This window comes from Phascolarctos cinereus, unplaced genomic scaffold, assembly GCF_003287225.1.
Source record: "Phascolarctos cinereus isolate Bilbo 61053 unplaced genomic scaffold, phaCin_HiC Scaffold_5;HRSCAF=322, whole genome shotgun sequence".
NCBI lineage: Eukaryota > Metazoa > Chordata > Mammalia > Diprotodontia > Phascolarctidae > Phascolarctos > Phascolarctos cinereus.
In genome coordinates, this window is record NW_027555958.1 from 30,491,330 (window position 1) to 30,751,965 (window position 260,636).

The following is a 260,636-nucleotide window of genomic DNA, read 5'->3' on the forward strand; positions in this document are numbered from 1 at the left end:
AATGGGGGGGGGTTGGGGGGGCGGGGCATTGATTTCAGAGGCGCACAGCTTTTCGATGTAAGACAAAACCTTGCGGTGGTCCCTCGGAGTATGTGCCATTTCCCTAAAATGAGGATGGAGGGTAGCCCTGACCTCCTTTTTGGTGCTTAGGTTTAATGAGGAACAAAAACTGAAGAAAAGAAAAAAAAGAGTGGACACCAATGTGGAAAGGGGCTTTTGACCCTGGCCAGGGAGAAGTGCTTGGTCTGGGCCCTCATCTCAGACCATCAGCAAGAAAACAACAGGGCTCCCCTTTGTCCTCCCCACTCCCCACGGGTGCAGCAGGGTTTGGAACCAGACGGATTTGTCTCTCGTCTCTAACTACGGCTTCTGGGCTGAAGTGGACCCGGTCATTCCCTATGTTTATCTCCTCCCTGTCTGGCTCTTCCCCAACTCCAACTCCAGCCCCATCTTCCTTCTCTTTGAAAAGTCAGCCTCTAACTAGCTGTTTAACCAATCAGCCATTACTCTATCCCATGTCACCAATTCCCTCCCATCAGTTCGTAATGGGCCAATTTTCCCTTTTACCTTCTGTCTGCTCAGAGAATATCTCAAGAACCTTTGATTGTGTGTTAAAATATCCTCTGCAATTCCTTGTTCAATATCTCTTTCTGCTCCTCTAATTGTCCCTTTTAACTCCCTACTCCTTCTGTATAAATCTTCCCATCCTCCTCCTTTTCAGGCTGTTAATAAATACAAGTTCTAGAAAATATATACATAAACATCTATTGTTGGCTAAATAACTCAAAGCAAATCTAAGCCACCATCCGTTTAGAGTTATTGCTCTGCACAGCACAGCCCAGAAGAAATCTTCAGTGCAGCCTAGTGCCCACCTGAACTCCCCGAGTCCTTGCCTGACTCTGGTGAAATAAGGAAAGTTAATGTTCCCAGAAAGGCCGCCTGGTGAAGGGGAACAAGGTTGCCCCAGGGGCACCTCTTACAGCAGAGTGGAGAAAGCACAGGAGATGCATGTACCATGGCCAGGAATCCAACCCAGCCAGGGGAGTATCTGTGGGAAGGGGCTCAAGATGAGGAGGGCCCTTGTTCTCCATCAGAAAAAATAACCCCCCACCTCCCCCCTCTTCCCCCTGACACCTAGGAGGCCAGTTTTCAGCCGTGTGGCCAGTGTGGGATCCTCAGCAGATCTAAGCACCAAAAATCAGGAGGGGCGGGGACCATCCTCCAACCCCATTTTAGGGAGATGAGCACATCTGTCAAGGGGCTTCTGCAAGGCATCACCACTGGAGAGCGGCACCTCTGAAATCAATGCCCCCCATGATCCCCCTCGCCCGCCTCCGGAGGCCCCCCACAGGCCTTAGCAGCTGCAGCTGCAGCTTCCGCCCTCTCAGAGCCTCAGTAAAGTGAGAGGGAGAGGGAGATGTATTAAACTCTTCAATCTCTGTAAGTGTCTTTTCCCATGAGGCAGACGCTAAGGAAGAAGGAAATGTGAATGCCCAAGTACAGCTACAGGAGTCGTCTAGAGGCAGCCAGCCCTGGGTCACCTCTCCAGCATTAGAGGATGGGGGGGTGTGTGTGTGTGTGCGTGTGTGTGTGTGTGTGTGTGTGTGTGTGTGTGTGTATGTGTGTATGTGTGTGTGCGCGCGTGCGTGTGTGTGTCTGTGTGTGTGTGTGTCTGTGTGTGTGTGCGTGTGTGTGTGTGTCTGTGTGTGTGTGTGCGCGTGTGTGTGTTGGGGGGGAGGGAAAGCTAGCTTCCTCTTTCAAAGAGATGTGGTAACACACACACGCACACACACACATACCCCTTAGCTACTCAGATCCACTAAAGCTCGAGGTGCTTAACCTTTTCTCAGTCATGGACCCACAGGCACACAGTCTGGTGAAGCCTCTGGACCCTCTCTCAGAATCATGTTTTTAAAATGCATTCACAACAACACACAGGGTTACAAAGGAAATTAATTATATTGAAATGGTTTAATTTTTTTCCTATTCAATTTCATGGACCCACCCCCCTGAAATCTACCTGCAGGCCTCTCAGAGGTACCTGGACCCCAAGTTAAGAATCATTGTACTAGAGTCAAGCAGAATCTAGAAAATTCCAGGTGCTAATCACCAAACAAGGCTTTTGGTTACATAAAAAAAAAAGACAAACAATTAAAGAGATCCATACACACAGTCAGCCAACGAGCATTAAGTGCTACTAAAGGCAGGAAAAACAGTCTCTGTCCTCAAGAGGCTTATAATCAAATGGAGGAGACAAGATGGAAATAAATAGGTACATACAAATACATATGGAATAAAGAAACAGACATATCAGTCAATGAAGGTGAGAGAGACAGAGAAAGGGAGAGACAGAGAGGAAGAGAGAAACAGAAGACTGAGGGACAGAGACAGAAAAGAGGAGGGAGACAGAAACAGAGAGGGAGAGAGACAAAGAGAGAGACAGAGAGAGACGGGGGACAGAGAGAGACAGAAAAAAGGAGAGAGGGGGACAGAGAAAGAGAGAGGACATAATAGAGAGAGGGACAGAAAGACAGAGACAGAAAGAGGGACACGGGAACAGAGAGAGAGAGGATGGAGGGAGGGAGAGAGAAAGAGAGAAATTAGTCCTCATCCTCACCCATCATGTGATACATATATAAGTCACCGAGGCAACATGTCTGCCAATCATTCTCTGAGCACCTCAGAGTGGATTGTGACACTGTATGTGTGTGTGTTCCAGAATGCTGTGCCTTGATCTCCAGACAGAGCAAAGGTGCCTCTCCAGAGAGGCTGCAGCCCTAGATGCAGAGGTGGGGTCCCACCTCCCGCTCCTGATAACCTTCCTGTTGGTTACAAGGGCAGCTCTGTAATGGGAGGGGGCTGGGAGGATGTCATTTCATCCATCCTACCCTTTTGCACCTGATCCCTGGGCCTCAGCACTGGAAGCTTCCTTCTGGGCACTGGCCCCAAAGGGAATTTACCCTAATCCTGGAATAAAGGAAAAGGAGACTGTGCCCTGTGGCCAGGGTGTCCAAAAGCCATTAATTCCACCCCCCCCCACCCCCAGCCAGCTGGCCTGCCTCTCTCTCCCAGGCCTACTGCATTGACATTCTCCCCCAGCGCTCAGGGTCACAGAGGTCTCCAAGGTGTTTTCTTTATTCCAGTGTCTGAGCCCCCAAGGCTCCAGGGTCCCTGACTCTCGTCTCTGCTGCCGCCCAGACTGTCTCATCTCTAGATGCTTCATCTGTGGTATTTCAAGCTCTCCTGGTGAGAGTCTCACTCTTTGCAAGTCTAAGGTACAGACTGTTCCCAGTTTCAGGGTCTAACCCCCTTTCCAGAAGCAGGCCCTCTTGGTCTGTTTGCCTCTAATTTCACGAGTACATGAGGAAAGGGGGTCATCCCCACCTGGCCAGCTCACACACACTTTAGACAACAGACAGGAATGCAGACAGACAGATGTCCGATCCAACTGGAAGGCTCAGCGGGGCTCTTGGCAATGAGCTTCCACCGTTTCCCCTCCCTCAGACCCCCAAGCCTACGGGCCTACAGCGTCTTTTCTCAGGAAAGACATGGCTCCCTGCCTGCCCCCTTCACCACAACACCTCGCCTGCAAATCGACTTTCGGGAGTCCCTCGGGAACGATGTAAACAGTGTGAAGCTTCAGTTGTGATCACCCCTGTTACTTCAGTGTCTCACTCTCTGGCCAGAAGATTTCTCAGGCCAGACAGCATGCCAGTCTGAGCCTCCCCAGGGCCTCCTGGACACCTCCAGGGCCTCTCTCCTCTGGAGAAGCTCCACCCTTGGCCTTCCTCTGTCTCTGGCCTCATTTCCTAGTCCTTGATCTAGCCAGCCTGAGACAAGACTTCTACCTAACACTGGCCACTCAGCTGCTTGTCTTCATGACCCCCACTATCTCCCCGGCCCTGAAGACAGTGATGTGCCCAGGGTCATGGAGCTACTTGAAGGCCTCCATGAGCAATGGGACAAGAAGAGTCATCAAACATTCGGGTCTGACTTGGCCATGGTGACTTTGGGCTATCATCAACCCAAGGTGCCAATTGCAAACCTCATCCATGTGACCAAGGTGGAAAATGTGGTCATGAGAAGCCCCCGAGCTCTTTCCTTCCTCCTCCCCCACTCCTAGAAATTCCAGAATTACTGCCCCATTCTTTACAGGCAGAATGGTCTTGTTTACAGGGGATATTAACCTGGCCTCGATAAACTTGTTTGTTTTTTGTTTTTTTTAACTTTTGATAATTCTGTTTCAATATTATGTCATTCTACACATTTAAAAACATTATTCCAAGTAATTCCAAGTCTTCATCAGATTGCCAAAGGGGTCCATCACACACAAAAAAGTTAAGAACTCATTTTTGTTATTCAGTCATTTTTCAGACTCTTTGTGACCCCATTTGGGGTTTTCTTGGTAGAGATACTGGAGTGGTTTGCCATTTCCTTCTCTAGCTCATTTGACAGAAGAGGAAACTGAGGCAAAGTGGGTGATGTGACTTGCCCAGGGTCACACAGCTAGTAAGTATCTGAGGCTGCATTTGAATTCAGGTCTTCCTGACTCTCTATCCACTTCACCAACTAGCTGCCCTAAGGACCCATGCTCTAGTTTGGAAAAAACAAAACAAAACAAAACAAAACACTGCCTTTAGAATTAGAAGCCCTGAGTCCCAGCCCCATCTCCATGTGACCTGGTGCAGGTCACTCCATCTCTCTCTAAGCCTCTGTTTCCTCATCTGTAAAAGTGGACATCATAACACCTAACCACTTCATTTAATTGTTGAAACAGCTCCAAGGAAAAACTGGCTTACAGCAGAGCTGCCCAACAAAGGAGCAGAGTGTCCCCTTCAGGGATGCTGCAGAGGGGACTCATTGCTCTGGGTAAGGGTTGGAAGACACGGTCTATAAAGTCCCTTCCAACTGTGAGAGATGCTGTGATTCCATCATTTATGGGAAAACGCTTTTGAAAGGTCTAAGTGATGCGCAGATGGGAGTGATTACGTAGTCAGGCCACATTACTGCTCCTCTCTTCCCAAAGCTTGATCAGTCTCTACTCCTGAGGCTGGGGCCCCGCCACGCTACCCCCTAGAGAGTATTCTTGCTCCCTCCAAACTAGACATGGGATGTAAAGATAGGAGGGACCTTGGAGGTCATTGAGTCCCAATCTCTCATTTTCTCAAATGAGCCAAGGCCCAAAAGAGATGAAATGACTTTTCCAAGGTCACACGGAATACATAGAGGGCTAAGGTTCAAATCCTACCTTGGTGGAATGGAACCCAGTGCACATCCCATAGTACCATGTTGTTACCAAAGAGACTTGAAATGTTGCTCTCGGGGGCTCAAAGAGCCTTCAAACGGTGGCGCTTTTCTCTAGTATTAGAGACGGGCCAGGCCTTAACCTCACAGCCAAGGCAAACGCCCATGACAAACCAGTAAATCAGACGATCGTTGCCTCTCCTAGCCTTCCAGCTCTGCAGCTCTTCTCCCCAGGGACAACAAAGCACGGAATAGACAAGCCGAACAGGGCAGTTTACTCCAGCTTCCTGGGTAACTCAGTAGGACTCTCATTTCCAAGAACTCCAAATCAAGTCACAGTTCTGAGAACAGCACCGTGGAAAAAAACCTCGGCCACCCTCAGTCTTCCCCACTGAAAGCCGCGGAGCCGCGACACTCTCCCGCCAATCCCTCTCCCATCTGATCTGGCCAAGGAGAGCCTGAAAGCAGCTTTCTACACAATGTAACCAACAGGGATGCCGCGAGCAGCATGCACACAGACACACAAAATGGCCTTGGGGGCATACGCGTCCTGAGAGGTTAGAGGAGAAATCGATGATCACCACTGATGCTATTTCTTCATCTCCTCCAAAAAAACGAGGGAGGGACGGGGACATAATTATCAACTGAGTCGCTTTTTACCTCATCTTCATTCTAAGCCAAAAGCCAGTTGGGTTCCATAAAGTGGTAGCTTGGAAGGCCCCCTAATTCAAGTCATAAGCTAGCTCCTCTGGCTCAGATATTCCCAGCCTCCTCTAAGCTCCAAAGTTTTATAAGCTGGTAGATGGAATTGACTGATTTCAGGGGAATAGTCCCAGCCCTTTCAATCAATCAATGAGCATTTGTTAAGCCCGGGATTCTTAACTTAGGGGCCATGGACCCCTAGCTGGTCATGAACTTAGATGGGGAAAAAAAATGACATCTCCATTTTCACTAACTTCTAACTGAAAATGAGCATTTATTCTGAGAAGGGGCCTGAGACACAAAAAGAGGATGGATTAAGCGCTTACTGTATGCCAGGAGCTCTGCTAAACTTTGGGAGCAAAACAGAGAGATGTGTGATTTCATCAATGAAGTGAAGTTTAGGGGAGGACACTCTCTGCCACAGTTCAGAAGCAGCACCTTAGTCTTTGAGCTGGCCAACGATCTGCTTAGGTTCACAAAGGCAGCTCCACTGCTAGGGTCTTTCAGCCCTAGCTGTATCTACTGAACCATGCTGCCAGCCACTGTGCTAAGCCCGATACAAAGAAAGGCAGAACCACAGCTTTTTCACACTTCTTTCTCTTACTTGCTTCCTCCATTATTTGCAGACAATTATCTGCAATAATTAGACAATTACCCTTAAAGACGATTATCCTTTTCCAACAGCAAACACTGATGTGCTTTTCTTGTGTCTTTTAATGAAGCTGATATTAAGAAGTCTCTATTTACATAAAGTGACATTATTCCCTTTCAGGAGGGTCTCAGTTAAACAACAAAGATTTTGCAAGTCTCACTTGGGGTTTAGGGTTTTTTTGGGGGGGAGGACAGATTTCCATCGCTTCCCTAAAACAGATGTAACTTCTTTAAAAGGGGAGCCACTGGGGAGGAAGGGAGTAATTGAGAGGTATGGCTCCCCAAACTCCTTAAACAAGGACTCTTCACCTTTCTGGGTGAAATGGTGTCATGGACCCCTTCTCAGAACAGTGTTTGTAATATATAAAATAAAATAAGTAGTATTACAAAGGAAACCCGTTATCTTGAAATATAGTGACATTGGTTTTCTTTGACCTTAGCTTTGCAAGAAAACCATTCTCCAATGCTGCAGCGATGATTGGCCTCTTACTGACCACAGCCTGAGCCTCAGCCCCCCACCCCCAAATCATCTTGGGGGATGGACTCCCTGAGGTTAGCACTGCCTCGAAGCCCTCGCCTGCCCTCCCCATCAACAGCCAGCCCAGGCTGGATGGTGGCAACACTCAGAGGTCGGGAGGTTCTAGGTGCTGATTCAGACAGGATCTGAGCTCTGCAGAAGTAAACCCATGATGATGATCCTATTACAAAGAAAAGGGGCGGGGGGGCGATAATTTTAGCTCCTGTAAGCATCCCCCTCTTTCTGGCTCGGACAGCTACCAGAGGATTGTCTGCACTTGATTCCTCCTGGGCAAAAAACAACAGCAAAATCTAGTTTCTTCAAAGTAAAAAGAAAAAATCAACTAAAGCCCATCCCCACTGTGTTTATAAAGAGCTATTTTCTTCCTGAGCTGTACAGCATGGCGGCTCTAATCTGAAATTTCTTTTTAATCATAGCAGGAGTCCCAATTAGCATGTTGGGTAATCTTTCAAGTAGAACTGGGAGATGCCCGGGCAGAGTGCGCAGAGGGAACGTGTACATGTGCCCAAGTGCGGGGACTTCAGTGTCTGCATCCTCTGCAACAAAAAGGGGGGAAGGAGAAGTCGGGAAGTGTGCACGCCAAGAGGATCTGCGGGTCCAGTGCCAGCGTTCTGCAGTTCAACGTGTTGGAGGCAGATGTGTGTGTGTGTGTGTGTGTGTGTGTGTGTGTGTGTGTGCATGAACACACGTGTACACAGAAATGTACATACGAGGGGGTGCTAGTATGTCCACAGCCTCTGCATCATGGCACCACGAACTAGGGTAACTTCCTCTGCAATATTCACATGGGCACAGAATTCCTAGAATTTCACCTGGACAAACTCATCAGTACTGAGGGCGCACATGTATGCACACACACATGCTCCCCTGAAAACCAGGTCTTTTTGTCGATGCCCTGCTCTCTGGCACAAAATGCCAAGGATGCCTGCTCCCCTCCAGGCGGGCAGTACCCCTGACTTGGACTCTTCTGCTACGCATCAGGGACAGTGCTGAGATGAAGGGGGACCTGCCAGCGACCTACTTTCCTTTGTTGTTTTTGGAACTGCTGATGTCAGTGAAGAATTCAGCAGAGAGGCATCGAGGGGGAAAAAGAATGGAGGGAACAGTAGGAGAGAAAGAAGAGGAAAAGGAGAGAGAAATTCTTGTGGAGGGCAGGGTACCTGTAAAAATTCTAGCTTCGTACTTTTATTGTACCCAAAGGACCAGCCTCACACTATGATCAACATAGACCCTGGTGGCTTCTAGCAAAATAAACCCGAGAAGAGATCCCCTGCAGTTTCCCATGGCTGTAAATAAATATATACACAAATGTGCAAAAAGCCTTTGTCCAACAACGAGCTCCTGGAGCCAGGCTGTGCTGCTCCATGGACACCTTCATCAGGGAGGGAGCTCGTGGGGCATTCCAGCAGGCATGCCCATGCACCCTGGGATACCCACCCCCTGCTTCACCAGCAGCTGTTAAGTGGCTGGGTTTGCATTTCTGCTCCTCCTCACAGCCCTCGGTTAGAATGCCGAGTGCAGCCGCCCTGACATTTGGGAGTTAGAGGCTCTCCACGCTCACCAGGACTAGAAGAAATTGGTCTTTAGGGATGCAGGAGTCAGTTTCCCTCTGCACACAGGTTTCTTGGTAACCCATTCAAGAGCTCTGCCAGCATCTCTCTCCCCTTCTGCCCTCCCAGGTAATCTTTCTGAAAGCTGCTGGCTTTGGGGTGGTGAGAGCATTTGCTCTCCAGGCCCTCGGTCCTTCCGTGGTGAAGGCCAGGGGCATGATTCCCAGAATGCTTTGGCCTCTGCTGGGGCCTGAAACCAGCCCACTTTCACTTAATTCGTTTCCCCTTTTGCAAACAGAGAACAGCATAAAATCATCAAGACGAATCCTGCCTCTGACACTTGCTGTCTCTGTGACCTTGGGCAAAGTCACTTCCGTCTGAGGGCCTGCATCCTCCTCCCTGAAGGAGGCAATCTGGGGCCCCTTCCAGATCTGGAGAAGCCCCTGGTCCCAGGGTGCGCAACAAAGACCCCTCTCGGGCAGAGAATCTTGCAGACCTCGCTGGCTAATTTCTGCCAATGTTGCTGTTTCAGTCTGAAGCACCCCAAGGAGTTAAATGGAATCCCAGAGGATGCACCTGAACCTTTCTGGGAGGAGTCGCTCTCCATAGATATCAGTCAACAGGCTCTAATGATAAAGTAATTTCATTAAAACCCAAAGCCATGAACCTCATGGTAAGGTACATTAAATGAATTTCCCCATTCAGGATTTTAACAGGCTGGGACTGGACAGAGGTGGAGGGGGAAGGATAAGAGTCTCCAGCCTTCACGTGTACCGAGGCTCCTGCAGAGGGACCTCCTGGCCCCCAAACAAGCCTGGCATATGACTGGAGTCATTCCCTCCTCCTCCTCCTCCTCGACAGCCTCATCTGTTTCTCGAGGAGGAGGCGAGAAACATTCAGAGAAGCCAAATTCCTCATATTCTGAAATTCAACAACAACAAAAAATAGAGGTTACCTGACACTTACTTGCTAAGGGGGGGTCTAATCCAGCAGCTGGAATCTTGGACAGGCAGCCAGGACTGCTGCCTCTCTTGGTTTAAAAGAGGGGTAAGGAGTCTTAGCACCCCACTCCTCCGTGGGGCTAGGGAGAGGCACAGGGCGATGGCTGTCTGGGTACACAGCATCCCAAGCTGCCTCTTGAATCTACATGGAGCTGATTTATTTACCTACTGTGAAAGAGACAACAATCATCATATTTACACTCTTCTGCTACAGCTGCCTGCGTTCCCCCCGCGGCACCGCCCCCCCCCCCTTGCTAAGTACTCTATTAAAAATGCTGCTTTTTTTTTTCCTCTTGGAAAAAAGACCTTCCCTTTCCTAGTGTCTCTCCTCTTGTCTTCGCTGATCTCAACCTTGTTTCCAAAATCGAAATTCATGGCCATGAAATATGCCATGCCTTGCCACTGTAAACATGGGGGTTATGGCTTCACTGCAGGCAAAGAAAAAACCAGACTCTATAGGCCCAAAATAAAAAAAAATGTTTGAATGTGCCTTTCTTGAAAGCCCAATGCCTCTAATAATCAGGGATCTTGTGACGAGGAGGCATGAAAGGTAAAATGGATGTTGTTTAAATGTGGCGTCATTTAAAGAGTACCCTGGTGTTTGAGTTCCTCATTACCATACAGGTACGCAAGCTGAGGCAATTAAGCTGGCAAGGACATAGCTCAGCTCGCTGGGGGATCGGAGAAGGGGTCGTGAGGTTTCATTCAGTTGCTGCCACTGAGGGGAACATTCACTATTTTCTTTTTAACTTTTGATGGCCCTGATCACTTCGATTCTACTAAAATAAAAAGGGATGGGGGGAAGGGGCACAGAGAAGAAGGCTTGAAAGGTTCTTATTAGACCTAATGGCTCACCTAGGACTTAGGGAGAACTCACTGCCAGCCTCCATAGATGTTTGGGGCTGAGCAGGAGAGCTGGGCCAGAACATTCAGTAGCAATATGCCCTGACTCCTGGTCTCCATGGCATCATGGGCTGCTGGGAGACAGATAGGCCCCACCAAATAGAACACATCGATCCTCAGTGCTCTGGGCTGCTTCCCACCAAGGATCTGTGTGAAAGCAGTCAACAGGGGTCCCTGAAAGAAGATTCCTTGTGTTGTCCTGGAAGCCCCCGGGCTCTCCTTCCAAGAGACATAGCAAGGCCTGGAGATGCAGGGAGGCAGAACAGTCCAGTGCCCTAAGGCCGGCTGAGCTAAGGGGCTAGACCACAGGCCCGGCTTGCTTTCTGCTATCTGTTCCATTGGTTTTGAGAACAAAGCTCTCAAACTTATTAACTAAAAACTTTTGCTCAGGCAACTCTACACTAAAAGATGTCAAATGTAGCACCGACTCTCTCATTAAAACATCTTCCAACCGGGAAAACCCACTGTCAGGGACAATGGGAACTTGGCCACTGCCAGTCTGGAATAAGAGACTAGAAGGGAGAGAAAACAACTGCAATCAGGTCAAAACATGAAATTTAAGGCCACAGACAGTGGCCAGGAGAACGTTTTTCGATGCTAGATGTCGCTTTTGTTTAAACTTTTTTTAATGGCAGTTTTAAAAAAATGTCCCTCCTGTTGTCTCTTCTGCACAGGAACACAGGCCCCATGCCTCCTGCTGGTGGCCCCAAGTCCCCTTGCATTAGGGTACAGATGTCATTAAGTAATAAACTCCAGTGGACCCAACTCAACTGTGCACTTGAGGAGCCTCAAAGAGGCATCTGGGGGCTGAAGTGATGGAGCCTTGGGCTGTGCAAATCGGCAAAACTGACTAAGAGTCCTGGGGAGCAGAGATCCCTGGCGCTCAATACTCGCTACAGGAACCCTGGCTCCTTGCTCCCCCAGCTAAGTCTGCCCCTCCTTGCGATGGCCCAGGGCGCAGAGACACATGGTTGTAGCTGCCCTGATTACAACTCCTGAGACAAACATCACATCACAGGAGGAGTCAAATGCTCCTCGGTTTGAGATGCAGTTGTGAGCAGGGGCTCCCCAAAGGGCTCGGGCCATAGCAGCCCAGGGGGCTCGGTGGGCAAAGCTGTGGATCCCCTCAATATCTGGCTGAGCCCTGGAGGCTGGTTCCCTTCTTCCAGACACTTATCAGGGTGTCCCATAGGCCTTATTCCCTCCTTGTTAAGACATTCTGGAACAGCCCATGACTTTGATGCCGAGAGGCCTCAATGGGAAAGTGTAGAGTCAAATGTTGAAACCAAAATTTTCCCATGATATATAGACCCTAGAGTTCTTTCTCATCTTCTGCTCTTATGGCAGGGGAGGGTCTAGTGGGAAGAGGAACGGATTTGATACCAGAAGACCTTGACTCAAAGCCTGGTCCTGCTACTTTCTACCTTTGTGGGCCTTAGCATCATCGTCTGTGACATCAGGGGTTCTTAACCTTTTCAGGTGAGGCCCCTTGGGCAGTCTAGTAGAACCTGCAGACCCCTCCTCAGAATTTTATTGTGGAGTTGTTTCAGTCATCTCCAACTCTCCATGACCCCACTTGGGGTTCTATTGGCAGAGATACTAGAGTGGTTTGCCATTTCCTTCTTCAGCTCATTTTACAGCTGAGGAAACTGAGACAAATCAGGTTAACTGACTTGATATGAGTCACACAGCTACTAAGTGTCTGAGACAGGATTTGAACTCAGGAAGATGAGTCTTCCTGATTCTAAATCAGTGCTCTATCCACTGTGCCACCTAGCTGCACCCTTCTCAGAATAATGTTTTTAAATGCATCAAATAAAATCCAAAGGAAACCAATTACATTTAAATGCAGTTATCAAAGAATATACATTTTTTAAAAGTTCCCAGACCCCATGTTAAGAACCTGAAAAAGAGAATCGCTGAAGTCCCCTCCTGCTCTGAAACCTAATCTGGATGACCTCAAGGGTGGTCCAGTCTAACCTTCCAACCAGTCTACAAAGCTCATCTAGAATAGTCTTCATCAACAGTCAACCATCTTGTGCTTGAATAGTTTTAGTGACAAGGAACTCATTGCTTTGCAAAGCAGCACAATCTCCCGTCAGATGACTCCAACTGTCAGGAAGTTTTTCTTTATTTCGAGCAGATGCCTATGTGTAACTTCTACTCTCAGGAGGAGAGACCCCAGAAATATCTACTTATTTTACAGAGGGGAAAGCTGAGGCCTAGAAAGGTGAAATGACTTGCCCAAAGTCACATTGGTGCTAACAACAGAACTGGGATTCAGATTCAGGTTCTGACTCCAAATCTGGTGGTCTTTCCAGGATATGATACTCCCTCCTAGAGTGGCCTAACAGAACAAGATGGCATCTATCCAGGGTCCCTAAAGCCCCCCTGCTGTAGTCAGTGTGATGCCACCAATAGCCACAACAGAATGAATAAATTCAGTTCCCAACATGAACAAAGATGTTGCTGACTTTATATCCTTTGCTCTCCAGGGGTGACAAAGCAGAGAAAGGGTAAGTGCTCATGAAAGAAGAGAGGGCAAACTCTTATTCTGCACCCAAACTGATTGGCCACCTTTTGCCTAAACTTATTCTACCCTCAGTTTTAAGGAAGCAAGGAAGGAGGGAAGGAGGGAGGGAGGGAGGGAGGGAGGAAGGGAGGAAGGAAGGAAGAAGTAAAGGAAGGAAAAGAGAGAGAAAGAGAAAGGAAGGAAAAGAGAAAGAGAAAGGAAGGAAAAAAGAAAGAAAGAGAAAAAGAGAGAAAGAAGAGAGAAAGAGAGGAAGGAAGGAAGGAAGAAGGAAAGAAGGAAGGAAAGAAAAAAGAAGGAAAGAAAGAAAAAGAGGGAGAGTAGGAGGGAAGGAAGGGAGAAGGAAGGAAAGAGGAAAGAAGTAAAGAAAGGAAGGAAAAGTGAGAGAAAGAGAAAGGAAGGAAAAAAGAGAGAGAGAAAGAGAAAAGAGAGAAAGAGAAAAAGGAAGGGAGAGAGGGAGGAAGGAAGGAAGGAAGGAAGGAAGGAAGGAAGGAAGGAAGGAAGGAAGGACGGACACAGTGGGTTCTCTAGAAATGTCAATTACCCCACTTCATAGGATGTGTGCAAACCGATCCAGCTGTTGAACGTCTCTGTGATAATGGACAGAAAACCTTCACCCAGAGACTGCCCCTGAAGTTACTGAAAAGAGCAGATCATGTTCCTGGCCCAGTTATTTTTCCAGAATCACTTCCTCTCTGCGCTTCCTAATTCTGGTTCACCCAGAAAAGGAAAAAGATGACAACGAAAACAATCCTGTATTTTAGCACAGTGCTTTATAGCTTTCAAAAGGTTTCCACACACAACAGCTCATCTGATCCTTCCGATAAGACAGGGGTTCCCTGGGGCTGATACATTTGTAAGTCAGGGCAGGGCAGAACAGGGTTTATTATTATCCCCATTTGACAGATAAGGAAGATGAGAGAAGGTCAAACACATTCCTGAAGTGCCAGTGTAGCAAGCCAGCATGGGAACCAGGACCAGAACCCACATAATTTTTAAAAATTAAATTTTATTTTAAAAAATTAACAAAAATTGACTTTCCCTTTTGCCCCACCTAATTATAGGGGAAAAAAGAAAAATTAAAGCTTTTCTAACAAATATGCATAATTAAGCAAAACAAATTCCCTATTTAGCCCAGTCCAAAAAATATATGTCCTATTCTTCAACCTGTCCGAGTCCAGCATCAAGAGATGGGGAGCATCCATCATTCTCCATCTGGAATCATAATTGGCCATTGCACTGATTGAAATTTTCAGGTCTTTCAAAGCTTTTATTTATTTATTTGTTTGTTTGTTTTCATTACTATATATGCTGTTCTGATTCTGCTCATTTCACTCTTCATCTGCTCATACAAATAATCCCAGGTTTCTCTGAAACTGTCCCTTTCATTATTTCTTACAGCACAATAGTATTACATCACATCCGTGTATCAATTTCTTTAGGCATGGGCATCCCCTTTAATTCACAATTTTTGCCACTGCAAAAAGAGTATGAATATTTTTTTGGTCCCTTTTCCTCTTTCTTCGCTCTCTTTGGGGTAATAGGATGGCTAGGTTAAAGGGTTAAAGGGTATACTCAGTTTAGTAGCTTTTGGGGCACAGTAGAACCCAGGTCTTCTGATCTTGAGAGAGAGATAGGTAGATATTAAACACTCACTATGTTATGTTTCAGGTACTGTGTGCTGGGAATAACAAATACAAGCAAACAAGACATCTTTGCCTTCAAGAAGCTTATATTCTAATAGGGAGGCGATGTGTATATGTGTTTGTGGAGAGAGACAGAGACAGAGAAGCAGAGAGACAGACAGTCAGAGAGACAGAGAGGATAGAGGCATTGTGGTAAGCAAACACTGGGAATACAAATTCAAGAAAACAAGACAATCCCTGCCCTCAGGAAGCTTACATTTCTAATGAGGAAGAACTACACCGGAAGGAAGGTGAAAAGTAGAGGTAGAAGGGGGAAGATACCTCCCCGTGCAGAAGCAGAGAAGTCCAGAGGGAAAGTTAAGCCAGGAGTGAAACAAGCTTGGTAGGGGCCCTTCCTGAAGTGGAAATCAGGGCCAGGGAGTTACCCTGTCAGGAGAGCAGCTCTGTCCACTATAACCACTCTGGCTTAGTCAGACTCTCTTCTCCTGGCCCAGTGTCTTAACGTTCTGTGAACTCCAGGGGCCACAGATGATGGAGTGGCCAGTGATTACCCCATGCCAAAACACCAGCTCAGTGAAGGAGGGAGGCTGGGGGAGAGGAGACGGAAAGGAGAAAGAAGAAAATCAAGAAAGGCCTATGACAAGAATGACCTACGCGATTCCTTATTCCATTGGTGGAAGACAAGCTGGAATCTTGACACCAGCTGCCACTGGGGACAAAGGAGAGCAGGGAGCACAGCCAGCCCGGGCAAAGGAGAGGGCACTGGTGCTCTTCCCTAGGCTCAGTGTCTTTCCCTTTGGCAAGGCCTTTTCCTAGGGTCCATGAGCTTGCCCTCAGCAATGATCAAGGCAGCTCTTACCCTCTGGTGCGCCTGTGGCCAAAACCGAACGTAGACATAGGCACTCCTCTGAGGTCATTATCTGCTAATGAATTAAGGTAACAGCTAAACCATGAAAGAAAGGGCACCAGGCTCGACTCTGCAACTCGGCTTGGAAGTAAATACTTCAGGGATTGCCTCACTCATTAGTAAAATACCAACAGTAGCACTGAAATACAAACTGGCAGCAGTCACAGCTCCTCAGAATAAACGAACAGGTCTGTCCTTCCTCATGAAAGACAGGCTGGCATTTGTCTTATACAAAAAACAAAACCAAAAACAACCTAAGCCATCATCAAACACAACCCCCCCAACCTTGCAATTAAAAACAAAAATGCAGGCTGTAGAAGCACTTAGAAATAACAGTAACAAAAGTCCACTTGGCCCAATAATCAGCCGCCTACTAGGGCCTGGCCAGCTTCGGTGGCAATGGGGATCAGACAAGCATCTTCCCGTCTTCCCTGAAGCTTGAGAAAGACTTTGCTGCAGAATCATCCCCTGAACTCAAAATGTCTGGATTTTTTTTTGGGGGGGGGGGAAGGGGTGAGGAGAGGAAACCACTGAACTCTTATATACATAAATGAAGAGTCTGTGTTAATAAGCCAAACTTGAGTTTGTTGTTTCTTTCTTTTTTTTTTTTTGGTGGTGTCGTCATTACGGTAATGAGAACTTTGAAGCCATCACAAAAAGGAAGATATGCTTTTTAAAAAAGCCGAACCAAGTTATTATAGCAACTGAGTCCTAAAAGGAATTTTCAAGTAAAAATATAGTATCATGTTAAGTTGTTATGGCAACTGACATTTTAAAGTAACTGGATTTGAGCAAGTTTCTTCTTCCACCCTCTCTGCAAATCTTTGCAGAAACTTCAGGCTAAAATTACGCTTTAATTTTAATTAGCCAAATAGGTCATAAATATAGCTCATCCCCAAATCCTTATGTATCCAACCCCGTGCTGTCTGCATGCAGCTGATCCACTAATGAGAAAATATATCTACAAAGGGCCCACTTACTATTAAAAAATCCCATCCAATATTTTTCTAATATAATTTATCAATTTAAACACATTGCATAATGTGATATTCTGTAGCATTCCATTAAGATGATAAATAGCAGCATGGAAAAACAAGAGATTAAATATATTGCGAGGCAATGTAAGTGTATTTAAATAAACCAGAACATTGTAGAGGGAGACATACTGTATGCAAGTGCGGGAACACTGTACATTCAGCTGTGTGTCCCTGAATGGAAGGGTATTAATAGGACAGAAGAAAGGGGGCAATAAGAAATGACAGTCAACTTCAGAGGAAATAAAATTTCTATTAGGCTTTGTTATAAGATTACATCAAAGCACTTCATATGTTTTAATCTGGGGAGAGAGAAAGCAGCTACTTGGGGTCTGTGCCTGGGGGCTGCCTCTGTGTACTGAGCCAGAGAGCTTGCATAATGAACAATTTTCATTCAATCAGGATCTCTGTACAGATAGCTCCCACTCAATGGTCCTGGGCACATGCCTGGGCTCCATAAAGTTCCTATTCTTTTAGCTCCCCCTACTGGACAAGCACCATTAATGCCAAGTCAACTCACAGTCCATTTCAATAGTTACAGACCTCACTTGAAACTCCAATCCCAAGGTCCTCAGAGGTATCCGGGCAGGACTGGACTCATTAATACCACTTACAACATTTCTCAAGAGGTCTTGGGGTAAGCACTCACCCCCAGATGCCTTTCTACTGTTTACTTAATTAAGAATATTTTTCACCGGGTATTTACTCTCTTGGATAAAGCTGAGGGAGGCTGATGTGGGGCCCTGACAGTCAGGGAAACGTGACTGGTTGGCAGAGAGGGGAGATCTTTTCTTTTTCTTTCTTTCTATTTTTTTTTTTAAATACCCAGTGCAGTTCCCACCAGCCTAAATCATCTGTCAAATTTCCCAGCTGTCAAACTCTAATAAAATAAAATTTAAAAAGCCACCTAAATGGGATGCATTTTCCTGCACAATGTAAAATTAAAAAGCTGAACAAATCATTTGTGGCTGTGAGGAAGGTGAGCTGGCTGCAGCCTAATCTTCTCTTGTGCAGTGAGGGCTGCTCCAGTCTCCACTGAAGCAGTCGGGGAGACAGGCTCTACCCAACTCCATCCAGACCTGGGACACGCTTACTGCTTCACAGAGGGAAGAGCAGAGGGAGGGGGGGTGGGTGGAAAAAAAAAAAAGAAAGAAAGAAAAGCATCAGACCCAGCGATATGAAACTATTTATGAAAACCTGGGTTGATCATTTGAATGTTTAAAATATGCACATGGTAATTCAAAACTAATTACCCCAAGCACATCTGAAACATTTATGCCACCGTCTCTGGATTCTGCCTATTGATTGTACAGTGCAGCTACACTCTGGCGTTTCTATAAACTGCTTCAGTGATTTTAACTTCCAGGCTAAATCAGGCGGCAGCAGGAGCTGCCTCCCGCCCCTGATTGGTGGAGGGACCCCTTCCCCTGACTTCCAGGAGTGGAGGCTGCTCGAGGCTTCTCTGGAGAGCCATCTGTCATGCTCACGGAGCCTCGATACTGCAGGATCATTGCTCACTTGCTGTTTATGTTTATCATTGCCATTATTTAATTTAGGTTAAGAGTGCACCTTTCTTCTCTTTCCCCCTGAAGCCCCCTGCCCTAGCACATGACCCCCACACACACACCTGGCAATTTTTCCAATGATCCATGAAAGAGGGCACATGTTCTGAAGTCCCCACATCCTCCCACTACCCCTATGCCTCCTGTGAGTGAACTGGGCACATCCTCTGGGAGGGAGAAAGGAGAACGGGGCACTGAGGAGTCAACAGAGCTTGTCATCCACTATCCTGAGAACCGGAGGGAAATAGGGCAACTTGAATACAGCAGCAGCCATTACCAAGCAGATATGCTATCTTAGCAGAGGGCGTGGAAACGAGAAAGGAAAAGCGAACCCTGCTTGGGCAATTCCAATTAGACCCAAGCAAGTCCTGAAGCAACCTCATTTCTTCCCTTATTCTGTGTTTCCAGAACAAAATGATGAATCTGCCTGCTTGGGGGAGGTGGGGAGCTCGAACCCACATGCCAGGAAAGCTAACCTGGCTGAGGAGAGGTGATGTCACTGCTCCAAATCACAAATTTGGCTTCCCAGTCTATCCACATAGATTAATCTCAGGCCCCAGAGCCGGAATTTAAAGAGCCACCAAGAGCCAGGAGCGGGGAATTTAGCATGGCAGTTATAAACATGCTTCGGGAAACTGGCAAGAGTTGGATGGCTTCTTGCTAGCCCTTTGAAGATGGTGGTGGCGAGCTCACAACATTTAGGGACACAGAACTAGGTTAGCTTGCCACAGCCCGCTGAAGTTTTGATAGAGTGATATTACTGGCTTTAACTAGAGCCATTAAGAGACTCTTCATTATCCCCACACCAGCGACAAAGTTATCACATGAGCCATAATGCAAGGGAGAATTTTCATTCCATCAACAAGAGAGGGAGCCAGTCTGTCTTTGTCCACAGAAAATGAGCGGCCCAGCATGAAGCTTGTGAGGAATTGAGTGGATGACATTCCAATAACATCCCCTGCAGGACTTCCTGGGCTGTTTAGTTGGCTAAGCAGAGCCGGCTTGCACCGGAGCAGCCCTCCCCCGTCTACCTGGCTTGCAACTATTTGCAACTGAAAGGTTATTAAAGACAAGGGACACAGGCTAAGATCCACATTCTAGAAAGCCACGGCATTTGGCCCCAAGGAGCTTGAGAGGGGCCATTTTCTGCCCCCTCCCCTCCCATCTCGCCAACCTAATTTCTTCCAGCGCCTCTACAGGGACTCTCCACTCGTACCGAGCGAGCAGATCCACTTGGCACTGCCTGAATGAAATGTGCTTGTTCTCACCGCCCCTCCCCACCTCCAAACCTATCCACTTCCCCAGCCTGGGATGCCATTCGTTCTCCCCTGTGCCAATGCATGCCACCTCAGCTCCTCCACGGCCCCATTCAAACAAACTCCTCCCAGACACCTTCCCCAGTGAGTGCCATCAAGAGTCTGTTCGCTCTTCCGTCAGCGACCCCATGGCATCTTACATACTGAAGCTGAGCCGTATTACTTTGTCTTTGTTAATGCATTTAAAAAAAAGATGATGTAACAATGTGAAGCCACGGTAAGTTTCTGGATTCCCCTTCCAAGCCCCTAGAACAGTTTTCTATCTGCTGAATGCGCTTAATGAGTGTTGTTGACACTGACCTAGGAGAGCTTTAGCTGGGGACAGAAGGGGACCCCTCCTAAGGTCAGAGAGTCGCAGCACTGCAGCCAATTCTGAAGCATCTCAGAGGCCACTGATTGTGATCGTTATAATAATAGCTAATGTTTATATGGCACTTACTACATGCTCAGCACTGAGCTAAGCACTTTTCAAGTATGAACATCTCTATTAACACCCCCATTTTACAGCCGAGGAAACTGAGGCAGGCAGAGAGGTGACTTGCCCAGGGTCACCCAGCTAGTGTCTGAAGCTGGATTTGAAAGCATCCACTTTGTCATGAGCTGTTACCATCTATCTAGTCATTCAGAATGCTACATATATTCTAATCTGAATGTCACTGGAATGTAATTAAAGACTGTAACATCTGGGAGGGACCTTAAGAGATTATCTAGTCCGATTCCTTCATGTTATGGGGATACCAAGAGACCTAGATTAGGAAAGAGACTTCCCCAAGGTCACACAGCTAGTCCAGAGGGATTCAAACCCAAGTTTTCTGCCGCCAGCTCTTGGCCTCTTTCTACCATCAGCCCATGACACTGGCTGTCCATGCTAGGCATCAGAGTCCTTTTGCCCACTGCCATGCATATCCTCTCGGAATCTCACTCAGAAGCTAAAATTTGGCAGGAGATCAAGTCAGATGTGGAGGATGGGGGGGGGAGGGTGGGGTTAGAGCATGTAATTGAAGTACTAAACCTACCAGCTCAATATTTAACCTAACTGGTAATTTGCTATGACAATTATGCCATGAACAGCACACTACTACGATTTGGAAATGTCTCCCTCTAATTAAGAGGGCTCTGCCTTTTTTTTTTTCTTCTCCCAGTCACCCGCATTTAATAACACACGCAATGTGAGCCTTGATTCTGGGAGCTTCGGGTTTCTATTAAGGGCATGTGCAGTGTGGCTGTGGCATGTACATCTGTCTGTGAAATGATGCTCTCCCAGTAAGCCTGCCTAAACACCTCCAATTCTCCATCAAATGGGGAAGCGAATAGAGCCATTCAGACCCTCTCACAACAGGAGATCCATTTGACTGACAGATGAAAACCTGCACGTGCATTCACTGTAAATAGTCAGGCTTCCTGACAGCGGCACACTTTTCAAACCAGGGAGGGTCTGGGCTGGGGGATGGTTTGTTATCTGGAAGGCAGGGGTGGGGAGCAAGGCTCGGGAGTCCTTTTAAACAAGACATACAATCCTGAATGAGAGAGAAAAATGGAAATGTATGTAAGGAAGGCTTCATCTTGGTTTAGTCGATGAAGAGGGGGATGAGGGTGGGGGTGGGGTAGGGAAGAGAATGACAAACAGCTGGTGGAGAGAATCAATTCTGATAGGAGATTATTAAAAATCATAGCTATAAAGAGGGAGGTTGCTATTTCCTAAATTGCTAGATTCAAGGGAAGTCGCCAGGCAAGACAAACCATTTTCTATTTAATTAGAGGCTCCTTTATGGGAAGCTTGAAGCCTGGTGAGAGGAGCCCATTAGAAGACATGAGCTCATTAATAAGGATGCACCTTGTAAAGCTATTCAAATTTTAAATAAACGGCAAAGGAGGATGGTGGGAGAAGATTATGGGAACACAAGAACAAGTTTGGGGTTACAAGCTCAAAAAAGAGCTGAAAGGATTGTTTGGTGGGTTTTTTTTTTTTAAGAGGCAAACACGTAAGCCTCCAGAATTTTAGGCCAACGGAAGTGACCTTTGTACTGCGGGCGACTGAAGATATAAATAAATGTTAACACGAACAGCGGTGTCAACTGGAGAGAGACGGGGAGAAGGGAGTCCAATTGTGATCTTCTGGGTTTTCTCTCTCTCTCTCTCTCTTTTAAAGTCTCTTGTTCTAGCTCAATCTCAGGGCAGGGCATTCATGAGCACAGAAAGTTGCTACTGCCTGCCGTGTGCTCTCTTACTAAAGTGAGCACCAGGCCCTGGGTTACCTAACCAATGAAAAGAAGTTGTACCACATACAAGTTAAGTATAGGTTAGGTGATCTGCATTTTACAAGCACCAAGAATGTTATCTGAGAAAGCTGTCATTTTTAATGACAGCACAAGCTCCAATTACCACATGGGTGATACCCTTGGGAGCTGGGAGAATTTTATAAGGATGGCTTACAAATATTAAAAAAGTTTACATGATCACTTTCGAACTGGATATAAATAATCTCACCTGGCCTGTAAGAAACAATCTCCTCACGCGGTATAATCCAGCCTTTAAAAAATCAAAAAGATTCCATTTTCTGAAAAATCATACATTCTGAGATTTATCAATAGGTGGTACATGTGGGATTAGAAAGGAAATTAAAAGCCCCCCCCCCAAAGTTGAAAAGGCTGTAAATGTGGCCTGCTGGTTTCAAGTCCCAATTACACCCACCAGTTCACTGGAAAGTGATGTAGCACACTCTCTTTATGTGAGAAGACCTCTGGTGTTCTCTGGGACAAAGTCCCTGTTGTATCGTACGTGACTCTATGGAGAGAATACTGTTCTGATTCATATCTTCCGCCCCAACATACCTGTTATTCTTGTAGCTGCATCTGTCAATCAACGATTAGTCAGCATCACACGGTGTCCACCAATATGGTGGACAATCTGCCTGGAGCTGCAGAGTTTACACAGATCTGCATAAACCCCAGAGCCTTTGACCTTAAGAAAGTGATGCTCAGAGTCTTGTATCCACCCCCTAACCTCCATGTTCCTCTGCAGACACTGATGACTTCTCTTTCCTTTGAGCTCCTATTATTCTTATGGTTTCTACCACATTCTTAAGGCATACCATTCAGGCTTACTTGTCTGTTGTTTTGATTCCCTAACCATTTCATGTGTCTTATTTGCCCACTCTGACTGTAAGCTTCTTGAGGGCAAATAGGATGTTTCATACCATAATGCTCTGAATACAGGTTGCCCACCCTAGCATCCCCCATATCTAGTAGACAGACAGACAGATAGATTGATAAATATAGATAGGTGCTTGGTCAGTTTCCCACTTGTAGACAGAGAGCTTGGGGGACTCTGCCTACAGTTGCAGAGGAAGCTTGTCGTGGAAGAATATTGGAGAGATCTGGGCTTGAATCCTGCTTCTCATGTTAGATGGCAGTCCTTAACTTAAGCCTCATTTTCCTCATCTGTGGAATGGGGAGAATGACTCTAAAACCTACCCCAGAGGATTGTTGTAAGGGCCAAATGAGCTTGGCAAACCTTAAAAAGTGCTATGTAAATGTAGATGAATGCCAATGGAAGGCAAGAGCATAGAGTGGAAAAATAGACAGGGAAGAAGAGGTGGAGGAGGTTAGAGTTCACAAAGTAGTTAAGATATCTGAAGTTTGCAAACGACCAAGGAGGTCCATTAGGAGTGGCATAGAAAGGGGGTAGAGTAGGGAAGAGAGCAAACAAAAGTGGCCCCATCTCGATCTGCTTTCCCCTGAGCCTCAGAAGCTCCGTGGTCGGGAGCCTGGGTCCCAACCCAAGCTGGGAGGTCACAGGATACAGGCCAAAAGCAGTGGAATGGAACAAGAAAAGAGATTTGTGTTTGTTACATTCTATTAGGGGTGGATGGTGGGAGGAAAGAGGAGAATCTCTGTAAATAGGTAAGGACAAATATGATGACTGGAGGAGGGACTGGATTAGGAAAGGTTTCCCATGGAAGATAAGGCAGAAACTATTGAAGGAGCACAGTCCAGCCATAGGGGATGGAAGGCCAACTTGGGGAGCAGCAGGGAGGCTGGCTTGTCTGGAATACGGAATGTAGAAAAAGAGAATACTGTGATGTGAACTTGGGAAAGACAGGCTGGAGTCAGGACGTGAAGGGCTGGAAATGCCAAGGGTTGGTATTTTCTCCAACAAGCAGTAGGAGGCCAATGAAGAGCCTTCTTGTACAGATGGGCGCTGTGGTCAGATTTGTACTTTAGGAAGACTGTTGTGGCAGCTGTGTGAAGGATGGATTAGGAGAGGTATGACAGGAAGCTGCACATCTAATTAGGAGGCTGTTGTAATAGTCCAAGCAAGAGGGGATGAAGGCCTGAACTAGGCTGCCATACTTGGGAGGCAGAATTGATAAGATGTGGTAAGTGACTGGATATCAGGGGTGAAGAAAGGGAAAACTCTTGGGTAATTCTAAGGTTGGAGAAGGGCCGGGGAGAGACGAGTGCTATTTCAGACATGTTTTTGGAACATTTCTCATATGTAATCTGGACGGGCTATTCTTGAGGTGGAGGTATCAGGGATGTGGTGGATATAGCCAGAAAAGAAATAAACTGAACAGTAAAGGCTAATGAGGGGCCTGACAAAGATGGTGGAGGAGGCAGTACGACTGAACTCCCATCCACAATGCCTCCACACAGATCTATAAAACACACCAGACCAAAGCCCGGAGATGGAGAAATCCAGAAGACGACACAGTTGTCTTTTGTCTGGCCTAGGTCAGCAGACACTAGGGCAAGCATGGGGTGCTGCACGAGTACAAGAGGAGGTCCCAGACTCATACTGGAGCACCCCTAGACCCACACCCAGGGCACTGCCATGGGGATGGGTGCCACGCGGCAGCTTCATCACCCATTACTCAATCCTGGGTCACAGATCCAGGCTAGAGCTAGAAGGGGACCTGTACATGGGCAGAAGATCAGAAGGCGGCAGTGACAGCATTTCATTTCCAGTATCTAGCCCAGCCTGCAATGGAATAACCAAAGCAAGAAACTCAGACCAAAGGGGAGCTGATGACTCTGCCACTTTGAATACAACAGAGCTTTCTAATTGGCAAATAAGGGTGGTGGTCCAGCAGAACTCTACACTTGTATAGACCCAAACCCTGTTCAAGAACCTGCAGAGATCAGACCAGGGGTCAGCAATCAGACCCCTTAGGGAACACTGAAAGCTTACAAGTCCCCAGCCCGTCCCTGAGACCCTTGAATAACACAACACTTCAATACCCCAAGAAAGCAGCAATAGGACCAGCCCAGGCTAGAAGTGCTGCAGAGCCTGACCCTAATACTGAATCTGAAGTCAGGAAACGGCAGAAATGGGCAAACAAAAAAAAGGGCCACGCTATAATGAACTATCACATGGTGGCAAGGCCGCTCAAGACACAAATGCAAAAGAGAATGACTCCAAAACATCTACAAGCAAAGCCTCAGAGAAAAACACAGCTTGGCACAAACTTAATTAGAATTCCTGGAAGAGATAAAAGCAAGAATTTTAAAATATTTTTATAAATGGAATGAGAGATCTTGAGGAAAAAACTGGAAAATAAATGAAATCTATGGAAGAAAGAACTGGAAAGGGAATTAACTGCTTGGCATGAGATATTCAAAACCTTGTCCAAGTAACAAACTCCCTGAAAATTTAAATGGACCTAACAGAAGTCAAGGACTCCAGGAGGCAACAAAAAATATTAAAATGAAGTCAAAAGGCTGGGAAAAAAAGGAAAAAAACTCTAAAGTCTCTCTTAGCAAAAACAAGTGACCTGGAAAACAGATTGAGGAGTGATAATTTAAGAATCACTGGACTGCCTCAAAGCTACGACCAAAAAAAGAGCCTAGACATCCTATTTCAAGAAATTTAAAAGAAAACTGCCCAGATCTCTTTAGAACAAGAGGGCAAAGTGGAAACAGAAAGAATCCACCATCCCCTCCTGCAAGAAACTCCAAAATGAAAAGTCCTAGGAACATCGTAGCCACAATCCAGAGCTTCTAGGTCAAATTAAAAATACTGCAAGTAGCCAAAAAGAAAGAATTCAAGACTCAGAGAGCTACAGTCTGGATCACCCATGAATCAGCAGCCATCACTATAACAGGGCAGGGAACTTGGAAGATGATGTTCCAAAATGCAACAGATATGGACTTAACAACCAAAAATAAGCAAAACTGAGTATAATCCTACTGGGTGGGGGGATGGACCTTTAATGAAATGGAGGACTTCCAAGTATTCCTGATGAAAAGACCAGAGCTGAATAGAAACTGAGAAGTTCAAACACAGACGTGAGGAGAAGCTTAAAAAGTGAACACGAATGAACAATGATTAAGGACCAAACAAGGATAAAGTGTCTTCCTTCCAATATGGGGAAATGACATGTGCATCCCCTTGGAACCCATTCAAAGAGAGAGTCCAATTAGACAAGGCTGGGAGTGGTTCTGCTATGTCTGGATGATCTTAAGAAAAGAATGTGGGGGCAGCGAGGTGGCGCAATGGATAGAGCACCAGCCCCGAAGTCAGGAGGACCTGAGTTCAAATCTGGCCTCAGACCAAACACTTGACACTTACTAGCTGTGTGACCCTGGGCAAATCATTTAACCCCAACTGCCTAAAAAAAAAGAAAAAAAGGAACGGGGAACAGGAATATACTACAAGGAAAGGGGAAATTATCTCACGTAATGGGTGTACACAAGTAAACATTTATACTAACAAGGAAAAGGGGGTGGGAAGAGTGGATGATACCTGAACCTCTATGAAAGCGCACACGCACGCGCATACACACACACACACACACACACACACACACACACACACACACACACGAGTTGGGCATAAAAATAAATTTCCCTCAGCAAGAAAATAAAAGGGAAAAGTGAGAAGAGGGGAAGGGAATTAGGGAGAGGGCAGATTAAGGGAGCAATCAGTTCTAAGCAAAATAAACTCTATGGACAAAAATATTTATAGCTCTTTTTGAGACAGCAAAGGATGGTCATCCAAGGGAGGGTTCACAAATTGAGGAATGGATGAACAAGTTGTAGCATGTAAATGTAACGAAACAGTAATGTGCTGAACATTTATCAGAGTAATGGCCAACCACAATTCCAGAGGCCCAGTCATGAAACATGCTACCCACCTCCTGACACAGAGGTGAAAGTCTCAGAATGCAGAATGAGACAAGGTTTTCGTTTTTGGATATGGCCACCTCGCTGCCCCCACATTCTTTTCTTAAGATCATCTAGACATAGCAGAACCACTCCCAGCCTTGTCTAATTGGACTCTCTCTTTGAATGGGTTCCAAGGGGATACACATGTCATTTCCCCATATTGGAAGGAAGACACTTTATCCTTGTTTGGTCCTTAATCATTGTTCATTCGTGTTCACTTTTTAAGCTTCTCCTCACGTCTGCGTTTGAACTTCTCAGTTTCTATTCAGCTCTGGTCTTTTCATCAGGAATACTTGGAAGTCCTCCATTTCATTAAAGGTCCATCCCCCCACCCAGTAGGATTATACTCAGTTTTGCTTATTTTTGGTTGTTAAGTCCATATCTGTTGCATTTTGGAACATCATCTTCCAAGTTCCCTGCCCTGTTATAGTGATGGCTGCTGATTCATGGGTGATCCAGACTGTAGCTCTCTGAGTCTTGAATTCTTTCTTTTTGGCTACTTGCAGTATTTTTAATTTGACCTAGAAGCTCTGGATTGTGGCTACGATGTTCCTAGGACTTTTCATTTTGGAGTACACATGATTGTAATAGGTTGTGTCTTTTTCTCATGATCTCACCTGGGGGTCAGGGGAAGGTAAGAAGGCAGGTCCTGGTGAATTAAAACAAATTTTTAAAAAGGAAGGGGACCTGACTTTTAGAAAAGTAAAATAAACTGCTCTGCCCTTGTGAACTTCTACAAACTTCTCCCAGCACATCTCACTTTATCCAGCTCAGTCCTATCCTGTCTTAATCACCTTCTGCTCATCCTTTCACTGGGCCTCCTGAAACCTTTGCTCTATTGTTAACACACTCTCTCAGGCCTGATTCCCACCTCTTACGATCTTTCTGTGTCCCAGAACTACCCAGAACCTGGCATTCCCTCTCCAGTGCTGGCAGGCTTTCCTCTCATGCCCTCCAATTCCCAGCCGCTTCCAGACCTTTCCTCTGCTACCACCATTCAGTCACTGTGGGGAATTCACGCCATCTGGTCACGTCACTGATACCGAAATCTTCGTGGCTTGTTTTCCAAACGTCCCATCAGCCAGCCTCCAGTACATTCTTCCAACTTCTTCAATGCCTTTAAGCACTTGGCTTAGTTGCTTCATCCCAAATAGTGCCATGATCCCTGGTGACTTCAAAATTCAGAACGAGGAGCTACACACCCCGAGATGGGTCAACTTATCCACTCCCACTTCCCACTACTCCTATTTCCACTCCACTATGATCCCCCAACACCATTATTCACACTCGCTCTGCCTCCAAGATCCTGAGATCCCTCTCCGATCATCACCTCTCTCCTTCCATCTTTCCCATCTTAGCTGGGGGGCAGAATGGATGGAGCACTGGGCCTGCGGTCAGGAAAACCTGAATTCAAATTCAGCCTCAGATACTAAGTGTGTGACTCTGGCCTAGTCATGTCACTCGTTTGTCTCAGTTACTTCAACTGTAAAATGGGGATAATAGTCCCTACCTCCCAGGGTTGTGAGGACCAGAGGAGATGACAACTGTAAAGTGCTTATCAGCACAGTGCCTGGCCCACAGTGATGTATGTTAGTGGTGAGGATGATGATGAATCTGCTAGTCTATTATCCCCCTCGTTCTTGATTCTCCCTTCCCTTCAGATTGGACCTCATGGATGAGGTATTGCACCAAAAACACCGCTGTCTATGAACCCCACGCGCCTCTGTGTGTCTGCTGTTCCTGATGCACCGATCCCTAACCCATGGTCATCGCTACCAACCACCTTCTCCATTCCACCAAGTGGTGCTGGGAAATCATGAAGCTTGCTGGGCTCACGACAAAATCATGCTCTCTAACTTAACTGGATTCTGTCTCATGCACAGAAGCCCTTCCATCTCTGAGTCCCTATCACATTCCCAACAGCAACCAGACCAATCCTTTTTCTTTCCTAAGCTCCCCAAATCCACCCCTGCTTCCTCTTCAAACAGAAGACCATGAGCCTCTCACTTTACTGAGAAGCTGTGAATGGGCTTCTCCCACCCCTCCAGAACCTGCTCTTCTTTTGTGCTCCTTTGCTCTGGCCTCAGGTAATGAGGTGAGAAGCCCGGGCCAAAGTTAACCCTTTCCTTCCCCTGTGCCCTTGATCCCCTCCCTTTCCATTTCTTCTGGGACCTTGTTCCTTCTTCTGTTGCAGAATGGAAAGACCTCGAGACGGAGATCAGAGGACCTGGTTTGCTGTTTACTCTTCACGCTGCGTTACCAAGTCACCTCCCATCTTTAGGCCTCAATTTTCTCAGCTCTAAAATGAGGAGGTTGAATCAGATTACTGTTAAGATCCTTTCCAGCTCTAATTCTTCAGTCCCACTGGTTCCTTCCCCTCCACCTGCAAATATGCTACGGTGGCTGACCCGTGTTTGGGGAAACACACACACACACACACACACACACACACACACACACACACACACACACACACACACAGACTTTCCCCTTAAGTTCTTACCCTCATTTTTTCAGCTTTCCATTAGTACCTAGGAAGAATACTTTACATTTGCTGTTCCCCTTTTTTTCCCCCACTGTCTCCTGAAAACACTGACATCTGGACTTCATTCTCACCCATCTACTAAAATCGTTGCAAGGTGACTCAACTGTCAAATACAATGGTCTTTTCTCAGTTCTCGTCTTCCTCACCCTTTAAACAGCCTTTGACACTGCTGACCACTCCCAAATAGGCTTTGATGCTGCTGACCACCCCCTCCTTGTTGTCATTCTTCTGCTCAGTTCTATAACTTGCTCTTACCTTATCTGACTCCGAATACTTGGTATCTTTTGCTAATTTGGCTTTTCTTCCTACACTCTAAGGGTGGGTTGTCTCCTATAACCCACAGTTCTATATTCATAGAATACATACTCTATATTCATAGAATCACAGTATCTAGTAAAGATTCCACAGTATCTAGTTCAACTCCCACACAAAAGAAGTCCCCACCATAACATGCCTAACAAATGGTCATCCATGAAACACTTCCAAGGAGGGGGAGGCTGCCATTTCTCAAGGCAGCCCATCCCACTTTGGGACATCTCTGAGTCTCAGGAACAGCTCTCCTGTCCGTCCCCTCCTCCCCATCTCTTCTCTAGCCTAAACACATCCAGATCCTTCAACAGAACCTCACATGACACAGCCTCAGAGACCTCCATCGTGCCGGTCCCTCTCCTGCTTATCAGCATCCTTCTTAAACCGTGGTGCCCAGAATGGGACCCAATCTTCCAGATGAGCTCTGGGGAGAGCAGAGTGCACTGAGCCCATCATCCCTTCCCGCCTTCCAGTGCAGCACAAGATCACAACATGTTGCTGGGCTGCCCGTGACGCTGATGTCTCCTGCGTCAGCCCCAATCTTTTTGGATTCTAATCCTCCTGTCTCTGTGTCACGGGCACATTGGATGAATGTGCTTTCTACAAGGTGTCATCAAAGTTACTGATGAGGACGCCAACCAGCACAGGGCCCAGCCGATCCCTGGGACGCCTCAAACCGTTAACAAGCAATCTTCCAGCGCCATCATCCAACCGCTGCTGAATCCAGTTAATTATATTATTATCTAGTCCAATGCTCTCAATCTTCTCTACAAGAATAAGAGGAGAGGGGCAGCTAGGTGGTGAAGTGAATAAAGCACTGGAGTCAGGAGGACCCGAGTTCAAATCTGGCCTCAGACACTTACTAACTGTGTGACCCTGGGCAAGTCACTTCACTCCAATTGCCTCCAAAAATAAACAAACAAAAAAGAATAAGATGAGGAACTTTTTCAAAAGCTTTGCTAAAAATTGGTAAACTGTATCTATGGTATTCTTCCCATCTACTAGTTTAGTAATTTGTTAAAAAAAAGAAAAACTAGGAAATGAGGTTCAGCTCATATCTCTTTTCTTGCTCAGCAATCGCTCCTTCAGTGATTCTCTCTTCTCTCGAAGCTTCCAATAACAGCACAGCAGAGCGGACAGACAGCTGGCCTCAAAGCTGGGAAGCCCTGGGTTCAAGTTCTGACTCCAATGTCAACACTGACTGGCTGTGTAGCCCCGGCCAAGTTGCTTGAGCTATCTGGGCTCTAGGCAGTTCTCCAAGTCACAGAGAAGATGGTGCCCTGTGCTGAACAAAGTTCCTCACCAGGAACTCCCAATACAAATGATATCACAGTTCTGGGCCCTCTTCCTACGTGGATAACCGCCCTCCTGTGTGCCAGGCCCTAATGACACAAGGACAAAGAATCTGACTCTACTCACAAGGGGTTTACATTCTGATCAGAGGGACAAGATGTTCACATGTAAATCAATACAGCATAAATAAAAAGCAAAAAAATACAAAGTAACTCCATACAAGGTAATTTGGAGAGGAGGGAGGAAATAGTTGTTGGGGGTGGGGAAGGTTGTGCCTGAGCTGCCTCTTAAAGGAAGAAAGGGGCTCTGTGAGGTGGAGCTAAGGAGGGAAGGCATTCCAGGTGGGGGGTGGGGTGGGACTGCCAGGGCAAAGGCATGAAGGCAGGAGATGGTGGGTTGTACGTGAGGAACAAAGAGAAGGCAGCCAGTCTGGCTGGACTGCAGAGTATAGAGGGGAATGATTTGGGGATAGGTCGAGTGGGGCTTTCAAAGTTAGATAGGGGATTCCACTTGATCCTAGAGACAACAGAGAACCACTCAGTTCCTGAGCTTCTTGACCAGCAGGTGAACATGGAAGATCAGCCTGGCAGCTGAGTGGAGGTGTGAGGGGAGAATGCAGACTCGAGGCGGTAAGAGGAGATGCCCTGACAGCTCCATTTTTATGTGCCACCAGCCCCTTTAACTCAGTACATGAAAAGCCCAACTTTACTGATGGCACCGCCAGGTTCTCAGCCACCCACGCATGACCTTGAAGTTACTAATAATCTCTTAATGGCCTCTTCTCAATCTGTCTTCTCTTCGACCTCTCTGCAGCCTTTGAGCCTAGCCATTACCCACTTCTTGAGACTCTTCTGTTTGTTAGGACGCTGCTGTCTCTTGCCAGATCAATCCTTTTCTGTTTCCTCTGCCGTACCTTCATCCCCCTCATGCCCGCTAATCCTGGGAGTCCCCCAAGGCTCTGTCCCAAACCCTTTTCTCTTCTCCCTCTATTCTGTTTTATTTGGTGAACTTGTCAGCTCCCGTGGTTTAAACGATCATCTCCATGCAGATAATAAATGCTGACTGGAGTTATTTCTGACTCTTCTTTTTCTCTAATTCCATACAGGACTCAATCTATTGCTACAGTGACTCTACCTTGGCAATAATCTCATGTCCATCTTCCCATCTCTGTTTCTACCACCACTGTCCCTGCCTGTCACTGCTCAGCTGGGGTATTTGTAAAAGTTTTCTAACCGGCACTCCTGCCTTAGCCTTCTCCCTGCTATAATCTATCCTTCACAGCAATGTCAAAATAACCTTCCAAATGCACAGGTCTGGTCACGTCACTGCCAGGCTCAAAAACTTTCAAGGACGTCTCATTACCTAGAGGATTAAATCAAAGTCCTCAGTCTGGCCCTCAAGGCACTCCAGTTGGTCTCCCACCAGCCTTTCCAGTTGTATGTATTTCATTCGACTTCCCTTTGAAAAAGTCCATATTCTAACCCAAATGGACTGTTTCCTGATTCTGCCTTGTTCTTGCACCAAGCCAGGAATGCCCTCACTCCTTTATGGCCCTTTGCTGAAAGCCTTCTCTTTCCTTAAGACATAGCATAGGTTGTGGGTCCATGGCGGATGCCTCAAGCAATCCTGCTCAAAATGACCCTTCTCACCTCACATTTCTTACAGCACTTTGTTCCTCTGATCTGTGCAGTATAGAGGGCTAGCTCTGGGGAGATAGAACCCTTTCCATTCAATGTAGTACACTGGAAGGAGCCCTGGCTTGGAGTCAGACAACCTGGTTTCAGATCCTGCTCAGACACTTCCATTTCTATGGCCTTGGACAAAGTTAGTTACTTAACCATCCTGGGTCTCAGTTTCATCATAAGTAACATAAGGAGACTGGACTCAATGATCTGAGATTCCTTACAACTCTTGATCTATGATTCTTTAATATTCTCCTCTGCAGTTATAACATTCTCCTTTTCAGTAAGTACATGAATATGTACTTAATACATGCTTGTTAAAGAAGTAAAATATTTACTTTTAGAAAAAAAATTAACAGGTTCCTCCCTCAAGTAGGTATCTATTTGTCTACATGAAAATCGAGTATAATTTTTTTTTTCAGGGTAGAGTACATCCATTTTTTTCCTTTTAAAGGGATCTCACGGCAGGGGCACGGCCTATACCTAGAACAATATAGCAAGGCTTTCTCATATCCTTCACATAACCTAACCAAGTTTTATGAACATCCTAATGAAAAAGTAGGAACAAATATTTGTCAAATGATTTGACTGTATACTTTCTGATAACTTACCAAGCTGCCATTCTAAGTACAGAACTGAATAACCAGAAGGAGGGAAGCAAGCATGGTACAGTCCAAAGAAGCCAAGTCTTAGAGTCAAGAGAGCTGAGGTCAAGGTTCGACTCACATAACTTAACTGTAGGCCGGTCCTGTAGCCGACCTAAGCCTCAGTATTCTCACCTGTGAAATAAGCACAAATCCGTATGACCGACCTCACAAGGTTCTAGAGAGGATCAGGTAAGACACTCCATAGAAAACGCTTATCAGATGAGTTATTCCAAGGTGACAGGACCAACTGACCGCCATAAGCTTTCATCAGAGATGACAGAAGCCATAGCAGGAGGGCATGCCGGACTAGGGCCTCAGCAGCCCCTGCCCGATACAGCACCTGACCATAGCCACGGCAGGAACCGATTGAACCCGGTTCCCGGGTAGCTGCCCAAGCAATAGCAGAAGAAAGAGCCGGGGCGGCACAACACCCGGGACCTCACAAGAGGCTTACGATTGGCTTCTCAGGGTCACAGGAAGGGATAGAATGGCCTCTAGATTCAGGACAGTGCAAGAAGGAGAAAGAGAAAGAGCTCAAGAAGGGGGTGATGCCAAAATCTAAGTTACACCACCAGGAAACTGGGCTAAAATGCAGGAATTCCTAAAGAAGGTGGGAAGGTCTTTGTCACCTCATCTAAGACCAAACAGAACCTGTTCATGCCATCCAAGAGAGGGGTTCCATGGGAGGGAACATAGAGACCCAAACCAGAAACTGAGGTTGGAGATACGAATCAACAGAAGAAAATGAGGAACACAATGAGGAAATACTGTAGACTGAGAGAAGCCCAAAAGGTGAACCAGAAGAGTGCCACTCTACAAGTTTAAGGAGGGTCTGGAGAAAAGAATGTCCTGACCACAAGGACTAGAAGAAAACCTGGAAGAAATGAAGAGAGACAAAACATAGCATGAAAACACAGCTAGGGAGTTAAGTATGGCAAGAAGAATTAATAGCTTAGAACAACAGGTGATAAAACCTTATCCCAGATTTGATCTCTCTGAAAACTAATATAGGCCAAAAAGAAAGTGACTGCCTATAGGAAGTGACAAGAAAAGACTGAAAATTACTGAAGCCTCCAACCAACTTCATGTGAAAACCAACATATTCAAATCCACAAACTTCCTGAAAGGCAAACTCTATCCACATGAGCATAATAATAGGAGCTCTGAAAGCTTTTCCTAACCTCAGACCTAAGCCCTGGATCATGGACAGTCAAACAGCCCCAGGATGGCACATGGCCAAATCTGAGTGATTTGGAGAGACATAAGGACAAAAAAAGAGTCCAATGGTAAGACAGACATATGTGCATTATCACAATACTCCAGTATATGAACAACTCTGTCAAAAGAGATTGAGAAATTGCCCTCTTCCTAGAATGGCTTGGAAGGACACCTCTTCAAACTGGCTTTTTTTTTCTTTGACATTACCAAAACCTTGCACCAGCTTACCTAATAAGTCAAGTGAAATGGATTGTCATGGACAAAGTCTTCTTCACAGGAGATCGATAATGACTAGAACCACCACCTTTAAACAGAATGCTCTTTCAGCAGAGTTCAGATCTTTTCCCAAATGTGTTTACAAAAGCCAGAAAATTATCAGCGGAGTAGCTCATGAGGCTAAGAGTTGGCAAACTTGGCAGAAAAGCAACCAAAAAAAAAAAAAAGAAAAAGATGACATTCTCCCACTAAGAGGAAAACACAGTAGAGGGAAAAGCTTTCTAACAAGTGAAAAGTAGGAAAGAGGGCTGGCCCGAATTGCTACCTGAGGAGCAACCTGTTTCATATTCTATAAATAAACCCAGAAGGCACATTGCCAAAGAAATGCAAGTCAATATAACCTTTCTATAGCGTGCTGCCAAATTTCACTTTCAGACAGTATATTAATTACGTAGTCAATAACCGAGGGTTTCATTAGTGTATTAAATACCACGATCGATAATATTTATTCTTTTCAAAGACAGGCCACTCAGAAAACAAGGCGAGGGATTTTTGACCCTGCGGTTCAAAAAGTCAGCACAACACACCAGAGACAAGCAGGGCTTTAATGGAAAGCATAAAACACTGGAAATACAGACAGAAATCGGATTATTACGCTTTTGGTTTTTTTTCCCCTACCACTCACAATGATACTGAAGGGAATTCAAGAACCATTTAAAATAAAGGCAAAATGATTAGATTTTTTCCCCTAATTGCTTAACACTGATGTCATGGTAGACGTGACAGAGACATTGATCTGTAAGTGAAAGATATGAGATAGAACAACAGGAACAGCCCTTTGAACAAGACTAAAGCCAAGAGAATTATACGGACTGTGGGCCAGAATCTATTTAGGAGATCCTTGGGGACTTTAAGCTCTTAAAAGCAAACTGGTGGAGCCAGTTTCTGATGTTTCTCCATTGGTGATTTGATTTCCAGTAGGGAAATCTGCTAAAAATCCTCCCTGGAGGAAGCCTCTCGCAAGAATACCTCCCCAAATCACAACACTGGTCACCGGGTGCAGCAACGGCCCCGGTCCAATGCTCAGGGACCCATCGCACAAACACCCGGGGAGCAGAGCCTTTCTCCTCCAGAAGGACATGGGGGGAGCAGTAAGTATGAAACAACTAGTTATAAGATGGAAAGACAGATCATCGCTTCTAAGCCACAATCTGTCAATCCAGAAAGGTGCTGAAGACTATAATTTTCTACTTGACGCTTTATAAGCAAGGTCAGAAGGAACAAGCTCTTCTACAGAAAAATCTGGAGGCCTTGGCAAGAGAAGCCCGTGCAACTCTGTCCCCACCTTCAGAGATGAAGGCAGTGAAAGAAGGAGTTAATGGTCCTGAGACAGAATGCCCTTTCAGTCCTTTCTCAGAAGTGGAATTCATTCGCCTAAAGCTTGTAGGCCCCGGAAACAAAGAGGACAGCGCAGGAAGCAACACAGCCTGTGCCATGGGCTCCAGAAAGAGCCTCCCCTACGCCATTTCCATAAATTAAAATCCAGTTCTCGGGGCTGCAGTGGGTCTGCAACACTGCCTCACTAGTTGGAGAGATGTGCAGCCACTGCCAAGCTGCGAGCTGCAGCCAACGGACACATAATTAATGTGATTAGAAGCACACAGAGCAAGCATGCTCTGCTGCCTGAAAAGCCCACTAGCATAATTACTGTTTTCTATACTAGCTCAGTGTCTGTACAAATTTCAAAGCCTGGTTGGTTTTAGACTGCTGTGTAAACGTCAATAAAATCCCCAAAGTGCCAGATCATCAGCATTCTTGGGCACAAAACATATTTTTTTTTCTTTTAAAGATGCATTTCAGGGCTGCAAACATCTCTCTGCCTCAGTCTAATCTTAGAGTTCGTAATAAGTTAACATCTCCCCCAAGTGAACATTTATTATGAAGGCTAATTAATTGCTTTCCAGTAAGTAGAAGAACCCTTTGAGTTCAAAGAAAGTAGGATTCACAGAGATCTAAATATACTATTTATTGAAACAAAGCAACAGAAACAGAGGGTTCCCCCTCCCCCTTCTTTATAATTCTCTCCTTATTTAAACACAGCTTCAACCAAAACTGAAGAAGTGAAACATACAAATGCAAGAAATATATACAGGTAGGAAACGTGTACAATCATCAATTCAAAACGTGATGTTAATTGAAGTGAAAACTCAAGCAATGCTTTGTAGTTGCCTAGATTTCCCGAGGGGACAGTGAGTCAATGCTTATCAGCCTTCCTCAGAAGAGACAATTTTGATTAATATCAGACCCATCTGACTCAGTCTATTAAACCCTGAAGGAAGGATACTCTTCAGATAGAAGAGATACGTCTTTGATTAATAATTCTACCGTCTTGCATTCCAGGCGTTACCAGCGCCGTGGCACCTCTAGGAGGAGGAAGCCTTTGAATTCTAGGAGTAAACCCTAGGGTCTTTCTCAGACGGCTCAGCAGCACTGCTTTTTCCAATTCCTTCCCCAGAAAGTTCCAGATGTATCACCAATTGGAGAAATGAAACCTCGGGTACACCATTTATCTGGCTGTCTGCAGATTTAGGGCTAATTACTTTGAACAGGACTCCAGCCTAAAGATAATGACATCTTAATAAAATCAACAAATGCCTGGAGCTAATGGCAGTGACAACTGGTATGACGCCGTCGAGACTGGCCCTCGAGGTCTGACACTTAAGGGTCACAAGATCTGCGCACACGCCTCTTTACCTACCAAGGGGTTCCAGGCTCATTCGACAAAGGAAATTGCTCAGTCCACCGTAAAGGGCAGCTCTGCCCTGTGCAGCTAAAGCTTAATTGTCACACAGGGTGGGAAGAGATCAGCTTCATGTCAGCTCTTGGGTTGTCCCGGGCAGTTTCAAACTTCTGCCCAACTGGCAGCGTTCTCTTCACATCTGCCGAACAGCGGCGTTCTTCCTGATGTGCATGATGAGCCTCTTGCCATATTCTCTGTAGTCCACAGGCTTCACGTCTACTACAGAGGCCTTGATTCGAGACTCGTCCTGGGAAAGAGAAGAGCAGTCGAGGAGGGTCTAAGAAGCTGCCGAGTCTGTTCCCCCCGCTTCCCCCCATTCCCCAACTAGGAATTCTTACGGTAGCAGCTGCTCCACTGAGGAATGACCTTGGGCAAAGGTCACACTGGGCCTAAGGGAAGCTCTCCATTGACACTTCTCCTGCCTCCACACCCTTTCCCTTTCTCAATTCTATAAGCCACTCCAATCAATGGGCAAAAGATCATCTTGTCTAAGTTTAGAGAACCACAGACTCCAATGCCTTCATTTTACAGATAAGGAAACAGGTCCACAGGCGTGCAGTGACTTGCCCAAGGTCACCCAGTAGTTGGACAAGGTCTCTGGCAGACCAAAAATTCTAGCAAACACGTGACCTCCCCCCCTCCCATAATTTTTGACCTGCACAAATGCAGATAAAATAAGCCCAGACTCATTTTGATAAGCAAAATGATTTCCCAGTGCCTGCTCTCCTCTTTCCCAGATGAATTTACTTACGTTGTAAGTCTCCAGTTTGACTCTAATCTTGAATGTGTAGGAACGAAAGTTGGCATTCTGGAAGACTTCCTCGAACGCCTGCTCATTCTGTAAAAGCAAACACGCAGACTGAGATAGTGGCAGGACCACATCATCTAAACACAACTCGCATGTTCAAAATCAGCTTAATTTCTGAAGCATCTTTCTTTTGACAAGATTTTCACTCCCAGGCTAATAGAAATTAGTTGTCAAAACTAATTAATCTACAGGTAAAATCCCATTATGACAAATTCCATACAAGACAAAATATTTTGGTTTTAAATTTTATTGAAATCAACACTTTTAGTAGTCACATTCCACACTCAGAGAGCTAGAGAGTAATCAATTCATCCATGACTTAAAGTACCTACAATAGACACTCTCTCCATCCTAAGTTTTCTTGACACTGCTTTGTTCCGGCTCTCCCCCTACCGGTCTGAATGATTCTCAGTGTCCTTCGCCGGATCTTCCTCCATGCCACATCCACTAAGCATGCCATCCACCCATGCTCTGTCCTCTACACTAGCTTGGCGACCTCGTCAGCTACCACTGGTTCAATGAGCATCTATCTGTACCCAGACGATTACCACATCTATATATCCAGCCCTAACCAACCCCTGGGCTCTAGTACTAAGTCACCAACTGACTTTTATCCATGTCAAAATGAGGATGTATCTCATACGCATCTGAACTCAACGTGTCACAAATAGAACCCATTCTATTCTTCTTCCCTTCAAAAGTTCCTCTCTTCCCAGCTTCCCTCTTCCTGTTGAGAGCACCATCACCTTCCCAGTCACTAAGCTCAAAGCCCAATGTAAGCCCTGACTCTTCACTGGCACTCACCCCACACAGCCAGTCTGTTGTCGGATCTTTCTGCCTTCGTACCACATCTCCTCTCCACTCACAGAGTCGCCACCCTAGGAGTGCGGCCCCATCTCTTCTTGCCCAAACTGCTGCACTAGCTTTGGCTCCCCAACAGATGGGCACCTACTCAGCTTCCAACTCTTTGCTACCACAAAATGAGCTGCTATAAACACGTTTGTACATCTGTAGTCTGCTTTGCTTAGTATTCTACCCTTCTCTTATTCCCCTTTTTCCTTTCCCCCCTCCATTTCCTCATTCAGTGAAATATATTTCTGTAACCAGCTGTGTATGTATATGCCCCTCCTTTGACCAGTATAGATGAGAATGAGGTCAAATGTCGCTTAACCCCCACACCCCTTCCACCTTGTTTGTATGGACATAATTTTTCCTAACTTTCCTCTCCTTTTCCCATGCAATACATTCCTCATCTTCTTTTAAGATCATTAAGATCTAACAGAAAGGATGCAGCCCCTCTACCTCACCAGACACCTCTATGACCCCCCATGATGAAAGGGTCTGGAGGGAACATGTGTATGTCTCCCCATATGAAAAAACCGCTTATCCTTGTTTGGTCCTGTGAGGTTGTTTGTTCCCAGTTACCCTTCTGGGTGTCTGTGTCTGCACCTCCAAGTTTCTGTGCAGCTCCGGTGTGTTCCTAAGGTGTGCTATTACATTAGAAGCATCTTAGCCGCTCGCTTCATCTCTTTCAGGAATTCTAGTTCAGTCTGTGCCCAAGTTGTGCTTTTCTCAAAGGCTTTGCCTGTGGATGTTTCAGAACAGTCTTCTTTTGGTTCGAGTCTGGAATGCATTTGTCACCATAATCTTTTTATGGCGAGACTTTTTTGTTGGCTCATTCTTCTGGCTTTCTTCCTCATTTCTGACTTCATCTTAGGGACAGGCTCTGTACACTTCTACAAGGAAACGTCTGGGCTGGTCCTGCTGCTACTTTCTTGGGACACTTATTGTTATGTCATTCCAAGATCCAAAGGACAGTTCAGGCTGGAAAATGGCAAGATTTCAGTGCTCCCAAAGCAGTCTGAGTCAGGAAGAAAGTCTGATGGCTGCCTCTCTGCTCCGAGCTCTGCAAGGGGGTCACTGAACAAGGTTTCTTCTGTTATATCTTTCAAGGCAGAATGTGTAATTCTGACATACAAATGAGGACACTTTGTTGAAAGAAAGCATTTAAGTTGGAATTTTGTTCTACTAAGTTAAAAAAAAATTAGTGGCAATAAACAGTAAGTGAAGTAGAATCTTCTACTCTACATTACTTGGTCAATTATGTGATGGTAAAGATGTGGTCTAACATGGAACATCACTTGTGAAAGTCTGCTTATTCCCTTTAACTCCCTCAGAAGAGAGTTATTATCGCACAGGTACAGTTTCATAAAAATTCTATATAAGATGTAAAGTGGGCATATGTGTTGGTAGTTATTAATGTTTTAATCCTTTAACCTTTTTTAGTTGTTGTTGTTTGTCCATTTTCAAGAGGACCAATGATATCACAAGGTGATGTCTTGACTCATCATGAATTAGATTTAAGTGAGGCAGAGCCGCACAAAATCATCAGCCTTACTCTCTCTTCCAGAGTCAATGAAGTCCAGTGGCAAGACAAAAGTCAGGACAACTGGTGATGGCCTGGAATTCAGTGAATGATCCGGTGCCTTCCATGTCAGACCAAGTTCCAAGTGTTCCACAGCAACTACCTCAGCCTCCTTCATGGCTAAGTGGAACCCATTCTTCCAGGGAAAGTCTTCACATGCTCAGAGTAGATACCCACCTAATTCACCAACAGATCTAAAGCCCATCAGTTACCCTCAACCTGGGTTAGCTGGTCAGCCAAGATGGTTTACCAGGGTGCGGTCACTGGCATGCTACAGCTTCTTGGAGCCACAAGTGGGAGCTGGGCAAATTATGTGGACTTTAAAGGTGGATGAGCAGCCCTGAAAAGGGCTCAACAAGCCCTCACACTAGAGATGCTAGCCCTCCTTGAACACCCCATACACCCCTTTTTTTAGTAGTAATAAGTTCTGAGAGTTTTTTCCAATCCTTTATCTTCCCCTTCACTATATATCTTAAGAATCAATCCCTAAATGCCCTCAAAATTGGTTCACCTCCAGCACATACCTCCTCCCTATATATTTGGTCCAGTCTACTTACTTTTCTCATCCTTGTTCTTTTTAGCTCTATTTCCACTTGTATGAGTACAATAAGTACCATCACAATGGAATCCAGTGGTGGTGGCTCAATTAACCTCGATTCTGAAAAGTTTACTACAAAAAAAAATCCCTGCAGATCTTTTCCCATCTTTTATCTATTATCTTTCTTCCAGTTTCATCCTTAAATGCCCTTGGGATGACTTTCTTGAGTCTCCTAACAATCTTTAAGCTGCTTTTCCCCTCCACTCTTTTATTTTTTACTTCATAAAGTAATGCTACTTATATTCTTCTACTCTCCTACTCTATAAAATTTTGCAAACGAATTTATATTTTAAACCAGTGTTGATCTAAGCTGCTGTCTCTATTTGGCATGTGTTTGCTGACAGGTGGTTTTTAGGCTCTTTTAGGCACTTTTTAATGAAATTGTTACAATCAGTATGGACATACTTTTCTACAAACATTTCCCTCTTTTAATCATCAGTAAACTGTTTAAATGCGTCAGGATGGGGTGCTTGCTACATGCTTTTATCTTTCCCTCATTCTTATTTTTCTAGTTTTGAGTTAATATTGATCCTTGCACTAACAAGTCTAACTATAAAGATAGCTGGTTTAGGAATGATAACTACATCGGTAGCAAGTCAATTCCTGTATATTAAAATATAATCAGCTTCTTTTTTTTTTTTAATATTTCATGCCCACCACGTCCAGTACCTTTCAATTCTTTTTTCAAAGAAAGTATTCCCAATGTATGGCTGCGAGGCTTTTGTGAAGGCTACAATACTTTGTTCTTTATCATTCCTTCTTCTTCAATTTTATATATTCTAATATATTTTTTGCCATCCTCACTTACGCCCACCTTTGAATTAAATCAAGTGTCAAAATAAATGTTGGTGTAATTTAGAGAGATTTATTGAACACTTCATAGAATTTCTCTACCTCTTCATCTTTTGAAGTATGTACCAGTGCAAAAACACCAATTATTTTCACGATAATCTTCTCACAAAAACTTATCACTAGCACTACTCTAGTTTAAGGCATTTATAGCCTCTTTCTTGGACTAATGTAGTAATAGCCTCCTTATTAATCTCTTTGGTTCAAGTCACTCCACTCTGCGATATATCATCCCTACAAGCTGCTAAACTGACATTCCTAAAGCACAAGTCTGCTCATGTTACTCAGTAGGCTTCTATAGCTCCCTACTGCCTCTAGGACAAAATGTAAGCTTCTCCTTGGCATCTTCACAAATCACCTCCAACCTAACTTTCCAAACTGATTTCACATTACTCTCCCTCACATATTCCACAGCCCAACTCATGGACCACATTTTTTTTTTCCTATCTCTGGGCTAACTTGTGCCTGGAACACCTTCCCTCACCTCTACCCCTTGGAATCCCTTAGCTAACTTAAAGCTTCAGCTCACGTGCCACCTCTGAATTCCCCTGGCTGTCACTGCTTATCCTCTGGAAATTCCTTTGTACGGATTCTGCCCTGTCTGTGCACGTGCTGCTCTTCCCAGAAGAATGGAGGCTCCCTGAAGGAAGGGATGTTGTGCTTCTGTCCCTGCATCCCCAGTGCTGAGCACAGTGGCCAGGATGCATCGGCTGTTTAATAAATGCTTCCTGAATCGAATATGCTTCTTGTACCATTGAATGTATAATAAAACCAACTCTGCCAACTCCTCATGGCTTTTCAAAGGGGAACGTGTGAGTTATCCTTTGTATCACTTTGTACAGACTCCTTTAATCGTCTGGTTTTCTTTACAGTGAGAAGGTGAAGCCCGAAATGCTTCTATTCCTCCAGTGGTACGTCCACTTGATGATCCTGGACAAGGACCTCAGATTCAGAGTGTTTATACTGATTTTCCTGTCCCCTCAAGAGCGGAAGGGGAGCCGCACAGGGCTGAGGGCCATGCTGCATTTTCATTGTTTCGCAGGTTGCCGTGGCAAAAGAACTCCTTATAAGGTGAGTGGCCTGCCCAGCTCTAAGCAAGCAGAAACACACCTGTCACTAGTGCCTTTTCAACATCGCAGAACCTGCCGGAACTTGGATCGGTGGAGAGAAAGGGCCAAATGTGATTCTGAGGCTGCCAACCTGAATGATCAGAGAGATGGTGGTACCTTCCATGGGTACAGGTCAAGTATGAAGGAATCATTCTTTGACTTGGAACTCTGCACTGGATTTCCCCTAATGGCAGCAAACTTCTCCCAGTTAATGCCTCATCTGATGTTAATTATTGGGAGGGGGAAAGGGGAAGGCAGGAGAGCACTCACTGGACAAGGTTCTCTATGTTACACCTTTCAAGAAATCTTGTACCTAACATGTATGCGGGGACACCTTGTTGGAAGAAAACCTTTAAGATGGAACTGTGTCATACTAAGCAAAACATTATTGTCAACAAACACCACACACTGCAGAATCTTGGAGAGGGCTGGGAGAGAAAGGAAAATAAATTCTGAATTCTGTTTCAGAGATGTTGACTGTGACACCTACAGGCTCTCCAGGTGGTTGGTACCCAGCAGGCAGCTGCTAATGGGGGACTAGAGCTTGTGAGATTTGAAGCAGATTTATAAATGAGGAGATATCTGCTTAGGAATGACAACTGAACTCATGGGAGCTGATGAGGTCACCAAGAGAAAAGAGAAATAGAAAGACCAGAACACAGCTTTTGGAGCACTCCTACAGTAAGGGAGCAGGACAGGAGCAGGGACCTAGCTAAAGGAAGCTGAGAAGGGCAGATTAAATAAGCAGAAGAGAATCAGTAGAAAAAGGATCAGAAAAGACCGAGTCTATATCTAGGAGGAGAGAATGAGCAAGTGGCAAAAGCTGCAGTAAACTCTAGAAGGATAAACCTGAGAAAGATTATTAGATTTCATCCTTAAAAGATCACTAGTAATCTTGGAAGGGGCAGTTTCAATCAAGTCTCCCCTACCCTTAAAACAAATTTCACTAGACCCTCCAGCTACTGTCCTCTATCTCTCCTACCTTCCTCAGCCAAACTCCACAAAAAAGCTTCTAACTCTTCCTTTCCACATTCACTCCTCACCTGATACAAAATGGCTCCAACCTTTATCACTGGCTTGAAACAGCTCTCACCAAAGTTACCAATGATTTCTTAATCAACAAATCCAATGGTCTTTTCTCGGGTGAATGATTCTCACCCTTTTACTGCATTTGACATCATCTAGAGTTCACACTGCCCTCGTGCCCCACCCCACCCCACATGTGGATTTCTACAACACAAAGCACTGAGGTCGCAACTGGGATAAGATAAACTTACATGGAACTCAGGCAGCAAAGTTGTGACTTCCTCCCGCTGTCTATGAGGAAAGGCAGTGAAAGCAGTTGGCCCGAAGAAACCAGGGCCCAAGTTTAGGAAGGCCTGAGTGGCAGCACCCATAGGCAAAAGATTCAAGAAACAACCTGACTGACTACATGATGGAAGGACAGAGCAGAAGTAAGAAGGATCTGGTGGCTGGAGGCCACAGTAAGGACACAAAACAGGGTTAGGAAGAGTAGATCACAAAGAGAAAGGAGCTTGTGACCTGAGAAAGGCATGTCAGAATCTTGGAAATTGTTGACCTTCTGGGAGGGGAAGGGAGAGGGATATACCGGGATATGTAGGTGATATAAAAACAAAGATACGTTCAATGATAAAAGGAAAGAGAGGTTAAAAAAAAGATAACTAGAAATGTATGGCAGCGCTGTAAGAATGGTGTGTGGAATGCCAACATTCAAAATGAGCTGAGACCGATAAGGAAGCTAAGGAAAACAAAGAGAGATTTTAAGCAGCTTAGAAGAAAAGAGGAAGACTGACCAAAGGCAAAGCAGGCTGCTTACGGTGACTAGAACAAGGATGAAAGAAAACCAGTGAAAGGCCCAGCTTCTCAATCCTTAATTTGTTTCTGTTTTCCCTGCTAATGACAATGAATATTCTTTGAACTCTTTCCATCTCCACTGGTGCAGTCATTGGGTGCACTGATCTCAGACTTAGCTTACTTCACTTTGCATCAGTTCCAGAAACCTTCACATTCTTTTCCATGTTCACATTTATTGTCTTTCAGAACAGTAATATTCAATTACATTCACACACCAGACCTTTTTAGACACAGTTTCCCAATCAATGGACACCCACTTTGTTTACAATTCTTTGCCAACACAGAAATTGTTGCTATAATCTTTTAGTGTTTATGAGGTCTTTCTTTTTTTATCAATGATCTTCTTGGAGTATATGTCTAACAGTGGATATGGACCTTTTTGTCACTTTCTTCTTATAATCCTAAACTGCTTTCCAGAATGGTTGGACCAATTTGCAATTCCACCAACAGAGCATTACTCTGTCCATCTTTCCACGATCCCTCTACCACTAACTATTCCCATCTTATCATCTTTGCCAATTTGTTGGGTATGAGTAAAACTTTAGAGCTGTTTTGCTTTGCATTTCTATTATTACTTATTTAGGAGTCTTCTTTCATATACTAGTTTGCAATTATTTTCTGAATACGTCTTTTTAAAATCTAAATTGGTTGATGAGTTCTCTGTCTATCCACATCATCTTTTTTTTTTTTTGACAATTCTCCTTTTTAGCTCTTCATCCCAACTGTTTCTTTGTGTCTTCAGAATTTCAGTATTGAGATCTTCCAATTCATCCTGGATAACTTCCTTTGTAGAATTTTAGGCCATGAGAGCCTGCCTATCCTTTCTTAAAACATTTTAAAATCTGCTCTTGTAAAATCTATGGAACATGTCAGACCATGCTCAGTTTTCCTCTCCTCCATCATAAATAAAATGGGAATGGTTACTTTCCCCTAAGGTTCCTATGTCTCTACCCCAGCAACTAGTTTTCTTTGCTGAGACTCTAACTCAGAAAAGAAGCTGCCCTGATTGGTAAGAACATCTCCTCCACCACATGAAAAAATGCTCCAAATCACTAATAAAATAAGAGTAATGAAAATCAAAACAACTCTGAGGTTTCACCTCACTTCCTGCAAATTAGCAAAACTGACCAAAAATGACAACAGTCAATGCTGGAGGAGTTGTGGAAAGACAAGCACACTAAATACATTGTTGGGGAAGCTGTGGGATAGTATGGTAATTTTGGAAAACAATTTGGAATAATGGAAATGAAGTGACTAACCGTACTCTTTGAACCAGATTTATACCTCAAGGAAGCCATTGGTAAGAAAAAAGTTCCCATATACTTCAAAATAGCAGCACTTTTTATGATAGCTAAGAATTGGAAACAAAAGCAGATACTCATCGATAGGTGAATGGCTCACCAAATTATGATCCATGAACATAATGGAATGACTGTGCTGTAAGAAATGAAGTCAAATTTGCCTCATCATATGAGGATCGTTAAATTACTTTGCTCTTATTACCCCTGCTTTTTACATAGTTATCTGAGGTCACAGGCTCTAATATTGGCTTTTCTTTCTCCTATGAATTTCTGGATGTCTCAAATGCTATCCTTTCTACACTGTAGCTACTTTGGTATTTAGCGCTGCAGATCTATACAGACAGTTGTCTACCTCATTCATTTCATGATTGGAATCTTCGGATACTTTATTCACATTTCTTTCTTAGTTCCCTTCTTAAAATGAGAGGAAGGTTTGTATAAAACAAGGGTGGAGAACCTTTGGCCCTACGTGGCCTTCTAGATCCTCAAATGCAGCCCTCTGACTGAATACAAACTTCACAGAACAAATTTCCTTAATAAATAGATTTGTTCTATAAAACTTGGACTCAATCAAAAGGCCACACCCAAGGATCTAGAAGGCCACAGTTTCCCCACCCCTAGTAGAAAGCACTGAAACTTTTAAAACAATATTGGGGAGCTGAAGGCATGGGAAGCACGAGGTGGCACCAAACAAGAATGGAGTCTAAGAATTACGGGAGTTGGAAGAACTACAGCCAATCCAAACCAAGGCAAGAGGTGGTCTCTCGACCAACCTTGTGGGGTACCACACTGGGTGCACTATTGGGTTTTGATTTTGGAACACACTCACACAAACACTCACTCACTTTCTTTCTCTGCCTCTGTCTCTCTCTCTTCCCCCCCCCCCCAGCTTGCCTGGTTGTAAAGGCCCTCACCATTACTTGTAAAATAGGCTGTCGTCTGGAGGTTGTAGCCAGCTAGACCAAAACAACAAGCGCTAGAAGAAGTATAAAATCCCTCTGCTTAGCTAAGTGGAAGTTACATTTGAAATCTTAAGTAGGATCACTTAAAATACTAGCGTAGTCCAACCATGCCAAAGGTAGCTGGATCTCTCTGGCAAGAGCTATTTGTATATTAATCTCAGGGGAACAGGAGTATAAAAAAGGTTTGTGCCTGTTGGTCTATTCTTTAAAAGTTATTTTGCAGGGAAAGGCTATGAATATGTAAACTGAACACAGTCAAATGTGCAAAAATTAAATCATTTTCTATCTCCTTCCAAGATTAAGGTAAGTGTCTGGCCCACACTGCAAGCATGGGATGGCTCCTATGGGGAGGGGTATCTATATGTCCTCATTCAGCAGCAGCGAAGGCAGTTAAATTTAATAAGCTAATAAAAAATCCTGAAAGGCCTGCATTGAGTCTTACAATCTGTTATGAAAACAGAGGGCCAAGCAGAACAGACAATGAGGATAACACCACACTTTAAAGCACATTTTAGTTGTTACTGGTAAACAGTTTTGACAGAATATTTTCAGAAAGCTAGCAGACAATTTTAGAGATGTATGGGGGATGGGACAAAATCGACAGAACTGAAAAGGAGGACAAGAAAGAGAATGTGCCAAATAAACAGCAGATAAACTAAGATCTCTAGAAAGGATCATGACCTACTTTAAGACTGTTTTAGGTGAAGGAAAAAAAATTCATTTATCAATGCTTTTCTTTGTATGGTTTAAAGAACAGCAAACTCTCTCTGATACAGTCTCTCAAGTTCAGCTGAGAGGGAATAATCATTAACAAACCTATACAGAAAGTGTATCACATTAGAATAAAATAGAACTTGGCAAATGGAACATCTAATCTATCTAAGGCCTAACTTCTGGTATATTCCACTTTAAGCATCAAATATACTTTGAAATCCAGATTTTCAATCAAAAACATATTAAAATTTGAGGCTGATTATTCACTATGTAAAAGAAATATTCATTTTACAAGATCTTAACAAAAGACCTGCTGCCTTGCTTCTCTGCCCACTTTGACCCTCGAAGGCCTACTCAAATGCCCTCTGCTCCAAACAGCAACCTTTGCTCCTCTGATCGGTAACGATCCCTTTCCCCTTTGGTCTTAACTTGGTTTACACCTCTCGGTTGTTTTGTTTTTGTTCGTTGTTGTTGTTGGGTGTTTTTTTTCGTGCCTCATTTTCCCTATTAAATTGCCACGGTTGATTTAATCTTCTATCTTTCATCTACCCCAAAGCACAGTCCAGTGCAAATAACAGGAGCTTAACAAACATTTGTTTAAATTGAATTTCCTTGAAAAAGCAAGTGCTATTTATGCACAGAAAATGTCATTTGAGGATATCTTAAATAACCCGAGAAATATTTAATGCTCATGGCTGGGCTGTGCCAATATAATAAAAATTAAAACATCATCAAAGTTAATTTACAGATTTCATGCTGTACCAAAGGGATACTTTACAGAGCTAGATAAAATAATAGCAAAATTCATGCGGAGGAACAAAAGATCTAGAATATCAAGGGAAACAATAATAATTTTAAAAAGGTAAGAGAGGGAAATAGCAGTCTTCAAACTGTATTATAAAGTAGCAATCACCCAAATCTTGTGGTAACAGTTTTTTAAAGAAGTAGATCAATGGAACAGGCTAGACAATGAAGAATCAGAAATAACTGAACTCAATAGCTCAGTGTTTGATAAAACTGAAAATATAAATGACCTAGGGGAGAACTCTCTTATTTCACAAGAATTTCTGGGAAAACAAGAGAGCAGTTTGGCAGAAATTAGGCTTAGACCAACATCTTACATTGTGTTCCATAATAAAATTCAAAACGGATGTGACCTGAATATTAAAGATCATACCATTAAAAAAATCAGAAGAGAAGCAGATAAATTATCTTTCAAAACTATTAGTCAATGACTTTTTAAGGAAGAGAAGGACAGAGGCAATTAAAAAAGATAAAGCAGATAATTCTGATTACATGAAACTGAACATTTTTGCATAAAACAAAGTAACACATCTGGTAGAAGAAAGGTCAAATCATCAAGCACTTATTAAGTGCCTACTATGTGCCAGGCACTGGGTTAAACACTGAAAGGACAGTCCCTGCTTTCCAGGAGCTCAGTCTGATAGGGGAGATAGCATGCAAATAGCTATGTACAAACTATGCTCAGGATAAACTGGAGATAATCAACAGAGGAGAGCACTGACATTAAGGGGATTGGGAAAGGCTTCTTAGAAAAGGCAGAATTTTAGCTCAGCTGTGAAAGGAGCCAAGGAAACCAGGAGGCAGAGAGGAGGAAGAAGAGAATTCCAGGAATAACTGGGGACAGCCAGTGGAAATGCACAGAGACAGAAGATAGGAATGTTTTGTGCAAGGAAAAGCAAAGAGGCCACTGTCACTAGAAGACTGGAAATGTAGGAAAGGGCCAGTTATGAAGGGCTTTGAACACCAAGCAGAAGATTTATAGTTTTTCTTAGATGTGACAGGGAAACACAGAAGTTTGTTGAATTGTGTGTGTGGGTAGAGATTCAAGGCAGGGAGAACAACCAGAAAGTTATTGCAATAGTCCAGGTGTAAGGATCTGTACTAGTGCAGTGGCAGTGTCAGAGGAGAGAAGAGAGCTGACACAAGAGGTATTTCAAAGATAAAAATCAAAAGGACTTAGCAAGATTCAATTTGGGGTGGAAGAGAGTCAGAAAAAAGCGAGGAGTCAGAGATGACACCTAGGTTGGATTCTTGGATGACTGGGAGGATAGTAGTGCCCTCAACAGTAATACGGAAATTCAGAAGAGGGGAGGAGGGTTTTGGGAAAAAGATGATGAGTTCAGTTTGGGGCATGTTGAGTTCAAGTTGTCTACATCTGGTTTGAGATATCCAACAGGCAGCTGAAGATTCAAGTTTGGAAGTCAGGAGAGAGCTTATGACTGGATAAAGTCAATTTCAGAATGATCTACATAGAGATAAACGGATCCATGGGAGCAGATAAGATCAGCAATGGAAATAATACAGAAGGTACAGGAAGGTGAGGAAAGGACAGAGCCCTAAGAATTAACCACTATTAAAAAAAAATTTTGTACAAATCCAGCTTCAGACACTTGACACTTACTAGCTGTGCGACCCTGGGCAAGTCACTTAATCCTGACTGCCTCACCAAAAAGCAAAAAAAAAAAATCTTTGTAACAAATATCTCTCATAAGGTATTGATATACAAGACATATAGACAACCAAGCCATTCTAAATCTGAGCAGTCAAAGGGTATAAACAATTCTCAAAAGAACTGCAAATTCCTAACATGTGAAAAAATATTACAACTCTCTATCAAGAGAAATACGAATCAAAACAACCCTGAAGTTTCCCTTCACACCCAGCAAATTGGCCAATGACAAAAGATGGAAAGAGCCAAAGCTGGAGGGGCTGCAGAAAGACAGGCACACTGGTGCACTGTTGGTAGAGCTGTGGATTGGCACAACTGTTCTAGAAAGCATGACGACTATGCCGCATCACACAGAGAGCATAACAAATTCAGAGAAACATGAATCGTCTTAGAATGCAGAGCCATAAAAACAATTCCACGATGACCACTGCCAGGTAAAAGGTGTTCCCCTTCTGCCATCCAATCAAGAATTGAATGTTGCTAAAACAGAAAGAGTAAGCTTGGCCCCACAGCAGAGATATAGAAGAAATCCCCCTACTCCTCTGCAGAGAGGACAGTCAGCAGTGTAGAACATTGCATAAAACAGCAGAATTTTTTGATATGTTGATCAGTTCTGCTATTTTCTCAACTTTCTCTTCAAAATAAAAATTCTTATAATAAGGGTTAGCTGTCTGGGAAGTGGAAGAATTCAAGAGAAATTTTATGCAATGTAAAAAACAAGATATCAGTGAAATCTACTATTAAAAACTGTGATTTGGTTTTCCATCCAGCTTTTCAGGGGTGTCAGTGGTGTAAAGCAAGGTATGCCCATCCATCAGATGATCTCAGAATCTATGTTGATTTGAGATATCCTGGCCTCAAAAGCAGACAACACGGGCACGTAAGCAACAAGAATCAATCTCCTACATCTACTGAGTGCTTTTTACCTATCATAGCATGTCTCACAGATGCCATACAATCTGATCTCTTCCAGGGCATCCATATCTATCAAAGTACAGGACAAGAAGCTTGGCATCAAAGAGAACTGGATTGGGAAACAAAACGCAAACAGGGGAAACAGTCTAAAGAGGTGGAAATCATCGCATAGAGAAGAATAGTGTCCACACAGAAGGCCTTTGGGAAATCTGCATCCTTTGAATCGGAAAGGTGACTGACCTTGTCTTTTAATTCCCCGAGATACGCAGCATTCTGTCCAAGGATAGCCTCTGCAGATTCCTGGAAACAAGTTACCCACTGATTCTCCTGGAAATCTGCAATATTGACCTGAAAAAACACAACTCCAAATTATTTCCCCTAGAGAAAATAAACAGAACTGTAATCATTGTATTAAGAAACTATTATTATACACCTATAATCATTCCATAATAAGTCTATTTTAAAACTAAAAACTGGATGAAAATGAGAACACAATGTGATATAGATAGGTGTGAAGACACACACTGTCACAATCCCTGACACAGAGAACTCAAGTTTCCCTCCACCCATCTGCCACTGCCCTTGAGCCTGGACGTTTTCATAAGCCTCTCCTTTACGACATGAGCTTTACGCCTTTGGTTTTTCATTTCAGAGGGATTGCGTGCTCCATGGGTCACACCAGCGGCTTCACCCAAGGTTCTCAGGCTTCCACTGGCAGAGGAGTGGGGGTGGGGGCCTCCAGAAGAACAGACAAGGCATAAAAGTGAGTTGAGGGGTTTAGTCTGGACTTAAAATCTCCTCATTGTAAGGCAGCCAGTGAATTTACATTCAAATCTAAGTGAGCAAATGAGCCGAGAACAAAGTGTTCCCAACTTGGACAGAGCACAGGAAGCTTGAATCAGAAACTGCATCACCACAAGTGTAAGCGAGGGTGGGTGGAAGGGCGGGACGGAGGAAGAGGCTGCAAATATCTCAGCCTCGAAAGTAAGATAGAGGAGAGCCAAGGATAAGATGGGAGAAAAGCCCCAGCCTTCAGAAGGCAGGAAAAGGGGATGCCCATCCTCCCGGCCATTGGTGAGGGAAGGTAACCACAGACATGCCATCCTCCCTCTCTGAGGCTCAGGTCTCTTATCTTTACATTCGATGATCTATTGGGCAAGTGACTCAAGGCATCCTTATCTTGGGGGTCTGTGGGGCTTGTAAGAAGGGTTCTGTTACTGACGTGACCTGACAGATGAAATATGGTAGAATCCTCTTGGTAAAATAACACACAGCCACAGAGAGCAAGGCAATGGATGACCTATCTATGTGGCTCCCCCCTGCAGCTTCCACAGTCCCTGGAATGGGAAAAAAGGCCAGAGACACCAGAGTGGCAATCGTGTTGGACACACAGATCCAGGGGACATGAGCGACTGTGCACAGGAATTTTGCCATTTAAAGCTTAACAAAAAAAGCTATTGTGAATGAACTGTCTACAAAATAATGCATTATCTCAGTTCTGCAAAAAGCACAGGGTACAAAACACAAAATGATAAACCTGACTATAGACAAAGTGTTTCTGCTAAGCTAAAATTCTGCATGGCAACTTAGGGTAGCTATAAACCCTTAATTTGTAAGAGGTTTTTAAAATGGAAAGAAGCTCAACTCTAGCAGGGGAAGAAGACGCCACCATTTCGACATCACTCAGAGACGTTTTCCTCTGAGGCAGGCTCCATTAAGGCCTGGGAAACAGAACATTACCTACAAGAAAATGAACTAAATATAGGGATCATCTGTACAAGTGCAATTACTGCTCTCCAGAAATGCCATTTCAAATTAATTTATCTTCCTAACTGTTAGCAGGCAAGTGCCACCAACGCTCTAATTGCACTGCAGGCCATACCTGTGGACTAGAATCAGGAAGAGTCGCCAAACTCAAATTTCTGGGAAGAAGGACTTTTAGTTGGAACAAAGTATGCCAGTGAGTTCATTAAAAGCCTCCTTTCTTCCCTCCTTGTTTCCAGGACCCTCAACAAACTGTTCCATGCTCACTCATCCCTAGGGCTTCTGGCCAGCATGGGGGATGGGCACATGTGTGCAGTCAGAAATAACAGATGCCACCCACCCAGTGGAGTCAGCGAGCCTGGGTTCACGCTCTCCCACTTATTAGCTACGGGACCGCAGGGAAAGATTGAGCTCTAAGAGCACTGCAACGGTGCTATCACACGTCTTAGTCCCTGCAGCACCCACTGTAGTTCCATACACAGGAGATGATGAATACATTTCTGAGTGACCTTCACCTCGGGACCTAAGGTTTTTCATCTGTAAAATTGCGCTACTCATAAAGTAATCCATCACATCACATCCAAGGGTTATCATAAACGGAATGCTCTGCACGTTATGCGGGCTCTCTCTCTGAGCCTCAGAATCTTACCGACAGGATCATCCGGTACTTAAAGCTGGGAAATTCACGATCACACTTCTCACAGCGGTAGAGTCCATTCTGCTGGTCTATCACTTTCTTATTGCAATCTTGAGAGGGACAGGCCTGGTACATACAGTTCTCCTTTCGAAGATACACCACAGTTGCCACACAACTGAAGTAATCCGCCTTTCAGAGGGACAGAAGGACAGGACACTGGTTCACCAAACCTACATTCCAGACTACAATCACAGGCAACTAGAGTGCTTTAGTGACAGACTATTATGTGGTATGTTGAACTATTCAAGGTCTTAAAGATCCCAGGGCTCACAGGGAAAGATTTCTTCTAGAGTGTTAGAGTCCAAGCATACCAGTGCAACAACAACAACCACCCCACTTTCTGTGTGTGGGGGTGGGGGTGTGGGGGTGTGTGTGGTTAAACCTGGTTCTAAAGAAAATAACTTCTTAATGCTAGAAATGCACCAAAGTCTCAATTGGGTTATGCTCAAAAGACAGAAAAAATGTGTTCTCTCTTTCCCTCTACCTGAAGACTAGGCAAGAGTCACGCTCTGCAGCTTTCTCTTTCAAAAGACAAAGATTTCTGTCCTTTGCATTCTTCTTTGGAGAGCGATGAATCACCAGTTAGCAGACCTATGAAATAGAGTGCTGCAGACTATAAAATCTAGTAAAGCTATGGCCAAGCAGCCTGCCAGCTGATTTGTTTGGGGGTGCAGGGGAGGACAATGAATCCCGGGGTCTAGAGTGATCTGTGTCTTTATTCAGCCGATGTAAAAGCCCACAGAAGCCAGCTTCCACTGCTAAGCCTCAGTCCTATGCGAGTTCTGAGATTCCCTCAAGTGCTCCCTCTCCAATTCCCAAGACAGTTCCCAAGGACAGCATGCACAGCATAAGAAGAGAACCGAGTCTGTAATTAGGAAAGACCAAGGTCTGAATTTCAGCCCCGCACGTCCAAACGGGATAACCTTGAGCAAGTCCTCTGATGTCTCAGAGCCTCAGTTTTCTCACTTACAAAATGGGATATAAAAGCAGGGATAACTACCTACTTCACAGGGTTGTTGTGAGAGAAAAGCACTTTATAAACCTTAAAATTTAATATAAATGTAATCTACTACTACTATCAGACAAGACTACAGCTCAGCCTTGAGGATCTCTAAGGTTCCTTCAAATTCACATTTTGGTGGTAGAGGATAAATCTAATAGAATATAAAATTAACAGGAAAGAAGGATGACATATTCTCTAAGTCCTAATAAAAGACTGGGAAATCAGTGCCATGCAAGTCAATGTGAACCCAAACACTACAAAAAGAGGCTCAGTGCCTATTTAACTGGGGGTGTGTCAGCCAATAGGGCCTTCCCACCACATCCCAAATTCAGAGAAATCTCTTAGAAGTGGGAGAACTATTTTGGACTGAATATTATATGTTGTTTCTTTGTTACAAAGGTAGGCTCAAAGGAAACATGTACGTACACAAAATAACTATTTAAAAACAAGAAGGCATCAATAAGATATATTTTTAAAAATATACTTCAATATAAATAAACGTTTAAAAACACAAAGAAATTTGGACAGCTTTGGGGCTGAGGTTAGGACTGGGACAACCCCATGAAAGCTCCAGCCTTCCTGGGGATGTCTGCTCCAGACCTAAGTTAGCTTCAGGCCCTAGAGTTATTTCGAGGACTCTCAGTACCCGCTGTACACACTCCACCCAGCCCTCTCCAATCCCTAGTCCCACACAACTCTCTTGATTTTCCAGTGTGGGCCAAGTCCAGAACACATCCTAAAAGACAAAGCCTGCTCCATACCAGGGGCACAAAGGGACTCATGGGGTGGCTGGTTCTTCACTCCTCTGCCTTGTGATCCAGCCTGCTGTGAGAGGCAAAGAGGAGCAGGGAAGCGGTTACTGGGTGACAACAGAGATCTGTCTAATGCTTGATTCTTAAAATCAACACACGTTGGTGAAGATGAAGGTGATGATAAAGATAGGAGAGGAAATGCAGGGAGTGTAGTGAGAAGACAAAGGAGAAGGGGCTGGATCTTGCCATCAACAGGCCTGGGCCAGATCTTCACAGGCCACAAAGCCTGGAAGAAAACAGAATTCGAAATATGCATGGAAAAGACCTCTGGAAAACCAAGCTCCATGCCAGAGGCAGCCCTTAGCAGGCAATGTGAATGGGCATTCTCCGGCTAATGTCTGAGAGTAACTGGCCAAAGTATAAACCTCAAAGACCCCCAGATATACAAAAACATCAGAACACACCTACCTGAGGAGTGAACACTTTAAGGTCCAAGATCAATCACGCTAAAGAACACCACAGAATTGAAGGAATTCCAATTCCTATTCTAGCCCTCTCTCATTCTAAGGTCACAACAAACAGGAGAGTCCTCGAAGTTAATACCTGGTGTCACTTGTTTGACATCTTAAATTATCGCTATGCTGAACCTTAATGGTGAAACAAACTCCCCGGATTCTGAAGTTAAAATAAAGAAAAGGGAGAGGAGAGGGGAGGAGAGGAGAAAGGAGGAGAAGGGAGGGGAGGGGAGGAGTGCTTGAATCTTCTAGTGCCGATGCCTGCTGCTCGCTTTTAGGACTGACGGCGCAGTAGGCTTACCTTGTCACCTTGTCCCAGGTTCTCAGACTTAACGTCATACAAAGTTTTCCAGTTGGCATTACTCCCTCCCGTTCCTCCACCCCTGGCATCAGAGATCGAAACAGCTTCTAAGGCCTGTCCTTCTGAGTCAAACCTGAAGAACCAAGAAAACTAGAATAAAGAAGCAGCCCTGAAAGTGAAAGCAATGCCAGCTTTTCCAAAACCTGATTCTTCCCTGAGGCCAGATACTGGATCTTTATTCTCCCTCCCCACAGATTTTTATAAGCAACAGACATTTGTGAATACAATCACTCAAACCACTTTTTTTGGGGGAAAAAGTTAGGTCCATTTTGATTGTATTTTGAAAGCTATCAACAGCAGTGGTAAATGACCTCAACACTCTTATCTCAATCGTTTTGATGCCACCCGGTGGTCAAGGAACACACTGCAAAGTGCTAAGTATCACTGAACCACTTCCCATGTATCCATCAACACTAGTTTAGGGGTCTAAGCCCTAAAAACAATAATACTCCAAAAAGGCAAAAAACTTTCAAATAAAGCAAAAAAAAATTTGAAGCTCTGGTAATAACAAATAATGACTCCCACTTAGATAAGCCCTTTAAGGCTTATAAAGTCCTTTCCTTAATACTAGCCTCCAGGGGCAACCAGGTGGCATAGTGGATAGAGTACCAGCTCTGGATTCAGGAGGATCTGAGTTCAAATCCGGCCTCAGACACATAACACTTCCTACCTGTGTGACTCTGGGCAAGTCACTTAACCCCAATTGCTTCACTAAAAAAAAAAAAATACTAGCCTCCACTGGGCTACTGATAGCCAGTTGACAAAGAAACAGCACCACCACTACCATGAATACTTCACGTGACAAAAATCCTTTTACATCAAGATTTTTTTTTAAAAGATGAGATGGAGAGTCATAATATTAGATAATTCCCAAATCGTTTACATTAAATTTTAAAATGAATTATACCCTTCCTTCCCATCACAGATTTAGCTGTTTTCTTAATGAGGCCTTTACCTTATTATAAAAATTAGTTTGTGTTCCCTAAGCTAAGTTCCTGAGAGGTGCTTAACCCCTCAGGACCTGCTACCCCACCTTCTGACAGAGGGCTGATGGACCCAAGGTGGAGAATGAGGCATGTCTGGACGTGGCTTACCTATGCCTCTTGTTCCCTAAATTCCAATCTGAATTGATACAAAAGAGACAGAAGCATTGCTTCAAGGAACCTGTCAAGGAAATGTCAACCTGAGATTAAAAATATGCTACAAATAATCGAGGAAGTGGATAATTGAGAGTTGACCCTCCCCAAAATTGCCCACTTACAGGAGGCTACCTTGGAGGCTGGCTGCCAGGCTGAGCTGCAGATAAATGCCTTCTTGTTCTATCAGGTAAGCTGCGAAATCCCTCACACAGGAGCATCAGTCCATAAATCTGTCTCAGCACCACCAGCAATACTAGTTTACTGTCTCAAAAGCTCCAAGGAGACATTTCCCACTATAGACAGCTCATCAGGAGTCAGCAGAGCAAGGAGAGAACAGCCCCTCTTACAATAAAAACTCCACGTTGTTCGAGCTGAGAACTAATATTCCTCCACTCCAGCCTAGACATTCAACTTCAGGCAACAGCAGAGTGTGTACAAAAGGGTCTCTAGCCAACCCCAAGAATCAATTTAATTCTAGGGGCTTTTTCTATGGACTCGGATCAAGCCCCTCATAAAATTAAGAGAAAACAATTTAGTGTGGCCATGCCAATTAGACTTGGTTCATGAGTTCCTAAAAATGAACTCACAGCCTATTGATATTCACTAGCCTAAGATGGAATATTAAGTATAAAGTGGGTGGTAAACTCTTTGTTAAGAAGTTAGGCATAAAGCTTGTTTCAAAAGCATGAAAATTTATGTACGAATGAATAAGGATTCTTAGCTTCATTTATAATCCCCGTTTTCTGGCCATTGTATATGTCAATGTTAACATCTGTGGATGATTTCCTAGTTTATAATAAAACATTTTCTTTAAATAAGCCTTGCCTAGGGGGGAAGGAGAGGTAGGCTGGAGAGCCCCTATCTCAGAATCACGCTCACCTGAGGGAGGGATGCTTAACCCCTCAGAACCTGCTACCCCACCAGAGGGCTGATTGTAGAATGAGGTATGTCTGTATGTGGCTTAACTATGCCTCTCGTTACAAGAACTATGTTTCTCTTCTTGCATTGAGGGACTTGGGAAGAGAGGAGCTACTGATAGGACTATCCAAAAAAGGAAAAGAAAAGGGGGTCACTGAAGCATTTTTTAAAATACAGAAGAGACCTGAAGTTCAGAAGGACACATAGCCAAGAAAGGACAGCCTTTCAAAGGAACGTGTAAACAACAAGCCTTATGCAACAGTCACATTTTCACATAAAAATTTTTTCTTACAGTTCCCCTTCCTATATCAAAATGTTCTTTTTTTTTGGTGGGGGGGGTGGAACATTCATCAAATTCTGAATTTTTTAAAAAATCATGTAAAAAGGTTATCTAAACCACACTCTTCATTTTATATTGGGGGGAACCCCTAAGGCTCATCAACAGAAAGTGACTTGTCTAAGGTCACACAGGTGGTTGGCACAGCAGTGTGGCATAGCAGACAATGGGCTGAACTCCAAGTCAGTAAAGGGCTGAGCTCAGAACCAGCCTCAAATACTTCCTGGGGGCCATGGGAGCACAGCCAATTTCCCTGCTTCTTTAACCCAGGTCAATCTGTCTGTTAAAAAAGAAAAGGTGGGGAAAGGGGGGCGGCGGCGATGAGAACAATACCTGCCTCCCATAGCTGCCTACAGGCTCAACCAAGACATATGAAAAAACCAAGCTCCACACATCTCAGAAGGCCACACAAGTGTCAGCCATCATCCTGGCGGCAGAACCATTCCCTCTACCTCTCTACTGGTGCTCCACAGTAAAGACTTAGAACCCACGAGATCTTATCTATGATCAGTGAAATGCTTTTTTATTTAAACCCTATGGAACAATCTGGAAGTCATGCACTTCTCTCCAACTACAGCCACATAATTTAAGCTAAGGCTAGTTAAAATGCTTTCTTTAACCAAACCAATTCTCACAAATCATGTTCAACTGAAGTGGTGTTCTCTTAATGCAGAATTCTAACTTTCTGAAAAAGAAGATATATTGTAGAGACCTTAGCAGACTTTCCTCCCCAGAGTGCCTTGGGAACGTCAATGGCCTGCTGACAAAGGCCTATTGTTCTCACAGCACTTTATCAACGGAGTCCAATGAAAAAACCGAAGAAGATGTACTCCAACACCAAATATTTCAAGAAGTCAGAAAGCACTCCCCCCTCCCCCACACCAACGAAAATCTTAAGAGACCCATAACACGGATCAAATCTCAGGAAGAAAAATGTTCTCTCCACTAAAGCTCCTCAAAGCAGAATTGCTAAAGTCTAACTGTGCCTGCTTTGGAAGGATCTGGGTCAGCTGGCAATGCTTTCACTTTAATTGCCTCCCTCCGTCTCTTTAAGGTTTGTCATGGGATTACAGGTTTGTCAGTTTAAGAAGCTGAAAGTCATCCTCTCAGAAGGCATAATGCCTCCCAGAAATAGAGAAACAAGCCCCCCCTGCCTAGCCGACAGGTCACAAGCCTGATACAAGAACCACAAGGAGAACCCAGTTCCCTACCAGGAGAAGAATAAGGGGCCCTTTTTGTTTATCCCCACAAAAACCTACCATCCACGGAGCTTAAAGGCTTCTGGAATATCAGGGTTCACAAGGATTGTGCTTGAAGATAGCACAGAGAGGCTCCGCCCACCAAAATCAGAGACTCGGGCTCCTTTGATAGCCAGCACAGGCTGCCGAGAACCATCGAATCTGTCGGCCTGCAACCAACAAAGTCACACACACAGTTAGTAGGGCTCCAGGGGGCACACTCAATACTTACACAAAAAGCCTTATTGCCCAGCCACACCTCAAGTGCTTTATGCACATTTCTCAGGCCACATGTAAGAACACCTGCTATGCCGAGACTCTCTGAGCATCATTAGAGGCTCAGGATCCCCCCAGGAACCACAAGGCAAAGCTTTAAAGAGCAATACATCTTCACAGAAAAGGATCAAACTGAGGATTTCTGATTCCTAAGACAATTCCCCCTTCTACACACAGACCCCAACGTCTACAAACCAAGAGCTTCGGGGACTTTTTTTTAATCACGTCCCATGTGATGCCTCGGTTGAGGCTCCTGAGCAGTGACTTACATCTTCTCCCCACAGAGTTGTTGTCACCGCCTTCCCTGACGTGTCCATCAAATGGATGTTCCTCTTCGAAACTTCTCTGTTGGAAGACTTCACGATGACTTTGCTGGCATCTTCATAGCTCTTACAGACTCCAATTATGTCTGAAATGGAGGCACAGTATTTGAGTGAGGGATGCTTACAGATCCCAGCTGGAAAATCTCATTCCCAAAGATGAAATCTACAGGACCTCAGCCTTGCATCCCCCTGCCTCCCTCACCCATTTTCAAAATTAAGCCAGTGACTGCCCAGTATCACAGCTTTTTTCTTTCTTTCTTTTTTTTTTTTTAAATCACATTCGCTTACCTACAAGTGAGTCTTTAGCCTTGCTCTCCAGGTCACCAATCACCGTGAAGTCGAACTGAACTGTAGGTAAGTGATGAGCATCTTCACAAAGCACAACAGAGGTCTCATTATTGAAGGTCATTTCGTAGTCATTCTTAACAGCCGTAAACTGCTTATTAGCAATCTTCAGGGTGCCTTTGGAGAAGTAATACACCTACAAAGAGATGTCAGGCCACAAGATCTCAAACCAGGGGTGTGGATAACTTGAACAATCATCAAGATTCCTATCTCCACCATTCAACTAATTTCTAGGTGAATGAGCAACTGTGACTCAATGCTTCTAGTTCCAAGACTATACCTTATTCACATCAATGAGGGGAAAGAACTTGTCTACTTGATCATTGAAAGCAGTAGCTCTGATCTCACCCTGCAAGAAAACATGAGAAGCAGTTAGTTCTATGCAGAGTCTTGACAGACCAATTGTCACAACAGCCATGGAATTCACTAGCAAGCTTGCAACAGGCAGCCAGGAAATACCCAAATGTATATAAAGTCAGTTCCAAGTAGCATAAAACTCCCTAACAATTACAGCTGTGGAAAAACGCAATGGGCAGTCCTAGAAGGTTATCCCCTCCGTCCAGAACTCTCCAAGTAAAAGGTGTCCAGAACTACTGATCGGTGTTTACAGAAATATGTTTTTAGATAGTGATAGACTAGTTGGATCACAAGGTGCTTCTAATATTGACATTCTGGGATCCTGCCCAATTTACAGTTTTTCAGTTATTCAACTACTTGATTCCATCTCCAAGCCTTACTAATTTTGGGTTAGGAACAACAAAGAATAAAACTCAGCTAAGTTTCATATTTCAACACACAAAAAAGAAACTGAGTTCTGAGCAGAAATAATTCAAACTGGCCCAATGTTCTCCATCCTTTGCTTCCATGTAAAACTATTAGGAAATTAGAGAATCACCAGTTTTGCTGCAAATAAAGCTTATTTACTTCTTGAATTAGGTATTGTGTAATATCTGCCAAACGTGTCATGACAACTCATTCTTAAATACATGACAACTAAAACGCCAGATCAATAAACTGACTTTCAAAGTTGCTAATACCTTAGTTTTTACTTTCACTGTCAGTTAAAATGCTGCTGCTAAGTCAAAAATGGAAATAAACGGCTGAAACGTCCCATGAAGATAAGATTGGAATCATAAAAATTCAGAGCTGAAAAGGACCTAAGCATTATCTATTCCACTCCCCTCAATTATTGCCTCAAAGAGCGAGGGGGAGAGCCTCAGGTATACACATGCTGTGAGCTCTGAGAGTGGGAGGTGACACTGCTTAATGATTGCTACATAGTCCCTACATGGTTCTGGTACAGCCAGGATTAGAACGCAGATCTCTGGACTCCTAGGCCAAAAAGAGCCATTGTTAGCTTGTCACAAGACCCAAGTTCTGGTCCTGTCTCTGAAAGGAGTCTTTGCTCCTGCCCCAAACTAGTCTAGAATTTCTTCTCACTCCACCAACACACTCAATCATTTTGTTTGGATAAACTATATGAGAGGCCATAGGCAGAAGCCACCCCCCTGAAGTCCTTTAACAAGATGGCTGTCTCGGGGACCAAGAGACCCTGTGTGCAGCCCCAAGCCCTGCAGCACTCCATTGATCTTACTAAGCAGATACCAGCATCCCAGCACTGCCACTTGGCTTGCCAAGAGCCAGACAATGCTTCTTGCTCCTTCTGCCCAAGGGACCATTCATGCATTCAGAAGTCTAGCTCCAACAACTCTAAATGCTCTCATTTAAGACTAAGATACAAAGTCTTATTTATGACTCCCAACCCCAGATAGTACCAGTACACCACAGTCTGAGTCAAAAGAACTATCGTGTTTCCTTTTGCCTATTCTGGCTTTCTACTGGACAGACAGGCAGAGAGATGAGTTCTCCGTTGTTCAAGGAGTCAACTGCTCCTGTTTCCCCAAGTGACAGACAACTTACACTTTCATCAACCATTTCTATAGAGAAAAGCTTTCCTTCCCCTCGAGAGTTGCTCCAGGTGCGGATCTGACTTTTATTAGTAACACGAGCACAAATAGTCCACCTGGGAAACAAATAAATATCAAATGGTCAGAGAACACTACTCAAAGAAAACATGCTATCTCCCCCACAACCCCACAATGGCCTCCCTGCCCCAGGCCATCGCTGCCCATTGGACAAGCATTTTGATCAAAAGAGAATATATAAGGCTGTCAGTTTACAGAAAAAGCAAAAGACAAAATAGACAAGATGATAAAATGTTAACTTATGCTCTCAAAGAAGCGATATATAATCCATCTTCCTCTCCAAAAATAAACTAAGGCAGCAACAGATTCTTAATGAAAGCCCCTAAAGCTAAAACACCCAGTGCCCATCAGTAAACACTTGTAGTTTATCAACTCTTTTTAGTTCTGTGAACTGTTACAAATGATGTCAAATTCATGTCCTGCTTCCAATGCATGGAAAAGTAAACACAAAGTTATGGTCTATGGAATCAGTCACACACATAACAATATGCCCAAAAGATCTCATGAGGATAGATCCAATTTTTAGATTTGGTTCTGCTCTTCTAAAGAGGATCTGGATGATGATGATGATGCTAAAATGTATATCGTGCTTTAAAGTTCACAAAGCACTTTACAAACATCTCATGTTATCTTGAGTGAAGAAGCTAAGTTGCAAAGAAGGCCTCTTACAATCCCTCATACACTTTCCTACCTCAAAGAGAGCTGTAAAAATAAAGTATTATCCACAAAACGGCCTTGAGAAGAAAGGTATTCTTTTTAAATTGCCCGGGTTAATCTGATTTAACAGATTAATCTAGATTAACAAGACTGCACTGCAGTCGGCAACATGCAGACAATTTTAACCAAGATCATCATCATTATCTGTTTTCAGAATGACAATCTCCTGCTGATGACGGGTATCCAGAAGCACAGCACTGTCAGTGGACACCAGTGTTCACTGCTGGTGCTGTATTGGTCTGAGGATAGGCTGTGCTTTCCAACCTTTACAGCTTACATCAAATCCAAATTTATTCATAATCAGATTTAGGTTTCCAGTGTGTAACACAAAATGATATTTTTTTCCCTTTCAAAGAGATTTCATTTAGGAATAGGGCATATATAGGGAGAGGGAGTTAAATAGGGAAGGGGCTTAAATTTTAGACCAATATGCTATTCTTTCAATTACAAGATGGTTTTTTTTAAAAGAATTAGTATTTAGGGGCAGCTAGGTGGCACAGTGGATAGAACACCGGCCCTGAAATCAGGAGGACCTGAGTTCAAATCCAGCCTCAGACCAAACACTTGACACTTACTAGCTGTGTGACCCTGGGCAAGTCACTTAACCCCAATTGCCAAAAATAAAAAAAATTAAAAAAAATAAAGAATTAGTATTTTTCAGTATAATAATCTCCATCATTTGTTTGCTTTTTGAAGTTTACACATCTTTTTTACAATCTTAGTGGCTTGGGGGATTTTTTTAAAAAGCTGACACAGATTATTCAAAAGATAACAAAATCTCAACAAACATCTGGTATCCCTACAGTTGGCGCACAAGTCAGAAACCATTTTTAATGATAAGGAAGGACATCTTGAACTTGGCAGGTCTCACAACTCACTTGGACTGGTATGGGTTGAGGCTGGCGATGGGCACGACTTTCAACTGGGATCCTCCGGGAGTGCTCAGATTAGTGCTTCCAACTTTACCAAATGTCTTTGAAACACCGTAGCTCTTAGTTGCCGTGGAACCTTTAAAATATACACAAACACTTGTATTTCACTTGTATAACATTTGTATTTATGGCCAGCTCCATGAGGAGAATTATATAAAACAATAGGAAATATATTCAGGCTACTTCTCATTTCTATCCATACAATAATGGCTGAGAGTTGCAGTGGGAGGCTTGGAAACGTAGTCTCCAGGAAAAGTACACAGTAGGGTCTGGAGAAGTAGCGTCATTAGGCTCTAATCCTTTCCAGTCCTATTCCTGAAACTTGATTTGGGAGTACGGGCCACAAGTAAGATCACAGAGAAGCAAATCCAACCTTTGTTTAATGAACACAACAGAATATTGGGGCAAAACAACAAGCAAAAGAAAAGGGTGCTTGTGGACCTGGGGAGACAGGGGCTGTCACTCAGATAAATGAGTAACTATCTGGCTACGTTGTCATTTTGTCACAAGAAAAATTCTAGGATCTTGTTGTCCTACAGATGCTAAGGAAGACTATGGCATCAAGTCAGTGGTGAGAACCAACCCTTGGGCACAGGACCCCTGGCTGAAGGACAGCTCTGACTCCGCCCAGCCTAGACCACATTCTATGCTCCCTGGAGAGAACACGGTGGTAATTAATGTTCCTTAGCAGCTCAGTCTCTTCTCTCACATATATTCAGTTTCTGTAAAGACTAGAGCTATAAATTAACAAAATATTCTCAGAAAAGAGGTTGGTTAAAAAAAAAAAAAGGAACCCTGTCCCTTGCTAAGCAAGTATCTATTGAGGGCTCGACACTGACCTGGATATTTGAGGTACAGAGTAAGGAAAGGACATGGAGCCTGACCTCAAAGAGTTTTTATTCTACCAGGATGGCTAAGTGTGGTACCAACAGCAGTAATTCTCAACAAGGCAAGCCCGTAACAGCCTCTTCGGGGAACATCTGCAGCCAGTTTGGCTTCTCCAAACACAAACCACACGTCCAGGCCTTCTCATTCTACTACCTAGCTAACGCAGGGTTAGGGTGCAGGTATTAATTTTAAGATTAACTGAAGACAGTCATGGGCATAAGTAGATTGCTGTATGTGACCAATGATAATGACCTGAACACAAGAAAAGGTATAAAAGGCATTTTATTGTGTACGTGTATGATGGGAACAAGAAATGGGCTGGTCACATATCAAGAATGAGAGGTAACAGATGGACAGCACAAGAGAGATACTGTCCCCAGAGACACCGAAAGAACAAGAAAACAGTATCAAGTTGGTTAAATACTTTACAGAAGACTGCAGGGAACACGGACAAGAATAACACAGGATGAGAAGCTATGAAGGGGTTAAGATGTGTCAGTGAAATGTGTCAGTGAAACACACTGATGAAATCTTCTATCCAAAGTATCAAAGATATTGGGAAGGTATGTCTGAGGGAAAAGCATGTGAAACAGTCTAAGTAAAATGGAAATGACTTCTGGCCCATCCTTGTTTTGACGCCCCCTGACACTGCAACCGTTCAGCAACACAAATATTTGGGAGTTGACTCTACAGTCAGACAATAATCACACAAGTAATGAGGAAAATGCAAAAGTGGTAAGAGGAGTTAACCAGTTAAAGTCCTGGAAGCTGACTTTGCAGGAGGGTAGGAACAGAGTTCCACAGAAGCATTCTGATCACCAAATGCACCTAATGTCAATGGCAATGTGTCATGCATATCCTGAAAATGTCAAGGTTTTAATTTTGCTCCTCTCAGAACACTGGCATTGAAAAACAGAAAACAACAATTCTTAAGAAAGATGTGGGGGTAGAGGCAGTGGAGACACAGTGATGAGAAAAAAAGTTACACCTAAAAATAGACCCAACCAAATTCTACAAATCACGGACTCTAATTTGGAGGTTCCTCAAGTAAAGGCCAAAAAAAAGCAAACAAAATAATTTGATTAAAGTCTCCCTGGATCTTCTATAGAGAAAATCAGAAGAAGAAAATATTGTTTTTCAATGAAAACTGAAAAATAGAGACTCTCTGACCAATATAAATGATATGGTTCTTCAAGCAAAAGATTAAAAACCCAAGAGAGACTAAAATGGAAAACAGAGAGAGAAACTAAATTTAATGAAACAGATGGTGGAGAACGAGCTAAAAGATAAGAATTTTAAAAGGTATGCAAATGAACAGAAAAGTAAGAGGATATAAAACCCAAGAATGTGTGAGAAACTCTAAGGTTTGTAAGGTCTGAACTACTAAGGGTACTATACATTAGTACACAGATATAACCAATACATCACTCGAAGGTCCTGATTGTTAACTTTTCTTTCTAGCGTGTACTTTACAATAAGAATTTGAATTACTTTTAAATCTTCCAAGGAAAGTGTTCTTTAGCCTCCTTTCACCCCAGACTCAATAGCAAGCACCCTGCAAAGGCTTCATGGTCACAAGGCACATCTAAAGCTCAGCCAGGGGCAGGACTCACCCAGTCCTGAACTCCCATTCTGCTGCTGGGGCCTGGGGGCTACTGCATTAGCTGCTGGCCCTGGAGCTGCTGCTGCTTGCTGCTGCTGCCCTTGTCCTAAGGATGGAAAAGGAAAAGGTAATTCAGTGCAGACAACTGGAGTTAAAAGTTACTTAAATCATCTTGAGTAAGTGAGAAATTTAAAAAGTCTTGGTTTCACAAAAGATGTTTCTGGGCCTGAAATCACACTGGGACATTCAAATGTGTGCAATGAATTTGCCAAGGCGGAAGGGGGTGGATGGAGATGCAACTTTAATACAAAAAGAAGCAGGATTGTCTCCATTGACCTTTCACCTTCTCACAATTGACAGCTGTCAGTTTTAATAAGGTTCTTCCCTAAAGCCTACTCCTTTCTCCTGCATGAACCTGCAGTAAAGTCACTGGGCTGAATCTGTGACATTACTGCTATTTCCATAGCAACAAATCGATGTCATCAACAGAAGTGCGTGCTCACTGCAGGTTTTCTGGGTGGTAGGAGAGAAACCTGAAAGCATCTCAATTGTCTCTGAAGTGCTCCAACTTCAAAGGGAATGGTTCCATTCAGGAAGGCTTCTCTCTCTCCCTTTCCCCCAAACAAAGCAACCTTATTTTGCAACAGACAGTTGATGGAAAATAAGAACTGAAAGAGTCGTCAGTAACCATGAAGTACAAGCGAACTGTCTCAGCAGGGAGAGCCGAGGACGGGGTTCAGAAGCAGGGGTGTCAAGGAAATAGCAAGATTACAAGGAGCAGGAGGTTAAAGGAATAAGGCTCTCAAAAAGAAAATAAGAAATTACTTTCTAACAATATAAAGGTACTTACTTCTCCTTCATCACTTAGACTAATTTTTATAAAGTAGAAAGTCAAAAGTAGAAAAACAGAATTTAAATAATCATTTTAAAAGTAACAATTTGATTTGGGGAATTTAACTGTGATTGAGCATTAAATATGGCAGTTAATCTAATCTAGCTTTTTTCAAGTCAAAAGCACAGTGAGGCTCAGAGCACTCCTTAGGGTACTATGGCAACTGCAATATGGAATGATGCTGGGGAAATGCTTGCTTTCTGCAGTAGGGCTCCCCGGGCTTGGGCCCCTTCCCCATCACTGGCTGCTCCAACTGGGGAAGTAAGGTCTTGATCCCATTTTCTGGGACTAGGTGGCACAGTAGATAGAGTTCCTAAACTGGAATCAGGGACAATCTAAGTTCCAATCTGGCCTCAGACATTTACTAGACGTGTGACCCTGGGCAAGTCACTTCACCCTGTTTGCCTCAGTTTCCTCATTTGTCAAATGAGCTGGAGAAGGAAATGGCGAACCACTCCAGGATCTTTGCCAAGAAAACTCCAAATGGGGTCACAAAGAGTAGGACACAACTGTAACGACTCAACAACACTCCAAAGAGAGACGTCACACACCAAGGCTCTCCCACCCTCCTCTGTTGCCACAGTCAATCAAGAGCAGGCTTGGGGGGCAGCTGGTGGTGCAGTGGATAGAGCTCTGGCCTCAGGAGTCAGAAGGACCTGCATTCAAATCCAGCCTCAGACACTTGACATTTATTAGCAATGTGAGCCTGGGCAAGTCACTTCACCCGGACTGCCTCACCAAAAAGCAAAAAAAAAAAAAAAAAGAGTAGGCCATCAAGATGAAATAATGGAAGAAAAAATGGACGAGGTTAAAAACAATGATCCTCGCCCCTAGCTGTTCTATTGCTGCTTTGTTTTGGGGGGAAAGGATGGTGCAGAACTGTGACTTCACTGGGTTGGGGAACCCCCTCTACCAAGGCAGATCACCAGCTCTTTGTCAGAGTTGACTGAGGCACAGGGAGGTTAAGAGCAGCACAACCGCCACAGATGTGTCAGAAGTAAGACCTGAGCCCAGGTCTTCCCCGATTCCAAGGACAGCACTCTATCTACCACATCCTTCAAGTTATTTCTCCCTCATTCTTAATGTTTACCCACTTGAGGGTCAACATACCCCACACTACATGGTCTTAGCCAAAGTAATTTCACAATAACGTATCTAACACATCATAACCAAACCCATTTTCACGTCACTTTACAGTGAAGAGTTCTTTCAGCAGACTATTTATATAACATTGCTCCCACAAACACCCAATGTCCCTACAAAATTGCTTTCAATGTTTCTGTAAAACTAGCCAATCACACATACAAGATGTGCAAACTAGACACTTACTTATATACTTAATTATATAATATTTTATACTGATCATCTTAACACTGTCTGTGTTTCCCTGTGTTTCCTTTCCTCCTCCCAGAAAACCATCCCTCATAATAAGGAATAAAAAAAGAAAAAATTCAGCAAAACTAACCGATTTATCAAAAAAAAACCAAAACCAAAAACCCAAAAACCCTGACACTGTATGCAGCATTACCTACCCACAGTTGTCCACCTCTGCAAAGCAGTAGGGTAGTCTCTTCTCCCATCTCTTCTTTGGGTCCATGCTGTGTCATAATTTCAGTTTTCCACGTATGTCTGTTGTTTTTCTGTTGCTGATCTGTCCACTTACATTGCTGGAGTCATTGTGTGCAACTGTTTTCATGCTTCTCTACATCCATCATAATTACTGTTTCTTACAACCTGGTAATACTGCATTATATTCATGTCCCCCAACTTGCAAAGCCAATCTCCAAAACGATGTTATTAAGAATGGCAATCTCATATTTAAAGATTCCGTTCATTCTTCTGCGCATCTCAACTCTACAAAGGTATTTGTAAAGCATGCTTGCATTTCTGTGATGGCATATCATGAAAAAACATCTATAACATGACGCAGTTCATAAGATATACCAAGTGAAAAATTTTTTTGGAAAAACATCTCATTTAAAAACTCTGGTGTCACACAATATGTTCACCTCTCTTGTGAACCGAGTGGAAATCCCTTGTCAGATGCAATCTTAATTTCCAGATTCTCTCAGGTAATAAACTAAATTGGCTAAACTGGTTTAGAAAACCAAAGCAGACCTATAGATACTCTGGCATTAAAGCATGCTCTCCCTGAGTCAAGCAATTTAAACACACACACACACACACACACACACACACACACACACACACACACAAGCTAGACTAGTGTTCCCCTAAAAAATGACCATCATAGTCTCAGCAACACGCCACATCCTTTTGGTCCTAGGGTCATACCTAGAAGCACCAATCATGACACTAGAAGGAGCCCTTCAAAATCACCTTGTACAAACCCCTCATTTCAGAGGGGGAAATTTCAGGGATGGAGACGTCACCTGCCCAAGATCATCGAGCGATGGCCAAACTGAGATACCATCACATCTCGCAGCCTGGTGCTCTTTAAATAGTATACAGGGTGTCCCAAAAGTCCTAGTGCAGTGTTAAGCTTTAATAGTGAAAAAAGACTAAGACTTTTGGGACACCTTGTACTAATGCTGGAGCGTGATGCCATCCTCAGGATCATGACACTGGGTTACAGGGAGGGCTTTCGATGACAACACCTTTAACCGAGAATTAATCTAAGTTAAAACCTACTTTGTGCCACTGGATATCAGGCAAAGGTATAACAAATAATCATTGTAGTTTTGTAGTATGTATAATATTTTCAAAATTCTACCAGGGAAGAAACTCATTCCAACACACACTTATCTGAATATACACAGAGGGGCATGCAAACAGAGGATTTAGCCTCAACTGTTTTAAAATTTACTGATAACTTAACACTAACAGAATCCAACTGGAAAAAAAAATCCATCTGATCAATTTTCTTTGTATTTCAGTAAGATCTAAACAATGAATCATATTCCCATCAACACAGCTAAGTACTACGTAAGACAGATTAATTACAAGCAGTAACAATTATATTTTATTTGCTCAAGATAATGTAGCAAGTTTGATTACATATAGACATGCAAATAGGCAGTGTTAAACATTGGAGCCTCAAAATCCAATAATCGTCAAACCCAATAATTGGCCAGTGTCTACAGTATATGAAACATGAATCTGTACCCTTGTGCATTAAAGCTTTATTACTGACATTTTGAAAACTCAATAAAAATTACTTTACTTAAACTGGAAAAATGACAGCATAATGGGATTAAACGAAAACACTTCAATCTACATTTCAGTATTCCTCTGTCCACTTCCTGGATTGAACTAAATTACAGAGATGCTCTAAAGTTTCCCCCACTCACTCATCCCACAGCCAATGTTTCTGCATTTTCAAAATACAAATAAAATCTCATTACTGTGGAACACCACTGCAAAGAAGTGTTCCCTGTAACAGCTGTTTTCAAATCCCAGTGGGTGGCCCAAAGTAACAACGCTTTATTGATCTAGTTTCAGAGAATCTTTACCACAGTAATCCTGAACAATAAGTGGCTTTTGGGGTTCCTATACATGTAAAAATGTCATTAGGAAGAAGAAAACACTGATTTAGGGTTCTCTGACACTGAAGCCAGGATGAGGAAAAGCTAAGTTTCAAGAGAGGTCTATCAAGAAATACCCACTCTTAACTCTTTCGCTCACCTCCCTCAAACATCCCAGTCATCACTAGGAAAAAAAAAAAAACCAAACCAACCCCAAAACAGAAAAAGCTACTCCAACATTCAAACCACCCAGTAAATAGCTAGCATTTGTATAGCACTTGAAGGTTTGCAAAGTGCTTTACAAATATTGTCTCATTTATTCCTCACAATACTAGAGAGAGGTGCTACGATCGCCCCCATTTTACAAATGAGAAATTCAGACACAGAGGTCATATGACTTTCACAGAGCTAGTATGGGAAGCCAGCTTTGACCTTAGATCTTTTTTCCCCCTGTAACATATGCTTTTTTAAACTTCAAGTTTATTTATCTTAGGAGTTAATTTTTTTTTTAAATTGAGTTCTCAATTCTCTCCCTCCCTTCTACTTCTCCCTTACCCACTGTAAAGGCAAGAAATGTCATATCAATTATACATGTGAAATAATGAAAAACATATTTCCATATTAGCCATGTTACAAAAAAAAAAGCAAGAAAAATAAAGTTTAAAAAGTATGCTTCAATCCACATTCAGACTCTATCAGTTCTTTCTCTGGAGGCAGAGAGCATTTTTCATTTTAAGTCCTTTGGAATGGTCTTGAGAACAGCTAAGTCATTCATAGTTGATCATCGTATGATATTGCTGCTACTGTATACGTGTTCTCCTGGCTCTGCTCACTTCACTTTGCATCAGTTCACATAAGTCTTTACAAGTTTTTCTGAAACCATCCTGCTCATCATTGCTTGCAGCACAATAGTTTTTCATCACAGTCCTATACCACAACTTGTTCAGCCATTCCCCAACTGATGCACATCCCCTCAATTTCCAATTCTTTGCCACCACAAAAAAGAACTCCTATAAGTATGTTTGTACATAAATGCCCTTTTTCTTTTATCTCTTTGGAATATAGACCTACTAGTGGTATTCTAGGTCACAGGGCATGTGGTTTTACAGCTTCTGGGGCACAGTTCCAAATTGTTTTCCAGAATGGCTGGATCAGTTCACAACTTCACCATCAGTGCATTAGTGTCAATTTCTCCCCAACCCCTCCAACATCTGTCATTTTCCTTTTTGCCATATTAGCCAATCTGATAAGTGTGAGGTGCTACTTCAGATGATTTAGAGCATTTTTTTACATGACTCTAGCTCTGATTACTTCATTTGAAAACTGCCTGCTACTATCTTTTGACTATTTACCAACTGGGGAATGACTTGTATTCTTATAAATTTGACTCAATTCTCTATATATTTAAGAAATAAGGCCTTTAGGAGCAGCTACGTGGCACAGTGTCTAAGATAGAGCACTGGCCCTGAAGTCAGGAGGACCTGAGTTCAAATCCGGCCTCAGACCAAACACTTGACACTTACTACCTGTGTGACCCTGGGCAAGTCACTTAACCGCAATTGCCTAAAAACACTTAAAAAAAAAAAGGAATGAGGCCTTTATCAGAGAAACTTGCCATAATTTTTTTTCCAGTTTCCTGCTTTCTTTCTAATCTTGGCTACATTGGTTTTGTTTGTGTAAAACTTTTTAAATTTAATGTAATTCAAATTATCCATTTTACTTACTGTGATCCTCTCTATCTCGTTTGGTCATAAATTCTTCCTTTACAAATAAAATTTTCTATTCTCCCCTAATTTGCTTATGATATCACCCTTTATGTCTAAATCATATACCCATTTTGACCTTATCTTGGTGTGAGATGTTGGTCTATATCTAGTTTCTGCGAAACTGCTTTCCAGTTTTCCCAGCAATTTTTGTTAAAGAGTGATTTCTTGTCCCAAATCTTAGATCTTTGAGTTTGTTAACCATCAGATCACTATGGTCATTTTCTACTGTGTACTGTGCACCTAATCTATGCCACTGACCCACCACTCTATTTCTTAGCCAGTACTAGACTGCTTTCATGATTCCCTTGATATTCTTAATGTTTTGTTCTTCCAGATGAATCTTGTTATTATTTTTTCTAGCTCTACAAAATAATTATTTCGAAGTTTGATTGGTAATGCATTAAGTAAATAAATCTAGGTAGGATCATCATTTTTATTATATTGGCTCAGCTAACCCAGGAACAAGGAATACCCCTCCAATGGTTTAGATCTGTCTTTACTTGTGTGAAAAGTGTTTTGTAATTGTATTCGTATAATTCATAGGTTCCCAAAGTGGGTGATACCACCCCCAGGGGGGCACTGGACCAATGGGGGAGGGGGGAAGCTCGCCAGCCTGCAGCAGTAGCCTTGGGTGCAATTGAGGGACCCTGAATAAAAACAGGAGGTGGTGGAAGCATAAGGAAAGAAGGGAAGATAAGAAAATTTTGAAAACCATTTGTACATGTTTCATCTGTTGTGTAACAGAGTTAAAGTCATAGTGATCCCATTGTTTTCCAAACAAACACACAAAATGCAAGTTATAAACCATTAGTGGTCAAGTCTGCCAATGGGTCTTAACAATCAAGTGTTAGCAGGCGGCAGGAATATGCGCATATGATGACTTGTTTACAATATGATACTATACAGTTCCCTTATGCAATATTGCATCATCAAAATTTCAGTGCAAGAAAAAAACTACAAATTTGCAGCAAATTATTAAATTTAAGATGCATCACTTAAAAAATACATATTTTATATTTTTTTAAATGATACAAATTTTTTAAAAAATTAAAGGATTAAAGCAAGCAGATTTCCAGGTGGGCACTGAGTAATCTTTTTTTTTTTAAAGGAGACAGCAGGCCAAAAAAGTTTGGGAACCTCTGACATAATTCCTGGATTTGTCTTGGCAGATAAACTCCCAAGTATTTCATATTGTCTGCAGTTGATCTCATATCCTCTTGACTCCAGGCCAAAGGCTCTATCCACTGTGCTACCCAGCTGATGAAAACAGAAAAGGAACCAAGAACATGGAGGAAAGGAATAGAAAAACCAGGATGATTTTTTTCTCTCACTTTCCCAAGTAGCTTCAGGGAACTTACTGTCTCTAAAGAAGCAGGGTTCAGCTTATCCTTGGACTAAGTGGTCAATCATAACCAATAACCAATGCAGGTATTTTAACAAGTTCCATAATCACAAAACAATTAGTGATCTTCCAAAGAATTCATTAGTCTAGAATTTCAAGAAAACTATTTCTAAGTTATATTTCTACATTTTCTAGATTGGTACCAAGTTACCACAGTCTCGAGTGGAGTGGGTGTAAAAAAAGTGTTGAAACCCCAACTAATACTTTATGTTAATACTCATTAATTCTTTTTTTTGTAAAAGCTTATATAAATTCAGTCTCAAAACACATTAAAATTCAAACACCATCACGGAACCGAATGACCTATGACTAGTACAAATCATATCTGAGGTAATTTTTTCAGTAATTTTATAAATAAATGCCACCACAAGCCTATTAATAGGACAAATGGGATTTTATTAGGGCATCTTTTAGTAACAGGGTCAATCCTTAATTGATGAAGCAAAAAAGCTAACTATGACTAGCGAGATTCTAATCTACTCATATGCAAGAGCCCTAAAGCAAGTTTCCATCTCACTTAATCCCTCTCAATAAATCAACCAACCAACCAACTCACATTTATTAAGCAGCTAATAGGGCATTATGCTAAGCACTAGAGACACGAGTGCAAAACTGAGACAGTCCCTGCCCTCAAGGAACATATGTGCTACCAAGGGAAAACATGCACATCATCACACACAATGCCGGACAGATGAAGGCGGCAAGATGGGAGACACCCTAGCCATCCCCCCAGGGCCCTCCATAACTTGTCTTCAATACTGTCTCCCTGGATAGAATGGCCCAGCTGCTATGGTCCGTGGGGTCACAAAGAGGCACACGTGACTGAACGACTGAACAACAACAATTATGTCCCAACCTTTTACTGGATCCCCTTCACGTCCTAGACGCTCTTGAGAAACAAGAGAGTCGCCATGCTCCAAAGGTGACAGAAAGAAGATGCCCCCACTGCTGACTCTCCCACTTCCCGAAATCTTTTACCTTTTTCAACACCCAACTTAAGTACTACATCTTGCAATACTCCAAGCTCCATGAAGCCTTCCCTAATCTTTCTTTCCCTAACAAAAGAATGTGTCTTCTTAAATTAATGTCCCTCACAGGGATCTGCGCTTTCCTAACACAGATCACATATTAAAGTTATTTGTGTACATCCCTTTCTCCTTATTAAATCACAAACCTTTTGTGGCCATGGACTAGGTTGTTTTTGTATCTTTGCATTCCAAATATCTTTCACATAATTAATGGATGCTCAATCAAACTGAATAATACCAGTGAGCTCCAGGGAAAATTACAACCATGTGTATTCAAAGGTTATTATTATATATATATTTTTGGAGGCAATCTGGGTTCAGTGACTTGCCCAGGGTCGGAGCTGGTAAGAGTCTGAGGCTGGATTTGAATCCAGGTCCTCCTGACTCCAGGGCCCATGCTCTATCCACTATGCCACCTGTCCTATGTTCAAATATTGTTAAATAAAAAAATAATATTATATAAATAAATAAATACTAAGCAAATAATCCAATTTTAATGGCCATAGTTTTTTCCAAGGGGAGACAAATTTTCTTTCTTTGAATGAACTCATTCTGAGTTGAAAAATCCTTTGGGAACTGGAAAAAATGAAATGCTTAGCTTTCTCTTCCAGTAAATGGGGGGAAAAAAAGAGAGAAAAATAACTGACCAGTTAGGTCTACAAGCTTAAGTTTCTCATGCTGAGCTATCAGAAACTAATTTTTGTTTTATTTTTAACAAGTATAAGTCAATAGCTAAAATTTAAAATACAGAAATGCTTATATTGCTAATGTTACATAAATATACTCAAGAAAATATACAGTAATTCTGATGTTAGATTTAACCATTTACATATATTGTTTTTGTAGTTATTGTCTTCCCAATGAAATACGGCAAAAATATCCTCCCAACAGCCATGATAAACCTGTTACACTGGAATTGTCCTACCCCCTAATGACTTCACAAGTGCAATATCCACTTCAATTGGCTTTAGTAAACAAAATAAAAAGAACTTAATTTTAAAATTTGTTCAACCTAGCAGCGAGCCCTGGGGCAAAACTGATCTGGCTATTGACTGGAGGTGATACTCAGCATTCTGCCCGCCCATCCCCACCTTGACCACTAGGCAGGACTAGAGCCTTGCCCTCTGCCCTACCTCCATGTGGTCTTTATGGTTACTCTACACTGGCTTCCAGGTTAAACCTCCCTCCCTGACTGTCTCACAGTTTTCACAGCTTGCCGGCATTCTCCTCACACTTGGGGACTTGGACTTAGATGCTAACATGTCCTCAAGTAGCTTCCCATTCATCCACCTCCCACATTCTCCTGATCTGCACCGCTACTCCACTGAAGTGACTCACCAAGATGGTGACACCCTTCAGCACGTGGCCCCCAACAAGTGCTCTAGCTCCACTTTCCATAATTCTGCTATTCCTCTGACCATAGCTCCCTATCATCCTATGGTTCCCTGGGGCCTCACTCCCTTTAGATCTGTTCTCTGCCCTCACCACACCCATCCAGGTTCATTCTCATTCATTCTCCTCCCTTCAATATCTGAGCCCAGTACTCACCCAGTTCAACTAGATACTGTCTCACACCCTTGCATTCCCTGTATTCTCACCATTTTGCTGCTCGTTCCTTTCCAAATCCCAGGCTTGGACTATTCCCGTCATCTGCCTTCTCAGCTGCTACACACAGGCTGCTGAATGCAGATGGAGGAAGTTGCACAACCATGATGACTAGGTCTACTAGAAATTTGTTAAGACATCTCAATTGGACCCTGGTTGCTGCATGCCAGGCCTTTACTCTTTCCTGATTGCCTCTACCCTACTTCCAAACCTTCTCTTCTTTCAGGCCATCCCTCTTAGCAGAGGACCAAATACCCTAATGGAAGAAACTGAGGCTGCTTGTCACCTGTTCCCTCTTCACCGTTCAAATGCCCCTGGCCTCGGCCTCCCACGCAACCCCATTAGACAAGGCAGTCCACCCCTCCACTTGGGTCCTTGCTCCCCTTCCTCTCTTCTCCCCCTGGGGGACTGCCCTGTTGATCCTCCTTTCTCTCCCCAATTTCCCTTCCTCGACCTTCCCTACTACTTTATAATGTACCCAGACTTTGCCATGCTTAAAAAAACTCCCCCTGATCCAACTCTCCACTTGCAGCTCTTCTCCCTATCAACAGGGAACTTGAACTCCTGGAAAAAGCTGTCCATCACAGTCGCCTCCAGTGCTGCAGCTTGACCCCTAGCACCCTGACTTCTGACCTCATCCCTCAACTGAAACTGCTCTCCAAGGTGACCACTGTTCTGTTAGCCAAATCTGAGGGCCTTCTGTCGGAGCTTCTCTCTCCTGACCTGGCTATAACACTTAACATTGCTGACCCCACTCCACCCTCACCTTCTAGGTACTCTACTCTCGGGGTTCTAATGACACTACTTTCTCCTAGTTCTCTTATCTGTTTAACTAATCCTCAAGTCTTCCGGGCAGGATCCATCGTCCTTTTCCCACACTCTATATGTGGGTGGGGGCAGTTAGGTGGTGCAGTGGATAGAGTGCTGGGCTTGGAGTCAAGAAGACCTGAGTTCAAATTTGTCTTACTAGCTTATGTGACCCTTAGCAAACCCTCTTTGCCTCAGTTTCCTCATCTGTCAAATGAGTTGGGAAAGGAAAATGCAAACCACTCCAGTATCTTTGCCAAGAAAACTTGAAATGGGGCCATAAAGCATCAGACATGACCGGAAAAAAAAAACTGAACATACATGGTTGTGCCCCAGTGTTCTTTCCAGAATCATCTTTTCTCCAAAGTCTTAACTCCATGATCTCATCAGTTCCCATTGATTCAACTATCACCTCTATGCAGGCCAACTTTGAGGTCTCTGTCTACTCCCCATCCCTCCTGAAGCCTTCTCCCACGTATCATTTCCTATCAAATATCTCCAACTAGATGTCCCACATTGTTGTTCAGTTGTTTCAGTCGTGTCCAATTTTTTGTGACTCCATTTGGGGTTTTCTTGGCACAGACTTGCTACTGGCTTCTCCAGCTCCTTTGACAGATGAAGAAACTGAGGCAAAGAGGGTTAAGTGACTTGCCCAGGGTCACATAGCTAGTAAGTGTTTGAATCTGGATTTGAATTCAGGGCTTCCTGACTCCAAACCTAGCACTTTACCTAGCTGCCTTAGATATCTCATAGGTACCTCCAATTCAGCATGTCCAAAACAAAACTCATGATCTTTCCCCTCAAAATTCTTTCACCTTCCTAACTTCCCTATTTCTGTAGAGGGCACCACCATTTTCCAGTCACCCAGATTTGTACCCTGATGGTCACTTTTTTTTAAACCATTTTTCTCTCTCCTCACATCCATCTCCCTCTTTCTACCCCCATGGCTACCATTCCACTTCAGGTCCTCCTCACCTCTCTCCTGAACGACTGCAATAGTCTCTGCATCTCAAGCCTCCTCCCAACTCCAATTCAACCTCCACACAGCTGACAAAATGCTATTCCTCAGGCTCAGGGCTGACCATGTCACACCCCTGCCCAAGAGGCCCCTGGGTCCCAAAGCCTCCAGAATGAAATGCAAACTTGTCTGTTGGGCTCTAAAGCTTTTCCAGCCTGGCCGCAGCCTCACCAGCTGAGCTCACTGCTCATCGCTCCCCATCATGTACTCCTCCACAGTCTAAACACACTGTCTTCTGGCTGCTCCATGCATGCTCCTTTGCCGTTCCATTCTCCATCTCCACCCCTTGCCCAGACTTTCTACACCCCACGCCTAGAACACCTCTCACCTCCATGTCCCAGGATCCCGAGCTCACTTCAAAGCACACATGCCATTCTCCCCAGCAGAACAGATCCTTGAGGGCAGGGCCTGTTTCACTTTCTCTTTTGTATCCCTAGCACCTAGCAGAGTGTTAGGCACACAGCAGGTATCTGATAAATATTGGTTAAACAGAACCATTGAAAATAACCAAAATCATTTATTTTTGGATATGACCAAAAAAAAAATCAGGTGGCCACCAAACCCTCTGGGCTCTGCTGGGAGTGTCCAACTCACACTGCCCAGAACTGCATCTCCCTAGCATGACTGAGCCATTTCTAAACCATACTGCCAGAGTTCTGGTCATCAGCCTCCACTCCCAGAACTTGGGACTCTGCCTCTGAGACCACCGTGGGCTCCAGGAGGAGAGCTTTCGCCTCACCTTGCCTTCTTGTACTTGGATCCCCACCACTAAGCCCAAGGCCTGGCATAGAGTAGGCACTCAGTAAATGCTTTGTCATTCAAAATGTCATAGATGTGCTAAAAAAGAAATTGCAGTCTCTGATTAAACACTGATGACTTATATCAAACAAATTTATATCAAGCTACAGAATACCTCTGTAGGAAAAAAAGTTATTATGTCTTCCTGACACTCACTGAAGTTTTGAATTAAATAAAATCCATCCTCTTGTAGCACTTGCTTCATCGGTAACATTTGCTCTAGCTCTGTCTTCACTGTTTCTCTTCCCTTGGGTCCCTGGCTCCCATCTGAGCATCTTCTGATGCCACAGCCTCCACATTAACTCTCAGGATTCCTACGCCCAGAGCCCCTCTTTCTAGCAGTATTTTCCCAAGTGCCACAATGTTATACTATATATAAAATTACTAAGAGGACTCTCCATGCATTTGAATAGAATTTGCACATATTTACATAGATGTGTCATCTATTTTCAAACTAAAATTGGGTACCCTGAAGGTAGCCATTCTTTCTTTTTTCCTTCTCTATTAATCTCTCAAGCCCTACTCTAATGACCCAGATTCCTTACATGGCATAAAGGCACAATGGGGAAAAGGTCCAAAGTATTTCTTAGCAACATTTAGGTAGACTAAATTAAAGTGCCTCTTAGCAAGAACTGAGAGACCCAGGGGCATCAGATCAAACAAAGTCTTTGTCAGGCCATCAATAGCCCCAGGTGTCAGGAGATACAACATTTTCCCTTAATAAGATATCACACCTTCATCTAACTTCCCTGGCCTTTCAAGAGTCAACAATTAAGACAAATAAAAACAGAAGCTCACGCTAATATACAACTGTGCTTATGTAATAACCATGGTCCTGACATGGTCCCTAGCCATTCAAAATAGTAGTGATCATTTTTTTTAAAGTCCAGCTAATCACTCTAACATAATGACAGACCCTTTCATGAGTTTAACTAAAAGGAAAAGGAGCATCCAGAAGATTCCCCAGAAGATTCAAAATCAAGAACTGTTCTATATAAAATATTAATGTATCAGATACACCTTTCCAAAAAAAATACAAAGGTCGGCTTGTTATCAGAGTTACTCAATATCTGAAGGCCAAATTTAACATTTAGCAGAAGATTTCATTAGAATAACAGTTTGAAGAATTTCTAAGAATGTTTAGCTAGGCAAGATAGCAGTTGCCTCTTAGCAACAGTAAGTGATACAGAGACAATTTCAACAGATGACTAACTATAGCTCACAAGAAATATGCTGTCACATTAGTCAAGAACCTGGGGAGAAAACAATCATTTATGTAAAATAAGCCATGCACTGACTTTCCAAATAACAATAATGCTTTAATTTGGGATTAGTCTCACTGCTGTTAATTTCCCTTACACAAAAAAGCTTAGTGTTTAATTTTTCAGTATTTAAAAAGAAGTGTAGATTTTGTTATTCATGACATATTTGTATAGCCTGTACTTTTTATCCCCAGAGACAAGAAGGCGGATGAAAAAACACAGCTGAATTTAAATCACGTCCAGCACTGAGTAGAATTTCCCCCCTTTTCTTAACCCAACAAGTAACAAGATTTCTTCAGAATGAGAAAATGATGAGAAAATAACTGTGACTGAGAGCCAAGAAACCTCCCATTTTTCACTCATCTATAACACATGACTGCGATCGACATGGCCGCCCCCACCATCCACTCCATCTGGTAATATGACCTATCCAGAGTCATGTCTTACCTTCATTATAGGGCACCGGGTTACCAAGCTTTCCTCCAACTTCATCAGCAGATTGCAAAACTTCTAAATCCATCAATATAACCACTTTCCTACAAGGGCAAACGAATACAAAGTCAGAATCAATAGAAGAAGAAGGATATGCAAACCTAAGACCTCAAGCTATCACGCAGGCTGCTTCATAAACACTTAATCTCTACTGACTATTCTGATAATGACTTTCTCAGCATTAGCAACTTTTGAAATGGTCAAATAACTTGGGAGATAAGTTATTTTAACAATTCGCACACTGAATATTTCCCTAATTTTTTCACTGCATACTTTGTTCCACGGGCACATTTTTCCCCCTCATAACGTAACCTTTCCTTCCACCTCTAAAACTATTCAAATGCACTGTGAGCACCAATTCAAAGGGGGCAAATGACACAAGACCAAAGAACTTCCAGCAGTAATGCCCAACCTGTGGTCCACTGACCCCTTAGGAGCTCCACTGTTATTACAAAGGGTCTATACACACACACATACACACACACACACACACACACACACAACACACACACACACACTCTCTCTTCCCCAAGCAGGATGATTCTGATCTTTATTTAGCACAAACAACATGCAGTGTGACTCATTATAATAAACATGCTTTCCATAGACCGAATGTGTCACACATACATACATTATTTTTCAAATGTATAGATCCTTTGGCTAATAAAAAAAAAATTCATTTCACATCATTGGTAAATGCATAGCAACCATGTTATCATTTATTTTTTCAATCAAATGGATACAAATAATAAAAACTACTAGCATTTAGAGGTCCATGAAACTTTTTGATGCTAAATAAAAAAGTCCTCATGAAAAAAAGGTAGGAACTACAGGAGTAGAGTATTAAACAGCTCTGGCACAAAGATTTCATTTTCAATAGTATCTCTGTATAACTAACTGACATGGCATTTAGATTTTCAGTGAACATTTGATTTACACCAATAGCTGTGAAAACGCAATAAGAGAAATAATAAAAGTAGGCATTCATAAATTGTTTTTAAGGCCATGAAGCATTTGAATCAATAACTCCATGAAATAAACGGTACAAGTATTATATCCCCATTTGACAGATGAGGTAAAGAGGTTAATGATTTACTCAACATCCCGAAACTATGAAATAAGGGGACATCCAACAGAACTTAGGTCTTCTGACTTTCAGTCCAAGGTTCTTTCTAACATACGATGCTGCCTTTCTCAAAACTTTTTAAGTGTTCAATGGCAAAATCAAACAAATGAAGATACAGTGGACCCTCCAAGAAAGTCCAAGTCTACTTCCCCAAAACTACAACTATTACTCTATATAAAAGAACCTTTAGTCAGTGAACCAAAATGTGACATTGCATTCTAGAACAGGAAGCCAAGGTTTCCCTCAGAAAAAGGAAAGCAAGGACAGGACTTCAAAAATGGCTGCACTCCAAAGCTTTAGGTAATTAAAACACTTTCTGAAATAAATTCTAGCATGTTTACCCATGTTCCTTGGTTAGAGGATTGAAAATTTTCAAAAATAAACAAAGGATTAGTCAACTAATTGGACCTTTGCTTCTCAGGAAACTAGGAGTAGAGGGTAAGGAGAACATTTCTCAAAAAGAACTAATAGAGATCTTCTCTCAGTTTGCCTCAATTTAGCATCCTGCTTTCAGTCCCAGAGCATGAAGTTTTTGTCACCTAAAACACAAGTGAACAGGTATGAAATCCAAGTTGATCACTAGTCATAGCTATCATTAATCTCGCCCCAAAATGCTGCAAGGTCTCTAGACTGCCTTGCTGCCTTTCAGTTGGCCTCTCCCAGTCAGTCTGTTTTTACTGGAGGAACACAGAACTCAGAGATGGAGCCTGGCCTCGGAGGTGGGAAGGCCTGGGGGGCTTCCCAAGTCCTACCTCCAACACATAGTAGTTATGTGTTCACAGGCAAGACTCCTCACCTTGAAAGGCCTTAGACTATCCTCTCCAACTGTAAGCCATCAATGAGATACCAAAATACCATCGGTGGAGAGTTCTCCCTAGAAAAATTTGTCAATTGCTGTGAATTAGAAGTAAAGAATCACAGACCTTGGAGAAATTAGAAGTCATGTCCCCCCTTCCTTTTGCAAGTAGAAGAGAAGCTGTGATAGACCAAGGTTAAAGGGTCAAGCCCACAGCCAGGAAGAACCAGCAAAGTGAACATCAGTACAATGTGAACTCTTGGAGAGGAGGGGCAGTTCCTGATCCCTAGCTCGCACTCTATAAAAGCTGACTGAATGGAACTCCAGGTTTGAAGAGATCTGGGACTCACGGGGAGGTTTCCCTCATGGTCTGGGCTCCAGAGACCTGAAGGTCTCCTGAACATCAGATGGTAGCATGAGATACTGTGGTGTGGTAGGGAAGACCACCCACTTGGTAATCAGAATCTTTGGGTTGAAGAGCTGGCTTGACCACCAACTGTCACTAAAACTTTAACAAATGCCCTCCTCTCTCTGCTCAAGCCTATAAATAAGGCCGATGATGCCTGTTTGGATGAATCCAAAGGGCAAACTAAATCAGAAGCCCGCACTGCACCATGGCCACAAATCACTGCGCAGACACAGGCGTGCTCCGTCATGGAAGACAAGTAGCGTGTGTACAGTTAACAAGAGGTGAAAATCACAAAAAATGGCATTAATTTTCCACCTAAAAACTTACTTTTCTCTCAAGTGAAAGTAAAAATGAGCAGTCACAGGCAAGTCTTAATCAGAAATAAGTTTTTAGTAATATGTGATAATTAATTCTGAAATATTCTGAAAGTACCACTTAGGCATGTTCTTCTATTCCTCACCCTCTTAATTCCCATGAAACCTAAGCTCAGAAGGAAAGATTATTAAGACACTGAATGTAGCTAAATGCAGCCCTCATTTATTTAAGATAAAATACCATTTACTACTCAATTCAAACATTAAAGCAGAACCTAATATGTTAGAGGCACTGGGAACAGAAAGACAAATACTAAACATTTCCTACCCTCAAAGAGCTAACATTCTAGAGCTGGGGTAGGGGATAACATGGACTCTTCAAAATACGGCACAAGAAATCTACCATAGGGCAGCTAGGTGGCGCAGTGGATAGAGTACCAACCTTGGATTCAGAAGAACTGGAGTTCAAATCTGGCCTCAGACATATAACACTTAGTAGCTGTGTGACCCTGGGCAAGTCACTTAACCCCATTGCCTAGTCGCCCCTCTCCCCACCAAAAAAAGACATCTACTGTAGGCAAAGAACCAAGATTCAATGGGGCAGCCAGACAGAGCTCTGGCCTTGGAGTCAGGAGGACCTGAGTTCAAATCCAGCCTCAGACATTTGACACTTACTAGCTGTGTGACCCTGGGCAAGTTACTTAACCTTGACTGCCTCACCAAAAAAGCAAAAAACAAAAAAACAAAAAAAACCCCTAGGATTCAAATTGTCCCCGTAACTTCCTACCTGTGTGGTCTTGGACAGATCACTTAACCTCGCTGGGTCCTAGTTACCTCATCTGTAAAACAAGGGAGCTAGAAGGTACTTCAGAGGCCTCCAAAGAAGGCATGGGAGGATCCCTGAAGGGCCACCCCTCAGGTACCTTCCAGGTCTTTAGCTATGGGCCTCTAAACACAAGTACAAACAAAAAAAATTTCAAGAGGGGAAATAATAACTGGGGGGGGGGATTCATAGAATTTAAGAGTAGGAAGTAGCTATCCAGTCTAACCCATACACAAAAAGATTCTCTACTATAAGATCTGACAAATGGTCATCTAAGAAGGAAGGCCCTGGTAAGGCAATGGTACTTGAAATGAGTCTTTACATTGAGGCCTATATGAAAATCTGGCTCTACTTCTTAAAACTCTAGGTCTTTCATTTAAAAGCTCCAGTGAGAAGTAAGTATACAAAAGGGAGTCAAAGTGATAAAGGGGTCCCCCCCTCTGCTACCAAAAAGGCACAGAAAACCAGCTGGGATGTGTCTTGGTTAGTGCTACTAGGTAACGAGCACGGGCAAGGCCTGAACCAGTGCTGTTACTATTACTTAGTAAGGCCTTGATTCCTGCTGCCTAAGCGCTGTCAATTTTACAGGCCTAGAACTAGGCACATGTGCTCATTTCTACAAATTAACATCCCCACTCGATGAGACAGGAAAGGAAAAAAAGATAAAAACCACTGACCTTCCAAATTTCAGGACATTAACAATGAAGCGGTTAACCCGGCAAATGCAATTGCTTGCCAAGCGCTCTTCCTCCACCAGGCCATTCAGCTGGGTTGCCAACATGAAAGCTGAAAAGTGAAAGAGATTTAATCTCCACAACACGTCGAGCTGGCCTCCTCACACTTCGGTCCAAAGAATACGAATGCCGATCATGTTTGGGGCAAAAGTCCTATACCAGTGCAACAGGGAGCAAGGGCAATAGAAACAGATGTTTTCTGGAATTAAGGCAAATCACAGATTCCCTTCCCCAATTTCCCTACTCTACAAAATGATTACAGCACAGTCATTTGCCAGTAGCAAAAATGCACTGCTACATTTGTATACTACTTTATCTCCACGTGCCCAAATTCACCTTTCCTCACCATTCCAGTTTCATGACAGAAAACCAAACCAAATCAAAAAACCCCTTAGGAGTCTCTCACATTGTGGAACATGTGCTTGCTAACTCTAGCAACAAATTCCCCAGACCAAGTCTTTCTCTCTTTTTAAGCTCCCAACACAGAAATAACATTCAAGAGAGGCAGGTACAGGACAACTAACCCATCACATTCACTTAAAGTCAATATCATCCTCAGGGAAATTAATCACACAGAAAACATACAGAGCCAGTTAGAGAAAATTAATTAAGCCAAGTGGCAGCTTTCCACTTGGACTGTTCTATTGTTAAAATGCTCTGCCAGCTGCAATTCTGTCGGAATTATACTGCCAACCTCCTGTACGCCTTAAAATAAGGCACTTGAATGTCATAAAATAGTGGGTTTCAAGGTGGGGGGGAGGGGGGCGGCACTTCTGTCACTTAAACACAATCAAATTCTGAATCCTCCACACCGTACTCACAGGATACGGTATTCACTCCATCACTCATGAGCATTCGATAACGGGGCGCAGAATTTCCCGTCGCAATTGGCCGGATGCTCTAGGATAGACAATTTGAGTTATTAGCCTGCCTGCTTACAGACTCTCCTGAGACACCTCAAGAGAGTGGCAGGAGAGTAAATCTGACATCAGTACAACACGGGACAAAAACGTTTGCCCACTCCCCTGGATACCTAAAAATAAGTGAAAAGAAACTGGAGTGAAGCATTTCTCCTTCACTCCCTGCCAAGATCTTTGTTCCTTCCCTTCCCCTAAATCAAACCCAATCCAGAACCAAATCAATAAGCGAGTGTTAGCTGAGGACGTGCTGCCAGGGGAGAACGGAAGTGAAGGAAAGCCTCAGGGCAACACACCTTGTGCCAAAGTCACACGTCAGCTCTGGCCAAAGCTGCAAAGGCCCAAAGCTGCCACAAACTCACCTCCCGCTACTGCCCCCGCCTCCCCATAAACATCGATTCGAGCACCTTATACAAATGTAGCTCTAATTTCATTTGCATTGATAAGTTAGAAAGATGCCGGGTTATGTATCTGGATACTTACAATGACTTGGAGTATGGGTTTTATAGTAGTATCTCCTTGTTGCATTATGAGCTGAGAAAGAGACAAAGATAATTCCAGTTATAAACTGAACTGATGCTGTGAAGGTTTTTCTGCATGAACATAAAAATTAGTAGTAGTTTGGGCCTCAGAGAATTTGGGAAGGGCTCGTTAAAAGGGAAGGGCACTCAATTCTCAGAAAAGCTTTGTGTTTAAAATCAACCTGGGTCTTGTCACCTTGGACAACACCCCTTCCCCCTACACATACACCCCCAGATTACCACATGAGGCTCAAATTAAGTTGAAGCAGCAAAAGACTCATTCTGCTTTCTCTCAAAACATGCAGAACATAGACGTACACCACAAAAGGTGGCTCTTTGTATTCAAAGACAATAACACTATTAACAATGTAGCTTTATGTCACCTCTCGCTTTTGAGATAGGTAATTAGCATTCCATGCCACAGTGGCTAGCTACATGCATAATCTCTTTTGCTATCATAGGAGCTCTGGCCTACAGATTGTGATCTGCATGTTTTGGCTCCAAATCATAACTAAGTGCTTCTGATTGACAATCAAGGTTGAAACTGGACAGATGGTAAGGATGAAATATAGGCATATTTACATTTCAAATTCACTAGGAAAGCTCTAAGAGAATTCCATGTGAATCTCATGTTAAAGTGATGAATCATCCCTACTTTACTTCAGAACATATCTAGTTCACTTAAAGCCAACTATACCTGCATGCCCAAGTGTCAAAAATGGCAGCCAGTCAACTATAATCATTTCTCAATTCTCACAATCAGTGTTTCAATCTGAATTGGAAGAGCGCACTTTTCTCTCAATATCCCTACCCCTTTCTACTGCCTCTCCTCCACAGCTCCAACCCTCTCCTGGTACACTATTCCAACATACACACACACACACACACACACACACACACACACACACACACACACACAGTCCCAACCCCTTTCAGACCCTCTCCACATATACAAGATTCCCATCCCAACACAATTACTACCCCCTCATGACTATACTACACTCGTATACACAAAACACCAATAGTTCCCAACCCTCAGGGTCAAAATCCTAGAAAGAAAGCAAGAACAAAACTGACCTCAGACTAGGCCTGCACAACCTGTGGCCCACCAAAGGATTTCAGGCGGCCCTTGAAAAATGTGGAGGAAAACATCTTTTGTATGTAGGGGAAATCCTTTGGCGGGTCGAAGGTTGTACAGGCCTGCCTTAAACAATGACCATGAATGCACAGCATCTCAAAGCAAAAAGGTGAATTTGACCTTGCCGACATCACAAACTTGTTAGGATGTCAACCAGTATTTGAATATGCCTCTGAAAGAATGTACTTTATTTAAAAACTCTTGGTTGTGGAAAGGGAACAGAGCAACAACTTGTAATTAAAAACATAACCAATCAATTAACAAGCACTTATTAGCACTGACAATGCTCTAGACACTGGGAGCTGGGGACACAAAGACAATTATGAAACAATCTCTGTCCTCAAGGATCTTCCATTCCAACTGAAAGAGACAACAAGAACATGGACAGCCATACAAACCAATCTGGGGGAAGCTCAGGGACAGGGTAAGGCTCCATGTGCGCGGTGCTTGAGCTGAGCCTCAAAGATAACGAGGGTTTCTAAAGAAAGCAGCGAATGTCAACAACAATCTGTGGCGAGACCGGAGCTCATGAAAGAGAAGCATGTGTTATAAGGCTGAGGCCGGGGTGCAAAAGGCTTCAAACACCAAAAAGAGATTACATTTTATCCTAGAGGTCTGTGGGAGCCCCGAGGTAATAGGTCTGTCTATAGAGGAGAATGAGACCTGCACTTAAACAAAACCACTTTGGTGGAGTGGAGTGGAGTGGAAAGACTTGAGGCAGGGAGACTAATACAGAAGCAAGACAAGAGTCTTGTTCGTGGCAGGGAGTGAGATGTAAGAAGGCTGGAAAGGCAGGTGGGCTGCTCTGAAGGCCAAACAGAGCATTTTGTATTTGATGCTGGAGCTCACAGGAAGCCACTGGAGTTTACTGAGTGACGGGCTGACATGATCACCTGTGCTTTAGGAAAATCACTTTAGTGGGTGAATGGAGGATGGATTGGGGAGAAAACAGAGGCCAACAGAACTACCAGCATGCCATTGCAGTAATAGAAGGGTGAAGTGAGGAGAGCCTGCACAAGAGTGGTGGCTCACGGCTGGATCAGCAATGAGGCCTATCTGGAGGTGTTGCAAAGATGCTGCAAAAGGTAAAATCAGCGACAGCTTAGATGGGGGCAAGCGAGGGGAGAGGGAGAGATAGTGAGGCACCCAGAGGTGATAGGAGCCTCGTACCTGTGTGAGCAGAAAAGTCACATTTGAAAGATGTTGTGGAGATAAAAACAAGAAAACCAAGCAACTCACTGAGCACACGTGAGGAGCTGCAAACTTGAGTGACTAGAACAGGTGGTGCCTTTGACAGAACGTGGATCAGGGCAGAGTGGAGCTAGCAGGGACCTCCTGAGCTTACAATGCAGTAAGATGGTGAGCCTCAGGAGTGGGGAGCCACCAGCTGGCCTAAGGAGGGGAAAACCAGCCCAAGTCAGAAATGGAACAGGTCAAAGCTCTCATGATGATCTGAGTGGGATCAGGCCCATGAGTAGCCCCTGCACGTCCAGCCTAGACAAGACAGAGAACTTTTTTCAAACTTAAAAAAAAAAAAAGGAGCAAAACCAGACACAGGGAAGTTCAGAAGAGGCATGGATTTGAGGGGGAAAACAAGTCCTCTTTTGGACATGTTGAATTTTAGATGCCTATTCAATATCCAGCTAAGGCACCACCAGCAGGCAACTGGTGACGTGGAACCAGACACCAGGAGAGAGACTTGGGCTAGATATACAGGATCTGGGAGTCATGGGACAGAGAGAATTAAACCCTTGGGAGCTGCTGAGGTCACAAAAGATTTCTCCTAATTTGAGGAACTCCAGGAACCAGAGGGACAAAAGCATGATGGAGAACATGCATTTGAAGATTAATGGGAACAGAAACGGACTAGAGTTACACAGAAAGCTACAGCTACTTACAGTAATAGACACAAGGAAATCACAAGCCTGGCTCTGAGGCATAATATGGTTATAATGAGGGACTTCAACCATGCAGACATCTTTCGAAAGTTCTCTTCGCCCAAAACAGAGCAACTAGAAATTACCTGACCTGTCTTAATAACTTCTTCCTTCAAAAAAGCAAAGGAATCAATGAAGAAAACTTGTTTCCAAGGTATAAATGACCATTCTGGCTTAGAACTTGTGACAGACAAGAAGTTAAATGGTCTAGTATGTCATATACCCTGGATTGTGGGAGAGCAGATTTCAAAGCATTCTGAGAAAGAACAGGATGCCCAGAAAGAGTCTACAAAGACCCCTTCTAGGTCTTTATCTGTGATCCATGAAAATCATCAACTATGATTACTTAAGAGCCAAAACAAGAAGTGATGGTGAAAAACCAGAGTGGCTTCATCAAAAACAGGTGCTACCAACTAACATTAAGTCCTTCTTTTAACCTATTTTTCCCTAAAACATCCGACAAAGTCTGTTATGCTCTTCTTGCAGAAAATGTGGAGAGATGTGGACTATGGATTCTCACACAATGGGGTGAATTGGAAACAGGTTGAATGGGTGGGCCCAAAGAGTAGTCATTAATGGCTCTATGTCAGGCACGCCAGTGGAGTGCCCCAGAGATCTGTGCTTAAGCCTGTGAACATCCTTATCAATCACAAGAAAAGGCACAGATGGGCACACTCATCAAATCTACACATGACATAAAGCTGGGAGGGCATGGATAAACATTCTGCTGAATCAAAGAAGGTGCAATTTAACAGGGATGAATGAAGTCTTACAGTTGAGTTTTAAAAGATCAACTTGACAAGTACAAGATGGGGGAAGAAGCAACAATAGACAGCAGGTCATCGGGAAAAAAAGTTAAACTGAATTGACTGTAAGCTCGATATGCATCAAGAGGGTGTTATGAAAGTTTTAAAAAAGCTGACACACCACCTTAGACTGAATCAAGAGAAGCACAACAGGGGGCAGCTAGGTGGCGCAGTGGATAGAGCTCCAGCCCTGAAATCAGGAAGACCCGAGTTTAAACTGTGCCTCTGACACTTAACACTAACTGTATGACCCTGGGCAAGTCACTTAACCCCAACTGCCTCACCAAAAAGAAAAAAAAGAGAGAGAAGCACATATTATTCAGCACTGGAGGGCTGATAATCTCACAGCACTCTGCCTAGTGCAGACCATATCTGGAAAATGAAGCATTTTGGAGCTACATTTTTGTTAGGATCTTAATGAATTTAAGAGCATCCATCCAGAAGAAAACAACCAGAATGGTGAACTCAGTCAATAAGCATTTATTAAAGGCTTAAGGTGTGGCAGGCACTGTGCTAAGTGCTGAGGATGTGAAGGCAAAAAACAGCCCCTGACCTGAGGGAGCTTACATTCTGACAGGGGAGACAACATGTAAATAACCAGACATATACAGAGGAGGGGGCATAGGACGGAAGGGGATAAGCATTTATATAGCACTTACTATATACCAGGCACTGTGCTAAGTGCCTTACAAATTATTAGCACAGTAGGCAGAATCTGAGAGAAAGCACTAGCAGGAAAGGCTCGCAGACGTTGAAATTTGAGTCTTTAAGGGAATCCAGGGAAACCAGAGCATTTCAGACAGGGGAAAGCCTATACAAAGGCACAAAGAGGGGGGAGGGAGCATCGTGTTTGGGGGAAAACCAAGTAAGACGGTGTAGCTTGATGGGGAAGGGGGTGGGGGTGGGGACAGAGTGGACAGCTAAGCATAAGACTGCAAAAGCGGGAAGAGGCCGGAGCAGAAGTAACTTCAAATGCCCAGCGATCCGGGATCCCCCGGAGCACCGGAGCGCCCCGCTCAGACTCGGCCTCTGGAAAAGCCTCTTGAGCCCCAGGATCATGCCCAGAATCACGCCCAGAAACCTGGGCTGCAGCAGACTCAGGACGGGGCCCGTGCAGCTCCAAACGCCCGCTTGGGCATGTCGTGACAAGCACGCCCGGGCAGCGCTCGGCCCCTTGGTCAAAGACGCGAGCCGGGGCAGCGAGGACGAGGGAGAGAGTCACCGGAGCCCGGCCCGGGCGGCTGTTCTGGGGTGCTGGGCTCCCCCGAAAAGCGCCACAACCACTTGTTGGGAGGTTCTGGCTGGTCCCCGACGTCCCGTCCGACTCGCCCTCCCCCCCGGACGCCTCAGAGCGCCCTCCCAACGACCCCGAGGCCCCTTCTTTTAGAATCACCCCAGCAGCGCTCGGGGATCCCCCCAACTCCGACCCCACCCCCATCCTGCGGCCCGCGCCTCCTCAGGGTCCCGCCAACGCAACGACGGCCCCTCCGACCCCGGCTCCTCCCCCTGCCGCCGGTCCCGCGCCCCCCCCACCTCAATGGCCCCCTCGCTCAGGCGTCCGCTCATGGCCTCCCGCTGTGCTGGCCGCCCCGCTTCCGGCGGCTCCGCTCTCTCAGGTCCCGGGTGTTCGAGCGCCGTCCGCCGAGACGGGAGAGTCCGGGGTTGGGGGGGGGGGTGTCTCTCCCGCGCGCTCAAACTTGATTGGCCCGGCCCGACCGTGGCGCGCGTCGCTCTCGCACTCCGGACGCGGGCGGCGTGGGGGCGGGCTCAGAGCGCCGAGCTGCCATCCCCATTGGCCAAGGCTCCCCGAGCGCGGGGAGGACGTGAAGCCTCGCCCACCGGCGTCCGGCCGGCGTGCGCAGCGTCCGGGGTGGGGGTGCGGAGAGCGCGGCCGGCGCGGGGCTCGAGCCAGCGGAGCCAGGCCCACGCGGGGAGGAGCCACGAGCGACGGGGAGGCCGGCCCGGAGGTCTGCCGCGGTCCCCGCACCCATGCACCCGGCCTGTCGAGGTGAGAGCAGGTTAGGGCCGGACGGCGAGGTAGCAGATGGAGCCAGCCCGGGGCGGAATCTCTTCTAGCCTCAGTTTTCCTGGCTGTAAAATGAAAGGAAGGAAGCATTTATTGAGTGCCTACTATATGCCTCCTGGGGGCTACGCGCTTTGCAGTCATGCTCTCCTTGGGTCCTCACAACCACCTTGGGAGGCAGGTGCTGTTATAATCCCCGCTTTACAGCTGGGGAAACTGAGGCAGGCGGCGGTTCAGGGACTTGCCCTGGGTCACACAGCTAGTAAATGTCAGAGGCTGGATTTGAATTCATGTCTTTACAGCTCCAGGCCCAGAGCTCTGCCCCCTTCCCATTCTAGCTGCAGTGGGGGTGAAGATACCTTTTTGAACTTAATTCTCTTTGGGGGAGAATCAGATGAACCCAGGGTGTGATGCGTTTTAACCTTAAAGGGCCACTATTAATATTACTAGCCCTGGGTCCTAGAGGTGTTAACTTGGATTTCAGGGGCAGCCTTAGTGGGAAGGGAATCACTAAGGCAGTCACTCCACAAATATCTATTAAGTTGAGAGCTAGGTGCCCTCCAGGTGCTGGAAATGGATGATAAACGTTTATTAAGCGCCTACTGTGTGTCAGGCACTGTGCCAAACGCTGGGGATACAAAAAGAAACCAAAGAGCAGCCCCTGCCCTCAAGGAGCTTACAGTCTAATAGGGGAGACAGCATCCATACAACTATGTCCAAACGTGCTACATACAGGATGAATAGGAAATAATTAAAAGAGAGAAGGCGCTGGAATGAAGAGGGTTGGGGGAAGCTTTTGGTTGGGACTTAAAGGAAGCCTGGGAGGTTAGTAGTCAGAGCAGAGGAGGAAGAGCATTCTAGGCGAGGGGGACAGCCAGAGTCAATGCCTATGGAACAGCCAGGAGGCCAATGTCACCAGATCTAAGAGTGTATGTTGTGAGGTAAGGTGTAAGGTGACTGGGAAGGACAGGGTAGGAAGGATTCTGAATGCCAAACAGCATTTTGTATCTGTTCCTAGAGGTCATAGGAAGCCAGTGGAATTTACTGAGTGTGTGTGTTGGGGGGGGGGGACACATGGTCAGACCTGTGTTTTAGGAAGATTGCTTTAGTGTCTGAATGAGGGATGGACTGGAGTGGGGAGAGACTTCAGGCAGCAAACCCCCTGGCAGTGACAAAAAGGCCTTGGCCTCATGAGCAGTTACTGTTTATAGAAGTGCGTACAAAGTAAATGCAGGAGAGTTGGGGAGAGGCGTCATCTAGGTGGAGGCCCTTTGGCTGAACCCTGAAGGAACCTAGGGATTAGAAGAGGTAGAGATAAGGGAATGCGTTGCAGGTATGGGGGGGAGGGGGGCAGCCTATGAAAGGTGATAGACTTGGGGAGGGGCAGTCTCTTGGAAAGAGAAGTTAGAGCCACCTTCCTTTGAGGGTGGAGTGATTGTGGTCTTAGGGATTTCATCCAAACATGGGCCCAGAATCACTGATTTAGTCATTTAGCTGCTTAGTAGAAGAGCTCATATTAGAACCAAACAATTGGAGTAAAGCAAAGGTCTACTTTAGGGATACTTCAGTTGTTCAAAGATGATGATTTCATTAATGTGGTTATTCTCCTCCACTTATGGAGACAGCAGACCCTTAGTGACTTAGTAGGTAGATAGTCTGAGAATTACTACAACTGAAAAATTCAGCCTCCTTTTGCCATCCTGGTGATGAACCTGTCGAAACATAACTCAGTTGGCCTCAATTTGGGAGCTGAAAAGTTCTCCAGCAACCATCTAGTGTGACCTGTACGTGAAAGGAATCCCCTCTTCAGCCAAGGGGTTTCACCTTCAGTGGGTCCTGGCCCCCTTGGGCAGCAGCCCGTCTGGTGAGGCCTATGGAGCCCTTCTCAGAATCCTGGCTTTAAATGCATAAATAAAGTACGTGGGATTACAAAGGAAACCAGTTGTGCTGCAATGCAGCCATCCAAATATTTTTAAAACATATTCACAGACCGTGAGTTAAGTACCTCCACTCCACAGCATACCTCAAAAGCCATCCTTGCTGCCAGGTTGAAGCCATGCATTGAGAAGGAACCTAGTACTCCTGAAAGCAACCCAGTCTCTGGGCTCTGACTGCTGGGAAATTTGTTTGTACCCTGAGCCCAAGTTAGTCTTTTGCTACGTCTACCCCTTGTACATAGCTCCCCTGAAGGCCCCTTTTGCAAGAAGTTCGTAGTGCCTGGCCAGTAGCAGGCACTTAATAGCTAGGTTGTGATTGGTGTGAACAATTAGTCCTGCAGAATGGTCACATGTATTGGCACTGTTCAGAGATATAATTGTGTTAACTATGTTCGTTGTTCCAACCCAGTAGAAATATGCAGTGCACATTTAAATAATGGGACCGCTTCATAGGGTTCCCTGTTCAGACTAATCAGGACCAACCTGTATGTTAGTTGACTGGCTGAGTAAAACACTCCCTTCTCACAATGACCTTACAATCCAATGGAGAGATAAGTACATCTAAATAGATATATAGCACGAATAAAAATTAATAAATATATATGTGTAAAAATTAGATGCAAGGTAGTTTAGGAGGGAGGGTTATTAGCATTTGGGAGAACCAGAAGACACTTCGAGTAGGAAGCAGTGCCTGAGCTATATCTTAAAGGAGGAGAAAGGTTCTAGGAGGCAGAGATGAGGAAGGAACAGTCAGGGTTAGGGGGATTTCCCCCCCTTGGATTCAGTCAAAGGGTCACACTTGAGGACCTAGAGGGCCACATGTAGCCTCGAGGCCACAGGTTCCCCACCCCTGAACTAGGCCATACAAGAATCAAAGGAACTGGAGAGACTTAGCCTGGAAAAGAGCAGACTGCAGAGGGATGTGGTGGCTGTCTTCACACATCTGTAAGGGCTGTCATGTGGAAGACTAGAATGGGAATGCTTGTCCCCAGAAGGCAGAATTAAACCATGTAAGTTGCAGAGATACACATTTAGACTTAATAAAAGAACAGACAGCTAGTTGGTGCAATGGATAGAGTGCCTGAAGTCAGGAAGACCTAAGCCCAAAACTGGCCTCAGACACTGACTAGCTGTGTGACCCTGGGCAAGTCACTTCACCCTGTTTGCCTCAGTTTCCTCATCAGTCAAATGAGCTAGAGGAGGAAATGGTGAACCACTCCAGTATCTTTGCCAAGAAGACCCCAAATGGGGCCGTGAGCAGTCAGATACCACTGAACAGCAAAAAGAAAAGCCTCATGACAGAGCCAGGCCAAAGTGGATGGAAGTCTGCAGGCAGGGCTGCTTGACCACTGGCTGCCTTGTGCAGGGGATTGCTGTTCAGGCTTGTGTTAGGTCCGCTGGCGTTTGAGGGACTTTTCCCTTCTGCGGTTTTGTGATTCCGTGGACAGCAGGGGTGAGTTGTGGCTCTTCATTTCAGCCAGACTCTCCTCTTTGCAATTGCCTTTGACCTGGCATACTGTCACTGCCCTCTGTGCCTTTCTCCTTCCCACTAACTCCCCCAGCGGCCAGTGCCCCCTCGAAATACTTTGTGTATTTGTCTTCAGGAAGCTGCCTGCATTTTCTAACCTCCCACTCCCTGTAGACTTTAAGCTCTCAGAGCAAAGATCGTTCTGCTTTTTTCTCTGGATCCCCAATCAACAACGTTCATTAAGCACCTACTCTGTGCCTGACCCTGTGCACTCAGGCACATAGTAGGTGACCTCATGCCAGGAAGCCTCGCGCGAGGCACCCACGCTGGTATCCTGTCACAGTGTGGCTGTAAGTCAGGCTTCTCGGGCATCGAGCGTGGCGGGGCCAGCAGTCAGCAGAGGCCCAGCCTCGTTCGGCTCAGAGAGCTGCTGAGTGACACACGTTCCCCACAACAGCTCAGGATGGTGTTGTCGTGATAGTGACTGACATCCTGGTGCTTTAAAGTGCTTAGAGCCCTGCTACCTCACGACAGCTGATGAAGCAGGGTGCTACAGGGAGTGTTGTGCCCATTTTCAGATGAGGAAACTGAGGCTTCAGGACTTGAAGTGACTTGTCCATGGCCACATGCTTAGTGTCAGAGGCAGGATTGGAACTTGGGTCTTCCTGGATTCAGCTACCTTCTCTTTTGCCAGGCTGCCTTACAGCTACAGAGGGGTAGGGAAGCTGCATACCGAAGTCATGTGTCCTTGGGGTATTGAGGAAGGGTATCAGTAAGTTAGCTGGCTCAGTGAATCGAGTAGTGGGCCTGGAGTCAGGAAGAGCTAAGTTCAGATCCAGCCTCAGACACTCACTATTTGCTTTATAACCCTGGGCAAGTTACTTAACCTCTGTTTGCCTTAATCCACTGGAGGAGAAAATGGCAAACCACTCCAGTGTCTTTGCCAAGAAAACTCCATGGGCAGTGTGGACGTGCCACAGTCGCCAGGGCACAAGGGGTCAGACACGACTGAGCAGCAACATTCTGACGTGGTCGTTTCCTCCTCACTTTACAGTTCTGCGGTAGCATGGACCTGCCTGTGGAGGAGTGGCAGTCCCACGTGCGCAGGCGGTGGCTGCAGCTCCAGCCGTCTGTCCGCGCAGCATTCTCTACCGGCGCCCTGCAGGAGGTCATTCTGCTTTGCTCTTCTCTACTCCAGTAAGTCACTGGCAGCCCTAGAAGAGAGTGATCGGCCCCCAGGCCTGCATCATCCTTTGCACGAAGGCTTCCTTTCAGGCTCTTGGACATGACAGTCCATGACCCCATTCTCATAGTTAGCTCGATCCCCACTCAGACAACATTCAGAGCCTTTGTCTCAACTTCCCCCGGTTATCCTTAAAGGTCAGGCGTGGGACTGAACAATATCCGAGGTCAACTAGCCCAAGTCCCTCACTCTGTATCAAAGGGAGCCTTATCTTTCATCTGTCCCAGCTCTTCTCAGACTTCTTGTTCTCAAAACCCCTTTGTACTCTTAAAAAATTGAAGACCCCTCCCCAAAAAAAGGGCAGTGTCTTAATATTAGTATGAAAAGAGCTGTGACGTTGCAGCCCTCCTGAAGCCCGGAGCAGGCTGTCAGGACTTGGCCATCTTGAAATCAGTATTCCAGCCTCTGCGTTTTACAGATGAAGAGACTGAGGTCAAGGAATGCAAAGTGGCATACCTACGGCCACATAACTAATAGGCTTCAGAGGTGGGTTAAGCCTGGGTCTTCCAGACCCAAGTCCCATAGCGCGTCCCCCACCCTGCCTCTCGGGCCACCTGTCAGCTAGGGCTCCACCGTGGCAGCCAGGCTATGGGTCCTGCTTGGACCAGAAGCTGTCCTGCTTCCAGTGTGGCAGGGTTGAAGCTGGCCATGGCGGGGTGGGGGGTGACTGGTGGGGGACACAGTGGGATCTCCCACTAGGACCGTTGAAGGTCATTGGAGCACTGGGGGGAAGAGAAGTCAAGGAAGAAGGAGGCTTGCTCTCCATTCCGTGCTCTGCCTTGCTGATTTTGGTGCTGAGGGCAAGCAGGGGTGCTTAGGTACTTTACAGCTATGTAGGAAAGCTGGGTTAATGGCTTAATTTCTTCTCTTTCACTCCCCTTACTCACCCCTGCTGTCATGTCCTCTTCCCCCATACCTGGAGTTCTCATAAAGGGAACCTCAGAGGCCTGTGACTCTGAGGGTCATTAGACTCTGCACACGTGTGTTTGCAAAGTCCACGATTTTCCAATGAGCCATAGCCCTAGGGATCCTGAGCTTTGCTAATCACTCAGCAAGGAGCAAGGGGGTGGCTGACCTGGCATCAGCCCCTGTGGCAGGAGGGGGTGGGAGCCGCTCAGAAGAGCCCCCATTGTGGCCTGTGCCCTTTGGGAAGTTAGATTCCAGCAGAAGAAGCAAACTGAACATCATGCAACCGTTCTTGAACAATAAAGTGTTTTAATTAGCAATAACAGATTCTAACCAACTACTCAATCCAATGTTCCATCTCCTGTCTCCTTTGCATAGGCTGTCCTACACACCCGGCCAATGCCCTCCTTCCCTCTGCATCATAGATTGACTTCAGGTGCTCCCTTCTGCCACAGGCCTTTCCTCATCCCCTCAGCTGGGGGGCTCTCAGAAATCGCTTTGTATTGGTTTAATAGCAGCTTTTCTGTGTAGATATTGTTCTTCTGCCCTACCCCGCAGAAGACCCTTTCAGTTTCTGTCTTTGTTTGCCCAGTGCCTGACACATAGCAGGGGCTTAATAAATGCTGATTGAAAGGAATAATGATCGTAGTGGAAGGAAGCCCTCAGTGTGACCCAGTCCGCTAGAAGTATGTCTTCCCTCCCTCGGCTTTCCAGCTTCCCTGCTTGACCTCTCCTTGGCGTTACCACATCCCGACTTCAGACGATCTCGGGGTTGTAAGAGCCCTTACTGTCCCTCCTCTACCGTCCTTGATAAGCGGTCATCCGGCCTCCACATGACGACCCTGGATGGGTTAGAAGGTGACCAGTCCAAAGGAGAGGATGCTACCTAGAGGCCGCCTGGACACGTTCTAACTCTTCTCTGTATTTCTCTAGTCACTGCAGAGATTCAGCTCCTCTGCTTGCTTCCATTCCCATGTGTCAGCAGAGACGTAATCTCTCCTGTATGTTTCATGCCTCCCCTCCACGCCCACGTCACAACCTAACCCAGGGCCTCGTCACTTCTGGCCTGACTTATTGCACTAGCCTTCTGTCTCCCCTCCACACAGCTGCCAGGGTGAGCTCTGACCATGCCCCTCCCCACTTGTAAACTAGTGGCTCCCTCTTGCTTCTAGGTTCAAATACAAAGTCCTTTGGCTAAGCAGATTGAAAGCTCTTTACATCCTGGCCCCTTCCTGCCCTCCTAGTCTTCTTACACTTTTGTGTCGCCCACACACTCTAAATCCAGCATTTACTAACCTTCAAAACTCGATCCAGCTGCCCCGTCTGCAGAAGCCTTTCCTGGTCCACACAGGTTCTAGAGCTGTCCTCGCCAAGGCTACCATCCGTCTGCTCCATGTGTATGTGGAGTGGGCCTCATTATTGACCCGTTGTCTCACACATTCGAATGCAAGCGCTCGAAGGCAGGCATGGTTCTTGCCTTCCTCTGTGTTCCCATCCATTGGTGCAGTGTCTGGCACACAGTACGCACTTCATCAGCATGTGGCTGATTGGTTCCTGTTGAGCCATTCCTTCCCGGGGCCCTGCTGCATGGCCCCGGCAGGAAACATTCCCTGAGTGAGGGATGTCGTGTGTTTTCTTTCTCTCTGCTCGGTGCCCTGGCTGGCCAGTGGACTGCTGAGCGTTCATTGGCTTCTGAAGAGGTCGGTGCACCGCCTGGCCAGCAGGCTTCTGCAGCCCCTCCGGCATCGTGTGCTGCCACAGACGCTCTTTCCCACCTCAGATCTCTCGTGTCCAGATGTTCTCACAGCTGGGCATTTATGGGAAGCAGACTGATGTCGTCACTTTCTGCCATTGCATCTGTGAGTGATGAGTGTTCATAGAGCTAGAGGGTCTTAGATTTAGACCCTGAAAGCCCTGAGAGGCCGTCTTGTCCACCTCCCTTGTTTCACAGATGAAGAAGCCGAGGCCCAGAGCGGTAAGTGGAGGCACTCACCCTGGTCCCATGGGCAGGAAACCATAGAGCCCCACCACGGCCCTCCCGGGCCCCTTTGCTCCCTATCCAGTGCCCCCTCCCCAGGACCAGGTCTCCTACAAACAAAGGTTTGTGCTGGCCTGTAGCCATGTGAGCCTTCTCTCCTTTTTGCAGACCTGAAGACGAGGCTTTTTTACAAAGACTGGCTGAAGGTTACTCAGTGGAGAAGGATCCAAACGCTTACCTTTTTTATAAAGAAGAGGGGAACAAGGCATTCCAGAAAAAGGCGTACAAGGCGGCTGCCATGCTGTACTCACAGGTGAGGGGCAGGGCAGGGCAGGTCCAGCAGGAGGTGCCACAGACATGTGATGGACAGCTCTGCCTTCTGCAGGCATACAGCTGCACCAGTGAATGTTGTCTCTTACACTTGGTCTGTGATTAGAGGTTTGGGTGGAAGAGAGGACCCTTGGCAGAACTGTCCTGGGCCATGTTTAGGAAACAAAGGGAACCTTGTACTGTGGGCCCTACATTCCATTAAGAAGCCCCTGTGTTCTTAAACATCTAGCTGGAGTACGTGGTCCCAGCTACAGGCCGTGTGGGCCTCCCACCAAGCCTTGTCTGTCCGTGTCTGTCAGCCCCAGGGGATCATAGGCCATTTTTATATGGAGGACTTACTTTAGCCCTTCAGTGCTCTTCCATGCCCTGGGGGTACGAGCACAGATTGAAACCCGTATGACTTAGTTGATGGCCTTTGGAGTTGCCATGGCAGGAAACCTTCTCACCCTGGCCCACCTGGCGAGGAGCTGCTCTGAGCTTAGCGAGGCTGGTGCTCAAACAGCAGATGTCCCTGGGCCCCTGCCGGAGCTTGCCCTTCACTGGCAAAGCCGTTGAGACTCCAGGGTCACCTCCATGCTTCAACACAGAGATGCTGGATGCCCATGGAGCTTATAAAAGGACTGACTGGTGAAAAATTCCAGTTTGCTGGTCCTGCACAGGTCCTCTGAGTGAACAGATGGAACATAGACAGCTATGCGGTGCTCTAGACAGCTAGGACCCACAATGTTTCCTGAGTGGCTAATGATCAGATCCACTCGGACATCCTGGCCCTGGAAAATGTGCCTCACCTTCCGTGCCTCTTGCCTCTGGCCAGTGTACCCTACCAGGACTCCCAAGACAAGAGAAACACACCTCACCTCCTGTCTAAGTGAGGGAAGAGTATAAGGTCTAGGAGATTCCAGATTGTAAGAGGATCTTCTGGCTTTGGAGTTAGTGGATAGAGTGTAAGCTTGAGATGTGGACCAGAAAGTGGAAGCCCTCCATGCGCCAAAGTGAACAGCACCCTGAGAAGCTCTCTCCCCGTCCCTTTAGCAGCAGGGAAGGACGGTGCACCAGAATTGTGGAGAGGGGCTGACTGTCCCTGTCTCCGTCCTGACTGAGCTGCAGGCCTGCTGACTTTGCTTTAAGCCACCCATGTCTGTCATAGCTACACAGCTTCTTTTGGGAGTGGCTCCCATGGCCCCTCTAAGAGCCGGGGATTCTGATTGGCTGTTTGTACTGACAGATCTTCCTGCTTGCTCAGAGCATTATTTTCACTACTGCCCCAGCAGATGGGCCCTCCATGGAACCATACCAACCTCACAGTTTTTGATGACTAGCCCTCTTGCCCACTGTTTCTTCAAGGGGTGCATATGTGTTGGGGTCTTTTTTTTTTAATTTGATAATTTATTTTTCCCCAATTATGTGTAAAAACAATTTTTAATGTTCATTTTTAAAACTTTGAATTTCAAATTCTCTGCCTTCCTCTCTCCCAACCCCCCTCATTAAGAAAGCAAGCGATTCGATATAGGTTATACATGTGCAGTCATACAAAACATTACCATATTAGTCATGTTGTAAAAGAAAACATAAACCAAAAAAACCCTCTAGAAAAATAAAGAAAGTAACAAAAATATGCTTTGATCTGGATTCAGACCACATGTGCTGTTTTTGTGGGACTTACCTTGAGGGTCCTCTTGTCTGTTTCTGTATGGAGGTAAAGAGACCCAGAAGTGAATCCTGAATGGGCCAGGCTCCCTGGTGGTGCAATCTCTAATGCTGAGAGTCTGCTTCCTGGCCAGTCACTGGGCACGTATGTGGAGACATCACCATGAATTGAAACGAACCCGATTCCACGGGCGCCGGGGAGGATGACCGGCTTCAAGGGGTCGGCCCACTAATAATGGCAGATGTTAACATAGCATTTGAAGCTTCCCAAAGTACTTCACGATTTTGTCATCCTTCCCAACAGTGCTATGAGATTGATACTATAGTGTCATTTACCCCCATTTTACAGATGAGAAAATGGGCTTAGAAAATGTAAGTGACTTACCCATGGTCACACGGCAGAGTCAAGAGTCAAACCCAGGTCTCTCCTGCCTCCTAGTCTGGCTATCTGTCCGCTCTCCCTTTCGCTTTATAAATATGCTGCCTAAATATGTGACATGTATGTACAAAGGGAGACAAAATAAAAGGAAACATTAAATGGAGACATAAACAGCCTTCCCAACCTTCCAAAAGCTAGTGAGCTGATCATGGTGTTGGTACCTTGCATGTGTTTACGCTGCTTTGATTTTCCGTCACTCCACAAGCATTTATTGATCACTTCCTAAATGCCGACACGGTGCTAAGTGCTGCAGATGCAAAGAAAAAGCAAAAACATCCCCTGCCCTCAAGGGGCTTACACTCTAAAGCTGTGCTTGTACCCTCTTACATCGGTGGATCCCACAGCAAGGCTCTTCAACTAGGCAGGGCTGCTGTTGTTATCCCCACCTCAGAATGATTTTGCCCAGGTGTACACATTGACAAGTAGTAGTGGGCCTGGAACTCCAGTCTTGATCCCCTGATAAAGTTCCTTCCGTTCACTGGCATCTCCTTATCACTCCTGCAGGGAACCTCCCATGCCAGACCCAACACTCAGGAAATGTCGTTGTGTTTTGCCAATCGCTCTGCAGCCTTCTTCTATCAGGCTCAGTATGAGGTGAGTACCAAGATGCCTACTGTGGTTGGCAGAGAAGGGCTTTTATCACCCTGGAGTCAAAAAGAGCTTCAGTAAACTCTGCTCTCCAAGGACAAGAGTGCCAGGAAAGCCCCTGAAGGAATGGGGGCCCCCCCGAGTCTCTCTCCAGGAGGGTTCATCCTGAGCAGCCTGCGGTTTTCAGCAAGAAGGCATCTGTCATGTGGCCTCTGGGGTTTTGGGAAGAGGGGCTGCTGTGGAACCCAAGTCGTGCGGGAAGACTTGGAAGGGGACAGAGAGTCTGCTGCAGGATTCTTCTTGGAGGGTGACTGGTCCCTCTGCGTTACCTTCTGTGGGCAGGACAGGGAGGGTGTTCTTCTGACCTCCTTGCGTGGGTGCGTGGTGCTCCATTTGGCTGGGGCCATGGGAGCTCTGCTTTCAGAGCCCACAGCCCCGGCTCTGCCCACCACCCTTCCTGGCCTGGAAAGAAGAGAAGTAGGTGGAACCTTTGTGAGACTCTGGAGATTTGGTTGTAGCTTCAGTGGCGCTGATCTTTCTGCCTTTCTTTGTCTGAGATTTCCTCAACTCCTTCATCAAACAAGGATTTCCCATCAAAGGGAAGCAGCTCTCTTTTAGTCTTGGGTTCCCATGGGACCAGGCCTAGACAAAATCAAACATGGCTTCTGGTATCTGAGCAGCAGCACAGTGTAGTGGGGGCCTGGAGGGAGGGGGCCACTGGATTTGAATGTGGGAGACCGTGATGCAGATACTGCCTGCAGCAATGGTGGGGCACTGTGGGCGAGTCAGATCACCTCTGCCTCCCTGTCACCCCATGTAAATGGGATTGTTGACACCTGGCCTACCTCCCAGAAGGGATCACTAGGAGGAAAGCATCATGTGAGGGGGCGAGCTCCTGGAGACCTTTAGCATGACATGAGAAGCCTCTGGTGCATCCCGAGCCTTCTCTGAGGCATCTGCTAAGGCATGATGCCGTGGATAGAGTGTGGGACTCGGGTCAGGAAGACGTTGCTTCGAAGCAATCAATCAATCAATCAACAAACATTAATTAAGAGCCTACTACATGCCAGGCACTGTGCTTAGCATTAGGGATATAAAAAGAGGCAAAAGATAGTCCCTGCCCTCAAGGAACTTACAGTCTAATGGGGAAGACAACACGAAAACAGTATACAAAAAGCTGTACAAAGCAATCTCTATTCAGGATAAATAGGAAATAATGAACAGAGGGAGGGCACTGGAATTAAAAGGAATTGGGGAAGGCTTCCTGTAGGAGGTAGGATTTTAGTTGGAACTTAAAGGAATCCAGAGAGGTCAGTAGTTGGAGCAGAAAAGGAAGAGCATTACAGGCATGGGAGACAGCCAGAAACAATGCCCAGAGCTAAGAGATGGAGGGTCCTCTTCATGGAACAACCAAGAGGCCAGTGTCCCTGGATTGAGGGGTGTGGCCCCCAGCCAACTGACCTCACCTCTCTGGGCCTCAGTTGATTGAGGACCTTCAGATGACCGCCCATCTCCCTTCCAACTTTAAATCTCTAGTCCTCTGTATTTGCTGCAGTTCTAATAATCTGGCAGCCCCATATAGCTTCCAGCTGGGCTGTACAGGAGCTGCCCTCGGCACATGGCTGGTCTGGGCACTCAGAGCCAGGCCCTGGAGGATGGAGTAGCCTTGATGTTAGCAACCCTCTGTCATAGTCTTGGCTATAGGAACCTGCTTGGCAGGTACTGGGGGCCTCGTTATAGGGGGTCCAGGGTTATGTAGATACCTTGAGTCTTTTTGACCTGATGGGTTCTGGACATTCACTCGAAGTGGCCAAGAGGTTGTCCAACCTGAATGGCAGTTCAGGGGAGCTCCCTTCCCTGTAACAGATAATTTCTCCAAAGTTTTGCCAATGTACTTTTGGAGGTGATTGGAGCTTCTCCTAAAGCCAACAGAATGGGCAATTTGGAAAGACAGGCGGATGTAGTAGGTTGTGACAGCTATTTTGTAGGTTAGCTCTGCTTAGCTGTCTTTCTTTGTTACAAATGTGGGTTCAGTGGGGGAGCAGCCAGGCTTAGAGGGGAAGCAAGCAACTTTAAGAAATAAAAAATAAGCTCATACAGGATTGTCACACATGGGTTTCATTTTTTTTTTTAAATCTGCTTTGGGCAGAAATTAACTCTTGTGGTTGAGAGAATCAATCAACAATCATTTACTAAACACCTACCATTCCCCACCCTCATCCTATACTAGAGTCACAAAAATGAAATTGTCCCTGCTCTCAGGGAGCTTATGTTCTACTGGAAGGATACAGCCTGTTCATAGATCAGTAAACAGAGGGTATATTCAAACCCAACACAGATCAGTCCTGGTGGGGCAGAGCAGGCTAACAAGGGCAGGGCAGGGGGAGGGTGGAAGAGGCAGGGAAGGCCTCTGAGGGGTGGTGGACCTTGGGCCACCGGGAGGGAGGAGGGATTCTCAGACATGAGGACAGAGAGCTTCCTGGGCCTGCGAGGGAGCCAGATTCAGAGTGTCCTGTACAGGGAACAGTACTGGCTAGAACAGCCAGCGCCCAAGGGGGAATCGAGTAATCCTCCTGGAGAGAGGGGCTGGAGCCGGACTGTGCCCAGCAGAGGAGTTTGGTATTTGTTCTTGAGGTGACAGGACGCCCATGCAGCTTCTTAAGCAGGGCTTCTCCACACTTGTTGCAAGGACCGTTTGTTTGCTGTAAGACGGACCCCTCGTGTGATGTATGTTTATCCAAAGGTCACATTATATCGTCCTGGCAGGTTCTGTAATGCAGGGAGAACCAAAGCATTTGTAGAGGTGCAGGAGGCCCCCCAGAGAGCAGGAGTCATATTCCCATTTCCTCTCTAATTTTAGATTTGTCTTGAAGACATTGGGAGAGCCCAAATGCACGGGTACCCAGAAAGATTACAGCCCAAGCTGATGCTGCGCAAGGCCAAGTGCCTCGTGGCCCTGGGCAGGCGACAGGAGGCAGCCCTGGCCATCCGTGACCTGGAGCAGAACGTGGCAGCTCGGGAGGCTGGCACCGGCACTCCCCATCTCCAGGACCTGCAGAGGAGGCTCCGCCATCTGAAAACAAGGGGGCAGGAGGACAAGGGCCCTGCGGAGGCTCATCCCACGGGTCCAGCACCCGCCTCAAAGGAGGTCCATCTGAAGGCCGAGAACGAGCGGATTCCCGGCGCAGCATCCTCTGTGAGTTTGTGCAGCGACCCTTCCAGAGGCCGCCATCTGATCGCCACTGAGGATATCCTTCCTGGTGAGCTCCTAGTGAAAGAGGAGGCTTTTGTGAGCGTCCTCAATCCTGGAGAGACTCTGTGGCAGCGGCTGGGCCCAGAAGCCGGGCGAGACAGCGGAGCTGCCCCTGGGGACCTCCGCTGTCACCGCTGTTTGAAACCCACCATGGCCACAGTTCCCTGCCAGGGATGCAGCTACGCCAAGTACTGCAGCCGGCAGTGTATGCAGCTGGCCTGGGAGCGCTATCACAGGACAGAGTGTTCCCTGGGCGGGACGCTTCTCACCCTGGGAGTCTTTTGCCACGTGGCACTAAGGACAGTCCTCCTAGCTGGCTTTGAGCTCGTTGACAAACTCGTAAAGACACTTCAGGGAGCTGTGAATTCTGAAGCGGTTTCTGTACCCGAAGGCCAGCCTCCGATGGAGAAACTGGATGCCCAGCTCGGCCTGGGGAAAGGGGACCAGAATCGGGGGCTGTCTGGGATGCCAATTCCCGGCTGTGACAGGGATGGCAGTTATCAAAGTTCTTACCACGCCGTCTTCCACCTCTTGCCCCACACAGAAAGGCACAGCCCAGAGCGCAAGTTTCTCTGTGGCCTGAGCGTCGTGGCCTTGTGCAAGAAGCTGGGAGAAGCCTATTGGCCTTCCCCACTGTGGGGTCAGGGGCCCTCCAAGCAGGAGGCAGCCTTGACAATGGAGCAGTCACCCCGGCCCAGCACCTGGGCGGTGGCCATGCTGAGGCACGTGCTGCAGCTGCACTGTAATGCCCAGGGAGTGACTGCCCTCCAGGAGGCCGGTAAGTGGGTATAAACAGGACATTCCAGAGGGCTTTTTTTTTCCATCTTGGTCTTTATCTATAATGCAGTGAGTGACAAGAAAGTCAGCTTAAAGGAGCATCCCAGAAAGAGTTAGCCAAGCATTCTGGAAGAGCTCAGTTCAAGGAAGGAAGGAAGAGAAGAAGGGAAGGAAGTGAGGAAGGGAGGAGGGAAGGAGAGAGAAAGGAAGGGAGGAAAGAAAGGGAAGGAGGGAGAGGAAGGAAGGGAAGGAAAGTGGAAAGAAGGGAGAGAGAAGGAAAGGAAGGAAAAATGGGAAGAAGGAAGAAAAGGAGGGAGAGAGGGAGGGAGGGCGGGAGGAAGGGAAAAAGAGAGAAAGGAAGAAAGATAGATGGGAGGGGAGGAGGACGGAAGGAGCATTTAGCATCTAGCAGCTCTAGACCTTTTTCCTTCTACTGACTCTGACCTTAGCAGAGGGCCTTTCTACCTTCTATAAAAGTGAGAAAAGAATGTCTTTCCTTCCCACCTGCCTCCCAGGGTGTTTGTGAGGCTTACATGGGCTATCCGTCAATCACCAAGAATTGCTTAAGCATATACAGTGTGCTGAGTCCTGGGCATCCAGAGTAGTGAAGTAGCCCTGCCCTCTGAGAGCTTCTGCTCTGCACTGGATCCAGCCTAGCTAGTACCATGTGCATATCAGTCCTACAAATAGCAACTCAGGTTGGGTGGAGCTCGAGAAGGGCTTCAGGCTGCCGCCTGATCCTGGTTTTTTTTTTTTTTTTTGGCTGGGCTATGGGGTTAAGTGACTTGCCCGGGGTCACACAGCTAGGTAAGTGTTATGTGTCTGAGTCCAGATTTGAACTCAGGTCCTCCTGAATTCAGGGCTGGTGCTCTATCCACTGCGCCACGTAGCTGCCCACTTGATCCGGGTCTTAAAGGAAATTAGAGACATTGTAAAAATCCTTTGAAAGGGATCAGAGGGGTCTGCAAAGTAATGCAGCAATACTGCACTGTTAGAAGGTAAATGATGTCTCCTTTGCTGGTGTCCAGGGGAAGTAAACTTTTTGCCAGAATTAGAGTAGAGCTGACATGGTTTAGCAGGTAGAACACTAAGATCTGGGTTCAAATGTGCCTAGATATGTGACCATAAGCAAGTTGGTCTGCCTCTGTCAGCCTCAGTTTCCTCATCTGTAAAATGGTTTTAACCTGGCAGAATGGGCTTTGGTGGTGCACCAGAGGCTGCACCTCACCTCCCAGCCAGACAAGCATCCAGAACTAAGGCGCTCAGTAGCTTTGGCTTTTCCATCCTGGGCTGCCCCCACCCCACCCCCACCTGGCCTCCCGTTGTCTCTTCTCAGTCCTTTCTTGCCTTCCTGGGCCATCCCGGCTTTCTAAGCAGCATCCACCCAGTAGACTTTCAGAGGTTTGGGGGGTTTTTTTCCTTGGGTATATTCACTTGCATTTTCTAATTAAATCTAATTTGGTTTTAATCTGCCCATATTTCTAATCTTGGTTTTATCCCTTTTTATTATTTCGCTGGCACTCCAACACCTCCCGGTTTAGGGTTCTCATTGAATTTCATTAGCAGCTGTGTCATTAGGAACGCAGGAGGAGGATTAAAGTGTTAAATAAGAGAGAGACTTAGACAAAGAACCTCACAGGCATTTGTTGTTCTACTTGCAAAAGTCCTGCCCGTGACATTTCTGAAGCAGTGTTGTCGTCTCAGGGGCAGAGCCAGTCCCTTTGCTTGGGGCGAAGCTAAGCCCGCTGTGTCTTCCGTCGTGTGTCAGGAGGCGGTAGGCTGAGAGCGAGGGTCTCTACGGCCCTCTGGCTTTGCTGCCGCCAACCAGCAGAGTGACCTTGGGAAGGTCACGTCTTTGGGCACCTCTCTTGAAGGCTCCTACAAGCTTTCCAGGCTTTTGTGATTCCAAGAAGCCACCCCAGCTCAATGGGATTTCCCCAAGGGTTCCCATCACTCCCCTTTCCTTCCCATGACCAAGGAGGCGATCTGTAGCTTGAATCCTCACTTTGAGGACTGTGTCTTGGCACTGTTTTTGCCTTCGATGTCTGCCTTCTAAGGCCTGTATAACTCTATCTGTACCAATTGAATCTTTTCTTACAGGCAGTAGAGGGCTTGCTTGTCGGGAGGATGCCAGTGATGACAAGCAGCACTTGATGTACCACTTTCAAGTTTGTCAAGGCCTCTACATAGCCAATATCAGCTCATCCAGTTTTCCCAACAACCCTGGGAGACAGATGTAGCCAGTGGTATTAGCCCCATTTTACAGATGACAAAGCTGAGTCAGGCTTCATGACTCGCCTCTGGTCTCACAGCTATAGAAATGCCCAAGGCAGGATGTGACCCCACATATCAAGCTGCCTCTCTGACCTGCCTGAGAGGTAGAACCTGAGGGGATCCCAGAGGCCATCTGGGCCTATCCACTGATTTTGCAGATGAGAAAACTGAGTCCCAAAAGAGGGAAGTGACAGGTAACAATTAATAGGGCCAGAGTTCAAACCCAGGTCTTCTGATTCCAAAGCCAGCATTCATTCCACAGTACCAAGGAAACCTCCCACTCATCCTTTCCCTCACCTCCCACAGCCAAAAGTTACCAGGTTTTGTTGATTCTCCATCCACACTATTGCTCCCACCCATCTGCCCCGTCTCACAACCTGAACCTCCTGAACTCTTGAAATCACTTCTCAACCAGTCCCTCTGAATCCTGTCTCTTCCCACATCCCACGTAGCCTTATCACCATCTTGACCCCTCTCTGATAATTATATGATTATGATACACTCATAGTCATGATTATGATTTATGCCCTGATAATTCTATAATAAAATTATATAATTAAATATATTCTCTGATAATGTCATTTCTTTCTTTAGAAACTTTCCATGGCTCTCCATTGTTGGTGAAAGTATAAATTCCTGACCCTGACATTTAAAGCCCTTCAAGGGTTTGTTTTGGTCTTTATCTCCAGCTCTTCTTTACTTATTCCAGCCAAACCCAAGGACTGACCTTCTCCGTTCTCTTCCTGCCCTGTTCCCCATCTCAGTGCCTTGGCTTATTCCATTTCCTGTGCTTAGAATGACCCCCTGTCCCTGCCTATCCTCTAGGCCCAGCCTGGGGGCCCTCTTTGCTTGACAAAAATCTGTTTTCTCTCTCCCCTCCCCTTCCTCCTATCTCTCTAAAGGCTTTCCTGATCCCCTCAGGTGAGAATCATCTCTCCTACATCTTTCCACTGCTCTTCTCTTAGACTCTTAGATAGCTCTTCCTTAATCATAGTTCTCTGAACATGCTATGGCTCTGCCCACCTCTTTCCCTCCTCCTACCCTGCCCTCTTCCTCTCTCTCTCCCCCTCTTCTCCTTCTCCTCCTCCTTCCTCTCTTCTGTGTGTGTGTGTGTGTGTGTGTGTGTGTGTGTGTGTGTGTGTCTCTCTCTCTCTCTCTCTCTCTCTCTCTCTCTCTCTCTCTCTCTCGCTCTCTCGGCTTCTACAGGGTCCACTGTCTTTGGAAAAGTGAAGAAATCACTCTTTTCTCAATTTCTTTTTTATATTAAGTCCCCATTTTCATGTAGCTTTCTTAAAGGGAGGTGGTTCCTGTGTTCCATCAGCTTTCCACAAGCATTTCTACCTTTTCCCATCCATACTACAATAGCCCCCTCTGATGCAGCCTCTTATGCTTTACAAAATGCTTCCCTCACAGACAAGTAGGTAAATATCCTTATGCCCATTTTACAGAGAGATGAAGTGACTCAGAGTGTGACCCAAGTGGGTCACAGCCAGGAAGTTCCCCCTGGCCTCCTGACTGTTGGCACATCATGTCCTGCCCTTCTGTGCTCTGATGGAAGGCGGGGGGGGGGGAATCAGCCAAAAGCAGGATGATTTCTAAATCACGTTTTTTGGAACCCAATCAGAGACACACCCAACTGACACTCATTTCTGTTCCTGAGCCCACTCCTGTTGGGGAGAATCCACAAATAATTTGCAAAGCTGATATCTCTGACTGGAGTGTGATTTTTTTAGGGAAAATTTTTAGCAACTTTTCCTGTGGATTGTCAGCTATCACTGGCTGAGAAGTGGGCTAGTCCACTTGGAATCCTTCAGAGGCTGTTCCCCCAGACAGGGCACTGGCCCTGCCTGCCTCTGAGCATTTTCTCAGCTCATTAGCACCTCCAGAGAAGAGGACAGGAGGCAAAACTCCCATCAGTCAAGTTGATGCTTATTCGACACCCCAGGGGACAAAATTAGTGGGACGTTTCCAATAAAATGCATTATTTGGAGTCTCTAGGAATTACACTCAGCTGTGTCTTTCCACTCCCCCCCACTAGGGGAATGGGCCATGGAGGGAAGCTGTGGGCCCTGCCCTCTCTCTGACTTATGTGAGACAGGCTTCATTCAGAACCAGTCACTGGGGATAGAAATCTTTCCCACGTGCATTCTCCTCTGGCTGACTGGAGGTCAGCTTCATGCACATCCATTAATGGACTGTCAGGTAATACAGCAGTGCCCTCCGGGCTGTTTGCCTTCCAATGATCCTGGCCCTCAGCTGGATTCTGATAATTGAGGTTACTTGCTAACTGACCTCTGATAAGTGAGACGTAACTATGAAGTAACTGCTGAAAACATCTGCCTGCCTCTGCTCTGTCTGACCCCAGACGGCTATGACCTTTTTAAGTTCTTATGTCCATTAGCGTTTTTCCTCTCTTAGCTGGCACGTCTTGCTGTTCCAGCATGCCTGCCTAAGCAACTGTTCCCTTCCCACTAATTTGCTGCTTTTATGTGCACTGACCTGGGAAAACAATTTAGACAGACTTGTTAGAATCCTGTCTAAAATACGAGTAGTTTTGGAATGGGGACCTGAAGACAGTTCCAGGAGTAGGGATGGACAAGATTAGGTGGTCACCTAGAATGTAAGGGATGCTTTTAACTATTGCTTTTTGTAAATAAACATTTTTAATGCCAGCAAATTCCGTTCTTTGTGGCATGACAGACTTTATTTTATGACGTCTAGTAGTCTGGATTTCAGCAAAAACTAAAAGCATCTTCCCGTGGACAGCATAAGGGACACAGATTTCAAACCTCGATTCCGGCCTCCGAATAATGTAGTGCAGCTCTGGGAAGGGCTCTCCTGCGAGGAAAGAGCAGGAGCTCCCTGATCAGCGTTTTGCGACATCTGTTGTGGCAGTTCATGGGCCTGTGTCCTTGTTGGCTGTGTTCTGGATAGCCATTTTGCCAGAAAAGTGACCTTCAGATAAGCAAAGAAGTGGTTTAAACATCAAAGCGTCTCAACTAGTATGAGGGCTGAGATTTCCTTCAGGGAGAACCGATGTTAAACTGATTTTCCAGCAGGATGCTGGGCAGACACACGGAAGCTGGTAGCTTTTGAAACGGATTGGATGAGTAAACCCAGTCACCTTGCTGCTGCTCACTTAGAGGGAGACAGATGTCTCGAGGATGTGCTGTGCAGATCTATACTTAGCCTTCTACTGTTCAACATTTTTATCTCTGATGAAGGTGTGGAGAGCATGCTTGTCAGAATTGTAGACTGCACGAAGTAGGAGAGGCGATCAAACATGTTGAATGACAGAATCAGGATCCTGCCCCATTGTGACAGACTAGAATGATAAGCCAGGTCTAATTAGATGAAATGTATAGGAGTCAGCCTAAACCCCAACTTGGTTTCAAAGAACCAATTTCCCAGGGACAGGATGGCTAGACAGGAAGGCAGGGATAGACGACAGCTTGTGTGAAGATCTCAGGATCTTAATTGACTGCAAGCACGACCTGAGCTTGATGTGAAGGGAGGCAGTATCTAGGTCAGAGGGGACAGGAGTGTTGCTGTGCTCTGCCCAGGGCAGACCATCTCTGGAGTGTTGGGTTCTGTTCTCTGAATGCCGTCGTGAGCTAGAGAGAGCCCAGGAGGGGTCAGCTAGGAAGGTGTGGGAACTCAAAACCATGGCGTATGAGGACCTAACGAAAGAACCAGCACTGTAAGCCTGGAGGGGAGAAAGTTAGGAGTTTGTTTCAGATCTTCAGGTATTTGAAGGGCTGTCATGAGAAATAACCTTGTTCCCCTTGGCTCAAGTGGGCTGGGACCAGGAGCAGTGGGTGGACATTAGAGGCAGAGTTGGACCTTTGGAAGGAAAGCGTTCCTAACAATTAGCACTGTCTGAAAGGAGAACAGGGAGTTTGGGAGATGGCAGGCTCCTTGACTTCTGGATGTCCATATTGGTAATGGTCTAGAAGGGTTTTGGGGCTGGGGCTGGGTCCTTTCTGAGGTCCCTTATCACTCTGAGCTTCTGCAAAGGACTCGGGATCCTTTCATGTGTTTAACCCATACATGTGAAAAATGTGCTTCAACAGCGGCTAGGGCACTTGTTACGTTAACTAGCCAAATGTCTGATAAATCAAAGCGTTTGCCTTCCAGTGACTTGGAACATGTCTGGGAAATAATCCTGACGGTCGCTCTGGTCTCTGTACCCTCATGAATATCCTCATACCACCAGGCAGGAAGCTTCCCTGCCGATAATTCCTTTTTGATTATTATTTAAGGTATTTTAATCTTTGGGCTCCTCTTCGTGATAATGAGAAAGAATGATTAGGCTTCCAAGATTCCAGGGGACTTTTGCTTTAAACGTGTTCATTCCCTTTGCCTCCCAGGGACAAGAGAATGCTGTGAGTCATGTTCCCTCCTATTTATACTGAATCCACTTATAAAGACATGAGTCAGATGGGCTAAAGGCCCAGTTTCCTCTCTCCATCTTCTGAGAAATGGGTAGCTGGGCTAGAACTGGTGTCCTGATGTGGCTGTCACTTTCAGAATCTGAAGGGGACCTTGTAACAGAGCGCAGGCAGGCCCGCCTCGCCACTGGCTTCTTCCCTGTCATCAGCCTGCTGAACCACTCATGCAGCCCCAACACCAGCCTGGCCTTCAGGGGCTCCGTGGGCACCGTCCAGGCATCACGGCTTATTGCACAAGGGCAAGAGATCCTCCATTGTTATGGTGAGCCACCCCCCTACCGCTTTTCCTGAGAAGAAGGAGCCTGCAGGAAGCCCTCTCCCTTCTTCACTTCTAAGAGGACAGCAAACCTGATGCATCCAGGAAGAAGGGTCCGAGCTCTAAATAGAGAGGTCTCCTTCACTGACCCCCTTGTCACCCAGCTGCCCTACACCCTGCACACCCACATCCCCCGCATGGTCCTTACTAAATGCCTTCTTTTCTGAAGGTGGTCTGGACAGATGTCCCCTTGGTTCCTGCTTTCTAGTCACCCTGGAGCCTGTATTCTCCTGCATCCATCCCCCCTGTGTTTGGCTGTGGGGGCTCACAAAGGGAGAGGGTTGTCCCGGACCCTCTGCTGGGCCAGGGCGAGCGTGCTCTGGCCTTTCCTTTTCACATGCCCCTCGGTTGTGTCTCATGGCAGGACCTCATGAGTGCCGCATGGACGTTGCCACAAGGCAGCAGAAGCTGAGATCTCAGTATTTCTTTGACTGCTGCTGCCAGGCTTGCCGGGATGAGGAGGTGCGTCGGGCCAGCACAACACCAAAGCGAGGCGGGTTCCGTTGCCCCACCTGCAAGGCGGCTCTGCAGGTACCTTCCCTCCTCATTGGGTCTCTGCCTATCATACTGCTCTCTGCCCCAGGCCATGGCTGAAATTCTTCGGAGACAAGCGTTCCCTGGCTTTCAAGGCGACCCCCACCCCCACCCAGATTCTCTCACTAGTAATAACAATAAATAGCTGCTACACAGTGCATTAAGGTTTACAGAGTCCTTCACATACATTCTCATTAACCCTCATAACAAACCATGAGAGGCTGTCCCATGGGTACAGTCATGGCTTGTTCACAGATGAGGAGAGGGAAGCTCAGAGAGAGGCTTGTCCATGGTCATACAGCTAATGGCTGTCAGAGGTGGGACAGTTACTCAGGACTGTCCTGCCTCCAGATCTAGCATTCATTCCACAACCCTGCCCAAGGGCACAACAGAAGGTTTTCTCCTCTCTTGGGTTCATTGGGCATGTTGGTAGGTGCCTTAGTGAAGCAAGGCACTGATTGGTAAAGTACAATGAGAAAGGCAGTGGATTTAGAGTCAGAGGACCTGGGTTCTAATCCTGGCTCTGTTACTACTGCTTCATCCCCAACCCGTGAGAGGATTGGGCCGGATGGCCTGTGAAGGCCCTTCCGTCTCTAAGCCCTATCATCTTATGGAGACAGAAGCCCACCCCATATTCACCCCACTTACTTAAAAGTGGCATTGCTTTCTCATGACATTCAGGCTGTCTCCTACCCATTTTGAAAAACAAGAAAGTGTCATGCAGAGTTTAGGAACTGAGAAGAAAAGGGCCTGTGGCAATTGAAAGGAATAGCTGCTCTGGGCTACAGTAATCAGGTTGAAAAGGCCATCTCTCAGCAGTGTCCACCTCGGACAGTCCTGGGAGGACCAGGGACCTTGGAGCATCGGCCTCCTTTGTGAGTCGCAGCTTTAGATTTGGAAGGAACTTCAGAGACTGTCCCATCCAGCTTGCTCATTTTACAAACAAGGAAACCTAAGACACAGAGGAGTTGAGAAACCTGCCCAAGTCTGTGTTGGTTGTAAGTGGTTAAAACATAATCCACACGCAGGCTCTCTCTCTCCATGTCCACCCCAGGGTTTCCCTCATTCAGCTCCTTCCTCAACAAGAATCCACAGCATCTCCAGCTAGAGTCCCTTAGAATCTGGTCTTTCCCTTCCGAGACAGCCTTTTAAGGAGATGAAGAGAATTTTAGACAAGTTGTATATGATAGAGCTCTGGAGAAAACTGAATGGGAATAGAAAGGAATATACCTTTTTCTCAGCTGTACGTGGCACCTTCGAAAAAATTGACTAATATTAAGGCATTAAAAAAAAATCTCACAAACAAATGTAGAAAAGTAGAAATATTAAATATATTCTTTTCAGACCATAATGCAATACAAATTATATTCAACAAAAGGCCTTGGAAGCAGAGACTAACAATTAATGGAAACTAAATAATCTAATCCTAAAGAAGGAGTGGATCAAAGAACAGATCACAGAAAGCACCTTCCAAGACAGCCTCTTTCATGCTGAAGCGGCACTCTCACCAAACTCAGCCAGGCTTTGGGTGTGGCATGAAGATGTGGTGTTCCCTATCCCCTGCAGGGCCAAGAACCTCAAAGGCATCCTGTGATGCCTGTGGAGTGTAAGCCCCTCGAGAGTAGAGACCTTCCTTTGGTATCTTTGTGTCCCTCCCTCCTAGGCCGGTACCTAAATGCCGGCTGAATTGGGTAGAATGGCCAGCAGCTTCTCTCCCCCCTCCCTCATTGGGCTGCTGCAGTAGCACAGAAGTAAGGGTCAGTGAAGCTGTTTTCCCAGGGGGATGATGCTCTGTGCTGCAGCCGTGGATCCTGTACGGCCGTGGCGAGCAGACCTCACCTAGTGGGCCGATTACAAGACCTTCAGCAGCGGGTAGAGGTGGCCCTGGAGCTGCTCAGAGGTGACAAAACAGGTGAGAGTCCCTTCCCTCCCCTTTGCCCCCCTGCAAAATCAGTGCTGTTCAGGGGCTCAGTAAATATTTACTGAGTCTAATGGGATTATCCCGATGTCAGCCACAAGGTGGCTGTGTCATCCACAGAGACCAGAACTGCCTTTATCGATTGGAAGCCCTTGGAAGGGCTAGATAATGTGCCAAGTTGGCATCCCTCCCAGTAACGAAAGAGCTATCTCTGCCATGTGTGGGCCCATGCGTCGTTCCCTTTTGTTTGGATCCCAAGGCCTCACTGACTCAGCTTCCCAGAAGTGTGATTGTGTCCCCGACAGGGTTGGATGCTTCCAGAGGGCAGTGGGGCATGGGCATTTTTTCAGGGGCTGAGTTCTAGAGACCCTGCTGTGTGGCATGGCATAGAAAGGCTTTGTAGGGGTGGAGTTCAGACTCTGGACTCTGGAATGGAACCACAAAGCACTGTGGGAGCAGAGGCATGTTCCCTGCATGTGGCTGATGGGTCCCAATAGGGAGCGTGGTGCTTGGTTGAGGAAGTGGGAGACTTCTCACTCGCTCAGCCAGCCGCTGGAGAGCCTGGGTCCTAAGCTTCTGCTGCCCTATTTTTGTTTGCATTGATAGCACGAGCTGTCCAGCTTTTGTTGGGGTGCCGGGAGGAGGCTGAGAACTTCTTAACCTCGGAGCACATGTTGATGGGAGAGATTGAGGACCACCTGGCCCAGGCATATGCCAGCCTTGGTAGGGCATTTCCCCCAGAAAAAGGGGGTGGATCACTTTGTTTTGTCTTGGCTTAACCGTCTGCTGATTGAGCCTCAGTGAGTGTCTTCCCGAAACTCAGACCTTCTCCCCCTTTAGCTCACCCTCACCCACCCTCCCTCGGAGAAGTCGTGGCTGTAATAGAGTGAGTGTGCTTCTCTTCCTGGAATCAGGTTGTGTTTCCTGACAGGGGACTGGCCCAAATCTGCAGCCCACTTGCGAAACAGTCTTCAGGTGGTGGAGGCCCAGCACGGACCAGCCAGTGTGGAGATAGGCCATGAGCTGTTCAAGTTGGCCCAAGTCCTTTTCAATGGGTAAGGCTCTTCAGGCATCATCCCGGCCCTCTGCCCAAGCACACACCTGGGCATGCCCTTAGCCAGACTCACTTTGTTCCTTTTCCCCATCCTGGGAGCTTCACTGAGTTCTTTAAGGTATTTTGAAATTCTGAGTAGCTTTCTTATTTCCTCTTCAGGGGAAAATTGAAGTGTCTCTCTTTCTGACATAAGGAGAACATTTGTGTGCCATACTGAGACCATACTGAGAGAGATGACCATGCACTCTGAGATCCAAATTATGCTCATTCCCACCTACTGCTTCCTCCAGTCCAACCCTGTGGGCATTTATTAAATGCCTGCTCTGTGCAAGGCACCAGGGACACAGAGACAGAATGGAAAACAGCCCCCGCCTTCCCTCCTTTCATTTCTCAGCAGCCTTGGCCTCAGGTGTCTTCTGGCTCCCTCTTCCCTGTGCCCACCTTCTCACCCTTTTCCTAAAGGTGGTGTTGATTATACCTTCCGCTTCCTTTTCTCACTGTCTTCTTTGGGAAACCCTGATTTTAGCATTTCTGAACAGGCCCCCCCCCCAAAAAAAAGTTAGTGTTGGTAAGTCTTTAAGGGAGGCTGCTAAGCTGCTTTTGAGAGGCAATAGATCTTGAAGATCTGGATTCAAATCCAGCCTCAGACAGGGGCTGTTGTGTGACCCGGTTCAGTCACTAATTCCCCTGAGCCTCTGACAGCTAAGACTGATTCAGAGACGGGCTTCAGCCAGCATGGGTAGAAGGAGCTCATAACCCGGGGACGTCGGAGGGCGTCAACTTCTTAGTGAGTGGGGAGGGAGTGTGGACAGAGTCCATCTTCTGCCGACATGAAAGAGGAATAGTAAAAGCTTGAGTTTGCAGTTGGTCAGCAGCATTTATGAAGCTCCTACTGTTTGCCTGCTAAACACTGAGGATGCAAAAAAAGACAAAGATTGTTCCTGCCCTCGAGGAACTCACAGTCTGCTGGAGAAGCCAGCATTCCACTGAATGGGCTGCGTACAGAGTAAGGGCATAGCAACGCTTATGTCAACAAACATTTCTTAAGCAGGAGGTGAGATGTTGGGCAGACTTGTTCATCCTAAAAGAGGGTCCGAGATAGAAACTGTGGGTCAGCATGCCTGAAGGTAGATGTCCCAGGCTCTGTGTGGCTCCTCACAGGCAGGCCTGGCCTCCTCCGAGTTCTCTACCACACTCCTGACCATATGCATCAGCCTCTGCCCCAAACTAGAAGCTGCGTGGAGGTGGTGACCGGTCATGGTTGTCCCAGAGCCAGTTATGCAAGGCCGTGCTCGGGCACATGATGGAGTAGGTGACCTCTGCTTGCCTCTTTTGGTCCAGGTTTGCAGTCACCGAAGCCTTGAATGTGATAGAGAAGGCAGAGGAGGTTCTGTCCATACACTGTGGCCCTGAGAGTGAGCAGGTGCAAGAATTGCAGCAGATGAAAGCCTGCTTACTGGAGTTACCAGGCCTCCCTACAGGGCCCACAGCATAGGGACGGGCCCACGGCGCCTGCACGTGGCTGATGTACAGGCAGCCTGGTCTATTGCAAGAGAGTCCCTGGGCACCTTTACACCTCCAGGAAATGTAAACAAACGTGCCTTCAAACTGCTGGGGAGCTGCTGCTGGTGAAGAATGAGGCCCTTAAAACAGTGGGGAAATGTGGCCAAAAAACCAGAAAGCCAGTGGGTATCTGTCAGCTGGAAAATGGCAGAATGAATTGTATATGTGACTGTAAACGGTAAGAAATGACAGCCGGGAGGAATTCCTAGCCGCTTGGGAAGGCTTCTGTGGAGGGATGCCAAGCGAAGTCAGCAAACCAAGGGAGCAGTTTGCCCCTGGACCCATAGTGTAAAAGAAAACCTCATTGAATGACAGCAGCTGCCAAGGATGAGAGGCATGTGGACCTCCCTCCCCTTGGCAGAGAGGTGGGGAACCACAGGTACAGAACGGGGCGTGCATTGTTAGAGGAGCCGATAGATTGGTTTGTGTACTTTGGCGCACTTACCTGTTACAAGTTGGGGTAGGTCCAGTAGTGGGAAGTGACTGAGATTTTTAAAAAGCATCAGACCTTTAAGAAGAAAATAAATGGCTTCAGGGAAATTCCACTGCTGGTATGTGATGTGGGGCAGGGGCAGGGGAGCAGTGACTCCAGAATTACTCCAGTGAGAGATGAGCTTTCAAAGGTTGCCATCATTCTGAGTACCGTTCTGTGAAAGAAGAAAATGTCCCAAACTAAAAACTGACCCCCTCAAAGGACTGAAGACAGAAGTCTAGAGACACTCTGTTCCTTCGAAAGGAGCTAGGCTTTCCCTAGGAATCAGAGTCTGAGCCTCTAGACTCATGGCCAGGGTCCAACCCACTAAATTGTTAAAAGTTGGCTTCAGTGGAACCCGCCTGCTGTTTCCAGTGGTCACATGATGCTGCGTATGCCCTAGAGGGGATTTAACTATTGGTGATTGTGTCATTGAGAGCAAAACCATTATTACAAGAAGATAGGGAGTTGCTGTGGTTTCTTCCCTCTAACAAGTACCTAGGGCTTCACATAGAGGGTCTCATTGCACTGGGGGTCATTTTATTCAGGGGATGGGCTGTTTGGCAACCCCCAAATTTGTCTGGAGCCATTTTTCCAGTTCTGTTGAGTTTCTGTTCTGCTCCCTAACTACCTATTGAACAAACTAACAAAACAAAACATGCCGTCATGATTTGATCATACTTGTGCCTCTTTTGTAAATTTCCCAGCTTGGAAGCAACATTGAAAAGGGCACCTCCATCATTCCTAGAAAGGCAGACCACCCCAAGCCCAGGCTCACTGTATGAGTATCCGGCGTGGAAGGAATCACAAGGGTCGACTGCAGTTTCAGACCCAGAATACCCAGAGTGAGGTTGATGACTGGTTCCCCACCTACATATATGAGGATGGGGCCACTCCCAGCCCACCCAGAAAGCTAGTAAACAACTCAAGAGTTGGAAAATTCTGCTTGTGGGAGAGCCATTGGTGACTAGAAAAGGCCAGTTACCCACCATTTTGAGGTGGACAGTTCGGCCACGGCCAAGTAGACCTGGGGCTCCGTTGTCGGGGAATAAGAGCATACTTGGACCAGGGGTTCTTGACCTTGGGGTGCAAACTACCCCAAGGGGTCGTCTGAGGATAGATGTCAGGGGAGCCTGGGAACTTGGATGGAAAAAAAAAATGACCTCTTTCTTTTCACAGCTGTAACTGAAATTAAGCTTTTTCTTCCCTAATGAATGGAAGCAATAAAGGTTGTTCTGGGAAGGGATCTGTAGATGTCCTCAGAGACTGCCACAGGGGGCCCTGGGCCCACAGAGGGGAAGAAGCCCTGCCAGAGGCCCTGGAAGTGGTACGACGAGTTTGTGAAAAGCGGAATATCTGTGTTCCCAGCTCTTCTGCCACTTGTGGCAAGTTTGTTATGTGCCAGAGGCACATTTGAGATGCTCGGGACCGTCTTTCGGCCAATTCTGCCTCCTTGGTCAGGACTGGTCTTCCATGGGTCCCAAAGAGAACACAGGCAGTTCTCTCTTGGTTACTTGACGGTAGAAATGTGTTCCTGAAAGACTGTTTGGAAATGGACTCCTGTCTTACATGTGGATTTCACAAGCTTTTCAACTTTTGAACAAACTCTTGGGCATCTCTTTTGTAAGTGAAGAATTCTTTCAGAGAAACAAATCTCTCCCCTTATGTATCTGGCTCTTCTTTCCCCAGCCGTGCTCTTCCTCCTGACTTCTCTGTATCTGTGATGTCATTCTATTTGTACAAAACCATGAGGTTATCTTTGGCCCTATTAGTAACCTAATTAATAACCCACCTCCCCAACACAGGGTCCCTGAACCCAACCCCATCGCTGCCTCCTACATGAAGACCACAGAGCTTTCTTTGCAAGCTCTGATTATCATGCAGTATTGTGCATGGTATTGATTGGTGTGGTAATATTCACTTAAAGATTATAAGGGGTCTGGGGTGGTATCTTAGCTAAGCTTTGTGTATGTTTGCATGTAATCAATGTTTAATAAATACTGAAGGAATCTGGACCTGAGCCAGAGGCAGGCAAATGTACTGTGTGACAGATTCACCTGGGTGGATAATAGAGATGGGGAGGAAGGGACCATCCTACACTGGAGCTGAAGCTCTGTCATATGACCCTTGGGCCGCTGTCCAGCTCAGGGATCCTGTGTATAATATAATAAAATGGCCTGGACCCAGATTCTAAAACCCCAAGTTGGAGTCCCAGCTCTGCTCCGTGCTAGCTACAAAGGAGAGGGTAGTGTATAGTAAGCAAAACATGAAGTTAGGAAGTACTGGATTCAAATCCTGCCTTAGATGCTTATTAGCCTAAGTAGTCCTGGGCAAATCACCTCTCCAAGTCTCAGTTGCCCCATCTGTGAAAAGGGAATAATGATAGCACCTACCTTATAGGGTAGCTGGAAAGTTCCAGTAAGAGAAGGTATATAGAAAGTGGGGCAGGAAGGTGGCACAGTAGATAGAGCGCTGAGCCTGGGGTCAGGAAGACCTGTGTGCAAATCTAGCCTCGGATACCTACTAGCTGTGTGACTCTGGGCAAGCCGCTTAACACTCTGCCTCCATTTCTCATCTGTCAAATGAGCTGAAGAAGAAAATGCCAATATCTTTGCCAGGAAAACTCCAGATGAGGTCACGGAGTCAGACACTGCTGAACGACAATAATAGAAGGCATTTTGAAACAGCTGCTATGTAAATGGCAGCTGTTATGATCATGTGGCCTTGGACACGTCACTTAATCTTGGGGAACCTGTTTCTTCGCTGTAAAATGGGGATAATAACATTCAAGCCCTTCTCCCATACAAAATTAGAATAAAGGTCAGGTAAGGTTGGTTTGTGCAGTCTGGGCCTGTGATGTCTTTGGGGTGGAGAGCTCTTACTGAGGAAACTCTCCTGGTGCAGATCAGCTGGCTGCTGAGCTGTCTTTTTTTTTCTCTCTCTCTCTTTTTTCTTTTTAGGCAATTGATGTTAAGTGACTTGCCCAGGGTCTCACAGCTAGTAAGTGTCAAGTGTTTGGTTTGAGGCCAGATTTGAACTGAGGTCCTCCTGACTTCAGGGTGAGCTGTCTTTTTAAAGAGTGGTGGAGAGGCCAAAGACTGGCCCAAGGTCACACAGCCAGTATGTGCTAGAGGCAAGACCATGCAGAGATTCCTAACTGCAAAGTGCCATGAGTACCTGTGAATACTTATCACAGAATTTCAGAAGTAGAAGGGACAGCAGCACTTTAGCCCAGTCCGTACCTCAAAGGAAGGCCAATTAGGACAAACCCTTCTCTTTTCTTCTCCCTTCCCCCTCCCCTCCCTGGTCATTCCCTCGTCATCAATGGTCACTCAGCCTTTAGTTGAAGATTCCCTGGTAAGGAAGGGAGAAGAGGGGACAGTTTTTCATTTTCCTTTGTATTTCCAGTGCCTAATTTAGTGCCTTGCACATAGTAGGCACTTAATAAATGCTTGTTGGATTGAATTGGATTGGGGAAACCCACCACCTGTCAAGGCAACTCCTCTGTTAGCATCAGGCTTAAATTTTCCTCTTTGCTGCTTCTGTCCTTTTTTCCCCCTAGTCTGGCCGGAGGGCCAAAGAGAACAAGTGTGACCCTTCTGCCAGGTGACAGCTCTTTAAATATTTCAAGGTGCCTTTAAGATGGCTGCAGACCATCCAGCAGCAGGGAGGCTGATCCCCAGGTTATTGTGAAATTGAGCAACTGCTAGCTAATACAGGGCTTACTGGGACCCAGCCTGAAAAGCCAGAAGCCCAGCAGGAACCATCGACCCCACAGCCCAGGACAGAGGCAAAGCAATCAGTTTTCAGAGGCTCACATGACCACCTTTATTGCAGAGCGTGTGTGGGGAAGTTGCGGGTCAGCCCACGGACATCACATGCACCAGTTGGCCTGGGTTATCCTCTGCCCTGGGCCACTCAGGGGCCCCTGGGGTCCAAGATTTTGCCGATGAAGAGAAGGGCCCCAGTGTCCGTGTCCCGGAGAACGAAGATGAAAGGCTTGTTTAGGTGGTAGTCCAGAGAGAAGGTGAGGCGAGCAGGTTGGGGGCTGGGGGCCATTCCTGTTCCATCCTCGTTCCATTCAAAGGCTGCCCTGTGTTCCACCTGAGTGAGCTTGAGAGGTTTGCCTGTGATCTTGCTGAAATCTGGGGCGTCAAACAAAGACTGCAGCTCTGAAGGGAGGAGAGATTGCCATGAGAATACCAGGGAAGGCTTTGGCCTAGGGCTTGAAGAGACCTTGGGGTCATCCCCAGCCCTGCTCCTTTTACAGAAAACCGCGGCCCAGAAAAATTAAGGGGCTTGCTTACGGTCACGTAGATAGCAAGAAGGGAGCGTCACACAATGCAGCAGATCCTGGATTGGTAGCGACCTTCCTCTGCCTCCTAAAACCTGCGCAGCCAGTCAGCCCCTCCAGGCCTCAGTTTCTCATTTGTAAAATGAGGGGGTATGCTAGATGACCTCAAGGTACCTTCCAACCATAAAGCTCAGATTCCAAATCTGAATCCTTTTTATTGCACCAGACTGAACCTCAGGTGTCCACGAGGGACCTTAGAGATTAGAAGCTCAGAGATTTAGAGCAGGAACGTGCCTGAGAATTTGCCTTGTCTAAGTCTTTCACTTTACAGATGAGGAAACAGGCCCAGGGAAGGCCAAACGTGGCCCAAATCACATGAAACTACTACTAATACAACAATAATCATGGCCATTTATCAAGTACTTCAAGGTTGACCAAATGTGTCATAGGCCTTATTTCATTTATGCTTGGCAACAATCCCACGAGGCAGGTGCTGTTGTTACCCACCCCTCCTTCACAGATGAAGACACTGAGGCTCAGAGAGGGTTAGTGACTTAAAAAGCAGAGGAAAGAAAGAAAAGAGGGGGAAGGAAGAAAAAAAAACCAAACAGGTCCTCTGACTCCAAATCTGTTCCCTTTGTACTACACAAAGGAGGATGAGCAGGTTCAGCTCCTGACAGTCAGCTGGCCTTCATTTAGCATTGAGTATGTTCTAAGAACTGTGTCAGGTACTGGAGATACATAGGGGTGGGGGTGGGGGTGGGGGTGGAAGGAGGTGAGTGAGCTGAGCTGACAAGGTCCACCCGCACAGGCAGCATGGGGCCTTGCCCTTTGTGCCAACCTGTAGTGCCTAAGTCATCCAGGACTTCAGGAGAGTGGGTGGTGAGGACTCCAGCCTCATAAGTCCTTGCAGCTGCTCAGATCAGGGAACCATCTCTATCCCGCATCCCTGATGATCGGCTCCCTGCACACGATGTTGTGGAAAAAAAGCACTGAACTTGGGGCCCCAAGACCGAGGTGGAAGTCTCAGCTGGGATACTAGTTGGGCAGTCCGGGGCAAGCCACTCAACCTCCCCGAAGTCTCATTTTCCATGTGTGTCCAGTGGGGATAATATATATATATATATATATATTTGTGCCCCTTCACTGGACCTCACTTTCCTTCTCTGTAAAATGGGTATGATAAGGCTTCCACTATCTCCCTCTCTAAGTTGTTTTGAGGTCTCCAGTGAGATAATGCATGTTAAAGCTCTTTGCAAACTTTAAAGAAAAACCCACTGTTCAGAGGGAAGGGCTTTGTAAAACCACAGGCATTCTGGAAATGCTCCGCAGTTCCCTCACGCCTGCTGGATCAAATACAGACGCCCCTGCTTGGCATCTGAGCCCATTTACAATGGGTATACACACACAGGCATGCCCATGTATATGTAGGTGTAGGTACATGATATACTCTCATACACGTGTGTACATGTATACAGACAGACAGATAGATAGATCCGTTTACACAGTCTACATTTTAGCCAAAGTGCTCTGCTCACTGTAGAGGAAACAGGTTCAAATCCGTCTCTGTCCCTCGCTTACCTTGTGTGATCTTGGGCAAGTCACCTAACCTGTGGGGGCCTTGGTTTCTTCCTCTGTCAAATGCCAGAGTTGAACCAAATGACGTCTAAGGTCCCTCCACCCCTAAAATCTGCTATGCCCCATTGCTCGTGCCACCTGAGGCAGGGTCAACTGCTCGCCCACTTACTCAGCTGTTTCACAGTTTCGGTGATTTCGCCATCATGGGTCAGCTTGATCTTGGGCACGGTCAGCACAGCCTGGATGGTCTTTAGCTCCCTGTCAATATCATGGACAAACTCGGAGGTGAGACTCTCCTCGATCAGGGTCAAGTTCTGGGTCACTCTCACGGGCAGGAAGAAAATTATTGACATGCTCCCACTCAAGGGCAGCTGGGCTATCTGAGAAGGCAGAAAGGAAGCATTCCTAGGTTAACAGGGATGGGAGTCCTATCCACATATGTGTGAGCACATATACATACTCCCACCTACACACAGCCGCCATATCTTCTGGTAGAGCTTATGAGGGGGGATTCATCCCTTCCTCACCAGCCTCACCCCCACTCCTAATAAGACAATTATCCCAAGTTCTCCATGGGAGATAGCATGATACAGGCAATCAATCAATATTTATTAATCACCTACTACAGACCAGGCAATGTGTTAAGTGCTGGGGATACAAAGAAAGACAAAAGACTGGTCCCGCCCTCAAGGAGTTCCCAATCTGATGGGAAAGATAACACACAAGCAACTATGCACAAACATGATATAGACAGGAGAAATTGGAGGCAGTCAACAGGGGGACCGAACCTGGAGGGAGAGTCAGAGGACCTGGGTTTGAATCCCAGTTCTGCTGCTATGTGACCTTAGGCAAGTAACTCATCCTCTCTGGGCCTTGGCTACTACCTCTCTGTCAGATGAGGAGGTAGGACTCCATAACCTCTGAGGCCCCTTCTAGCTCTGAAATCTACTCTCTTGCCAAGAGCCTACGAGTCCTTCTGCACGGGCTCCTGGTAACTACTTTCTCCTGCTGTTGCTGCCACAAACAAACCTCTTGTTTTTCAATAGGGGAACAGGAAATGAAATATTCAACTGCTTTCTTACTACAGCCTGAAACCAAGGGTGCTTGAAAGGAATTCTCGGCTAAGACAACAACGGACAGGTGGAACTGAAATTGAATTCTGAGTCTCTCCTTTCCCCCCAAGGCCAACCAGCCTCTAGGGTCAAATGCCAACTCCCCTGTTTAGCATTTAAAGCCCTTCCCAACCTGGTGTGGCCAGTGTTTCCAGGATGCTCACGGAGCATTCACCCCCCACTGAAGCATTCAGTTCAAGTGTTCTTGTTGCTCCACATCCATTCCCTTCCATCTCCCACCCCTCCCTATACTTTTGCCCAGGCTGTCCCCCAGCCTGGCATTCTCTCCTCCTTTCCTGGACTTTTCAAGGTTTAGTTCAAGTCTCAACTCCCACAGTCTGGAATTGAATTTACTTTTATCTATCTCTTGTATTAACTTTTTTTTTCTTGTATGCATTGCATTCCCCAGTTACAAAGTAAACTCCTTAAGGGCAAGCACTGTCTGGTATCCCCAGAACCCAGCTTGGTGCCCAGCATATAGTTGGCACTTAATAAATGCATATTGACTTGAAAACAGAGTAGGGCACTCTGCTAAGTACTTCGGGAAAAGAGCAGAGCAATCCCAGACCTAGGTCCCTGGGTAAAGAAGAGACTTACAAGGAATCACACCTGCACATGGCTGGTACCTCCAACACATACACAAGGAACACATCATAAAATGTCATTCATTCAGATTTCTCTGAATCAGAATTAGGGATAATTAATTTACTGAAGGCTACTTTTCTGATATCTAGGTAGGACAGCATTAGTGAGCTGCCATAAGGGACAGAAGGCAGTGTGCTGTCATGGGAAAAGAAATCGCAGGGAGAGCAGAGAGCTCAGGGCCAATCCACGAAGCTTTGGGTTCGTCGCCTAGCTTCTCTGGATAAGGAAGGGAGTTGAACCAGATGGAGCGCCCTCTGAGGTCCCTCTCCAGGACGTGGGGCTGCCCTGTGTCCCTTCTCTTGACCTCCCCCTTCCTTCCATTTCTTTCTCTTTGGGAGCTGAGGGTGTTTCTGGTTGGGGGGAAAAGAAGAAGGTCCATTTGGCTCCATCTTTTTCTCTCTGTTGGCTGATCCTGATGAGAGGGAATGACGGTACCTTCTCTTCCCCCTCTCTAGCCCCTCAACTCTGTCTGTCCTAGTAACACTGAAGTCTTCCCTCTGTCATCTCCAACTTATCTTGTCCATACTTTGTTTGTACATAGGTGTTTGCATATTGTCTTCCAGGGGAGACTGTCTTTTGCCTTTCTTTGGTCCTCAAGGGCTTACCACCTTGCCAGGCATATAGTAGGTACTTAATGAATGCTTCCTGCACTAAATCTGTGGTGGAAGAACTCTTAACATTTCAGGTGATGAGATGGTCTCTTCCACTCTCTGAATCTCATTCATATCATCTGTAAAATGGGGATAACAGCACACTGCTCCCTATGTGACCTTCCCCTCCCCAACCCAACCCCACTGCCATCCAGACCTTGCAGTTGAGGTCAGAGTCGAAGCCGTAGCGAAGGGTGGCCTTGGGGTCTGACATCATGGGGACCCTGATGGTCCTGTCTTCATCCAACTGGAAATCCTGAAGTGAAGTCTTTCTGGAGTCAAACTTTGTCACCCACTGCCCTGGAAGGAGACATCAGACAGTGGTCTTTCAGCAGAGCGAGAACAGCAGGGACCAGGAATGTCAAACAAAACGAAGCAATGAGTTCATAGTAGGCCTTAAGAAAACTAGGTGCTGAGTTCAAATCCAGCCTCAGACGTAACACTCACTAGTTGTGTGACTCTGGGCAAGTCACTTAACCCCAATGGCCTCACCAGAAAAAGGAAAGAAAGAAAACTAGGTGGTTGGAAATTATCCAGGTTAAAGAAAACCTTTGAGAATGAGCATAGGATGGTAACCAGAATCCTAGATATATCATGTAACCTAGAGTATGGGGTCCAAAGCACGGTGTACAAGACATTAGAAACACTTTTTTTTAAAAGTAGTATTAGAAAGAAAGAAGCTAATTTGACATTTTTATATAGATAAGGGCCAGTGTGGAGAGATCATCTAACTCAATCCCTTCATTTTCAAGATGAGGCAGTTACAGCCAGAAGAGATTAAGCAATTTGCCCCTAGTCAGACGAGTAGGAAGTATCAGAAACAGCATGTGATCCCAGGGCCTCCCCCCACCCCCCACTCCCAAGGCCAAAGCCCTCCCTCTGTACCACACTGCCTTCCTCTAAAGTAATGCATTTTTGTAGCAGTCTGGGAGGAGGGGAGACTAGTAGGAAAGACTTTGGTTTCTCTTTTTTTTTTTAGAAGGAGAAGGGCACAGAACTCTTTTATAAAACTAGCCTACAGACACAATCTTTTCAAATAGCAAGGTTTTAGACCTAGAAGGGGTCTAACACCCGCAGTCGGGTAGTGGATAGACCTCTGGACCAGAAGAATGAAGGATGTAGGCCTGAGACACTCACTGGACAAGTCACCCTCTCTGCTTCAGTTTAGGAGTAGGATAACAGCCCCTCCCCCACAGGGTGGGGATCGAGTGAGGTCATGTAAGTGGAACACTGTAAACCTGGCAGTCATATAGAAGTATGAACTTCCTTCAGTTTTCATTTGTTTTTAAAACTAGACCAGTGATTTTATTGCACTGGGGAGGTCTTGGAGAAATTTTCCAGCCACTGTGGACCAGCATCTGTTCTGTAGTGTAGGGTCTTAGACATTTGCCTGGAGCCCATAGGGCTTATGTGACCTGCCCAGGGCCACACAGCCAGGAGGAGTCAGAGGCTGGAAATCAAAGATCAGGCTACCAGGAGTCATTATAATAATAAAAGGGAGGAAGGCAAACGGGGGTCGGGGCAAGACCCTTTTATCAAATTAGTGAAAGGATACTGCTATTTACTGTAATAGAATTTGAGAGCTATAAGAGATTAGAGATCATTTGCCCCTGATATATCTGACTGTGTGATGCTGGGCACAGTTATTTAACCTCTCAGTGCTGCGGGCTGTTCTCCAAGACTAGAAATTGCAGAGAAGCTGCCAAACTGCATTGGTAAGAGGGATATTCCTCACCTTAGAGTTCTTTATGCTAGCTAATAATATAGCTCTTTACATATGTTATCTTCATAACCAGAGGTGTGCTATTATTATCCCCAATTTACAGATGAGGAAACTGAGACTACACTTACTAGCTGGGTGACCCTCGGCAAGTCACTTAAACCCAATTGCCAAAAAAAAAAAGAGGAAACTAAGACTTAGAAGAAATTAAGTGACTTGCCTGGGGTCACCCAGCTAGTGTCTGAATCCAGATTTGAACCCAGGTCTTCTCATCCCCAGGTCCAGAGCTCTATCCACTGCACCACCAGCTGCCTATATAAATAAAATCACAGATCCAGTCCCTACCTTCAAATAGAAGCTAAAATCCCAGCTCCTGCTAGAAGCCCTTCTCAGGCCTCTTTCCTCTTAATGCCTTCCCTCTCAGACTACCCCAAAGCTGTTTGCCCCATGTCTCCTTGTTTGGAGGCAGGGACTGTCTTTTGCCTCTCTTTGAAACCCCACTACTTAGCATACTGTCTGGAACATCATAGTCTTGTTATTGAATCATTTTCAATCCTGTCCAGCTCTTCATGTCTCCATTTGAGGTTTTCTTGGCAGAGATCCGGGAGTGGTTTGCCATTTCCTTCTCCAGCTCATCTGACAGATGAGGAAACTGAGGTAAACAGGGTTACATGACCTTCCCAGGGTCACACAACTAGTAAGTGTCTGAGGCTGAAGTTGAACTTCCCGACTCTAGTATCTGTACTCTATCCACTGTGCCACCTAGCTGCCCATGGAACATAGTAGGCGCTTAATAAATGCTTGTTGGCTTACATTGACTGTTTTTGTTATTGATATTACAGAGGAGGGAAGTGAAGCCCAGGGAGGGGAAGTTGGTCAGTCAATATGTATTTATTAAGCACCTACTGTGTGCCAGGTAGTATATTAAATGCTGGACATACAAAGAAAGGCAAAAGACAGTCCCTCCCCTGGAGGAGCTCAAGGTCAAATGGGGGAGACAACGTGCAAATAGCTATGGATGAACACAACACATACAGAATAAATAGGAAATAATGAATGAAGGGGAAGGCGTTAGAACAAAGAGATTAAGATTCTGGTACAAGTTGGGAGGGAAGCGTCTTGCCCTCAGCCAAATAACTAGTCTGAAGGAATGCCAGGGCGATAACCTTAAGGACCAATTTCATGCTGCTTTGAAGTGCTAATCCTCCAACTGCTTCTCCCACTCACAGCTCCCCTGCTGTAGAATCTGGAACTAATATGCGTTTCTGGAAGTCGGTGCTTGACACAAGGGCGCCATCCAGCTGCTTTCAGAGGCTCCCAGAACAAGCCACCCTCCTCCTCACTGGCAGAAGGAAACCGTCCCAGAATGCCCATCGTAGCCAGCCACATGGCATCCTGTCCCACTTCACGGGCTGGCCCTGGCTTCCTCACCCCTCACCCTCACCCTCACCTGCAAAAATAAGACTCACCCAGAGGCTTTAGCTCATGCAGGGCATCTTCTGCCCAGTGCTGTGGGGACGTGCCTGAAGGGGTTTCCTGTGCCCACTACCACTGGTTGGCTCTCTGAAATGTATATAAGTGGGTAGGAGGCTGCTTGTTCCTGGGGCAGCCCCAAAGACTTAGCATAGTGGATAAAGAGCTGGACCATCAGTGGGGGAAGGACCCACAGGAAAAAAGTGTGAAGGGGTGCATGTGGAGGAGTTAAGGACACCTGAGTTCAAATCCTTTCTGACACATCCTGGCTGGACAATGCTGGGCAAGTCACCTAACCACTCAGTGCTCCAGGCAATTCTGTAAGACTGTAAGGTACATAGGGGCAGCTAGGTGGTGCACCAGGATAGAGCACCGGCCCTGGAATCAGGAGGGACTGAGTTCAAATGTGACGTCAGACATTTAATAGCTGTGTGACCCTGGGCAAGTCACTTAACTCTGTCTTAAAAAAATAAAAAATTCTGTAAATTGCAAAGAATTGTGTTGGTAGTGGGGAGTCCTTAAACAGGACTGAAATCACAGGTTAGTATCTTCCTGGTACCAGCAGAGAGAAGTCCCTTCTCTCAAGGAGCTCACAGTCTAATAGTGAGTTCTCTAAAGCCGGGACTATTCTGTTTTCCTCTTCATATCCCCAGTGGGCTTGCCACTTTTCCATAGTAGGCATTTCATGCTTTTTTTATTCATCCATTTCCCCTTTCTGAGCTCCCCTTCACAAATTCCAGTCCAGTCAATCTGGCCTCCTGACTACTTCCCTATACACAACAGTTTTATCTCTGCCCTCCATGTCTTTGTATTCTCCATGCCTGACTCAGCTCACTTCCGTCTCTCAGAATCCTAGAATTCCTTCAAATTTCTGGTCGTGTCATCTCCTCCGAAAGATCTTTCCTGATTCCTAATTCCTCCCATTGCCTCTGCCTCCCACCAAATCGCTCTGTTTTGGACGCATTTGACATATTTAGAAGTGGATGCTTCTCCCAATAGATTGTAAGCTCCTTGAGGGCAGAAACGACTTCATTTGTTGTTGTTGTTCTTGTTCCTGATACTTTAGCGCCTAGTACAGTGCCTGACACACAGTAAGCATTTGGTAAATGCCTTTGGAGTGAATGAAGAGTTTCTCCCTTGTTCACACTGCGAAGTTCTATTTCTCCAACAATTTGAGCTTCTTGGACTTGGCTCAGCTCCGTGTCCAGCGGGATAAGTCATGCAGGTATTATTATTATTCCCCTTTTGTAGATGAGGAAACTGAGGTGCTTTGCCCAGGATCCCACAACTACTAGGACACGTACCAAGGAGAGGCAGCATATAATGTGATGAAAAGAGTGTCAGACTTAGAGTCGGAGGGCCTGGGTTTGAATCCTAACTTTGCTACTTTGGATGACCTCTCCAGCTCTGATGAGGAATCAGGAATCTAGGCAGCAGTATGCTGGTAAATGTTTAACAACCAGCTTTTTAGGGGACTCACAACATACTTTTCATTTTAATCTGCATAATTTACATTTTCTCTATCACTTTCTTCAGTCTAATCATCAGTAAAACAATGAACCACTTGCAGTGTTTGCCAATTTCTGAGGTATAAGTGATCACACTGAAAATTTAACAGTCAGCTCTTGTGCCTCTTTGAGCTGGCTCCAGCACACCACTGATTCTAGGTCTGCTCTTTTGCTGCTGTGCTCCTGGAAGCTTGGCTTTCCTGCAAAGGGTTATGGGTAAAATAGATATTACTTTCCTGAAGGACCATAGGAAAACTTGCTGTGTCTAACGAGAACAAATAGAAATGTTTACTTTGCTTATGGAACTTATTATATAGTCATTCATATTTTTCCTTTTTTCTTTAAAACTTCAGAAACTTTCCAACAGATACTGTGCCCTAGAGACTCCATTTTGAATTTTTTTGTTGTCATTGTTCAGTCATTTTTCAGTCATGTCTGTCTCTGTGTGACCCTATTTTGGAGTTTTCTTGTCAAAGTTACTAGAGTGGCTTGTCATTTTCTTCTTCAGATCCTTTTACAGATGAGGAAACTGAGGCAAACAGGGTTAAGTGACTTGCCCAGGGTCACAGAGCTAGTAAGTGTCTGAGGCTGGGTTTAAACTCAGGTCTTCCTTATTGTAGGCCTGGTGCTCTATTTGCTGAATATTCCCATTAATTCCCTAAATTTTTATGATTTTATTATCTTATGTTAAGACCTCCATTTTGTTTTTTAATCTTCAAAGAATACCAGACTGTTAACCCTTGCCCAACTTGGGGAGAAGCATCTCCTTAACCCTCGTCTGCATGCTGGACACTCTCCCTTCCAACCTTATGTGATAAAACTTCCCCTTGATTAAGCTGAGAATGGCCTGCTCCAGCGTCACTCTTCAACACTGGGCAGGCCCCTTGGTTTCTCTGTACTCAGTTTCCTCAACTGTAAACAGAGGCAGCCGATGGGGTCCCCTAAGCCCTAGGTCCGTCTGTTGGCTGACAGCAAGCATCACTGGGTTCTCACCTTTGAAGTGAGCCACGGAAAAGAGGAGGATGCTAATGTCACTGGGCAGATCCCTCGAAGACCTGGCGATCTTCCCTTTCGTCTGAGCCTGAACCCAGTTGTTCATCTCCTGGAGATCGATCCGGTTGTTGCCTGTCAGAATTCGGGGCTTCGTCCCATAAGATTTTTCCAGGAGCGTGAAAAACCCAGATTTTATCCGCAGCTCTGGGGAGCAAAGACATAGTTAGTGTAGGAGAACAAGGTCTAGTTCTTTGACCTTAGCATACCACAGGTCCAGGCTGTGGGTCACCATATGTGGGCTTGGCCTGACTACCCAGAGCACTTCCTCAACCTCTTCTTATAGCATGCACAGCTCTGACTTTCCATCCTCAGCATCCAGTATGGTGCCTGGTACACAGTAGGCACTTAATAAATGTCTATCAAAAATTATAAAGGCCGAGCATGGCTCGAAAGAAGTGGTATGAGAAGACACCTCCAGCCCATCCCTTGGCAGAACTGGGAAATCTACAAGAGCAGTACATTGCACATATTTTCAGACTTTTTGAAGTATAAACCAGCCATGTTGATTTTTTTCCTCTTCTCTTTTGTCCTTTTATTTCTTTTTAAAAAAATTTTTTATTCATTTTGAACCTAAATCTAAAAAGACAAAAAAGAGAACATTTCTATGTATATGACACAACACAAAGACTCCAGATAAAACCATAGAATTCTATTTCAGACTGTTTACTTTTTTGGAAAACCTATGTACTAAATACTATACATTATTTTCAAAGCTACCCTGCTTTTCTGTGTTTCCTTCTAAGTTTTCTTTTGTTCTCTGCTTTGCACTTTTTTTTCCTCCCTCTCTCCCCTCCCCATCCTGCCCTAGAGAAGGCTACAATTAAATACACTTTTTTCTCTTCAAAGAATACTGTTTATTATATAGGGTGTGACTCTCTGGGAGAAGGAGAGGGAAGAGCAAAGGGGAAAACTATAGTGATAGGCAAAAAAAGGCAACAGTAAAAACTTATTAAAATAAACAAATGCTTGTTGATCAATTGATTTCTAAAAGAGTTTTTGGAGGGGATTTTCCTGCGACAGACCCTTCTCACTTCTTCCCATTCCCTCCACCTCTCAACACTCAGCTTCATCTAACACCCTCCTTAGCTCACCATGCTGAGCCCACCGTGGCTGGTGCTTTAGGCCGCCCAGGCCTCCCTCCCCCGCCCCCCATCAGCAGAAACCACGCTCACTGTCCCCTACTTAATGCCCAGTAAGACCAGAGTGCCAGGTCCAGTCGCAGAGGACACACGCAGGACCCGAGGACCAATGAACATTCTCTTTCTGCCACTGAGGATAAAGACTTACTTTTTTCTAAGACAATCCGGGAGGCGCTTTTTAGATTCTTCTGAGAAGCCGTGACAGAGGCCAGGAGTTCCTTGTAAGTGCTGTGTATGTCTGGGTTAGTAATAAGGTCATAGTAGAGGGCACGGTGAATGGTGGACTCTGTCCTCTGCTCAGCACCTGCCATGTGGTGATCACAGATGATGGAATCAGAAACTTGGATTGGGAAGGGACCTTTACGGACAGATCATCACATCCAATCCCCTCATTGGACAGAGGAGAAATCCCAGGTCCAGGGAAGTTAAGTGACTTGCCCAAGGTAACATGGCTTATAAGCTACCTAGTCAAGATTTGAACCCAGGGCTTCTGACTCTAAATCCAGTCTTTTCACTTTATTGAAGGATGTGGGGTTCAATCAGTGAGCCTAGAGGAAGAGAAGGATCTTGGTTGCAAGACAGGGGTTTTGTTGTTTATTTGGTTTTCAATGGTGTCCAAATCTCCATGACCCCATTTTGGGGTTTTCTTGGCAAAGATACTAGAGTGATTTGTCATTTCCTTCTTCAGCTCATTTTACAAAATGGGGAAAATGAGGTAAATGGGGTTAAGTGACTTGTCCAAGGTCACACAACTAGTAAGTGTCTGAAGCCAGATTTGAACTCCAGAAGATGAGTCTTGACCCCAGGCCTATGCACTCTAACTGTTCCACCTAGCTGGGATACTAAGCAATTATTCCCCATGTCAAAAGGATCAAAATGGATATATATCACACTAGGAAAGTTCTAGCTGGACATAAGGAAGACTTTTTAAAAATTTCAGTGAAATGAAGCATAGGTAACTAAGGAAAGGTATGGGGTACCCGTCCACAGAGACTTTCAATAAGAAAATGAAGTCATTGGCCCTGCATGTAAGGACACAAGCAAGGGGAGCAAAGGGAAGAGGGACAGGTCGCCTGGACAATCAGTTTCCCAAGATATCCCTCAGTCTGCAGGTAGTGGCTGATCATAGCCTCTACCTAGTGAGAGGATTATGTCAGCATAGCCCTCCCCCTCTACATACAAGTCTACAGGCCTACCTCCCTACCCCTAGACAGTGGCACTCCAGGCATTGTCTGACCAAAGTCTAACCTAACATTGGCCTCTGTGCAAGCTGAGGGCTAGGTCACAAATGGAGGGGACCTCAGAGGCCATCTATTCCCAGCTCTAATTTTACACATGAGGAAACTGAGACTCAGAGACTAGGGGACTGCCTGTGGTCACATAGACAGTAAGTATTAGGGGGAGAATTTGATTCCAAATCTAGCACTCTCTCCACTCCTCTCTCCTCTTAGACTCGAAGGGAACAAGTCCTAGACCAGGATTTCCTTGCTGTTTTTCTGTCCTGGACCCCTTTTTATTTTATTTTTTATTTTTGGCTAGGCAATGGGGTTAAGTGACTTGCCCAGAGTCACACAGCTAGTAAGTGTTATGTGTCTGAGGTCACATTTGAACTCAGGTCCTCCTGAATCCAGGGCCTGTGCTCTATCCACTGTACCACCTAGCTGCTCCTTTTTATTTTATTAATTTATTTTTTTTAACTTTTTTTTTCCTGGACCCCTTTATCAATTTGGTGCAGCCTGTGGCCTCTGTTCCATAAATGCACAAGATAAAAGGAAACCGATCATATTGAAAATAGTTCTCCAAATATTGATAAAACAAGTTCATGAAACCCAGGTTAGGAACCCCTTGGCCTAGAAGGATGCTCGGAGAACTCACCCAGGGAGAGAGCAGACAGAGCCGTGGCCACACTCAGCGGAGACAGAAGCACGTTGGCCGTGGGGCTTTCGCTGGACTTCTGGCGGTAAAGGTCATAGCCGAAGTTAGAGACAGCCGCTGCCAACTTATTCACGGGGACTTTGAAGAAGGGGTCTTCCTCTTCTACTGCCGTGGCCCCAGTGGCATCAGGCCCTGGCAGAGGCTCCTAGGAAAAGCACAAGAGCTACAGAATTAAATGAAGGGGACAAAGATCCCTGAGCTCAGGCAATACACAAGCTATTTCTCCTAGGTTTGGGGAAGTAATTTTGATTTAACTTTTTAATTACAGTCAATCTAGCCTAATGTTAAAAAAAAAAAGTTCCTTAAGTAACCACCAGCACATGGATGGGGAGAGGCCACCCGGCAGCAGGCTTATTAGCAATTAATCAATCAGCCAGAATTTATTAAGTGCCGACTATATGCCTAGCACTGTGCTAGGCCCTGATGAAATGAAACTGACCCTGCCCTTTGAGGAACCTACTTATTAAATAATCAGCCAGGTGAACATTAAACTAGAGTTTGGTCAGACAAGGCCCCGAGTGCCAATTGTCTCTGCCTGAAGGGACTGAGGGGTCTACACAGATACAAGTAGCATGCAGAATGAATACAAAGTAAATACCAGATAATTAGCTACAAAGTAGTTAGGGAGGCAGAGTGCAGGAGTTGGGGGAGTTAGTGTTTGCAGAGAAGCCAACCTGAGATTCAAGATGTGTGACAGAGAGATGGTGCACAAAGTATCCATGTTTGGGTATGGAGAGTAGAGTCCTGCATACAAATGGGAGGGAAAGAAGGAGAGGAAAGGGGGAAAGGGAGTGAGAGAAAGAGGAGGGAAAGAGACAGACAGAAAGAGGGAGGGGGGAGAAGGGGGAGAGAGAGGAGGGAGAGATGGAGAGAGAGACAGAGACACAGAGAGAGAGAGAGAGAGAGAGAGAGAGGAAGGGAGAGAGGAGGGAGAAAGAGGAGAGAGAGAGAGAGAAGGAGGGAGGAGGGAGAAAGAGGAGAGAGAAGGAGGGAGGAGGGAGGAGGGAGGAGGGAGAAAGAGGAGAGAGAGAGAGAGAGAAGGAGGGAGGAGGGAGAAAGAGGAGAGAGAGAGAGAGAGAAGGAGGGAGGGGAGGAGAGAGGGAGGGAGAGAGAAAGGAAAGAAAAGTCGTTTGAATGATTACTAGGAGCCAAGCTCTGTGGCAAGTGCTTAGAATTCAAATACAACAAGGAGAAAGTTCCTGACCTGGAGGAGCTAGGGACTCTAGAAACTATTGAATCTAAATCTCCAGTTTTTGGTTTTGTTTTGCTTTGCTTTGTTTTGTTTTGTTTTGCTTTGCTTTGCTTTTTGGTGAGGCAATTGGGGTTAAGTGACTTGCCCAGGGTCACACAGCTAGTAAGTGTCAAGTGTCTAAGACCAGATTTGAAACTCAGGTCCTCCTGACTCCAAGGCTGGCACTCTATCCACTATGCCACCTAGCTGCCCCTTCCCCAGTTTTACAAAGGGAAAAAAACTGAGGTCAGGATGGGGAGGAGCCTGGTCCAGGGACATAGAAGTACTAGGAGAGAGTCAGAATTCACACCCAGGTCCCCCTTCCAAAGCCAGTGTTCTTTCCACTCCACGACATTCAGGAAGGACTCAGGGACAAAACGTTTCTCTTGCCTCTTCGCAAAGGTGTGGTGGACTCTAGGTATGGAGCGAAGCATCTGTTTTTCAGATATGGCTAATGGGTCAATGTGTTTGGTTCTACTTATTTGTTACAAAGGGCATTCTTTTGGGAAGGGAGAGGAGCATCAGGCAGAGAGTGACGTTCAAAAAAAAACAAAGAAAAGAACACATAGAAAGCATTTTAAAAGAATAAAAAGATTCTTCCACGCTCTTTGCAGGGACAAGTCCGCAGCAGCCAGGGGTTAGCTCAGGCCACCTCGTGGGCAGGACAGCCCTGGCATGAGCAGGAGCTTTGCTTTCCAATGTCCTTTCAGAGAAAAACAAAGGAGGAGGAAGGCAAAGGAAAGGGACGCTCACGTAGGGCTTTATGATTTCTGAAATACTCCGAGGTGGGTGCTAGCACAGGTATCGTTATCCCCACTTTGCAGATGGAGAAGTGCAATGATTTACCCACAATCACCCAGTAAGAGCAAGACGTAAACCCTTTCGGGGTCTCCCAGTGTCCCAGGACTTTCCTCAAGGTCTGAGACTGCTGAGGTTTACTCACCCTCCCCTACCCCAGAACTCATCCATACCCCATACTTTACTCACCTCAGCCCCTGCTGTGTTCTGGGAGCTGCTGGAGCCCATGAAGGCTACAGCCCACAGGAATGCCATCAGGGTCTTCATCATACTACCTGTAGGGGAAAGGAAAAGTGGAGAGGTGCCAACTTCAGGAATTCGCAGCAGCCATAGGGCAGAGTGAGGTGTGGGATCGGGCCTAAGACACAGTCTCAGCCCCAGACAGCAACTAGAACTTGGGAATGACTGGATCAATTAGTCAATCAGGAAGTCTTTATTAAGCTCTTATTATGTAAGTTCTTATTACATACCAGGGGCAGCTTGGTAGCATAGTGGATAGAGCGATGGCCCTGGAATCAGGAGGACATGAGTTCAAATTCAGCCTCAGACCCTTACTAGTGTGTGATCCCGGGCAAGTCGTTTAACCCTGTTTGCCTCAGTTTCCTTATTTGTAAAATGAGCTAGAGAAGGAAATGACAAACTGCTTCAGTGTCTTTGCCAAGAAAGCCCCAGGTGGGGTCATGAAGAGTCAGAAATGACTGAACAACAAATTCTTATTATTATTGTATCATGCCACTTCCTGTATACCACAGTGTAATGGCTCGCGTAGTCCTCTGTTCCTGCTTTCATTGTCTGTTTGGCTCCTGCAGGTTCACAGAGACATGACAGAATCATCTCTGAGGCTGTCTAAAGTCTAGCTTGAGGGAATCGGCAAATCGTTTTCCTGTCAAGGAATTGGCTTTGAGAGGGGACTTATAACTGAGACTTTAGAGATTCTAGTACAGCCCTCCTCTTGTTATACCTAAGGGGAAATGGGCAGTGATTACCTAAGGTCACACACATCAGAAGTAGCAGAGCCAAGATTTGAACCCAGATCACAGAATCATAAAGTGGAAACCAGCAGGAAGCTTACAGATTGTCCAGGCCAATAGTTCTCAAACAGACCTCTTTACAGTCTTAAATTTTATTGAGGGCCCCCAGTGAACTTTATGTGAGTTATCTTTATCAACATTTACCGTATTAGAAATTTAAATGTCTTAAACCTACCCACCCCCAAAAAGGGTCTCTGGGACCCACTTTCACCCATCTACCCCCCAGGGTACACAGACCACATTTGAGAACCACTGGACTAGTACAACACTTTCATTTTATAGATAAGGAAAAAGAGAGTTAAGTGACTTGCCCAAGATAACACAGGCTACTGTGGTGGGACAAAGATTCAAACCCGGGTTCTCCGGCTCCACACCACTTCAATGTCGCCTAGTGGTTAGAGCATGAGATTGGACCCAGGGATTCTTGAGTTCCCACACCCTGGTCTCTTTTCTCAGCAGAGACAAATGAGTCATAGATCACAGACTAGAAAGGACCTCACAGGCCATCAAATTCAACATTTCACAAATGAAGAAACTGAGGCCCAGGGAAGTTAAGAGACTTACCTAAGGTCACACCGCTGGTAAATGTCAGAGGCAGGATTTGAACCTCTGACCTCTGACCCTGGAGCCATTGTTCTTTCCACCGTATTCCTTCTACTCCAAACCTATGTTAGCTACCAGGATTTATTAGGGCTCCTGTCCTGCTGCCTCCTTGGCACTTTCTCCAGGCTATTTAGCACTATGCAGGTCAAGAAAGGAAAGACAGGGGTGGGGAACCTATGGCCTTGAGGTCCCAAGTGGCTTTTTGACTGAGTCCAAGTTTTACAGAACAAATCCTTTTATAGGGGATTTGTTCTGTGAAGTTTGGATTCAGTCAAAGGGCCGCACTTGAGGACCTAGAGGGCTACATGTGGCCTCCAGGCCGCAGGTTCCCTACCCCTGGATTAGACCTTGTGGTTTGAGCTAAAAAGCCAAAGATACCAGATAAAGGTTTAACAATATGGATTGCTAGTGACAAGGGTTACATTGACTGTTTCAAATGCCCCCAAAGAGATCAAAGAAAGAAGGAAAGGACCCATTCTTATATACAAAACTATTTATAAAAGCACTTAGTGTTGCTGCAAAGAACTGGAAGTGAAAGAACAGAGTGGGATGCCCCTCAACTGAGGAATGGCCCAACTGACTGTGGTAGAGGAAGGTCATGAAATATTATTGTGCCATAAGAAACAACAAAAGGAATGGATTCAGAGAAACCTAGGAAGACTTCCATGAACTGATTCAGAGTGAAATGAGCAGAACCAGAAGGACAATGTATACAATAACTACAACTTAAAAAAATAATCTGGAAAGATTTAAGAAGATGAGTTCTTAAATTACATAATTACATTATATAAGTCAAAGTCAAGTCTCTTAACTTCCCTGGACTTCAATGTCTTTATCTGTTAAAATGACGGAGTTGGACTAGGTGGGCCTCTTAGGTCCTTTCCAGTTTTAGACCAACGCAATAACCAGCTACTACATATCAGAGGACCAATGACAAAACACGATACTAACCCCTTGACAGTGAAATCGGGGACTCAAGGGGGTAAATTTATACACGCACATGCATACACACACACACACACACATACACATACATTTTGGGAAATGGCCAATGTGTGGGTCTGTTTTGCTGAACTATGCTTATGTTTCACAAGAGGTTTAAAAAAATTGGGAGTGGGCAAATGCAGATTGAAAAAGAATGATCAATAGCTAGACCAAAAAACAGAAAGAGAAAAAAGAAAGAAAATAGGGTCATGGTATCATTTTTTTTAAGGCAATTGGGGTTAAGTGACTTGCCCAGGGACACACAGCTAGTGAGTGTCAAGTGTTTGTTCTGAGGCTGGATTTGAACTCAGGTCCTGACTTCAGGGCCGGTACTCTATCCACTGCACCACCTAGCTGCCCCCATGGTGGCATTTTTTAACACTGATAGAATTTATTTTTTTTTTAATTCACAGACAAGAACAGAAGGAGATTCAGAAGACACAGACAGGCAGGAAAGTGTTGATACTACTCTACCTCTTGAATTTATTATGTTCTTTTACAAATGTAAGATGTATATAATTGATATGTGGTTTTGCATGTAATTTTCTTTTGCTGTTCTATGCATATGGAAATGCTTGTCTTTGATTATATTTTTAAGTACTCAACAACAATTTTGTTTTAAAAAAATTGCCTCTTTCAATTTAATAAGCATTTATTAAGTTCCAGGGATTTTTTGGGGGGTGGGGTGGAGAACTTGATGTATGATTTCATTGTTATAAGGTATTCCCAGTGAAGATGGTCCCTTTAATGATGCAGGTGAACACCAACTTGGTCACTTATAGTCTTAGAGAGATACCTGGGGTACTGTGAGGGTAAGTAATTGGCGCAAGGTCACAGGCAGGACCTGAACCCATGTCTTCTTGACACAGAGACCATTCATTATGTCATGATGCTAATGACAAAAAGACAAAATGAAAACATTTCCACTCCACAAGGACTTTATATTCATATTCCAAGTGAAGATGGTGAGGAGAGAAAGTATTCTCCGAATGAGAACAGCTTATGCAAATGCTTGGAGGTGGGAAATGTATTGCCCTATGCAAGGAATGAGTCCACTTGGCTGGAATGGAGAGCATATGAAGGTAAGTAACAAGAAATGAGTCTAGAAAGGCAGGTTGGAGCCAAAATGAGAAAGACTTTCAATGCCTACCCTACAGGCTCAAATTCAATCACTTGAAGCTTCTTGAGAAGGACAGTGACATAATCACGCCTGTGCCTTTAAAAAAAAAACAACTAGGCTCCTGTCTATATCCCAAAGAGATTAAAAAAAAAAAAAAGGAAGGAGATCTAAACATACAAAAATAGTTATAGCAGCTATTTTTGTGGTGACAAAGAATTGGAAACTGAAGAGATGCCCATCAATTGGGAGATGGTTGAACAAGTCGTAGTATATGATTGTGATGGAATACTATTGTGCTCTAAGAAATGACAAAGGGAATGGTTTCAGAAAAACCTAGGAAGACTTGTATGAACTGATGCAAAGTGAAGTGAGCAGAGCCAGAAGAACATTGTAAATAGTAATAGCAGTATTGTAACAATGATCAATAGTGAAAGACTTAGCTACTCTAATCAATACAATGATACAAGACAATTCCAGAGGACTCATGAAGAAAAATGCTATCTATATCCAAAGAGAGAAGTGATGAACTCTGAGTGAAGATTAAAGCATACCTTTTTTTACTTACTTTATTTTTCTTGCTTTTTTTTTGCAATATGCTAGTATGGAAATACGTTTTGCATGACTTCAGATGTATAAGTGATATCATATTGCTTGACTTCTCAATGAGTGGGGGAGGGGCTGGAGGGAAGGAGAGAACTGGGAACTCAAAATTTTTTAAAAATGAATCTTAAAATAAAGTATAATTACTTTTTAAAAATAGCTTGGATCTGATTAATGTGAATAATTAATCCCCCGAAATGGTCTCATGTATTCAAATTTGCATTATTTGAAGTTTAAATTGTTTAAAACATGGTAATTGGTTCCAGCCTAATGGAAATATGCAGTGTGAATTCAAATACTGTGACTACTTCAGGAGATTTATTATTCATATAATTTAGAGCCTAGGTGTATAACTTTGGCAGCTATGTGGAGGGTAGATAGATTTCCTTGGCTTCCAGCTGCCTGCTCCACCCAAGGAGGGAAAGTGGTGGTGGAAACAACCAATTAAGAGATTAGTGAAGTAGTCCAGGCTGGAGATGATGAAGGCCTAAGTCAGGGCAGTCTCATGCCTGGAGAAAAGGGGATGGATGTGAAAAGTGGAATAGACAAGACATGACAACTGTGGGCTGTGGGCAGTGAATGGAGAGGAGAGAATGGACAATGACTGTGAGGTTGTGAACTTGGGTGACTGAAAGGATCATGGTATCCTCTAAAAAAAAGTAGGGAAGTTAAGAAGAGGGGTAAGGTTTGGGGAAAAGATATGCTGTATTTTGGATATGTTGAATTTTAGATCATTGGATCACATTCCAGATCTTAAAGTCCAAACCCTTTCATTTGTGGATGAGGAAACTGAATTCCAGAGAGGATGACTGGCTTGCCCAGGGTTGAACAGATGGTAAGTGATTGGAGTGAGATTCAAACCCAGGGCTCCTTGACGCAGAGGCAGCTGGGTGTGATAGTAGATAGAGTGCTGGACCTGGAGTCTGGAAGACTGAAGTTCAAATCTGGCCTCAGATACTTACTAGCTTAGCTCTGAGACCCCAGGCAAGTCACTTAATCTCTGTCTACAGCAGGTTCTTCAACTATAAAATGAAGATCACAATAGCACCTACCTCCCAAGGTTGTGAGAATCAAATGAGGTAATATTTGTAAACATTTAGCACAGTGCCTGGCACATAGTAGGTCTTAATAAACCTTTGTTTCTTTCCTCCACATCCAGCACTCTAATCATTACACCACACTGCTTCATCTCCCAATGGAGACATCTAACAGGCATTTGGTAACACAAGACTGGAGCTCAGGAGAGAGATTTCCAGATTTCTTTCCATTAAGATTGGGTCATTCCTCCAAAGAGGCCACTGCTTTTCTGCCAGATGCTGGGCACTGGGGCTCTACGCTTCTGTGCAGACTCTTGCCTTCTTTAAGAGGGGACCAGAAGAAGACGAGCGAGAGGCTGACCTAGCGAGAGTAAGTCTCTCAAGAGCAGCTTTTCGCTGTGCAAGATAAAAAATCCTAACATTCCCCAGGCTGCCCACTCCACCCATGGAGGAACCCCACCCAGAGGCTGACAGGACCTCCTAGCCAGTTCTCAGTTGGGAATTCATGCCAACAGAGGCTGTGGTCCAGGGAAGCGCCCAACTGAACAATTTAGTATTGGGAAATGCAGCTTCAGGGACTCCAAGCCTGCCCCGTCACCAAGAGGAGAGCAGAAGACCTTCTGCTCTGTCCCTGGAACAAGGCTTGGAACCTGGTGCCTGAGACAGGAAGAAAGCTGAATAGTTAAGGGACTAAATCATTCCCCCCATGCTGAAAAACAGTCCCAAAGCATCCAAGGGCGGTATTCTCCCTGGCTAGACCCATCCAAGACATTTATCCATCTGTCTATTAGAGCTAGAACTGGAAAGGACTGAAGTTTTCACCTAGTCCAAATGCCTCCTCTTACAGATGAGGAAACTGAGGCCCAGAAAAGTGAATAGACATGCCTAAGGTCACATAGGTGGTAAAAGATTGAAACCCATGACCTTTGATCCCACATCCTGTAGTTTTCCCATTGATGTCAACGGCACAGACCCTCTCCATCCCAGCATTGATTACACCCCGTCACTGGAGGTCTCTGAGCAAAGGCTGGAGGGCCACGTGTCAGGCTAATGTGGTAGGACGGATTCCTGTTCAAGTGATGGCTAGACTTCTTGCCTGCTGAGGTCACTTCTAATTCTGACATCTTTGGTCCTGTGACTGAATAGACAGTCTTTGAGGGGCCCTGAAGCTGAGAAATTCATCTGGATGATGGCTTTCTGCGCATTTAGCCAAGCTTATCCTCAGACAAAAATGCATCATCTACCATTTTGAAACTTCTTCAACCTAGTAGAACTATCTAGGTGACCTTGGGCAGGTCACTTCACTTTTCTTGGCCTCAGTTTCCTCATATGTAAAATGAAGATGTTGGACTAGAGGACCACCAAGTTTGCAAGAATCTAGGATCATTTCCACACGATGAGAGAAAAACTTAGAGTAGATGAACCTAAATAAGTAATTTAGTTGATTCTAACCCTCACTCCATGTTGGAGAGGCTGATGAGGAAGAGGTATAGAGGAAATCTATTCAAACCCCCATCCCCAAGGACTGTGAAATAGAGATGTTGGTGAGTATATGGTGGTGGAGGGATGGGGAGCTGTTCTGAGGCGAATTCTTCCCTCACCAGAACACATCTTCTCACGGTCAGACAAAGGTCACCCAGCTTGGCAAGACCTAGAGGAGGTTATCTCCCTCTGCACATATGTGGGTAAAAAATGGCACCATACCATCCAAAGGGTAACGGCTGAGCCAGGCACCCGGGCAATCTGGGAGCCCTGGGGGGATGGGGTTGGGGGGAGCAGGCCTCAGTGTTGTCCAGCTCACTTGTGAGATCGGGCCGGGCCCAGCCCAGCCAAGGTCAAGGGCCCACCCTGAAGCCACATCCTCCAAACCCAGACAAGGCAGCTGGTATTTAACGAACCTCCCGGCAAGCTGGGAAGACAAGTAGGAGCCGGCACATGTGTTTCTAATTAAATCCTGTTGTACGGAAAACACTTCTCTTCCTCCTCCTCCCAGACCCACAAACCCCTGAGCCCCATATGGAGGCTGAAACAGAGGAAGGGCCTGACCCCTTGCCTGTGCAAGGAAAGGAGTCTTCCTCTCCGCAGGGGCCCTGGGAGAGGTCAGCCCCTGCTGGACCATACCCCATCCAAAACAGAGTCAAAGATTAATTATGGCACCCCAGGCAAGCATCAGGAAACATGTCTGGGACAAGCTGTGTAGAAGAGGCTTCCAGGTCCACTTTTGAAGGATGAAAGCCAGGGCTTAAGCGGGAGACCTCAGACTCATAGTGGGAGAACACGGATGCGGTTGGCTCAGGGAGGAGCCAACCTGAGCTGCTGCCACCAACAGGAGCAAATATGCCTTAGTCTCATCACAGGGCCCTGCAGCTAGACATGGAAGGACCTTCAAAATCAACTAATCCAACTTCCTCATTTTACAAAGAAAGAAAATGCCTCTCAGAGAGAAGCCCAAGGTCATTGTTTGGTCGTGTCCAAGTCTTCACAACCCCAGTTGGAGTTTTCATGGCAAAGATACTGGAGTGGTTTGCCATGGCCTTCTCCAGCTTATTTGACAGATGAGGAAACTGAGGCAGATAGGATTAAGTGACTTGCCCAGGGTCACATAGCTAATAAATGTCTGAGGCCAGATTTGAACTCAGAAGGATTTCCTGACTCTAGGCTTTGAGCTCTATCCACTGTGCCACCTAGCTGTCCTGAAGCCTAAGGTCACACAAGTGATAAGTGTCTGAGGCAAAATTTGAACCCAGGTCAGCTGACTCTTTTCTCTGTAGTACATATAGCTTCTCATTTTAACTATTTATTTCTAATTAGAGAGGCAATGTGGGTAGTGGATAAAGAGCCAGCCTGGAAAAGCAGGAAGAGCTGGGTTCAGGTCCTGCCTCTGATACATGCTGGCCATCTGTCCCAGGAAACTCTCTAAAACTACATATTGTACAAAAGGTACAGTTCTACACTGGTAGAAGGAGGATCCTCATTAACGATCACAATACTAACGAAGTTATCGGTCTAGTCGGGAAGAAACTGTTAATTAGATGCTAAGCTCAAACTGATGAGTCCAGAGCACTCAGCTCCCCTCTCAGTCTCTGCTCCCCAGGTTAAAGCCCCAGTTGTCCCCACCCTAGTTACTGTTCTGACCCAGACATTAAGTTCTTCATTCCTCACACCTTTGAGAACCCAGGCAGCTGGTCAGCACTCTCAAAGTCTCCTTCCACTTCAGGCTCAAGGTACCAGAATAGGTCAAGCCAGGCACATGACCAAAAGAGGCAGCCTGGGCCTCTCCTGCTCTCTGGGTGGGTCCCCAGGGCTGATTCTCTCATCTTCCCCCAGGGGCCAGGCTCAATCTGTGGGTGGGGCCAAACACCCTCACACCAGGGTAGGTGCTCCCCCACCGTGCTGCCCTGAGGGAGCTATGGCTTTGGGCAAGGGACCCACCCTCCCTTCCATCCTTGGCTGGAGAGCTAAAGCAGTACGGGGGAGAGCCAGGCAGAGGGGTTTCTGGGAAGCCAGTAGATTTTCTTTGGCACTGAACCTAATCTTCACTGCGGCTTCCCCCGGGGGAGCAGAAGGGGTGCGGCAGTCTCTGGGCCCTTGGCTCACCAGATCCCACATCAGACATCCCAGGCTTGGCCAAGAGGCAGCGCTTTGGAGGAGGCCGGTGCCCCCGCTGGGACATCGTGCTCCAGCACATCTGGAAATCGTTTGGCTGGTAGAGCGAAGCAGCAAAGGGAGACTGAGGATGGCCGGGGGCCTGAGCCCCAGCTGCACCCTCCCCCACCCATTCCCCCACGGCAGAGTTCAGCTGGATGCTGCTTGCAGAGTTCTGGGAAGTTGTCTTTGAAATCAGCACCAGCTGATTTTGAAAAGGAAGAAGAGAAAGCTGGACATTGTCAGCGCTGGATGGGGGAGGGAGGCCCTAGGGTGCCAGGAAGGGCTTTCTCTCCTGCTGCTCTCCACGTGGGAGCCCTTCCCCAGCCCGTCTTCCCCTAAAGGAGGTGGGAAAGGCCTTTGATTTGCTCCAAGTGCGAAGACCAGATGAGCTAATCTCTGCAAAGCCCTTCAATGTGGATGTTAGCTCCCATCATCAGCATCGTCTCTATGCCCACATGCCTCTACCTACCTCTTTGCCCCCGCTGAGACTCCCATTCTCTTGGGAAGCATCCCAAGCCTTCTCTTATGTTTGGGTGTGTAAATTCTGCAAAACCCAAGGCCTTCTCCTTCTGGCCCCACATTCCAACCCCTCTCCCCTAAGCGCCATGGCCAGAAAGCATTCGTTCCGTTCTTGCAAAGGTCCAAGCCCTGGACACTTCCCCTCTTCCGTGAGGGTCCCCTTACCCCAGCCTATCCCCCAAGCCTTTCCTGCATGTCTTAGGAGAGCCTCCCATCATACAAACCCCCTCCCTGCCCATGCAGGCTCCTCTCATCAGCCCTCGAGCCCAGGGCGTCCTTGGCTCTGTCCTAGCCAGGGTGGGAGCTCTCTTACCTGGGAATCCTGCTTGTCTTGCTCTCAACTTTGGTCAGACCAAGCCTGCACACAGTGAGGGGTTCGTTCTAAAAAGTACATTAGCCTTCTTTTTTTTTTTTTTCCCCAGCCTCCCAGTCCAACAGCCAGCCGGCTTCAGATTACAGTTATGCCTTTCTTAAAGCAACCCTCTCTCATTTTGGATGCCGCTATTGCAACATAGCCTGGGGTGAACTTTAACTGGACCCACCCCTCACCCCAGCCCAGTACCCCCTCACACAGTCTCCTTCCAGACCAGTCCCTTATTAATAGGAAAAGTAACACTCTTTCTTCCCTGAAGGCTGACTTCCAGTGACCTCAGAGCCATGAAGGTGCCAAGCCAAGGCACCAGGTGGGAGACAGAGGCCGAGAGAATGCCTTCCTACAAGAGGATTCAATTCTGGGAGTCAGCATAGATAGAGCACAGTATGGGAGCTAGAGACCTGAGTTCTAGTCTTGGCTCTGCTGCTAATTCACTTTCCCTAAGACTCGGTTCCCTCTTCTGAAAAATGAGTAGACTGGAAGAGATGATTTGTCATTCAAAAGAAAGAGCACAGGCAGGGAGTCAGAGGACCTCGGTTCAGAGGCTAGCCCTGATTCTTAGTGACCTTGGGCAAATCCCTAAGCCTTCTTAATTAGTGATTTCTTTCTCTTAATTATTTCCCATTTATCTTGTGTATAATTTGCTTTGTATATATTTGCATGTTGTCCCTCCCTTTAAATTATAAGCTCTTGGAGGACAGGCAATGTCTTTTGTCCACTTTTATATCCTCAGCACTTAGCACAGTGCCCAGCACACAGTAGGCACTTCATAAATGTTTATTGAACTTTGTCCTCTCTGGGGCTCAGCTTCCTCCTCTGTAAAAAGAGGGGGTTGGACTAGATGATCTCTCAGGTCTACTCTATAGTGGAGCATGGAAGAAACCACCTGTCAGATCTAGGGACAGGGGAAGACATTTGGTCATGACCAAATAAGAGATAGAGAGGTTCATATGAGGTAAAATGGATAGTTTTGATTATATAAAAATAAAAAGGTTGTGTATAAACAAAAGCAATGCACCTAAAATTAGAAGAAAAGCAAGTAACAGGTGAAAATATTTTCAAGTTTCTCTGATAAAGATCTCATTTCTAAAAATACACAGGGAACTGAGGTTCTTTTCAGCTCCAAATCTTTGACCCTATGACACAAGGTCCCTCATAGCTGATGAGTTCTAGGGGCAAAAAAAAAAAAAAAAGACAGGCAAGAAAAGTAATTCAGTTGTACAGGTGCAATAATATGCCAACAGGCCACACTCTAGGAGAGAAAGGCAATGAGGGAAAAAAGGTCCTAGGTTTGAAGTCAGAGGACCAAGGTTCAAATGCTTCCTGTGTGACCATGGCGAGTTACTTCATCTCCCTAGACCTCAGTTTCCTCATGTGGAAAATGAGGGGGGTGGAATTGATGGTGTCTGAGGTCTTTTCTAGCTCCAGGGCTATATTCTCAAATAGAGCAGTTGCTTATCTGCCTTCAGAGAAGGAGTTTCCTTGTTGGGCATTTTCTACACCAATGAAATCACTGGTCTAGTTCAAAATAAAAATCTGCAATAAAGCAGAGTGTTTATCAAGGGCCTGTTCTGTGCTTGGTTCCATGCTAGGCAGGGATAAAAAGGAAAGAGAAAATAGTCTCTGCCCTTTGGGGGCTTACAATCTAATAGTGGAATTAGGAAACAATCGAGCAATATTGAACAGAGTATCTCACCAAGTGTAGTGGTCACACTAAATTTAATAGGAATTCATAGGTTGGAGAGGACAATATAGGCAAGAGTGTCAAGGGAAGATTTCTTGGATAAGGTGTCACTTAAGCTGTCCTGGAATAAAAATAAATAGCTCCCATCCGTAGTACTTAGCATGTGACATACAGTAAGCCCTTAATAAATGCTTTCCCATCATTCATTCACTACCTAGCGCTTTAGGATTTATGCTTTCCTGACAACAACACAAACGTGTTCAGTGCCCTGGCACTGCACATATGATTATGCCTATTGTACAGATGGGAAAACTGAGACTTAGAGAGACACAAAGTTACTTGTCCACAAAAAGTGACCTTACAGTGACAAGAACATTGGCTTTAGAGTCCAATGACCTGGATCTAAGTCTTATCTCTATGTGACCTTGGACACATCACTTTTACTCCCTGTGCCCCATTCCCATCCTCTGTAAAGGGAAAGGATCATACTAAATGATCTCTAAGCTCCCATCCAGCTCTGATGTTCTATAGTTTTAGGAGATGAATCTTTATTACAGAGGCCAGCACATGGGTCAACCCAACCAACATAGGGAAACCTCTAGAGAGATAACATTGAGCTCTCCCCTCCAACACCCCCTGCGCAGACCTAGAAAAGTCCCTATTTGCTTCACCCTCTGCATGGCATGACATTTCTGGGACCTTAAAAGTCATTTTCCTAAAGACTTCTTGAAAGCAGCAATGAGAAAAGCCCAGAAGATGTGAGTTCAAATCCAAATTCTGCCATTAATTCACAGATGGACAGACTCTAGCCTCTCTCCTCCCCTTCTTTATGACCCTTCTCTCATTCCTCCTTCTGCTTCCTCCCTCTTCCTTTCTCTTTCATCTTGGACATTTTGTCTGTGACCACACCAGAAACACCTTCGAGACCCATCAATGGGGAAGGGGGTTGGTGTATGCAGGTAAATATTTAACCACTGGTTCTCTGAAAAAAAAAAGTTTGTAGGACACATTGTTATTCTATTTGTTTATATTTCTATGTATCATATATTATATATCATAATATATTCTCTATATAATTATAATATAATATATTCTTTATATACCTATAATATTCTGCACATACTTATAACATGCAGTATATATAATTACAATATATGTTACATACAATAGCATATATTACATATATTCTATTTTTCTCTTCATCGATAACATTTTCTCCATCACTTTCTCAAGTCTAGACAGCCAACAAAACAATTCATCAAGCCCTAGTTTGTAGTATTTGCTGACTTCTGAGGTGTAAATGCTCACCCCGAAAATTGAACAGCCAGGCAGTTTCAGCTGGCTCCAGCAAATCCCTGAAGCCCAGCTGGAGAAGGAAGAAGGCAGAGACGCACAGCAGGGTGCCGAGTAGAGATTCTTGGCTGGGGGGAGGGGGCAGCAAGCAGCTGTTTAGGAGAAGAGGAGCAATCCTGACCTTGAATCCTTTAATGCTCCACTTAATGAGCCACTCAGGCTGTAATAGTACCTGGTACTAGTATGATAGCATGCTCTTTAAAAGAAAAAACAAAACAAAACCTAGATCTATGATTTCTCTGGGTAGCTAGGTGGCATAGCGGAGTATAGAGCATTGGACCTGAAGTCAGGAAGACTCAAATTACTGAGTTGAAATCTGCCTCATATACTTACTAGTTGTGTGACCCTGGGGAAGTCACTTGGCCCTGTTTGCCTCAGTTTCCTCTTCTGTCAAAGGAGCTGGGGGAGGAAATGACAAACCAGTATCTCTGCCAAGAAAACCCCAAAATGGGGTCATGAAGAGTCAGATACCATTGAAAGGACAGAACAACAACAATAACTTCACTGGCATTTTCCACATGAGAAAACTCCCTCTACCAATCTAGATCACTGCTGTAATACAGTCTTAAAGTTTCCCAGGGTAATTAGAGATCAAAGGATTCTAGATCTAGAGCTGAATCTGGACCTTTGAGGCTACCAAATCCAACCCCTTCAGTTTACAGGTGGGGAAACTGAGGCAAACAGGATTAATTGACTTGTATATGAGGCAGAATTTGAACCTAGGTCCCCCAGCTCTAAATCCCAATTCCTGATTTTTCTATACCATTGCTGCCTCTCCTAGTATCCTGGAACTCTGGTGATATTGGGAGGAATGGATGACAGTGCTCCTCAGTCAACTGACTCTGGGAGCATTCCTTTATTTTTTTTTTCTTTCTTGGCAATCAGAGTTTAATGACTTATGTAGGGTCACACAGCTAGCAAGTGTCTGAGGTCAGATTTGAACTCAGGTCCTCCTGACTCCAGGGCCAGTGCTCTATCCACTGTCCCACCTGGCTGCCCTGCTAGTTAACATTTTATCAATAACTTGTGAAGCTGCCGTATTTATCACATGTGCCTATGACGTAAAGCTGAGAGGAGTAACTAATATGCTAGGTGAAAAAAAAATCAGGATTCAAAAATATTTGAACAGGCTGGAGGAGAAATGTCAACCAAATGTACAACCGAAAGCCCCATGTGACCCACAATGCTCCTAAGGGCTGCTGGAATCAGATTGAGATCTAATTGGGACATACTTAACAAAACAAAGGAAAATGTAATAAATCATAGATAATGTTAATATGTGGTTTTCTAAGTCAATGAGTGGCCCACGGGGTTCATCATCTACTGGTTAGTGGCCAGTTTCTTTTTTGGGTTTTTTTTTTGCTTTTGGGCTAGGCAATGGAGGTAAGTGCCTTGCTTATGGTTATACAGCTAGTAAATATCAAGTGTCTGAGGCTGGATTTGAACTCAGGTCCTCCTGACTCCAGCGTCAGTGCTCTATCCACTACACCACCTAGCTGCCCCCAAGTGGCCAGCTGCTATTGACTCTGACAGCACTGGGCCAAATGGAAAGAGACCTGGAGCTGGAGGTGGAGGAAGTGGGTCCCAATCTCAGTTTGGCCAAATCCCACCTGTGTGACCTTGGCAAAGTCACACACCTCTCCACATCTCCGTTTTCCCAATTGTAAAACGAGAGCCTTGGATCAGGGCACCTCTAAGGTCCATTCCAGCTCTATGACCCTATGAAGATGAAATTTTACAGGAAAAATGCAAGCCTTACATTTGGCTTTAAAACATCAACTTAGAAAGGACAAGAAGGGAGATGAAAGGCTATTCATCTGAAAAACATCTGGGGACTTTAATAGACTGCAAGGCACCTGGTAGTGCAGTGGATAGAGCGATGGACTTAGAGCCAACAAGACTCAAGTTCAAATCTGGCTCTAGATACTTACTGGTCACTTCTCTGCCTGCCTCAGTTTGGTCATCTGTTAAAAGGGTATAATAAGAACACCTACCTTGCAGGATTGTTGTGAGGATAAAATGAGATATTTGTAAAGGTCTTTCAGATCTCAAAGAGCTATATAAATATTAGCTATCATTATTATTATGTCATAATGAACCATTAAGCCGTCTTAAGAGAGGCACAGATTTCAGGAATAAGGAAGTGATACACACTCTGTATTCTGCCTTGGACAGAACAAAACACTGCGTAATTCTCATGGTCAAGCTTGGCCCTAAAGGAAGAAGTGAGTGAATGAAACCCCCTCCCTTCTTTGTTTTTTTTAAACTTTTAGGCAATTGGGGTTAAGTGACTTGCCCAGGGTCACACAGCTAGTAAGTGTCAAGTGTTTGGTCTGAGGCCGGATTTGAACTCAGGTCCTCCTGACTTCAGGACCAGTGCTCAACTCCCTCCCTTCTTTAAAGAGGTGGGGGACTACGGATGTGGAATGATGCATATGCGGGAAGAGTCAGTTGATGTGTTGACTCATTCGTTGAATGGCTTTTTTCTTTCTTACTTTTAAAATCTTCATTCTCAAGGGTGGCTCTGTGGGGAGTGGAAGGGTACATTTGGAAAGGAAGGCGATAGAAAACCAATATGAAAAAATTCTTTAAAGAAAGCTGTTGACCTCTGGTGGAAGTTCATAGGGGACACACAAATAAGCTGGGTGATTTTGTTGCTCCCTGTCTTGTTAAAGTTAGTAGACACATTTTGTTTTTTAAAGAAATTGGTCATTACAATTGTCCGGGGTTTGGTTCTTTCAATTTCTGTTATTATGGTCGTTGTATATGCACATGCATGTGCATACATATGCTTGTCCTGGATCCTCTCACTGTACTTGGCATCGGCTCAGAAATCATGGATTGAAGGTGGCTGAGTAGAAAGAGAGCTGGGATCGAAGTCAGAAAGACCTGGGTTCAAGTTCTGCTTGTAACCCATGCTGCCTGTGTGAGCTGAGGCAAGTCACAAAGACCATTAGACCATTGAAGGGGCTTTTAAATCATCTAGCACAATGCCCTCTTTTACAGATAAGGAAACTGAGGCCTGGGCAGGGAAAGTGACTTGCCTGGTCACAAGCTAGTAAGCAGCAAAGGAGGATAGACAGCATGCCATGGGAGATTGAAGGAAGTCAAGCCAAGTCAATAAGCTTTCATGTGCTTCTAAGCCAGGAGATAAAAAGAAAAGCAAACAGTCCCCGCCCTCAGCGAACTTACAGTCTAATGGTAAATGAGGTAGACGAGGCTAGAGGGAGGAGGGGGAGACAGTAGCAGGTCTTAAAGACCAAATGGGCACATTGAGACCTGTTAAAGGCCTTAGCTTAAAAAGGCTAAAAGGTCTCCCACTGGGTCCTGGGCCATCTCTGGTTGTCCTGATCCATATCTGGCCACTGGACCCAGTTGGCTGGAGGAGAAAGTGAGGCTGGTGACTTTGCACAGCCCTGCCTCACTTAAATCCAATTCCCTGATGTCTTTGTCCTCTTTGAGAACAAAGAACAGTCACTCACTTGCTGGAGTCCTTCAAGTTACTCACCCACTCTCCTTTGAAGCAGCTTCCAGCCCTGAATAACTGAGTCTGTATGCATGTCTGCCTCGAGTTTGCCTCTACTCTCTCAAACTGACTCTCTAAATGCTGGTTAGGGTGCCTGCTTCCTCATGGGCGAGTGGTGTTGTGCTAGACATTATGGCTAATGAGGGAGAGGGAGAGGAGAAAAATCAAGAAATCCTCTCCTCCCCACCCCCTTCACTCCACAACTACTCCAACCTTACGTTCTTATGAACTTATGTTCTCCTCCAGGGCGTAGCAATTTAAAGACACAATCAAATTTTTTAAAATGAGGTTGCTCCCTTCTGACTCATCAGAGAAAGGTATTCACACTTTGCTAAAGGAGTGTGCGGTGTTAACACATTTAAACCTCATCATCTGTGAAGCCAGATGTGACTACAACAACAGGGGTGGGTGGGGCAGGAAAACAATGATTAAATCAAGTCTCTGCTTCCACTTACATAGGTATAAAATCTCCTGTCATTTCTGTTGTCATCACATGTTTACATTGTTGTCCTAACTATAGACTCTTTTTTTCACACTTAATAGTATTTTCTTTTTTTTCCAATTACATGTAAAGATAATTTTCAACGTTCATTTTTGTAAGATTTTGAGTTCGAAATTTTTCTCCATTCCCTCTCTTCTCTCCTCTCCTCCCCTAAATGGCATGCAATCTGATATAGGCTATACATGTACAATCATGTTAAACATATTTCCACATTAGACATGTGAAAGAAGAGTCAGAACAAAAGGGAAAAACCACAAGAAAGAAAAAACAAAAAAGTGAAAATAGTCTGCTTCAGATCTGCATTCAGACTCCAAAGTTCTTTCTCTGGATGTGGATAGCATTTCCCATCATGAGTCTTTTGGAGATGTCTTAGATCATTGTATTGCTGAGAAGAGCTAAGTCTATCATACTTGATAATGCACGATGTTACTGTTACTGTGTACAATGTTCTCCTGGTTCTGCTCGCTTCACTCAGCATCACTAACTATAGTTAGCACGTAGGATCTATCAGAGAAAGCTGCCCCTTACTATTACCATGGTCCAGCTGTCCTACCTAATCCAGGCACAGAACTGGGGAGATAGTGTTACCCTCTTTCCTTGTCAGACAGGGAGACAGCAGGGACTAAAAGCCCCCTATATATACATATATATATATATATATATATTGTAAAAAAGAGAGAGACAAAATTCTTATCTTCAGGGCTCTTAAATTAAGCAACTGATTCTCATATTGGACAATGCACTTATGAAGTTAATATTAGCCCTCCCTTTTCCTGCCTATCTATCCCCAGAGATCTCCTTTCTATACCAGCAACATCCACTCAAGCCCTGAAGGATCTCCATTTCCCAAAGCTTATGGGATTTCTCCTTCTTTAGAACTTCTATGGTGAGTCACAGAGTCACATGATGCCAGCACTACAAGGGACCATAAAGGCAATGTAGGCCTAATACTTCAGAAGAGTAAACTGAGGCCTACTGAGAAGGAGCTGTGTGGTAACATTGGTGATCTCTTTATGCATGTTTCCTCTTAGTTTGTAAGTTCCTTTAAGTCAGTCAGTCAATAAACATTTATTAAGCCAGGCATTGTGCTAAGCACGCAGGATACAAAGAAGGACAAAAAACAACCAGGGTTGATCTTGGTCATTCTCAGTACAAAGGCTTCAGTTTCAGGGATTTTTTGTTCTTTCCGTCTTCATTGTCCTAGAAAAAGCTGTCGTACCTACTTCATTCCCCTTGCCCTCTTGCAAAACCCTATGTAGCATCTCCCCACTCCAATCCATCCTTCCTCACAGATCTACAAATCCAGCCCCAGTCTCTCACTGAGCTTCAGTCCCAATATCATCAGTTACCTATTGGATATTTCAAGGTGGACGCCCCATGAGCATATCAAAATCAATGTGTCCAAAACAGAATCCTCTGTCTTTCTTCACAGACCACCTTTTCTCTTCTTCCAAACTTCTGTTTTTTGGTAGAGGGCACCACCATTCTTTCAGTCTTCCATGTTCATATCTTTGGTGTTGTCCCCAGCTCCTCACTCTTCCTCACCTCACATTTCCATTCAGTTGCCAAACATTCCGTTTTCCACCTCCATGACATCTCTGGCTTCTGACTCCTTTCCGTAGTCACATAATTATCAGCTTAGTTTTTACCCTCAACACCTCTCACCTGGACTATGGTCATTCTGGCTTACTAATTAGGTAGGCACCGCTAAGGCCAGACCGCAAGGGTTCTTGGCCCTGTCTGTCTTTTACCTGCCCTCTTGGGTTGCCTTGGGTCCATTGCTCTGAGGTTGCCTGTCTCTTCAAAAGGAGGAGACATCTCAGATTCCTCCATCCCACCATAGATTCCTGGAGAACAATTCAGAATTTGGTTCTAAGGTATCTAATTCTAGTCTAACCCCAATCCAAGCACAGAGGACAGAGGAGTGGAGGAGGAAGTGAGTGTCAAGCCTGTGCCAACATGAATCAAGTATAGAACAAGCAGTTTTATTCCCACCCAGAAAGGGAAATGCTAAACAATAAAGAAGAAAGGGCAGCTAGGTGGCAAAGTGAATAGAGTGGCAGGCCAGAGTCAGGAAGACCTGGGTTCAAATCTGGCCTCAGATAACTTACTGGCTATGTGAGCCTGGGTAAGTCACTTAACCCTGTTTGCCTCAATTTCCTGATCTCTAAAATGAGCTGGAGAAGGAAATAGCAAACCACTCCAGGATCTTTGGAAAAAAAAAAAGACTCACTCATGAAAAACTGGACATGGCTGAAAACAATGAAACAACAACAAATCGGTAAAGAATCATAGAGTGATCCCAGCCAGTTGAAAGGCCAGCCTCCATTCGCTTCCATTCACTAGTTTATCCGTCACCTTCGCTGAATATCGCCCAATCAGTAGCAAGCAGGCGCTTTCTTTCCCCGGTTTATCGCTTTGTAAATTGCAGCCACTGCTCCAGGAATCAATACTCCACTATGAGGCTCTACTCCCGGTTCTTCTCCAGGTTCTTCTGGCTTCTAGCTCAGAGAGAGAAGACGGAAGCTGCCGACAGCAAAGGAGCTGGCTTTCTCCATCATGTCCCTATCCTAGCTTGCTACACTCGAGATTTGGGGGAACTTCCCCTTGGGTGAGATCCAGGAGCCTTTCTCTTGGATAAGCTGAGATATCTTGCTACCAATGGAACAGATCCTTCTCTCTGTATTGTCTAGCATAAATTCTCCTATGTACCCTTTCTCTGATTTCTGTTTTGTTATCCATTTGGATAAATGGTTTCTTTGCTATTTATGATGTGTGCTCATTGTGGAATTGGGATTTGGTGGAAAGGGGGTCAAGCCTTGGATATAACGCTTGGGGTCCTCCTTTCCCCCTTCCCTCAATTAATGAAGAGCGATCAGAAATTTAATATGAACCTGAAAAACCACATTCCTTAGACTAATAATATAGAAGGGAGCAGATAGACATGATTTTAACCTTAGGAGAGCAGAGTGGTTCTCAATCCCCTGCTTCCCCTCCTGGCAAGAACTAAAGCCTCCCCTGGGGAGCTCCTGGGCTTCTGAGATACTCCCAGCAGCAGCCAGCACTTGCCCTCCCAGAGGCCTCGGGCCCAGACCATCCCTGCTTTGGCGCCACTTGCATGACCATAAGCCAGCTCTTGGTTAAGGGTGAGCCTCAGGATTAGAGGCTCAGTAATTACCCCCCTCTTTCCAAAGATGGTGAAGGAGGGCACTATTCTGGGCAGACCTTGGTTTCTACAGTAGTGCTGGAGGCAGCAGGCCCTTTGTGGTGGCCTGATAAACAGCGGCTTTTCAGTTTTCTGCAAAGGTCAGAGCCCCCGGAATCACAGGCCAACATCCCTTGAGAATATAAGCTATGAGAGGTCTTCAGAGCCAGCCAGAGGGAGTTGCCCCAGACTAAATGCTTCCTATTACTGTCACCACCACCCCACCCCTGGTGTTACTGGTTTAAAGGCCAGTCAGCGAGAAGTGAGACTGAAAAATGGAGGTAACATCATTGTCGGTCAACAAGCATTTATTGAAGGCCTACTGTGTGTTAGACACTGTGCACTCTAGGCATACAAAGAAAAGCAAACACAAGTTTCCTGCCTTCCAGAGGCTTTCATTCTCACAGTCTAAAGCATATGTATATAACTTGTGCATATGAAGTATGCACAGAGACCGTGGAAGGTAATGTCAGAAAACAGACCAGCCTCTGAGGCAACCAGGGAGAGGCCTCCTGCAGAAGGTGAGGTATGAGCTGAGTCCTGAAGGAAGCCAAGGAGCAGAAAGGAGGCATAGGACACAGCCAGCGCAAAGGCAGAGTTGGGAGATGTGCAAGGAGCAGTAAGTGTATCAATATCGCTGCATCTCTGAGTAAATGTAAATTGAGTAGATCAAGTAAGTGTAAAAAGACTGGAAAGAAAGGACAGGGCTTTAAATGCTAGAGTTTTATATTGGATCTGGAGGTAACAGGAAGCCACAAGTTTACTGAATAAAGGGTATAGCATGGTCAGACACGTGCTCTAGAAAAAATCACTTTGGCAGCTGAGTGGGTGATGGATTGGAGAGGGAAAGAGGCTTGAGACAGGGAGATTAACCAGCAGGCTATTGCAAAAGTCCAGGCAGGAGGTAACAAGGGCCTGTTCAAGGCTGCATGGGTTGAATGAAGGGGACATATGCAAGAGATGCTGTGAAGATTAAAAAAAAAAAAGGCAAAATCTGACAACAGACTGGATATGTAGATTTCATGAAAGCCTGATTGTGATCCTGGGCAACTGGGAGGATTGTGGTGCCTTCAACAGACATAGGAAAGATGGGGAAAGGGGAGGGTTTTGGGGGAAAGATGACGTTCTGTTTCAGAGATGTTGTTTGACACCTATGGGGTATCCAGGCGGAGATGCCCAAGAGACAGTTGGTGAGAGCACCGATGCTCAGGAGAGACGTTAGGGCTGGGTCTGAGAATCATCTGCAAAGAGATAACAGAAGGACCCCTGGGAGTTAACAGGACAAATGAATGAGATCAGATAGAAGGAGAAGAGAAGAAAGCTCCCAGTTCATGGGCATCCCTTGGGAGTGGGACATTCTGTTCTGCTGCTCCTCAGGACACAGAATCTCAGAGTGAGAAGGGTCCTTTGAGGCCGTCTTGTTCAACCACCATCTCCATAAGAGCAGTGTGTGCATGGGAAGAACATTAACTATGAAGTCGTTCCAATCCCATCTCTGATACTCAGATGCTCTTGCGATTTTAAGCACCATTTCCTGATCTAAAAGTTTGAGGTTAGACTAAGTGGTCTTTGAGCTCCCTTAGAACTAAGGTCCTAATGAAGAGTCTCCTCACCATTGGAAAAGATACCCATACAAAGTTATTTTTTAAAAACCCCACCATCTCCTCTTCAGCATCCCAGACAAGCGGCATCCAGCTTCTGATTGAAGACCTCTAGCAAGGAGTTCGTTACTTCCTGCAGCAGCCCATCCTTCTTTTAGACAGGTCTAATTGTTAGGAAGTCTCTCCCTACATCCAGCCAACATCTGCTTTTCTGCAATTTCCACCCACTGTTCCTGCGTCTGCCCTCTGGGACCGAGCAGAACGGGTCTAATCCCTCTTTCAAATGGCAGTCCTCCAAACACTTGAAGACAGTTATCATATGTTCACTCTGTCTCCTCTTCTCCAACCTAAACATGTTTGCCTCTTTCCCTTTTCTAAAGCTATCTGTGTTGTATGGTTTTTATTTATTTCATTAAACATTTCCCATTTACATTTTTTGAAATCAGTTTTTATTGATATCTTTACACCATCATAGTTTTCCCAAGTAGCCTCTCCCTTCCCCTCCCAGAGAGCCACCCCATAGACAATTTTTTTAAAAAGAAAAAAAAAGCGAGCAGAATTGATCAATATAATGAAAAAAAAAACTGAAAACCTGTGCAATATGTGAGACCTGTGGACCTCCCACCTCCATCAAGGGGTAGGTGGAGGCCACCTTCTCATACCTCTTTTTATTTATTTGAGGCAATTGGGGTTAAGTGACTTGCCCACAGTCACACAGCTAGTAAGTGTTATGTGTCTGAGGCCAGATTTGAACGCAGGTCCTCCTGACTCTAGGACCAGTGCTCTATCCACTGCACCACATAGCTGCCTCCTTCATACCTCTTCAACTGAGTCTTACCTGACCTTTATAATTGGGTTACATTTACTTTTGCTTTTCTGGTATACAGTTGTTCTATCCATTTACATTGTTGCAGTCACTGTGTATGTTCTTTTCCTGTCTCTGCTTCCTTCACTCTGCTTAATTCCTATTCATCTTTCCATGCTTCTCTGTATTCATCCTGGGAGCCACCTCCAGTCATCCTGATTGGTATCTGGCCACTGGACCCAGATGGCTCCAGAGAAGAAAGTGAGGCTGGTGACCTTGCACAGCCCTGCCTCACTTAAATCCAACTCACTTGCAAGTCATGGCATTACCTTCCCGATGTCATGATCCTCTTCGAGAATGAAGGATAAACAACAACAACAGTATTCATCCCACACATCATTCCATTACATTCACGTACCGCAATTTGTTTACTCATTTCCCAATTGATGGGCATCTACTTTATTTCCATTTCTTAGCTATCACAGAAAAGTGCCACTATAAATACGTTAAAGTGTATGAGGACTGGGACATCTAGGTGGTGCAATGGATAGAGCACTGGCCCTGCAGTCAGGTGGACCTGAGTTCAGATTTGGCCTCAGACACTTGACACTTACTAGCTGTGTGACCCTGGGCAAGTCATTTAACCCCATTGCTTAGCAAAAAACTAACCAAAAAATGTATATGAGGACTTTCTTCTTACTGATGGCTTCCTTGAAGTATAAACATAACGATAGACAGAGTCCCCAATTGAAAAGGTATGCACATTTTAATAACTTCATTTGCAAAATTCCAAATTGCTTTCCAAAGTGGTTATACCATTTCACAGCTCCACCAGCTATGTGCTAGAGTGCCCATCTTTCCGCAACTCCTTCAACAATCGCTGTTGCCATTTGTTGTCATTTTTACCAATTTGCAGGGCATGAGGTGAAATGTGAGGGTTGTTTTGATTTGCATTTCTATTATGAGTGATTTGGAGCATTCTTTCATGTGATTTTGAATACTTTGCAATTCTTTTTTGGAACTGTTCATATCCTTTGATCATTTGTCTATTGAGGAATGAGTATTAGTCATATATGTACATATATACATATACATATATAACTCATATATATATATATAAATTGTTGAAATAGCTTGGATACTAAACATTTATCAGAGAAATTTGATATGAAGATTTTTTTTTCCATTTGACCACTGTTTTTCCCTAGGTACATTAATTTAATTTCATCTGTGCAGAAGCTTTTCAGTTTCAAGGAATCAAAGCTATCTATTTTATCTTTTGTAATTGCTTCTGTCTCTTGTTTGGTTAAGAATTCATCTTCCACCTGTAGTTGTGAGAGATATATGATCTATTTCTCTTCTATTTTGTATAGTATGATTTTTGTTAGTAAGGTCACGTATCCATTTAGAATGTATTATGGAATATAGCATAAGTGATGGTCTAAGCCTAATTTCTGTCAGACTCCTTTCCTATTTTCGCAGCTGTTTTTATCAAATAAGTAGTTTTTCCCTACTCAACTTATGCTTCCACTTTATCAAATATTGGATTATTGAGTTCTATGTTTCTGATTCTCCTTTGTCTAGTCTGTTACACTGATCTATCTATTTTTAATTGCCACCTAATGGTTTTGATAACTGCTGCTTTATGATATAATTGATATCTGGAAGTGCTACTTCCCCTTCATCCCTACTTCTTTTCATCATTTTCCTTGATATTATAGATCTTTTGTCTTTCCAAATTAATTTTGTTATTATTTTATCAAGTTCTATAAAGTATCCCCTTGTTAATTGGATTGGTATAACATTAAAAGTGCAAATTAATTTTGCTCGGATTATCATTTTTATTACATTAGCATCGCCTGCCCATGAGCATTGAATATTCCTTTGGCTTTTTAAGTTGTTCTTTATTTCTTTAAGGAGAGTTTTGTAATTTGGAAAGGTTTTAATATGATTAATTATGTTGATTATTTGCTTCCTTGGTATTAATCCTACTTGATTAAAATGAATGTATTCTTGAATAAATCACTGTAGTCTGACAGGATTTTGTTCAAAATTTTTGAGTCAATGTTCATTAATGATATTAGCCTATAGTTTCCTTTCTGTATACAAATCTTTTGTGTGCTTTGGTGGGTCAATCTCCAGATATTTTATGCATTTTGTAGTTATTTGGAATGGGACTTCCCTTGTATTTTTTTATTATTATACAGAAATGCTGTTGAATTTTGAGGATTTATTTTGTAGCTTGCAACTTTGTTAAAGTTATTGTCTTAACATCTTTCCTGATTCCATAGGATTTTCCAAGTAAACCACTGTATCCTCAGTAAATGGGGGTAGGCTTATCTATCTTTATTCCTTTAATTCCTTCCTCTTGCCTTAGTGCTATTGCTTGGTACTATTATCTTAGTGCTAGAGCCTTTTCAGAACTATATCAAATAGTGGGGAAAGTGAGCATTCTTGCTTCACTCTTATATAGCCTGAATGTCAAATGTATGTTTACCCTAAAAGACTATTTTACAGAGAACTTGCACAAGGCAAGTGCTCACACAGAGGTCAGAAGAAGCTGTACAAAGACACTTCCTAGGTCTCTCTGAAGAACTTTAGTACTGATTGTAAGATACGAGAAACAATGGCATAGGACCAACATGCCCACATCAAAGAAGGTGCTGTGCTCTGTGAGCAAAGCAGAATCACAGTGGCAGCTAGATGGTGCAGTGGGTACAGCACTGGCCCTAGAGTCAGGAGAACCTGAGCTTTCAAAAGTGGCCTCAGACAGATGATACTCAATAGCTGCGCGACCCTGGGCAAGTCACTTAACCCCATCACCAAAAACAAAAAACAAACAAAAAAAGCAGAATCATGGTAGCACATAGGAAACATGAGATGCACAAATCCACAGACATCTGTATTCCAAATGTTCAAATGGACTATTTGTGTCTGACCTGTGGTAGAGCCTTCTGAGTTCCTATTGAACTGATCAGCCACAGTTGAACACACTGTACCTTGACCCCCAACATCATGACGTCATTGGTCTTCTTCTAAGTACAAAGGGTGAACAACATTAGTTTTGGTCTTAGATAGATGCTTTTTATGAAATTAAGAAAAGGTTCCTTTGTGCCAATACTTTGTAAGGTTTTTTAGCATAAAAGAGTACTGTATTTTGTCAAAGGCTTTTTCTGCATCTGTTGAGATGATCATCTGATTTTGGATGCCTTGGTTTGGTATGATTAATTATGTTGATTATTTTCCTAATATTGAACCATCCTTGTTTCTCTAATATTAATCCCTCTTGATCATAATTAATTACTTTCTAGACAAACATCTGTAATCTGTATGATGAGATTTTGTTTAAAATTTTTGAGTCATTGTTCATTTAATGATATTGGCCTATAGTTTTCTTTCCGTCTTTCATCTTTCCCTAGTTTAGGTATTTGAACTATATTTTTCTCATAAAAGGATTCTGGTAGGGCACTTTCCTTCTTAATTTTTGAGAATAATTTGTGAAGTATGGGTACTGTCTTCTAAAAAGTTTGATAGAGTTCTTCTGTGAATCCATCAGGACTAAGAGTTTTTTCTCTTTTTTAGCTCCTTTATAGCTGGATTTATTTCCTTTTCTGAATTTGAATTATTTAAGATGTCTAACTGGTTTTCTGATACTTCGTGAATTTTCTATTTTTGAAGGTATTTCTCTATTTTTTTATGTGTGTTCTTTATTTTGTTAGTATATAACTATGCATAATATGTTCCAATTATTCTTATTCCACCCGGTTTTGCTGTGATTTTTACCTTGCTCATTTGCTTTTTTATTTAGTTGATTTTCTATTCTCTTCTTTTTCATCACATTAGGTAAGGGTTTACCTATTTTATTGTCTTTTCAAAGAACCAACTTTCAGTTTTATTTGTCATTTCTATAGTTGTTTGTTTCCAATTTATCTATCTCCCCTTTCATTTTTCTTATGCCTATTTTAGGTTTGTTTATTTGTTGATTGTCTAATTTTTAAAGTGCATATTCAATTCATTAATCCTCTCTTTTTCTATTTTGTTCATGTATGTTTGTAAAAATATGATTTTTCCCCATGAGGACTGCTTTAGCTTGCATTTCAGAAATCTTGTTATATTTTTTATCACTATCATTTTCCTTTACATAGTTATTAATTGTGATGGGGTTTTTTTTTGGGGGGGCACTAAGTAACTTGCCCAGAGTCACACAGCTAGTGAGCATTATGTGTCTGAGGCCAGATTTGAACTCAGGTCCTCCTGACTCCAGGGCTGGTGCTCTATCTACTCATAGTTACTAATTGTTAAAAGATTTATTCTTTGACCCACTCATTATTTAGTATTTCATTGTTAAATTTTCATGTCGGGTTGTATCTTTTGTTTGTGGTCCCCTGAACCAAATACTATTTTTATGGTGTTATGGTCTATAAAGGACGTGTTAAGTAGTTCTGTCTTTTTACATTTGTTTGCAATATCTCTTGCCTGGTAATTTTTGTAAAAGTTTCATGTGGTGCTGAGAACTACTTATATTCTTTTGTTGTCCCATTTAGAAGATGCTATAAATCTTTTAACTCTAGTTTCTCCAAAAATTTGTGCAGCTCCATATTTTTCCTCTTGTTTATCTTTTCTGCTACACTTGTCCAAAACTGAAAGAGAGCCATTGAAGTCTCCTATTGTGTTACTGTCTATATCTTTTTGTAGCTCAGATGTTTCCCTTGTGGATGCTAAGGAGCATATAAGAAGTTTCCTAAATATATAAGTTTGTTGTCTGTGGCTCCTTTCTATATCATATAGTTTGCTTGTTTATCCCTTTTTATTTTTTGGATATTTGTTTTTGTTTCGTCAGGTAGCATGATTGCAACTCCTACTTTTTGGATTCATTTGAAGTATAGCAAAAAAAAATTGTTTCCACCTCCCCAGTTTGATTTTGTGAATGTCTTTGTTTCTTGTAACCAACAGGTTGTAGGGTTTTCTTATCCAATCTCTCACTCTTCTCAATTTTATTGGGTTCAATTAAAGTTATGAGAGTTAGGTTTATATTTTCCTCCATCTGTGTCTAATATTGCTTTTTTTTTTCCAAATTATTCTTTTTCCCCTCCCACTCTAAAGAGACTACTATGTCCTTTAATTACTCTGCCTTAATCTTTTTAAAGGCGGCCTTGTTCTCACTGGTTCTTTTTCCCTTACCACTGACCCCCTCCTCTCATTTGTTAACCTCTCTCCTTTTGGGGCTTTACTTACTAGTTCCTTTCTTCTCCTACTTTTATTTGGTTTTACAATTCTTCCCCCCTTTTTTTCTCTCTGTCAAGTAGATTTCTTCTTCCTCTCCTCCCCTTCAACTAGTCTTGTGTATTAATTTTTATTTCATTTTTTGTACCCATTTCCAAAAAGAAGTTTTCTCACTTTCTTCATCCATCCTCTCTTTCTATCTACTCTATATTCATTCTTTGATTCATGACCCCTATAATTATCTGGTAGTGACCCTCCCCCCATTCTTGATTATGTAGCCCACCACTGATCTGTATCTTCCCCCCAGTCACCTTTTTCCCCCATTTGCCTCAAAATCTCCTTCCTGGGTCCGTGTTCTCTCATTTTCCCAGGTTCCAGTTGCCCTCAGGAGTTCCAACTCCCCCCTTCCCAAGATAGGGCAAATAGACTTTTTAAACATCAAATCTCTCAGGAAATACTGAGTGCAAGGTCCCCATCTCCCTTTACAGATCACCCCTCTTCACCCTAGGAGCAAGCATTCATCAGTGCACCCTCCTCCCACCTCCAAAGTAAGGCCTTTTTTCTTTCTCCCATCTCCTCCCACCCTGTCCATTTTAATCTTTACTCATTATATAGCTGTCCTGTTGCCTTTCACTCCTACCCTCTATCCTCCATCACCCAGCCACTTCCCAAGGCTCTCCAGCCCAGTGACATCAGACCAGCCTAGCCAATTCATTCTTTATTATTCAGAAGACATAAAAATCACTAGAAAAACTTTACAAAACAAGCCTCCAATCGCCCCCCCTGCCCACGACAAGCAGCGCTCGGAGGAGAGAAGGAGAACCAATCTGGTGACTTTGGGATCCTTGGGGATGGTTGGAGGCGAGCTGAGGCAAGTTTAAGTGGGGTCAGGCCTGGGTTGCTGTGGGATTGGGAGAACTTGCCACTAGGCCAATGAGGGTCTCCTCTGTCCAGGATTTCACCTTGATGTTGCCATCAACTCTGGGAACATGAGGGCGAGACGGGACCTCGGGGATTATCTAGTGTACCCCCCTTCATTAAACCTTCCAAAAGGTACACAGAAGAGCCAGGACTAAAGCCCAGTTAGATACTCTTGCTACGATATCACCAGTGGTGTGCAGTACATGAAACCAGAGGTCTACTAGCTACTGTGACCTTGGGCAAGTCTGTCTCTTGGGACTTGTTTTCTCATGTGTAAAATGAAGGGAGGTTTAACTAAATGATCTCTAAGGTCCCTTCCAGCTTACAAATCTAGCATCTGTGATTCTGATGAATTGGTTGCCATCTTTTTTCTCCCACTACCCCTGCCAATAGGCAGCCCTTTCCTCAGAGTAAGATGATTGTGTGTTCCATCAACACTGGTGGGTTTGTCCCAATCCTATACAGTCAGGAGAGGCACCAAGCAGTTTTTGCCCCCTCCCTCACCTTCCACCTCTGTACCCCTACCTCCTCCTCCACCAGAATAACTGTAAACAAACTGTGAAGTGCTGCACTTTCTTTTGTGAATGACCTCTGTCACTGACAATCAGTGTGCAAGCCCCAAGCCCCAGAAAAGAGAAATCCTCCCAGCCCTTTTGCAATGGCTAACACAGGAGGATAAAGTGGCCCATCCCTCCCACCCCTGACAGCCTACATTTCCTTAATGTCCTACCCCTTCCTGCCCTCCCACCCCAGTCCCACCATTACCCCAAGGAGAAGGGAAGGGAATGGGATCTTCTCATCTTCTCCTCCCCTGTCCCACTTAATCTCTATTCTTGATCCCAAACCCCTCCCCTGGCACCAGTGCCTCATCCCATATTGGCAGACTGGTTGGAAACAGTCAAAAGAGGTCAGAGTCCTTGCCTCAAACCCAGTCTCAGTGGTGAAACTCAGATTGGACTGGAGGGTACAGGATGGTGCCACAACTCCACCTGCCTTCACTTGGGGTTCTGGGCTTCAGGGTAGTCATCTTCCTCCATGGGGGGAGAGAATTTCAAGTTGGGGCCAAAGAACTTGTCTTTCACAAAGAAGAATTTTTGTCCTGGGAGGAAATCCTTATTGTCAGGGGCATCCCGTTGTTCCTTGATCTCTTTCTGCCCACTGGGGTTGGGGTTTTTGACACTGCCCACAAAGAGTGGAAGGTGGGTGATATCATCGAAGATGAAAAACAGGAAGGGCCGGTTCATGTTGACAGAGAAGAGGGACATGCGGGACATGACCACGCTGGTGACAGCAGATGCCTCCACACCAGCCTCGTCCAGCTGTAGAGTGGCCCGGTGCTGGACACTGGACACCACAAGCTTCTTCTCTGAGATCCCACGTAAGTCTGGGTCATGGAACAGCTCTTGGAGGCCTGTCCAGAGGCAGGGGGAAGCTGGTCATTACTGTGAGAGGACCTAGCCCTCCCTTCCTAGAAACCTGTGCCCAAAGGGGAAACCTGGCCCATCTGCCCTTTAAGGGAGAGGGGCAGCAGTAGTCTGAGGTCCAGAGCATGGCCCTGTGGCTGGGCTCCTCCCTCTTCCTGACAGAAATGTCCACCCTCATAGCTAGAGATTTCCTTAAGCTTCCAGACCCCCTTAGAGCTCCTGGCTCCTGGCTCCATTTTGGCTTGTTTATTGTTGTTTTGATAACTATTTGAATACAACTGGTCTTCTTTGTAATCCAAAATATTATTTTTTGTGTTTAAAACCATAATTCTGAATAGGGGTCCATAGGCTTCCCCAGACTGTCAAACGGGCCCGTGAACCCTTTGGATAAGGTTAGCTAATATTTGTAAAGTGCTTAACACAGTGCCTGGCACGTAGCAGGCGCCATATATGTACTTATTATTTTCTTCTCCGTAACACAAAAATGAATAAGAACTCCTGGGCAAGACCAGACCTCTCTTTTTACTGAGGAAGCACCTGGGAAGAGAAAGGGGAAGTGGCTGCCCAACATGATCCACTGAGTCAGAGGCAGGCCAAGGTAGAGAAGCAAGGAGTCCTGACTCTCAGGCCAGGGATCTTTCCCCTGGCCACACTCCCATTCCTCTTGCACAGAAATATAAGGTACCAGGTACATGAAGAGTACCAGGTTTCTGAGTCAGACAGGAGGGAGTATGGTGGAGTGGACAGAGGTCTGGATTCAGATCCGAAAAATCTGAGTTCAGGTCCTGACTCTGACACTTCTCAGCTAGGGGACAGAGCCTTGCCGGGGCTCAGTTTCACCATCTGTAAAATAAGAGAGTTGGACCCGACATCCTTGAAAGTCTCTTCCTGCTCTAACTCTATGCTTTAATCTAGATTTTAATCTTGGCTTTGCTGTTTACTAGCTATATGACCTTGAGTAGGTCACATTTAACCTCTCTGGGCCTCAGTTTCTTCAACTGTAAAATGAGGGGGTTGATCTAGATGGTCTTTAGGATTTCCAGCTCTAAACTTAGGCTCTCCAGGGGCTCCCAGTAGGCCAGGGGACGTATCTAAGGGCTCAAGCCACTACTGTCTTCCCACCTTCCAACCTCCAGTTCAAGGAGTGGACTGAGAAGACAAATCCTAGGCACGTGCTCTGCTGCCCCCCCCCCCACCACACACACAGAGCTCTTTTCCTTGCTCCAATCCTAGGGGTCTTACCCAACTGGCCAAGGGTCGACACCAGGTCCATCTGGTGGTCCAGGTGCAGCTTGGGGAGCATCACCTCCGTGGGCCTCTCCTTCATGAAGGGCTGGTACAAGGCAGCCCCGCTCAGATTGCCCAGAACCTGGGAGGCATTCCACTCAAACTGGCTGGGGACCACGGACACAAAACTCATGTTGTTCTTGAAAGGGAACTGAGCCACCTGAGAGAGAACCAAGGGAGGCAGTGACAAGGACCCCAGGGGAAGCAGAGGGAGACATGGGGCCTGGGGGCTGAGAGAGAGAGCCCAGAGCAAAGCAGGGAAGCCTGCGCACTGAGTGGCACTGAGTGGCCGGGTACATCTAAAGCCCTGCCTCTCTAGGGAGGTTTCTCGGAAGCCCCCTGAATAAGACCCACCCCAGTGCCCCCCACTACAATGTCACTGACATGTGGTGACCCAGCCTCTGCTGGAAGACTGTAAGGAGATCCTCACTTCACTCTAGCCCCTGGCCATCTCCTCACCCCTTATCTTTCCAGCACTTAGCATAATGCTTAGCACATAGTAAGCACTTAATAAATGCCTTTCATTCATTCATTCAGAGGGGCTAGGTGGTGCAGTGGATAGAGCCAGGGCCTGGAGTCAGGAAGACCTGAGCTCAAAACTGACCTCAGATACTAGCTGCATGATCCTGGCTCTGTCTGCCTCAGTTTCCTCAACTGTAAAGTGGAAATAGTAGCACCCATCTCACAAAGTTGTCGTGAGGATGAAATGAGGTAATATGTGTAAAGTACTTAGCACGCTGTCCGGCACATGTGTCGTTCAGTCGTTTTTCACCCGTGTCCGACTCTTCATGGCCCCATTGGGGGTTTTCTTGGCAAAGACACCAGAGTGGTTTACCATCTCCTTCTCCAATTCATTTGACAGATGAGGAAATGGAGGCAAACAGAGTTGAGTGACTTGCCCAGAGTCATACAGTTAGCAAGTATCTGAGACTGGATTTGAACTCAGGTCCTCCTGACTTCAGACACTGCACCACCTAGCTGCCCTGCCTAGCACATAGCAGGCTCCCTGGCACATAGCAGGCCCTTAATAAATGCTTATTCCTTTCCTTCATTCAATGAGGGAAAACCCCACTGCCTTGAAGGCAGCCTTATTTGGACAGCTCCCATTGTTAGCACATTCTTCCCTTGCTCCGGCCTAAATCTGTCTCTCAGTGCCTTGTACCTACTGCTCCTAGCTTGGCCCTCTTCTGCCAGGCAGAACAAGGCTGATCTCTTGTCCACATGATTACCCTTTGGTATTTGAAGACATGGGTCGTGCCTTCCCTGTCTGGCCTCTGGTCCTCTCACTGGCCCAACTGGTTCCCTCTGGATGTGTCCCAGCTTGCCACCATTGAGAGCAGGTTTTCTGTCATTTCTTTCTTTTTTTCCTTTTTTTAAAAGTTTATTCTGTCATTTCTTAATCCTTGTATCTCCAGCCCATAACAGAAGAGGTACTTACTAAGTCTTTGTTTAATTGAATTAGGCTGTGACTTCCTCATGTGCAAAGAGGCTACTGGACTCCATGCCACAGGGAAAGAGTCTAGGCCTGGTGAACTGAGCATGGAATTACCGGACCTGTGTTTGAATCCTGACTCTGACACTTAGACCTACCTCTGTAACCTTGAGCGGGTCACAACCTCTCTGGCCTCAGTTTGCCCACTTTAGTAAAGGAAGGTGGTAGATGAAGTGGTCTCTAAGATCCCCTCCTGTTGTAGATCTAAAATTATATGATCTCCAAGCTCCCTTTGGGTTTTAAAAAGCCAAGGATCCTATTGTGGGTGCTTGGGCTGCTGCTCATACTACCCTCATTTTTGGTGCTTTGGGAAACCCCAGGAAATGCCCAGCTGAAGATGGGGCGAAGTGGAACCCAGAAGAGAAAGTTAATGGGCAAGAAGAGGAAGGGAGTAGACCCAAATCTCACACCATATACCAAAATAAAGTCAAAATGGGTTCATGACTTAGATATAAAGGCTGATACCATAAGTAAACTGGGAGAACAAGGAATAGTTTACCTATCAGATCTATGGAGAACAGAAGAATTCATGACCAAACAGGAGATAGAGAACATTATGAAATGCAAAATGGATCATTTTGATTACATTAAATTGAAAAGGTTTTGCACAAACAAAGCCAATGCAGCTAAGATTAGAAGGAAGGTAGAAAATTGGGAAAGAATTTTTACAACCAGTCTCTCTGATAAAGACCTCATTTCTAAAATGTATAGAGAATTAAGACAAATTTATAAGAACACAAATTTATAAGAGATCAGCCTTGTTCTGCCTGGCAGAAGAGGGCCAGGCTAGGAGCAGTAGGTACAAGGCACTGAGAGACAGATTTAGGCCGGAGCAAGGGAAGAATGTGCTAACAATGGGAGCTGTCCAAATGAGGCTGCCTTCAAGGCAGTGGGTTTTCCCTCATTGAATGAAGGAAAGGAATAAATGGTCAAGGGATATGAACAGACAGTTCTCAGATGAAGAAATTAAAGTCATCTATAGTCATATGAAAAAATGCTCTAAATCGTTATTGATTAGAGAAATGCAAATCAAAACAACTCTGAGGTACCACATCACACCTATCAGATTGGTCAACATGACAAAATAGGAAAATGATAAATGTTGGAGAGGATGTGGGAAAATTGGAACACTAATGCATTGTTGGTGGAGTTGTGAAATGATCCAACCATTTTGGAAAACAATTTGGAACTCTGCCCAAAGGGCTACAAAAATGTGCATACCCTTTGATCCAGCAATAGCACTTCTAGGGCTATATCCCAAAGAGATCAAACAAATGGGAAAAGGACCCACATGTACAAAAATATTTATATCAGCTCTTTTTGTGGTGGCAAAGAATTGGAAATTGAGGGGATGCCCATCAATTGGGGAATGGCTGAGCAAGTTGTAGTATATGAATGTAATGGAATACTATTGTGCTATAAGAAATGAGGAACAGGCTGACTTCAGAAAAACCTGGAAAGACTTGTATGGACTGATGCTGAATGAAGTGAGCAGGACTTTGTACACAATAACAGCCACGTTATGCAATGACTAAGATTGTTAAACTGAACCCTTCTCAGCATTACGAGGATCTAAGACATCCCCAGAGGCCTCGGGATGGAAAATGCTGTCCACATCCAAAGAAAGAACTATGGAAGTCAAATCGCTATCACTTATTTTTAGCTTCTGTTGAGTTTTGTTTCATCTTTCCGATGGTTCCTCCTATTGGTTTTAATTTTTACTCACAACTTCACTAATGTGAAAATATGTTTAATGGGTATGTAAATGTAAAGCCTATATCAGATTGTGCTCCATCTTGGGGAGGGTGGGGGGGAAGAAAGGGGGGGAAAATTTTCAACTCAAAAGCATATGGAAATGATTGTTGATAAATCAAAATAAATTAATAAAATTTTAAAAAAATTAAAAATAAAAAAAAGAAGAGGAAGGGAGAATAGAAAGTATTGTTTTCTCTGAGGTTTGTTTTGCATATACTGAGTATGGCAGCAAGCAGGACCAGACAGTGCAGGGTAAGAAACGGCCTCAGAGTCAGGAAGATCTGGATTCAAATCCCACCACTGCATGAAACTGGACCAGTCACCTCACCCCTAGTGCCTCTGGGAACTCTCCAAGAAGACGAGTTACAGGGCAGTAGCTGACCTGCATTCGTAGAGGAACGTTCCTCATCTAGGAATTCCCTATGCCAGTGATCTGGTCCTTATCCACCACCCCTGTCTGTGACTCCAAATTCAGTGGTCCTTCCTCTAGAATGGAGGATGGATGAAAAAGTTAATACACTGAAGACAAGCGAGTACAAGAAATTATGGGAATTAAGGGGGAAATTAGCAAAATGGAAATGAAATAAAACAATTGAATTAAGAAAGAAAATAAAGAGCTGAGATTTTGCAAAAAAACCCCAATAACATTGATAAACCTTTAGCAAATATAATCAGTCAGAGAAGAGAGGAAAACCAAATTGCTATAATCAGCAGCGAGAAGAACACAGTGAATGAGTAATGCCGGGGTGAAAGGCCAAACGACAGAAACAGCAACAAATTCTATTAGAGATAACAATGATAGAGATATAGATATACGACATTATCAGAATTTATGGGATGTATCCAAGGCAGAACTTAGGGGCAAATTGGTTTCCCTGAGGGCTGATATTAATGAGAGAGAAAAAGAGGAAATTAATGAGTTGAGTTGGCCATTTTAAAAATTAGAAAATGAGACTGGAGGATAAAGGAGGAGGGAAGAAGGAGCAGGAGGTTTTAAGAGTTAGAGGGAGCTGCCCGAATAGGAAAAAATCTTTGCATCAAATTCCTTTGATAAGGGTTTGCTATCTAAGATATATAAACAGTGAATAAACATCTAAGACTAATAGCCATTTCTCTAATAGATAAATGGGCAAAGAACATGAACTAACAGTTCTCAAAAGGATTGTAAAGAATTCACAACCACTATGTTTAATAGGAATGTATATGTATAGCCTATACCAGATTGCGTGCCATCTTGGGGAGGGAAGTAGGGAGTGAAGGGGAGAAAAATTTAAAACTCAAAAGCTTGTAGAAGTGATTGTTGATAATTCAAAATAAATTAATTTTAAAATAATAAATAAAAAAAGAATTCACAGCTACATGAAAAAAACGCTACAAATCACTAATAGTAAAAGAAATGTAAATCAAAATATCTCTTGAGGTTTGACCTCATGCACGATAAATTCACAAAAATGACCAAAAATGGCAACAGTCAATCTTGGAGGAGTTGCAGCAAAATGGGCACTCTAATACATTGTTGGTGGAGCTGTGAAATGGTGTCAGCATTTTGGAAAGTAATTTGGAATCATGTAAAGGAAGTTACCAAAATTGAATCGGAGACTCCATCACAAGGCTTATACACTCAAGGAAAACAACAATAAGGAAAAAAGTCCTAATATACTCCAAAAATATTTATAGTATTACTTTTTGTGATAGCTAAGAATTGGAAACAGAGTAGATGCCCATCAATTGAGGAATGGCCAAATGAATGGTACGTGAATGTAAGGGCATAGGACTGTGCTGTAAGAAATGATGTATGAGGAGCAGCTAAGTGGCACAGAAGATAGAGCACCGGCCCTGAAGTCAAGAGGACCTGAGTTTAAATCCGGCCTCAGATACATAATACTTCCTAGCTGTGTGACTCTGGGCAAGTCACTTAACCCCAATTGCCTCACTAAAAAGAAAAAGAAAAAGAAATGATGTGTGGGATGAACATAGAGAAGCATGGGAAGAGCTACATGAATGGAACTGAGTGGAAGAAGCAGAGCCAAGAAAAGAATATACACAGTGACTGCAACCATGTAAATGGAGAGAACAACTACACACCAGAAAACCAAAAGTAAATGTAGCCCAATTATAAAGCTCAAGTGAGACTCAGTTGAAGAGGTATGAGAAGACAGTCCCAACCTACCCCTTGCTGGAGGTGGGAGGTCCACAGGTCTTACACATTGCACAGGTTTTCAGACTTTTTCAATGTATTGATCAGTTGTGCTGATTTTTTTTTCTTCCTCTCTAAAAAATACTATTTGTCTTATGGGATGGCTCTCTGGGAGGGATGCATGGGATATTATGGTGGTGTAATAAACAAAAGGTATCAATAAAAACTTTTTAAAAAAGAGTCAAAGGAGCAAGTTGACTGGTCACCAAGCCAAGGAGATGGCTAGGTACTCCTGAGGCCTCTTAGCCCCACTGACCATGGACTATCCCATAAGCAAGAATGGATTTAAGGAGGACTTGGAGACTGAGCCCTTCCTATAACCCAAAGAGATCAAAGATAGAAACGACCCGTGAATACAAAAATATATATAGTATAGCGGCTATTTTTGTGGTGGCAGAAAACTGGAAGCTACGGGGACACCCATCCTTTGGGAAATGGCTGAATCAATGACGGTACACAACAGTAATGGAAAATGAGTTTGAGCCATAAGACATAGCTTTAGAGAAGTCTGGAAGTACTTGTACAAACTGATGCAGAGTGAAGTGAGCAGAACGAAGAGAACAATTTATGCAGAAAACAACCTTGCAAAGATAAACAACTTTGAAAGACTTAAGAACTCTGGTCAAGGCACTGACCAGCCAAGATTCTCGACAACTGCCTGCTGGAGAGGTAACAGACTCAAGGTGCGTAATGAGACAGACGTTTTTGAAAATGACTAATGTGGGGAATCTGTTTTGCTTGACTACACATATTTGTTGCAAGGGTTTTCTTTTTCTTTTCTTTTCTTTTTCAATGGATGGAATGTGGAAAGAAGAAAAAATACTTTTGTTAATTTAACAAATTAACTCCTTTAAATAAAACTAAGCACTTACCGCTCATCCTGGAACAGACCTAGCAGAGCCCACACTCACTCCATCCTCTCCAGAGCCCTGAATGTCTTTTGCCATCCTTCAGTGTCCAGGCTCCAGAGTCCCTGGCATCTCAAGAAAGAGGACTTGGGCTAAGCCAGTCTGAGGCTCTCACCTTCCCCTCTTCCCTGTGCCACTCACCAGCACATCTGCCTGTTCCAGCAAGAACCAGCGCAGAGGGTATTTCTTGGCCTTCATCATTACCACGGGGACTACGTACTTCTCATCCAGATGAAAAACATCAGTCTTGGTCAGGCTGGGATCAAACTTGGTCTTCCAGAATCCTGCAGTCAAGCAGAATGGAGGAGCTACCAAGACTGGCTGGTCTCTGTGCAAAGAGCACAGAGGTTGGGAGTCAGGAGACCAGGGTCAAGTCCCAAGGTCTGCCTCTAACTCCCTGCGGGAAAGGGCAAAATCATTTGCCCTTTCTGGGCCTTAGTTTCCTTCTCTGTAAAATGAGAGGGATTAGACAAAAAGACCTCAAATTTCCACAGCTTCTAACTCAATGATCCTCACTCTCCATCACTTCCCCATAGCCATCCCCTTGCCAAATCTAGAGCCCACCCCTACAGCATCTCCTGCATTCTTTCCATCCCCTCCATCTCCACCCACACTTGCAGGGATGGGCAGCCTGCGGCTTTGAGGCCATATGTGGCCCTCTAGGTCCTGAATTCAAATGGATTCAGTCAAAAGGCCACACTTGAGGACCTTGCAACTACCCCACCCCCCAACGCAGCCCCTCATTTCTTCTCTTCCTGGATTATTCAAGGAGCTTCCTAAATGGTCTCCCTGCCTCCAGGCCATCCTCTGAACAGCTGCCAAAGCCATATTCCCAAAGCCCAAGTCTGACCATATCACTCCTATTCCTCTAGGGTGAATGTCTGACATGCAAAGCTCTTCACAACCTGGCCTTTCCAGATCAGACTTGGAGTGTGCATTACTCTACAATCCAGGCAAACTAGCTTGCTGGCTTGCTGTGCCTTACACATCTCCCACCTCTTGGGCTTTGCATAGCCTATGCATCCCCTGGGCCTGGAAGTCACTTCCTGCTCCTGACTCTCAGAATCCTTCACCCCCTTCAAAGCTGAGCTCAGCTGCCATCAGCTGTGAGAAGTCTTTCCTACTCCCCACTCCACCTTGCCAGCTGCTAACCGCGCCCCCCCCCGTAATCACTTTTTATTTGTATTTTATACATGAGCCATCTTCTATGTGTATAATATTATTTCTCCCAATAAGATGCAAGTCCTTGAGGGAAGGAACAGGTTTCATTTTTGTTTGAGGATCTCTAGTGCCTAGTACAGTACCTGGCACATTTTTAAAAAAATTTAGACTGGATCTGTGATTTCCTTATTCTAGGGCAGAGGTGTCAAACTCCTGAGGGAAGCCCCAACCAGATTCAAATGTAATTGGGAACTGTGTAACAAAATAAATCAAAATAAGATACAACATAGACAATGTTAATTTATGGTTTTCTAGGTCAACATATGGGGCAGCTAGGTGGCCGCTGGAGTCAGGAAGACCTGAGTTCAAATCCAGCCTCAGACACTAGTTATGTAACCCTGGGCAAGTCACTTCACCCTATTTGCCCCAGTTTCTTCATCTGTCAAATGAGTTGGAGAAGGAAATGGCAAAGCACTCCAGTATCTTTGCCAAAACCCCCAATGGGGTCACGAAGAGTCGGACACCACTGACAAAGAAAACAGCAGCAGTCAACATGCATCCCAAAGATCCGTCTCTATTTGAGTCAGACACCCAGGATCTAGGGACCTCCCAGTGAGAAAACAACCTCTTAACTGCTGGACAGCCCTTGGAGCTGGGGAGCCACCTGGCACTCTGAGAGGCCAAAAGATTGGCCCAGAGGCACGTCATCAGTATACCTCAGAGGCCAGAGGTGAGACCAAACCAGGTCTTACTGAATCCTCAGCTAGTTTTCTACCCACACGGTCATGGCACTAATCGCCTGATTAAGGCAAATTAATGAACTAATCCTGGTTAATTAGTAAGGTAACACTTCAATGCTGGTTCAGTTAATCGCTAAATCAAGTGGTAGTTATTAAGCATTTCCTATGTGTCAGCCACTGTGCTGGGTACTGGGGTTACAAAAACAAAACAATCCCTACTCCCAAAAGCTTAGGTGTCACAGGGCAGACAAGAAAGAAACGTATATGTATATTTACATGTATATGCATGTGTGTGTATGTATATGTGCATGTGTGTATGTACATGCATGTGTATGTAGATGTGTGTATGTGTGTATGTGTGTATTGTGTATGTACGTGCATGTGTATGTATATGTGTGTATGTATATGCGTATTGTGTATGTACGTGCATGTGTATGCATACGTGTGTATGTGTGTATGTATATGTGTATTGTGTATGTATGTGCATGTGTATGTAGATGTGTGTATGTATACGTGTATTGTGTATGTACGTGCATGTGTATGCATATGTGTGTATGTGTGTATGTATATGTGTATTGTGTATGTACGTGCATGTGTATGTATATGTGTGTATGTATACGTGTATTGTGTATGTACGTGCATGTGTATGCATATGTGTGTATGTGTGTATGTATATGTGTATTGTGTATGTACGTGCATGTGTATGCATGTGTGTATGTGTGTATGTATACGTGTATTGTGTATGTACGTGCATGTGTATGCATGTGTGTATGTGTGTATGTATACGTGTATTGTGTATGTATGTGCATGTGTATGCATATGTGTGTATGTGTGTATGTATATGTGTATTGTGTATGTACGTGCATGTGTATGTAGATGTGTGTATGTATACGTGTATTGTGTATGTACGTGCATGTGTATGTATATGTGTGTATGTATACGTGTATTGTGTATGTACGTGCATGTGTATGCATATGTGTGTATGTGTGTATGTATACGTGTACTGTGTATGTACGTGCATGTGTATGCATATGCGTGTATGTGTAAAGAGAAAAAAGAGGGTGCGTGGAAGAATAACGTCCAATGAAGCTGGAACGTTGGATGGGGGCCAGGTTGTGAGGCAACCTAAATGCTAATCAGGAATTTCTGTTTCCTGCTACAGCCCCTGGAGTTGAGCAGGGGAGCGAAGTGGTCAGATACACACTTAAGGAAAATTATCTCATCAGCAGTGTTGAGGCTGAACTGGAATATGGAGAGAATGGAGGCAGGGAAGCCAGTTAGGAGGCCACTGCATCACTTCAGACAAGAGGAGACACGGGCCTTCACTAAAGTGGCAGCTGTATGAGTAGAGAGAACATGTGAGAGTCAATAGAAGGAGCTAGAAATAGAAAGATTCGGCACCTGATGGGCTATGAGAAGAGTGGAAGAGTTTAGTAAAAAGCTGAGGCTGGGGCAGCTATGTGACAGAAGTGGATAGAGCGCCGGGCATGGAGTCAGAAGGGCCTGAGTTCAAATCCAGCCTCAGACACTTGCTGTGTGACCCTGGGCTAATCACTTAACCCCAATTGCCTCAAAAAAAATGCCAAGCTTACAAAGCTGGGACACTGGAAGGATGGTGGTGCCCTCTCCAAATGCAGGGAATTTGGAATTGGGGAGGGTTTAGAGAAAGAGATAATGAGTTCTGTTTTCGGTGGGTCGATGTTGAGATGTTGATACGACATTCAGCTTGAAATGTCCAGGAGGCAATTGGTGATTTGGGCCTGAAGGAGCCTCTTAGGGGAGAGACTTAGGATGGATACTTAGATCTATGAGTCATCTGCCTTGAGATGATAATTGAAACCATGGGAACTGATGAGGTCACCAAGAGAAGCCTGGGAGGCCTAGGACAGAGCCTTGGGGAACACTCATAGTTTCTGATTCTTGATTCTCTGATGGCTGAGTGTCCATTCAGCTCTAACAATCTGCGCATCTATTGTTTCTTCCCCAGCACCACCAGCCCAGACTAACTAAAAGGGATCAGCCAGGCAGGAGACAGAGCTGTGACTGTGGTAGGTAGCCTGGAGATGCTGGCTATGGCCAACTGGCCGTTTTTTATGGATAGATGAATATCTTATCCACAGCCTATCTCTCTCCAGAAGCTGGCGTCTCCCATCTCCTACCACACGCTCAGGGTGCTGTGTCCTTCCCCGATCATGTTCTCTGGGGGCCTCCGCCTCCCATCCCTCCTCTTCCCAGGTCGTCTGACCCCACCACATGGCTGACACCACCAAGATCATGCTTGGCAGGGATCTTCCCTTGCAGGCTCAGCCTTCTGGTGGCTCTCAGGGCTGCATGAATGAGGGAGGGGGAAGGAAAGGGAAGGGGCATAATAGCGGGCAATCTTGGCATGTGCTGGCTCCTACCCTGAAAATACACGGCATTAAGGAGTAGCATCACCGTGTTTGCTGGGAGCTCTGACAGGAAGTTCTCAATCTTCCCCTGCGTGGCCTCCTTCACCCATTGGTTGATGACCTGAAGGTCATCCTTCTCGTTCCCTTTTAAGATGGCGGGCTTCGCACCAAAAAATTTCTCTGACTGCTCCAGGAATTCCTGTTTGACTGGGAGGCCTGCGGAAAGAAGCCAGAGAAAGCCGCATTCAGAGGTTAGCGTTGGATTTGGAATCAGGGAAACCTCAGTTCTTCCACTTACTAGCATGGGCTTGGGCACAGAGCCCTGGACTCCAAGTATAAATACTGGGGTGTGAGCATCCCCTTCCTGGCTGTGAGCCTGTGGGTGAGTTGCTAAACTCTTCTGTAAAACAAACAAATTCTCCACACATTCTCTCTGGCTCATTGGGTAGTTATGAGTGAAGAGTTTTCCCTCCTTCAAACAGGGAGACAGCCAGGAATAAGCGGCATTGAGCACACGCACCTTTTTCCAGGTACATCCTGGCAGCCATGCGTAGGGCTGTGCGGCCCAGCTCCTGGCGGACGCCATTCAACGTATGGTGCAGGCAGGACGCAGATTCCACACGCAGGGCCTTTTGCAGTTGCTGGGCCGTCTTAGTCTTGGCTCCTGGAGAACACGCCGGCTGTGGTCCCATTGGGGGTATCACCAGGCTGGCACCCCCCCACCCACATCCCACCTTTGCAAGCAGACGAACCACCGCACCAGACACTGCCCCCCTCGAAAGGGAGGGCAAGGAACTTGTAGTCATCCCCCTCTCGATTCTCACCTCCACACCTTTGCTCCTATTCTTTCGCCCTGCCTGGAATGTCCTCCCTTCCTTCCCTTAATCTGCCCCTCCTTTGAAGCCCAGCCGTGTCCCCAGCATCGTGGTGCTTGGGCATTGGCTGCCCACTATGGTCCTCTAATTATTTCTGTGTGAGTCTCCTCCATGAGACCATAACCACCGTGAAAGCAGGGGTGCTGTCTCCCACTTGTATCCTCACAGCACCCAGCATAGCACTGAGTATGCAGCAGGCACTCAGTAAGTGCATCATTAATTTAACAGAGAGGGTGGTTCCGTCCCCAGCCCACCAGCACAGCACTGAGTACGCAGCAGGCACTCAGTAAGTGCATCATTAATTTAACAGAGAGGGTGGTTCTGTCCCCAGCCCACCAGCACAGCACTGAGTACGCAGCAGGCACTCAGTAAGTGCATCATTAATTTAACAGAGAGGGTGGTTCTGTCCCCAGCCCACCAGCACAGCACTGAGTACGCAGCAGGCACTCAGTAAGTGCATCATTAATTTAACAGAGAGGGTGGTTCTGTCCCCAGCCCACCAGCACAGCACTGAGTACGCAGCAGGCACTCAGTAAGTGCATCATTAATTTAACAGAGAGGGTGGTTCTGTCCCCAGCCCACCAGCACAGCACTGAGTACGCAGCAGGCACTCAGTAAGTGCATCATTAATTTAACAGAGAGGGTGGTTCTGTCCCCAGCCCACCAGCACAGCACTGAGTACGCAGCAGGCACTCAGTAAGTGCATCATTAATTTAACAGAGAGGGTGGTTCTGTCCCCAGCCCACCAGCACAGCACTGAGTACGCAGCAGGCACTCAATAAATGTCTGTCCCCACCCCCTTTCTGATAGGAAACCCTGAGAGTAACCCCTCCCCTAGACCTCCCAGGAGGGGCCACACTGCATATGTAGCCAGCATCTGAGGCAGCTGGGAAATTCAGGGATTTCCTACTCATTCCGACTAGACCGGGCGGAGGGTCCCGCTCCTGGCTCCATCACTGATTCACTATGTGGCCTTGGACAACTCACTCCCTAACCCTCAAGTTTCCTCCTCTGTAGCAAGAGCGAACTGGACCAACTGATCCCTGTGGTACCTACTCCCGGCTCTCCCATTTTAGGGTTCTGCCCCCTCTGAAGCAGGGGTTCGGCCCAGTTACCTAGTTCGAGATGATACAGTGCTAAAGCAACACTGAGGGGTGACAGGACCACATTGGGACTCGTGGATGTCTGCAGGACTTTGGCGAACAGGTCTAAAGTAAACTCCATCATGGCCTCGGCCAGCTTGTGGGTCTGCTCTGCTGAGGGGGTCTCCTTGCAGCCAGCCTCCGCTCTCTGCCAGGCCTCCTCTAAGGGTATCAGGCAACTGTACACCTTCGAGAGGGGATCGTATGTGGGAGCCCCAGAGATGAAGGAATCTGCTTTACTGGGGTGCTCCTGGGTGTCCGTGGGAAAGTTCAAAGCCCCAGAGTTTGCTGGTGGCCCCGTGGGACCCACTGGTGTCCTGTCTGAATCCTAGAGGAGAGAAAGGAGAGTCAGGAAGAATGAGAAAGTGAGCCACGGCCCTATTTCCTCTTGACTTCACATGCACTGTGCTAAGGAGAGAACATGGGCCTAAGGATTGGCCACTTACTACCAGTGTGACCTTAGGCAGGTCACCCTCCTCTGTAAAAGGAGGGAGAGTGGATCAGATGACCTCCAAGGTCTTTTCCAGTGTAGAGCCAGGATGCTGAACCCATTGGGGATCCCAGAAAACCTCACAAGCACATAAGAGTATCAGTAACCAAATAACCACGTGTGGTTTGAGGGGGCGAGGGAGAAAGTCAAGGACAGGTCACCCTCCTCTGTAAAAGGAGGGAGAGTGGATCAGATGACCTCCAAGGTCTTTTCCAGTGTAGAGCCAGGATGCTGAACCCATTGGGGATCCCAGAAAACCTCACAAGCACATAAGAGTATCAGTAACCAAATAACCACGTGTGGTTTGAGGGGGCGAGGGAGAAAGTCAAGGAAAATGTCACCTTTCTTAATACAGAGCAGAGATCTGGAGATGAGAGGCCACTCGCTACCAAGGACCTCTTGATCGCCAAATCTCCCAGCCTTTTCCCAGTCCTTCCCCTTCTTGGCCTCTCTGCAGCCCTTCACACTCTCTTCTCCAGGACACACTCTCTCCCTCTGGTCTCCTCCTACCTCTCTGACCATTCCTTCTCAGTCTCTTCGGCTGGATCTTCATCCAAGTCATACCTGCTAACTGTGGGTGACCCTCTTCGCCTCTCCTTCTGTATTTCACTTGGTGATCTCATCTACTCCCATGGATTCACTCTTCATCCTTTTGCTGGGATTCTCAAATCTACTTGTCCAGCCCTACCCTCTCTCCTGACCTCCAGTCTTGCATCTCCGCCTGCCTCTTGGATATCTTAAATTGGATGCCCTGTCGATGTCTTCAACTCGCCATGTCCAAAACTGAACTCATTTGCTCTCTTCCTAAACCCTCCTCTGTCCCTGATTTGCCTACAATTGTTGAGGGCGCCATCTTCCTCCTCATCACTCAGGCTGGCAACCTAAGTGTCATCCTCACCTCCTCAAGCTCTCTCATTCTCCCATATCCAATCTGTTGCCAAGCCTTGTCAGCCTCCACCCGCAGTATCCAGCACATATATCCCCTGATGCTGCCGCCACCACGACACAGGCTGTCATTGCTATCGTAAAAGCCTTCTGGTTGATCCCCCTGACTCATGCTTCTCCCCACTCCAGTCCATCCTCCACTTAGCTATCAGACTGACCCACAAGGGTGCGTCAAACGACCTCACCAGTCCTTAGTATCACCCCTTCCTGAATGCCATTTTATTTCCCCTTCTCTCTGGACCTTGGCCATTGGCTCTCAGTCCTGTTCGCTGACCTTCCTGATGGATCTCCCCGCTCCTCTCTCATGCCTACTCTCTCTAGGCTGGGTGCCCCAGCATGCAGTCCCTCACCCCTCTGGCAAACAGAACCGTAGCACCCTTTTAGGATCACAGATTAAGAGCTGGAAGGAAGCTGAGAAGCCATCTAGTCTGACCTCCTCATGGTACAGATGAGGAAACTGAGGCTGAGGGTGAGGGAGTAACTTGCCTATGGTCACACAGGTAATACGTGTCATTGGCAAGATTTGAATACAAGTCACAGGACCTTAGATCTAGAGCTGGAAGGGACTTCAGAGACTACATATGAAGAAACTGAGGCCTCGAAAGGAAAAAGCACTTGCCCAAAGTCGCAATGTGTGGACTAAGTGGTGGAGCCAGGATTACAGCCAAGGATGAGGAGGAAGCAAAGAGTGCTTGGGGGCCACTCCGGGCAGTCCTTTGGTGGTGGGGCCCTGTGAAACTGAGACGTTTCCTGAGCAGTCCTGATTCCCCTCCCTGCTCCATCCCTCCTTGAATGCTAATTCCTCTCTCTCTTTAGAGCTGTTGTCCCCTTCCCCATTCCCCCCATTAGGAACCTGATCTCCAATAAGTGTGGGATAGAAAAGGAAACCGAGAAATAATGCCCATGCCAAAGATGCCAAAAGAGAAGAGGAGCCCTGGACAGAGCCCTGGGATATAACTCAGATATAAGGGAAGGAACCTTGCTATCGGGTTCCTTCCCTTATATCTGAGTTATATCCCAGGGCTCTGTCCAGGGCTCCTCTTATCTTTTCCATCTCTCTCTGTCTCTTTGTCTCTGTCTCTGTCTCTGCTCTGTCTCTCCTATTTCTGTCTCTTTTCTATGTCATTCTCCCTTTTCTATCTCTGTCTCTGTCTTTCTCTCTTACCTCTCTTCTTTCTCTTTTCTCTTTCTGCCTCTCCTATCTCTGTCTCTTTTCTATCTCATTCTCTCTCTTCTCCTATTTCACTTCTGTCTGTCTGTCTGTCTCTCTCTCTCTCTCTCTCTCTCTCTCTCTCTCTCTCTCTCTCTCGTTTAATTATCACCTCTATGCCAATAACTATCAAAGTCACATTTCCAACTGCCTGCTGGACATTTCCACCTGGATGCCCTACAGGCATTTCAAAATCAACATGTCCCAAAGGGAACCAATTATCTTTCCCCCAATCTCATTTCAGAGTTTTAAATGTTTCCCATTCTGGCTCAGCCAGATGTAGGCTGATTATACATCAGTCCCCCTCACTAACTTGGCATCCAGCCCCACTGTCCTATCTGCTCTTGCCCCTATAGGGTGGTTCATCTGCCGTAATCTCCAGCCTACATGCCTTTGCACGGGCTGACCATTCTCCCAGACCCAGAGTACTCTCCCTCCTCAATTCTGCCTCTCCCAAGTCCTAGTTCACTTGAAAGCAGCCCAAGTGCCCCCTTCCTCAAGAAACCATGTCCAACTCAGTTGTTAGACCCCTACCCCGGACCCCCTAAAATCACTGAAGAATCACTTTAGTTTGTGAAGATCTTGTAATTACTTTATCTGTGAATGTGAATCCTGAAGTAGAACGGAAACTCCCTGAGGGCAGACACTTGTTTGTTTGTTTTGTCCCCAGCACAGTAACTGGGGCAGGTACTGGGGGGCAGGGGAGAAGACTCTTCTGGTGCTGCTCTGACCACGTGCTTGCCTGTGGTTGTGGAATACAGCAGACCCCCACTTCTACCCCGAAACTCGAGCTCCCATTACTGGTGGATCACTTTGGGGCCCTGACCCAAGGGCTGGCCCCTTGTTGTCTCTGTTCCATTCTTCTCCCCACTGGGCTCCCCGTTACCTGGTTGCCTGACTTGAGGAGGAGAAGCAGGGGGACTTTCTCCTGTTTCTGCCCCTCCATAAAGTCATCACGGACTGGCTCCTGAAACAGGAAGCACATTGAGACGCTGCCTCCTTTCAGAAAGCCCAACCGCCACCCTTCTTGATCTGGAGCCTACAAGAGGGCTTGTCCCTTCCCCAACCTTCCTCTCCACCTAGGTCAGGAGTCCCAGCCTGGGGCAGATGCGTCCAGCATCCTATCCCATTCCCCTATGATAAAGCCTGTCTCTCGGTTAACAGGGAAAGCAGTAGGCAAGGCACAGTGAGCAGTATCCTCTACCTCCCAACCCTCTCACAACCTCAGAACCCCTTCCAAAGCGCTCACTCTCTCTCTGTCTCTTTGTCTTTCCCCACCCCATCCCTATTTCCCCACTTCCCAAAGGGGCCTTGCCAGCCAGCCCTCCTTACTGATAAACAGGATCTAGGCAGGACAGACAGGCCAAGCAGCAGGAGGGCCCAGATCGGTGGTGCCATGGTCCTGGAACAGGGGAGAGAATTTGTTATCCATCCTTATCTCAGGGCAGCCCATGCTTTCACACTCCCCTTCCATCTCCCCAGGGCAGATCTTTATCCCATCCTTCCAAGCCCAACTCAAATCCCATCTCCTTCAAGAAGCCTGAGGACCACAGTGACCTCTGAACCCGGATCATCATTCAGCATTTGACATATGCTCTTACCTGTCAGCTAGCAGTGATACGGTGCTTTACACTTTACAATGCACTTTACATAGTCTATCGCATTTGATTCTCACAAAAACACGAGTTACTATTATCCCCATTTTACAGATGAGGAACCAGAGGCCAAGAAAAATCAAATGATTTGCCTCGGGTCACACATCTCTGATGTGCCCAGGGCAAGATTGGTCTTCCTAACTCGCATAGGCACTGTCCTCCCTCACCCAGCTGCCAAATGAGAAGATTGGCCTGAGGCCTTCCAGCTCCAAAGCTACATTCCTATAACCTTTACACAATCGTTGACTGGTCAGTGGGAACAGTTGGAGGGAAATGAGCATGCTAGAGGATACTTGGGTACCATTCGTTCCCACATGGCATGGGGCCTTTTTCCTAGCCTGGTTGGGGCGGGCAGTCACCAGAACTGGCTTAGACCAGGGCCATTTCCTACACCCCTTTGGTGGAAACCCTACGTAAAGGAGGGGGCAGTAGAGAGAAACTCCTGCCCACTTCCCAGAACCCACAGGGCCCTCCTTCCCCCTTGCTAGTAACCCTGGCTGAAGGCCCAGAGATCCTTGAGGTTGTGAAAGGCCTAGATAAGGAGGACTCCACTCCAGCATTCCCATTGTCTGTCCCCGCCCCAGGCCTGCTCTCTCAGGCCTGCTCCAGTCTCTTCTGCTCTCAACATAGATCCCTCCCTGCCCCATGTGCCCCCCCTCACCCCCAGATAAGAAGGAAAAGCAGAGGCAATGGGGCCCACCTAAGCTGCTCTGGTGTAGCACTCTGCAGACCACTGGCCTCCCACAGGAAAGTTAGGCCCTTGAGATGATGGACAACCTCAGGCTCTCAGCCTCTCTTCCCTGAGGGACACACACATGGACCAGCCTTATGTGGGGTCAAGGGTCCCACCACCCCATTAGGGGAGCAGGGTCCAGTGGGGAGCTCCTCCCATGACCCAGTTGGAAAGAGCACCAGGCTTGGAGTCAGATGAGACGAGTTCAAATTCTGTGCCTCACATTTATGCTTGGTGTTAGCCTGGCCAGGTCACTACCTCCCCAGACCCGTTTTCTCATCTGAAAGAGATGGGACTGGATGGCTTTGCAGGCCCCTTCCAGCCTCAGATATAGCATCATTCAGGGTTTAACTCCATCAGTTCAAGCTTCCCTGGCCCCAGAATCCAGCTCTCTAACCCAGGCTATACACTAGGTCCCTGGGGGATTTGCAGCCCAACCCCCCCACAATCTCCAGGCCTACCCACTTACCTTGTCAGGCTCCTGGATGTTGTGTACGACGTGTCCGCTTTGACACTGTCCTGGGCTCTGGCCCCAACTCCTGCCCTGCCCAGCCCTCCCACCCTGACCTTTGATCTCACTCTTTTTCCAGATTTCTCTCCCTTTCAGCAAATATTGACCGACACATCCATTTAAACATTTGTATAGAGGTCAGGCCCCCTTTCCTGTTTAGTTTTCTGGTCTCCTCCTCCCCACCCCCATCCCCCAGCCTGGGGGCCCAAATGGGGACCTGACAAGACAGTTTTTAGGATCACCGGGTCCTAATCCACAAAGAGGCCCACGTCCATAAGGGTGTCCCCTCGCCATCGAGGGAACAGATCAGAACCAGTGCAGAGGCCTGGCCAGTGGAGCTGGGGCAGAGACTGGGCAGTCCAGTCTTGACCCAAGGAGCACTGTGAAATACAGCATGGTCTACCACAAGGAGGAGCAGCCTGACCGCCCTCTGGAGAGGTCTGGATTCTGCCACCTAGTGAAGCCAGCGGTGTGACCTTGGGCAGGTCCCAAGCTCAGCACCACCTCTGCAGAAGGAAGGGGCTGGACTTACGGTCTGAAACTCTGCCCTAGACCCAGTGGGGATGGGGCATAACCCTGTCACCCCAATGGGCCAGAACCCAAATGTCCAGGCGCCTGTTGCCTGTCTGGAGCCCGTGCGGTCACTTTTCTCCAAAGAACCCAAGGCTGGTGGCTTCCTTATCTCCAGTTCCACCAGCCAGCCTGGGTGACATGTCCATTTTGACCCACTGCCATTGGTTGGGGGGATCCCAGGCCTGGGACTGCTTGGTGGGCCCAAGGCTAGGCCCAGGCCCCCACAGACAGGGGCAGCAGGCCTTTCTCCCTCAGGGAACTTTCATTTGCTCCAGCTCTCGTGTGTACCTATTCAAGCCCTGTCTCCTCCATTAGAATGTTAGCTTGTAGAGGGCACCCCCAGAGCTTACCACGGTGCTGGGCACGTACTGTACTTAATGCCTATTAGTTAACAAGTTAGGGACTTCTCTCTCTTCTCCTAGCACTAATGGGGACAGACTCCACTCCTATGAAAATCCAGTAACATCCACATCCTCATTTCTTTCAACTTGGCCACTGGGTTTTCTAACTTGTCAGTAATGCTTCAGGGGCTTACTATAGGCTCCACACTGAGAATATACCCGGGACTTTGCTGGGTGAACCCAAGGGACTCCATCCTACCCAGCGGGTGGGCAAGGCTCACCTTCCTTTATGGGTGGAGCTCTGGGATTCTATGGCTCCCACAGCACCTGACGCCACCACCACCTGATTGCTAGGGATGTTGGGGTCTCCACTCACTTTCTGGGAGTCCTTCAGCTAAAACTGAGGGGGGTGGGCCACACACACCGGTTCCTTAAGGGCACCCATCCTTTTCTAATGGAGGCTGGAACTCATTAAGGGAAGTGGTCTCCTCATAATGCTGCCTATTTTGATCTGATACAGATGGGCCTGTTTCCTACCTGTTCCTCCTACTCTACTCCAGCTCCCACATCAACAGTCTTACTCCATTTCATGGCTCTTCCAAAGTGTTTATTGTCATATTTACATCTATTGCAAATAATGGGAGGCTGGGACCAAGAGGCATCCCTGCCCCCCCACCCCGGGTTCTGGGAGTGCTGTCCCATGAGATACTCCTAGGACCCAAGGGAACCTTCTCCCCAGTCTGACAGCCGAGGGCCCTCTGGGGCAAGGGTCCAGAAGCTGCCACCCCAGCTCAAGGCACAAAATGCTAGGGTGAGACGGGAGGGGAGGGATTTCCCCTCTATCCTCTTTGGGGATGGGGGTTGAATGGAAGGATCACTGGCTATCTGGTGAGCCAAGCTTGACTCCACTCTCCTGTTACCTCATTTCCTCTCTCTTCCCCCATATTGGTCCTAAACCAGATAGGACAAGGACAGAAAGGAGTCTCTGGGACAAAACAATTGTCATCCTGAGCCTGCCCCAGACAGGACTACACCTACGGGCTGAAGCCCATCACAAACCCCCCCAAGCCCCCATCTGTCTGAAGACACTGCCATCCTCACCCCTCAGGCCCCGCTCTGCCTTTTGTCCTGGGGTACACAGAGTGGCAGGATCTTCTCATGGTGAGGGAAGGAGGTGAGGACTTGACAGTCGTGACCTGCTAAGGCCATCACCACCTTTCTCCTTCAGGACCAGAGAGGCACCAACCTCATCAGGGCAAGGCAGATCCAGCTAAAGAGTGGCCTCTGTGTCCTCCAACCTTAGCTTCGTGGTGGGAGAGGGGGCCAGGGAGGTGACACCCTCAGCCAGCCGACACCCAAGGCACAGGTCAAGGCCTCTCCAGGGCTCCCACGTCTCCTCTATTCCCAGTAGAAAACTGGCCCAGAGGGCTTAAGTCCAAGATGTGACCACCCCTACACCAAGAGGCCCAGGGCAAAGCTTCAGGAGGTCCTGGGCCTCCTCTCTTTGGTGTTGCACAGGTGGTACGGAGCTCTGGGGCCCTGAGCCTGACTGGGATGTGCCCTGGAAGCCCAAACACCATACCTGCTGGGTAAGTGTTGAAACAGATGGGCGAAGTCACCAAACTGGGAGAGAGAAATCTAGGCCCACGTCTGCCAATCCTGAGCACATTCCTCAGTCTGGGTCTGCTCTGTCCCTCCCCTATGCCAGAAGTCGGATGGCCCCATTGTCTGAACCCAGTAAAAGGTGACGCTTGGTGGGCAACACAGCCAGGCTAGTGAGTGTCCCCCGGAAGTTCTCCGAGCTGAGTTTGGTGGTGACCTGGGAGGGGGGCTCCGTCAAGGAGCAGATGCCAATCTTATTGGCCACAGTGCCTGTCACCACCTCGCTGCCATAGAGGTCGAAGGTGTGAATGGGATCTGAGGGGGACTTGTAGTGATGGGTGGGCTTCTGTTCCAGCTCTTTCCAGATGGTCAGGGAGTGGTCCGAGGATGAGCTGATCAGGGTGCTCCCTTCCACAGCCTGCCCCAAAGGAAGAGGGAGACGACAGCAATTAGCCAGAATTCAGTGTTCCCCTTCCTCCTGCAAGCTGGGCCTTGGGCCACTCATAATGTCCACAACATTATCCTCAGAGTCCATTATGCGGGGACGGGTCTGTATCTTAAGATGGGATCATTATCACTGTTCCTGGCAGTCCTTAGGACTACCAGAGAGGCCTGAGGATGGGATAACTGCCCCTTTTCCCAGCTCAGCAAGCCCTATCAGGAAGGCAGAGAAAGGGTCTTCCTGATTCCTGACTACCCGAGCAGCTAGCTTCCTCCTCCACCTCTCATCTTCCTCAGCAGCACTCTGGGGCTGGGCATGAAGACAGAAGCTAGGGTCCTTACTCATGGGCCTGAAGCACCCCCACCCCCCACTGTCACTAAGTGAGAGTCAGGGGGAGGAGAAGGGAGCCTGGACTCTGGTCAGCCATGCGGGGGCAGTAAACAGGCCTCCCCTGAGCTTTATTTAACCTCAATTAGGTCAAGGACGGAGAAACTGACCCCTGCCCCTTGGGGCCAGGCAAATATGGACAAGGATTACTCATTAGAACAGGGCCCCAGGGGAGCAGAAGTGACACCTCCACTCTCACTCCCCCCAGCAAAGCCCCTGCCACACGGAGGTGCCCATTATCAAGGCCCAAAGACATCTGGGATGCTGGGGCCAGAAGCACAACACAAAATGCAGGCAGGATATTGGCTCAAACCCCAGTCAGCTCTTAGGGTCTTGAACTCCAAGACAGAGAGCTGGGTGAGGGGAGTTGGTAAGAAGGAAGCCACCTTCCAGTCAAGCAGCCAGAGCTGCAGGCTAAGATGTCTTGGTTGGACCCGTGTTGTGGGAGGCAGGAAGGGAGACCTCACCTTGATCTGCAGGATGTCGCCCTCGTGAGCTGGCCACCCTCGAAGGATAAGTCCAGTCCTGGTGTCCAGAAGTACCATGAAGCCCGAGGAGAAGCCCGCTACAACACTTCGGCCACTGGGGCTAACGGCCAACGATCGCACGAGGCCAGTATTCAAGCCACTCCCAAGACGGAACTCATGCTATGGGACCAGAGACAAGGGCTGAGGGACAGCCCAGCCACCTTCCCACGGCCCTCTCTGTCCTATCATTTACTGCTCCCACAGAATCCTTGGGGGCCTCCTTTCCCCTTCCATCCCTGTCCCACCAGAGGCTTCTCGTCCACTTAACAAGGCCTTGTCTTCCTCACGAAGAGCGCCTGATAAGGTCCAGTGAGAAGCACACAGTGTTTCCTGTGGTTCCTCTGTCTGTCTCCGCATCTCCCAACTAGGCGCAGAACACAGGGACTGTTTCCTATTTGTTTCCTGTGCCCTAGCACACACCTGCAGTCCGGGCTTCCGACAGTCCACAAAACGCAGGGTGGAATCCGCGCTGGCCAGGGTGATGCTGGTGTGTGGGGCAGGCATGACAGCCACAGCAGTCCAGGGCACCCGACTGTCCCAAGCCTCCACCGTCCGCACTGTCTTCCCTGGGAGGGTGCAAGCACCGGCTCAGGGGACCAGGAGGGAATGGCCAGAGCACCCTCCCTCTGACGTCACCCGCGCCGAGGGCCCAGGAGCTGTCTGCATGCCATCTTTCTGTTGCTCCCCATGGGCAGCTCTCAGGGTCCTCCCCCTAAATAGGTCCCCTGCCCCCTCAGGCCTGGCCCCAAGCCTGCCCCTAATCCTGCCTCACCTGCCCTTCCTCAGGCCCAAGCCCAATCCGTCTCCAACCCCCACGACAACCTAGCCCCACCTTCCTACTACCAAGCCTCCAGGCTAACTCCCTTCCCTTTTCCTTCCCACCCCCAACAACCAACTCTCTCTAGCCCACCTCCTTCTTACCTGCAGACCCACCACAAGAGGCTAGCAGTGGGTGGGGGAGGAGCAGCACGCAGGTAAAATGTTTTCCCCTCTCCCCTGGCCAGTGCTGGCCGCCCCCCCCAAAGCAGCGCGGGGGGGGGGGGGCCTCACCTGTGAACGGGTCCCAGACGTGGACGGTGCCATCACAGCTCACGACCTGCTGGGATGCCTCCAACTGGCTGACGTGGAAGATGCTCTTGCGATGGTGGGTGTAGATGAGGCGTGGCGCCGTCTCACTGGTGCCATCACCACAGTTGTAGAGCGGCCAGAGCCGGACTGTCCTGTCTTTGCTCCCGCTCAGGAAGAAGTCCTCACCGCCCAGGGGGGCCACACACTTCACAGCCCCTGAGTGGCCCAGAAAGCTCTGCAGCCTGATTTGGTGGAAGTGGAAGTGGGCATCGTGCTGGCTGACTCCAATCTCATACTGCCAGTAGGCCAACCAGTTTCCACTCAGTCCGTGGGCACATCGAGGCAGATCCCGCTTCAGAGAATCCTCCTCCCCGCCCGTCTGCAAGAGGCCCCCGACACAGCCAGTCGCCCCTGAGCTGGGGCCTAGGGGACCCGGACCCTCAGGCTGTGGGTCTACAGGAATCTGGATCCGGTTCCCAACCAGGACGCTCCCAAAAGTGCCCGAGTTGCTGTCATCATGGTTTACCCCCCTGCCTTGAGGATCCTGCTCTGCGGAGGCACTGGGCATGGGCGTCAAGTTCATGGGGTCCTGGCCCACTGGGCTGGCACTCTCCAGATACTGCCCTGCCAGCTGCCCCACCAGCACGTGGTTGGGGACAATCTTTTGGATGACATCACCTAGACATGGGTGAGAAGAGCTGCTCAGGCTCCAAAGAAGGAAGGCTATGCCCATCTCAGGCCCCAAAGCCCATGCAAGGCAGGGATCCACGGGCAACCCTGACAGTACTCTGGGCTGTGCCCGGAAGGGACTCGAATTAATAGTCAGCACCCCTGACTGGAGACACGGAGGCAGAGCCCCGTGAGCCTGCTAATGGGCCTGCCCCAAGGGATGGGAATCCAGGAATTCTGGGGCAAAGATGACCAAGTCCAGCCCCTCACTAGACTGAAAGGGAGACCCAACCCCCAAGAGTGCAAGTGACTTGCCCAAGGTCACATCATTTGTCAGGGAACATCACAGTCCACTGCTCTTTTCCCTCTGCAGGGTAAGACCCTCTAGATCATCTGATGCCTTAAGGCTGCGTGGCCTAAGATGAGAAAGGGGAGCCTAGAGGCCACAGGCCTGGGGGAAGCATCTTAGGCATGACTTCCAAGGAAGCAGAAGGTTATGGGAAGACAGGGCCAGAAGCAAGGAGGAACAGAAAGGAAAATGAAGCTCAGCAGATGAGAAGCAAAGGAATGGGGTGAGGAGGCCCAGGACCCAGGAAGCCAATCCAGCTGGCTCATACCCAGCAGGCAGGAGAAGGGCACGTAGGTCATGTAGGCCATCTCGAGAGCAAACACCTTCTGCAGCTCATCCAGCAAGGCCAGGTCGACAGCCCGCCGCTGCCCGTCTGAGAAGAGCACCTCCAGCACACGGCCCTCACTTGGGCTTGGAGTCTCTGGCCTCAGTGCCTATGTGAAGAAGACAAGCCCAGGCTCACGCCTCTTTACTGGCTCCATGAGGTCAGCCCCATGCCCCCTATGCCACCCCGCCACACATCCAAACCCACCTGGCACTGAAGCTCATGCACCAGGGAGAACACCTGGAAGAAGTTGGCCACCGTCTCGCTGAGGTGCTGCTGGACCATCTCCTGCCCGATGCGTAGGCAGATCAGGGCGATCAGGCTGATGGTCTTCACACACAGGACGGTCCGGGCCTGGGCACCCCCGGGGAACCTGAAGGCAACATGATTAGCCCATCTCTTGTCTGCTTCCCAGGCCTGCCCCTCCCGGGGGCCTAGGGCAGCATTAAAGACGGTGAGGCGGAATTGTAATCCAGTCCAAGGGCTCTCCAGCTCCCCTTGGAGGGGATACAGAGGTCCATGGACTTGGATGGGAAAAAAATGACAACTCTATTTTCACTAAACTTTGGTTTCCTTTCTAAGTCTGTGCACTTTATTTTATGCATTTAAAAATGTTCTGGGGCAGGTAGGCGGTGCAGTGGATAGAGCACGTCAGGAGGACCTGAGTTCAAATCCGGCCTCAGACCAGACACTTGACACTTACTAGCTGTGTGACCCTGGGTAAGTCACTTAACCCCAATTGCCTAAAAATTAAAAAAAAAAGAAAACAAAAACATTCTGAGGAGGGGTCCCAAGGCTTCACCAGAAGGGTTCAAGACACAAAAAGGCTCTAATCCAATCCCTTCACTTTACAGATGAAGACACTGAGGCCCACAGAGGGGGCACGATCTCCCAAAGGTTATATGGCTAGTTGGCGGCAAAGCCAGGACTAGAATGAGGCCCCAGGTCCCAGCTCAAAGCTCTTCTCTGGCATCACCGCATTACCATATGTACCTGTGGCCAGCTCCTCCCTCCTCAGGGACCCTTCTCTGCTCCTCCCCCTCCCCGGGGCCTCCCCTTAAAGGGAGGGGCCTACCCTGTGACGAGGGAGGTCAGGGAGCTGAGCACAGGCAGAAGGACCTCGTGGCTGATGCGGGGCAGGATGTCCATGAGTGTGGTATCACAGAGGTACACGATGATCTTCTGTGTCAGGGTCACAGCCGCCAGCAGCCCCGCCTCCTTCCGGCTATTCAGGCGGCTGGGACCTCCCCCAGCTCCAGGAGCCACCTTGGACCAAGGAAGAGAAAAGAGGCCAAGTCACCCTGAACCCTACTTGGAAAGGTGCTCCCCAATGACCCCTGCCTGCTCGTGGGCCCTGAAAAAGGGCTTCGTTCCTCTTCCCTCCCACCTGCCCGGAGGCATCTCATGGCCCCAGGCCTCGCCCAACTAAATGAGGCCTCGGGGAGGTGCGGAAGAGCTCAGGACCAGGGCACTGACCAGGTAGCTGACGTAGGGCAGATACTGGTAGGTGAGGACAGGCTCCCCATAAAGGCAGGCCACGTGCATGAGACAGCCCAGCACGGGAGCTGACACCACATCCCCCAGCACCACACGCTTCTGGTAGATGCTGCCCGAGTTCAAGGGGCTCGCGTCGCTGCTGCTCCCCATAAACTGCTGCCGTGCGGCACCTAGGGAGTGGGAGAGGATGGACCATGACGGCCCTCAGAAGTGCGGGGAGAAACTGAGCAGCGAGCTACCCCAATACTCAGGCAGAAATCATAGAATTATAGCCCTCGAAGAACCCTGGAGAACACAGGAGCCGTATGGCACCTGCACCTGCCACCTGTCCCGTGGACACAACAAAGGAGAGGGAAGGAGCCCTGGGTGGGACCAGAACCCCCAACTAGAGGGTCAGCGGGAAGGGGAGGAGATCAAGGACCTTGCTGGGGGAGTGAGGAGAGGCAGACGGGGTGCCCGCTGCAGCGTGAAGGGATTTCATCTCCCCGCCTCCCCTCGTTCTCCATAGACATTACCAACATAGCAGGAGGTCAGCAAGCGAAGAAGATTCCGGGCCACATAGCGGGACGTGACAGTGGGGCCGAGCTTGGCTGAAAGCCAGCGGACCATCTTGCATGCAGTATCTGTAGGGGGGAGCCGGGGCCTGGGGCTGTCAGATAACAACCTGCTGGACAAGGTGCGAGCTACACTACGCCCTTCCCCGCCCAGGCACCACACTGCCAAGAAAGCTCCCTGGCCTCCTTCCCCAGGAAGCCCCAACCTCGGTCCCCTCAGGCCTCAGCCGCTCTGCCCTCACAAAGGCCGCACCACCTGGGGACAGAAAAGCTTCTCAGCTTTTCTTGGGATCCCACATCTGAGGCCGGAAGCTCTGAGTGCTTCTCTCCTACCCTAGCACTGAGCATTCAGACACGACTCTACCTCCCAGAAACAGGCCAGAGAACTTACCCAGGAGAATCTTCTGCTCTTTGTCCTCAGACTCATCAGCGATGTCCTCCTCCTCCCCATTTCCGTCATCGTTTGGTAAACCAGTGTCCACAGTGACATCCGTCTCTGAGAGGGGGAGCTCAGGCACTACCGGGCTACTGTCCTGTTCATCTTCCTCCCCCTCTCCGACTCCCCCGCCTTGACCAGTGACTTCCTCTTCGTCCTCCGCTGTTTCCTCTGCCTCCTCCTCCTCCTCCTCTTCTGACCCCTCACTCTGCTTCAGGTCCTGATTGCTCTTGGCCTGTGGGAGCTCTGACTCATCCCCAGGCCGATCTTCCCCCAGGGACGCCTCGCTGGGGCTGCTCTTTTCGCTAAGCTGGCCCAGGCTGAGAGCCTCAGGCTCCGGAGGCTGGGGAGACCCTGCCACGTACAGCCCCGCCTGGAAGTCCTCGCTTTCAGCCAAGTCGGCCTGGTCGTGGAAGCTGACGCCTGACGTGTAGTCTAGGAGTCCCAGTCCCGATGAGCCCGAGTCCCCTTCCATTTGGATGGCCTCACCAAAAGTACAGGGGCCCGGACTCTCGTCCCCTTCCCCAATCTCCTCATCTTCTGTGGTCCCCCCCAAGCACTTGGTCTCCTCCTGAGACGTCTCCACCCCAGCTAGGACCTGAAGTACGTGTGGCAGCAAGTGGGAAAGGAAGGCCTGTAGCCCGAGGCGGACCATCAGCTGGGCCACAAAGCAGTCAGTGTACAGATAGAAACGGCCATGCAGCTGGCAGGGGTTCTCGTAGGCCCTGACCAGGGGCTTCAGCAAGTATTTGTTGGCATTCTTGGGGCCCAGGGCCCTGGCAATGGGCTCAAACAGGTACCAGGCCGCGTACACAGCTGTGTGGGCCTCTGACATCAAGGACAGCACAAAGGGAAGGAGGATTTCCAGGCCTTCAGGAGTGATCTCCCGCAGGGTCCCCTCCGCCTGCTGCCACAGCCGAAACACCAGCTCGCGCCCCTGGGCCTCGTCCTCTACTCTCCTTGTCTGGTACAGGAGAATAAACTTGTAAAGTGACGGGAAGTAGGAAGGAAAGGTTACGACTGAGCTATACGGGCTAAGGAGCTGAGCGGGACTGGGTGGGGGCAGGCCCCAGGAGATGGGCTTATACGCAAAGAGCCTCCCAGTCATCGGGGGCTCCAAAGGCTCACTCAGCTGCAGCAGGGTCTCCAAAACAGGCTGCAAGGGGATGGGGATCTCCTTGGGGTAGCGGGAACAGAGCCCACGGACAGTCAGGAAGCGTTCCCTTAAGGGCGCCTCAGGCCGCAGCATCCGTACCCTAGCTGCAAACACAATCTCAGCCACGAGGACCCCCAGGGCCTGCATGTCCCTCTGGAAGAAATCAGCAAGCTTCAGGGCCAGTGTGGCCAGGGGACCATCTGGTGCCTCCATTCTGCCACGAAGGCCTCTGGCCAGAAAGTTGCCAAACTTCTCCAGCTCCTCCAGGGCTTGCAGGGGATCAAAGCCCTCAGGAAGGATGATTCTCCCGTCGTCCCCTTCCCCAACGTCTACTCCACCAGCCTTGTTTCTTCGGCCCAGTCGTGCCGTTGAGGCTGATGAGAAAGGGTGGCCAGAGGCCTGCAAGGAAGAAGGGCAAGGCTGATCAGCAGTTTTGCCAGCTAGAGAGATGGAATCCAAGGCCTCTGTCCCCTGTTCCAAGTCATCATCACCCCCAAGAGGTCTGTCCCCATCCCAGGCAGCCTCGCAGGGTGTAGCCTCCAAGACCAAACCATCAGTCCCATCAGCCAGCTGCCCTGGGATGTCTTCTCGACCAGCAGTCTCTCGGACTATCTGGATGAGAGGCCTGGGGATGACCGGTGGCTCAGGGGCCAGGGCTGGGGGTCCTACCAGGCGCTGGGGATGGGGCTGGTCAAAGAGCTGTACCACACCATAACTGGTCAGATGGGTGTGGCTATCCACAAGGTGCAAGCACACATTCTTCTCCTTCACTGCCTCCTTGCCTTGCAACTTGTAGCCAAAGGTGAGGTCAATCCAGTGATGAAGGTCCTGGGACACTTCTCGGCTTTCCAGCAACGCCCGATGGGCCTCCACAAACTCCTCGCCTGAGCTACACCAGGCTGGCACATCCAGATCTGGCATATCCGGGTGGATGGAGCGGAAGATGGTGGGATCAGTATAGAATTCAGGGATGCATTCATCAGGTGTCCAGCTCTGCATGCGTTCCATGCTGGCCGGGTACTCGTGGGGTTCCCACTGGGCCCTCACGTGGCCACAGAGCACGGCCCGGGGAGTACGCCGTGCTGTGTACACGTAATAGGTGATGTCAGACAGCACATCTGAGATGTGGTGTGGCACATGGGGTGGTTCTCCACCACTACCACCACCACTAGCCACGAACGCCTGCCGGGTCATCTCATACGTGAAATCCAGCTGTTTGTCCCCTTTGTTGAGCCGGAATTTGGACTTTCGCAGATCCCGGAAGCGTCCATTCTGGGTGGTAAAGTCGACCACCCAGGGCAGCACAGGGTGGTAGTTGGGGTCTCCCCATCGGCGCCCCGCCAGCCAATTCAGCTGCATGAGATAGTGGAAGTTACTGACTCGGCCATGGACCCAGTCTAATACCAGCCTCCTCAGCCCTTCCTGGCCAATAGGGTCCCTGGGCCCTTCTCCCTTCCTGGGCTCAGGGACACTTAGAGGCTTAGCCTCCATTATGTTCTTCACAGGCTTCTTTTCCTCCTCTTCCTCAGGGGCTTCATAAGCACTCAAGTCCGGCCGGAGCTGGCTGCACAGCTTCTCATCCACGGCAACATGGCACAGGGAGAGGGCCCCACAAGCCAGGCCTTGTCGATGACAGGCATCCATAGCCTGTAGCACACGGAAAAGGATGAAGAGCACTTTGGCATGGCTGTTACTGAGCTTGGCTGGACTGAAAGTGACCACATCATGAAGACAGTACTGCACATGCGGGTATACAACATACAACAAGTCTGGGGATTCTAACAGCGCTTCAGCCCGTAAGAGACTGGGGCAGACTGTCGCAGCCCTAGGAGCTGAAGGGCCCTCCCTCGCAGGAGATGGGCACTGGGCGCCCTTGCCCACTGGAAGGAATGGGCAGCCATAAACTTTCTGCAAGGCCTGCTTCACAGCACTGAGGGCAGAACCGTCGGGTGGAGCAGTGCCATGGTCGTATGGCCGCCCATGGGCACGGTAGGCACCATGCCACAGGTTGCGATAGTTCTGGGCAGCAGTATCCCGCATAAATCTGGTCAAGGTCTCAGGGACCCCAGAGTGCTCTTCGGACAGTAGGCTGGAGCCCAGAGCCAGGGGATAGGTCAGCTTCCGCTTCCGCAGCCCATGTATTTCCACACGCGCCCAGCCAGCAGGCAGTCTCTGTACTGAGCGCTGAAGGAGGGTTCTTGTTTCAGCTTCACTCAACCCCTCAGTTCGGGGACAGGGCCCAGGAGGCAGCTTCCTTTCCCGGAGACTTGCCAGCCACCGCACGGGCACCAGGGCTACCACATAGGTACCTGCAGAAGCCAATGCCAGCTGTCGGGAGTCAATGCTCAGGTCCCTCTCCACACTCTGAAGCAGCCCCTCCATGTCAGAAGAAGAAGACAACACGATCCTAGAGAAGTGAACAGAGAGAAAGCCTCAGCTTGGACAGAAAAACTCGAACTTCCTCTTTATCACTTCTTGCAGCAGCTCCCCCCCATTCCTTCCTCCTTCTTTCTTTTGAACTGCCACCCCCTCCTTTCCCCTTCCCTTCATGCTTCTCTCCCTCCCTTCTCCCCTTCCCCTTATCTCTCCCCCTTCCTCTCCATCTTTCCTCTCTTCTTTACCTCTCTCCCCTCCCTTCTTCCTCCTGACCCCTCTCCGTCCACCCCTTCCCCACTTTTCTCCTAAACTCTTTCCCCCTCCCTTCTTCCTGCTCCACTCCTCCTCCTCTCTCCTCCCTCCCCTGCCCCACCCTCCTCCCTTCTTCCTGCCCCTCTTTCTTCCCCTTTCAGTTCCTTGCCCCTCTCTTCCTCCCCCTCCTTCTCCTCCTCCCTTTCCCAAGGCTAGCCCTACTCAGGGCAGGAGGAAGTCGCGCCCACTCTCACCGTGGCTCAGGGACCACTCAGCTGGACGCTTGGGGCGGCAGAACCCATTAAGCGCGGGTACCAGCCATGACGGGTCAGCTGACTCGGGTCACGTGAGCGCCCCGGCCTAGGAAACAAGCGCACGTGGCCCGGCTCCGGGCAGGGCGGGGCAAAGTTGGGCCGGGGGTGGGGCTAGGCTCCGCAAGAAGGGAGGGGGCAGGGCGTCCGTCCTCGCGCCCTCGCTCTAAGGGGCGGGGCCTCCCTCACCCCGCCCGCGCGCCTGGTCTGTCCAGTCCATCCCGAGTTCTCTTCCTGATGGAAAGCGAGCCCCTCAGACGACGACCCCAAACCCTGCCTCCGCTCGGCTTCCTCCCTCAGGCTGCCGGCCGGAGAGTCTTGGCCTGTCGTCCCCTCCCTGACTTCCAGGGCCGGTCACCACCCCCTTAGGGTCACTAAGCCCCTTACGAATCCAGCCACGTCGGGTCTAGTACCCAGGCCCCCCGGGTCCATTCCCTTCGCCCCGCAGCTGCTGCAGATTGTGGGTCGGATGGGCATGTGTAGGAAGCACAGTGGGAAGGAACCCCCCACCAGAGTCAGGCTTCTCCGCCTCGAAGTCGAGAACTGAAGGTGACCCAGCTTCCAATGCCCCTGCCTGCAGACCCTTCCCCTCCCGATCCGGTCGGAGGAGAAGGCCTTCACTGCTCTGGGGCTGCCTCAGCTTGGGGTGTGGGTGGGGGGTCCTTGAGAAGGAAGCAAGAAGCACGTAGCCCCAGCCATTTGCCTCCCCTCCCTTCTGGGGGGGGTCAGAACCTCTGACCCCTCTCTAACTGCGGGATCCAGAGGAAGAAAGGCAATCACTGGGCATTGACCTGCCTCGGTTTCTCCACATGTGAAATGAGCATGCTTCAACAGAGACGGGGCGGGAAGTGTTAGAGCTGCACCGGTCAGCGGAGAAATGACATTGCCAGGAAACGCCAGGACATTGCATGGTCAGCTAAAACGGCTCTGGGTTCAAAGTTCAGAATCACAGAAGGCACTCTCGGTCATTTGGTAAAGGGCATATGCTGAAGACACACTTTTGCATTCGATGAAGGAATGTCTCCAAAGGAGGTGCCCACAAGGAGGGCTTCAACGTGGCCAGCGCAACATCTGACTTCAACCTCCTCCAATTCTTGGAAGAAAGGCCAGCCCCTTGCCAAAGTGACAGTCAGTTAGGGGCAGGAAGTCATGCTATTCACTTCAACAAACAGCGTCCCCTTTGCAGGGATTGTAACTGAGAGCCTGTCCTGCACCGATTATGTTCACAATTTAGGAAACTTTGCACAAACTCATGTGGCCTGGGCTGGGCACCTGGCCTCCCACCCTATCCAAATCTTTGGGTATACTGCCCTCTAGTGGTGTTATCTTATACTGCAGGGGGTGGCCCAGATTGTACCCACCTCTACCCCCCACCCTCACCCCAATCCAAGCCCCATTCCTTATTCTTGAAGTATATGGTATTATCTCGGAGAAGCTTGCTGCTTCCGGGACATAAATTCCCACTGACCCGAAATCTCAGAGTCTCACACCTGAAAAGTCTTCTTGTTCCATCCCCTTAAGAGACTGTCTTCCGGACATTCTCCCCCAGCCCACCCCCAAACGAAAAGAAACAAAACACCCCAGATTGGGAAAGTTAGGGAATAGCTGTCACACTCCCGCCCCCCAGACTCCATGTAGATCATGTATTGGCCAGTCAGAGAGTAGAGCAGCTGCCCTAGCAATAGCCCCATTATGGGTGGGATTAGTTCTTATTGGCTGGAGAAGAGGGTCGGAGGGAGATCAACTAGGAGAGGTGCCTGCCCGGCTCGTGGAAGAACAGGAAAGAAGTACTGCCGTGGCTGGGCTCAATGTTACTCTTACCAGGATTTGGGGTTCCATGATGAGAGATTGGAAGGGAGGCCTTTGGTAAAACACCCTTGTTCTCTCCAAGCCATGCTCCAGCCCTGTCCTTCATCACCCCGACCTTCCTGCCCTGGGACATCCAAGTCAGTCTGAGGTCCCAGGAATTCACACTAGACTTGTCCTAGAATGACCCTGACTCCCTGCCAAGGGCTGGGTGGAGCCAGTCTTCCAAGGACAGGGTATTTACCTGGGCTCCATTGTTGAGCCTTTCAGCCAAAGCTCCTGGAGATGAAGGTGGGGTGGGGAGGGGACCTTGGAATCTACTACTAACTATACCTATGGCCATTGGGAGGACTGACATTAACCCATATCTTTGATAGAGTACTAGGCTAAGTTAGGGACATTTACAGGGGAAAAACCAAAGTGGAGGGCACTTTTCCGGGGACTGGAAGCTCTTGAGGAGAAGGCCATAAATTAAAATGGTAAATAATCTCAAGGAAGGCCCCATATAGACCAGCCTAGAGAGGAAGAAAGGACTCCAAGTTACCCATCCTCTGCAAAGCGTCACCAGGAAGAGAATACAGTCCTGGGGCTCCTTCCCTAGCCTACACTATCCCCCCCAAACGTGTGCCCTTTTGGCACTGGTCAATCTAGGTTCCTCTTGCTCCATACCAAACACCCCCCCACCCCAATCAGTTCTCTTCCTTGGCCCCTTTAGCTTCTCCCTCCCCTCCCTGGGGTGGGCGTTTCTCTACTGACAGCATTGACAGGAAATGCTTCTCATTCCATCCTCCAGCTCTGGGGCTCCCAGGGATAGACAGATAGACCTCCCCCTTCCCGCCTCTGGAGAGAAACATAGCCCAAGGTCCGGGAGGCCACAGAAGGAGAGGAAAAGGGGTGGGTGATTCTCGGTCCAGCTCTTCTCCACCTCCCTTTCCCAAGGGGACATCACGTGTGCTGGAGGGGGGAGGCAGGGATACTGAAGGTTGGGGGAGGGATGTGGAAACAGCTGATTCGTCCAGAGGCCACACACTTTCCAGCAATCAGCTGTTACCAGGGCTAAAAGCAGGAAGTTTCCTTAAAGGGACAAGCTGCTTCTGCCCGGCCTGAGAGTCACTGAATCTTAGAGCTGGAAAGATCTCTAAGATCTAGTCCAACCCCCTCGTTTGACAGATAAGGAAACAGTCTTTCCTCTATCTCCCTCCCAAGCCCAATTTGAGCTGAAGAATATGCCGAGGGCAGAAACCACCGCTGGAAGAGGAAAGAAAGCGGACCTAGGGGGAAGGAAAGTCTGACTTTAAGCCAGGTGACCCTGTTCGAGTCATCACCCCTCTCAGACTCAGTTTCCTCATCTGGAAAACGAGGGGGCTGAAACCAAGGGCATCTAAGGTCTCTTTCAAACTCGAAATCTATGTTCCTATCATCTGTGTCTCAGTCTCCTCTGTAAAAGAAGGTTGAACCTAATGGGCTCTTAGATCCTTTCCAGCTATAAATCATTATTAGCCTTTAAGCCCTGGCTGCACATTCAGCTCCTACCCTTCCCCCCCTCCAGGTATGTCCCTTTAAATAACCTGTAAAGTCATCGACTCAGAGTCGCTTTTGCCAAGTCATTGGGTTCAGCTAAGTTTGCCTATCCTTCCCACTCTGGGCTCTGATTGGTCCCTGGGGAAGAAGCTGCTTCCTTATTGGCCTTCACCTTTGCAACAGCTCCTAGCTTGAGTCAAGGGAAGGATTTTTTTTTCTTTCTGAAGGGAGGGGTGAGGAAGGAGGGAGGGGGAGCAGGCACCCCTCCAGCTCAGCTAGTTCCCAGGTTTGTGGCAGGAAGCCGCCCCCACCCAGCTGAGGGCTGAGCTGAAGCATCTCCACAGAAGCCGTCCCAGGGGAGGTTTGGGGTTCATTTGTTGTTGGGCCTGGAATCCCTCAGCCAAGGAGAAGGTCCATAGAGAAAGGCAGAAGCCAGAACCGCTGAAGGTGGTTGGGGCTGTACTGAGCCCTTTTCTCCGTGCCCACCGTCACACCTCCCGGCAGACTTTCCCCATTCAGGGACTTTAAAGTGAGGATCCTTTGGAACACTCATGCTCATAACTGTCTGCCCCCTGACCCCACCCCTCTCTTCCATGAAACTGATAAGCCGGCTGTCCAGGGTTTACTCTTTCGCCTCCCTTTCCCCTCTTCCTTCCCCCAGGAATAGCTGGTAACCACGTTTAGGTGAGTGCTTCTCTCCGTAGGCTGTGCTTATCCAGAGGTCAAGCACTGCCAAGCCCTGCCCCCCGTGCCTCGGGGTACAAGTTCTTCCCCCTCCACGTGTCGAGGCCTCTCCTTTTCAGTTGTGGCCACCCTTCCCTCGGGGGGCTCCTGCCCCAACTCCTCCTCCACGGAGGCTGAGTGGGAATCCCCTCCTGCCCCTGCCACTTAGCCCACTCTTGGGGCCCATCTAAGGGGAGCAGGTTTTCCCCCTTGGGGGAGGGGCGCTGGCCCTTTAAGGACTTTTCTGGGCTAGGATCCGGGTTGAGTTTAAAAATGCCAACTCACAGAGCGCCCGGGATGCTGGGAACTGTAGTGCCAGCGTGAGAACTACGCTAGCCGACATGCACTGCGCCCACCATCACTGTCTTCCTCTTTGTCTCCAAGTAGCTGGTTGGCTTAGCGGAGCGCTAATCAAAATAAGAAGCCTGAACTGAGGGCTGGGTGTGGGTCTTTCCACCTATTGGCCATCTCGCGAGTTGGGAGGCATGGTTCAAAGCCGCTGTGCTCGGAAGGAAGCGGATGACCTCGGTGTCAATCAGAGCTGAAATGGCCTGGTAGGCGGGGACAAGGGCGGGGTTGGAGCTCCCTGAGGCGTGGCCACGTTCGCCATCGGTGGGTGGTGATTGGCTGAGGGCGGTGCAACCGGGTGTCGTGCGTCACGACGCCGCCAGCTGATCGGAGGCTGGAGCCGGTGTATGCTGGGCACTGGGGAGAGACGGCGGCGCCGGCCGAGGGGAGCGGACGCGTGGGATTCGCTCTCTCCCAATACAGCTCCCCCCCAGCTCTCGGGCTCCGGCGCCCCCGCCCGGGACCAGGTGGGTGTGAGCCGTGGGGGCCGCGCCGGGAGCGGGATCCGGGCGGGCTACGGGGTTCGGCGGCCACACCCTGCACTCCGGCCGAAGAGGGGGCGGCGAGGTGGGTGGGTGCCCGCCCCGGGAGAGGGGCGTCAACCCAAGTCCGGTCCGGGGAAGGTTAGCAGGGGGCAGTTTCGCTGGGAGTGGGGTGGGGTGGGGTGGGGGGGGGAGGGATTCAGTTCCATTGGACGGAGCTAGGAAGCCGGGGCGGCCCTGCCGCGGGCCCGAGCAGACCAGGGTCCTGGGTCTAGGACCGGGGGAGCCGGCATGGCGTCCGGTCCGGGGTAAGTTCACGGACGGGACCGGACCGGACCGGGCGGGATGGGGCAGGCGGGTCGCTCCTTTCTGTCTCCTTCCCCTCCTAGCGCAGGCTCGGCCGGAGTCCCGAGTCCGTCCCCTGTCCGGGGAGGGGTCGCTAGACTGGACGGCCCCTCCCCTCCGGGGGTGGAGTGGGGGAACCTTATGTAAAGAGGGGGGTAGTTAGGGGCGGCGGCAGCGCGGGGTCTTATGCAACTCCCAGGCTAAGGTTTCATTGGGGGGAATGGGGGGGGGCTCCTAGAAACTCTTTCTCCCCTCCCCCTCAGCCCCTTCTCTGTCCCGGCCGGCTTGGGCCTTGGGAAGGTCACCTCTGCACCTCCCCCCCTGCCCCGCCCGAGTGAGCGGCCCCCAACCCAGGCCCGGCCCTGACCGCCCGAGAAGCCGGCTGGCTGGGTGGGGCGGTCTGAGTTAGTCATCACTGGGCTCCCTTCCCCGCCTCCTCTCTCCTCTTTTCTCCTCCCTCCACTCCCCCTACTATTGGCCTCTCCTGGTGGCCTCCCTGATATCTTCCCCCACCCTTAAGACCCAGTCCCTGACTCCAGCTGCCACCATGGCCTGTCCTCAGAGCTGTCAGGGTGCCAAGGGGGGTGATAGAGTAACTGGTCAGAGGGTTAGTGCCCTGGTCCCGGTCCTGCCTTTCTGCCAAGGGCACCTGCCTGGCTCAGGACTGCCAGCAGCAGAGCCTTGTGGGCTGAAAGGCTTGGGGGGAGGGGGCGATTGGGAGCTTGGTACAGAGGGCACATTCTTAAGTCTCCTCTGGAGAATGTATGTGCTGGATTTTACCCACAGCCTCTGGCTACCTGCCCTCCTTTCTACCCTGAGGAAGCAGAATTTTACTGAGTACTTTAGGTTTGGAGGGATACCTCCACACCCTGGGAGGGGCCATGCCTGGGCCTGGGGGCCCCCAACTCCCGAGACCCAGCCACACCCCCAGCCCCCTCCCTGGGCCATGCTGCAGGGCCATAGCTTTTCCTGCTGATTCATGCGTTGGAACCTGGGGGCGGGGCCTGGGACTTGGAACAAAGTTCAGACACGGAGGGGCCGGCAGACAGCCTGGAATTCATACCAGATGTACCCGGAATGCGCCAGCGGAATGCCTGGCATCCAAGAGGCCTGGGGAACCTGCCCAGCCACCCGCCCCCTGCTGCCCTCTGCTCAGGCCCCTAGCCTGAGTCAGCCTCCCTTTCGGAACGTTGCTACTCTGCTATCTTCCCAGGTCCGGGAACCCTGCCCCCCTCCCACACCTTCCCCTTACTCTAGGCCCCTACCAACCTCCTTCCAGACCCAGCTGGACTTCCAGAAAGAGGCCCCTGGGCTGACCGCTGAGTCCAAAGAGCCTGTCTCACCTAGTGCCCTTGGCAGCTGCCAGGCTCTCCCCCAGGGCACCCAGTTTCATTGCCCTCTCCCACCACCAGCAGAGAATGCAGAAGAGGTTGGGGCCTGCATGTATCCCTCTTCTTGGGAGTCACCATGGGTGGGCCTTGGGCCAGGTTACTGGGGGTGCTGCTGAGGGAAATGCTGCCTGTTGATTTTTTTCCCTGTAGTGCCATTTACTTTACTATGGGCTAGGGACGTGATGTGGTGGGGAAAGGCCTCGAAAAGGTGTGATGGTGGCAACTGGACCATGGCCCTGCCTGGCAATTAGTGCCCCAGGATGGCTCTGACCAGCTTCTTCCCTCTTCTCCCCCCCTCCTCCCTCCACTTCCCCCCCCCCCAGGATCCTGTGCCCCCACACACACTCCTGGCCGAGCCACAGCAGTTCTTCAGTGGCGAGCTTTATGTCTTGTCCCAGCTAAAGCTGCCAGTTGAAGAACTGCTGAGCTCTGCTCCTGTCTTCGAGGACTGAGGAAGAGCCGCTGCCCTGCCATCTAGAAGGTGAAAGGCCTGGGGGGTAGGGGGAGGGGCCCAGAACCTTGAGCTGGGAAGGGGGAGCATCTTCTTGCAGGGCCCAAGAAACTGGGGAGTGGGAGGAGGCCTGAGGGCCTAGGGTTATGAAAGGCACTGCCACCTTTGAAGTACTGAAAGGCCCTAAGGGTGTGGGACCCTTCCACCTCCACCTTATTTGGTATTGACTCCCTTCCTGAACAGTCTGTTCCAGGAAAACTGGCCTGCTACCTGTTCCCGGTACATAACATTCCATCTGCTGCCTTTGTACAGGTGGCCCCCGAAGTCTGGAATTCTCCCTCCTCAAATCAATCCCTAGCCTCTTTCAGTGACCAACTCAGGTGCCCCCTCCTGCCTGCCTTGCTCAGGGTCAATGGCTAGACTCTAGCATTCGGCTCGAAGTCAGAAATACCTGAGTTCATACCCCACCCAGCACACCCACTGCTTCATCCTAGGCAAGTTAGCTTCACCCGTCGCCTGGGAAAAGAAGGACTCACATTCAGCTATCTGAGGTTTCCCATCCAGTTCTAAATGGATGATCATTCGGTCCCCCTCAGTTATTAGCACTTGCTGCTGTTGGAATTACATGATTGCTTTGTATTTGTTTTTGTACCGGTTTTTCCTCCTCCTCCTTGTCCTCTAGAATGTAAGCTCACGGAGGGCAGGGACTGCTTCTTGTTCGTCTTTATACCGCTAGCGCTGGAGGTGCTTAATAAACGCTTGTTGGTTGACCTTTGTGTTTCTGGCAGTTTTCCTTATCCTGCTGACCTCCTGGTGTAAATGCAGAGCAGGTTCATTTATAAAGAGAAAGACAGATCCACCCTTGATGAACATCTTCCTATCAGACTCTTATGCCCATTCAGGGTCACTCTGGGCTTCTAGTCCTAATAATCACTGTAGGACTAGGTACCCTGTTTGACTTTATGAAGGGGGTGGGAAGGTGGGGGCCAAGTAATCAATGAAAACTAAGGCTAGTGTGAAAATGGGAAAATAAATGTTGAAAGCATTCTGTATAAATTTAGAGGAGGATTGTGTTTGTATATGTGCATTTTGAACCCCATTCTCTTGTCTTACATAGTCTATACCTAGAACCTGTAGGGAGGCCAGTGGGGGCTGGAGGGGAAGGGCAGACTGTTCAGGTGCTCAGGGCTGCTGCTATCCACCCAGGAAGGGTTGTTGGGAGGAGGGTAGTGTGGGAGAATTCTGTTCTCTGCTTTCTTCACCTAGCCTCCAAACCAGGAAAGAGGCCGCACTCCCCAGCAGGAGTCTGAAGTAGCTGGTATGTCTAGACTGCTACTCCTTGCTACCAAGGTTGAGTGGGGGGTTCCCAGAATGAGGAAAAGCATGACTCTTAAAATGTCTAGAGCACTCCTTGCTGGGGTCCTAGGAACCGCCCAAGACCAGAATGGCTAAGATGAAGAACCACCCTGAGCAGAAGACAGGGGAGGCCTGTTGGTCCCAGAACGAATCTCTAGCCCTGGTATCTATGGCCTGGCCTGATTCTAGCCTCTGCCCAACTCTTTTTGTGGCCCAGATTTCAAGTTGTGATGGTATAGCTAAGGAATCTATATTTATCAGTGGTTTCAGGAGTGGAATGGGAAGCTGGGGTGTTTTCTCCAGCTGCATGGAACAAAAATTTAAAAATTAACCGATGGGCAGGGAGACTTATTTGCCTCTTGGGGGATGGAAGAGTTAAAGACACTAGTCCCTTTACTGGGCAGAAAGCTTGAGATTCTGAGGGGTCTGGGTGAATGGGACTAGATTTGGAGTGGCCAAAGTGAGGAGGGGCACTTATTTCAAAGGTGGGGCAGGGCTTGACTAGCCTTATTCTGGTAAGTTCTCAACTCCCAATCAGAGAAAACCTTCCCTGTTCCAAAGAACCAGCCTTTCCCCATCGATCTCAACACAGAGATACCTGAGGAAGAATGGATTTGCATAGCACCTCAGGAGATGGGTGGCTCCTGCCTGGAGTGGGGGTGGTGAAACCTGACATGTGTCCAGCCCTAGAAACTGGTCTGGATGTTGAAACTAGCCCTAGGCATACATATGGAAGTTGCCTGCCACATGGCAGGCTGGGGCGTGGGGGCTGCAAACCTGCAAACTTGGGTAAGGAAGGAGCAGGAGCAGCCATCCCTGACCAAGGCTAGGGGCTGGGACTCTGGCTCCCATACAGATTCATCCTACCCCCTTATGATTCCTCCTCATGGGGGCTTGTCCCTACATGAGTGGAGGTTGGAGAAAAGCATTGTGTGTGATTCTTTTCCAAAGCATGTTTATCCTTGTGAAATCAAGTTAAAATGGTCATCAGGAAAGGCCTTGAGGGAGAAAAGAATTCATGAAAGCACAGTGAGGCAAGAGGTGTTTGTGAAAAGGAGAGGGTCAAACCTTGGTGAAGGCTGGGAGAAGGGTTAGGAGCATTCCTTCTTTCTTGGTGCCAGCAGCAACCGACTCCCAGAGTCACTGCCCAGCCCCCAATAAAGCGGCCTGGCCAAAGTACCTTAACCATACCCTGAGCACTCCTGCTCTCTTCCTATTACTTATGGTTTGAGGGAAGAAGGCTCTTTCTCCTTTAGCTGAAGGGACTATTCCTATGATTCGGGAAGATTTCGATCTGTGGAGATTAGATTTCTCCGACTTTTGCCCTCCCTTTCTGAGGGAGATAAGTGGTCCACCTGACCCACAAATACTCATGTCTTTCATTTTTACCTCTGACCGTAACTGCTTGGTCAGCCTGTGTCTACTCCAGTGGACTGGAAGTAACATCTGCCCAGGCTTTTGGTTTGTATGGGACTGAGGAAAAAGTGGGGTGTATGCATTCAGAACTAGGGCTGCTAAACCATCCTCATCATAGTGGATGGAACTTTAAGGTTTGCAAAACACTTGACTTGTTTCATTTAATCCTCACAATAACCCTGAGAGGTAGGTACTATTAATTCCTTATACAGATCTGGAAACTGAGGCTGAGGTTAGGCGGCACATGCTAGTCACGTGTCTAAGGCAGGATTTGAATTCCATCCCCTACACCAGACTTTATTTCGCCATGATAATCTGGGGAGGCCCCAAGGGGCCGTGAGGGTCTTTAAGAAGTTGACCCTGGACCCTCCCTCCCCTCTTCCCACTCAGTCTGATGGTGCCATTGGGTGAGAGACTGAAATGGGGCGGGGTTCTGGGGTGTTAGTCCGGGAGAAGGGGCAGGGCAGAGGAGGTGGTGAGGCTCAGGTGTCTTGGGCGGAGGGTTCACCCCACCTCTGCCTTAGAGGCCTGACGCGCTAGGCTAAACCAGGGAAAGACTGAAGCCAGGAGTGGGGGTAGTGTGGAAGCGAACCAAGGAAAAGGTGCAGGGGCGGGGTCCTCCGGCCATCGGTGAGTTTGGGGTACACAGATCTCCATTTACCTAGCAGCTCGGTCCTAGGCACACAGTCCCAACCTCCGAGTGGATTCCAGTGGAGGTTCGGAGCCCCCGAAATCTAAAGGGTGCACGTGGGAGCCCCCCCCCACGCGAGGGCGGGATCCAGAGGGTTGCCGTGGTTACGGAGGCAGCCTCCTGGCGGGGAAGCCAATGGGGATGAAGATCGGGGCATGGGGGCGTGGCCAAGCCCAAGAAAAGTTCTCGGAGGCTTTGGAAGCCGCGCCGGGAAAGCTCTGGAGCAGAAGCCTGAAGCCGCAGCGGCTGCGGGGCGAGGCCGGGGCGGGGGGAGGGGGGCGGACGGGCGGACAGGCGTCCCTCCATGGCGCCGGCCGGACTTGTGGTGGTGGCTGCCTCCTTCGCCGCGTTCCGGGGGCTGCACCAGGGTCTCAAGCTGTTGCCCACCCCGCGTCTCGCCGACACCCAAGACCGCTGGACGTGGAGAAACATCTGTGCCTCCCTCGTACACAGCCTGCTGGCCGGGGCCGGGGCGCTGCTCTGGTGCGGGGACACGGCAGCCTAAAGGGGGGAGAGGCCCGGAGAGGGCCGAGGGGTCAGGCAGGGGCGCGGGCTCTGACCATCTGCCCATCCTCCCTCTCCCAGGATGTACCAGCACTCACATCTGATCTCGGATTTCACCCACAGCTGCCCCCCCAGGACTGACTCTCTGGTCTCTCTGTCCATCGGTGAGTGGGGCAGGCGGGGGCGGGGTGCAGAGCTCCAGGGACATGTCTCCTCTCTCTCCACCCCATGGGGACTGAGGCTGGGGTCTCCCGAGCTCAGCAACCTACCCCCCTTTCACCCTGCAGGTTATTTCTTGGCAGATGGGGTGGATATTCTATGGAATCAAACATTTGGCCGGTCGTGGCACCTGCTCTGTCACCACGCAATGGTAGGATTGGCAGGGAAGGGGGTGGAGATGGCCTGAGGCAAGGCTGACTCTGGTTCCTCCCCCACCTCTCCTTTAGGCCTCTTGCTCCAATCACAGCCCCTCTCCCACCCCGTGTGAGCATCCCGAGGCCCCTCTGAGTCAGAGCCCTGCCTCAACCTATGGCCACACTGGGATTTGGAAGGTGTTGCCCCATTTGGGCATGCCCAAGCCCCAGCTATAACCTCTCCCCACCTCCAGCTATTTCAAAAAATTGCCCTGAAGGGCACCTCAGAAGACATCTGGTCCAACCTCCATATGAAGCACAAATTTCCATTACAATATCATGCAAGCCTGTGCTTGAAAACCTCTGGTTGATGGGGATCTTACTGCCCAGTGAGGCAGTCCCATGATTATTCCTAGGAACTTATCAGTACAAAATTCCTACACCTGGATTCAAAAGCTTAAATTCTTTCTCTCTCTCTCTCTCTCTCTCTCTCTCTCTCTCTCTCTCTCTCTCTCTCTCTCTCTCTCCCCCCCCCCCCCAAGTTTTAGTGTGGAAGAACTTTAGTGTCAAGGACAAGGAAGGGTTCACAGGAATGGGATCTTGGGAGTGCAGAAAGTCTTAGAATTGATGGGTTAAGGCCTCCCATCTGATTTCTGTCCTCTAACCCCTTCTTAAGTCTGGGAGTCTCTTGCTCCCATCAGAACTTCTTTCCCACCCAGTGTGGGGATCCTGAAGCCCCTCAGAGTCCCAGCCCTGGCTCAGCCTGTAGCCACAATGAGATTTGGAAGGTGTTACCCCAGTTGGGGATAAAGGTGTAAGTACAGCTACAGGCAAAGGCCGAGTGAGAGTGGATGGACTGGATCGGGGTTGGAAAGGCAATTCAGAATATGTGGAGGACTTCTCTGAAGACCCTCCTCATTCCATCAAAATCATTTAAAGTCCCTCAGTTACCTGGATGAAGTGTGGGGATGGGCTGGTAAGTACTAGGGATGGGGACCAAATGCTTGGGGTCTCAAGGGAAGCCTGAGAATCCGAAAGCATGGCCCTGCCCAGGGCAAGGAGACTGGGAGAGTTGTGGAGGAAAGGTCCCTGACCCCTGGCCTCTGACCCCTAGGCGGTGAGCTGCCTGGGTGTGGCTGTGCTGCCTGGCCGATGCTTGAGTGTCTCAGTGGTACCTCTGCTTTTGGAGGTAAACTCGGCCTGCCTGCACATCCGAACGCTGCTCCTGCTCTCCTGCCAAACCTCTACTCTGGTCTTCCGCCTGGCCTGCTGGGCCACGCTGGCCACCCTGCTGGTGTTCCGCCTCCTGCCCCTGGGATGGATGAGCCTGCAGCTGCTGCAGCAACATCATCACTTCCCCCTCACCTTCAGTGTCCTCTGGGGAGTTGGGCTGTTCACCATCACCATCATGAGCATTGTGTTAGTCATCGATCTTCTGGTCGAATGGCCTGTGGACCCAGGCCCCACCCTCCTCCTCCAGAAAGAAGAAGGCCAAAAGCAGCTGGGAATGTGGGAGTGATGATTGTGTCAGGCTTCCATACAGAGAAGATGCCTCTCCCAAGTGACAGGATTAGGTTGGGCCCTCCTGGAAGCTCCAGGACCATGAGGCTGGGGTCAGGAAGGAGGGTGGTTTTTAATTCTCTGGACCCTAGAATGTACCAGGCTCCGTTTGCTTCCTTGGTCCAGGAGTACTGGAAGCAGGACCCCTGACACTCAGCCCCATACTCCTGGGATGAGAACCTAAGTACTGGTAGTAACAGTTGAAGTGGGAACATTAACTAGCATTCATTACTTTTCACGAGACAATTATTTTCCCCAGTGGTCTAACTAGGGAGCTGTGGGCAGGGCCTTTCTAGAAGCTGGGCAGGCAGATGGATGGATGCAGAAAGGGTCAGGCCTGTTGAAACTGCCTGAGTAAACGGGGCCTCTTCCCCTTCAGCAGCAGTCTGGGGAGAAGGTCACTCCAGAGTCAGGCCCACCCATTACAGAAACATGGCAATGGACGGTGATCCCTTCTTACTGTCTGCAACCAATGGGAATAGCCAGCAGTCAGGTGATCTCGATGCACGTGAAGGGTGAACACCGGGGACCCCACTTAGATTTTTGGGGTGTTGGTTTGTTGTCTTCAGCTGCACTGATAATTGTTGGCCCCTAACCCTGACTGTTTCACCCACCATCCCTCCATCCCTGGCCTCTTTAAAGAAAGTACAGGAACACTGAGTCTGGAGCCAGTCTTTCTTCTTGTAACCTGGGCCATGAAAGAAGGTAGGACCACTCAGAGGCCACTCAGAGTCCAAGGGCAGGGAAACGCATTTGGATTCAGCCCTCTAGGTCCTCAAGTGCGGCCCTCGGACTGAAGAGCTTGCATTTGGTCTGAGAGCCGCACTTGAGGACCTAGAGGGCCACCTGTGACCCCTGCCCCAGACCCATGCTTCAATTTGTGAAGGGTGAGGATCCAGGTAGAGAAGCAGGGGAGAGGAGGAGCCCTTGGAACTCAAGAAGGTTAAGGAACATTTCTTGCTCTCTCAGCTTCTGTAGGAGGCTATCCTTGGTACATATTTTCAGTGACCTCACTTTCACTAGGCCATTTTCCTCCAGGAAGATTTCCTAGCTTATAGGAAATTTAGGCAGATTTCAGTCACTCCTCTGCTCCAACAGAAAGGGACAGCCCTCACCCTCGATCGCGATAGAACAGAAGGGACAGAAAGCTAGATAAAGAGGGAGCAAGATAGTGGGGGAAAGACAAAGGGAGTAAAAGAGACATACACATAGACGGACGGGAAGGAAGTGAGAAAGAGATACTACATCGGGGTGACCAACAGAAAGAGGGAAAGAGAGGGAGAGAAAGAGAAAAACTGATTGCCTGAAACAGGAACGGAGATAGAGACAGTCCCAGATACGAAGAGGGACACGGTCACAGAGAGACCAAAATGGGGAAATGGGCATAGACAAGGAGGGATAGAGACAGACAAAAAGAGGGAGACAAAAACAACAAACGACAGAGAAGAAGGCAGAAATAGACAGTGACCGAGGGAGGCAGAGGTGAGGAGAGAGGTGGAAGATGAGAGATAAGGGGCATCTGAAGAGAACGGACAGAAACAAGGGCAGCATGGCAAAGGGGAGAAATAGGAGAAGAGACATGGACAGAAACAGGAAAAAAGGTTGATAGATTATGAAGGACCAAACTATAGTTAGGATAGGAGAAAGATGTTTGGACAAACACGACATGTTTTGTTGGGGGGTTTTTTTGTTTGTTTGTTTGTTTTGTTTTTTGGCAAAGCAATCGGGGTTAAGTAACTTGCCCAGAGTCACACAGCTAGTACGTGTCATGTGTCTGAGGCCGAATTTGAATTCAGGTCCTCCTGACTCCAGGGCCGGTGCTCTATCCACTGCATCACCTAGCTGCCCCTCAAACACGATATGTAAAAACTGAAAGGTAAAAATGGATGAAAACCAGAAAAGAGTCAGATCAAGGAAGACAAGATGTAGATAGAGGAAGGAACACCAAGAGAGACCACATAAAAGGATGAAGAAGGAAGGGGAAAGCAACTGGAAAGAATAAGCTAAAAACACAAAGAAAGGGTTGTCTTGGTGGTGTTTTTTTTTTAAGAGATAAAACTAGACAAGGGTGGGTAAGATTATGAGATGCAAAGCTTTGGAGGTCCATCTCTAGAACAGCCAGGCCAGCGAGATGACCACAGCTGACATTGAAATGATGCGTTACGTACATCATCTCATTTGGGTCCTGGGACAGCCCAGGAGGTAAGTGTATAGAGGTATTAGTGCCCACACACCAAAACACAAGGAAGCTGGCCCAGAGAGGTGAACTGATGTGTCTGGGGTCACACAGCTATAAATAGCAGAGGTGAGATTCAAAGCCAGGTTTCCTTGACTTCCAGTCCAACCCTGTATTCCTTCTGCCACATTGTAAGTGGATGACCACAGAAGCAGATATAAAGGAAGAAAGCAGTTTCGATAAAGCCGTGCCCAAAAGGCTTGGGTTCTCTTTAGTAGCACTGAGCAGCAAGCATCAACCACCTTATTAAGCAGAATTCATTCACCCCTTGGAGCTTTAGGCAAACGAGAAGATCAAAGTAAGACAGGGTTGGTGTATAGACTGCAATCAGATAACACGCAAAAACAGAAATAAAATAAACAACTGATAGAGCAACAGTCCTCTCTTTAGTAGAAAGAGTGCTGGGCCTGGAGTGAGGAAGATCTGAGTTCAAATCCAAGCTCAGACACTAGTCACATAATCCTGGGCAAGTCACTTCACTACTATTTATTTGCCTCAGTTTCCTTATCTGTAAAATGGATAACAGGAGCACCTGCCTCCCAGGGTTGTTGTGAGGACTAAATGTTTAATATGGTGCCTGGCATGTAGTCTTATTATTTAGTTATGTCTCATTCTGTGATGCCCATATGGGGTTCTCTTGGCAAAGCTACTGGAGCGGTTTGCCATTACCTTCTCCAGCAGATTAAGGAAAACAGAGATTAAGTGACTTGCCCAGGGTCACACAGCTAGGGAGTGTCTGAGGCTGGATTTGAACTCAGGTCTTCCTGACTCCAGGCCTCATGTTCTATCCACTGAGCCACCTAGCTATTTACTATTATTATTCTCAAAATGTGGTAGAGGGACATGTGGGTATCCTGGGATGCTTTAAGGGGATGAGGACAAAATGTTTCATAATGATGGTAAGACATTTTCATTTCTAATACAGTTAATATCAATACAAATAGCCCACATAGTAGGAACAACAAACAGAGTCATGGAAATTGAATTCAACATGACTGCCATTCATTAAGGGCCTGTTGTATACAGAACACTTAGCAGAAGTGCTGGGGAGATACAAAATTTAGGGTAAGTACCCCAGAGCTGACATCTGAAAAGGATGTGAACCCCAGCACCCCTCCTCCCCCAACACGTAAAGAAGACTAGCACCCTGTAAGTGACGTAAGAATAAAGTGCTTCTAGAGAGCCATAGAGTAGAAAGCTCATTGCCACATGGTGTTGAGCAGAAGGAATCAGGGAAGCTGATTGGAGCAAGTGGCCTTTGAGTTGGGATAGACAGGAAGTTAAACCATAGCAATATTGAGGGTGTTGGGGGACACTATGGAGTGAACACAGCCGTGGAGTGTAAAGTGCTGTTATGGTCACTATTAGATATGCAAAAGCAAGAGGCAGACAAAAACAAAGATGCAGAGACAAACGCCAAGAAAGGAGATTCGGGAATTCTAGAAAGACTTCCAACAACCTTTGAAACCGAGGTGGTGTTTCTGGTCAATATTTACTCTTAAGTGTTGTACGATGGAATGCTATGCTAGGAGAGTGATGGACCCGGGTTTGAATCCTATCTGACCATGACTTCTGAGCTGCAGTTTCCTCAGCTATAAAATGGGCATAGCTGTAGCACTCACCTTACAAAATTACTTCCAGGATTAAATGTAGTTGTGTATGTAAATTGCTTTGCATACTTTAAATGGCTATGTAAAGGATCAGTCATTATTATTTTATGGCACACAAAACCTGAATTTGCCAAGCCCCAAACCAGAATTTATAAAAGAGGATTTGCTGGGGAAAGTTTCCCCTAATTTTTCCCCATTGATTCTCCACCCATGCACCTTGCAACACACACACACACCCCACCCATTGCCCTTATAGGTCTAATGACTAGAAACCTAAAATTTTAATCCCTACATTTTTCAGATGAGGAAACTGAAGCCCAGAGACCCAAAAAGTGACATGTCCACAGTCACAAAGTAAAGACAGCTGAGATTTGAACCTCTGAATCCAGAATCAATTCCATCAAGTCTCTTCTTAAGTGCCATTTCTATTTCTTTGTTAGGAGGTTGAAAAGGCACCAACCATACATAGAATGACCGCAGCTGAAACTGTCCCCTGCCATCAATGTACAGGTCTGGTGTGAAAGACCAGAGGCCTGTAGGCCTTACTTCGTTGCCGACCACCTAATATGATTAACTTAATATTACAAAATGCTTCATACCCCCTTGCTCCTTCCCTCCTCCATCTAGGCTGAGGCAATACTCAAGCTTGCCAAGTCCTCTGCAAGCCTGCGTGTGCTCCACAGTTAAGGGAGGGTCTGGGAAGGTGCCCAAACTTGAGCTCTTACATCAGAGGTAAAGCTGTAAGCAGTAATGTGATTTGAGGGGTTCTGGGAACCCTCCAGCCCTAGGTAACCCTCCCAAACTACTGGCACACCATGCCACCACTGCACTAATTCCACCAATAGTGATTCAGGTTTTTAGCTTAAATGTCACTCTCTGCCTGTGATACTCTTTGAAAACCAAAAAACCCTTGGGGAAGACTCCTTCATGTTTTTGCCCTTCTGTTGGACTCACTTTGCTAATTCCCAAGACTGAATCAACCCCAAAAAATCTGTTTTCTCCATTTCTGTTCCTGGACAACAACACAGAGTTTCCAGAATCCCTATTACACTCCTCTTTTCACTCTCCTCAAGTCCTGAACTTGCCCCACCACCAACACTTCCTATCTTATCTCTTAATAAATGACCTTTGACTCCTACTTTGCTTGTAAGAACCAAGGTATCCATTGTGAATTTTGATGGGAAAAATCAAATCCGAGCACCTCATTTTCAGAGGGAGAGACACTGACAAACTGGAATGTGTCCAGATTAGGGGTGACTAGCATGGGGAGGAGTCTGGAAAGTATGTCATTCAAGGATTTAGTGGGGGTAGGGTTCAGAGGGCAGAGAGAAACAAGATCACTGTCTTTGAATGAGTGAAGGTCTGTCATGTGGAAGGAGTAGCCTTGTGCTGTGTGGTTTCTGTATAGAGCTAGCAGAGCCATGGCTGGGGTGAATCAACCTGGGCCTTGTCTGAGGGTGCTCAGTTTTCAAAGGTACTATCAGTATATTCACTTCTACAATGTACAGACAACTGAACTTATCACTTTATTAGCAATAATAGGAAGTGATTATGTATACATGTGTAGGTGACCCTTGAAAGTCTAGGACCAAACTAGGAAAAAGAAATCAGCATTTCTTTATATTACCCACAAAACCTAGCAGAAAGCAATAGAATTCTACTTAAATAACTACAGGAATGGGTTTTATTTTTCTTGTCTTCTCAGTGGGCTGGGAAGGGGAGAGAATTTGGAACTGGAAATAAAATAGAATTTAAAAAACTACAGAGAATATAAAATACTTGACTGTCTACCTGCCAAGACACACAAAAAAACTATATCAAAAAACTATAAAACATTCTTTACACAAATAAAAGCAGAATGAAATGTCAATTGCTCATGGGTAGGCTGAGCCAATATAATAAAAATGATAATACTCCCTAAATTAATTTACTTATTCAGTTCCATGCCAAACTACTAAAAGATTACTTTATGTAACTGGAAAGAAAAAATAATGAATTCATCTGGAGGAACAAAAGGTCAAGAACTTCAAGGGAAATAATGAAATAAAGTGGGAAGGGAGGAGGCCTAGCAGTACCAGATCTCAAACTATATTTAAAGCAGTCATCAAAATGATTTGCTACTGGTTAAGAAATAGGTCACGCAGTGAAACAGACTGGGAACTCAACAAGCAGAAGCAAACAAACACAGTAGTATAATGTTTGATAAACCCAAAGACCCCAGCTACTTAGATAGGAACTCACTGTTCAACCAAAACTTCCAGGAAAAGTGGAAAGTAATGTGGCAGAAATTAGGTGAAGATTAGCATCTCAGATCATATTCCAAGATAAACTCCAAATGGCCACATGACTTAGACATAAAGGGTAACATCATAAACACAATAACAAGGAAGAAATATGATATATGAATAGGGGAACAGTTCCTGATAAAGTAAGGTACGTAGAGGATCAAAGAAGATAGAATAGGCAATGTTGATTACATAAAATGTAAAAGCTTTTGCACAAATGAAACTTCTAAAATTAGGAGGGAAACAGAAAACTAGGAAAAATCTTTTCAGCAAGTTTCTAAGATAACAGTCTCTCGTTTACAGTGTCTACATGGGACTGATTCAAATTTGTAAGAACAGTACAAAAATATTTATAGCAGCTCTTTTTGTAGTAGCAAAGAATTGGAAATTGAAGGGATACTCATCAATTGGGAAATGGTTGGACAAGATATGATATGTGATTGTGACAGAATACTGTTATGCTATAAAAAATGGTGCACAGAAAGCTTTAAAAAAAAAAACCTGGAAAGACAAGAACTGAATGCAAAGTTAAGTGAGGAGAACCAGAAGAACATTGTATACAGTAACAGCAAGATTTTATGACGATCAACTATGAATGACTTAGCTATTCTCTGCAATACAATGATCCAAGACACTTCTGAAGGCCTTAGGGTAAAAAATGCTATCCACTTCTAGAGAAAGAACTGATGCAGTCTGAGTACAGAATGAATTGTAATTTTTTTTCAAACTTTCTTTTTCTCATTTTGCTTTGTTTTGTTTTTGGTCCATGTTTTCTTTAGTAACATTGCTAATATGGAAATATATTTTGCATGACTGCACATGTACAATTTATATCAAATTACTTGCCTTCTCAAGGAGGAGGAAAGGAGAGAATTTAGAATTCAAAATTTTAAAAAATGAATGTTAAAAATTGTTTTTACATGTCATTGGAAAAAAATATAAAAAATTTCACACAAAAATAAATAAATTTGTAAGAATGAGAACCATTCCCCAATTGATAAATGGTCAAAGCATACGAGCAGGCACGTCACTAGGGAAGAAATCCAAGTTATCTATATTCATATAAAAATGTTCCAAATCACTAACAATTAGAGAAATTAAAATTAAAGTAACTCTGAGATTCCACCTTACAACCATCATATTGGCAAAGTTAATGAAAAAGGAAGATGATGAATGTTGGAAGGGCTACAGGAAAACTGGCACATGAGCGTACTACTGGTAGATCTGTGAATTGGTGCTGGGTCCCACTAGTTACTAAAAGTTACTAAACTGTACATACCCTTTGACTCAACAACACCACTACTCTGTCTCTACTGCAGAGCGCTCAAAGAAAGTAGAAAAGGACCCCCATGTACAAACATATTTAAAGCAGCTTTTTTTCTGTAGTGGTAAAGAATAGGAAACTAAGGGGATTGCCCATCAATTGGATGATGACTGAACAAATTATGATATACATCTATAATTTATGATCATAAATTATTATACATAGATGTAATGAATGCTATTATAAGAAATGAGGAAAGGTTGATTTTCAGAGAAACTTGCAAAGACTTACATGAACTGATGTGGAGTGAAGCGAGCGAAACCACTGAGAACAATTTATATACTAGCAACACTGTAAATACAAGCAACTTTTTTTTCCCCCGAGACAAGCAACTTTGAAAGACTTGAGAACTCTGATCATTGAAACGACCAACCACAAGTCCAGAGGACCCATAATGAAGCCTGTTCCTCATAGACAGTTGATGGACTCGGGGTGCAAAATGAGACATGTATTTTTGGACATGGCCAATGGAGAAATTTGTTTTTACTTGACTGTGCATATTTGTTAAAATAGTTTCTATATTTTTTTCCCATGACAGGGTATAGGAGAGAGGAAAAAAATAGATTTTTTAAAATTGAAATAATTAAGTTAATCCTCTGAGATCCTTGTTGGTTTTTCCATTACTCAGAATTCTTTTCGTGACCTTTTCATTTACATTGTTTTCATCATTGTGTATATTTTGCCTTCATGCTACTCATTTCACTCTTCCCCAATTCCTATAAATCTTAGTTCACTGAGCCCCGGAAACATATGCAAAGAGGAGGCCAGCCCCTAACAGGATGAGAGGAGGACACACTGGAACTGGAGAATGGGAAGATGTAAGAGGACACATAGAATTAGGAGAATGGAAACTCCAGCACAGGCAACCATCACAAAGAAAGGCGCCTCTTGTTCCTCCATCAGATGCAAGACACACTGGGACTGAAACTGCGCTGCTCGGCCACCTCCTCCATCAACACTACGTACCCCAAAGTGATAACCCTGTGCCTCCTTTCTCTCCTTGGGTTCTTTTGTGGGAACTTGAAGCCTTTTCTTCTGGCCACAAGGAAAGTCTGTTTACCTTGCCCTATTGTCTGTATAAACTGGGTTAACCTCTGACATTTGAGTCAGGCATACTTACTGGTAATACAGTTGGGAGGAGGCAACTTAGGAGCAAACATCCCTAAAGAAGACATAGAACTAGATCAAACACTGAAGTGCTGTTTCTGGTTAGGGGCTTGGAGCTAATAAAAAAAGAGAGAGAGAATAATAGATTTTTTGATAGTGTTTTCCAGAGTGGAGAAGGAGGTTTTATATCCAGAAACCCATCTGGTCAATGAGTCAGTTAGGGTGAGAGGCAAATAGTAGTAATTGAACAACCCTGATCACCACACCACACCAGTGCACATGCACTATGAGCTTCTCCATCCCAACGGAGCTTCTCTGTAGCCCTGAGCACCACCTCCTGCCCTGCTACTTATAACAAGGCACACACCTCCCTAAGATTTCCCTCAGGATTTCCTCCAGCCTCTTTTTAACTACTGCCTACCCCCTAAGCCCCACAGGGTAATATCTTGGGGCATCCCTACCCCCAATTGATTTACTCCATAAACTAAAATTGCTATAGTAGTTAGTGCTCTGAGAGCTACGACTACTGGGTAGAAGTAACAGGAGGACAGATTTCAACTTAATAGAAGGTAGAACATAAAGAACCCCACATTACTGTAAAGTCAACATTAATAACCAATTAACCATTGCATCAAACACGGAGCAACAAAAGCACAAGATTTTGAACCATATAAATCTCAATCAGCTGAGGAAGAAAAAAATCAATAAATCTTATACCTCCATATTTTATATTTCAAACTTTAAATTTTATTTATATTTTTACATGACTTTCATTTTTTATTATATCCTCTACCCTTCCTTCTCCCAGAGAGCCATCCCTTATGACAAAGAATAAAAAAACCCCACAACTGTATATTTTAACAAGTAGAATCAAACCAAATAAATTAACTATCGAACAACAAACAAATAAAACTTGTGCTTGCTCTAGGTCCTCACCACATTCAGGCTTTTGACTCTTCTTGTATGTGGCCATCACTTTAGAGTTACAGATTAGGAGAGATCTGGAAGGATTCTCGTTGACCATCTATCTATACCTAAACAATAATCTCTACAATGACATGGGAAGTAGAAACCCAGACTCTGCCTGAAGCCTTTCAATGAGAGGCAACCCACTCATTACCTCCTGAGACAGCTCATTCCACTTAGAGCTAGCACCAACTGTTGGGAAGCAGGAATCTGCTTCTATATCTTTCACCTGCAAGCCCATTCTCCCTAAAGAGTTCATCAATCCATATGGAATAGAGACTTGTGATTTCATCGAGATAGTAAACTCCTGGTAAGATCTCCCACCCAATGCGTATCAATAACTGTTCTGCAACATGTGGTCTGTGGAAACATACTAAGACCCCCTTCCTTTTAGGCAAATTAAGAAAAAAAATATTCCTTCAATCTGAATTCCTTTCTAGGCTTCCCTGAATGAAGAAAACCTTATCTATCAACCTTCTAGGAAAACAATGTCTTGAACTGAAAACTTTAAAAATTACTCTAACCAGTTTCTAAACCACCTAGTTTCCTAGGTCATTGAGAGGTTAAATGATTTGCCCAGGGTCATCTAACTGGGATTTCTCAGAAGAGAAATTTGAGCTCAGGTCTTCCTAACTTGAGGCCAACTCTCTATCTACTGCACCATGTGTCCTCCCCATGAGGTTATTGACAATCTGTATTTCTGCCTCCAAAAATTGCCTGTTTACATCCTTTGGCCATTTTGCCACTGGGGAGTGTGCATATGCCTATGACAGTCTTATGGATTCCAGATACCAGACTTTTGTCTTCTATATTTACCACAAATATTCTTTCACAATGTTTCTTTTCTTTTTATTTTGGGGCTATTACTATTTGTTGTACAAAACCCCATAATCCCTGTATAACTGAACCCATGGATTTTGTCACTAAGAACTTATTCCAATTACATTTGATAAAAATGCTCCTTTCCTCCATAATTGAAATAAACGTTATTTCTTTTTCTTCAAGTCTTTAAATATTTTTTGGCCTTGCAGCTATGCAATTTTCTCCACCATTTTTTTAAACTGAAGATTGATTCCATTCTCCAGTGGTATTTTTAGACATGCTTTTATCAAGTACTACCCTCTTCTATACATTGGCTTCTATTTCTGGGCTCACTATTCTATGTCATTGACCTGCTTCTCTGTTCTTTTTCTGGAGCCAGACAGTTTGTATAATTGTTTCTTTCTCACACATTCAGAAGTCTGGTGCAGGAAGTCTGTCATCCATTCTCTTTCTCACTGTTCCTGGTATTCTTGCCCAGCTACTTTTCCATATATATTTTTTTATGATGCTCTAATTCTGTGAAGTAGCCTATTGGCATTTTGATTGCTACTTAATTAAATCTATAAATTAATTTGGGAAATATTGACTTTTTTTACTGTATTTATTCAAACTAAACATGATCAGGGCATATTTCTACATGTATTTTTTTTAAGGAAAAACTTTTATTTTTAAAAATGCATGTAATTGATGTCTGTTGTCCATCATTTCCCCCTTCACTCCTCCCCTTTGTGACAAAGAAAAGGCCCCAGTTCCTAATCAGAGATCATATCTGACAGCATATACAATATTCTGTCCCCAAATCCCTCTGACTTTTCGGGGAGGGGGGAGAGGAAGGGAAGTGTGTTTCATTGAGATGTTTCATGTGAGATCCTTGCTGGTTTTTCCATCCCTCAGAGGATCTCGTCACTTACAATGTTGTCAGCATGTGTATTTTCTCTTGATGCTGTTTATTTCACTCTGTCCCAGTTCCTGCAAATTTCCCCATATTTCTCTGAATTCATCTTATTCTTCATTTCTTGCTGCAAAAAAAAAAAATAATATTCCATTACATTCATCTACCATAGTTTTTCAGCCATCAGAGGAAAACACAATAATTAGAGCTGTCCAACAATGGAATGGATTGCCTTCTGAGTTAGTGAAGTTTCTGTGGATGGAGGGAGGGCTTTTGAAAAAGGTTGTCTGGCCACCTGTGTAGAAAAGACTGCAGGGTGAGGTGGGAGGCTGTGCACTGACAAGCTTCCTGTCCTCTCGATATTTCTTGCCTTCCAGGGCTCTTTCCCAGCTTCCTATAAACATGCTCAGGTCTCGCCCATTCTTAAAATGATTTTTGCTTGACCCTACCATACCCTTCAAGCTATTTTCAAATACCCTCCTTTTCACTGTCAAACTCCTAGAAAAAGCTGTTTCTTTTTCTAATCACCTCTATTTTCCTCTTCTTAACACTTTGCAGTCTGGCTTCTGGCTTTATTCAACAGAAACTGCTCCAAAGTTTTTAACTTTTATTTTTGTCTATTAACAAACACTTGTTTTCTCTTTCTCCTGCATCCTTCTCCACTTCCCCCACTCAAAAAAAAAAGGAAAAAAAAACCCTTTGTAACAAACATGAGTAGTTAAGCAAAACAATCCTTATTTTGGCCATGTACAAACATGCATGTTTCATCCCACATCTTGAGCCCACCACCTCTCTGTCAGGAGGTAGGTGGCATTCTTCATCATGGGTCCTCTGGAGTCATGGTTGGTCACTGCACTGATATGACGTCTTAATTCTTTCAAAGTTGCTGTCTTTACAGTGTTGTTGTTACAGAAATTGTTCTCCTGGTTTTGCTCATTTCACTCTGCATCAGTTCATACAAGTCTTCTCAGGTTCATCTGAAACCATCCTTTTCATCAGTGGCATTTATATACCATGATTTGTTCAGTCATTCCCCAGTGGACAGGTACCCCCTCAGTTTCCAGTTCTTTGCCAGCACAAAAAGAACAGCTATATAATTTTTGTACCAATGGATCCTGTCCCCATTTCTTTGATTTCTTTGGGGTACAGGCCTAGCAGCAGGATTGTACAGTTTAGTGACTGGTTATCCAAACCCGTGGCCTCTGTTTGATCCTCATCCTTGGCCTCTTGGAAGCATTTGTTATTGTTGATTTCCTCTCTTTCTGGGTTTTTGTGGCTGTATTCTCTCTCTTTGTTTTCCTTCTGCCTATTAGTCTACTTTGCTGCAACATACATATGCTGCCTAACTGTGGGTATGCCTTAAGACTCCCTCTGGGCCTTCTCTTCCCTTGCTATACCTTCTCCTTTGGTCCTTATGGTTCAATTGTCATCTCTCTAGAAATGACTCCCAGATCAATATCACCCCTCATCTCTCTCCTCAACTCTAGTCTGATATCACCAATTATCTATTATACATTTCTAAGTGGATGTCCCATAAGCATCTCATACTCAACACAACCCAAACAGCACCCATCATCTCCTTGCCCTCCCACCATCCCACCAAAGCCTCCCCCTATCCCTCAGCCATCCCCTCCATCGGGCCCTCATCATCTCTTGTCTGGATTGTTATAATAGCCCCTGCTTGGCCCCTCTGCCTCAAGTCTCCAATCCATTTTTTTGACACAGCCACCAAAAGGATATTCCTAAAGCACAAGTCTGACCTTGTTCCTTCCAGGCTCAGGACACTCCAGTCGTTCTTCCAGGATCAAATACAGACTCCTCTGTTAGTCATTTAAAGTCCTTCACAATCTGCTGTCAGCATTATTTAAAGCCCTTTATGATCTGACATTAGCTTACTTTTTCAGGATGCCCTCCCTCCCCGCTCACCTCCACCTTTTGGGATCCCCTGTATAGCCATTAGTTGGTCTTTGTCCAGAGGAACCTTCCTCACATACACTTGACATAGTTACAAAAATCAAAGGGCAAATCTAACCGTAAGAAACAGCTTCTGGGTCCACAGCTTCTGGGCTCGGTGCTATGCCCATTCCCTGGCTGTGCCCAGGCATACAATTAGACAGGATTCAGTCCTGGGGAAGCCCGCCTATCATGAGAGAGGCTGGGCTCTCTTTTCTTATAGTCTTTGGCTGGTTCAGCCTCCCATCCCAGTTCCTCAAGGATGATTCTACCTAGGACTCATGAGTAGAACCTCTCCCCAAAAGTAGGGAATAAAAACCTTATTCTTAATGTACACATAAATCAGATATGGGACAGATAATTTGTTCCTACACACAAAAGGAATACCAAATACAAAATATATACAGATAGTGTATTTAACAAAATGGAAACTGAAAACAGGATTCTGCAACAATTTACGACAACTGTTGCAATCTGCTGGAAGGATGACATGTAACCTTCATCAGAACACAAAGCATTCTGCAGTGCTGCTAATGAGGCATTTTATATTTCACCTTGGCTTAGTGCTGTCCCCAAATTCTCAGTGCATATATGCTAGTAAAACAGCTAGGCTTGTTCCAATCCTTTTGCTACCCATCATCTTCTCCAATGCATCAGTTTCTTGTGAAGCCAGCCCCATCCATCTGCAGTAATCACCTGCCCCTCTCAATAGGTCAGGACCTCCAGAACTCTTGAACTCACAAGGTTGCTTCCAAGCCTGGACATATCTATCTCAAGGTCCATGATTGATCATGAACTCAAGAAATCCCTCTTGTTGCTGTAATGGGGTGGGGAAATAACCCACTACATCATATTAAAAACCTTAAGTCCTTTTGGCATTGGGCTGCCAACTGGACAGAAGCTGGCCTCCAACATCAACCTGGTCACAAGTCAGGAACGGCGGCAACTCAGAGCGTTTTCCAAAGAGGAGGGAAACGGTGCTTCCCATACAGATAACAAGAGACAATAAGGTCTGATGTGTCAACGAGGTGTCAAACTAACTGAACAGATTCATCTAAGCCAATTTGGAATTATATGAACAAAGTAATGAAAATGTCCATATCCTTTGATCCAGAGAGACATTCCACTGCTAAGCATATACCCTAAGGAGGTCAATGACAGAAAGGAAGGCCCCAGCAGACATCACAACATTTATAGCAGCACTTTTTGCAGTAGCAGAAAGAAAGAAAGAAAGAAAGAAAGAAAGAAAGAAAGAAAGAAAGAAAGAAAGAAAGAAAGAAAGAAAGAAAGAAAGAAAGAAAGAAAGGAAGGAAACTGGAAACAAAGTAGATTGTTTTGGTTAAGCAAGTTTTGGTATACGATGTAATAGAATATTGCTACTGTAAGAAATAATGTAAAACAATAATAGCCAGCATTTATAGAACATTCCAAGGTTTGTCAAGTGTTTTATATTTCATTCGATCCTCACAGAAACCCTGTGAGGTAGGTGCTATTATGATCCCCATTTTACATCTAAGGTAACTGAGGCAAAGAGAGGTTAAACGACTTACCCAGGGTCTCACAGCTAGTAAGTGCCTGAGGCCAGATTTGATCTCAGGTTTTCCTGACTCCAGGTCCAGTGCTCTATCCACTGCACCACCTATAAATATGGGAAACATGGGAAGACATGTGAACTGATTCGAAGCGACATAAGCTGAACCAGAAAAACAACATAAACAACAATGTTGGTGACATACAAGGAAAACATAACAACAAAACAATAAAAACTGAACCCTGTAGAAAAAGAATGATCAAGGTTAGCCCAAGGAAAGTGCCTGTCTCCCCTTGCTTATTTACAGAGGCAGGGAACTGTGGGTAGAGAACACTGGTTATACTGTCTGTCTTTTCCAAGACGTGTTAGTTTTGATGAAATACTCCCTCCTCTTTTTTATTCTTTATTGCAAGGATACTGCCTGGGAGGGGAACAACAAAAAATGTACGTGATGAAAAAAAAATCAAAAATGCATTTTAAAAAGAAATACATCTCCACTGTGTGCTTCCTTCTAAAGTTTAAGAACCTTAATTGGATTGACCTGGGAGGGGAGCATGGAATTGGCTGGCTAAAAACTGTCTTTAGTTCTGGGCAGGACTCTCTGCAGCTTTTGCACTGACTTCAGTGCTGGCAGGCTTGGTTATTTAAAGGCTCCCAGGGGTGGGTGGAGCTGGTATTCCGCCCTAGGTGGCCAGACTTGCCGAATGAGCGCTCCCCATTCACTTCCATGTCTCATTGCTCTAGCCTTCCTTAAACTCCTATAATATTATTATCTCCCCAACCACAGTCTGCCAATTGATAAAAATTTATTAAATGTTTACCACATATCTGTGCTAAGCAGTGCGGATACAAAGAAAAGGGGAAAAACCAGTCCCTGCCTTCAAGGAGCTTACAATCTAATGGAGGAGATAACATGTACATAGTTAGGCACGTATAAGACACATGTAATCCCAGTCCCAAAGCCCATTGGTACGGGACTCCCTCCTCATTGGTAGAGATGAATTCCCTGCCCTGAATGTGGGGAAAGGGCCAGGGCAGGGTGGAGATAGCAAGAGGGAAGACAGCTTCATCTCTTCAGTCTTGAGTCTTCTGTAGTTACTAAGTCTCTTCAGACTTAGCACTTTGGACTTCCAGCTTGGAGTGAGAAGATGGAAGAGCTCAACCCCACTTCAGGTTGTTGAAAGAAAAGATTCTGGAAAGATATGAGAAGAGCTGGTAGTCTCTATCATGTCCCTATCCCTAGCTTGCTACACTAGAGACTCCAGGGAACATCCCTTGGGTGAGATCCAGGACCCTCCCTCTTGGTTGATATCTCTCTCCCAGTGGGTGAACTCCTTCACTCTGTATTGTCTGGTATACATTGTCCTATGTCAGGGGTGGGGGAACCTTCGGCCTTGAGGCCACATGTGGCCTTCTAGGTCCTTGAGTGCAACCTTTTGACTGAGTCTAAGTTTCACAAAATAAATCCTTTTATTAAGGAGATTTATTCTATAAAGTTTGGATTAATCAAAGGGCCGCACTTGAGGACCTAAAGGGCCACATGTGGCCTCGAGGCTGAAGGTTCCTTCCCCTGTCCCATGTATACCCTCTCTGATACCTGTTCTGCTATCAAAAGTAAATGGATAAATGGGCTTCTTGGCTACTTGCTATGTGTGTTCATTGTAGAACTGACATTTGATGCGAAAGGGATCAAGTCTTGGATATAGATCTTGGGGTCCTGCTTCCCCCAATAGTGAACAGTGATCAGAAGTTAGCTTGAACCTGAAAATCACATCTCCCAGATGAAATAATATTAAAAGGAGCAGATAGATGTAATTCTAACCTGGTAACCCCTCTCTCTGAGGGGAGTACTGTGGTCTCTGGCCCTAACTTCTTGCTTGCCCTCCTGGCAGGAATTAAAGTCTGTCTTGGAAAAGGGGTGGTGGAAGAAGAGGCTAGAGACGCCTATTCTGCCTCCCTTCAAGCCATGTAGCAACACCCCCATGCTGCAGGTGGGGGGATAGCGCTGGCTACATACACAGAGTAGATGAAGGCAATATGAAATTAGAGGCATTAGCAGCTGTGGGAACACCAGCAAAAGGCCTCTCCTAGAAGGCTGGATCTGAACTTTGTGTTGAAGGAAGCCAGGGAGAGGGCATCATGTTCTGGCAGTTGGCCAAAGCTTCCTTATGGCCACATTCAATGACCCTTTTCCCCCCTCCAGTTATCATCCTTCTTGACCTCTCTGTGGCATCTAACCCTGGAGGCCACTCCTGTCTTGAAATCCGCTTCCCACTTGGGCTACTCTAACATTGCACAAGAATTCTTGGTTCCCCTGCCCACTTCTATGACTTCCATTTTTTCCCTCTATTTTCCTGACTTCCCTGTTTCATAGATTCAAGAGATATTAGAGCTGGAAATGACCTTAAAGATGATCTAGTTCAACTAATTTCATTTTACAGAAGATGAAGAAGTGACTTGTCCAAGGTCATACTGATAGAAGTAGAAACACACTAGAACCCAAGTCTGATGCCTCTCAGTCTCTTGTCATTCACTCATTCATTCTACAAGCATTTATTGCACCTACCATCTACAAAAACCACTGTGCTGAGAGAAAATGAAAAGCAGATTTTGTCCTTAAGAAGCTTATGTTTTACTCTAAGGATGCAATATGATAAGGTAAAATAAAAAAGATATTAAAAATACAATTTGAGGAGGGAGAGGGCACTAGAACTAGGGGGATCATGAAAGGCTTCTGACAGGACATTATCCCTAAGCTAAGCAAAGTTAAGGATTGCTAAGGATTCTAAAATGCAGAGGTAAGAAACAACATTCCAGGCATGGGACACAGCCTGGGCAAAGGCCCAGTGGTGGTAGATAGAATATCATAAATGAGGAACTGCAAGCCGGGCAATGTAATCGGAACAGAGAGTTCATGATTGGGAGTAATACGAAAGATCACGCAGGGTTGTTGAAGGGTGGGCCTTAAATGCCAAGGTGAGAAGTTTGAATTTTAATCAGAGGCCATGTAAGCCTGGGAGGTAGGTGCTATTATTACCTCAGTTATAACCATGAAAGCTAAGTGGGAAGTGGACAGAGTACAGGACGTGGAGTCAAGAAGACTCATTACCTGAATTCAAGTTTGGCCTCAGATGCTTACTAGCTGTGAGACCCTGGGCAAGTCACTTAACCCTGTTTGTCTCAGTTTCCTCATCTGTCAAATAAGCTGGAGTGAGGAAATGGCAAAGCACTCCAGTATCTTTGCCAAGAAAACTCCAAATGGGGTCACCGAGAGTCAGACACGACTGAACAACAGCAAACAGAGGAAAAAACTGAGGCTGAGGGAAATTATCTAACTTGCTCAGAATCACACAGATAATAAGAATTGAAGGTCAAATTTGAACTCAGGTCCTCTTGCCTCCTCCAAATGTCTTGAAACCTGATTAGCTGGGACTTGAGTTATAGAGAAGAGCTGGCTCAGGGGGTCAGCTGAGCGAGCTGAGAAGCAGAGATCCTACGCTCAGGAAGGAGCAGTGTGAAGACACCCGGAGACATAGAGACTTCGGACACAAGAGCCCTGCAGTACCATAGGGCCAGCGCTCTATGCACTATGGCGCCCCCTAGTGGCTAGAAAAATTGTCTTGGCCTTGTGCGTCCCCAATGCATGTGTTGTAAACTATACTCCAACCGGTCCCACTGATGCTGTGGGTATTTGTGGTACAGTTTGCCTCAGATTTGGGGGATAGAAGGAGGGAAGAGGAGATCCTGTAGCTATGGTTCTTACTATACCATTTTAGAAAGTACCTTTACTTCGAGAGAGAAAATGTCTCTAAACGTATCTTCTTTTCCATTCCCACTGCTAACACCCTAGTTCAGACCTTTCCTGCCTCATCAATTGGTCATGACAACAGCCCCCTAACTGCTCTCCCAGCCTCAAGGCTTCCCCTGCTCCGATACATTGGCTGTCTTTAAATCCCAACTAAAATCCTATCTTTTACTGGAAGCTTTCCCCAACCTCTCTTAATTCTGGGGCTTTCCCTCTTTTCATGATTTCCTTTTTATCCTGTGTATAACCCGCTTTGTATATATTTGTTTGCACATTTTCCCTCCCATTAGATTGTAAGCTCCTCGAGGGCAAGGGCTGTCTTTTGTTTCTTTTTGTATCCCCAGAGCTTACCACAGTGCCTGACACATAATGGGCATTTAACAAGTGAGTGATTCATTGAATTGCCACACCACCACCAGATTAATCTCTCCCCTGCCCCATTAGTCTTCCTAAAACACTTCCTAAAGCACTCTTCTCATTATAACACTCTGACTCATTCTGCAGATGGATCCTGATGGGTGAATTCTTCATGAGCAAACTGTTAGCTCCTTGCAGGCAGGGACCGTGACTTATACGTTGCTGGCACTAGGGGGCGCCATCGTGCACCGAGCACTGGGCTTGAGGTCAGGAAGACCTGAGCTCAAATCCAGCCTCAGACATTTACCAGCTGTGCGAACCCGGGTAGGTCACTTACCCTCTGTTGACTTCAGTTTCCTCATCTGTAAAATGAGGATAATAACCGTATCTACCTCCTAGGGCTGTTCTGAGGATCAGAGGAGGCAATAATTGTACCCTGCTTAACACTTAGCCTGTGTAGCTTAGCTTGTGGCTAAGCACTTGGCGCATAGCAGGTGCTACGTCAGTATAAATACTTATTCTCTTCCCTTCCCCTTTGGCATCCCCCAATGCACCTAGAGTAGAGATTTGTCTCACTTTTCCTGTTGTGTGCAGACTTCCACTTAAGCTCACTGCCTGTGTGCGTGTGTGTGGGCACTTCTCTGTCTGCTCCCCCTGACTTGGCTTCTTCCTTTACCTCTTGCTTTCCAATTTTCTCCTTCTTCCCTTTAGTCTTCCCGTCTCTGCCTCTTAATCAGCCTATTAAGTCTCTGCTCTGCATTTGGCCCAGCTGTTGCTGTTTTTTAAAGGAGGATTAAGGTATATTACTTGGGGGAAAAAAAGACACTGAGTTTCATCCAGACAGGCAATTTATTTAGCAATGCATGAGGTTGCAAAACAAACCGGGTCCAAGGCTCTTGGTAAACCAAGGACTCCTAAACTTGATTTCTATGAAGTTAATATACAATTTGGAAGGAGTGAAAAACACGAAAAACAGGATTGTAGGGATTGAGACAGTGAGGTTTCTCACTGGTGGAGGGTGAGAAATTCAAATTAATTCCACCTGGTAATTGATTCTACATTGTATTGATTTTTATAATTGAGTTTGCATCTGCCTAATGCCACCCATGCCCTTAAGTTGAGCTAACAAATTCAGATTTCCCTCTGAGCTAGTTTAAACTTATAATTAAAAGAAAAGTTGTCATCTTTCATACTGGTAGCCCCTGAGATACTTCCAGTACATCTGTTTGCTCTCTTTAAGCCCCACAAGTTAACTTGGTACCACCCTCAAAAGATGCGTCACCTACCCGTATACAATTAGGGGAGTTTCCCTCTCTTCCAAGGGACAGCAAGTCTGGTAGTTTTGATCCCCTAGCAAAGATTATAAAATGGGGAGGGGTCCCATAAAACAATGAGCATTCCTTAATTGTTTGAAAGGAGTGGCTACTAGCCCCACATGGGAGCTAGCAGATTTTGTTGTCCCCATGGCCATACTGCTGTTTGCCCTGCAGCCAGTCACATTGCCTTCCCCACTGACCCAATTCAGTGCTTCCCAAACCATATGAAGGCTGGTAAGCCCTACCTCAGGGTCTTTGGTCACTGAGAGGCCATAGACTCAATCTGGTTACTGCTAGTCTAATAAATTGGTCATGCTGGGAGTCTTGTTTCTCAGTTTACCTTTATTTCCCAATGTAACAAGGATATTGGGAGACACTGAGGTGAGAAGGGGAGGGGGAGTTTTGTGATATTCCTTAAGTTGGGGAACCTTTAGGAGGGGGAGAAATCTTGTGACTTCTCCCAAATGAGGTGACTTTATGAGCAGCTGGAACTTTAGCTTCTTGAAATGTCGGATGAGGGCAATATGGAGTCACTAATGTTCTTATTATATACATATTTTAAATGTAACAGGTACCAGCTTTAAGTTCTCTGACCCAGGGTCGTGTTCATCCTGCGTTTTCGAAGTGACATCTTGAGGTGATGTCTTGACTTAGTCGTGAATTGGATTTAAAGGAGGCAGAGTTGCAAACAGTCATCAGCCTCACTCTCTCTTCCAGAGTCATTCAAGTCCAGTGGCAAAATAAAAGTCTGGACAGTCACAGAATGTCAGAGCTGCAAAGGACCTAGTCCCAACTCTTCCCACTCATATTTCTGGTCTCTGTCCCTCTGTACAAACCATTCCTCATGCCTTCTCATTGCTCATCCCTCCTTAAACGACCTTGCAGGGTTGTATATATTCTATATGTACTTAGATATGTGTATGTGGTCTCCCTGATAGAATGCAAGCTCCCTGAGGTCAGGGGCTATTTTATTTTTCTCTTAGCACGCCCAGTACTTGGCTAAGTAATCAGAATAGTCAGCATTAATATAGCATATGAAGGTTTGCAAAGTGTTTTACCAATATTATCTCATTTGATCATCATCATATCAAATCTGGGAGGTGGGTGCTATTATTACTCCCATTTACAGATGAGGAATCTGAGGCAAACAAAAACTTTAAGTGACTTACCCAGGTTTGAACTCGGGTCTTCCTGGCTGCAGGCCTAGCCACTCTAACTTAATAAATGCTTGTGGATGGTTTGATTACTGGGAGGAAAATGTTCTGGAAATCTTATAGATGAGCTATTATTATTATTTTACACAAGACGAAACTAACTAGAGGGAGAGCTGGGACTCTGGAAAGCTGGAACAAGCAGGTCAGTGCCTTCGGTATGTTCCTAGGAGAAATGAAAATCAGGACATGGAGAGAGGCAGGGAGAAAAGAGAAGCCCAGAGAAACGGGAGAGGCAGCCATGGAGACAAGAGACAGTCCACACTCACTAGTCATGTTACTAGGGGCAGGTCACTCTTTGGGCCTCAGTTTCCCCAGCTGTATAATGGAGATAATAGACCCCACAGTTCCTACCTCAACAGGGTGTTAGGAGGTTCTAATGCAATAAGGCACGTAATGCCCTTTGCAGGCCTTAAAGGGCAGTGCTAATGCCAGATATTTCTTCTTTTCCTTCATCATCATCATCATCATCACAGTTTCCACGGGGGGAAGGTGGGGATGCTTCCCAGGGTGGCTGTTTTTGTTTGTTGGGTAGGACCTGTGATTTCCCAATGAGGTAACTCACTCTACCATGGCGGGTCGGCACCCTCCGTGTTGTTTACAATCCTAGAGTTGTCTATGGGCACTAAAGAGTTAAGTGATTTCCCCAGGGACACCGCGCACAGGTCAAAGGTCGGACTTGACTAGGGTCTTCTGAGGTCCACGGTCAGCCTTATGGCCAGCGTTAGGGTTCTGCCTACATGTCCGGTGGAATCAGAAAACCTTTGCATATGGTTCATTTGCATAAGTTATGCAAAGACGTGTAATGCCCACAAATTTGCAGGAAAGCGACCTAGAAGATCGAGGCGGGACCAGAGCTACACTGAGCGGGGAGGGCGCGAGAGAGGGGGAAGGCGGGGCTTATCCCCGGAGCTCCCCACCCCTTTTCTGGAGCAAAGCCTCTCTTAACGTCTCGGCCCGCCTACCTAATCCGGATGCATGGCGCCTATTGGCTATGCCCACCCTCCATCTTCTTCGGCCGACGCGGATTGGATGTTAGTGTCTTTTCCACTGCGGTCGCTCCTTGCGCATTTCCGGGCGTTGGGAACGTGGGTCGGACGTGAGATTACCGCCATTGCGTTTTCGTAGAAACGGCAAAGTGACTGCTTGGTGCTGTGGGGTAAGCAAAGAGGAGTAAAGGGCTGATAGCGCGTGAGGGGGTCCGGGAGGCCGGCCAGGGCAGGGGCGAGCGGGAGCGGGATGGTTTGCACGAAGAGGTGAAGGAGAAATGGAGGCGATGGGGGGGATGTTGGGGGATGTGGCGGCCGTGTCGAGGGAGGGGGGTGCGCATGCCCAGTGATGAAGGCGCGCGGGGCCGTGCGTAGGGGAGCGATGCGCAGTGGGCATGCGCAGTGGAGCGTGGGAGGGCCTCAGGTGAGAAGGGGGCAGCTAGATGAAAGGGGTGTGTAGAATGGAGAGCCTGTGCAATGGGAGGGAGCGTATGGTGGGGCGCAGGGTCATGGTGAGGTAGTAGGTAAGCTCCTTGAGGGCGGGCCGGTCTCCTTTTTGTATCCGAATCTCCAGCGCCTGGCGCTACAGGCTAATTAACCGGGTAGCATCGATTAAGCCCTTCCTGCGGGCCTGGCACTGAGGATAGATACGGAGACAAAGTAAAGCCGCCCCTGCCTTCAAGGAGCCTTCCAGTCTATCTAGGACAGGGATTGCACATAGAAGTGTGTACAAAGCAGACACAAGGCCCTGGTGGGGGGAGGCATTGGCATGGGGGGAGGTGTAAAAGGTCTGGCGAGGCGTCTAGGGCATCGATGAGGGAGGGGGAGGACAGCCAGCACCCAATGCAAGTGTTTGTAGAGGGGGATTGAGCCAGGAGGCTGGCACGACATAGGCACCAAATGTGGGCAGAGTCAGGCGCAGGAATGGGGGGGCCTTGGTATGTTGGGAGTGGCCCTAAGGTTGGGGGAGGCGAGGAAGGCACAGGAGTGAGAGGAGGAGGATGAGGTGAGGTTACAGGATGGGTTGGGAGAAGACCAGGAGGTTACGTCCATCCTAATGTGGGTATAGAGATCTAAGGGGTGGGTTGGGGAAAGGGCCTAGAGAGTTTCCAGATTGTCTTTCCCTCCTTTTTTAGTCTTTTGTAGCCTTTACTGAGTTCCATTACAATTCCCCAGGTTCTCCGGTCATGGCCGGAGTGTTTCCCTACAGAGGGCCAGGTACCCCTGTGCCTGGCCCTCTGGCACCACTGCCCGACTACATGTCAGAGGAGAAGCTTCAGGAAAAAGGTGAGGGGTTCGGGAACTTTAGGCTGGGAAGTGGGGTGCCACTTGGATCACTACCATGTATAAGTCCTCTGGGCAGGCTCCCTCCATGGTCCCTGAAAGTAGTCAGGTTCTGGTCTATTACTCTCATCCTTGGAAAAGACAGCATTCTCTGTAGACCCATCCGGAAAGCCTTTAGGGGAAGGCACCTTGGGACTGGGGATACTCACGTGGGGTAGATAGTTACCCAAGCTGGTTTTTTTCTCCAGCCCGGAAATGGCAGCAGTTACAGGCAAAGCGCTATGCAGAGAAGCGGAAATTTGGATTTGTAGATGCACAGAAGGAAGACATGCCCCCGGAGCATGTCAGGAAGATCATCCGTGACCATGGGGACATGACCAACCGGAAATTCCGTCATGACAAGCGAGTCTACCTGGGGTGAGGAGATCCAAGGATTAGAGGGATGTGGAGAAAGTGGAGAGGTTATTATTTCCTGGGAGTCCCAAGCACCTGCCAGTTTGGGCTTGGTTAGACCATTGTCCTCATAAAACTGTGATTGTATCCCCAGGCTGTTCAGCATTTTTATTTTTTGACATAATTGCTACCCTCCTCTCTGACTGTAGATTGGAGCCCTGGACAGCCCTTCTGGATAACACCTTTATGAGTACTGCCATTCTTAATGCCCATTTGAGGGAGGGAGCTCCAGGACTGTGTGACCAAATCCCCAAGTTTATATTCTACGGCAGCACTATTGCATGAATCTTTGTTACAGGTCTGCTCTGTTCTGGCATACTTCAAACTGTGAATTCTTTTAAGACATACAGCACATAGAAACAGTAAAGCTGGAAGTTGCCTAGAGCTCCCTGGTCCCTTTTATCTCCTCCCTATCTGAAGTGTACATTAGAAGCTGGGTGAGTGCAGGGACCCAAATTTTAACACATCACTCCTTCCACTTGGAAATAGAGGAACTGACCACGGGCACCCAGCCTAAGGCTGAGCCTGAGAGTTTTGGAGTTGCCAGGGCAGTTGATTTCTGGAAGAATATGAGTCAGGTGGAACAGCGTAGTATATGGGAGGGGGAACAGATCATCACGGGAGTACTGCGTTTTGGTCACCCTCTCATTACCCAATGCTGCAGTGCCCTGAAGTACATGCCTCATGCTGTCCTCAAGCTCTTGGAAAACATGCCCATGCCCTGGGAGCAGATTCGGGACGTGCCTGTGCTCTACCACATCACTGGGGCGATTTCCTTTGTCAATGAGATTCCCTGGGTCATTGAGCCTGTCTACATCTCTCAGTGGGGGTAAGAAGGGCTGGGGGATGCTTGGGTTCTAGAGCCTGCCCCTTCGTTCACTCTGGGGTTCTGATTGGTGGCGTGGCTCACCCCAGGTCCATGTGGATCATGATGCGTCGAGAGAAGAGGGACAGGCGGCACTTCAAGCGCATGCGTTTTCCCCCGTTTGATGATGAGGAGCCACCCCTGGACTACGCGGACAACATCCTAGACGTGGAGCCTTTGGAGGCCATCCAGCTGGAACTGGACCCTGAGGAGGATGCCCCCGTGCTGGACTGGTTTTATGACCACCAGCCCCTAAGGGACAGCAGGAAGTGAGTGACCACCGCTTCTGATCTGTGGGCCAGGCTCGGCCAGCTGGAATCCTTGGTCCTCTTTGGGTCTACTGAAGGGCGATTGAAGTCCTGGCTTTAGGAGTAATTGCTGTGGCCCGGGGAGCAGCTGGTGTTGGTTTCTCACCTTTGCCCCCCTTGTTTACAGGTACGTAAATGGCTCTACTTATCAGCGCTGGCAATTCACACTGCCCATGATGTCGACTCTCTACCGCCTGGCCAATCAGCTCCTAACTGACCTTGTGGATGACAACTACTTCTATCTGTTTGACCTGAAGGCCTTTTTCACCTCAAAAGCCCTCAATATGGCCATCCCAGGGGGCCCGAAATTTGAACCACTAGTCCGAGACATCAATCTTCAGTAAGTGCGCTTAGAAAGAAGGGCTTGTGGGGTCCCTGCTTTGGGTCAGATCTGTTCTCGATGCCAGGCTCTGGCATGTCTGGGGCACTAAACACAGGCCATGTCAGTGCCCCACCAGGGTAGTTGGACTTACTGGTGCTTGTTTTCTGCCCCCCTCCTTCCCCTCAGGGATGAAGACTGGAATGAATTTAATGACATCAACAAGATCATCATCAGGCAGCCCATCAGAACCGAATATAAGATTGCTTTTCCATACTTGTACAACAACCTTCCGCACCATGTCCACCTCACCTGGTAAAGAGACCAGATCCTAGACCAGGGAGGGGAAAGGGCTGGGAAATGGGCTGGGTTGAGGTGGTAGCAGGGTGCACAGAATGGGAGGGATTTGACCTGTTGATCACGGGGCTCTGACTAACTCCTTCATTTCAGGTACCACACTCCCAATGTTGTGTTCATCAAAACCGAGGACCCTGATCTCCCCGCCTTCTACTTTGATCCTTTGATCAACCCCATCTCGCACAGACATTCTGTCAAGGTGAGGCAGAGTAGGTGACCTCAGGGCCTCATCTGTGAATGACTGCCTTAAAAAGAAACGTGACCTATATCTCGCTGAGGATTGACGTTTATAGAACAGATGGCTCAGGGGTGACACTCTTCCTCTGACCCTCTTCATGAAGACAGATTGGAATCTCAGTAATTGGCTAAAATCACTGTTTTGTTGTTACTCTTGATTTCTGTACTGGGCCCTGTCTCCCCTTTTGGATAGCAGTCACTTTTCCCATGTTAGATTTTCTCTTTTTCTGTTCTTTTTCCATTTTGTTCTCAGTCTGGATGGAGCTAGGAAGGGAAGTGTTTTGGGTGGCTGTGATTGCTTCCTGTGGGGTTCAGGCTCTGCTGGCCTAGATCCATTTAGCACGTGAGATGTGGGGCCTGCTGTACTGGATCTCCCAGCTGCCTGGCTCCTCAGGGATAGGGATCGCTGGTAGGCCTGGCTTTTGGGAGTCCAAAAATTGTACCCAACGCAGCAAGGACTGAGCCCCTTGGTCTTCTCCTTTTTAGAGTCAAGAACCCTTGCCAGATGATGATGAGGAGTTTGAGCTGCCTGAGTTTGTGGAACCTTTCCTCAAGGACACACCCCTTTACACAGACAACACGGCCAATGGCATTGCCCTTCTCTGGGCACCAAGGCCTTTCAACCTTCGCTCTGGCCGCACCCGCCGTGCCCTGGACATACCCCTGGTTAAAAACTGGTAAGGTCTCCTCTGGAATGTAGAGGATGGGGCTTGAAGTAGGTGGTAGTGTGTGATAAGGGGCATCTGCCAAGTCCTGCCCTGTCTCTGTGCCCGCCCCAGGTATCGGGAGCATTGTCCTGCTGGGCAGCCTGTGAAGGTGAGGGTCTCCTACCAGAAGCTGCTCAAATACTATGTGCTGAATGCCCTCAAGCACCGGCCCCCCAAGGCCCAGAAGAAGAGGTAAGGAGCATTAGCAGTCCCTTTCCGCTTCTGCCACTGCCACCGCCCCCAGCACCCCTAGGCCAAAAGGAAAAATTGCCTGTCTTCTGTTCTTCAGGTATCTCTTCCGATCCTTTAAGGCCACCAAGTTCTTCCAGTCCACCAAGCTGGACTGGGTGGAGGTGGGGCTGCAGGTCTGCCGCCAGGGCTACAACATGCTGAATCTTCTTATCCACCGTAAGAACCTCAACTACCTACACCTAGACTACAACTTCAACCTGAAGCCTGTGAAGACGCTGACCACCAAGGTGCCGGGGCTGGCCACGCAGTGTGGGGGTTCCTGGGGATTCTGGCTGTAGTGCCCCCAAGTGGGGGAACCTCTGGGGCCTGGCTGTTGTCTGCTTCCTGACGCCGGTGTCTACCCCTCAGGAACGGAAGAAATCCCGTTTCGGAAATGCCTTCCACTTGTGTCGGGAGGTGCTGCGGCTGACCAAGCTTGTGGTAGACAGCCACGTTCAGTACCGCCTGGGCAACGTGGATGCCTTCCAGGTGAGACTGGGGGCTGACCTGTAGTGGGGAGGGGGGCTGGCCTGCAAAGCCCAGAGCCTTATGGGTGATGCTCTTCCAGCTAGCAGATGGGCTGCAGTACATCTTTGCCCATGTGGGACAACTGACGGGAATGTACCGCTACAAATACAAGCTGATGCGACAGATCCGGATGTGCAAGGACCTGAAGCACCTTATCTACTATCGCTTCAACACGGTAAAGGGACTTCTCTTGCTCTTGGCCCTTCCATGGGCCCTGCTTGGGGAAGCTCTGGGTGAGACCCTGGAGTGAGCTCCCCGGTCTGCTCTGCCTTCATGCTGGGGGCCCTTCCCCATTGGGGGCAGCAGAAGGACCCAAACAGATGGCTGACCTAGGGGCTTTACTTGGCATCCTAGGGTCCTGTGGGGAAGGGCCCAGGCTGCGGTTTCTGGGCAGCTGGTTGGCGAGTCTGGTTGTTTTTCATGCGTGGCATCACCCCTCTTTTGGAACGGTGGCTGGGCAACCTCCTGGCCAGGCAGTTTGAAGGTGAGTACCTTCCCCTTAGCACCCAGCATCTACTCCATTATTCTCCAGTGTAGGCATTGGGGTGGTCATCATATTGATGTTCGTCTACTCTCTATCTTTTTTGGGGTGAATGTGATCCCCATCTTTGGATTGTGGTGTTGCAAATGTAGAGAACACTGCTAGGGTCCCCCCAGTCACATCGTCAGCCTCGGGGCACTGAGGCTTCTCTCTGAAGAGGTGTGGGCTAGTAGAGTTAATTAGGAGCTGGATGAATTAGGGACTGCAAGAATGGTCATAAATGGGTTTGTGTCAGCTTTTGGGAAGGTTTCTATGTAGTTTTGGGGGGGGCAGTTGGGGTTAAGTGACTTGCCCAGGGTCACACAGCTAGTAAGTGTCAGGTGTTTGATCTGAGGCCAGATTTGAACTCAGGTACTCCTGACTTCAGTGCGCTATCCACTGTGCCACCTAGCTGCCCCTTTGGGAAGGTTTCTAGGGATGCCCTGAGCATCCTTTATTGTTTGGTCTTGCTTGGGTCCATATTAGTAACTTAGATAAAGTTGTAGACCTATCGGGTTGGCAGCAGCCAGGAAGAACAGCTGATGGAGAAGACCAGGTTAAATTCCATGAAGATTTAAGAGGCTAGAAAAGTCACAGATAATCAGCTTCTAGGTGTCGGGGACAGGTGGTCTGGCTAGAGAAGGACCTGGCAAAAGATGTGGGCATTTTAGTGGATCTCAGGTTCGGCCAAAGATTGGGAGAGGGTTGGGGGCTGTCAGGGGCTTAGAAGGGTGAAGTATGTTGAGAACGAGGGAAGTCATCAGCCTGCTCCTGAGTCCTGGTCAGACTCCATTTAGAGCACCAAGGTTTGTTTCTGAGTGGCAAGTTTTACGAATGATGCTGATGAGCTAGGAGAGGCCTTGAGAGGGTCTTTGGCCAAATTAAGGATCTGTGATTTCTCATACAGAACAGGAGGCTCAGGGCCAGGTTAGCTGCCTTCACCTCTGTGAAAGAGGAGTCAGATTTATTCAGCTTGACCAGAGAGGGTATAACCAGGAGCAATGAGTAGAATTGCTGTTTTTAGAAAATAACAAAACCTCCTAACAAATATAGCCAAAGAAAATGGAATATGGCATCCCAGGAAGTTGGGGCTCCCTTCAGCCCCCACCATCTCCAGGCTGAGTTGAGCTGGCTATCTGTTAGAGCTCTTGTAGGGTGATTCTTGTTGGCGGTGGGGGGAGTGGGACTTTGGGATCCCTTTCACAAAATGGGTTGAATCTGCTCCCCTGTAAGACAAGGAATTACTCTTGGATAATCATCCAAAATAAGAGATGAAATCTCACCTCAAACCCAGAACACTTAATAAAGTAGAAGCAGACGTGAACAGACATACAAAAATACGTTTGCGTGTTCCTTTTCACGTTGATCTCAAGTTAAGATAGGAATTTCCTTAGAGGGTCAACCTGGCTCTTGCCAGGGTCTGCACTAGCCCCTGGTAAATAATTGCTGATTTGATGGCACCATGAAGAGCAGAGGCTTGTTCCCTTTCTTGTCTCAGGAATTGTGAGGTTATAGACCCCACAGATGCAGATTCCTCACAGTATATTTTTACTCTTCCTCTTGGGCCCCATTTAACCTCTAGGCCGCCACTCAAAGGGGGTGGCAAAGACTGTGACCAAGCAGCGAGTAGAGTCTCACTTTGACTTGGAGCTCCGGGCAGCCGTGATGCATGACATCTTGGACATGATGCCCGAGGGCATCAAGCAGAACAAGGCCCGGACAATCCTGCAGCACCTCAGCGAGGCCTGGCGCTGTTGGAAGGCCAACATTCCCTGGAAGGTGTGTGTTGTTCATGCATTCATCAGGCATCTTCTTCCGCCTGTCATTCTGTTCTTGCCTCAACTTCTCACTCTGCCATTTACCTGTGTAGGTTCCTGGGTTGCCCACACCCATTGAGAACATGATCCTGCGCTACGTGAAGGCTAAGGCTGATTGGTGGACCAACACTGCCCATTACAACCGAGAGCGGATCCGCCGTGGGGCCACTGTGGACAAGACCGTTTGTAAGAAGAACTTGGGTCGGCTCACCCGACTGTATCTGAAGGCCGAACAGGAACGACAACATAATTACCTAAAGGTGAGACTCAGTGGGGGTGGAGCAGAATGTGGCAAGGGGCTACGGGCACGTGGCCCGAGGTCGTGCCACTTTCCAGCACAGACTAACATGTGGAATTGGGTTTCTCTCTGCCCAGGATGGTCCCTACATCACAGCAGAAGAGGCAGTGGCTGTCTACACCACCACGGTGCATTGGCTGGAGAGCCGCAGATTCTCCCCCATCCCTTTCCCCCCACTCTCCTACAAGCATGACACCAAGCTGCTCATCCTGGCTCTGGAACGGCTCAAGGAGGCCTATAGGTGAGGGTTTGAGGGGGGCTGGAGGGGCGCTCCTTGGGGCCTGGGTGATGCTCCTTGGGGCCTGGGTGAAGGAGCTTCTTTCCTGGTCATTGACTGTCGTGCATCTGCTCTCACCACCTGGCCTCTCCTCCTCTCCCGTCAGTGTGAAGTCCCGTTTGAACCAGTCCCAGAGGGAGGAGCTGGGCCTGATCGAGCAAGCCTATGACAACCCCCACGAGGCTCTGTCTCGCATCAAACGTCACTTACTTACACAGAGAGCCTTCAAGGAGGTGAGCGTGCTGTAGCTTCTCTTCATTTCTGGGGAGGGATTGTGGGAGGAGGGAAGCGCGGTGACCCCACCTGTTTTGTACTTGGGTGTGAGTTTGGCACCTTGCCCCACAGGTAGGCATTGAGTTCATGGACCTGTACAGTCATCTGGTACCTGTGTACGATGTGGAACCTCTCGAGAAGATCACAGATGCCTACTTAGACCAGTACCTGTGGTACGAAGCTGACAAACGCAGGCTCTTTCCGCCCTGGATCAAACCTGCTGACACAGAGCCACCTCCTCTGCTAGTGTATAAGTGGTGCCAAGGTGAGGCCCTCCTTGGGCTGCCCCAGGGAAGAAAGGGCACATTTGAGTGCATTCCCAAACCAGTCACCTGGGGTGGCCATAAGGAAATGATGCTGGTGAAACTACATGGAGAGCTTATGTAACCAACAGCCTAAATGGGTTGATGACCCATATACCTACATTGTGCTGAGCAGCTGCATTGAAGGGCCTAGAAATTGGTCCCAAGCCTAATAGGGCCGTCTCCTCCTCCTGCCAGGCATCAATAACCTGCAGGACGTGTGGGAGACAAGCGAGGGAGAATGCAACGTCATGCTGGAGTCACGCTTTGAGAAGATGTATGAGAAGATTGACTTGACGCTTCTGAACAGGCTGTTGCGCCTCATCGTGGACCACAACATCGCTGACTACATGACAGCCAAGAACAACGTGGTCATCAACTACAAGGCAGGCCTAGAGGGGGCTGGAGGCTGGGGAACGGTGGGGCGGGGCCAGGGGCAGCATCGTGACACCCCGTTCTTCCTAGGATATGAACCACACGAATTCATATGGAATCATTCGAGGACTCCAGTTTGCTTCCTTCATCGTGCAGTACTACGGGCTGGTGATGGACCTTCTCGTATTGGGCCTGCACAGGGCCAGCGAGATGGCCGGCCCTCCTCAAATGCCCAACGACTTTCTTAGCTTCCAAGACATCGCCACAGAAGCTGCCCACCCCATCCGCCTCTTCTGTAGATATATTGACCGCATCCACATTTTCTTCAGGTGTGTGGTCCCTTCCCTGTGTCCCGGTGGTGTGGTAGCTCCTTGCCTGGGACAGCGGGGAGGCCGGGCTTGGGGACCGAGCAGTGGCCGTGCCTGGGCTGAGTCGCTGGGGTTCTGGCTGGCACAGGTTCACCGCGGATGAGGCCCGGGACCTGATCCAGCGCTACCTGACGGAGCACCCCGACCCCAACAATGAGAACATCGTGGGCTACAACAATAAGAAGTGCTGGCCCCGCGATGCTCGGATGCGCCTCATGAAGCACGATGTCAACTTGTGAGTTTGGGGGGCTCGGGTGGGCGGTGGGGGGGACCGGGGCTGCTCCCTCACTAGGAAGGGCAGGCTTTGGGTCTCGCAGCCTCGTCTCCCAGAGAAGGTTCCCCCCCAGGAACCTGACTGGAGCCTGTGTCCTTCTGTGGGTAGGGGCCGGGCAGTGTTCTGGGACATCAAAAACCGACTGCCACGGTCAGTGACCACGGTGCAGTGGGAGAACAGCTTTGTGTCAGTATACAGTAAGGACAATCCCAACCTGCTCTTCAACATGTGTGGCTTCGAATGCCGCATTCTGCCCAAATGCCGCACCAGCTATGAGGAGTTCACCCACAAGGATGGCGTCTGGAACCTGCAGAACGAGGTGCTGGCCAGGGCTGGGGTGGGGGGGGGAGGGTGGCTAGGTTACCCTGAGCGCGGCCCCTGGGCGTGTGTCGCTAAAGGAAGCTGTCAGCAAGGGCAGGGGCAGAAGGTTGTGCCCCTCTGTACTTGGGGCAGGTGGAGACCTTGGGGTTCAGGAACAGGGCTTTTAGCAGGGGGGATACGAGAGGGGTGGAGGCAACCTGATGGGTCACACCTTGTGACCAGCGTCACCATCTTCCTGGCTCAGGTCACTAAGGAGAGGACCGCTCAGTGCTTCCTGCGTGTGGATGATGAATCGATGCAGCGCTTTCACAACCGTGTGCGGCAGATCCTCATGGCCTCTGGTTCTACCACTTTCACCAAGGTATCGTGGGCCTCGCCTGCTGCCTCTGCCCCCTCACTACTCGTAGTCCTCCTCCTCTCTTTGTATTTAACACCTCTTACTTTCTTCCTCTTTTCCTTGCCTTTTGCCCTTCCGTTCTTGTAGATCGTGAATAAGTGGAACACGGCTCTCATTGGGCTCATGACGTACTTCCGCGAGGCCGTGGTTAACACCCAGGAGCTGTTGGATTTGTTGGTGAAGTGTGAGAACAAGATCCAGACCCGCATCAAGATCGGGCTCAACTCCAAGATGCCCAGTCGTTTCCCCCCGGTCGTGTTCTACACCCCTAAAGAGCTCGGCGGGCTGGGCATGCTGTCCATGGGCCATGTGCTCATCCCCCAGTCGGACCTCAGGTGGTCAAAGCAGACGGACGTGGGCATCACCCACTTCCGCTCTGGGATGAGTCATGAAGAAGACCAGCTGATTCCTAACTTGTACCGCTACATCCAGCCTTGGGAGAGCGAGTTCATTGACTCTCAGCGGGTCTGGGCTGAGTATGCGCTCAAGAGACAGGAGGCCATTGCTCAGAACAGGTAGGGGCACAGCCAGGGAGGGAGAGGCTCCAAGGTCTGACTGTGTGCATGCAGGTACCGCTTACTTTAGGGACAGCTCCCTGAAGCCGGGGCCGAGTGAGCACATATAGGGTGGCCCTGAGCACTGCAGAGGGACTGTGGCATGCATTCCCCTCCTTCACCTCTCCCTTTTCCTTCCTGGGCAGGCGGCTGACTCTGGAGGACTTGGAGGATTCATGGGACCGAGGCATTCCCCGGATCAATACCCTGTTCCAGAAGGACAGGCACACTCTGGCTTATGACAAGGGCTGGCGTGTCCGCACAGACTTTAAGCAGTACCAGGTGCTGGAGGAGACAAGGGCGGGCGGGCAGTTTTGTCTGGGAGAAGCTGCTGCTGTGTTGTTCCGGCTTTGGGCGTAGAGTTTTTGGGCTCCTGCTGGTCTCGTTTAGTCATGTGCTTGGATTTTACCAACTCACATTCTTTTCCTTACTTCCTCTGCCCCCTTCAGGTCCTCAAACAGAATCCGTTCTGGTGGACGCACCAGCGGCATGATGGAAAGCTCTGGAACCTGAACAATTACCGCACAGACATGATCCAGGCCCTGGGTGGTGTGGAGGGCATCCTGGAGCACACCCTCTTCAAGGGCACTTACTTCCCTACCTGGGAGGGTCTCTTCTGGTGAGAATACTTTTCCATCGCCTCCCACGCTTCCCTTTCCTCCCTGCGCGCCTGCCTCTCCCCCATTCCTAACGACAGCCCTCATGTGCTTCTGTTCTCTTTACCCTGTACGGCCCAGTATAGTAGCCCTCAGCTAGGCACCCCCACGAGGTCAGAACAGCTGGGACCTGGGCGGGAGGGAGAGATGGGAGAAGCTTGGTAACCAGGCTGCTTGGGCCCTCACAGGGAGAAAGCCAGTGGCTTTGAGGAGTCAATGAAGTGGAAGAAGCTGACCAATGCCCAGCGGTCTGGGTTGAACCAGATCCCCAACCGTCGCTTCACACTGTGGTGGTCACCGACCATTAACCGAGCCAATGTGAGTATTCCCCGTGGGGGCGGGGGTGGCTGGGAAGGAATTGGCTCAGCCGCCTTTATAGCCTCACCTCTTCTTCTCTCCTTCAGGTGTACGTAGGCTTCCAGGTACAACTGGACCTTACTGGCATCTTCATGCATGGCAAGATCCCCACACTGAAGATCTCTCTCATCCAGATTTTCCGTGCCCATTTATGGCAGAAGATCCATGAGAGTATTGTCATGGATTTGTGTCAGGTGGGGCTTTAGGGAGAAGGCGAGAGGAGGCAGCAGCTCTGTGTTGGGGGGAGGAATCCCTGTAAGCTCAGGGCTAGGGAGCCATCTTCTAAGGGCTGTCCATTAATGGTGGGGGGACAATGACTTTTTCTTTCTTGCTCTCCAGGCCACCTGTCGTCAACATGTCCCTAAACTCTCTTTCTCTCTTCAGGTATTTGACCAAGAGTTAGATGCACTGGAAATTGAGACGGTGCAGAAGGAGACAATTCACCCCAGAAAGTCCTATAAGATGAACTCCTCCTGTGCAGACATCTTGCTCTTTGCCTCCTATAAATGGAATGTGTCCCGGCCCTCGCTGCTGGCTGACTCTAAGTAAGTGCCTGGCTGGCTCAGCCCAGAGACCTCCTTTGTTTATTCTTCCTACCGTACCTTTAGACAGGGTTCTGTGCTAGGTCACCTTCTGCCCCTGCTCTGAACTCTGAGCCCCAGAGCCTTTCCTGGGATTGAATGTGCCCTTTTTTCTGTTCATCTGCCAGGGATGCTGACGCCCTGGAGTCCTTCATGGAAGAAAAAGGGTGTCTTGGGGATCATACGTGGTGATCCGGCAGCTCTGTCCTGTTGTGTCCGTTGCTTACTAGGGCCTGGGCCCTTGACTTCTTTGTCTTTGTAGGGATGTGATGGACAGTACCACCACCCAGAAGTATTGGATTGACATCCAGCTGCGTTGGGGTGACTATGACTCCCATGACATTGAGCGTTATGCTCGGGCCAAGTTCCTTGACTACACCACCGACAACATGAGCATCTATCCCTCCCCCACTGGCGTGCTGATTGCCATCGACTTAGCATACAATCTGCAAGGTGAGAGGGAATTAAGGCACCACCCTTCCGCAGCACCTAACCTACATCATTTCTGTCATTCTGCTTTGTGACATGTCGTGGGTCTTCTCTCCTTGCCCCAGATCACCAACCCCCCTTTTTTTTTCTATCCACCATGTTGATCGCTGTCAAACTTACAGCCTGCCTTGGTTGGTCCAATCCTCCTTTCTATCTGGCCTTAGCTCTCGTTTCTTTCTCCTGTCTTCACAGTGCCTATGGAAACTGGTTTCCAGGTAGCAAGCCTTTGATCCAGCAAGCTATGGCAAAGATCATGAAGGCAAACCCTGCCTTGTATGTGCTTCGAGAGCGGATACGCAAGGGGTTGCAGCTGTACTCATCAGAGCCCACTGAGCCCTACCTCTCCTCGCAGAACTATGGTGAACTCTTCTCTAATCAGATCATTTGGTTTGTGGATGACACCAATGTCTATAGAGTCACCATTCACAAGGTAGGCATGGGCCCTGGTGCTTAGACATTCAGCCCTGTCTAGGAGGGGACACACAGCTTTTCTGTGTCTCCATCATTAGGGTGGGATAGGTATCTCATTCATGTTAATGGGGGGGGGGTGTCTGCTCCTCTGCCTTAGACCTTCGAAGGGAACTTGACTACCAAGCCTATCAATGGGGCCATCTTCATCTTCAATCCAAGAACAGGGCAGCTCTTCCTGAAGATCATCCACACGTCTGTGTGGGCTGGACAGAAGCGTCTGGGTCAGGTATGCCCGAGATCGAAGGCCTCAGATGTACTGTCTTGCCCTTCCGTCCCTCTGCTCTGTCTGGACTGGCATCTCATTAGGACACCAGGTGGAGACTAGTGGCCTGAGCCTGGGAGGGGATACGTAGGCCCCCTTCTTCTGCCTACAGGACTTGAGCAGTCTCCTAAAATGGTCCTTTTGGTCACAAAGTCACTGAACATGCTGTGGATTCTGAGAAGCCCTAGGGAGCACACCCTGCCTGTCTGACCTCATCCCTACTACTGTGGCCCATGGTGACGGGGCCCCTTCTGCATGCTCCCAGGCACCTTATTGCCTTCTTCCTACATACCCTGCCCATTTCTCCCCCCTACTCAGTGTGGAGACTCAGTGTGTGCTCCCCTCTGTCTTCTTCCTAGTTGGCCAAGTGGAAGACTGCTGAGGAAGTGGCTGCCCTGATCCGTTCTCTGCCTGTAGAGGAACAGCCCAAGCAGATCATCGTGACCAGAAAAGGCATGTTGGACCCATTGGAGGTAAGAAGCAGTGGAAGGAGCTGGGAAGAGTTGGGTCCCAGGGCCTTGGGGCTGTGCCATTGACCTAGACCTTGTTTCAGGTACACTTGCTGGACTTCCCCAACATTGTGATCAAAGGCTCAGAGCTGCAGCTGCCCTTCCAGGCCTGTCTCAAAGTAGAGAAGTTTGGGGACCTTATCCTCAAGGCCACCGAGCCCCAGATGGTTCTCTTCAATCTCTATGATGACTGGCTCAGGACCATCTCATCCTACACGGTGCGAAGCTGCGACAGGGGGTCCTGGCCCAGGGACAGGTGGCGTCCTCAGCTCTGGCCTCAGAGAACTTGAATTTGAGATCCAGGACCACCTGACTTGGGGCTCTGGTCAAGGCCTGGGGACTCCCAAGTCAGTGGTGGAAATTGCTCATCCTCAGGAAGGAATCAAGGGGAAGGAAGGGAAAGGGGGAAAAGCTGCTTCCAGTGGGCTCTTGTGGCTGACATTCTTCTCTCATGGCCAGGCCTTTTCCCGTCTCATTCTGATCCTCCGTGCCCTCCATGTGAACAATGACCGGGCCAAGGTGATCTTGAAGCCTGACAAGACCACCATCACAGAGCCGCACCACATCTGGCCCACGCTGACCGATGAGGAGTGGATCAAGGTCGAGGTGCAGCTCAAGGACCTGATCCTGGCTGACTACGGCAAGAAGAACAAGTGAGCTGGGGGGAGGGGGGGGGCGCACCAGGGGCTGGGCTGGGGGGAGGAGGGGCTGGGCTAGGGGAAGAGAGAGAATCTGAGCCATGGGCTGTGCTCAGGGACTGGTGGGTTAGCAGGGCTACAGCATGACATGGTTAGTGCACCGGAAAGCTGTGAGACAGAGCTCAGTGTGAGCCTGAGGGGATGTGGAGCATGGGACACCACCTCCTCTTCAGCTCCGTGGGCAAGAATCCAACTCTGAGGCTTAGTGAGAATTTTCTGAAAAATGAGGGCTGTCCCCTTAGGTGAGGAAGCCTGGGTCTAGGAGAGATTGGGAGTGCCCTGCAGATGCCCACATGTATCGTGATGCCAGTTCACCCTGCTGCTTCCCTGGGGAAGGATTGGGGGGAGGTTGGGGACTGTCTGGGGGCCAGATACAAGCAGAGCAGCATTCTGTTTACATGTTGAGTTGATGGTGACAAAAGAGAGTCCCCACGGGTGTGGTGTGAACATGTCTGTCCCCACAGTGTCAACGTGGCCTCACTAACACAGTCAGAGATCCGAGACATCATCCTGGGCATGGAAATCTCAGCTCCGTCACAGCAGCGGCAGCAGATTGCTGAGATTGAAAAACAGACCAAGGAACAGTCTCAGCTGACAGCGACGCAGACCCGAACCGTCAATAAGCATGGCGATGAGATCATCACTTCCACCACCAGCAACTATGAGACCCAGACCTTCTCCTCGAAGACTGAATGGAGGGTCAGGTACTGTCCTAGGAAATGGGAAGAAAATGGAGTGAGGCTTGAGGAGAAACTGAGGGTGGTGAAGTGGGAGGCAGCGAGAGTGGTTCTGTGTGTAGCCATGGCAGGCCGTCCACGTAATGCTGACCATCTACCTTACATCTCAGGGCCATCTCTGCTGCCAACCTGCATCTGCGAACCAACCACATCTACGTGTCGTCAGATGACATCAAAGAAACAGGCTACACTTACATCCTTCCCAAGAATGTGCTCAAGAAATTCATTTGCATTTCTGATCTTCGGGCCCAGGTGAGTAGGTGGGCAAGGGCCTAGAGCCCACGATGGGCCTTGGGGGACAGGAAAGGGAGCACACACTGCAGACGGGCCAGAAACCCTCAGTGTTTTTGTGTTGTTTGTTTCTTGAGGCTGTCGGGGTTAAATGACATGCTCAGGTTCACACAGCTAGTAAGTGTCACATGTCTGAGGCCAGATTTGAACTCGTTCCTCCTGACTCCACTGTCCCTGGAAGCCTTAACTGTTGAATCCGTTGTTTCCAGATTGCGGGCTACCTCTACGGAGTGAGCCCTCCGGATAACCCTCAAGTGAAGGAGATCCGGTGCATTGTGATGGTGCCTCAGTGGGGCACCCACCAGACGGTGCACCTGCCAGGCCAGCTTCCCCAGCACGAGTACCTCAAAGTGAGTTTGGGGGCGTGGATCCCGGGGGCTTAGTCTGGATTTTGGGCTCCCAGGAGGTGCTGCTGCTCTGATCCGTTCTCTTTCACTCCTCACAGGAGATGGAGCCCCTTGGCTGGATCCACACTCAGCCCAATGAGTCCCCCCAGCTCTCGCCCCAGGACGTCACCACCCACGCCAAAGTCATGGCGGACAACCCCTCCTGGGACGGGGAGAAGACCATCATCATCACCTGCAGGTGAGGAGGTCTGGCCGGGTGGTGCAGAGGGGTCCTCCCATCTCTGGAGTTGGGGGAGGGGCTTGGAGCCCCCTTCTGACCGTCCCGGCTTCTCCCCAGCTTCACCCCGGGCTCCTGTACCCTGACTGCCTACAAGCTGACTCCCAGTGGCTACGAGTGGGGTCGGCAGAACACAGACAAGGGCAACAACCCCAAGGGCTACCTGCCCTCCCATTACGAGCGGGTGCAGATGCTGCTGTCTGATCGCTTCCTTGGCTTCTTCATGGTGCCTGCTCAGGCGTCCTGGAACTACAACTTCATGGGTGAGTGGCAGAGGGGAGGGGGCTTGGGGGCTGAGGCAGGTCAAGGAGGAGCGTGATTTCCTCCATCCCCCACCGGGCTGGCTGGGTGGGAACCCCACCTTGCTAGCTAGCGCCTCCTTACAGTCTCAGCACACACTTCCCCCCAAAAGATCCTCATGAACAAATTACAGTTTTTAGAAAAAGCAGGCCAGATGTGGAAATGCATTTTGCATGACTGCTCATCTGTAATAACCTGTAGCTTGTTTTCTTAATGAGGGGGGACGGGGAGGGAACTCAGAATCTTAAAACATGAATGTTAAATCTTTACCTGTAATTGGGAAAATATGTATATTGAAAAAGAAAGGGAAAGGCAGCTAGGTGGCACAGTGGATAGAGCACTGGCTCTAGATTCAGGAGGACCTGAGTTCAAATCCAGCCTCATACACATAACATTTACTAGCTGTGTGGCTCTGGACAAGTTACTTTCCCCCAACTGCCTCACCAAAAAAATCGAAAGTCCAAGAGGATATTTAGTTTTAAGGGGGGGGGGGGCCAGTGGCTCCTTCTAGTGTTGACCACCTTTTCTAACTGTTCCCTGGGCTTTCTTGGTCACAAGCTCTGAATGGATTGGGTGGGAAGGGCTTTGGGTTTGAAGGGTCCATCCTCAGGCTGCCCTTGGCCCCTTCTCTGATGGTCTGGGCCCTGGAGAAGGCCCTCGGCAGCCAGGGAGTCCCCACCATTCTGGGTTGGTGTACGGGTCTGCCTCATGGTTGCCTGTGGCAGAGGCTGTCTTAGTGGGTGGCAGAGCTGGGGCCCTGGCCTGGAAGTCTGACCAACCCTGGACGTTGTGCTCCCCTCCCCTCCAGGCGTTAGACATGACCCCAATATGAAATACGAGCTGCAGCTGGCCAACCCCAAAGAGTTTTACCACGAAGTGCACCGGCCCTCCCACTTCCTCAACTTTGCCCTGCTGCAGGAGGGCGAGGTCTACTCCGCGGACCGGGAGGATCTCTATGCCTAGATGGCCCTGCCCCGCTCCTCCCCTCCCTCTCAGTCACTGTTGACATTCAGCAGCCTGGCTCTGCCCCCGTATTTTGTGCTTGTGTTTTTATGTCTTGTGGAACTTCAAGGCCTGTAGTCTGGAGATGAGCATGACAATAAATTTTGTACAAATTCCTCATGCCTCAGCCTTTTGTGGGGGGGGGAGTCGCAAAGCAGCTTTGCTGGGGTCTCCCTTATCTTATCCTGCCTCAGGCTCCTCACCACCCCAGGCTCAGCCATGACCGGGTGATGAGATATAAAGGACTAGGTAGTGAGAAGACCTCAGGACCTGCCCTTGGCGGGGGGATGAGAAGACATCTGAAGAGAGTCCGCTGCCCTACTTTGGGAAGCTGAAGACCCGGCACTTGGCCCTCCTCCGTCAGCAGGCAGGACCTGGGCCAGGGCGGGGTGGAGCCTGGTTGGGAACAGGGTGCTAAGGGCCTAGGAACAGTTGGCTGACCACCTACTCATCTGTCCCGGAGGCGGGGCCAGGGCTCCGCCTCCAGCTCCGTGAGTCCTCAGCTTCCTGGGGCCCTGGCTGATTGCGCCTTCTGCCCTAGCCCTGGACCCGCCCGGGGCCTCATGGAGCCGGCGACGGCAGCCCGGCCCAGCCCGGAGCTCGTGTATCATTTGGCCGGAGCCCTGGGCACCGAGCTGCAGCGACTCGCCAGCCGCTTCGGGTCCGAAGCGGTGGCCCGACTGGTGCCCCATGTAGTGCGGGCCCTGGAGCTGCTGGAGGGGGTGGCGGGGGCGCCCCTCGAGCCCGAGGAGGAGGCGAAAGGTGCGGTGGCCCCGAGGAGCCCCCAGCGAGAACTGCGGGACGGTACGCGAGGTGGGTGGCTCCCGGGAGCCAGAGCAGGCGGGAGGGGGAGTGCAGCGCAGCCCCGGAGAGCCCTGAGCCCGAGCTCCTTGTTCCCCAGAGGAGCGGCTCCTGCTGCGGCAGCTGAAGCAAGTGACCGACGGGCAGCGAGACCAGCTCCGCGCGCAGAGCAGGGAGCTGCAGCTGAGGGTGCAGGAGGCTGAGGCGGTGAGATCGGGCCTTGGGGGGAAGCCGGGGGAGTGGGCAAGGGCGGAGCTGGAGCACAGGGGGCGCGGCCGAGGCGCTGGGGGCGGGAACCGGGACGGGCCGGAGCCGGGCCTACCACACCCTTGTTCCTCCCACCCACCCCCTCCTCGCAGTTGCAGGAGCAGCTGCAGCGACTCCTGCGAGTGAACGCGGAGCTCCGCTGCAAGCTGGCCGCCGTGCAGGTCCAGCTGCGGGCAGCGCTTCAGAGGGCAGCCGACGCGGAGGGGGCCTCAGCTCAGGCCGGGGCACGGGAGGCGCCCGAGGTGTGCACATGAGTGTGTGTTCCCCGGCAGTGAGCAGCTCTGGCTAACCAATTCGGGGGTGGGAGATGGCCAAGTGTCTAAGCCCCATTAACAGTACCCTACTTATTCGTTCACTAGCTGGCATGGGCCAGCTCTGTACCTTCTATTTCTTCATTCTCCCCGAAGAGCCTGGGACGGTGCTGCCAAAAGCTTATCACTTTGGGGACTTCTCACCCGGGTACTCCCCATCTCTGGTTCCTAGTTCCCACACAACCCCCCACCATGACCACCACCATGACTAGGGTGGCACGAGATGAGTCAGGTGTTAAGGACGCGCCTCTTTCCCGACTCCGGCAGCCTTCCCATTTCCCCTTTGTCACCCGAGCAGGCTGTTTCCCGTCTGTGCCACGCAGAGCCTCAGGGTCAGCGGAAGCCTCATGGCTTCAGCAGAGAGGAGGTCAGCCAGATCCTTCAGGAGCGCAATGAGCTGAAAGCCAACGTGTTCTTGCTACAGGAAGAGCTGAATTTTTACCATCGGTGGGTGGCGGGCAGGCGGGGCCGCCGGGATTCCCCCCCCCCATCCAGGCCCTACAAAGAGCCTTGTGCCCAGGAAGCAGTGAATTGCTATGACCTCCCCTCGCCCCCACTCCTCTTCTGTCTTCTCCTGGGTCCAAGTGGGGCCCTCCTCCGATGGTTAGCCCAGTTTTCCCTGCGCCTCCCCTGCCTGCTACAACTTTTCAGTCCTCTTCCCAAGCCAGGTCACTTAGTTACTGAGGCACATTGTAGTTAAAGTGACCCACCAAAAAACCTCGGTAGAGGGCAGTCATAGCCTTTCTTTGACTCTCACCGGGCACCTTAGTTGGCAGAGTCCAATATATGCCCAGACTCCCAGGGGATGCTTCTCCCTGAATGCTTCAGGGCTTATAGCCCCCTTCACCAAGGGTGAGCTCATTAGAGTTTTTAGACTTGCAGGCTTGACTCCTCCTGAGGGCCCTGCTCTCTCTGGCTTCTAGGGAGCTGCTTACTGACCAGTGGGTCCCTGGGCTCCTGCTGAATGCTATGAAATTGACTGTGAAGAAACATCGGAGAAAGATCAAAGCCAAGATGCTGGGGACCACTGATGAGCCAGGAAGCAGGTGAGGGCTGCCCTCACCGAGCCTGCCTTGCCTCCCCTGCCTCAGTGTACCTCTTGGCCTTCCTTTGCCATACCTGCTCGCTGCTTAAGGTGCTAACACAGTTCTAAGGCTGCCTTGCTGCCCCCTCTAGGGAAGGAGGTGTGGGCTGGGACTTTGCTCGAGGCCTTCCTGAACTGTGGATCCTAAGGCTGGGAGTAGAGACACTGCTTCCCTCACACCCCCACCCCCACCCCCCAGTCCCTCAAGAGCTCAGCCTGGATTCTCAGTGCCTGCCCAGACTAAAGGCCAAGAAGGGCCCCCCATCACCAGCTGTGCTGTGCTGTTTTCTTTATGGAGTCTCCGGGTTGTTTTTTCTTTTTTAAGAGGAGATCTCCAAGTGGCCTAATTATTTACATTTTAATAGTGCTTCCAAGTTGTCAGAGAGTTCTCCTTGCAACCTGTGAAACAGGTGGTGCAAGTAGTAACATTAACCCCAATTTACAGATAAGAAAACTGAAACTTGGAGAGTTTAGGACGGTGTCTTAACAATAATAATGATAATAGCTTACATTTAGGCAGTTTGTGAATGAAGGTTCACAAAGCATTTTCCACGCGCTACCGTGTTTGATGCTCACAGGTCTGTGGGGGTAAGGTACGATTATATACCCCATTTTACAGATAAGGAAACTGAGGCTGAGATTTTAATGATGATGATGATGATGGTGATAGCTGGCATTTCTGTAGTGCCTTTAGGTTTTGCCAAGACCTTCACAATTATCTCATTTCATCCTCACAAGAACATGTCTCACAAGAGATAGGTGCTATTATCTCCATTTTACAGATGAGGAAATTGAGGCTGAGATTAATAATTAAGGTTTGCAAAGCATTTTACACGAGTTATCTCATTTGGCCCTTACAACAACCCTGGGAGGTAGGTGCTGTTATTATCTCCATTTTACAGATGAGGAAACTGAGGCTAAGATAGGTTAAGATTCTTGCCCAGGGTCACAGAGCTAGTCAGTGTCTAAGGCAAGATCTGAATTCTGGTCTTCCTGATTCTGAGTCCATCACTCTATACTCTCCAGATGCTGAGTACCAGTTGGAGGACTCTAACCCAGTTCCTCCTCGCTGCCTCAATTTCAGTTATCTTTCCACTGGACCCAGGCTGGGGGCGGGTCCAGGCTCCTTGCTCTTGTATCATATGTCCCCTAATTTGGAGTCCCCCTAACCTCTCCTCAGTTTCTCAGCATCCCCAACCCAGCAGGGAGGGAGAGTGGCAGTTAGAGAAGATGGATATTCCTTCCCATCGAACACCTTAATTGATAAATAGTTCGTATTCAAACACTGCCACGTAGTTTGGTTTTCAAAGTGTTTTACTCATAACTACTGATGAGGTAGGTAGTAGAGTTCAGCTAGACCCATTTTACAGATAAACTGAGGCTTACAAAACTTATGCCAGGTTTGAGTGTGTGTGTGTGTGTAGCCCGTATTACAGGGGTGGTCACTGCACCCTCACAAATAGGCAGGTCAAAGAACTCTACAGAGGTACACCTGCAGGGGGTGGGGAGGGGGCTGAACTAGGTAGGTGAGCTCTAGCCTTCATCCAGCCTCTTTCTTCTGCCTCAGTGACGATGATGATGATGATGATGATGATGATGATGATGATGATGAAGATGACAACAATGAAGCCTCATGGCTACCACCCCCTGGTGTGGATGGGGCAAGCCCACCTGTGCCCCCTGAATCCAGAATCAAGAGTTTGTATGTTGAGGTTGGGGGCAACAAGGGTGGGTAGGTGCTTACCTGGGTAAGGAAAAAGAGGGAGACTGAATTAGGGCTTTTCTCCCCACCCTGGGTCTTTTCACTCCAACTTTACACTACTTTCTCATGATTTCTCTCTTCTCTCATGTGCCCCAACTCTTCTCACCCACTTGCCTTGCCTACTCCACAACTCAGTCATATTCCTACTCCATCATAAATCTCTTTCTTTGGTGAGACCTTGGGCAAGTCACTTTCCCTCCCTTTGGCCTCAGTTTCCTCCCCTGTAAAATGAGAGGGTTGGTCCAGATGTCTACTGAGATGCCTTCAAGCTAGAGAGCTATGACCCCTGTGACCCTCCTCATGACACAGGCTCTTGGCTCTCCTCTAGCTTCAGCTTTTGGTATCGGGGAAGCTCAGAGCCCTCTGTGGAAGTCCCACAAACTGGAGACCCCACCTCCTCCCAGGGGGAACTGAGGAGGGAAGAAAAGGAGCAGCCACCTCCCCCTGAGCCCCCTGGGGGCCCCCCATGACCACCCAGCCTGACCAAGCCCTGGCTCCGTACTTTCAATAAACATCAGAAAAAGTGCTTTCAATAAACATCATAGAATGTTGTATCCTTAGCCCCTTGAATACCTGGTATGGAAAGCCTAATGAATGCATGTTGAGTGATTAATTGATCTGTCGATTGATTCACATCTTTGTAGCCTCAACCCTTAAACAGGGACCTGCTTTAATGTGTCTATTTCCCACCTTGGTTTATTTCCTTGAAGGGGAGGGGCAGGAAAGGAGTTGAAACTTGGACTTGGGGGGATGGCTCACTACTGATCTGATAGCAGCTTTGTCCTTCAGTTTTCCCTGGAATGGAACTAGAAACTAAGGCTCAGAGCTTGTAGTTAAC

General features: G+C 47.1%; 8 protein-coding genes and 1 long non-coding RNA gene across 21 annotated transcripts in view; 5 read left to right on the top strand and 4 right to left on the bottom strand.

The window, feature by feature from the left end:
- Positions 1-36,671: 36,671 nt before the first annotated feature.
- On the bottom strand, positions 36,672-93,072 carry RPA1 (replication protein A1). 2 transcript variants are annotated; one of them, XM_021006979.2, is made up of 17 exons: positions 92,892-93,072; positions 87,440-87,490; positions 86,861-86,939; positions 85,983-86,091; positions 81,793-81,881; positions 67,293-67,388; positions 64,738-64,867; positions 63,078-63,180; positions 61,438-61,506; positions 61,101-61,293; positions 60,759-60,898; positions 60,235-60,383; positions 56,522-56,654; positions 53,903-54,079; positions 51,730-51,837; positions 38,212-38,298; positions 36,672-37,707 (listed from the first exon to the last, which is right to left on the bottom strand). In XM_021006979.2, the coding sequence occupies exons 1-17, from the start codon at positions 92,922-92,924 to the stop codon at positions 37,594-37,596; spliced, it is 1,860 nt and encodes a 619-aa protein (XP_020862638.1). In that variant the 5' UTR covers positions 92,925-93,072; the 3' UTR covers positions 36,672-37,593. The 2 variants fall into 2 exon arrangements, with proteins under 2 accessions (XP_020862638.1, XP_020862639.1); XM_021006980.2 differs by lacking the exon at positions 92,892-93,072 and adding an exon at positions 89,855-89,996.
- A 208-nt stretch (positions 93,073-93,280) lies between these two features.
- SMYD4 (SET and MYND domain containing 4) lies at positions 93,281-122,565 on the top strand. Of its 4 annotated transcripts, XR_002328290.2 has the most exons (12): positions 93,281-93,366; positions 97,841-97,983; positions 101,082-101,226; positions 103,834-103,923; positions 106,778-107,948; positions 114,752-114,934; positions 115,353-115,519; positions 117,302-117,434; positions 118,047-118,163; positions 118,372-118,495; positions 119,836-120,179; positions 121,237-121,323. XR_002328290.2 is itself a non-coding variant. In XM_021006992.2 (11 exons), the coding sequence occupies exons 2-11, from the start codon at positions 97,853-97,855 to the stop codon at positions 121,376-121,378; spliced, it is 2,403 nt and encodes an 800-aa protein (XP_020862651.1). In that variant the 5' UTR covers positions 93,281-93,366; positions 97,841-97,852; the 3' UTR covers positions 121,379-122,565. The 4 variants fall into 4 exon arrangements, 3 of the variants coding, with proteins under 3 accessions (XP_020862651.1, XP_020862650.1, XP_020862655.1); XM_021006992.2 differs by lacking the exon at positions 119,836-120,179 and having other exon boundaries at positions 121,237-122,565; XM_021006991.2 differs by lacking the exon at positions 121,237-121,323 and having other exon boundaries at positions 119,836-121,204.
- A 1,767-nt stretch (positions 122,566-124,332) lies between these two features.
- On the bottom strand, positions 124,333-149,626 carry SERPINF1 (serpin family F member 1). The gene is made up of 8 exons (XM_021007051.2): positions 149,521-149,626; positions 139,855-139,940; positions 137,577-137,781; positions 135,850-136,005; positions 134,503-134,706; positions 128,966-129,108; positions 126,571-126,781; positions 124,333-124,701 (listed from the first exon to the last, which is right to left on the bottom strand). Exons 2-8 carry the CDS (start codon positions 139,933-139,935, stop codon positions 124,448-124,450), a joined length of 1,254 nt encoding a protein of 417 aa, XP_020862710.1. The 5' UTR covers positions 139,936-139,940; positions 149,521-149,626; the 3' UTR covers positions 124,333-124,447.
- An 18,558-nt stretch (positions 149,627-168,184) lies between these two features.
- On the bottom strand, positions 168,185-189,373 carry SERPINF2 (serpin family F member 2). 2 transcript variants are annotated; one of them, XM_021007050.2, is made up of 9 exons: positions 189,274-189,373; positions 187,749-187,818; positions 187,303-187,383; positions 183,745-184,099; positions 182,275-182,418; positions 181,767-181,970; positions 177,605-177,747; positions 171,067-171,271; positions 168,185-169,811 (listed from the first exon to the last, which is right to left on the bottom strand). In XM_021007050.2, the coding sequence occupies exons 2-9, from the start codon at positions 187,812-187,814 to the stop codon at positions 169,396-169,398; spliced, it is 1,614 nt and encodes a 537-aa protein (XP_020862709.1). In that variant the 5' UTR covers positions 187,815-187,818; positions 189,274-189,373; the 3' UTR covers positions 168,185-169,395. The 2 variants fall into 2 exon arrangements, with proteins under 2 accessions (XP_020862709.1, XP_078010889.1); XM_078154763.1 differs by lacking the exon at positions 189,274-189,373 and adding an exon at positions 188,772-188,792.
- A 1,441-nt stretch (positions 189,374-190,814) lies between these two features.
- On the bottom strand, positions 190,815-206,618 carry WDR81 (WD repeat domain 81). Of its 4 annotated transcripts, none has more exons than XM_078154764.1 (11): positions 206,516-206,618; positions 198,041-201,648; positions 197,611-197,718; positions 197,075-197,265; positions 196,674-196,864; positions 195,806-195,971; positions 195,542-195,707; positions 194,238-194,933; positions 193,608-193,753; positions 193,128-193,307; positions 190,815-192,249 (listed from the first exon to the last, which is right to left on the bottom strand). In XM_078154764.1, the coding sequence occupies exons 2-11, from the start codon at positions 201,621-201,623 to the stop codon at positions 191,929-191,931; spliced, it is 5,748 nt and encodes a 1,915-aa protein (XP_078010890.1). In that variant the 5' UTR covers positions 201,624-201,648; positions 206,516-206,618; the 3' UTR covers positions 190,815-191,928. The 4 variants fall into 4 exon arrangements, with proteins under 4 accessions (XP_078010890.1, XP_020862759.1, XP_020862760.1 ...); XM_021007100.2 differs by lacking the exon at positions 206,516-206,618 and adding an exon at positions 202,124-204,628; XM_021007101.2 differs by lacking the exons at positions 197,611-197,718; positions 206,516-206,618 and adding an exon at positions 202,124-204,630.
- A 194-nt stretch (positions 206,619-206,812) lies between these two features.
- Positions 206,813-210,017, top strand: LOC110222206 (uncharacterized). Its single transcript, XR_002328311.2, has 3 exons — positions 206,813-207,045; positions 209,120-209,277; positions 209,491-210,017. It is a non-coding gene; the product is annotated as an uncharacterized LOC110222206 (long non-coding RNA).
- A 2,933-nt stretch (positions 210,018-212,950) lies between these two features.
- Positions 212,951-217,732, top strand: TLCD2 (TLC domain containing 2). 2 transcript variants are annotated; one of them, XM_021007103.2, is made up of 4 exons: positions 212,951-213,193; positions 213,296-213,378; positions 213,502-213,584; positions 214,682-217,732. In XM_021007103.2, the coding sequence occupies exons 1-4, from the start codon at positions 213,015-213,017 to the stop codon at positions 215,084-215,086; spliced, it is 750 nt and encodes a 249-aa protein (XP_020862762.1). In that variant the 5' UTR covers positions 212,951-213,014; the 3' UTR covers positions 215,087-217,732. The 2 variants fall into 2 exon arrangements, with proteins under 2 accessions (XP_020862762.1, XP_020862763.1); XM_021007104.2 differs by having other exon boundaries at positions 214,757-217,732.
- A 19,861-nt stretch (positions 217,733-237,593) lies between these two features.
- PRPF8 (pre-mRNA processing factor 8) lies at positions 237,594-255,689 on the top strand. Its single transcript, XM_021007069.2, has 42 exons — positions 237,594-237,701; positions 238,708-238,818; positions 239,064-239,232; positions 239,933-240,097; positions 240,184-240,402; positions 240,569-240,781; positions 240,950-241,075; positions 241,211-241,316; positions 241,841-242,031; positions 242,134-242,253; positions 242,351-242,540; positions 242,662-242,781; positions 242,861-242,995; positions 243,175-243,304; positions 244,923-245,119; positions 245,211-245,417; positions 245,533-245,696; positions 245,839-245,965; positions 246,078-246,270; positions 246,506-246,693; positions 246,773-247,011; positions 247,139-247,285; positions 247,433-247,643; positions 247,890-248,006; positions 248,130-248,557; positions 248,743-248,878; positions 249,046-249,215; positions 249,441-249,570; positions 249,657-249,803; positions 249,994-250,154; positions 250,453-250,639; positions 250,867-251,109; positions 251,248-251,376; positions 251,772-251,885; positions 251,966-252,139; positions 252,381-252,574; positions 253,084-253,323; positions 253,467-253,608; positions 253,857-253,997; positions 254,093-254,232; positions 254,332-254,534; positions 255,380-255,689. The coding sequence occupies exons 2-42, from the start codon at positions 238,719-238,721 to the stop codon at positions 255,532-255,534; spliced, it is 7,008 nt and encodes a 2,335-aa protein (XP_020862728.1). The 5' UTR covers positions 237,594-237,701; positions 238,708-238,718; the 3' UTR covers positions 255,535-255,689.
- Positions 255,690-255,778: 89 nt separating this feature from the next.
- The window catches only part of RILP (Rab interacting lysosomal protein), a 5,062-nt gene continuing 204 nt past the window's right edge, over positions 255,779-260,636 (top strand). Inside the window, exons 1-7 of one of the 4 annotated variants that reach the window (XM_021007071.2) lie at positions 255,779-256,386; positions 256,475-256,581; positions 256,734-256,883; positions 257,251-257,399; positions 257,876-257,998; positions 259,604-259,738; positions 260,127-260,335. In XM_021007071.2, coding sequence (XP_020862730.1) covers positions 256,137-256,386; positions 256,475-256,581; positions 256,734-256,883; positions 257,251-257,399; positions 257,876-257,998; positions 259,604-259,738; positions 260,127-260,268 — 1,056 coding nt within the window. In that variant the 5' untranslated portion in view covers positions 255,779-256,136 and the 3' untranslated portion in view covers positions 260,269-260,335. Of the gene's footprint in view, positions 256,387-256,474; positions 256,582-256,733; positions 256,884-257,250; positions 257,400-257,875; positions 257,999-259,603; positions 259,739-260,126; positions 260,336-260,636 lie in introns of those variants that run through there. The other 3 variants (XM_021007072.2, XM_021007073.2, XM_078154766.1) reach the window with 3 other exon arrangements.

What these genes read in the sequence shown, in the direction of transcription:
- TLCD2 (XM_021007103.2), top strand. Translation starts at nt 213,015, where the DNA reads ATGGCGCCGGCCGGACTTGTGGTGGTGGCTGCCTCCTTCGCCGCGTTC. An exon ending in TCTGGTCTCTCTGTCCATCG is followed by an intron (nt 213,379 to 213,501) that starts GTGAGTGGGGCA and finishes TTCACCCTGCAG; the next exon opens with GTTATTTCTTGGCAGATGGG. An exon ending in TGCTCTGTCACCACGCAATG is followed by an intron (nt 213,585 to 214,681) that starts GTAGGATTGGCA and finishes TCTGACCCCTAG; the next exon opens with GCGGTGAGCTGCCTGGGTGT.
- RPA1 (XM_021006979.2), bottom strand. Translation starts at nt 92,924, where the DNA reads ATGAGCGGACGCCTGAGCGAGGGGGCCATTGAG. An exon ending in CAACTCTGTGGGGAGAAGAT is followed by an intron (nt 60,384 to 60,758) that starts GTAAGTCACTGC and finishes TGTTGGTTGCAG; the next exon opens with GCCGACAGATTCGATGGTTC. An exon ending in ACCTGGGACAAGGTGACAAG is followed by an intron (nt 54,080 to 56,521) that starts GTAAGCCTACTG and finishes TCCCTCTGAAAG; the next exon opens with GCGGATTACTTCAGTTGTGT.
- SMYD4 (XM_021006991.2), top strand. Translation starts at nt 97,853, where the DNA reads ATGGACCTGCCTGTGGAGGAGTGGCAGTCCCACGTGCGCAGGCGGTGG. An exon ending in GACTGCCCTCCAGGAGGCCG is followed by an intron (nt 107,949 to 114,751) that starts GTAAGTGGGTAT and finishes TGTCACTTTCAG; the next exon opens with AATCTGAAGGGGACCTTGTA. An exon ending in GCCCAAGTCCTTTTCAATGG is followed by an intron (nt 118,496 to 119,835) that starts GTAAGGCTCTTC and finishes CTTTTGGTCCAG; the next exon opens with GTTTGCAGTCACCGAAGCCT.
- PRPF8 (XM_021007069.2), top strand. Translation starts at nt 238,719, where the DNA reads ATGGCCGGAGTGTTTCCCTACAGAGGGCCAGGTACCCCTGTGCCTGGC. An exon ending in CCTGGCCAGGCAGTTTGAAG is followed by an intron (nt 243,305 to 244,922) that starts GTGAGTACCTTC and finishes TTTAACCTCTAG; the next exon opens with GCCGCCACTCAAAGGGGGTG. An exon ending in ACCTGGGAGGGTCTCTTCTG is followed by an intron (nt 249,216 to 249,440) that starts GTGAGAATACTT and finishes GGGCCCTCACAG; the next exon opens with GGAGAAAGCCAGTGGCTTTG.
- SERPINF2 (XM_021007050.2), bottom strand. Translation starts at nt 187,814, where the DNA reads ATGGCACCACCGATCTGGGCCCTCCTGCTGCTTGGCCTGTCTGTCCTG. An exon ending in TGGAACAGGCAGATGTGCTG is followed by an intron (nt 171,272 to 177,604) that starts GTGAGTGGCACA and finishes GTTCTCTCTCAG; the next exon opens with GTGGCTCAGTTCCCTTTCAA. An exon ending in GTCGACCCTTGGCCAGTTGG is followed by an intron (nt 169,812 to 171,066) that starts GTAAGACCCCTA and finishes GCCTCTGGACAG; the next exon opens with GCCTCCAAGAGCTGTTCCAT.
- WDR81 (XM_078154764.1), bottom strand. Translation starts at nt 201,623, where the DNA reads ATGGAGGGGCTGCTTCAGAGTGTGGAGAGGGACCTGAGCATTGACTCC. An exon ending in AGAGCAGAAGATTCTCCTGG is followed by an intron (nt 197,719 to 198,040) that starts GTAAGTTCTCTG and finishes TCCCCCCTACAG; the next exon opens with ATACTGCATGCAAGATGGTC. An exon ending in TGCATGAGCTTCAGTGCCAG is followed by an intron (nt 195,708 to 195,805) that starts GTGGGTTTGGAT and finishes TTCTTCACATAG; the next exon opens with GCACTGAGGCCAGAGACTCC.
- SERPINF1 (XM_021007051.2), bottom strand. Translation starts at nt 139,935, where the DNA reads ATGATGAAGACCCTGATGGCATTCCTGTGGGCTGTAGCCTTCATGGGC. An exon ending in TCTGTCTGCTCTCTCCCTGG is followed by an intron (nt 136,006 to 137,576) that starts GTGAGTTCTCCG and finishes ACCACATGGCAG; the next exon opens with GTGCTGAGCAGAGGACAGAG. An exon ending in CCGGATTGTCTTAGAAAAAA is followed by an intron (nt 134,707 to 135,849) that starts GTAAGTCTTTAT and finishes TTTGCTCCCCAG; the next exon opens with AGCTGCGGATAAAATCTGGG.